Genomic DNA, 252,577 nt, shown 5'->3' with positions numbered 1-252,577 from the left:
CAATCTACTAGCCTCCCGATTTGAATTACGTGAATTGTGCCAACTAAAACCGTTGATAGTTTAGGCCAAACCGTCGACGATTTGAGGCCGAGAAGTAGTATCCTGAATTCTGCCTAAAACCGTCGACGGTTATAGCCCAAACCGTCTTAAGTTATCCCTTTACTTGTAGCCTCCTCTCTTGCTCTTGTTCATCGCTTCACATAACTTTCCCTGTACATGCATTTCCACGCAAAATATGAGCCACATCCCCTACAATCTCCACTTTGGAGAATATTCACCACATAGGAAATCTGAAAGCATAACCGCTGCTTCACTCGAGACAGTAGATTGAGACCATCTCTCGTATAGCACCTGGAAACATTAATCAAGTCCAAACAATGCTTAAACTTATCTGTTGTAACCGGCTTTGTTAGAATATCAACCGCATTGTCAGACGTATGAACCTTCTTAAGAAGAAGTTCTCTTGAAGTAATCAGTTCCCGAACCCTGTGATTTTGCACATCAATGTGTTTCATCCTCGCATGGTATACCTAATTCTTCGCCAAGTAGATGACACTTTGACTATCATATTGCAGCCGAACTCCACCTTACTAGACACCTAGCTCTCTGACTAATCCCGTAAGTCACAACACTTCCTTGGCAACCTCAGCCACTGCCATGTACTCCAACTCAGTAGCAAATAAAGTTAGGAGCGACTGCACCATAGACCTCCAACAAATAGGTTTTCCAACAAGAGTAAATACGTACCATGTGGCCGACCTCCTGTCATCCAGATCTCCTGCGTAGTCAGCATCCACGTACCCTACCACTGACAGATCACTCTGTTGTCTACTCAACATAATGCCATATTCGTTCGTACCCCTCAAGTACCTGAGAATCCACTTGACAGCATCCCAGTGTTGTCGACTTGAATTCGAGAAGAACTTGCTCACCACGCTGACAACACGTGTCAGGTCTGGTCTTGTACACATCATGGCATACATCAAACAACCCACTGTGCTAGCATAAGGGACCTTCAACATATCGTGAACCTCATCATATGTCCTTGGGCACATATGCGCACATGCATATACACTTTTCAAACTCACTGTTTTCATTCACTATTTTCAAACATTGGCAAAATAATCTTTGTGTCCTTTTTCTTAAACTTTGGTTTTTTCAACAAGTTCGACGTTTTCAAACCAATAGTTATCTTCACTCATCATCCATCACTGTCATGCTTTCATCAATATTAAAATTTTAAGGTCAACCCCTTTCAAAGTTGTAAAGACCCGAAAAATTAAAACGATTGAAATAATAAAAAAATAGATAAAATAACAGATAAATAAATAAAAGGAATGGCGTGGGAAAAAGAAAAAAAATTAAAATTTAAGAAATTAAATTAAATTAAGATAAATTAAATAATTTAATAATTAGTAATTAAATTAAAATTTTATTACATTGGATTTAAAAAAAAAAAAAACTAAAAACCAATTGAAATAAGATATATATGTGTGTGTGTGTGCGTGTGTGTATATATATATATATATATATATATATACACCTCTGTAAAGTAAAGTAAAAGAAGATAAGAAGAAGAAAGAAGAAGAAATCAAAGAAAACATTTCACCCCCCCCCCTTTGAAAGTCATTCTTGCGCGCTAGCCACCTCCATCTCTATCTCTCTCCTTCTCTTAATTTCTCGACGAGTTTGCGGTGGATCGGGAAACGGAAGGCGCCGTTGGATTCCTGATTCCGTTGCCGACATTTCTACTAGAGCAGATTTTTTATGGGAACGACTTAGACACTGCTTTTGGGGAAAGGTAATTTTTCTCCATTTACCAATTTCGCTGTTAATATGTGGTTAAATCAACGATCAAGTACCACCATGTAATCCTAGTCGTCATTTTGACGTAAGTTTTTTTTCAATTGGAATTTTTTAGGCCTCACTCCAAAGCGAGAGTGAGATTTAAGAAATTTGACAAATTAGTTAAATTTATGGATATAACTGTCAATTGAAAATTATGACCCTAGAAAATATTTAAATAGTATTTTATTTAGGAATAATTTAAATAAAATTAGGATTTTTGATTCAGGGCTCGAGTGAGCACCGCAGATGTAATTTTAGGTCCCGCAGGCATAATTTAGAAAATTAAGTGGGAGTGTTAAATATTAGTTTAAATGTTAATTTGAGGTGTGTGGAGCCTAGGAAAGATTAGATGGGTAGTATTTTGGGGAAATTAATTAATTAATTTAGAGAATTTGGTAATTTGGCTATATTTATGGGTATATTTATTTATTTAGAATTTATGGGCCTATAAAATATTAAAATAATATTTTATTGATGATTAATTACATGGAATTAGAATTTTTGATTCAGGATCCGGGTGAGCGTCACAAGTATTTTTCCGTAGTCCCTGTCGGTGTAATTCGAGAATTCATGTAAGGGGAAAAATATATATTAAATCAGAATTTTTATGAATTAATGGAAAAACAAATTGTATTATATGTACGTGTAAATTTTTCAATATGAGTTTAAAATGCCAACCATTTAAATTATGTTTTTCTGAATTTAGGACTAGTTATTAGATATGTATATGTGAAATTCAACTGATGAAAGTGAAATATTTTTTTCAGAATAATTATGCAAGAAATTAAAAGTATTTTTCTAGTATATGAATGTTAATTATGGGTTGGCTTATTTTCAGGCAATGTATGAATTTTACTACTAAATTGTGTGGCATGACTAAATAGGAATGTTGTGTGGATATATGTTATATGTATGAGATACATGATATACAGGGAATGAACTTAGTATGAAAATGTGAAATGAAATATGTTGCTTGTGTGTGTTAATGCAACCATATAAATAGCTGAAATATGCTAGGTAAACAACTAAAATATGTTGGGTAAAACAGCTAAAAGTGGCTTGGTAAATGTGTAACATGTGACGCCCCGATTTTCGTACAATTTTTTTTTAATAATAATAAATATTTACGTCATAAATCCACAACATCCACAAATCGGCTACGTCAACATTCTTACTACCATTTATACAACCCGACCCGCATTGGGTACCAGGTAAAAGTATTGTATTATATTTAACCTAACAGCGGAAGACAATATACACATATCAATCAGAATACAATACCCGGAGTATCAACATACATACAAATATTCACACTACCTTCCCATACTAAAAATTACTATTCAACTCTAGGGAAATTATATCTCCCATAGTCCAAAAACTCACCCTGTGTATCAGGGTCTCAGCTCCCTACTATCACGGAGCTTTATCACCCGGCCGGTCTCTGTTCCCTGAAAAATTTAGATAAATTGGGTGAGACACATCTCAGTAAAAAGGAATAGATTATTTATAGTGTGTGGCCAAATGAGTACAATTATAATACACTTTACTTTTCAAATCACCATTTCATCTGAGAAAATACACTGATATTCACATACACATAATCATATAGATATACAACTCAAGCTTTTATAGGCTTTAAAATCATTTATCAAATTCAATGATTACCAACACATATTTACACGTGAAGTTCCTGAGAATAGGGAAGATTACCCGCCCATATAGGTAGCTTCCCTTTGCCCTAACACATTATGCAGCCGGGTATGACCACATCTGATACCCATAGGGGCACTCACCTTACTCAGTAAGCCCTCAGGCGGAGAGTTTCACTTCGCCTTAATTATTTATATTATTAACTCAGACTGTTTCATTTCTCAATTTTATCATTCTTTATTTCTCAATTTCCATTCTTTCTTTCATTTCTCATTTTAGTCAATTTAATCATTCTTTCACTTTTTATTTCTACTTTACTTTCCGGCTCATGAGTATTCTCGGTATCAAATACCAACATCATGTCTGTAACTCATGACCACCCTGAGGATCTTTCTATACACGCCATGCTTCCCCCTATGGTCAAGGTTGTGCGGCCTGAAGGCTGGATCTAACTACGGTTGGCCGACCCGGTTAGATCAAATATCATATCACATATCGCGTCTGTAGTACAACTGGCCGGCCTAATACCCTGATCCGGACTCAGGGGGCCCAACAACCCTACACAATAATACAGTCGACTGTCACGCCACACGCTCCAAGAGTCCGTGTGGTTGCACTAACACCACTCGTAACGGTACCGTGCTGAATATCATAACCATCCAACAGGGTTTACCACCACATACTCGCAATCATTATGCGGTATTGATATTTCATCAATTATATTTCAGTATATCACAATTCAGTTCAATATAAATATTCTCATCATTTTCTGTGCACATTTCATCATCTCGTAATATCATATATCATATTTCATATATTTTTCACATTTTCCCAAAATACTCATTTCTCATGCAAATAATTTCCACTCACAAATAAATACCACATTTCATTATTTTCCAATATCAATAATTCACAAAATCCCATTTTCCAGGCAAAACATTTATACTCATATAATAATACCATATTACATTATTTTTCACTAATCACACAAGTAATTCTCATCTCAATATTTTCTTAGAAATTACTTATCGTTATATTTTACACTCCAAAATACCACAATTTAACATCACTCAAATGCCACACAGTTTATCTGATATTTATATCATAATAATTTTCAGACAAAATATCATATGCTTATTTTCATATATTAATTCAAATAATAATTTTAAAAATACTGTTATAATTTATTCCCCTTACCTGACTTACTGAGAGTCTCGCTAGAATCCAAATTTCACGCCCTTGGCACCCGAAATTTAACTCCTGCAATTTGCATTTTCCCCAAATTAATTAATTTATTTCTCCAAAATAATACCCATCTAGCCTTCCTTAGGCCCCATATACCTTAAATTAATACTTAAACTATTGTTTAAAACGCCTACTAAATTTTCTAGATTTTACCTGCGGGTTCCAAAATTACACTTGCGGCGCTCACCCGGGCCCTAAATTCCAGAAATCCTACTTCAACCCAAAATGCTCAATATTTTAGTGTTTCTAAATTAATACTAATTAATTAAAAATAAGCCCCTTAATAATCCCTGTACCCCAAATTTGGGGTTTTAGCTCGACACCCCCCACGAGAATTCTGTCCCACTAGACTTGTAGAGAATCATCCCTAGATTCTCGTGGTGGTGTCCGTTCGTCAATTGGGCTTATATTTTGCAAGAAATTAAAGAAAAAGGAAAAAATAGCTTACCCCAGGGGATACACCTACGCCGCTCCTACCACCGATTCGTTCTTATAAAAATGACGGCAGCGGTAAATGGAGTCTAGTGGTATCTTTGGATTTTCGATCGGGCGAAAATCCGTCACGAAATCGAGGAGAGAGGGAGAGAGAACGTGAGGAGAGAGAATGAGCCTGCACGCGCAGGAAAAAGAAAATAAAAGAAGAAGAAAAGAAAGAAGAAGAAGAAGAAAAATCTTGAAGAAGCCTAAAGCTTCCAGGCTTCAGGAAATAATAATAATAATAATAATAATAATAATAATAATAATAATATATTTAATTAATATTAATAATAATATATTTTTATTAAAAAAAATAAAAATAAATTTTAATTAATTAATTTTATTTTTATTTTAAATCCTATTAATTTATTTATTATTATTATTATTTTTAGAAATCAATCCACTAATCTTTTATATCTCTTTTTGGGGTTTTTACATAACAGCTGAAAGTGGCTGGGTAAATGTATGACAGCTGAAAAATGCTGGGGAAAACAGCTGAAAGATGTTGGGTATGAAATGAAAAAGGAAATGAATTAAATGGAAATGAAATGGGAAAATGTGAACAATGTAAAATGGGAAAGAGTCACTTAAAGTGAAATGCAATGCAATGTTAAGCCATGAATATGAATAGATGCGTACGATTGAATAATGATAGAAATAATGATGTATTATGATATTAGAGGTATGTATGTACGTAGAACATGTTACGATTGGGCAAGGTGTACCTTTCGTCTAAGGGCTTGCTGAGTAAGGCGAGTGCACTAGTAGCTACAGATGTGGCAGTAGCTGCATAACGTACTAGGGCAGAGGGAACCTACTTGTATGAGTGGGTAGATTTCCCTATCCTTAGGGCCTTTGCCAATAAACTTCTGTATGAACTGTGTGAGTACGAGATCAATTTATCACTTGAGGGCTTACTAAGTAAGGTGAGTGCCCTGGTATGCTTTAGTTGCAACCTTTGGGTTGCCTAAATATCAGAGCAGAGGGGTGCTACTTGTATGGGCGGGTAATCACCCCTATCCTCGGGTAATCTCGTGGGTTAAACATTTGCAAATGTTTGAATAGGATCAGAGAATGATTTCAAAAATTATGTTAGCGATTTTTAAATGTTAAATATTATGTTGATTATAAACTCATGTTGGCCACACACTGTTTTAATATATTATTTATTCCCTTACTGAGATGTGTCTCACTCGAATATGAATTAACCTTTTTCAGGACTTCCACGAGATCGAGCTTAGAGAGCTCGAGCTGTTATAGCACCTTTGAGGAAAGGGTATAATTTTGATGTTTTGGGAATGTAAATATTTTATGTATTATGTTTAAGTCTTCTGAGTGATAGATGGTTGTGAAACATACTGAAATTTGGGGATTATGTTTTGGAGATTTGTATTTTTGTGAATACAGGTGGATGAATGTTGTATGTTACAAAGTAGATGGATGTAGAAAACTCTGGTGTTGTATTTATTGAAAGATTTTAGTTTTGTTTTCCGCCATATAAATGATATTAGAATGTGTATTATTAGGTAAATGAATTGATTAGTAGCACTCCAGGCCCACTTAAGGGATCGGGGCTTTACAAGAGTAATACTCCTGACTTCTCAAAATCATGTTGGAGTACTAGGACAGTGATACTGTCACAAGAGGACCAAAAGTTGTCTTTTCTCTTTCATCGTCTATTTCTTTTCCTTTTGAAGGCAACACATGAGTAACTATAGTAACCATTCTACGGACGGGTGTTATTAGGGGCGCTAAAAGACTGATCATTACTGATATGATTAGCTAATCACCTTTCCTATGCAAAATGTATTCTCAAACTCTAAATATGGTTTTTGCATACCTTTTTTTAGGATTTTTCTTTACGTTTCCTTGATTTTCAAAAAATACAGTGGTGACTCCATGTCATATGTTTTTAACTGTTTTACTCCTTTTTCTTCAAAACTTTTCTCATTTGGGGACCGTTATTCCCTTGTCGTCAGAACCTCGGATAAAATTCGGCGTCGATAATGTTCAACACCTTTCAGTCAATCAACATACACTCTTAGAACATCCATAATATTAATATAGTCAACTCTAAAGTTCTTTTGATCATTATTAAAATAAGTAATCCGATAATTCAATAGTCAATCAATATCATGCTTCTTTACCCACAACCTCATCCTTTTTGGCAGGGAACTCTAATACTCAACTAGAATGGTGTCTCTATTATTGGCCTCATGACACCTTGACTGGTATGCCTCCTCTATCACTCTAATTTATAGTTATTGTAATGACCTGTCTGTTTTACCATAACTGTTTTATAATAACATTTAATATAATAATCCGCATATCCTATTAAGCTGATAAAACATTATCAACCTGGAACCATGGCTACCAAGAATATACCTGAAATACAACTCTGATACCTAAGCAACGGAAAACATAAAATCATATACATGCCATAAATACCTGAAGCCATACTAGATTTCTATTAAATCCGCAATTTACATACACATACAATCATCCACAAAAGACCAAAAAGTGTTCCTAGGGTCTCAAACCAAAAATCCATCTAACCCTAGCTTTACCACTTACCCTTCTCATAGGGTAACCCAATTAGTCTCTATTGCTGCGGAGCTCTATCCGCCCCTCTATCTAGATTTCCTGAAATGTTTATAATGCTGGGGTGAGACACCTCTCAGTAAGGAAAATAAACTAACATCAATGTGTGGCAACATGAGTATTTTCGTGTTATACATGTAATAGTTCATAAATCATATTTGGTAAAAATGTCTATATCATATCTGGATAAAACATAATTTATCATAACATGATATAACATACTGAGTTTTTATACATGAAAATCATCTTATATAACTGTACATGAAATAACACCCTCAATGGATAGTTAGCTAGTGTCATGTCTTACCCCCACATAACTAGGTTGTACAGCCTGAAGGCGGGACCTAGTAATGTCTGGCCGACTACGCTAGATCAACATAAGTCTGTAGGTACGATGGGTCTGTCTCTCCTGGTCCGGACTGCCAGAGGGACACCTGCACTACCATGAAATCACATCGTATTCCGTTCTTCTACAGTCTCATACAACATGTGGTAGTACTAACATATACATAATCGTGAAAATATAGCTACGGTACCATGCTTCGTGAAAGCCTAAACCAAGTCATTCGGATTCTGATAACATATAGTAAGTTTCATATAATGATACATAGCTGTTTCATCATAATATATGTCATGATAATATTTTCATGAACTTTTGCATATCATATCATGTAAACCACGACCCTTGCGCCAACATATTATATCTTGTAAATCATGGCCCTTACGTCGGCATAGTATAACTTGTAAAACCACGACCCTTGCCTCGGCATAGTATATCATGTAAAACCACGGCCCTTACGCCGATATATTTTAACATACATACTTTTGGAATCCCTATACTATTTCAACATCATAGTTCCTGTACCGCTTTTAATATCTTCCTAAAAACAGTGATAATATGGTTATTCTAAAAACATAATATTTACATAAAATCATAGAATTTCATACTCATGCCATACAAAAGTAAATAATGTTCTAATCGTAAGATCTGCACAAAAATCATATCCCCTGCTAAAATGTATTAAAATCATTCTCCTGTTAACAATAGTATTTCCAAACTCAGTTCTATACCATACATAATTTTTCTAAAAATAAAAGTTGAATAATAATAAATAATTTCATGAAAATACCGACTTAGTTTATCCCCTTACCTGGCTTATTGAAAAGCCCACAATTTAATCAATCCTGCACTCGTGGTGTCCCCAGCTCAACATCCAAAAATTACATTTCCCTCAACAAAACTTTAGTATAAACTCATCTAATACCTTTCCTTGGCCCAGAAATACCAAATATATTAATAAATATTAAAATAACTAACTTACCAAAAAATTTGGGATGGTATCCAAATTGGTCTAACCAACAAATCACTCCAGCAGATATGAAGAGAATCTTCCTAGGAGTGACATGGTAGCCTCTAATCGTCGAACCGGCAAAGAACCAGGCCAAAAATATAGAGAGAAGGCAGAGGGGGATGGGGTTAGGGAGAGAGAGAGAGAGAAATTCTGCATGTTTCTCGTGAAAAAAAATGAATTCTTGGCCTTATATAGAGTGCTTGTCCACGTGGCCTCGTCGACGAACGCCTACTCCTTGTTGACGAGATTCAGACCCTGAAAACAGTCCTCTCGATAACTTCTTATCGACAATATGAATGTCCCCATCGACGAGCCCAAGAAGTTTCTTCTTCGACAAACGCACTGCGCTCGTCGATGAGACCCTGCAGAAATCCTTTAGAATTTCCTTTTCTTTTATTATTTAATTACCAAAATTCTTCGGGTCTCTATATTCTCCCCTTCTTATGAAATTTTTTCCTCGAAATTTATTATCTGAATTATACACCATCCCTTAAAGAAAATGAGCTACTTATTTTATTACTTACCCTCACTTATGACAAAGGAATACCGTGGTTACATACAGGGTCCTAGGAAATTACAATATATACATAAAAGAAAAATTCTCCCAAAACCAAAATATTACCTATTCTATAACCTACAATACTACTCACGCATATATCATCTTGCATTTCATAAAATTAAACCATACTACATTTACTTTACTCGTATACCTAGTGCTGATCTCCACTGAATAAGTGGGGGTCTTTATGTCGTATTTCTTCTTCCAACTCTCAAAAGGCTTCTTCCACCGCATGATTTCTCCACAGGAATTTTACTAAAGGAATTTTCTTACTGCGCAATTCCTGTTCTTTTCTGTCTAAAACCTACACTGGTATCTTCTCATAAGCCAGTGAATCTTTGAGCTCTAACTCTGCATAACTAACCACGTTGGAGGGATCTAGGACGTATTTCCTCAACATGGAAACAGGAAATACATCATGCATTCTGAAGAAAGCTGGTGGTAAAGCTAGCCGGTGAGCAACTAACCCCACTCTTTCATGTATCTTGAAAGGGCCAATGAACCTAGGGCTCAACTTACCCTTCCTCCCAAACCTCATAACTCTCTTCAATGGCGCTATCTTCAAAAACACATGGTCCCCAACTTCAAATTCCAACCTGCCTATCTGTCTGAGGATGAAAGGTCGTGCTAAAGAATAACTGAGACCCCAAAGCCTCCTACAAGCTCTTCCAAGACTATGACGTGAAACGTGGGTCTCCATCTGATACCATAGACAATGGCACACCATGTGATCATACTATCTCTTGAATATATATTTTTTCCAGTCTATCTATGGAGTAGTTGACTTTAATAGGAATGAAGTGAGCGGTTTTCGTCAATCTATCAACGACCACCCAAATAACATTCTAACCATGCGGTGCCAGCGGTAAACCCATCACGAAATCCATAGATACATGATCCCAGATGTAAAGCGGATGCAAATGGCCATTCGGCCTTTGGTGCTCGGCCTTTACCTGCTGGCACGTCAAACACTGCTGCACAAACTTGGCAATTTCCCTCTTTATGCCAATCCACCAGTAAGACTCTCGCAGATCCCTATACATTTTAGTACTACTTGGATGAACCGTGTACAAGGACCTGTGAGCCTCCTCTAAGATCGTCTTCTTGATGTCCATATCTGAAGGCACACATAACCTAGAATGAAACCTTAAGGCCCCGTCATCAGAAATACCGAATTCCTCTACCTATCCATCCTGCACCTTAGCTATCAGCTCTACTAATTTTGCGTCATCTCTCTGAGCAGTATTAATCATTTCCTATAAAGTAGGCTGCACTACTAGGTTGCCAATAAATGCCTAAGGATCACTCTCTACTAACTCCACACCGAGTCTCTGCAGATCCATCTGGATCGGATGCTGAACCTCCGTAGCTGCCAGTGTCGGTCCTACTGATTTCCTCCTCAGAGCATCTGCTGCCACATTTGCTTTTCCTGGGTGGTAACTCATAGTGCAGTCATAATCTTTAATAAGTTCCAACCACCTCCTTTGTCTCATGTTCAGCTCCTTTTGAGTGAAAAATTACTTCAAACTTTTGTGATCAGAGAATATCTCGCATCTCTCACTGTACAAGTAATGCCTCCAAATCTTTAACGCATGTACCACTGCAACCAATTCCAGATCATGGGTAGGGTAGTTCTTTTTATACTCTTTCAACTGTCAGGAGGCATAAGCTACAACTCTACCATATTGCATCAATACACAGTTGAGCCCTTTTAAAGACGTATTACTGTAAATTACATAGCCATCACCCCCCTATGGAATCATAAGTACAGGTGCAGTGATGAGCTATTGCTTTAATTCCTGGAAGCTCTGCTCGCATTCATCATCTCATACAAATCTGGCATTCTTCCTGGTCAGTCGCGTCAAAGGTTCTGATAGTCTCGAGAATCCCTCTACAAACCGATGGTAATATCCCGCCAGTCCCAAGAAACTCTTAAGCTCCTGAACGTTCCTCGACCTTTCCTAATTCACCATTGCCTCAATCTTGCTGGGATCCACTGAAATACCATCCCCTGATATAACATGCCGAAAACGTAACTTTCTCTAGCCACAATTCACATTTGCTAAATTTAGCATACAATTTATTTTGTGTGAGCATTTGAAGTACTAGCCATAAGTGCGTCTCATGCTCCTCAAAGTTCCTCGAGTAGACCAGTATGTCATCAATGAAAACTACAACGAACTGGTCTAAATACTGATGAAAGATTCTATTCATCAAATCTATGAATACAACAGGAGCATTCGTTAGACCAAATGACATAATTAGATATTTATAATGCATGTACCTAGTCCTAAAAGTTGTTTTTGAGACATCTTTTGCTTTTACTTTCACCTGTTGATAGTCTGACCTGAGATCGATCTTGGAATAGACCTGTGTGCCCTGAAGCTGATCAAATAAGTCATCTATGCGAGGTTGAGGATACCTGTTCTTAATGGTTACTTTGTTTATCTCCCTGTAATCAATACACATCCTCATAAACTCGTCTTTCTTCTTTACGAATAACATTGGTGCTCCCCAAGGTGAAACGCTAGGTCTGATAAACCATTTATTCAATAAATCCTGCAGATGATCCTTTAATTCTCCTAATTCCGCTGGAGCCATTCGGTAATGGGCTTTATAGATTGGTGTCATCTTGGGAAGTAGATCAATAGTGAAATCTAAGTCGCGGTTAGGAGGCAACCCAGGTAGATCTTTTGGAAAAGTGTGTGGAAACTCCTTAACCACTTGTGTATTACCCAGCTTCAATTCATTTTCTGACACCTCATTTACAAAGGCCATAAACCCCTGACAACCATCCAGGAGTAATCTTCTCGCCTGCATGGCTAACACTAACTGTGACGGGCAACTCACCTGTGATCCCACAAATCTGAATTCTTGCTTCCACGGTGGTCTAAAAATCACATCTTTTAGATGATAGTCAATATTAGCGTAGTTAGCTGCCAGCCAATCCATACCTAGTATTACATCAAATCCATGCATATTAAGCTCAATAAGGTCAACTAATAGTACTCTCCCTTGAATTTTTATCGGACAACCCCTAAACACCCTACGACATTACACCACTAACCTTATCGGAGTAGCAACCGACAACTCTACATCTAATAACTGGGTCTCATTTCTATACAATTTAATATAGGCCGCAAACATAAAGGAGTGGGTGGCACCTGAATTAAATAAAATAATTACTTGATATGATAAAACATTAAAGATACCTGTCACGACGTCGTTTGCGGTCTCAAGCATCTCCAAGTGTCAAAGCATAGACCCTCGCCGAAGCTACATTCCTCTACTGGCCTTCACGGGGTGCCTAATAGCTTCCCCGGTAAGGTTTGGGAGCAGGAACAATACCAGGTGGTGTAGGGCAATCTCACACCAGATGTCCTTACTTACCGCAGCGATAGTAGATGGCTTTTCCCACTCGACACTCTCCCAAGTGTCTCTTTCCATAAGTCTGATAGACAGGAAAATTTTGCACCACCTGAAACTCACAACCTTCAGACTCCTGCCTCTGTCCTCTGCCATAGTTTCCTTTCTTCCACTGACCCTGCCTAAATCCCTACTGGAAGCCTGAAGGCGTAGATCTCTTCTTCTGTCCCTGCTCCTCTACATCCATCCGCTCACTAGCCTCAGCCAATGCTACTCTGTCGACCAACTCAGCAAAATCTTGTATCTTCAACACTACTACCTCCTTGTATATTCCACGCCTCAATCCTTTTTCAAACTGTCTCGCCTTCTTTATTTCATCAGGAACAACATACGGGGCGAAGCGGGATAACTCTATGAACTCCGCCGCATACTGCCAAACCGATTGTTGTCCCTGCTTCAGATTCAACAACTCTTCCACTTTGGCCTCTCTAATAGTGGTTGAAAAATATCTATCAAAGAATAATTCTTTAAATCAGTCCTATGTCATAGCTATCAGCATCGTCCTCTGCTGCTCCAGGAGTTTCATAGTAGCCCACCACCTGTCGGCCTACCCTGTCAGTTTATAGGTGGCGAAAAGAACCCTCTACTCCTCCGTACACTGCAATACTGGCAACACCTTTTCTATCTCCTACATTCAATTTTCGGTGACTGCAGGATCAACACCTCTTGAAAATGCTGGAGGATTCATCTTGGTGAATTTATCTATCATGCACCCATGGCCTGTAGACGGGCCTCCCTACTCTTTGGAGTTCCTAGCGATCTCAGCCATAACCTGTTGAGCTACACTGCGTAGTACTACATCTGAATCAACCTTGCCTGCACTCGAGGACCCTACACCATCACTACCGCTCACATGGGCACTACCTCCTCCAGGGTCCATCCTGAAAAGACAATAAACATGGCTCAAGGACCCTATTCTTATAATTTACATATCTAACCAAAATCCCCTATCTTGACATCCTTTTTTTAATTTAAGATTCAGTCCTACACTTTAAAAACACAACCCGAAAATAGTTTACTATGGCTTTCCTGAAATCGTCACCCCAGCAAAAACATAGAAACCATCACGGATTAAGGAAGTCCTGCCTCCAAACTGCAGAACAAAACCTCAAATCCTTTTCCTATACTCTGGTATTGTTTCCGCTGCACTAAAGTTTACAAAACCTAGCAACCTAGGCTCTGATACCAAACAGCAACAACCTGCCTATTTTACCATAAATTTTTTTTATAATAACATTTAATCTAATAATCCTGTTATGTTATTAAGTTGATAAAACATGATCAACCTAGACCCATGGGTACTAGAGATATACCTAAAATATAACTTTGATACCAAAGCAACGGAAAACATAAAATCATATACATGCCATAAATACTTGAAACCATATCCATAATATACATACACATACAATCATCCACAAAAGGCTAGAAAGTGTTCCTAGGGTCTCAACCCAAAAATCCATCTAACCCTAGCTCTACCACTTACACTTCTGATAGGGTAACCCAATCAGTCTCTACTGCCGTAGAGCTTTATCCGCCCCTCTATCTGAATTTTATGAAATGTTTATAATGTTTGAGTGAGACACCTCTCGGTAAGGAAAATAAACTAACATCAATGTGTGGCAACATGAGTATTTTCGAGTTATGCTTGTAACAGTTCATAAATCATATTTAGAAAAACTGTCTGTATCATATATGGATAAAACATAATTTATCATAACATGGTATAACATACTGAGTTTTTATACATGAAAATCAACTTATATAACTGTACATAAAATAACACCCTCAATGGATAACTAGCTAGTGTCATGTCTTACCTCCACATGACCAGGTTGTGTAGCCTGAAGGCGGGACCTAAAAATGGTTGGCCGACCAAGTTAGATCAACATAAGTCTATAAGTACGATGGGTCTGCCCCTCCTGGTTCGGACTGCCAGAGGGACACCTGCACTACCATGAAACCACATCGACTTCCGTTCTCCCACAATCCCATACGACATGTGGTAGCACTAATATATACATAATCGTGAACATATAGTTACGGTATCGTGCTTCGTGAAAGCCTAAACCAAGTCATTCGGGTTCTGATAACATATAGTAAGTTTCATAAAATGATACATAACTGTTTCATAATAATATCTGTCATTATATTATTTTCATGAACTTTTGCATATCATATCATGTAAACCACGGCCCTTGCGCCGATATAGTATGATGTAAAACCAGGGCTCTTACGCTGGCATATTTTAACATACATAGTTTTGGAATCCCTGTACTGTTTCAACATCATACTTTAAACATAGTTCCTGTACCTTTTTTAATATATTCCTGAAAACAGTGATAATATGCTTATTATGAAAACATAATATTCTAATATTACATAAAATCATAGAATTTCATACTCATGTCACACAAAAGTAAATAATGTTCTAATCGTAAGATCTGCGCAAAAATCATATCCCCTGCTAAAATGTATTAAAATCATTTTTCCTGTTAACAACAGTATTTCCAAATCCAGTTCTATATCATACATAATTTTTCTAGAAATAAAAACTGAATAATAATAAATAATTTCGTGAAAATACTGACTTTGTTTATCCCCTTACCTGACTTATTGAAAAGCCCACAATTTAACCAATCCTGCACCCATGGTGTTCTCAGCTCAACACCCTAAAATTACATTTCCTTAAACAAAACTTCAGTATAAATTCATCTAATACCTTTCCTCAGCCTAGAAATACCAAACAACTTAATAAATGTAAAAAATAACCAACTTACCCAAATTTTTGGGATGGTGCCCAAATTGTCCTAACCAACAAATTACTACAGTAGATATGAAGAGAATCTTCTCAGGAGTGACGTGGCAGCCTCCGATCGTCAAACTAACGAAGAACCGGGCCAAAAATCTGGAGAGAAGGTAGAGGGGGATGGGTTAGAGAGAGGGAGAGAGAGAAATTCTGCATGTTTCTCATAGAAAAAATGACTTCTTGACCTTATATAAAATGCTTATCTACGTGGCCTCGTAGACGAGCCACGTCTCCTCGTCGACGAATGCCTACTCCTCATCAACGAGATTTAGAGCCTAAAAACGGCCTGCTCAGTAACTTCTCGTTGACGAGACGAATGTCCCCATCGACGATCCCAAGAAGCTTGTTCGTCGATGAACGCACTGCGCTCATTAACGAGACCCTGTAGAAATCCTTTAAAATTTTCTTTTCTTTCATTATTTAATTACCAAAATTCTTCGGGTCTCTACAGTTATGCAATCAAATTCTAAGATAATAAGAACAAAATGTACATGATGAAAGGTTAGCATGCTTTTATAGATAATGTCTATAGTTCAATGTGTCTTATTATGTCATTTATTTCAAAGCACCGGGTTAGGCTCTAATCCTAAAGGTAAAAGATATGTATGTATAGTGTATGGTTGGGCTCTAGTCAACACAACACCTAAAGGCTCCCCAATTGTCTTAAAAAAGAACAAATAAAGTGAGGTATTTTCATAAGACCTATATAAAGAAAAAGGCCCCTCAGAGGCCCCACTACTTCTTCCCTCTCCAATTTCCTAAAGGGTAAGAGCTCGAGTATAGGACTCATGTTATGCAATGAGATGTCATGGATAGGAGCAACATGAAATACAAATGCATAAGCATGACATGACATACACATATAACATGGCATTAGCTCACAACATACATACATACGTAAAACATACAAAAACACAGACAACTAACATAAAAAACATAGCAACAAACATACAAACACATACAAGAGGTGGCTTGACTCTCATAGGTTCCCAGTGGAGTCACCAAATCTATTGACACTAGACCAAGGAGGTCCATTAATTGTCGACTAGTTTGGTGACCATTTTGAGAGAGAAAAAAAGTGATGTTAAGAAAATCAAATCATCAATTCTCTAACCCAATTTTTTTATTTTAAAAAAGAGTCGCCACTTTATTTTATTTTTGAAAAGGTAAAATAAAAGAAAACCTTTATCAAATATTTTTAGGTTCAAGAGTACCATTGTGAATAGGAAAGATAATCTCTTGACTTCTTTTCAATGAGAATTAAAAGGCTAGTACTCTAAAACACCCCTTCTAAGAATGTTTACTACTTTTAGTTTATGTGTGCGTGTCTCCATTAAAAATATTTATTTTTTGAAATAAAAAAATTAGAGAAGGCAGTGGTCGGTCAAGCACCTTTAGATGTCGGTCAACCATGTCTTGCTCTCTAGTAAGATTGGTTGTCCATCCCGTAATGGGCGATCAACTACTTGCAGCAAGCTTCCACCATTTGTTTTTTTAATTTGAAAATACATATGACCCCTTAACCCTTTGAAAAGGTTTATAAAGTTTATGCAAAGGTCTATGCCCCATGAAGAGCCTACTACTAATTGCCTTTTAAAATCTCAGAAGAAAAAAAAAAACACATACACACACACACACACGACACAATAATAAGGAAATTTTTTTTTTTTTTATAGTTATGGCTGCATCTATATTGGGGTAGATTGTCTACATACCCTCTTAAAAGAGGAATCAAGTCATTTGTAGTTTCCTAAAATATTTTTTAATTTTTATAAAATTAAAAAATATTTTGGAGTTTTAAAAGAAACCTTTAATTTTTAGAAAAAATTAATATATTTTAACATAAACATGATTTTTAAAAAAAAAAAAAAATTGAAACTCTAGAAAACAATCATTTTTCCATCTTAAAGTTGAATCATGAGTGATCACTTTGAAAAATGGTTTATTTTATAAAATAAAGTTGAGTTATTGATTTTTTTAGTGAGAGAAGCACAATATACCTTGAAAATATTTAAATTATAGAAAAAGATCATTTTGAAAAATGTCCAACAACCACATCATTGATATTCATTTCTAGAAAAAAAAACCCCCCTTTTTAAAAAGAAATCCTTGAAAATGATTTTTTAATTTTTTTAAGGAGAAAACCATAACTCTAACATCATTTAGACAACCAACTGACTCTACCAAATACTCCACAGAGTGTACAAACAAAGTTTACTAAAAACACTAATGAAAAGTCTAAAAATTTTGTCAAAAATAGCTTGAATTAGCTAGTCGACCATCTGTAGAAGGAAAATCGGTCAATTGTGTCGCTTACATGGAAATTTTCATTGTTTCTCAATTTTCATGCATGTTTCCACAAATCCAAAACAAGAATCTATTCTATACTTATCCTAGATGACATGTCAATATTAGAAATCAACATGCATGCACTAAAAATGGGTAAAACTTTTTTGCAAAAACTTGTTTTAAACTCTCATTACATTACTTTGTTATTTATGGCGTGGCTTTTATACTTTATGAGTTTATAAACAAAGAGAAGAAAAATATATGGATGTGTTCTTGGTGCAAAGTAGCAGTAGGGACTCGTCGACGAGTAGATCTCGAGATCAAGAAAAACTCAGAGTTTTTGAGATACAAACAGCAGCTTTAAAGGATCGTCGGTGAGTGGCTAGACTAATCGACGAGTGTCCTTGTTTGACATGTCAATAAATCCCCTACTCGTCGACGAGTGTTTATGGGCTGCGAGCAGTTTTTTCAATTTTGAATTTGAACATTGGGGTGGTTGGGTAATTGGAGTGAAACCTCGGAGGGACTATTATATATGTCATTATGGGCATGTATTGACAGTTAGTGTGATCATTTGTGAAGTGTATTGTATACTTTGATATTTCCTTAGTGAAATTCTTCTGTCATTGCTTTCGTGGAAGTAGGCTTTGCCGAACCACATAATTCTTGTTGTTGTGCTTGTTGTTTCTTATTTACTAGTTGAGTTTAACTTGCTTGTTGAGTTTTTATTCCGCTATGCATCCTATATCTGATCCTTATTTACAACAAATTGGTATTAGAGAAATTGTTGTTATGGCATCGGGATCATCTTCTGCAAGATTTGACATTGTCAAATTTGATAGAACAAGAAATTTTGGTTTATGGCAAAGGAGAGTCAAGGATATTATTGTGCAACAAGGAATGGTTAAGGCTTTACTTGACATTCAACTAGAAGGAATGGATGAGGCAACATGGGGAGATTTGAAAGCAAAGGCCGCTTCTACAATACGCTTGTGTTTGGCTGACGAAGTTCTCTATTGTGTGATGGAGGAGGATTCTCCAGCGGCTATATGGCGAAAGTTAGAAAGCCGGTACATGTCCAAATCACTCAATAATAAACTTTTTCTTAAGCAGCGTCTTTATTGGCTTAAGATGATTGAAGGATCAAACTTAGATCAACATATTAATGCCTTTAATCAAATCATAATTGATTTTATGAGAGTTGATGTTGTTAGCCCTAGTGGCAAAGGGTTCTCATTCCAGCTTGTTTTGATGACAACAACCCATTAGTTGTTCTTAGGTCTGCTAATATTTTTCCTCAAGTTCAGTTTAGATCTATAGAACATTTACAAAGCAAGCATAAGGGTCAGACATATATCGAAGAAGCAATGAGCAAATGACCATTACCAAAGTTCAACACGTGGAACATCCGGAGCACAACCAACCAAAGCGTATATGAAACCTTAAATTGTTTTTGGGTTGTGTGAGAGGAAGGATTAATGTTGTAAATCTTGTGTGTGTGACATGTTCAAGAGTAACTTGCAAGAGACGAGCAGTTGCATATGCATTTAGTTCATAATAGGTTAGAACATGAAAACCGAGTTTGCACATGCATATCAGCCACTTAATTGCATAAGATGTCAAAGCGTCTTTCAAACATGTTTTTATCAAATCAAGACATCTTATAAATAGTAAAAATTAATTCTAGACGAGATTGGATTTTAACTTGAACAAAAACTATTTTTGAACTTGTCTAAATTCATTTAGGACATTATTTAGGTAAAATAAAGGGACACATGGACGAATATAGGGGATTCGTTGACTAGCGCAAATGAGGGACTTGTCGACGTACACAGGGACTTGTCGATGAAGAGATCCCGAGACCACCTAAAATCTCAGAGGTAACTCGTCGACGAATACAAGAGATTCATCGACCAATGTATTGAGGTGGCTCGTCGATGTATACAGGGGACTCGTCGATGAAGAGATCCTGAGATCAACTAAAATCTCAGAGGTAACTAATCGACGAATACAGGGAATTTCTCGACCAATGTATGAAGGTGGCTCATCAATGTATACAAGGGACTCATCGACGAAGAGATACAGAAACCTAATTGAGACCTGCAAAGAAGACTCATCGACGATTACAGGGGGTTTGTCGATGGATGCACGTGTATGACTCGTTGACTAGTCCATGGACTCGTTGACAAGTGCCGGGCGGCAAAGTGCATTTAATGCGCAATAACAGCTAGTTTTGGGCTTGTCTTTTCTCCATTAATTCCCAATGGCTCTCCAATGTGTTGCTCATCCCTTTGGCCTTAAATATGAGCCTTTAGCATTCATTTCAAATCAATGAAGCACTTTGGTTGTTGAGAACATTCATTGAGTATTCATTTTAGGGTTTCATCTTTGCTCTCAAGCTCTTTTGCTCCTTACTCTTGTTTACACATAATTTGCAAAAAAAGAATACTATAAGGTCTAAATTTTTATTATCAGCTCAAGAAGGAGCACTTTGTATTGTATTTATATCTCGTGTTTCAATGTATTGGAAGGTTCTTTGTCAGCCATTGGAGGGTGCTTCTTGGTGAACACCATAGTTGTAACCTCTTGGTCGGTAGCTGGGTTATGTGCCCTTGTTGTAAAGGCTTCTCTGACTTGAAAGGAAATTGTTTAGTGGATTTGGGAATCCTTGAGTTTGTCTCAAGGTGTGAATGTAGGCTTGGTGCCGAACCACATAAATATCCCCGTGTTAAGCTCTTCTCACCCTATCTAATTTATATTGCTTACTTATTATTTGCTTTAAATATAAATTGTGATATAATACTCTTGCTTCTTGCCAAGATAATTTTGTGATTTTAGAAAATTCTCATATTTTTGAAAAGTGCAAAAAATATCTATTCACCTCCCTTCTAAACGCACACTCGGGTCGACAAAAGTTAAGTTTGATGAAGATGATAAGGCGTTGGTGTTGCTAAACTCCTTACCATTGACTCATACCTATGAAAATCTAGTTACCACTCATATGTGGGGAAAATAGACTTTTGATTTAGAAGAGGTAACAAGTGCCTTACTGAATTTTCATTAAAGGCTGAAAATATGTGATGAAGGAGAAGGACTTGTGGTGAAAGGTAATAATGAGTGTGGCAAAGGAAAGTTCAAAAGTGGGTCAAGTCAAAAATCTCACACTCAATCCAAGAATAAAAAGGAAATCCGGTGTTATAAATATGGTAAAAAGGGGCATGTAAAATCGGAGTGTCCGGATTGGAAGAAGGGAAATGCTAAAGAGCATGAGGGGATTTCGAAGTCAGTGAAAGGTTCAGTTTGAAACGATGGTGATGTTCTTTAAGTTTCATTGGGGTCGGATAATTTTATGGACTCTTGAATACTTGATTTGACATGTTCTTACCACATGACTCCAAACAAGGAGTGGTCCAGCACTTACAGGTTAGTAAATTCAAGTTTAGTTCTTATGGGTAATGATGTTTCTTGCAAGATCATTCGCATAGAAAGTGTTAAGATAAAAATGTTTGATGGTGCTGTGAAAACCTTGAGCAATGTAAGATATATACTAGAATTGAGGAAGAGTTTGATATCACTAGGCACTTTGGATTGTAATGGTTTCAATTACAAGTCCGATGGTGGAGTTATGAAAGTATGGAAAGAAAATCTGACAGTGATGAAAGGGCAAAAGTTAGATGGGAATAGTTACACATTGCAGGGAACTACTGTTGTAGGTGAAGCCACAACCGTAGATGCTGAACCTGATGAGACTGTCATGTGACATATGCGTCTTGGGCATGTGGGGGAACAAGGTATGAAAGAATTACACAAGAGGAAACTCTTGAAGGGTTTGAAATCATGTTAGTTTGACTTTTAGAAGATTTGTGTTTTAAAAAAACAAAACAGGGCAAAATTTATATCAGCTACACATAAGACGAAAGTTATTTTTGATTATATGCATTGCGATGTTTGGGGTCCGATTAGAGTTGCATCAAAGGGTGGACATGTATATTATATGAGTTTTATTGATGATTACTCACAGAAAGTCTAGGTATACTTCATGCGGCATAAGTCTGATACGTTTGTAAGGTTTAAGATTTGGAAAGCTGACGTGGAAAACTAGACAGGGAGGAGAATCAAATACTTGAGGTCGGACAATGGGACCGAGTACGCTGATTCTCAGTTTATGGAGTTTTGTGCGCAGCAGGGCATTAAGAGACACTTTACCATTCTCCAGACACCTCAACAAAATGGTGTGGTTGAAAGGATGAAATATACTCTGGCTGAGAGAGCTCGGTGTCTGAAACTACAGGGCTACCGAAGTACTCCTGGGTCAAGGCAGTTAGTATGGCTTGTTTTATGATAAACCGATCACCAAGGGCGTCACTAGAGAGTAAAGTGGTAGAAGAGGTCTAAACGGGAAGTGTAGTAGACTACTCCGAATTGAAAGTATTCGGGTGTCCAGCTTATGTTCACATGTCTAGTGAGGAGAGGTCTAAGCCTGACCCGAAGTCTTGTCGTTGCATCTTTTTGGGATATCAAAAGGGTGTAAAGGGGTACAAGCTAGGGGATCCACTTTCAAACAAGGTGGTGATTAGTAGGAATGTAGTCTTTGATGAGAAGGCTATGGTGAAGGATACTCAAGATTGTTATGAATAAAAACAAAAGTCAAAAAGCTGGGGTAGTGATGAACATATTGTGTAGGTGGAGTTAGAAGCTTAGGGCAACTGAAATGATCATGGTCCTATGGTTGCAGGGAGCTCTAGCTCAGGAAGCCATCAAGTTGACGATATTCCTATACAGAGATTTTAGATGCACTATCAGATTTCCACCAAGGTATGGGTTTGAAGAGTTAGTGTCTTATACTTTTCTTATTAGTTGCAATGATCCAACTACATTTCAAGAGGCAGTGCACGACCAAGAGCAAGGTAGGTGGATGGGAGCAATAATTGAAGAGATGGAATCACTTTATAAAAACCAAACTTGGGATTTGGTGGAGCTTCTAGATGGGAAGAGACTGATAGGATGTAAATGGGTTTATAGGAAGAAGGAAGTTGTCACATCCTGAACCCTGAAATAGGACCCAAGGGTGAAAATGTAACCTAACCTATCCTGTATCATACAAATCATCACAGATACAATACCAATGATGGGGGTTCAACCTCGTGGGGTTCCCAGGCAACCTAAACATATTCAAACACAATCATATACACAGCGGAAAAACCATACATACATATGCAGTACCATACCAGAGTCTATACAAAAGCAGACACAATGCTCCATCAAAACATACAAACGGGTGCCCAACACATCCCAAAATGGCAACCCACCAAAATTACAGTCCTAAAACTTACCTAACGCTAAATGCGGTACACCAGCCACTACGCTCCCTACACCAGGACGCTAGTTCCGGTCACCCAAAGGACCTGTAAAAATGTACGTACAGCAGGGGTGAGATACCTCTCAGTAAGGAAGAACACAGGTTATATCGGTGCGTGGCATTTGAGTGTTATCATGATACACTAACATGCATGAATCAATAGTCAAAATAATCAAAACAGTTCTAGTATTTTCACAAACCAAGCAAAACAATCTACTGTCGTCACACCCTTCGGCTCGAAGCCGGACTGTCTGGTGGTATTTCACACCCTTCGATAAAAAACGGTGATCTGGTGGTATTTCACACCCTTCGGCACGAAACCGGACTGTTTGGTAATATTTCACATGCTTTGGTAAAAACCGGTGATTTAGTGGTATTTCACACCCTTCGGCTCGAAGCCGGACTGTCTGGTGTTATTTCACACCCTTTGGTAAAAATCAGTGCCCCTAGTAAACTGGCATAACATCAGCGTTGAACCAGTGCAGATCTGGTGTTCACACACCCTTCGGCTCAAAAGTCGGCCAATTTAGTAATATTGTACACTCTTCGGCAAAAGCCGAATTTTCAAACCTAGAACAATTTGGAACCTCGTTCCTATTTCACTAAGATACAACATATGCATGCTCATATAACCAAACAAACTACACCCATTTGGTAATCTAAATCCTGGTTTTCCAAAAAAATACTGTTTAAACAAATCAAGGCACGGTCATCCCAATATCACAGTATAAATCAACTTATACCTACGGTTTTCAACAAAACCAGGGATGCAGCCCGTCGCCCCTTTTTTCCCAAAACTGTAATAATGAAAAACTCATAGTTTTCCTCGTTATATCCCTCCAAAATGAGTAACCAAAACACACACAGGATCGTGGACCACAGTTCCACCGAGTCCGATTTCAAAAATAACCAATATAACACAGTTTCCCCTTACCTTTTCCCCAAGTACCAAATCCAGAACTCCAAGGCTCCTAAACAGCGAACTGAGTTCCAAAACCTACAAATCACAGTACAGAATATACTCAAAAGACTGTTTCCTACAAAACTATCGGATCAGAATTGAAAACCGAGCCTTACCTCGATTTTACGTCGAAACCCAAAAATCTTCGAAATGATATTTGAAGTTTTCTTAGCTTGGAAGTAAAGAATATTTATTTATAGCCTTTTTTACCCGGCCCAATTCGTCGACAAAATTATGTTCTCATCGACAAATCTTTCACTGACTTCGTCAACGAATCGATGGTCTCGTTGACGAATCTGGGATCTTCGATTTTTCCGAGACCCCTCAACTTCTCCTTGTTGACGAGTTTCTGAATTTCGTCGACGAGAAGAACAAAGGCTTCGTCGACGAATCTTGCTCTTTCACTACAATGTCCCTCTCTTTAAATATTTAAACCCATTTATCACGGTTCAGGTTCTTACAATCTCCCCTCCTTACAAAAATTTCATCCTCGAAGTTTGCCATCGCTCATTCATAAAGTCATATCCGGAATACACATATACGAACTACCAACAAGAAACTGGCGACTACTACAACGTAGTTCCATCATACATATACACATACATACCCTCACTTATGACGGAGGAATATTGTGGTTACATATATAATGGTCTCAAGAGTTCACAATACACACACACTCCCGACGACTAACCACCTATCCCAACCCATAGTAGGATCATGTACAAGTGCTCAAAACAACTATGGATATTTCCGTTTCCAGTTCCCAATAAGCCTCCTCAACCTCATTGTTTCGCCACAATACTTTCACTAACGGTATCTCTTTGGTACAAAGCTTCTGAACTTTACGGTCCATAACCTAAACAGGTATCTCCTCATACGCTAAAGCATCCCTAATATCCAACTCATCATAACTAATAACATGTGAAGGATCCAACACGTACCTCCTCAACATGGATACATGAAACACATCGTGGACCCTCGAAAGTGCTGGAGGTAATGCAATCCTGTAGGCTACCGGACCCACTCGCTCAAGTACCTCGAATGGTCCGATATATCTCGGGCTCAACTTGCCCTTCCTCCCAAATCTCATCACCCCTTTCATCGGAGCAATATACAGAAATACCTTACCTTCCACTTCAAACTCTAAATCACGACGGCGAACATCCGCATAACTCTTATGCCGACTTTGAGATGATCTAATCCTCTCTCGGATCAAACCCACCTTCTCAGACGCCTGCTGCACAAGTTCATGTCCTAACACTTGACGTTCACCAAATTCATCCCAACACAAAGGCGACCGACACCTCCGACCATACAAAGCCTCAAACAGTGTCATCCCTATACTAGACTGGAAGCTGTTATTATAAGCGAACTCTACAAATGACATAAACTGTATCCAGCTACCACCGAAGTCTAACACACAAGCTCGCAACATATCTTCCGAAATCTGTATCGTCCTCTCCGACTGTCCATCAGTTTGGGGATGGAATGTTGTACTGAAAGTAAGTTTCGTCTCCAATGCCTCCTGTAAACTCATCCAGAATCGAGAAGTAAACCTCGGATCTTGATCTGACACAATGGACACCAGTACCCCCTGCATTCTCACAATCTCATGCACATACAACTTCGCCAGCCTACTTAAAGGATAACTAACTTTCATCGGTATGAAATGGACAGATTTCATCAATCTATCCACGATCACCCAAATAGCATTCTGCCCATGAAGTATTGGCGGTAATCCGATCACAAAATCCATGGAAATATGCTCCCATTTCCACACTGGAATAGGCAAAGGCGGCAACAACTCTGTCGGCCTCTAATGTTCAGCTTTCACCTGCTAACACATCAGACACTGTTCCACAAACTGAGCAATATGCTTCTTCATACTAGACCACCAGAAGGTTTCACGCAAGTCCCGATACATCTTCATACTACTAGGATATATCGTATACAAAGAATGATGCACTTCCTCCAGAATCGTCCTTCTGATCTCATCATCGTTCGGAATACATAGACTGGTCCCAAACCTCAACACACCTCCCTTAGAGATGTTAAACTCTGTAGCTAGTCCCTACTGTACCTTCTCCATAACCTTTGTCAACTCTGTATCACTAGCCTCCGCGGCCTTTATACGCTCAAACAAGGTCGGTTGGACCACCAAACCAGCAAAATAAGCCTGATGATCAACAACCACCAACTCTATACCTGAGCTTTCCAAATCCCGTCTGATGTGACACTAAGTTATAACCACAGATACAGCCGTAGGCCCTGACTTCCGACTCAACGCATCAGCTACCATATTAGCCTTCCCCGTGTGATAACTGATTATGCAATCGTAGTCCTTAATCAACTCTAGCCTCCACCTCTGCCTCATATTCAACTCCTTCTGCGTGAAGAAATACCTGAGGCTCTTATGGTCAGTGAAGATCTCACACTGCACCCCATACAGATAGTGTCGCCAGATCTTCAATGCATACACAACAGCATCACACATCCCAGGCCTTTCAGAGACGCGTCGCTATAAATCACAAACCCACCATCCCCCGAAGGAATAGTCAACACTGAAGCAGTAACCAGCCAGTGCTTCAGCTCCTGAAAGCAATACTCGCAATCACTGGTCCACTCGAACTGGACTCCCTCCCTGGTCAATAGAGTCAGAGGTCCAAACAGTTTAGAGAAGCCCTCTATGAACCGACGATAATAACCCGCCAAACCCATAAAACTCCGAACCTGCTACACATTCTTCGGCCTTACCCAGTTAACCACAGCTTCAATCTTGCTAGGATTAACTGTTATACCATCCCCAGTAACCACATGGCCTAAGAATGCAATTTGACTCAACCAAAATTCACACTTCTTCAGCTTAGCATATAGCTTCTTCTCCTGCAGCATCTGTAGTACTATCCTCAAATGATCCTCATGCTCTTCCATACTCCTCGAGTATACCAGACTATCGTCAATGAATACCACTACAAATCAGTCCAGTTATTCATGGAAGACCCTGTTCATCAGATCTATGAACACCGCTGGAGTATTCGTTAACCCAAACGGCATAACTAAGAACTCGTAATGGCCATATATGGTTCGAAAAGCAGTCTTCGCTACATCCTCCGATCTAACCCTCACCTAATGATATCCTAACCACAAGTCAATCTTCGAAAAGACCCGCGTCCCCTGCAACCAGTCAAAAAGATCATCTATACAAGGTAAAGGATAGCAATTTTTCACAATTATCTTGTTAATCTCACGGTAATCAATGCACATCTGCATCGACCTGTCCTTCTTCTTCATAAACAATATTGAAGCTCCCCGGGGCGAAACACTAGGTCGAATGAAACCACTGTTCAGTAATTCCTGCAATTGCTCCTTTAACTCTCGAAGTTCTGCTGAAGCCATTCGGTATAGAGCTTTAGAGATCAGTGCCTTACCAGGCAGCAACTCTATCACAAACTCCACCTCACGATCCAGAGGTAAACCGGGTAAATTATCTGGAAACACATCCAGGAACTCACTGACTACCCTAGTGTCCTCGAGCCTCAACTCATTTCATGGAGGTTCCTACACACAAGCTAGGTACCCTTGACATCCATCCAAAAGTAGCCTCCTCGCCTGTAGTGCCGATAGAATCTGGGCGCTGAATGCACACACGATCCCACAAATTTATACTCCTGCTCCCCAGGAGGTCTAAACATTACTACCTTCCTACGACAGTCGATCACAGCATAACTGGAGAACAACCAATCGATCCCCAGAATGATATCAAACCCCGACATGTCGTATACCACAAGATTCGCCGGTAGCAGCTTCTCCTGAATTTCCACTGGGCAGTCTACCAACATCTTCCTAAAAAAAGATACACTCCCAGATGGCGTAGTAACAGATAGACCTCATTCATGTCCTAGGTCTCAACCCCACACTGTCCCACAAAATTCACAGACACAAAGGAATGGGTTGCACCCGAATCAAACAAAATAGAAGCTTTATTCGAAAGCAATAATAAGGTACCTGTCACCACATTACCTACATGCTCAGCGTCCGCTAGAGTAAGAGAGTATACTCTGGCTAGAGCTGTATTCGCCTGAACGATTCCCCTAGGTATCTGATTGCTCCCTCGGTTCCCACTAAATACAGGCACATCTCGCCTTGGTGCACGACAATCCCGAAACATGTAACCTGGCTAGCCATAGTTATAGCAATTACCTCCAAATGACTGGCACTCACCCTCGTGCCATTTTTGGCATCTAGCACAACGCCCATGAGTCTGGCTCCCCTGAGAATCTTGGTGCTCGGTATTCTGGAGATAACCTAAGCCCTTGTTCCTCTTCTTCCATGATCCCTGACAAGATCCTATCTGAGAACCAAAAGGTATTGTCCTCTTCCTCGATTCCTGATCTGCCTCATCCTCTTGGATACCGATCTCAATCACCATGGCCTTATCCACCAACACCGAGAGACTCGGGAATCTGAAGCATACCCACTAGTCTGCAGATATCCTTCCTCAAACCCTTCTTGAACCTCCGAGTCTTCTCATACTCACTCGAGATCATACATGGTGCAAAGCGAGACAACTCTACGTACCGAGCCGCATACCCCTGCACCGTCAAACTCCCCTGAGTCAACACAAAAAACTCATTTGCCATCGCATCATGTACAAAAGCCGAAAAGTATCTGTCAAAGAACACCTTCTTGAATCGTCTCCATGTCATCTCCTTAGGACTGGCTCTCTACTTCTCCAGCAGACTCACCACAGTCCACCATTGACTTGCCTCCCTAGACAGCTGGAAAGTAGCATAAAGCACTCGCTGCCTATCCGTACAGTGTAGGACTCCAAGAATCCTCTCAGTCTTCTCCATCCAGTCCTCCACTATCGTTGGGTCAAGTCCTCTAGAGAATGTCGGAGGATGCATGCGTGTAAACCTCTCAATGGTGCACCCCGCAGCAGTAGGAGAGCACTCGCGTCTCCTCACACTCCGCCCGATCTCCTGTAAAACTTGCCTCGTCAAACCTCGAGGCACAGAAGGGGAGTCATCACTCGCAGTCTCCTCGGAGCGACTTCCCAGGTCATTATCCTTGGGCTCCATTCTGCAGCACAATAGGAATCTATCAGAATTCCCTACGACACCTACAGTTAACACTATGATCTACACTAATCGTGTTAACTATTCCCTACTAGGTCCAGGTCTGTCCTATCACACCGACATGAAAGTCATCAATGATCTACCCTGCTTTTATTGGAATCGTCATCCTAGGAAAAACGCGAAATACCGTCAACAAATCCTGGTCTAGCAACCGAACAACCCTTAACCAACTCTACCCATATCCACATCCTATACTCTGGTATGTACTAATAACTAAGCCTAACCAAGTCTACAAGATCTAGTAACTTGGTTAGCTCTGATACCAAGCTATCATGCCCCGAACCCCAAAATGGGACCCAAGGGTGAAAATATAACCTAACCTATCCCTGTATCATACAAATCATCACAGATACAGTACAAAGGATGAGGGTCTGACCCCGTGGGGTTCTCAGGCACCCAAAACACATTAAAACACAATCATATACGCAACGGAAAAACCATACATACATATGTAGTACCATACCAAAGTCTATACAAGAGTAGACACAATGCTCTATCAAAATGTACAAATGGGTGCCCAACACATCCCAAAATGGCAACCCACCAAAATTACAGTCCTAGCACTTACCTAGTGCTAAATGCAGTACACCGGTCACTATGCTCCCTACACTAGGACGCTAGTTCCGGTTACCCGAAGGACCTGTAAAAATGTATGCACAGGAGGGGTGAGACACCTCTTAGTAAGGAAGAACACATGTTATATCAGTGTGTGGCATTTGAGTGTTATCATGATACACTAACATGCATGAATCAATGGTCAAAACAATCAAAACAGTTCCAGTATTTTCACAAACCAAGCAATACAATCTAGTATCGTCACACCCTTCGGCTTGAAGCCGGACTATCTAGTGGTATTTCACACCCTTTGGTAAAAACCGGTGATCTAGTGGTATTTCATACCCTTAGGCTCAAAGCTGGACTATTTGATGATATTTCACACCCTTCGGTAAAAACCGGTGATTTGGTGGTATTTCACACCCTTCGACTCGAAGCCGGACTATCTGGTGATATTTCACACCCTTTAGTAAAAATCGGTGCCCCCGGTAACCTAACATAGCATCAGCGTTGAACCGGTGCAGATCTGGTGTTCACACACCCTTCGGCTCGAAAGCCAGCCAATCTAGTAGTATTACACACTCTTCGGCAAAAGCCAAAATTTCAAACCTGGAACAATTTGGAACCCTGTTCCTATTTCACCAATATACAACATATGTATGCTCATATAACCAAACAAACCACACCCATTTGGTAATCTAAATCATGGTTTTACAAACAAATGCAGTTTAAATAAGTCAAGGCACGACCATCCCAATATCACAGTATAAATCAACATATACCCACGGTTTTCAACAAAACCAGGGATGCAGCCTGTCGCCCCTCTTTTTCAAAAACATGAAAAACCCATAGTTTTCCCCGTTAGATCCCCCCTAAATGAGTAGCCAAAGCACACACAGAACCGTGGACCACAGTTCCACCTAGTCCGATTTCAAAAATAACCAATATAACACAGTTTCCCCTTACCTTTTCCTCGAATACCAAATCCTGAACTCTAAGGCTCCTAAACAACGAACTGAGTTCCAAAACCTAAAAATCAAAGTACAGAATATACTCACAATATTGTTTCCTACAAAACTATCGGATCAGAATTGAAAACGGAGCCTTACATTGATTTTACGTTGAAACCTGAAAATCTCCAAAACGAGATCTTGATCCGTAGAAATTATAGAGAATCCTTCCACGATCCTCGTGGTAACTACTGATTCCCAATTCTAGCAATGATCAGTGAAGAAATCTAGAGAAAGAGAGAGTAGGGAGAGGTTTAGAGAGAGAGAGAGAGTGATATTTAAAGTTTTCTTAACTTGGAAGTAAAGAATATTCTATTTATAGCCCTTTTGACCCGGCCCAATTCGTCGAAAAAATGGTGTTCTTGTCGACGAATCTTTCACTAAGTTTGTCAATGAATCAGTAGCCTCATCGACAAATCTAGGATCTCTGGTTTTTTTGAGACCCCTCGGCTTCTCCTCGTCGACGAGTCTTTGAATTTCGTCGATGAGAAGAACAAAGGCTTCGTCAACGAAATCTGGCTTCGTCGACGAATCTTGCTCTTTTACTACAATGTCCCTCTCTTTAAATATTTAAACCCATTTATCACGGTTCGAGTTCTTACAGAAGCAATTTCAGAAAAGGAATGAGAGAAATTCAAAGTAAGGTTGGTGGAAAAAGGATACTCACAAAAAAAAAAAAAAAGGAATAGATTATGATGAGATCTTTTCACCTATGGTCTGACATACTTCTATTAGGATTATGTTGGGGTTGGTAGTTCATTATGATCTTCATTTGGAACAAATGGATGTGACAACGGTGTTTCTTCACTGTGACTTAGAGGAACAAATTTATATGGTGCAGCAGGAGGGATTCAGTGAACCAGGGAAAGAAAATTTAGTTTGTAAGTTGAAGAAATCTCTCTACATTTTGAAATAGTATCCAAGGCAATAGTGTAAAAGATTTGATTCCTATATGAACAAGATCGGCTACAAAAGGTGTGAGTATCACTACTGCATATATGTGAACAAACTTGATGATGGTTCTCTTATTTTCTTGTTATTGTATGTCGATAACATGTTGATAGCTGCAAAAGATTTAAGTGAGGTGAATAAGTTAAAGGAATTATTGCATTAGGAATTTGATATGAAAGATCTTGGTTTAGCCAAGAAAATACTTGGAATGGAGATTCACCGGGACAGAACTACAAGGAGGTTATGGCTATCTCAGGGCGGTTATGTGCATAAGGTGTTGGAGAGGTTTAGCATGACTGATGCAAAACTAGTATGTACACTTCTATCAAGTCATTTTAAGTTGTCTACTGCAGATTGCCCAAGTACGGATGAGGATATCCGGTACATGTCAAAGGTCCCCTATGCTAGTGCTTGGGGAGTTTAATGTATGTCATGGTGTGTACGATGTCAGATTTGACACATGTTGTAAGCGTGGTGAGTAAGTTTCTATCTAATCCAGCAAGACATCATTGGGAAACCTCCAAATGAATATTCAGATACTTACGGGGTACATCGGGATATGGCATCATGTTCGGCAAGCAATAGGGTTGTCCTTCAATTATGGGGTCTGTTAATGCTGACTATGCAAGAAATATGGATGATAAAAGGTCTACAGCGGGTTATATCTTTATCCTTGTAGGAGTACCTATATGTTGAAGATCCATGGTTCAATCTTTGGTAGTGTTATCCACGACTGAGGCAAAATATATGGCCATTATCGTAGCTGCAAAGGGAGCCTTATGACTTATCGATTTGGTCCAAGTGTTGGGACTACGACAAGATGGAGTGGTGCTATTTTGTGATAGTCAAAGTGTCATTTACTTGGTGAAGAATCAGGTATATCATGCTAGAACTAAACATATTGATGTGAGGTTCCATAGGATTCGAGAGTTGATTACTTCAGGTGAACTTGTATTGGAGAAAGTTCACACATCTGAAAATGCAACGGATATGTTGACGAACTTAGTTACTTCTAAGAAGGTCAAGCATTGCTTGGACTTACTCCATGTCTCCAAGTGATATAATGGAGGCATACTCAACCGAGCATTCCGAGTTAAAGGTGAAGTAGTCAGATATGTTTTTCGGGTTCTTCTAAGGGGCGTATAATTGCCTAGGTGGATATTGTTGTTTATGGTGTGGCTTTTATACTTTATGGGTTTACAAACAAAGAGAAGAAAAACATATGGATGTGTTCTTGGTGTAAAGTAGCAGCAGGGACTCGTCGATGAGTGCCCTATCCTCGTCAACGAGTAGATCCCAAGAACAAGAAAAACTTAGAGTTTCTGAGATATCGAGAGTAATTTTAAAGAATCGTCGACAAGTGGCTAGACTAGTCGATGAGTGTCCTTGTTTATCTCGTTGAAGAATCCCATGTTCTCATCAACGAGTGTTTCTAGGTTGCGCGTAGTTTTTTGAATTTTGAATTTGAACGTTGGGGTGGTTGGGTAATTGGAAGGAAACCTCCGAGAGACTGTTATATATGTCATTTTGGGCGTATATTGACAGTGAGTGTAATCATTTGTGAAGTGTATTGTGTACTTAAGTACTTTGATATTTCCTTAGTGAAATTCTTCTGTCATTGCTTTCGTGGATGTAAGCTTTACCGAACCACATAAATCTTGTTGTTGTGCTTGTTGTTTCTTGTTTACTGGTTAAGTTTAATTTGCTTTTTGTGTTTTTATTCTGTTGTGCATCTTATATCCGATCCTTATTTACAACATACTTGAAATTAATGTTACCAAAATTAATTCGATTTTGAAAATTGCATGCTTTTCTTCACAAAAACACTATACATATCACTTTTACATAAACTAACATTCACTAGCACCAGGAAAACAATACTACGTGAAAAACTTACACGATAAACATTCATATATGCATGAATGAAATATATTTGAAATTTTAAAAGAAAGTTGTACAAAGACTAACTTTAATATGAAAACTCAAGAGAAAAAAAAAAAGAAGATATAGGACGAGATGTGGAATGGAAAGAATATGCAATACCCTTCAAAAAGATCAAGTGTAGATCTCCTTCAAAGAAGTAAACAAATTGTAGTGTTTTTCCTGCAGCAAACTCCCTTTTTCCCCTGCTAAGACGTGCCCAATATAATCCTATGCATGTCTATAAATAGACCATGCAAAAGGGAATGAAAGAAAGTTGAGATTTTGAATTAAAATTCAAGACTTTAACTTCCAAAACTACCAGAAAATAGCTACCAGCGTCTTAACTTGTTGCCTAACACATGGCAATGATCAAAAGACACGGCACACCCAAATCAATTGGCCATTCAGAAGAAAGAAATCCAATATTTTGAATCTTAACAAGATCAGTCGACCACCCTATGGAATCTGGTCAATCACTACCAGGTTGGTGCCAATTCTTCATGCGTGCACGAAGAAATAGGTCAAGGAAAGAGGTTCAATTGACCGCCTTTATAAGTGGTGATTACATGCTTAAATTGTGTAATTAGGTGTTTTAATTCATGCATTAAGAATTATATTTTTAATTAAATACCTAATTATTCTCAATAATTTAACATTGTGTCCTATTTATAATATTTGGGTTTTATTGAGTAATTTATGAATTTTTGGTATTTTTTATCGCAGGGTAATTATTGGAAGTTAAAAACGACACTATTTGGTATTCTAGGCGTAACTTTTTCATCCGAGTTTTGATCGAGACAATTCAAAATTCTAGAGAAAGATGAGGAAGAGATCTACGACTTTTATGTTTCAATCTTTGAGAGATACAGGCTCTAGGATGGTCAAACTCAGGCATGTTTTTTGGGAAATAAAAAGAAGAAAAAAAAACAAGAAAAGAAAAGAAATATATATATATATATATATATATTGATTTGACCTAGCCATGCAGCCGGGTCCTTTGTGTTTGGCGTTGGGCGTATAGGGTTTTGGGGGCTCTCTATTTATTTTTTTCCCTTTTCCAAACCTAGCACCTCCCCCTCTCCTTTCCCTTCTCTCCCTCTTCCTTCTCTCCTTCTATTCCTTTCCCTTCCTCTCTCTCTCTCTCTCCCTTACTTCTCTCCCTCTTGGTTCCCTTGCAGTCTGCCCAAGCCTCCCCTATTGCTGCTAGAAGCCAAACCAAGACCCTCCTCTTGTGTTGCCGCCGTCTACGGTTGCTGCTACTGCTCCTCCTTCAACCCACTACTGTTTCTTCTTCCTGCTCCACACAGCTTCCTCTCTAAACTCTCTCTCTCTTCCTTTCTCTCATCACCTCTATTCTCTCTTCCCTTCTCTTCTTCTCGGTTTTAATCTTCCTTGCTACCATAGTCTACTTTCTGCCGCTGCCCCTGTGACCCGAGAAGAACTCCTTGCTCCTTGCTGCCCCTACAACCCAAGGAAGCTATTGGTGCTGCTATTCCTCCTTCAAGCCGAGAAGACCACCTTGCTGCTGCTCCTTCAATTCGAGAACACGAAGCTCCTCTACGGCTGCTGCTACTACTGCTACTCTGCTTCCTCCATCTCTCTCTTTCTCTTTCTTTTTCTTTTCTTTCTTATCTTTTCTTTTAGTTGTTTTTTTTTTTATTATTGCTTTTAAGAATTGAATAATTGTTATTATTTTTGGTAGAATTTTAATTAAAGTCTTAATTTTTGAATATTGTTTGGGTATTATTATTAAAGTTTATTTGTGTTCTTTCACTTCTTAATTAGTGTTATTGTTAGAGTTAGTGTTTGATTGAGTATTATTTTTAAGTTCGGTTTAATCTCCTAAATACAATATATATATATATATATATATATGTATATCTTCTTTAGGATTTAAATTAGTTGCCTTCTTAAAAATTTAAATTTTGTTGAATTTGATTTAGTTTAGTTTAGTTTTATTAAAGTCCGATTTTTTTTTAACGTGCTTAATTATTGTTTAGTGGTGAAAGCTCTAATTTTGGTTTGAGTTCTTAAATGCGTTAGAAATTTAGTATTTGTTGAATTTGTGTTTGAATGAGTTTATTTTAATTGCGTGCTTAAATTAAATAGGGAAGTTATCGTCTTTAATTTTTATTCCGAAATTCAAATGTGTGTTTCAATCCTGGCCTGATTAAGCATAGGATTTCCTTTTCTCACTAATAAATTTTGTGCGCGTTAGGATTTAGAATTTAAATTGCATGTTCTTTTAATTTGTCAAAAAGAATCTCAACTAACCAAGAAACCAAATCTGAACTGTGTTCAGTGATTTTTTATTTTTTTATTTTCTAATTGGAATTACGAAAAAATTGAAATTAAACTGCATTCTCTGAGCAGACGATCTGGTCCTTGGACTAATTATTACACGATTAAACTCATATACTTGAGATCGCTTTCGAACTATTTATTTTTCAAGTAAGTCAAATGATTTGTTAACCGTCCTGTACAATTTTTCTCTCTTTACTTTAACTTGATTTTCACATTGTTTAATATTTGTTTAGTCAAAAAAAGATATCCATAAAAATATTTTTGTGAACTACATGAGGCTTAATCACTAAAATGGTATGTAAGTAGTTTATTCCTAGAAAAAGGATTGGGTTCAACTCAAATTTTGAAAACAAAACATTTTTCTTTTTGTGTCTTCAATTATGTTTTTATTCTTTTGCATTTGTGTTAATAAATGAAATGAAGAAACAACAAAGTAGCCGGGTCTTCATAAGATTCACTCCTCCATATAAATCTCATGAAATAATTCTTTATGGGTTAGGAGAACAGAAAAATAAATTTCTAGAAAAAAAATATAATTCTATTCTTTTCTGCTAATAGTCAACCGCCCTTTACAGGTCATTGGTCGGGTTTTCTCAAGAGCATGAATCGTAAATCGAACCTCATGGGTGATTGACTGCTTCTTATCTCTCCTTTATTTTTATTTATTTTTCAAAGTTCTTTTAAGAAAACATTTTGAGTAAACATTCATATGCACATGTAATTGTTGTAACCGGTCTTTGAAGGGGTACTACTAGAGTGCTTAATTAATTAATTTTTTCATTTAAAAAATCAATTAATTACTTTTCCTATTTGCAAATATACTCCCCCAAATTCAATTTTTTTTTTAGAAAAAGAGATTTTATTTTATTTTATACCCTTTTATAAAATAAAAATAAAATATCTGCTCCACTCTTGACATTAAAATAAAATAGTAGATTAGTTGACCTAGTTTTTTTTTCTTTGCAAATCACGTAGTCAAATTTAAATATATATAACATTGGTACTATCCACCAATGCATAGAAGAGGAGCCAACTCGGAATCTAATGTCTCACGGGCAAATAATGCCAAATTTAAACCCGAGGCCCTTTGTTAGGATGAGTTCTAGATTTTCATCGAGCCCAAAGCCCGTTTGGAACTTAGAAAACATTAAGAAAGAAAAAAAATATATTAAAAAATATCATTTTCATGTTTGGTTATTAAGGAAAATGAGGAAAAAAATAAAAAATATATATATCAAATTTATAACAATTTTAATTTTACACATCACTAATATTTAGTTTTTAATAATTTTTAATCATATTAAAAAAAACTTTCATTTTTTATAATATCTAAAAGAGAAAGAAAATATAAAAGAAAATGAGTTTCCTTTTTGTTTTTTTGTTTTTGTTTTTTACACGTAAAATTTTTTATCCAAACAGACTCAAAATGCGTCAAGAAATCATTGCCTAGATTTATTAAATTCCCTAGTTTCTTAATTGCTAAAAGCCTATAATCTTCTCCTATCCAAAGCAGGATTTTATTGATTGATTAAATTTGGAGTACACAATAATAGAAAAGTATCTAATCCTTCATTTTATATTCCTTTTTTTTTTTTCATGGATCTCAAGATTTAAAGTTAAGACATCAAATATACAAACCTAAAATTTTAACCATTGAAATATCTCTTACTCGAGAGTGAGATAACCGATTTATCCTATGCAGCCAAGTGTAATTTACGTATTTATATTTTTATATTTTATAATTCTTACTATGCAATTCAAAATTTTCATTTCATTTTTAAGGTTGGAACCCTAAAATTGCAACAAGCAGGGAACCCCAAAATACATACAGATGTATATACATAATAAATAAATAAATAAATATATATATATATATATATATATATATATATATATATATAAAACAATATCACACAAGTAAGTTTTCAAGCTGGATTGCTTCGTGGGAAGTTTCCAAACTTCTGTGTTCTCTGCAAAATGAAAGGTTCGTTATTGCCTTTTGGCCTCTATCAAGAAGCTTCCACGAATTTTCACAGCTTTTGTTCTTCCTCATATATTAATCTTGAAAATCACCCGCTCATTTATTTGCACCATGTCTATTTGTATATATCTTGCTGTCTGGACCTTCCTCTACACACATATAATAATAATTTTATTATTATTATTATTATTATCAAGAGTGCGTAAATATGCGGGCGACTTTCACCCTCTCAAATTTAATGACGCACCATAGTGTTCAAAGTGGCGCGATGATGGTTGGAGTTCTTGAATTATAAAAAAAAAAAAATTAATAATAATAGTAAGTATTTATTTTTTAAAATTTTTAGATCACTATTATAATAATAAAAAAATTAAATAGTATAAGAACATTTTTGGATAATTGTAAATAGTTGTAGGGGTCTTTTGAAATAACTATGAGTAGTTAATAGGGATAAACTTGACAAAATTATAAGGGTATTTTAGAAGAATTGTAGGTAGTTAAAGAAATATTTTGGAATAATCATTGGTAGTTATTATTAGGTGGTCTAAGACTTTCTCAACCCCAAAAGTTAGCTCATGAGGTGAGACTTTCCCTCACACTTAATAATTGACCACCAGCCCTTTCCACAATCGATGTGAGATAACCCAACAATCTCCCTCTCACACATCGAGATCTCTCTTGGCAAGGCAACCATCGGGGTCTCCCCCGACACGGCACACTAAAGAGAATGTTGGTGAACCATGCTCTGATACCATTGTTAGGTGGTCTAAGATCTTCTCAATCCTAAAAGGTAGCTCATGGGATGAGGTTTACCCTCACACTTAATAACTGACTACCAGCTCCTTCCACAACCGATGCGGGATAATCCAACAATTACAAGGATAAATTTGACATTTTTTTAAAGATGAAACCAAATAGGGGAATCTCCTTTATAATAATAATAATAATAATAATAATAATAAGAGTAATAGTAATAGTAGTTACATTAAATGAGTTGTAACATTAGATGTTGTTTTAGGTTGTATCTGGCAACATAGTTCTGAAAATTTTTTAATTTGAATTTTTGTGAATTTTAATAAAATTAGGTATATTTTTATATTATATTTATTGAAACTTCTGCAAATTCAAATTTAAGATCTGATTCTATTCTCCAAAACATAAAACTAGTTCAGCTTAGGCATGTTTATTTGCACTGTAATACAACTAATTGTTACTACTAATTGTAGTCCAACTCATTAAATGCTATTTTAAAACAACTTTCTTAGAAATTTTTGCATGTGGTCCACAACAAAATTGTAAGTCTAAATAGGCCAACTTGATAAAATGACCAAACCCAGATAGCAAATAAGCTTAATAAGGGATCATTTGAAACAAGTTATGAAGAAGTTTTTTTTTTTTTATATTTTTTAATGTACTTATCAAAAATAGTTTGTGATTACTTATTATAAGTATTTTTTCATTTCAAAAAATACCTGTTTTCCTCTAAAAAAAAAGTAATTTGGAAAATTATTTTTTGAAATGAGTACTTATTTAAGTGTAAATTAAACATTATTTAAGCAAAGCAAAGCAAAGCAAAGGTACAGAAGTCTACTTGGAAAATGGTCAAATGCGAAAAGTTAAATAAACCCACTTAAAAGTATTAGAATGAACCGAACCAAAATCTAATAAGATCACTTGTTAGGATGGCCAACCAACCCAAAAGCCCAAATAGCCTTACTAGGTATGGTGGTCATCCTATACAAATATAATATTATTACAAATATTAATTAAGACATGTTCTTAATTATAATAATTGAAAATATATTAATTCTATACTTAGAGGGGGCTTGAATTTAGATTTGGATAAAAGGTAATATAAAATTATATTAAAATTTATTCAAAAACATTCAATTTAAAATTCAAATTTAAGAACGAAAATTCAAACTCTCAAATGCAGACAAATGACTAACTTTCACTTAATAACAAAGTGACTATATTTACTCATCACTTAAACCTTAATTAGACACACTTTCACCTTCATGTTGCCAAAAGAAATAAAAATCAATTCTACACATTCGAAATAGGGGAATTACAAGAACTTTACCTCGTGTTTTTATATTTTTAATTTTCACAACGGAAGAATTCTGGTTTTCAATTTTTTATCCCACCCACAAATATATTTAAAAAATTATTTATTTTATCTTACATACTATATAATTTAAATAATAAAATAATATATTTATTGTTAAAAATGATGTTTATTGTTTCCTCATAAAAACAAAGTATTTGATTCAGTCACGCACTGCATCCTTATATTTTTATATTACATTTTAAAAAAGCTACTTGCCCAGTATATTCATTTATTTTAAAAATATTTAATTATTTAAATATATATATCAACCACAATAAAAATAAATAAATAAATAAATAATGTGAGGGAGACTCTGAAATGAATTGTCATTTCAGAATCCCTATGCTTAATTGGTTTGTCTGTCAAGTGCGGGGCAACGGAGAACATGCGCTGTTGCCACGTTGACTGCTCGCCGACTTTGCCACGTAGGACAGGCGTGTCATGGCCCCCACTCACGTGGTTGATTCCAGCTGTTCCTCCTGGTACCCTTAGAAAGGGCTGACGCAGCAGCCCAATCTTGGAGAATCATATTTATTTAAAATTCAAAATTATTTAATATTATAAGATGATCTTAAAATCACTTTTTATATTTAAAAAATCTTAAATTTTAATTCGGATTAAATTTGAATAAAATATGATATAAATTATATTTTAAAAAATTTATCAAAAATCACCTAAATCCAAAGGTAAAGTCTAAAATCGGTATTCCCCATTACAAGATCAAAACTATTTAAAAATTAAAATTTACGCAATTACATAACATAATTAAATAATTTTTATTTTTCTTATTAATTATTTAATTTAAAATAAGATACATCTAAGACTTTTAATATGTTATTTAATTTAACGTCGCCTTATGCATACTCCATTTCTCCATTTGGAAAGTATGCGTATTATGATTCAAATCTTATAAAAAATTTGGGTGAAAATTTTATTTTTTATTTTTTATAGAAAAATATAGATTGTAATTGAAGGTGAAAGTCATTATATAAAGTCAAATTGTATTAAAAAGATTATTCACATACGTCCTCTTTATTTTAAACTTAAATGATATGATGTGTATATTATTGCAATACAAAATTTTTAATTAAAATTTATTAATACTCAATTCCAAAAATAATCTTTTTAAATATTTTTATTAAAAGTGGTAGCAACTTCCTAAAATTGAGTATACTACTAAAAAAATAAAAAATACTTTATATTAATCCCGAAATAGGAATTATAATTATGGTTGACACTTGTGGCTAATTTTGATTGAGGATTTTGCTTACAAAAAAAAAAAAGCAAAGAAAAATAAGAAGAAAATTTGTTTTCACTATATTTTCTCTTCATATCAAATATCATTTAATATAAAATTTATTCTAATATGGTTAAAAATTAAGAAAAAACCAAATGTTAAGAGTGCAAAAAATTAAATTATTCATTGCTTTGTTTTTTTCTTATTTTCTTTTTCACTTTCCTTGATAAATAAATATGAAAAAAAAGGAATTGTTCTTATTTTTCTAATATTTTTTCTAAGTTCCAAACGCATGTAGAATCTTTTTTCATCTTTTTTTGTCTTAAATCTCTCTCATTCCCCCTCTTCATCATGTGGCTGGAGTAGCATGAGGCACTAAAATCCCATGAATTTTACTCTTTATCTTTTTTTTCTTTTTAAGTTGACACAACTTTTCGTGTTTTTTCTAATTTTAATATTTTTTGTAATAGAAATTGTTTTAAAATAGTTTAAACTGAAATTTTTTACCCAAATTAATGTGTCTTAAATATCGCTTGTTCATCCAACATATATTAAACCAATGACTTTTAATATTGTTATAATAAACACAGGATGAACCAACATTTTTTGGTTAACTACTTCTCCTCTTCCTCTACAGATGTATGAATTATAAAGAAGGAGAGGAGGACAAGTAGGGGTGAGCAAAATTTGGTTAAAGCCAAATTAACTGAACAAATTCAGCCAATTTGGTTCAGTTAAAAAATTATTCAGTTCGCTTTTCATTTTCGTTGAATTTTGATTTTGGATTTTTGGGTTCAATTAATTCGGTTAACTGAATAGTATAAATTAATAATAAATAATTATATATTAAAATATTTTATATATTATATATACTAAAATTTTATTTATTTTTTATATTATATATATATATATTAAAAATTCATATTATATGTATGTATGTATGTATGTATGTATGTATATATATTAAAGCATTAAATCGGCTAACTAATTTAACCGAAATTCAGTTTACTCGGTTTTGAGTTCAGTTAAATATATAATTTCAGTCGGTTTGAATAATGAGATTTTTTAACTGAAATTTTTTTATTAATTCGGTCATTTAATCGAATTCACTGAACCGACTGAATGCTCACCCCTAAGGACAAGCAACAGGTCACCGAGATTTGCTCTTTTGTGGATGGCACTCACAATCCTGAGCCTTCAAACTCAAATGCCTCCTCTCTTTGGCCTCCCTTGAGAAAAATCTTCTTTCAGCAGCAAGATCCGCAAATGACCACACCATCATCAATGGAGCCAAAAAACAATCCGACCGTTTGTACTGCGTGTGGTTTGGAAAGGCGATGGATGCGTCACTGGGGGCTTGCAAGAAGAGCAACTCCACCATATTCTCAAAGCTTTGGAGGTTTTGAGACCTGAAAGTCCAGAGCAGCAGTGACAGCAAGGACGCATTTGTGCTATTGAATGTGGTGACAACCTTGCCTCTCTTTGCAACAACATGCTTCCCACACTCACTGAGCAATACTAGACGCACCACCCCCTACATCTACATGGACGACAGTGGTGAAACGTGCTACAATTATGATGAATAGTAAAAAAAATAAAGAGATATATAAAGCAACAAAAACACACGAATTTAACGTGGTTTAACAGTATGCCTACATCCACATGAGTAAGCAGCGGCTGAATTTCACTATATAGAAAGTAGGGTTACATCATATGTATTTATACTAACCCTAACTGTACATAGGTATTAGAAAAATTCCTCAAATACCTTTACACCGAACCGTGGGGGTGTTTCCCCCATACCCCCAACCCATTAATCATCCCAACTCCTAGCCAATCAAATAATAAATTACAACCCCAAAACGCTGATGCCAGAAGTGGAACCCACTCAATATAAGTCGCATACTACAACAATATCCACTTTGGCGAATATTCACTCCTTAGGAGAAAAACAAAACATAACTTGAAACTCCACCCGAGATAATAGGTTGGAACACCTCTTATTTAGCATTTGGATATGTTAATTGAGTCCAAATAATGCTTAAACTTATCTGTGGCAACAAGCTTTGTCAACATGTCTGCTGCATTCTCAAGGGTGTGAACTTTCTTAAGAAATAGTTCACCAGGAGAAATCAATTCCCTAATCCTGTGAAAACCTCACATCTATGTGCATGGTTCTCACATGATACACTTGATTCTTTTCCAAATAAATGACACTCTGATTATCACAATGCAACTGGACTCCATCTTACTGAATACCTAACTCCTTGACTAACCTTCTAAGCCACAAAGCTTCCTTAGCAGCCTCAGCTGCTACCATATACTTTGACTCGGTAGTAGATAGTGCAACTAGAGATTGAATCATGGACCTCCAACAAATAGCCCCCCTCCCCACAAGAGTGAATACATAACCTGTGGTAGACCTCCTGTCATCCAAGTCCCCTGCATAGTCTGTATCCACATATCCCACAACTAAAAGATCATCCTGTTATCTGCAAAACATGATGTCATAGTCTATAGTATCCCTTAAATATATAAAAATCCATTTGACTGCATCCCAATGCTGTCGTCTTGGATTTGATAGAAACTTACTCACCACATTGATAGCTTGTGCCAAATTCGGTTTTGTAAGGACCCGAAAATTAAAATAATAATAATAATAATAATAATAATAATAATAATAATAATAATAATAAAAAATTTGGTTTGGTACAAGACCAAACCATCGATAGTTTCAGGGGGCTCAGGGAAATTGTTGACAATTTCATAGTACTTTGGACCCTACCGAGTTCGGGGTGTTATAAGTCTTGTACAAACCATAGCATATATCAAAAGCCCCACTACACTGACATATAGAACCTTTGACATGTCTTGAACTTCATCATCTGTCTTCAGGCACTGAGCGGTATACAATCTAAAATGATTCGCTAAATGTGTACTCGCTGGTTTTGCATTATCCATGCTAAACCTCTCTAATACCCTCTTAACATAGCTACATTGAGATAACCATAATCTCCTAGAAGCTCTGTCCTTACGAATCTCCATCCCAATAATATTTTTGGCTGCACCCAAATCCTTCATGTCAAATTCTTTGCTCGATAGAGTCTTCAACTTGTTGAACTCAATTATACTCTTCGTAGCAATCAACATATCATCCACATAGAGTAACAGAAAAATAAATGAATTATCATCAAGACTCTTCACATAAACACAACAATCGTACTCACATCTCCTGTAGTCAATCTGGATAATGTAAGAGTCAAATCACTTGTACCACTGCCTCAGAAACTGCTTTAACCTATAAGGTTATTCCCTTAATTTACGGACCAAGTGTTCCTATCCATATTGACTGAACCCTTATGGTTGTACCATGCAAATCAACTCCTCCAAATCACCATGAAAAAAAGTTGTCTTTACATCCATCTGCTCCAACTGCATATTAAGATGCGCTACCACTCAATATGAGTCACATACTAGAACAAGTGTCATCCTACCAGCGTATTTGTTCTGCCTTGCCGCCTCTTCGGCCGATCAGTCCAACGCCCTACTTTGATCCCCACTACTACTGTTGACTCTCTAAGTCCGATTTTTGTTTTGATGCTGACAAAACACATGTATCTTATTGTGTGCATTTAGTGTGTGAACATGTTTACATGTCAGCACGGACATAAGATACAGGAGAAATGAAAGGCAAGACAAAACTTAAAGCCCACATAATAACTTGGCATATTCCATGAAGAGAAGAGCAAAAAGAAGAAGAAGAAAAAGACGTTTATTCTTTATTGTAATTGCATTTAAATTTTTATATTTTGGTATGTAATAAATGCATACATCTTACATGATAAGACTTAATGCTCAGATAGGTCATAGACAGACCTTAGGGCAGATCGACTGACGTTGGGTTTTTAGGCTTAATTAAAAGCCTCGAGCGGCCGACCTTTTTATGTGTTGTAGCTCTTAGTTGACCGAACCCACTAGTGGCCAAAAAGTCAAATGAACATAGCTTCCACGGTTAATCGAACTCTAGTCTTTGACTTTTTCACTATCCCCGAACGACTAAACTTGTAGTTTAAAAAGGCCCTAGGCGACCGAGCCTTATGAACCGGTAGACTGAACCATGCACTGGGGCCTTGTCCCAGCCAACCAGTTCTCCGCACGACAAATTGAACCCAATTTTGGCTATGAGTCAATTCGAGCGACCGACCCTATGAACTGGGCGACCGAACCTTTTGAATTCACTAAAATTAACCACGGTATTTTTGGTTAAATTCTAATTAAATAATTTCAAAATTTTTCAATATGTCATTAACAGTCATATTTTTCAGAAAAACTATAAATACCCTTTCATTCACTTAGATTAGTAACTTTGATTAAAAAAAATACTTTCTTTCAAAATTTTTACTTAATCAAAGTTCCCCCACACACACTCTTATTTCAAAAATCACTTTGGGGTTAAATTTTTACACTCTCCAACTCCCTTTATTATTCTTTGAAAATCTTTTGAAAGAGAACATATTTATTTTAGGGCGCTTATTTTTGCATCCATGCTTTCATAGAAAATGTTTTATGTTGCAAAAATTATTTGAAAAACCAAAACCCTAGGTTCTTTTACTTGTCATTGAAAATATTTATGGAAAAAATATTTTATAGGGTTTAGTTCTTTGAACATTTTATCATATACGTTATTTTTCAAAAATTGAAAATGTTATTTGATAGCACCCCTAGTCTACTGAGCATAATGCATATAATTAGAGAGTGCATGCTGTGACGCCTCGATTTTCATACCATTTTTTTTTATTTTCTCTTCAATAAATAATAAATATTAATCAAATATCGGCAACGTCAAAAACTCTGATACCATTTAAACATAACCTGACCTAAAGTGGGGTACAGGGTAATCAATTCACCATATATACACATTCCTAATAGCGAAAGTCAATATTTACAAACCATTGAGAATACAAATACCCATAGTTCTATACAACCATACACAACCCCAAAAACCCACAATATACACTAGGAATCATATATCCCTAAACAAAACACTCACCCTGTCTATCAGGGTACCAGCTCCCCTCTATCACGGACCTTTATCACCTGATCTATCACGGTTTCTTAAAATATTATATATTTGGGTGAGACACATCTTAGTGAAACTGAATAAATTATTTACAGTGTATGGTAGTATGAGTTTCGTTATATCATTTTATACTCATTTCAATGATAATACCATATGAGAAAATATACAAATTCGTATTCATAACTATATAGATATAAAACACAATCTTTTATAAGCTTTATTCAATTTCTCAAATTCATGCACATGCAACCCATATTTATCAACTAAAGTTCTCAAGGATAGGGGAGATTACACGCCCATACATGTAACTCCCCTCTGCTCTGATATCGTTTGTAACCATACCTGAATAGTTCAGATGCGGTTACAACTGATACTGATTAGGGCATTCACCTTACGCAGTAAGTTCTCAGATAGAGAGTTTTACTTTGCCATAATTATTTATGTAATTAAACTTACACTCTTTCATTTCTTGTTTTCATTACACAATCTAGCTCATGAGTGTCAAATGTAACCTATCCATATGCCGTCTATAACTCATGGTTGTTTTGAGGATATTCTCCATAGCATGCTTCCCCCTATGGTCAGGGTTGTGCGACCCGAAAACTGGATCTAAACCGTGGTTGACTTACCTGGTTAGATCAAAATAAGAAATCCATCAATTCATTTGTAGTACGATTGACCTGCCTATCTCTGGTCCGGACCCAGAGGGCAAAACTACCTTTCTCACTAGCTCAATCAACTGTCACACCACACTCTCCACGAGACCATGTGGTTGCACTTATCATCCTGCTAGCAATGATATCGTGCTTTAAAAAATACTCCAGTTCATTGGGGTTCTCATTTCCACATTTCCATTTTCACAATTTAGTATTCACGTTCCATTATTCACATTACGGTATTCACGTTACAATATTCACATTTTAGTGTTCAGAACTCAGTATTCACAACTCAGTATATAATGTCACTTAATATTTGTTCCTCACTTGTCTTTTTTCTTCTTTCTTTATTCCTCTTTTTCTCTCTCTCCACGTGCTCACACACCCCTCACTCCACCCACTCTACTACTTTAATTAGTAATTTAAATCACACGTTAAAAACGAGGAAGGTTGACTGAAAGAAAAATAAAACTTTTTATTCTTAGTTATTTAATGAATTATATAAAATATCACCTAATTTTTGGTTCTTTTAATTAAATATACAAAAAAATACATTTGCTCAATTGCCACAAATATATTAAATTTTTTTAAATAATTACAACTATACCACATAAATTTAAAATATATTTTTTAAAAATGAACAATTCCAAGAATTTTTATTATTGCTAAAAGATTTGTCCACATTATAGAAATATATAAATAAGTAAATCTTGCATACATATATATATATATATATATATATATATTCATTGACCTTTACAAAAATATAAATTATATTCATATTTTATTTTTAAATATAAAAATGAAAAAAAAATACAATATATTCTATGAATGTTGAAGTTGCGTATCAGTTAAAAATATACAGATATTCGATATTTATGTTTTAAATTGACTAATATTTCAGTAGTATTTATAACAAAATTAATTAGAGTTTGGAATTTCTTTTGAAATAATATATATATATATATAAATATAATAAATATAACATAACTTAAAATAATATGTATAGTTTAATAAATATAACTTTTAAAACCATCAAATTAGTATGGGCACTGTTTTCCATACTCAACATTTTAATTCATAATGATTAAAACATAGAAATTTATTTTGTTGTTAAAAAGTTATCCGTTAAATACAAGTAATTTTTAGTTACATATACATTTGATTATAATGCATACTATTGAGATATTATGTTTATTTAAAAATATTTCAATTAAATATGTTGAATGATTTTTTTTTTCTAATTTTACATTTGAAATTCTCCTTAAATATCAATATGATATATATATATATATATATATATATCTACATTTAAAAAAAATCAATTTCACATAATATACTTGTTAATAATTAATAAATAAGCATTACAGATGTGGTTATAAATTGAAATTTTAATATTAAATTATTTATGTGTTATCTACAATTTTTATTATTTATTTTATAATTTTAAATAATAAAAATAAATTAAATATTTTTTCACGGAATAAAAGAGTAGTGAGATGAAATTATTTATTTATTTAATTCCCCAATCATAGAGAGTTTTAAATGACTATTTATTTCAACTTTAGTTTATTATTCATGCTTTGCTCTTTTCTATTTTATTTTTTTAAAATTTTATTTCAATTTTGAAGAATAAAGAACAATTAAATAATAAAAGAGTGGGGAAATAAAATATTTAATATTTATTTGATTATCAAATAGTTTGTGATTGGACTTTTAAGGATTATTTAAATGAAATTTAAAAAAATATTGTTAACATTTTATATTTATTTTTCATAATAAAATGATGAATTTGTGCCTGCAAAGCCGAATGCAAGGATACTAATAATTACGAGAGAAGTGTTTTATTGACATTAAAAATTTTCATTTTTTATATTTGGAAATTTAATTATGAAGAATAAAAAGTTATACATATATAAGACCCATATGGTCATTTAGATTCATGCATTTTCAGACAACTCACTCACAGTTGGTATTTGGTTAGTGGAAGAAGAGCTTCAAAGTTGCGAATGCAATCTGCAATGGCGTCTCCCTCTGCAGGAGTGGTTGGGTTCGTTGGGTTGGACGACTTGAGCTTGGATTTGGCAGCTTCCCTCCTCCGCTCTGGCTATGCCGTGCAAGCCTTTGAGGTTCCTTCCTTCAATTTTTCTCCTTATGCGTTCATCAAATTGGACTCGCTTCAATTTCTGAACTTCATCTCTTCTTGAGTGGATTAATGGTGGATTTTATCATGCATCGACATGATGATTGGAGAATTGGGATTTGGTATCGAGTTGAGATATGATGTTTCCCTTTAGATTGCATTTTCAAGAGCAGTCTTGTTGATGACAATCAATCAGTTGACCTTTTTTTTATTTATTTATTTGTGTGTACTTTAATCGACAATTTAGTAAATGGAATCATGTATCTTGTTTGGAGCATTACTATAAGGCTATAGGGAGCACAGCCCCATTTGTTCATAGTGAAGGCTGTTGATGAAAACGTAGTATGCTCTTTGATTTTTTAAATGAATATACTTCTGTATTTTATTCATTCTTCTTAATGAGAGGTTAATTTTGTGAGTATTGCCTACCAATGCCCTACTTGTTACAAAGATGAGCGAGCAAACCATATCTTAGACTTTGAAAAGTGTTGATAATGAAAAATTTTATTTTATTTGAATTTTATCAGTTTTCATCTTTCAAGGGTCCTTGTGTCTGTCGTTATTGTTGGTCTCACTTTCATTGAATAGTGATTTTGTGATTCAAGTTATGTACCATATGTGGAGTATAAAATTTTCTAATTGTCTAACAGTGTTCTACTTTGGTGTCTCCTCGAGGACATACATTCCTTGAGAGGTTTTAAAATTTAATTGTAGAATATTTTGGTTTTTGAAGAGGAAATCTGTGAGTGTGGGTGGGGTGGGGAATTGAGTTCACAATTCAAATTAAAGTATCATCCCTCTTGAAACAAGGTCCAATCCAATAATATATAGAAATACGCGAAAGACACGAGCAGTAGTGGAAAATAAACTCAGTAGAGAAGCAGAGAACAAGCACAAGATTTATAGAGGTTTGGCGCCATCAGTTGGCCTACATTATCACCTATGACCATTCCTTAGTTTTGCCACTATCACAGCAAACTTGTTACAAATCCATTCCTTTTACTAAGAGCATCAATGTGCTTCCTTCACCTCTTACAATCCTGAATCTGAGGGTTCCTAAATCCTCTCACTCAAACAAATTTGTGGGGAAATAATGCAAATAATAAAGTTGTCACGAGAGTGGTTATCTGAATGAAAGCTTTGATGATACTTGGAACACAGATTATTCTTATATGAGGAATGGGAATAAGGAGCATTACTTATCGTGGAACATGATACAATAGTGGTAGGCTTTTAGTGGAATGGGGAACAGTTATCCAATTGGTGGAACACTTTCTATGATAGGTGTAGGCTTTTAGTGCAACTTAAATCAGTAATCCAATTGACGGAACACTTTCTTTTATTTATGTATACTCCCATGTTTTCCCATTTTGCTGCATTTGAAGTTTTGACTAGCATCTGCTAATTGTGCTGTCTTTGAACCATAAGTACCCCATCACCCTTTGGAGTTCATGGTCAAGCATAAGATGACAAAAGCCCTTTACAGGTGAAAAATCCAAAATTGCTTGTGTAATAATTTTTCTTTTCTCTGAAGTGCTTATGTAATAATCTTGCCTTATTAGATTGCATGCTATTTTTTCAAATGCCTTTAATACTCCAGCAATTACTCCTTTATCTACCAAGACAATACATCAGAAATTTCATTTTTTTATATCTTAATATCTATTCTTTAACTTGTGGGTAAGAACATGCATATTATTTCTAAAAATGCTCATAATCTCACCAAGCATATTTTCTATTGCCTCATAAATTTCACCCATGATTGGACATCTTTGTATCGAATTTCATCAATTTATGATTTGGTTTTGTGATGGCTATTATGTTAGGCACCACATCTCAAAAGTCTACTGTCTACATAGTTGTGATGACCAATATATTATGCACTTCACCCCAAAAGTCCTCACTATCTATGTGAAAAGCTTCAATTTTTTTTTTTGTTCTTGTTTTTATTCTTTGTTTTTGTTTTCATCATCACCACACTTAACCATTCTTTCTCAGATTTTAGGATGACAGTTGTTGGCTTGTTTCCAAAGCATCTTTTATCTCAAGCCAATTCAGTAATCTTTAGTGTGAGGCAAATCTTGTCTCGATCACTTCAAGTAGTTCGAATCTAAATTGGGTAAAAAAAGTTGCCACTGCTTGTTGGTGAATTTGATAGATTTGACAATTTTGATCTTTTTTGCTCCTTAAGGTAGTAGTTTTTATAATCCTCAAAGAACAACAGTTGTTCCTTTTGTTGATAAGTTGATGTTTAGTTGTTTCAGTTCCTTCTTGTTTCTATTCACTTTTCTGTATGTCATTTCTACCTGTCTTATACTTGCCTCAGTTTGCTCTAGTGAATTGTTGCTTCAACCCAACCCCCTCCCCCCTCCCCCTCCACCCAAAACCCAAAAATAGAGAAGGTGAAGAGTCTGCATTGTTTTCATTTTTTTTTTTCAAATGTTTTTTAATAGAATATTTTCTGAATGGAGGCTGTACTTGCATTATTATGAATAAATCATATGCAACCATTTTTCAGTTTGATAGGTTATGTTTTGAATTTTTGATTGGATTTTTTTTTTTTTATTAATCTGCAGATATCTGGGCATTTGATGGATGATTTCTTGAAGTTAGGAGGAGTTAGATGTGCCAGTCCTACAGAGGCGGGTAAAGGTAAAACATGTTTACCTCTCATTTGGTCAAGCTTACTTTTGTGATCTTTTATTTTATCATGCAGAAACTTCTTTACTGAGGCAATATTTCATACAGAATGCTAGGCCATTCTATATTAATTTTGGCATGCAATGTCTTTATAAGGGGATACAGAACATTATTGCCATCTATTTGGGTATCAAAGAGAAGAGCATATTATTATCTGAAGATAAAACCTCTTTTAACCATGTGATAATCCTGGCACCATAAGGCGGCTGAAGGAGTAGGAAATTGTCCACAATGTACAACAACAACAACAACAACAAAACCAAGCCTTAGTCCCACTAAGTGGGGTTGGCTGTATGAATCCTTTTCCGCCAATTTATTTAAGGATATTAAATCTTTACTCACTATCTCCTCCCAAGTTATTTTAGGTCTACACCTACCCCTTCTACTCCCCCCACAGTAACTAAGTCACTCTTCCTCTCAGGTGCACTATAAGGCCTACGTTGCAAGTGTCCATACCATTTGAGTCGTCCCTCCCTTATCTTATCTTCTATAGGAGTTATACCTAACTTATCATGAATATGTTCATTCCTTAATTTATCTTTCAATGTTATACCACTCATCCATCTAAGCATTCTCATCTCGGCAATTTTTACAAAAAGAGGGGTGCAACACGAGGACTTCCTAGGAGGTCACCCATCTTAGTACTACTCTCGCCCAAGAACGCTTAACTGCGGAGTTCTAATGGGATCCGGTGCATTAGTGTCCTTATTAAGCTGCTATAGAGTATCTTAGTATATGCCATTGCTTTAGGCGGTTGTAGTTACCAACTCTATTGATGGATTGCCTTTATTTACTATTGTTCTGAGAGGTATAGACTTGGATCTAGAGATTCATGAGGTGAAATTGCTGATATTACAAATTTTGTAAATACTTGTGATGTGGTTGTAAAGTGTTGGAGTTTTCAACAATGACTTGGAAATGCCTAATTGTTGCTCTAAATAAAAGAGGGATATTTTTGTGTACTATCGTTTATTAGGATGGAATGTAATGGTGGGGAAGAGCTGTGTTTTTGGCGTTTGACATTTGGTTCTTTCAAGGTTGTTTTTGTTCTTAGGAGGATATTTTATACCCCTTTTAGTGTAATTTTGTCCCATTTATATTAATGAACTTCTCTTTCTATGTATGCCCCCCACCACAAAAAAAATGGTGCTCTCAAGGGAGCACCCTTAGTTTACGTGCAATAGGGTTGTCAGCCTTTGCTTATTATTTGTTTTCATTTTTGTTATCCTTTTCTTAACGATAATATTTTGCTCCCCTTTTATTCGTTCATTTTTCTTTTAATTAATTTTTCTTGATAAAATTCGATATTTATTAAAAAAAACTAACAAGTGCTTCAAGTCTTCAAAAACTAGAAAAGAAGATATGGGCTTTAGTTGAAAGAAAACTCCATAAAGAAGAAAAATGATTTTGAAGTATTTATTTTTGGGTGTAGAATTCCTTTTAGGCACCCACACTCGTGCTAATATGATGAAAAATGCCTTATGCCACACATGCTCGAAGTTGGAGCCTTTGATGTTGTAGTCTTGAGGGATGCAAGTTTACCCTTGCCTTGAGAGGTGAGTCTTGCATGAAACAGTTGAGCAATTATTTTTATTTTTATTTTTTACAGCTTCTTTGGAATTGTTTGATTTAAGCAAAAATATTTGTTTTCAAATCAAATGTAAAATTTCTTTTCAGACGTCAAATCTAGAATTGTTTCTTTCAATTTCTTTGAGAGATGGGTCTTGCGTTAGATCTTTCACGGAAAATGAGAAGAAAACTATATTGGGTGTTACTGTTCTGGACTTATAATTTTGGACTTTATGAACTTCACATTATTATTAATATTTTTATTTTTAGATAAAGAAAAAATATTACTGTGAAAGAGAAGGAAGTCACTATTAAAGAGAAGGAAATAAAATAGTCGGAGGACAATTTATACTTCTATAAAAAAAACAAAAGAAACAGAAAAAGCGAATATGCAAGCAGTGCTAGTTTAACAAAGCCCTCCATTCTCTCTGCTTATCAGCTGGCAGCACCCCTTTAAATAAACCAGTAGCAGAGAATCTTAGAAGCCAGAAAAAGAACCCTGTTCCACATCAACTCATAAGGTGTCTACCTCCCATTAAAAATTCAAGCATTCTGCTCCAACCAAATACACCACACAACTGCAAAGATGATCCACCTTTAAACTATCTTTGCTTCCTTCCTACATCCCGAGCCTTTAAACTTGAAGAAAGGCAAACTTTCCAAGGAAGGGGGGCACACTCAAAACTCCCAAAAACACCAAAATGTCTGCTCCAAATATGCCAAGAAAAAGAAGTCTGCAAAAATATATGTGTGCTCATCTCATTACTCTGGAAAGAAAGGACACACATCTGGAGGCAAAGCTTTAACAGGTTTTATAACTTGAAATCATTGCTACTAATCCTCTCAAGAATACACACATCCAGAGACAAAGCTTTGAATTCTAGCTTGAAGTATTTCATTGGTATTGATCCCATCAAGACCTGCAGACCAAACAAAGGCCCTGATTTAGGAGTCTTGGCTTTCCAATTGCAAAATAAATTGATTATAATTGTAATCACTAATTAGATGATCAAAGAAGATTTGGAGGAAAAAATATCCCAATGCATCCAAGGCCCAAATACTATGATTTTGCCTTGTGTAAGGGTCTTGGGCCCAACTCCAATGAGATATTGTCTGCTTGGCCCACTGGCCTCATGGGTTTGTTCTATAAAAGATGCCTCCCATAGTCGGAGCCCAAACCATTCTTATAAGCCCAAGATCTTCTTAGTACACATAAGATGTGGGACCGTGATAGACTCTTCCGTCCGATCTCTGACGCCCTCGTAAGAGTGAGTTACACATCTTTGTAGGATCCACCCACATGATAGTACTTTTAAGGTGGTTCTGTGTAGAAGATCAAGTGATTCCAACTGAAATCACTGCTGAAGATTAGGATAATTGATCCTGTTGTAACCGATAATGATGCAGTCAATGAATACCGAAATACTTGCTGAAGTTTAGGGACGAGGGGATTTGATTCTGAGGACTTCAAACTTGAATTCGAATTTGAATTTGAATATTAGGAAATCAGTTGTAAATGTGTGTATATATACTGCATGTAAGCTACAAGCAAATCATTGAGAAATACAGAAATCTTTCAAACACTCTCTCTCTTCTATTTCTTTACATGGTATCAGATTAGCCGTAAAATGACCAACGTCTAAGCCATGTCTTCCTCATTTCCAATTTCCTCTACTACCACTGATAACCAACACTCACAATCTCCCTCTGTCATCACTATGTCCAATGCGGTCACTGTCAAACTAAATCCCAATAATTACATTCTTTTGGAATTTCTGGTTCAACGGACATGACCAGATTGGCCTAGTAACTAATTGAATCTGGTTTGACCGGCTGGTTTGGTCAGGGTTTAAAAATCATGAGTGCTACTTGTGCTCATTAATGCAGCAGGCAACAGCATGTGTGTAGGTGATTCTGGGAATTTTTGAAATAGGTGCTCATAGGGTTTGTTAAGGTTTGATATACATTGTTGACCCGCAACCTAACAGCTTAAGCTTTTAGGTAAAGTAGTAATCTAACATGGTATCAAAGCCAGGTTGCCAGTAGGTCCTGAGTTCTAGTATTGTCACCTGCATTTATTGTTTGTTTGTTGAGAATTGTCTTATTTCCTATAATGGGGCTGCACGTGCGGGAGAAGTGGTAAGGCCTAAAATATATTGTTGGCCCATAACCTAACAGCTTAAGCTTTTAGGTAAAGTGGTAATCTAACAGGGTTTATCTGTTGTTCTGGGGGAGTTGCCTCTATGCTCAGCTTCCCCTACCCTATGAATTTCCCATTATTACATACTTGAATCTCACCTGCCATCATATTTTCCCCGTATTTCTTTTGTGCTTATCAGAAATGGGTAGCAGGTTGATGCAGGCATACTCACTTCGTCCATTTAATTATCACAGCTACTAACCCATATAATTAAAGGCTACCTTGAACAATTTATTTATAGTAGGTAATAGTATGGGAGGGTTAATGGGTATGGGTTAGAATTGTCACCTCTCGTATCTCTTTGGTTCAGTCACTGTGGTACTTGATATAATGGGTCCTTTCAATTTTCCTTTGCTTTGTGGTTTTGGAAATTATTTTTTGTTTAGATTGTGCCCTGTGTTTGATATATTTGAATCGACTCTGTCTTTTAGCTGGTTATGTATTTTCATGCAGATGTTGCAGCGTTGATCATTTTGATTACTCGTGTAGAACAAATAAATGAGATCATTTTTGCGCCAGAGGGTCATTTGAAAGGTTTCCATGAAGTTTTTCCTTACAACATGTAAGCTTATTAGTGGTACATTGTTGATATTCAAAAAAAATATGTTTTGTTCATGGTAGGGTTTTGCAAAGGTGCTGTCGTAATGCTTCGTTCAGCCATATTACCAGCGTATCTTCAGAAGCTGGAGAAGCATCTCACAGGCAAGTTATTTCCTTTTACTTTTGGTTTTAGTACTTGTGGAAAGTGTTTAATTAGGATATTTATGCTTTTGGTTGGAGGATTGTGCTTAAAGTTTATGTGAAAAAATAAGCCTTTTATGGAAGTTCTTAAATCCATGAAATTTCTGCATCACATGGAGGATTTATACAATTTGGGTTTTGTTAGATTTATTCTTTTCCAGCTATTTAAAACAAACTGATACAATTTTGTACCTAATCACGTTCTGAAACCAGTTAAAACCCAGTTACACCAGTAAAAACTAGTAAAACACCAGGCCAGTTTGATCAACTTACAAATAATTCTTGCAAAAAGATATCTCCCACATGAAAAATTATTATTTATTTAAAATTTACTTATGGTACTAGAAAGTGGTTACTGATTGTTTGGGGTGATCATCACAGGATTATAATGAGTATTCACCATCGTTCTTTTAAAATCACCCAATAGGGCAGACATTGGTTCAAACCCAATTTTTGAGATAGAAAGGCTCTTGAAGCCTTAACTACTGGACATGGCCATAATATGCACAACACAAGAGTTGCTCCAGCATATGAGAGGACAAGCGCCATACTGCTATACTGCTATCCTCGCAGCATAGGTAAGGACAAGCGCCATACTGCTATCCTCGCAGCGCACTATATGCTAGCGCTTCTTTTGTAAGGAGATTGTAATGTTGCATTATGCTGTGTGATAGAGCACAGAACTTTCTTTTTCCTTCTCATTTTTAAGTAAGATTTAAAAACTCCTGACTGTAAACCACCTGGACACTGATAGTTTGGGTGTTATTATGGGTATTCACCATCATTCTTTTAAAATTGAAAAAAAAATATTGATCCATATTGCATCTGAGATTTGCAGGAAGACGAACAATTTCTGGTAATAAACAGTGGTGACTCATGGTTATTACACCAACGGTTTCGTTTTGGTCAGGACCCTTTCAGAATGGTGTCATCACATGGCATGTTAATTTGACAGTACAAGGGGGTTCCTTAAACTTGAAGTTGTTGGTGAATCAAGGGGTCATTTCCTGTGTCTGAAGCACTCTTGGGATGCAGGTAGGTATCAGTCTGTCCATATTCCTGAGAGGGGGTTGAGGCATCAGGATAGTAGTTGTTTTTTCAATCTCAGTAAGGGGCATTGAGCTGCTATGTAGAGGGCTTCGAACAGTATTGGAGGTGCTGGATATGCTGCAATTGTGGGTCTTTCTATATTGAGAGCATTCCTGACCATGGAGAGTGATAGATTAGTGTATCTTAGAGGCTCTCAAAAGGAACAACATATGTGGACTTGCTCCAGAGACCACTGGAAAAAGTCTGGGTTTTCTGGTGTGATTTGGCCTCATAACCATAGGGATAGGGCGAGGGCTCAGCTGGGGAAGTTTCTATTTAATAGGCAGTAGTTTCAGGGGGTTAGGGGTGAGGGTTTTTTTAAATCACAGTTATTCAAATTCAAATAAGAACGAGGCACTTTCTTTTGGGCCCCAGGGTGCTTCAGTTGTTGAGCTGGTGGAATGGCAGAATTGGGCCTGTTTGCAAGTATGTCTTGAAGAAGGGGGGGCTGAAACATCTGGGACTTATGCTAAGGACAATCCCACGTGAGATGGAAAGAACCTGGGCTCCAGAAAATGACTAAGGATGGGCCAGGCAGAAGAGTTGGGCGAGACGAAGAGCAGAGAACTTGTATGCAGCTATTGCAGAAGATTAAAGGATTTAATGGAGACTGTAAGCTTGAAGAAGAATGCAGAAATTTAGGGTGAGTACAAAAAGAGGGATACAGCCGGATATGCAGGTTGTTGGAAGGGCAGGGGGATGTACAGAAAGGCATTGGTGCGTACAGGTATATCTCCATATGGCATGCAATTTCAGGTCTAATCGGTGATCTGCAAGGGAAGGAAGTGGTATCTTGCAGTGTGGGGATAATTGCTGCAAATGATGATGATGGGACTCTCCTTCTCAATCTGACTCCTTTGATGAAGTGGAAGAAGAGTTTAGGAGCTAAGGAGCCTGGATGACTCCAAGAGAGAATTGTTGTTAGAACAATTGATGGCATGGAATGGCATTGAAGACGTTATTTTTGATTCTGTAGAGGTTTTAGTGCCTTGTTTGTTTAGATTGTCATCGATCATGATGCTGCAATCATTTCTTTTTATTCTTTGGAGTGGGGATTCTATTTCTTGGAATTTCCACTTTTTATGAGTCATTATGAAGGAGAAGTTGATGAGCTTATTACTTTGTTTAGTGTTTTGGATTCTTATGTTCCTGACCGGTGATTCGAGTGTTTTTCTAGGGGATTCATTGAGATCTTTCCTTCTCAGTCTTTCTTCCTTCATTTATTGAGATTTATTTATTTTAATCGAATTCCATTTATTGAGACCTTCAACCCTTTTGTCTTTTCTTTTATAATGTCATTTGGAAGGATAAGGTTCCTTTTAAGACTAGGGCTTTCATTTGGACTTTGATTCTTAAGAAGATTAATACAAATAACTTGTTACAGGTAGGGAGACCTCTATGGCTGTTGGCCCAGATATTTGCACAATGTGCTTAGAGTCTAATGAGATTGATGCACATACATTGTACATTTTCGGATGTGAGACAGCTTTGGTCTACCTTTTTCTCTATTATTTAGTGAACTGTCGATAGTTTTGCAACATGTGGATGGATTCTTGTTGGTGTGGTTTCTGAGTATGGACTTTGTGGTGCATGCTATTCTTTGGGCTTTGTGGAACAAGGGAAATGTGGGGATTTTCAATGCCAAAACTACTTGTTTATACTTGTTATGGGACAGAGATATTTTATTTCTTCTTTTTAGCACATACGTTGGATATTTTTTTTGTTAATTTTGTGGTCTGACCTTTAAAAGGATTGGAGAGCTGTACTTCTGTAATTGCTGGAGGATTCTCATTCTCTGCAAATTTTTTTTTCTTTTTTTGTTTTTTTTATCTTATGAATGAACTTTTCCTAATAAAAAAGGAACATTTTTAAAGAATTGGTATCTAGGGAAAGGGAGGTTATTAAAGATGCTAGGCTGATTGAGGAAGAGATCACTAGGTGTTTTATTTTTTTCCAGCTATATTCGGAGGGAGAATACTTTCATCCTATGATTAAGGGGCTGTTTGGTTTCATTGTCAAAATTTATGAAAACAAAAACTAAGAACCAAAAACCAAGAGTAAAACCTAAAACTAGCAACTTGTTTGCTTAATTATAAACGAAAATTAAGAACCAAAAGCAAAAATAAATACTGTTGAGGCTTGAATACCTTGTTGGCCCATAACCTAACAACTTAAGCTTTTAGGTGAAGTGGTGATTGAACTTGGTTTTAGAGCTATGTCACCAAGAGGTCTTGGGTTCTAGTCTTGTTGTCCGTTTCATTATTTGTTTGTTAAGAGTTACCTCATTCCCTGTAACAAGTGCTGTTTATTGTTTGTTTATCTCTCGACGTGCAACCGGGCTGCATGTGCAGCGGAGTGGTAAGGCTTGATATAAATTGTTGGCCCGCAACCTAGCAACTTAAGATTTAAGGTGAAGTGCTATGTGATAAAAAACTAGCAACCTGATTGTTTAAATCCAAACAAAAAACAAATTGAAAACCTAATTGAACAACTTCTTGTTTCTGCCCATGAATAACAATTAAATATATGATTAAAATGATAAAAATAAGAATATATATATATATATATATATTAAAAAATGATAGCAAAAAATAGCATGATAGGAGAATCTTGGGTTCGCTGGCGTCGGTGAAGGAGTTGTTGTCTATTTCTTTTGAGGGGTTTGGTGGAAGGAAAGAGAGGGTTGCACTTTGGAAATGCGGTATTTTTGCAGTGTTGTGGGGATTATGGGTGGAGGGTAATGCACAGATTTTTTCAGGGAGAAAATTGTATTGGCAGCTGGTGTGGGAGAAGGTTCATTACCTGGCATCATGGTTTTAAATTTCCACGAAATTATCGAAATTTCCGTCGAAATTTCCGATTTCCGTCACCCTCGAAATCGAAATGGCAATCGATTTCCGTCTTGCATAATTTCCGTCGAAATCTCAACGAATCATCCGAAATTTAAAGAAATCTCAAAATTTTAATGAAACTTATCAAAATTTTATCTATACAATGAAATTTCATCTGAATTCAAATGAGAGATTTAGGAGTGAACTGAAATTTCTCTTTTAATCTATTTTATTTATTTTATCGAAACGAAATATTATTACAAGTGCTTTTGAAATTGTATAAAAAAATAAACTTACAGTAACATTTTATTTAACCATTCATGTTTAAATTATCATTATTTGTATAATAAATTATATTTAAATGATTTATGAATTTCATTTGTATTAACTGAATATGTTTAATGCACATTATCTTACAAACATGTTTGATACACATACTATTTTACAACTTTTCCACCTCATACAAAAGATGTATTTAATTTGTAATATATTAGTCCTAAAACTTATATTATTATGTTTGTTAACCATTTCTAAAGTTTCACAAAGAATTCCATGCTTTACTACTAATTTCCGTTATTTTTTCAAATCGAAATTGAAATTTACATCGAAATCGAAATTTCCGTCGAAATTTCTGTACTTTTGGAGCTTCGAAATTTGAATTGAAATCGAAATTTATGACCTTGCCTGGCATCTTGATGGTGTGTTGGTTTTGGTTACTTTAAGGGAGTTAGTTTTTTGGAGGTTCTGTGAGAATGGAGGAATCCTCTTCTCTGAATAATATTTTTTTCCGGTTCTTTGTTTTATTAATTTATTTTTTTCTGGATTAATCCATAATTTTGATGGGAGAAGCCTTTTTATCCTTTTTTAAAATTCTCCTCTTGTCAATGAAATCTTCTTTTGTTATCTTAAAAAAATAATAGCAAAAAATAGAAATTAGTATGCTTATTTTAAGTAATTATTATATTTCAAAACTCATGTTTTTTGTGCTACAAGAAAAATCTGTTGTACATGACAATTTAGAAATAGTCTAAAATATTTCCTGACTGACTTTTATTAATTTTTTTCAAAACTTTAGAAAATTTATGGATATTTTGTTTTACATTATATTTTAAATTCGCATGATCATTTAATTTTAATTTTAATCAAGGATTATGTATAAAATGGAAGATTTAATCCACAAAATTTATTTTTGGATATTAAAGTACTGCGGCAATATGTTGCCAAAATATCTGGAAATCATAAAATCAGGTTTTTAGTTTTTCTAAAACAGCTGAAAATTGGCAGCAGAAATAGAAACTAGCACCGTGAACAAATGCACTGTAATATTCTATTTCTGCACTGTACAACAACAAAAATGAAAACAGTAAAGATACCAAACAGCACCTAAGGCCCTGTTTCGTATCGTTGCTGTTTTGTGTTTTTGTTTCTCTACAATGAAAAAACAGATTATAAAAATGCGTTTGTTTCTGTTATCAGTAATCTATTTTTGTCGCTGATTTTTAGCTGTTTGCCAAAAAACTAAAAAACAGATGTTATGATTTTCAGTTGTTTTGGCAACCCGTTGCTGGAAATTTTAATATCCAAAAATAGTTTTTTTGGATTAAATTATTCATTTTATGCACTTTTAAATTAAAATCAAAATTAAATGATCATATGAATTTAAATATAATTAAAAGAAAGATATACATAAATTTTAAAAAATAATAATAAAGCCAATTTACAAAATACTTTTACTATCTTTCAATTGGCATGTCCAATAAAATTTTTTATTGTAAAGTAAAATTTGAAAGTAGTACAATTAAGTAAAATAATTGTAATAAATCTTATATTTATTATAGTAATTTTTTAATGTGTATTATTTGTAATTTTTTTATTTTAATAATATTTTGATTTAAAGATGAAAATGAGTATTTTTTTAATTCAAATTTTAATTTATATTAGCTTTATAAATGTTAACCAAAGAGGTTGCTGGTTTCTAGTTTCTAGTTTTTGTTTTTGGTTTTTGGCTTTCATTTCTTTAATTTTTGGTAGTGATACCAAACGGACCCTAAGTTTTTTGTTTGGATTCCCATCTCTAATGCTTAATTGTCCATCTTGGAAAAGCCCTTTGAGGAGCATTCAGTTAGAGCAGTAGTGTTTGGATTAGAGAGAGACAAGGCTCCGGGTATGCATGGATTTATTATGGCATTCTTTCAGGATTGTTGGGATGTGGAAAGCTGGATTTGTTGAAGACTTCTGAAACATACACACACACACGCGCACGCACACACACACGCGCGCGCGCGCACACACACACGCGCACACACACACACACGCGCGCGCGCGCACACACACACACACACGCACACACACACACACACACACACATATATATATATATATATAGGAGCGAGGTTATTCCTTGGGAAGAGGTGGTCTGATAAAGTGTCACTTTTTCATCTTATCTTCTTAGTAACTAAAGAAGAAAAAATGAAGAAAAAGAAAAAAAACTAAATTATATAAGATTACTGTCAAGGTTCTTGCAGCTAGTTTGAGTTTAGTGTGTGGTGATACTGCTTCTCAGTCTTAGATTGCTTTAGTGCAGGGTAAACAAATTTAGGATGCTATTTTCATAGCTAATCAGGTGGTGAATGATTTTTGTTGCAGGAAAGGGGAGAGGATTATTTATAGTTGGATTTTGAGAAGCGTTATGATTGTCTTGGTTGGAATTTTATAGAAAAAGGTCCTTATTAAAAATGGTTTTGGTGAGAGGGGTGGTATTGGACGAGGGGATGTGTCCCTAATGCATATTTTTTCGGTGACTGCTGATGGGGAATCTAAGTTATGGTTAGGTCTTTGAAGGGTGTTAGGCAAAGGGGTCTGCTTTCTCCTTTTGTATTTGTCCTTGTGGGTGGATGCTTTGAGAAGATAAGTAGACAGAGCAGTGAGTAGGATGTTTGTGAGAGGTATTGGGGTGGGGAGGGAGGGGTTGATTCTGCCTTATTTACAATTTGCGGATGATACTTTTGTCTTTTTAGATGATCATGGAGAGTTTTTATTAAATATCATTACTATTATTCAGATTTCTCGCTTGAGAATTATTTTTGGGGAAAGGTGGGATTGGGGCTACTAATTGTTGTTCGACAGGGTTTTGGAGTTCTCATTATCTGGGTGTGGGGTCTTAGAGTGGCCTTAAATTAATTTTAGAATTCCTTCGGGTGGCAATTCTAGACCTTTAGGCTCTTGTTATCCCATTGTGAACATGGTGGCTAACTGCTTGAAGAAATTTAAGTGGAAAGCTAGTAATTTTAGTTCTTGGCTAGATACAAATTTGGAAAATGTTGCATGAGCTTCCATGCCTTGTCTTTAGGATATTCCCTGTTTCAATGGTAATTTTCCAAAGAGAGAATTCTTAGATTGTCTGTTTAATCTTGATCTTCATGGGGATATTAGAAATAAGAAGGATGAGATTTGCATCTTATAAACTTGTGGGAATGTGGCTGAGTAGTGGAATGGAATACAATACTAAAATTCAAACCTTCTTTTGGTTTAGAATGAAATTTTTGTATCAAAATATTTTCCCTGACTTCTAAGATGATATCTTCGTCCATTTCAAGAGACACAAGTGTTCTTATTTTGGACAACATGAGTTCCCAATCTCAAAAATATTGTAAAGCTTTGATAACCAACCCCTTTTGTGCCAGCAGGAATAAACACAGAATTCTTACCTTTCCATATCAGACCTAACTCCAGATACTTCCCCACTCTCATCCATCTAATCGTCATCCAATAATGCAGATTTCCCTTATGAACATTATAGAACCCCTTTTCAACCAAATGAAATCTTGTGGACCATTGGCAAATTAAAGAACTGCCTCTTTTAGGGTTTAACCCACCTATTGCAAGAACTATTATTCTTGAAGACGTGCAGAAAAGAAATCTATCCCATCTTGTCCAATATTAGACCTTCAATATGAATCGATCACTTTACCATTGCCTGCTATTTCTGAAAGCATGGAGAAGTTTGTGGAGAGAGGGAGAGAGAGAGAGAGAGAGAGAGGGGGGGGGGGTAAAGAGAGAGAAGGGCCATCGAAACAGCAAATTGTTGAATTGAAGTCAAAGCAAGGGCCATTTTGCAAGAGAGAGGGAAAGAGAGAGAGGGGCCATCGAAACAGCAAATTGTTGAATTGAAGTCAAAGCAAGAGCTTTTAGAGGATGAAATTGTTAATCTTGTGATGAGTTTGTGATATATAGGCCCCAGGCCATGAATCATCTTCAGAAATATGATATATGTCAACTTATCAACTTTATGGAGGTTGGGAATCTCGAGGAGAATATCAATAAGTTTTCTATGATATTTGCATGGCAGTTGAAAGTGGACAATATGAAATTACTAGTTGAATGGCTCATGGATTTCCTGTTCTTGTTGCACAATTGTGCATCTCAAATTTGAGTTCTCTCTAACAAGGGGAGTTTGAGATGGAGAACTTTGGATGCTTATGTTGCAGCTGTAGATTTAGAAATTAAAATTTATTATTTTAGTTTGGAAATTTTGGTTATTGAAAAATTTTAGTTAATTTAGGGTTATTTTGTGTATTTTAACTATTTTGGTGTTACTTTATAATAATTTTTTAATCATAATGTTGGTGTATTCGTGTATGGGTATTTTCTTTGTGTGTTGTGTTAGACAGTGACCACATTTGAATCAGGCTTCAGATTTGTTTTCCTTCTCTCTCGTGCAGCACTCTTTCTGTTCTTCTTCTTCTTCTTCTTCTTCCTCCTCACTCCTGTTTTTTTCTCTCTCTGTTCTGTTTCTGACTTTCCCTTCTGTCCCAGATTAGTTTCTTTCTTCTTATCCCTTCTTCTTTCTTCTTATTGCTTCTCTTTCTCTTTCTCTCCTTGAATTTTCTCTTTTTTGTTCTATTTCTGTATCAGTCCTAAGGGCCCTATTATTTTGATTGTGCTTCTTTTTCTTTTTGTTTTTCCATGTTGAATAATTTCTTGTCCTCGTGATTGTATTTTCTCTCTTTGTCTAATCACATCTGTATTTTTCTATAATTATTCTATTGACATAAATATATAAAATAATTGTAGATGAAATATAAATATGATGTTGAGATGACGTCACTGTTAAAATTGTGCCTTTGGACCAGTTGAACTGTGAACCAGTTGGACTACCAGTTCACTGACTGTTGTAGAGATACTGAATTGTAGGTTAGATTGAATATATCCAAGGTTGTTCCTGTGTATCAAATATTTGTTTATGATACTGATGGTTTATGTTTTTTTTTTTTTTTTTTAAATTGCATTGTTTATTATCTTGCAGAGGATGGTCAGACAGCTTTTCTAGTTGATATCTATGTCTCTAGGGGATTGTCTGAGATTTTAAATGGAAAAATCATGGTAACTTCATGCCATTATAATCTATTACCTTCCTTTTTGTTTCTTAAAGATATAATTCTGTTTATGGAAGTCCAATTATCTTTGTTTTAAGCTAATTTTTATCAGTTGATTTGCTGATCTGTTCTATAATTATCAGATTGCTTCCTCAGGGAGGTCGGATGCCATTGCAAGGGCTAGGCCTTTCCTTTATGGTACAATCGATTTCTTCATTAATCTGAAATACGGGAATATCCCTTCTCTTTTTATAATTTCTTTTTGGCAATACTTTAATATTTCTATGTATCATTTTTGTGAAAAAATTTCTATGCTTCTCAGTCAAGTTTTCCTGTTCTGCAAGCAGCTATGTGTGAAAAGCTTTACATTTTTGAAGGAGAAGTTGGAGCTGGAAGGTGTGCCTTCTTCTTAATCAAGGGAAGATTAATGCTCTATTTCCTAGGCTAAATGCTATCACATAATTATTATCATGCAAGACGCGAAATTTCAAAGATAATATATGCAATATTATCATGCTTTAGCCTCTTGAATTACAGTTTCTTAATTAATATGACAGGCAATTTTCCAGCTTTTGATTTAAAACATATGTTAATAATTTCTGATTGCCTTTATTTGCAGTAAAATTAAAATGGTCAATGAGCTCCTTGAGGGCATTCATCTTGTTGCTTCTGCTGAGGCTGTCTGTCTTGGAGCTCAAGCTGGGATACATCCATGGATACTTTATGACATCATTTCCAATGCGGCTGGAAGTTCATGGTGAATGTTTTAAATTTATAAGTTCATACCTTTGAAGGGCTAGACCCTGGGACCTTGACGACAACAACTTATTGTTGTCTAAAAATGATCGGGAAAGTTGTTTGAGAACTATTTTCAAAGAAATTTATATTTTTATTTTATTTTATTTCCTTTTTTATTTTCCATTTTAAAACACAAAATAAATTTCAAAAACGATAACTAGGACGACCTAAGTTTTTTTGAGTTTTGTGATGCAGTGCTGACCAGTGAAGCATCAGTTAATATTCTCTAGAAGATAGTCCACTCTATGCATTCTTTGTTATTTCTTTATTAATTATTGTTATCTAGGTGTCATATGGTCTACTGGTCTAAACTAGTGTTTCGTTTCTTAGTTTAGAGTTTATTATTTACAAACTCTGCTTATGAGTCTAGTTCCATAGTTTGTTTATGATCTTTTGAGTCTAGATAGGTTATAAACAGTTGTAATTAAGAACAGTCATCTTTTTAGGAGCATTTAATGTGCAAGGCTGTCATGTACTTATATTTATGACACTCAGCTTTATGAAGAAGAAACACAGAATTTTCCCTTTCCATTTGCTTATCTACATTCTGATATGTTCAGAATTTTCCTCAGATCTTGGAAATATAGGTTGGGGATTAACCTAGTGGCACCTTCCATAGCCTAAAATTAACCTACTTTTCTGCATGAGAGGATCTCTCTTTGCTGATTAATGTCCCTGAAATTAATCCTAATCTGTCAGATTTCTAATCTGGTGAATTCTACAGCCTATTTCCACCATGCTTGCTGCATCAGAATCTTTCTTCTCTTATATCAATTATTGTTTCTATTATTTAGTGGAGTTGTGACCATTAGCTGGATCTATGAGAACGGCCATGCCTTCTAGGTTGTTTAAAACTTAAAAGCTTTTCCAATTCATGCTTAAGAATTAAAATGTTCGTTTTAACATTTCCAAGTGAAAAAAGCATTGCCTATTTTGGTACATTTATAATGCATCATCATGTAATCATCTTCTTCCTCTTCTTAAAATGGGACTATGTGTGCATGCAGGGTTTTCAAGAACCATGTTCCCCAAATTTTGAGGGGTAATCATACCAAACATCAATTCCTGAGTAATTTTGTTCAAAATTTGGTAAGCAGATACACTGCTATAGGGAGTTAATCTTTGTTTTATTTGGCACTAATTTTTGTTAATGGTGTTTGGTGACAATATGTTCTGTACATTATTTTTATTCTCCACATGATTATAATTACCATGACATTTTCTATGTAATAGTTCCAGTATTCAGGTTATCTGTAGTGGGGCCATATGTTAAATTATGTACCTCATTGAATGGTGATGCTAAATCTTCCTGAAGAGCAACAATGTAGGAGCAGAGAAAACTTCATAAAATAAAAAGAGCGTAGAAAACCTCATAAAATAAAAATAGGCAAGGAAAATGGCACAAAAGAATGTAAAGAAACTAAAGTAATTGTTACAAAACAATATATGGAAGATACTTGAGGTTATATGGGGGTTTTTGCGTTGAAATAAGGCAGGGGATGTTATCTTGAAATTTGCATGGGTATGTGTTCTTGCAAGAAGACATACTTTTATGTATGTATATATGTATCTGTTAAGGAGACTAAAGCAGTCATTTGGGGAAAAGAAAATGGACAATAGTTGAGCTGCATGGAGAATCGTGGGCAGGAATGAGGGAGGGGCTCTTGTGTTGAAATTTGCTTGGGTCTGTGACCCTGCAACAGCACATGATTTTTGGTATGTATGCATGTTTGTATTATTCATGCATGCGAGCATTTATTAAGAAACAGAAGTTGTTTATGAAGAAATGGACGAAATATGGGGTTACATGAGGGATTATGGGTAAGATTGAGGGAAAGGAAGTTATCTTGAAATTGCATAAGGTTAATGGTAACAGTACAGCATATAGCCAATAACTCCAAACATCATTTATTGTATATAAGGTATGGGGAAATGATGATGAAATATACTTATTTTTTTATAGAAAAAGAAGCTTTATTGAAACTAGCAAGGAGGAACAGATACAATAATGGAGAACAAGAACTCCTTACTCATGAAAACAGAGAAGAAAAAACATCAACTTAATATCCTGAAAACAGCAGCCCTTAAAACAGCCTTGTGCAATAGGCTTGTAGAAATCCCGAGTGTCTTGGAGTGATTTAGGGGATATTTATGTGGAGAATTGTCTATTATTGAGAGAGATTATTTTAGGAGATTGTTTCCATCTTTAGCATACCCAATTGTATTATAAGTATCATGTATTGGCTTGTACAAATAATTAATTTTTCAAGAAATACAAAAAACCTATTCTGATTTCATGGTATCAGAGCTAGGGTTTCTATAATCCTAGTTAATGATGGCAGAAGGAGTCGTCAACAGCAAAGGGTCGAGCACCTCAGAAGCTCTCAATGGCGAGACTGAAGCCCCCTCCACCTTGAATTCGAATGGGCTGGACAGCTCGTCCTTCCCACTCTCGGTGGAGATACTGAACGGAATGAATTTCCGTGAATGGGCTCAGTCAATCAAACTCGTGATTGATGACAAAGGAAAGTTAGGCTACCTTACCAGCGAGAAGAAGAAGCCCGCCTCAATCGACGCTGCAACTATGCTGAAGTGGAAGTTTGAGAACTCCATGGTGACTGTGTGGCTGGTGAACTCCATGAAACCTTCAATCGGCTAAACCTATCTATTCATACCGTCGGCGAAGGATGTCTGGGATGCTGTCCGAGAGACATACTCAGATGTTGAAAGCTACTCTCAAATCTTTGAGATCAAAACTCGGCTATGGTACATGCGGCAAGGAGAAAGAGAAGTCACATACTACTATATGGAGATGACGTATCTTTGGCAAGAACTCGACCTAAGCATTGAGGAAGAATGGGAATGCCCTGGACATAGTGCCTGATACAAGAAAAGACTTGAGAATGAATGAGTCTTCGAATTTTTGGCCAGACTCAATCGAGACTTGGGCGAGGTGCAAGGGAGGATTCTCGGCCGACGTCCTCTGCCTTCAACTCGGGAAGTTTTCTTGGAGGTGAGGCGAGAGGAGAACCGGCATAACATGATGTTGAAGGAGCCGATTCTGATGGGAAACAATGGGCCCAAAATGTTTGGCTTCATTTCAAGAGTAACTCCTGCTGAGACAAGCCAAAAAACGCAAAAAGGAAGACCCTGGTGTGAGGGTTGCCGCAAGTTGGGCGACTTAAAAGATAATTGCTGGGAAATACATAAGAAACCTGCAGATTGGAAGCCGAGACAGAAGCTCGAAAATCGTGGCTACCAAGCTACTATTGATAACCCAGCCGAGAAACCACAAGGTGAGAAAAATAATAATTCCACTTCAAGTGGCGCATTCAATCCAGAACAGTTGGAGTGACTCTATAAAATGTTCTCTACCATTCAAGCATCGGGTCAGTCTTCCACACATATTTTTTCTGGTTCTTTAGCCCACCGAGGTAATTTTTTGATAGCCTTAAATACCATCTCTCTTTACAAATTACCATGGATAATTGATTTTGGTGCCTCTAATCATATGACTGATTTCTGTCATCTGTTCTCATCGTATTGACCTTGTGCTAGAAATTTGAAAGTTCAAATTGCAGATTGGTCACTCTCATCTATTGCAGGCAAAGGGAGATTCGAATCTATGGCCTCTAGAATCTGTCCTACATGTCTCTAGGCTGTCTTGCAATTTGTTATCCATTAACCAGTTGACAAATGATTCCAATTGCTCTGCTAAATTCGTTTCCTCTCATTGCATTTTCCAGGACCTATCATTGGGGAAGACGATTGGCAGTGCTAAGGAGTGTGAGGGACTCTACTACTTTGAGAAGGCGAATATGAGTGAACAATGTCAAACTGCTATTTGTGATTCTGCATCTGTTTCTATGGATAATGAAATTTTGTTATGGCATTCTAGGATGGGTCATCCAAATTTTCAATACTTAAGACGTTTATTTCCTTCCATTTGTGCAAATACGACGTCTTCTGATTTTCAGTGTGAGATTTGTGAACTTGCAAAACACTAACGTAATTCCTTTCCAAAATCCACATACAAACCATCAAGACCTTTTATTATAATTCACAGTGATTTATGGGGGCCCTCACGCTCTCTTAATCGCACTCACACGAAATGGTTTGTTACTTTTATTGATGATCACACTTGTATTTCTTGGTTTACTTGTTGAAAGATAAAACTGAAGTCCGTTCTATTTTTATCAATTTCCACTCCATGATTTAAACACAATTCCAAACTCACATTCAAATCTTGCGTACTGATAATGGTACAAAATATTTCAATAATGTCTTGGGAAATTATCTTCAAGAAAATGGAATCATCCGTCAAAGTACTTGTGTGGATACCCCTCAACAAAATGGGGTTTCTGAATGCAAAAATAGGCATATTCTTGAAGTAGCTCGAGCATTGATGTTTACTACAAATATGAAAAACTATTTTTGGGGCAATGCCATTTTAACAGCTACATATCTCATTAATAGAATGCCTAGTCGGGTTCTTTCTTTTGTCACTCCTCTCCAAAAATTCCAAGAATGTTTTCCCAACTCTCGACTCAATTCCAATCTCTCCCTAAAAATTTTTGGGTGTACTCCATTTGTACATGTTCATGCTCACAATAGGGATAAATTGGAACCTCGCGCCATTAAGTCCGTTTTTATTTGTTATTCTCCTACTCAGAAAGGCTATAAATGTTATGCTTCTGTCACAAAAAAATTGTTTGTTAGCCTTGATGTCACGTTCTTTGAAACTATTCCTTACTTCCAAAAGCCCTCTCTTCAGGGGGAGAATTGGAGTGAAGATCGGTTCTTTGATTTCTCTGTTGATGAATCTGTGCCATACACTGAGTCTGTAAACACCACTGTCATTACACCATTCCCTGATCTGTTATGTACAAAAGACCACTTAAACTCAGGGGGAGATGTAGAAAAACAAAATAACAAGGAGATACTTGTTTACTCAAGGAAGCCAAAATCAAAGAACAGGGAGAATCTCATACTTGAGGCACTAAGAGAGTTGGAACCAGTGATAGCTCCGAGCAACCATGAGTCCACGTCCAATCCCGATAAGGTAATAGATCCAAATGCCATGAGCTTCCTGCTGATAAGTTTGCACCTGATGACATCAATTTACCCATTGCTCTCAGAAAACAAACTAGGTCATGTACTCTCCATCCCATTTCAAAATTCATGTCCTATAAAACTCTGTCTATAGGGTGTCGTGCTTTTACCTCTAACCTTGATAGGATAAAAATTCCAAAGAATATCCAGGAAGCCTTAGAGATTCTTGAATGGAGGGAAGCTTGCAGGAAATGCAGGCTTTGGAAAAGAATGGAACTTAAGATGTTATGAATTTGCTGAGAGGGAAGAAGCCAGTAGGCTGCAAATGGGTCGTCACGGTGAATTATAGGGCTGATGGGATGGTTGAACGGTATAAAGCCCATCTTGTTGCAAAAAGGTTTACACAGACCTATGGCATTGACTACACAGGGACGTTTGCACCGGTGGCAAAATTGAATACAGTTCGGGTTCTACTATCCTTGGCAGCCAACTTGGATTGGCCACTTTAGCAACTCGACATTAAGAATGCATTTCTAAATGGCGAGTTAGAAGAAGAAGTCTACATGACGATACCACTAGGTTTCAGTAAGAAAGGTGAAGAAAATAGAGTATGTAAACTCAAGAAGTCCCTGTATGGACTCAAGCAATCTCCTAGAGCATGGTTCGACAGATTTGCAAAGGAGATAAAGAACCAAAGATATCGACAAGGGCAATCAGATCACACTATGTTTTTCCAACAGTCTGAAAGTGGGAAGAAAACAATTCTGATTGTGTATGTTGATGATATTAGCCTAACTGGAGATGATATAGTGGAGATGGAAAGATTGAAGAAAGTCTTAGCTGCTGAGTTTGAAGTTAAATACCTAGGACAAATGTGGTAATTCTTAGGAATGGAAGTTGCCAGATCAAAAAAGGATATCAGTGTCTCTCAGCGAAAGTATATTCTTGATCTCCTAACCGAAACTGGCATGCTTGAATGCAAACACCTAGTGAAACCCCCATTGAAGCAGTAAAGAGAGTTGAAGACTACGAAATATCGGTTGAAAAGGAGAGGTATTAGAGATTGGTTGGTAAACTAATCTATCTATCACATACCAGACCCGACATCGCATTTGCAGTAAGTGTGGTAAGCCAACACATGCATTCACCAAAGGAGACTCACCTAGAGGCTGTGTACAGGATTCTCAGGTATCTCAAGGGTTCTCCAGGCAAAGGACTCTTCTTCAAGAAGTGTGAAAGCAAGGAAGTAGAAGTTTTCACAGATGCTAATTGGGCAGGATTAACGGAAGATAGAAGGTCTACCACCGGATATTGCACCTTTGTATGGGGAAATTTGGTGACTTGGAGGGGTAAAAAACAGAATGTAGTGGCTCAAAGTAGTGCTGAAGCTGAGTTTAGGGCAGTTGCACAAGGGATATGTGAAGGACTGTGGTTACGGAAATTTGTGGAAGAACTACAGATCACAGTGAAATTCCCTATCAAACTCTACTATGGTAACAAAGTAGCCATCAGTATCTCTCTCAATTCAGTTCAACATGACAGGTCTAAACATGTAGAACTTAACTGACACTTTATCAAAGAAAAGTTGAAGAAGGAATCATTTGTATGACTTATGTTCCTACCAAGGAACAAACTGCAGACATATTTACCAAAGGGTTAGCTCGACAGAGTTTTGATGATTTCATCTGCAAGTTGGATATGATCAATATCTATGATCCAACTCGAGGGGGAGTGTAGAAATCCCGAGTGTCTTGGAGTGATTTAGGGGATATTTATGTAGAGAATTGTCTATTATTGAGAGAGAATATTTTAGGAGATTGTTTCCATCTTTAGCTCACCCGATTGTATTATAAGTATAATGTATCGGCTTGTACAAATAATTAATTTTTCAAGAAATACAGAAAACCTATTCTGATTTCAAAGCTCAAATAGAAACCAAGTACTTAAGGAAATGTCTTATTCTCCTAGCTGTATTCTTATTCTGTTGTGGAGTAGGAGCCTTCTAAACTTATTTTCTCCCAATATGTGTCTCATATTTGGGAATACACTTGAGGATGCATCTCATTTGTTTCTACACTGTTCTTTCGCATGAGGCTTTTGAAATAAATTTTTTAAAGTTCAAATGTGGGTTTGTCCAAAGTCGATGGAGTAGCTCTTGACTATTTCTTTTCTTGGTGTCCACTCTATTAAGAGCCATGCACCAAACAAACAACTTTATCTTAGAAGGAACTTAGCCTCCTATATACATTGATAAAAAGGAAAAACCATGTCCACTTTAATAAGATGAGAAAAGATAGATATGCACGTCACGAATAATTCCCCGATCTATAGATCAACTCTATCGTCACTACCACTGAGAAATGGCAACTCTCAAACAAAATGTGTGAAGAAGATAGTTCTTTCCCCTCTCTATCATTTAAGCTCTTCAAGAATGAAAGTCCCAAGAAAAGGAATCTCTCTCAAGAATATGAAATGAAGAATCATATCATTGTGACAGGAAGAAAGATGGTGCAATAAGGTAAGGCACAGGATAATGCAGCTCACTCTCCCCACCACCCACCCCCTTCCCCCAACCCAAACATCTTCCCGAAACCTGTACGTGTACCATTACCTCTAACCCAAACATCTTCCCAAAACCTGTTCAATTATCTCTATCTAATTGGAACATTGTTTGTGGAAGAGAAAAAGGGTAAACTTGCAAAATGAGCCTCTAGGGACACTCTGAAGAGTGAAGAACTTCTTATGCCCAAATTAGCATCCTATCTATTTTCTTGTATACCATATTTACTTTTATTACTTTGTTCCAAAGGGAATTCACCTACAAGGGTAACCGGCAGAACCATTTAGCAAAAGGGCAGTGTTTTTAGACACCAAATACCATGACCCAACCCTCCTTCTTCCTTCGAACTACACACCACCTCCCATTTAACCAAATGATCTCTCCTCTCTCCTACACTAACCAAAGACTTCCTCATAACCCTCAAACTTTTGAGAGTACCTATCCAGGAATCCTAAATAGAGATGAAAGTACAGAGGACTGGGAGAAATGCTGGCCTGTACGGGAATATAAGGCACCTGAACTTTATAAGTTTCACTGAATGAATTTTATTTGATAATAAAAGATATGCATTAAGAAAGGAAAATGGATTACAACCTAAAAGAGGACATGAAATCCTCAAGAAAGAAAAAGAACAACAAAAGAAAAAACAAAGAGCCTATTAAGAAACTAGATGATGAAACTCCTCCTTATACCCTTTCCATCATAACTCACCTACCCCGCTGACATCTTCCTCATACCCCTGTCCAAGGAAACTTCGTTGCCTCCAGGATCAGGCAGCCACATGCCAATCTGATCCATCAATTCTTGAGCTTTTGAACTTCTATAAATTTACACAAACTACCTTCAGCATTTCTTAAAGTTTTTTTCATTATCCCTTTAGAATTTCCTCTCTTTTTTTCAAAATATTTTTCATTTCTGCACCTGTAACACCCCTCCCCCTACCAAAAAAATATCATTCTTCAGTGGACACTTACTTCTTAGTCTCTTTCCATGACAGCAACTCTCTCCCACTAAGGACACATAAGCATCTACTGAACTCCTATACTTGCATGAACTGCTGCTGTCTTTTGCTGGAATTCGCCCTGCAAAGTTCGCATCATGGTTAACTCTTCTTTGTGAAGAGGATGCTATCAGCTTCTCCTCCACTGTAAAACCTTTGTGGGACTGCAGAAGTCTTTGCTTCCAATGTGGATTCCCAACCCCTGTGCAGTACCCTCATTACCCTAATTGTACTTACCTTGGTAAATAAGTCTGGCAGTTGCCTATACAAATGCAGCTGAATTTCTCTTTTTTGTACAAGTTCTCTGATAAGATGACTCTGCAATTCAATGTGTTTGGTTCTTCTGTGTAATCATTAATTTTTGGTCATGGCATTTGTAGACATTATTGCATTAAATAATTGTAGATCATCTTCTCTTTCTTGTAGATTTGGAAGTAATTTTGTAACCATGCTACCTAGCATGCAATGTCTGTTGCTGCAATATATTTTGCTTTTCTTTTTTGATAACCATGAAAATTTTTTTGATCCCTACCAAAATATGTATATCAATTGCTTTTGTTATTGTCAACTGAGCCTGCCGAATCACCATTGGCGTATCCAATAATCTTGTTTTGTTTTTCTTGTGCTGAACTTTCTTGTTCTTTGACGGAAACATGAAATTCTCTTAGTTACTGCATAATGTAAGTTGCTAGGCTGTTGCACAAATTTTGAAATTAAGCTAGATAGACAATATTTAGCCTTGTGTTAGCATGACCTTAAATTTTTCACAAAATTATTGAAATTTCTGTCGAAATTTCTGCTTTTTATCACTCTGTAAATAAATTCATGGTCAATTTCAATCTTACAAATTCCAAAATTTCCTTGAATCATTTGAAGTTTATAGAAATCTCAAAATTTTGTTGAAATTTTATATCTAAAATTTGACTATCAATCAAAATTTCTTTCAAATTGAAATTTGAGATTTGAAACTCAAATGGAAATTTCCATCTTTTATCAAAATAAAGTTTATTACATTATTTACATGGACATGAATGACGGATTTCGAACTTTAGAATTTCATGTGAAATTAAACTTACATATTGACTGCAACATTTTACTCAATGTTTTGTGTTTAAATGATGCAAATAGTAGAAATAGAACAAGAAATTTTGGAAATAAAGACTGAGATTTCAGGATTGTGCTTAGCAACCTTCTTTGACTCGAGTAACTACTAAATCCACGAAGTAATGAATAGATGACTGACAATTTCTTGTCACTACAGCAACTTAATCCTCAAATCAGCACCTGTTTTGACACTGTTTCATAGTGGTAGTAGCAGCTTTCTGCTAGCCTCTCACGCCTCTTACTGCAATAGGGGGATTGGTAGGCACAAGCCGCACAACAGGGTTGAATTTCCAAAACCCTAGCCTCTAAATCTTCGCAATCCTAGCTGGTCTGGAGCTGAGCTCTGGAGAAAAATCTTCTCAAAGATAAAATGCCAAAAAGCCCCCTGGAAAAGTGGCTGAAGACTCCTATTCATACTAGGCCTAAGGCTTCCAAGAGATGCCAACTATTTTGCACATAACCCCCTTTAGAAACCACTTATCTTCTAAAGCCGCACCAAAAATAACTCCCATCTAAAAAATTACCCCTGCATATTAAAAATGACTTCCCAAGCTAATTTGACCAAAATAAACCCCAAAATTATGCAATTACAAAAAGACCACTAGCACCCATAAGTAATGACATTCAAAGTCTTAAATTTTGATTTTAACTCGAATTTTGAAACTCTGTACAGAAATTTTGATGGAAATTTTGATTTCGGTGTCAAAATCAGCTCCAGACCAGCTAGGATTGCGAAGATTTAGAGGCTAGGGTTTTGGAGATTCAACCCTGTTGTGCCTACCAATCCCCCTATTGCAGTAAGAGGCGTGAGAGGCTAGCAGAAAGCTGCTATTACCACTATGAAACAGTGTCAAAACAGGTACTGATTTGAGGATTAAGTTGCTGTTGTGACTAGAAATTGTCTTATGTGCTGAAGTGGAATACAGCAGTCATCTATTCATTACTTTGTGGATTTAGTAGTTACTCAAGTCAAAGAAGGCTGCTAAGAAGAATCCTAGATGGAAATCCAACTTCACGTCCATCCAAACCTCCCATTTCATAAAAAATGAGATCATCAAGGGAAATTTATTCTTCTTGGTTCAAGATTTTGATATGAAGAACATTCTTCCCAGCTCCATCACACTATTTTATAAGAAATAACATCTTCATAAATTATGAGATCATTTGTCCTTGGGTTTAACAAACAATATCTTTTAGATTCATCATTATTCCCGATAGAGTGTACTTCTCTCCTTTCTCATCAAACCTCTCTCATTACGTGGGGATATGTGAATAGGCTGCTCTAAGCAGATGTATATGTGGCTGCATCCATGGCATGCTCCATACCTTGTTTTATTGTGGAATGGTTTGCATATTGATTCAAAATATAGACAGTAGAATTATTCAATTCTGCCTAGAATCCATTTCAAAGACTTTTAACTTTTGCTTTTGAGTCATTTCAACAACTTGTAGAATAACAACACCAAGATCTGTTTTGAAGAAATGATTAAAGAGATAACACAAAGTTTTATTACAACAATCGGATTACAACAATCTGTCCAACCATGCACTCACTAAATGAGCTTCAATGGCGAAAGGACAACAAATTGAAAAACAAAAAAGGACACAATCTTGCAGTCGAGATGTGTGTATTGCTCCGGTTTGGGGGGGGGGGGGGGGTGGTGTCTTATTTATAGCCTCTTGTTCGTGGAAGAAGCACATGGGTGGCTCACCTACCATGGTAGGTGGTGGTAGCTCACCTATCATGGCCGACTTTGACATTAGTGGCTGTCTTTGACATTAGTGGTCGTCTTTTACATACCGTGCCCACCGTTCACACCGGATAGGCCATACCGTCTCGGGGGGTGTTGCCCCCCATACCCCCCACCGGGGGCACTTCCCCCAGACCCCCTTGTCTCGAAGGGAACGTCTTCTATCTTCATAGTACCATTGCAATCTACTGCTTCAACCTCATTTGAACCATACGTCAAGTAAGTGTGCCAATTAACTCGTGAGAGGTGGGCATTGCACACATATACACCAAACAACCCCCCTTCAATGTCCACCTACGCTCTTAAACCAATAACAAGAGCATCCTGATGCTTCTGGAAGTTGGAACTACCCAATGCTTTGGTGAAGATATTTGCATGATTATCTTCTGTTGGGCAATACTCCATCTCAACAACCTCATCCTCAATGAGTTCTCGTATGTAATGATACTGAATCTCAATATGCTAGGTTCTTGCATGGAACATTGTGTTCTTACTGATAGTTATGCAATTTTGATTGTCACAGTGAATCAAAGTTGTAACATTTAGCGTTATCCCAATATCAATAAGAAATTTTCTTATCTAGACAACTTCACATAAGGTGAGACAAGCTGACTTGTACTCGACTTCTGTGAATGATAGCGACACTGTTGACTGCTTCTTGCTTGTCCACGAGATAATCCATTCCCAAGGAGAAAACAATATCCAGAAACTGACTTTTTGGAATCAATATCTCCTGCCCAATCGGAGTCACAATATCCAATTAGGTAATTCCCTGATGTATAAGAGATGCCAAAATGAGGAGTCCCTTTTATATACTTGAGGACCCTCATTCCCGCCTTCCAGTGAATTTCTCATGGTTTATTTGCAAATCTACTCAGAATACCAACTGCAAAACTAATATTGGGCCTTGTGTTGCACAGTAACACTAAACTCCCAACTAGGCTTCTGTACCTCTTTGTATCAACAAGTGGAGAGGGATCTTCAATGGAGAGCTTAATGTTTACTTTCATTGGAGTAACCACTAGAGTGCATTCTGCCATCCCAAATGCCTTCAATAACTCTTGAGCATATCGTTGCTGAGAAATAAAGATTTCTCCTGGATGCTGCCACACTTTAATGCCTAAGAAGAAGTGGAGTAGCCCCAAGTCTGTCATCTCGAATTTTGAGCATAGGCCTTCACGGATGTTGTTGATCTTCTTCTCGTGGTCACCTGTAAGCACACGATCATCTACATATAGTACAATTATTACATACATCCCATTCTCCTTCAGTACATATAAATTTGCATCAGAGGTACTTCTACAAAATCCGTAATTGGTGAAGAAAGAATCAATCCTTTGGTACCAAGCTTTGGGGGCTTGTTTCAGCCCATACAAGGCTTTCTTCAACCTGCACACTTTGTTGTCTGAATTTGGCAATTCAAATCCAGGTGGTTGCATCACGTCCTCTTTAAGATGACCATTGAGGAATGTAGACTTCACGTCCATTTGAAATAGCACCCAGCTTCTGTGTGCAGTAGTAGCCAAAACCAGACGGATTGTTTCCATGTGAGCTATTGGTGCAAAGGTTTCAGTAACATCAAAACCTTCCACCTGAGAAAATCCTTGTGCGACAAGGCGTGCTTTGTACTTCTCTAAAGTACCATTAGCTTTATATTTTACCTTCCATATCCACTTCGTGCCAATTACCTTCCTATGAGGGGGACGATCCATAATCTCCCAAGTATCATTTTTCATGATACTTTCATATTCAGCTTCCATAGCTGTTCTCCACTTCGGATAAGCCAACGCTTCATCTAGGCTACTTGGTTCCTTAACTGTACTGATTATATCAGCCATTAAGGCCATATTTACCAAGTGTTCTGCTGATCGTTGTTGTTCCTCTATTCTCTTTGACCTTCGAGGTCCATCAGCTTATGTACACAGCTGTATTAACAGCTTCTGCCCAAAACGATTTTGGAAGGTCTTGTGTCTTCATCATTGCTCTGGCCATCTCCATCACAGTGCGATTTCACAGTTCCACAACGCCATTCTGTTGTGGAGTTTTTGGTGCCGACAATTGGCGCTTGATGCCAAATGCATTGCAATAATTGTTGAACTCCCATAATGTGAACTCGCCTCCTCGATCTGTTCGAAGTTTCTTTAACTGCAGACCTGTCTCATTTTCTACCAGTTTATGCCACGCTTTAAATTTTACAAAAGCCTCAGCCTTATCACGAAGAAAGTACACCCACATCTTTCTACTATAATTGTCGACTAACAGCATAAAATAGAAAGATCCTCCTAGTGCAGAAGTAGTCATTTTACCACAGAGATCTGCATGTACCAGCTCTAGAGGAAGTTTTGATTTGTTGTTGCTCTCTTGTGGAAATGACATACGATGTTGCTTGCCCAGTATGCAAGCTTCGCAAGGCTCTGAAGTATCAAATACTACAGGCAGATCAACCACCATTTCCTTTCTCTGCATCTCCTTCAAAACAGCATAGGAGATGTGTCCAAACCTTTCATGCCAAAATTTGCTTGTTGTATCTCTAGTTGTTGCGGTAAGTGCCACAAACTCATACAGGTTATTCTTTCGAATACCTTCGCCTACAATGCTGCCATTGCTATCAATGATCTTAGCTTTTGTTTTCATAAATCGTACTTCATAGTCACGGTCAGTAATAACAGCTACAGATAAAAATTCTTCTTAATTTGAGGAACATAAAGGACATTTGAAAGAGTTTTACCTTGGCCATTCATGGTTTTTTGAGGAAATGGATCCAGTGCCCTCTACTGGACACTTTGCATTATTTCTGACAATCACATTCATAGGTTCATGTAGAGGCTTAAGGGAACCATACCAATCCTTTTTGCTGGTCATGTGTCGGGAAGCTCCGCTGTCAAGTACCCATGAGCAATCTTCTGGTACTGTTTGAGTAGTTGAGCACATTTCTTCTGTAACCATGAAAAGATCTAATTCTGGTTCAGCGCAATTTACTACCTCTCTGACATTCCACGTAGGCTTCAATGTGCCGTTCTTTTCATCGTGGATATGCTTTCTACAATCCTTGGCTGCATGCCCCTTTTTGTTGCAATAGTAGCACGTACCAGAAAATCTCTTCTTGTTCTTTCCCTTCTTCTTTTCAACATTATTGTCCTTGCCTTTGATCTGTTCGATGAAAGCACTACTGCTTTCATTTTCTCTAGTTCTCAGCCTCATCTCCTCCTCTAGCAGTAAGACACAGAATTCTTCAAAGGTTAGTGCAAGAGTTCTAATCTGCGTATTAAAAGCAGTTACCAGACTGTCATATTTTGATGGCAGCACTCGAATACATCTTCGAGCTAACTTCTCACTGGTCTTTTCTATGCTCACTGCCGCTACTTGATCACACAAATTTTTGATTCTGGTGATGAATACTTCTCCCAATTCTCCATCATGTAGCTTTTCTGCAGCAAGTTGATTCTCCAAGTTCTGAATGCGTGTCTGGTTCCTTGTTTCATATTGATTTTTCAAACCATTCCAAGCATCTGCAGCCTTGGATGTATGTTGGATCAACATAAGTACAAAATCGGATACACTTGTGACAATAGCACAAAATGCATCTGCATTTCGCCTCTTCCATGCTTTGACGAGGGCAGCATCTGGAGGGATGATAACCTTAGGATTTGTGGGATCAGGCGTGCTAATCGGTTCTGGATTCATACCTTGAGCTGTATCAAGTAGTTCATATGAATCTAGAACTCATCTTGAACTTCCACAAAGTGTAGTTCGTGCCGTTTAGTTTTCCTTCTGTGAATGCTGGTGGACGTATCCGAAGTGCTAGTTGAGATGCAGTAGCTGAAGATGAAGTTCCTGCCATTGTGTCACGGTCCGACTATTTTCACACCATTGTGAAGGGGCCGTGCGGCGCTAGCTAAAGCACTCTTGCTTAACTAGCCAGCCTATCGATTACCAACATTCATCCACGAAGCACTTTCATTAACATTCAATCAGATGGCAGCGGAAATAGTAATCAATTCATGAAAGTCGTGGCAACCAAGCAGTAAACATTGAAGCAAACGTAATTCATTAACAAATCCTCCGTTGACATGTTGTACTTAGCGAGGGAGGCAAGTAGGCTAAGCACGTTGACAATTGGTAGTGAGTTTTACAATGACTGATGAACACTCACCCTCCCCTAAAGAGGTTTTTATGTAATTATCACCCTGGCACTAGGAAACATCAAAGTGACCGAGGAGTCATACTGCCATATTTGGCCTACAAAGACTCTACTAGCAGAAAATAACCCTACACTAGTATTTACATGATGGAAACCCATCCTAAGCACACGAGATAAGCGGTCACAGGCAAGCATAATGCCCTGAACAAGCTTAGCTCGTGACATTCTCCCCCACTTATGCGGTTGACGTCTTCGTAGACTTTTGGCGATAGGTACACTTCAACTTTGTCCACGAATGGCTTCAAATCTTCCTCAGAAATCCAGCTGAATTCTTTGTCATCAAGGCACTTCCACTTCACTAGGAACTTCTGCCGCTTCTTCCTTGAGGATATGAACTTTCTATCTGCAAGGATCTCTTCAACTTCATGTCTGTCAAGTTGCACTGTCTTCAACTCTGTGCTGTTTGATTGACTTCTGCTCAGGTCGTTGGTGTTGGCGTTGAATGGCTTGAGGCAGTTGACATGAAACTGTGGTCTTCTCTCATGATCTGGCCACTTCTTCATCTGCTCAGAAGCTTTCTCCAGATAGGCTTGGGCAAAGTCTGCATTCTGTCTCCTTTCACTGGTGAAGATGTACGCCCTAGGACTCTTTCGTTTGTACGGCTCGCCCACTGTGTGAGGTAACAGCGGCAGCTGGCCTGTAACAAGCTCAAAAGGGTTCTTGTTGGTTGTTGAGCACCTTTGGGCATTGCCACAGAATGGAGCCACATCAAGTAGTTGCACGCCATTCTTCTGGTTGTCGTTGACACAATGGCACAAGTACTCATCTAGTAGCTCTCTGAATCTCTTCATCTGTCCGTTTGTTTGTCGGTGATAACTCGAAGAGATGTCAAGATGTGACCTGAATATCCTGAAAAACTCTATCAAGAAGTTGTCAGTGAACATTAAATCTTGGTCACAAATAATAGCTTGGGGAACACCCCAACGTTTCACAATAGTCACAACGAACAATTGTGTCGTCCCCTCTGCCGAACAGTACTTTGGTGCGGCCATGAAAGTACCATACTTCTTTCGCTCCCCCTTATCTTGTTGGCAAGTGAGACCAGTTTTGGTATAATCAACCATATCATCCTGCGTGTGCGGCCAAAAATACCTTCCCAGTAGTCCTGTCATTGGAGTCATTCTCCGCGAATACCCCTTAACGAACTTCCAGTAGTATCCAGTAAGGCCAAGAAAGGAACGCAACTCCTTCACTATCGTGAGGATCTTCCGTTCTTGAATCATCCTTACCTTCTTCATACCCCTCCGGATACGACATTGTTCAACGACTTGACCAAGGAATTTGTTGCTCCGCCGAGTGAAAGAGAAATTCTCCTTCTTCAAATCCAGACTGTTTCCCCTTAGCCTGTCGAACACCTTCCGTAGATGCTCTTCATGTTTCCTCTGAAACGACACCGATGCTCCCAACGGTGTTCTGGAAGGGCGAACACATCCCGCTTCCACTTCATCAAGCTGTTTCCCCAACTCTACTATCTCAAGAGGCGCAATCTGACATGGGCCTTTAGCAGGTGGTTTCATTCCTGATAACAACTCGATCTCTTGCTCCACAGTCCGTCGTGAAGGCAAATTTTGAGGCAGCTTATCCGGCAACACCTCCTTATCCTCATCTAACACCGCTTGGATGGTCGTAGGCTCCAGCTCTTGGCCTACTTCTTTGTCTACCACCACCGTGGCTAGACGTGTCTGCTCACCTTGACCCAATCCTTCATTGAGTTGAATGGCTGAAAGGGACTTCCTGTCGTCTCCTTTCGTTGCAACGACTTGCACCATGCATGAGTGATCTCCCATCAGACACTGGGAACTAGCCGAAGGCATCAGCGCTGCCCTCGTCCCCATTAGGAACTCCATTCCTAGAATGACTGGATAGTCATCTAATGGCACCGCTGTGAAATTCGCATGACCTTCCCACTGTTCAAGCTTTATAGCCACTTGCTTGGCTACTCCCAGAGTAGGCTGGGCTACAGAGTCAACTGGTTTCATGCGTCCTGTATCCCTCTCTAAGGTTAAATTGAGTCTCCCTGCTTCCAACTGCGAAACAAAATTATGAGTAGCTCCTGTATCCACCATAGCGCGAGTAGTCTTCCCATTTATCCTCAAGTCCACAAACATTAACCCTTTTGCTCGTGTAACTTTTGGTGTTTTTGTCTGCTTTTCCAATGCGTTCACCAGCCGCACTGAACCCACCCTCGGGACATCATCCTCTTCCACATCGTCTTCCATTGCCTGTTCTACAATGGAAGCCTATAAGGCATTAAGTGATGCTTTGTGAGGGCACTCAAAAACTCTATGAGGACCTCGACACAAGAAACACTCAAGTTTACTCTTCCCCTTTCCATTGGGTTTGTTGAACCCTTGAGACGACGAAGCTTCCTGTGAGGTTGATGATTTAGAGTCGGCTCCCCCACTCTTGGGTTTGCCATTCCTGAAAGACTTTCCACTGTTTCCCTCTCCGCCAAACCGTTTGGATGAAGCGGTCTCATCACCAGCGTAGTCGGTCAAGCGTTCTGCAGCTGCTTGTGCAGTTGATAAGTCTTGAACCCTTTGTCTATGAAGTTCAGTTCTTGCCCATGGTTTCATCCCCTTAAGAAAATAGAACAACTTGTCCTTCTCCGACATATCCCGAATATCCAACATTAAAGCAGAAAATTGTTTCACATATTCACTGATCGACCCCATATGCTTGAGATCTCTCAGTTTTCTCCTTGCATTTTACTCAACATTTTTAGGAAAGAATTGGGCCTTGAGTTCTCTGCTCAAGTCTGCCCAACTATCAATTACACAGCTTCCATTTTCAATTTCTCTATACTTGGTACGCCACCACAGTTTGGCATCACCAACCAAGTACATCGTTGCAATATCTACCTTTGCCTGTTCTGAGGCTATCCTCACAACGCGAAAGTATTGCTCCACATCAAACAAGAAGTTCTCTAACTCCTTGGCATCTTGGGCACCCCCATACGTCCTGGGTTCTGGCACCTTGGTCTTGCTAACTCCCGGAGTGTTGGAGTTCCTCATAGCAAGAACCATCACATTTACCTTTGCATCCAGATCTGCCATCCGGGCTTGCAAGGTTTCCACAGTGTGGTGAAAGTCCTTTGACATGTCGCCTATCAAACCTGCTTGACGTTTTTGTGATCCCATCACTTCATCAACAAGTTCTCTCATCTGGGCCACCTCCGCGGCCATAGTGTTGGTTGTTTCCTCAACCTATGCTTCCAGCACGCTGATCCTCTCAGCATTGTTTGGTGCCATGGTCACTTACCAAAGCTTTCCAAATCCAACAACGAAGGCAATCGAATTCACGCAGCAACTCAATCTTGGACTCTCACCAAGTGTCACTGACTTGGCTCTGATACCAAATGTCACGGTCCGACTATTTTCACACTGTTGTGAGGGGGCCGTGCGGCGTTAGCTAAAGCACTCTTGCTTAACTAGCCAGCCTATCGTTTACCAACATTCATCCACGAAGCACTTTCATTAACATTCAATCAGATAGCAGCAGAAATAGTAATCAATTCATGAAAGTTGTGGCAACCAAGCAGTAAACATTGAAGCAAATGTAATTCATTAACAAATCCTCCGTTGATATGTTGTACTTAGCGAGGGAGGCAAGTAGGCTAAGCACGTTGACAATTGGTAGTGAGTTTTACAATGACTGATGAACACTCACCCTCCCCTAAAAAAGTTTTTATGTAATTATCATCCTGGCACTAGGAAACATCAAAGTGACCGAGGAGTCATACTGCCATATTTGGCTTACAAAGACTCTACTAGCAGAAAATAACCCTACACTAGTATTTACATGATGGAAACCCATCCTAAGCACACGAGATAAGCGGTCACAGACAAGCATGATGCCCTGAACAAGCTTACTTCGTGACACATTGCAATGTCACAACACTTATAGTTGTTTCTTCTTAGTAGCTTTCAGCTCTGATACCATGTAGAATAACAACACCAAGGTCTGTTTTGAAGAAACGATTGAAGAAATAACACAAAGTTTTATTACAACAATCGGATTACAACAATGTGTCTAACCATGCACTCACTAAATGAGCTTCAATGGCGAAAGGACAACAAATAGAAAAACAAAAGAGGATACAATCTTGCAGTCGAGATGTGTGTATTGCTCCCCGGGGGGGGGGGTCTTATTTATAGCCTTTGGTCCGTGGAAGAAGCACATTGGTGGCTCACCTACCATGGTAGGTGGTGGTAGCTCACCTACCATGACCGACTTTGACATTAGTGGCCATCTTTGACATTAGTGGCCGACTTTGACATTAGTGGCCGTCTTTGACATTAGTGGTCGACTTTGACATACCATGCCCGCCATTCACGCTGGATAGGCCATACCGTCTCAGGGGGCATTGCCCACCATACCCCCCACCGGGGGCGCTGCCAGCGGACCCCCATATCTCAAAGGGGAATGTTTTTTGTCTTCGTAGTACCATTGCGGTTTACTGCTTCAACCTCATTTGAACCATACGTCAAGTAAGTGTGCCAATTAACTTGTGGGAGGTGGGCATTGCACACATATACACCAACACAACCATGTGGTTCCTTCATTCTGCTACTGCATTTTGTTGGGGATTGTGGCACACTGGTAGATGCCTTCTTATGCCTTCCATTTTGCATTAGTCATTGAATGCTGTAGAAATAAAATCTTCACTGCAATCTGTCCCTAGAATCTTCAATTTTCTGCCATATTGTTTTTCTGCGAGTGCTTTGAATTGAAGGACTTTAGAGAAGCCTTCTGATTTATGCTTCAAGAAATAGTAACATATCATTTTGGTATAATCATCACCAAATAAAATATCTATTTTTGCTAAGAGATGTCATTCTTGTATTTTCACATATCTACATGAATTCTAGTGGAGCTTTGGCTCACCAAGACGTCTTTGGGAATGTTTGATGATGCATTTTTAGTGGATCATCTCTTCCCAAATTTCACTTGGCGTAGAAATAGAAAGCAATCCAACAAGCATATGGATCTCTGTCAATAATTTGCAGCTGTGAAATTTAGTTGCCGATATTGTAGATGCTAGATATGAGAATCATCATTTCTTACACTTTGAATGGCAGTTTTCTTATGCTGTGGCATAGTTGAAGGGAAAAATTTTGTTCAAGTTTATTTTTACTTTTGCTAGTGAGAATATTCTTCTATCAGTGATGGTGCTCTTGTCATTGTCAAAGTGTGACTTATATGTTTTTTGTAGTAACCATCTAAAACTAATCAATGTTGAGTCAAATTAGGAACACAAAGCACATTGAGGATAAGTTTGGTGTTATGGCCCTTTGCATGGACTCCAATTTCTCCTCTCCTATAAATTTTGTGTAGCTTGCCATCTCCACGTTTCACTTCCAAAGAGAATATTATCAAGATTCATGAATAGATCTCTATTTGCATTGGCTATCCACATACCAAATATTTAAAAATTCTTATCGAGCATTTATGCAATAATAAAATACTTAGCTTGTTTATTTTTCTTCATTTTCTTCTATATGCTTGGTTTCATTATTAATTTAATTTTTTATTATTTTTATTATTTATTATTTATTATTTTTGCTGGCAATCACTTTGAGAGTGATTTGGATGTTTGGATTATATATGCTGAAAGCGGAAATCCTTCATTTCATGGCCATATTTTTAACAAATATGCTACCATGATTCGGAATTAGTGCTGAAGTTCCTGAGCTTCACATTGCATTAAAATCTATTTATTCTTTTTTAATGGGATTGAAAAGATCCCATGAGCTCATCTAGAGTGAGCTCTAATAGATTTTTTGATTGTAGTGTCCTTGCAACCATATGCCTATATTTTGTTGGCAAGCTTCTCAGCACCTTTTCAATAGTTTTCTTTTCTCTCATATCTCCACATCTTCTAAGTCGATTAAAATTCTTGCGCATCTTCTCTACATGGCTAAGTTATCAATCTCTTGCCATGAATTTTGATGCTTAATGGAGATTACCCTATTATAGCCTCCAAACTACTACAACAACAACAAAAAAAAGCCATGCCTTAAGTCCCTCTTGGTTGGATTGGCCACATGAATCCTTTTCCACCAATTTGCACAATAATGTCTATTTGCTGACAACTTTATTAAATCCTTACTCTCATTCCAAGTTATTTTAGGTTTACCCCTACGTCTTCTACTGCCACTAATAGGAATTAGCTCACTCCTTCTCATTTGTGCACTATCTAAGCTGTCTCTCCATTTATTTTAACTTATACCGCTCGTCTACCTTAGCATTCTCATTTTGGCAAGTTTTACTTTTTGGGATATGCTGTTTCTTAGTTGACCAACTCTAGCATAGCTGGTCTTTTAGCCATCCTATAGACCTTTCCTTTTAATTTTAATGGTATTTTACAATCAACCAAAATGTACGAAGAACTTTTCCATTGCACCCACCCTCCTTTAACTCCATGTATAACATCTTCTTCGGTTTCTCCTTCTGCTTGCATAATAGATCCAAGATATCATAAACTAGTTGTACTATTAATTTCTTGATCATTAAGTTTAATATTTTCTCCAGTATTCTTCCTACTACTAAAATTACATTTCATATATTTTATCTTATTTCTATTTATTTTAAAATCTCTAGATTCTAAAGCTTCTCCCCATAATTCTAACCGAGATTCTACTCCACCCTTATTTTCGTCAATCAAGACAATATCATATGCAAATAACATACACAGTGTGAACAACATACACCATGGGACCTTTTGGATACTCCTAACAAGTTCATACAAAACTAGTGCAAGCAGATAAATAATCAAAGCAAATCCTTGATGTGGACCTATTGTGATTGGAAATCCCTAGATTTTCCATATATAGTCCTAATGCTAGTCTTTACTCTATTGTAAATATTCTTAATGACATTAGTATACATACATATTCTTAATGACTCTAGTAATACTAGTCATTAGTCCTATTTTTTATTTTTTTCTATAACCCACTGTTGAACTTCCCTAGGCATCTTATTGCTTTCTCTAAAGCATAAAGATCCCTGTAAAAAAAAAACCCTAACCAAAAAGGTGACAATGGGTCTAAAGCTATGCTTTCCTCCCGATATCACGCCATATTGAGGTAGCAATCATGGCGGCTCTTTCTCCCTCTCTCGATCTTTCGTCGCTATGCCATCAATCCACTAAATCAAACTTCGACTACTTCTTTGTCTCGTTCAACCATCGCTACACCGTCCAGCCATTAAGTTCGAACTTTGATGACCTTCTTCTCTCGCCTGTTACTCCACCATCTAGACACAAGAGTTGTTTATCAATGGTTCTTGTGTGTCTTTACGCCAGAACTTATTAGTTTCCACCAAAAACCATTCAACAAAATCCCTCGTCCCTCTACCAATCATAGAGATTGAATATCGATACCCCTTGTTTTCTTATCACTTGCAACCTTTCAAAGATCTTTTCTCTCCCACTTGTTATTTTTTTGAGCAAATCTAGGCACTTTTCGGTTACCGCACCCCAAACCAGAATCGCATTATTCCAATAATTGCAGTCCCAACCTTAGCCACTTGCCTCACACTAGAATTGGTCTTTATTTCTTTCACAGTTTCTCGCAAAAACCGAGGCCCGGGGTATAGAGATGGTAGAATATTCTACTTTTAAAATTGATAGGAAGGTGTTCAGCATGATTTGGACTCATCAACTTTCCATTTCACTGAATATGCAGGGTGGCATATTTCCTTCATTGTGCTAAAGAAGGATGACTTTATCTGGGTGATGAAGGTGATAGAGGTCCTATCTGAAGGGCCAGAAAGAATGGAGGTATCAGGTATGCAGGGAGCTCAATCCATTACAGAGAAAGGACAGGCAGCCAATTTAAGACCTCTTTCGAACGAGAGGGGCAATTTTCTCCTGCTGAAGAAGGACATTAATAGAGGGAGGTGTTTGGGCATTAGAATTCCAGGGTGCCCGGGGGGGTGGAGCATTCCTGCGCAGTGGAACAGTTCATTCTGGAAGAGAGGAGAGGGAGAGGAAGGGAGAAGTGATGAAAGTGGGCATGTATATTATAAAAATAATGGAGCGGCCTCCGCTTCTCTACTGTTGCACTTTTAAGTGCTTAAAAAAAGAAAAAATCCTAGACAACTTCTCAAAAATCGCTTGTGCAGCCTTTTTGGAACTTATTTTTAAAGAGCACTTATCTACAAACATGCCAAGCACTACTTCTTTACACAAGCACTTATTCTAAGTAATAAGTGCTATAAATGCTAGTTTATTCTTTTTTGAACCTTTTGTTTTTCTTTATCCTTTTCCAGGCTGTAGGACTAAGACTAACCCGTACTTTCACCTCAAGTCTTATGGGACTTGCTAGGTTTAAGCCCATCTCGTCTTGGAGTTTTTGTGGGCCTATTTCGTCTCTCTCGCCGCCAAATGATTAACAGAAATGACATCTCAATCATTAGAATTTTACTATGGCGTACAACAATATCGGTGAATTTAGATAAATTAGAAATGGGAAGAATACCTTGTTGAGAATTTGAAGTTCTCTCATCTTCCAATTCACATTATCACCCGCCCTCCGTTAGAAATGGGATCACCGAAGATGGCAATGAGATTATGCTGAAGAATAGGAACAATTCCCAGAATGTCTACAAATGAGAAATGCTAACACGTGCTTCTTCAGGGAACTTCTTGGGACTACCTTCCCCACCTTCCTGCTGTCCGAATCAGAACACGTTTTCCACATCAATTTGAACCTTAATTCATTTTCAGAATCACAACTTGGGTTTGAAGGAAAATTCCTCCCTATCAATTTCATTTTCTGTCTAATAACAAACATTTTCAGATTCACACATATTACCATTTCTTCTCCTGAATCGAGACATGAACTTTCATCTGTCTCTGAAGCTTCAGAGGATTGCGACCCACACCTTTTGGCAGAAAAGAGAGAACATAGGGCTTGTTGAGGATGAATACTTGTTTTTGTCAAGTTATTTTTTAGATGCTTCACTAATTCCTTACCTTGGACTTCCCTAACCGGAGCCTTAACTCCCAGTTGCTGAATCTTTGAGACAGACTGGATATTGCAAATTGTTCTTCCTTCAACGACATCAGCCCTTTCATTTTTCTGATGTGCTGTTACTTTATTTTTATTAATTTTTAACAGCGAGCTTGGCCAGACCTAACTCAGTATGCTTGCCTAAAACCATGCCTTCTTTCCTTTTTATTTTTTTATTTTTTTTCTATTTTTATTTTTTTTCATTTGTATTTATTTATTTATTTATTTTTTATTATTACGTAGGGTGTCCTAGGATCATCGGGTGCCACGCCCTAACCTAGACTAATCCCATGCCCATGTTCACCAGCCCCCCAGCCAACACAAGAGTAAATCGGATTTTGATCGTGGATAGCAGGAATCGAACCTTGGACTTATACCATCAAGCGGCCCATCCCAAGTCTGCCCTTGCCACCGGATCCAATGCCCGGGGGCTTAAACCATGCCTTCTTGCTCCTATTATAGTATTCTCAAAATTGAGATTTGCCACACCCATCACAATTGACTTACCTGAGCCTAAACCTGTTGCTTCATAGGGCTTAGTGCCCTTTATTCTCAACCCTCCTAAGCACAGCTGTCTTCTTATCAAGACTATTAACCAAAGGTCCAATTTTAATAATCCCATTATATTTAAAATTCAAATTGGGTTAACTTCTCCTTCTAAGCGAAGAAGAAGGAGCTGATTCTGAATGATCCCTGCAATAATGGACAAAGATAACAAATAATAGGAACATCCAACTATTCACCTAAGAGAAACATCCTACAATCCCAAGTTACAATCCTTTCCTATTTGGATTCAATTTCATGAAAATTCCTACCCAAAATTTTTCCTTGAAAAATTTCACTTCAACCCAAAATCCCTAGATGAATAAATGAAGCTAAGAACAACTACCTTGGTATCAGCTTCTCCAATTTATTTTGATGTTTCTCTGATCAATATTGTTCCTGTTTCCTTACTTTTTAGCAAAGTTTTCTCTGTCCTTATTCCTCTCTCTCACTCTAGAGGTAGGGCTTACAGCAAAAGTTAATTGTACACTGTCTGTTGCTTGTATGCCATAGCTGGAAATAGATCAGGACAGCAGCAACTTGCAGCAAGTAGGCTCTGCAGTGCTGGTAGCTGCTCCTGGCTTCGTCATGCCCCTCATCTGTTCTTTTTTATTTCTATGCCAAAAACCTGTGTTATGTATGTTTTAACATGGAATTTCTTATTTTTATTTAATCTAAGCCCTTCCTATCACTTACAAATTAAATAAAATTCCAGTAAATTTTATCTTATACTTTATTACTTCATGCTTAGCATAAAGCCATAAATTCATTCCATACAAAAGCAAATGCAACAACCATGCAATTTATTAAGCAATTTAAATTTACCAGGGCAAAGGGTATGGCTATTACATGCTATGTCCTTCAAAGCTTGAAGGAACAACCTCCATCTGATGCTTTTGCTCCTTTAGGGATACGAACTAACTCTTGTGGGCCTTTATCTTTGAAAATTTCTCCAAACACAGGGATTGACAACCCCTTCCATTCAACAGAGGTTTCAAACTGATAGCCCCTCTGACTGCCTTGAAAATTTGGCCTCTTGAATCGTTATCATACTCACCTAGTAAAGGGCGCGCTTGGGCTGTAAGGCTCCCTGATTTGTGAGGGTTGTCATAGTGTATGTAGCCTTACGTCTGCTTTTATGCAAAGAGGCTGTTTCCTTGGATTCGAACTCATGACCAACCAGTTACAAAGGAGCAACCTTATTGTTGATCCAAGGCCCGCCCTCCATACCCACCTAGTCTAGTCCAAAATATGGCCCTCTTCCTTGTAACCCACTGAAATTCATTGTTCATCAGCAATGTTATCGACGTTTGCCTTAAGGTGAATTTGATGTGTGAATGGACACATTATCCATATGATCTAGGTTAATTATCTTTCGATAAGCTTTAAAAGTATGATGATCCTCCATAAGGTGGTCACTTGCTGAAATCAATGGTGATCTTTGACTTGTCACCTCATCGCCTCATGTACACCCCCTTCCAACGTCTTGATTGTGTCCATATGAAATGATACACACAAGGAAAATTCACATCTTTTGACTCATGTTACATATTACTCTTTGCATCTTTAGAAGTAATTATACCCATAAGTCTAGGAAGAATAGTTTTACTTACCCCCTTGGTGCATTCTGGACCCTGTGCTCCTTTTATTTATTTATTTTATACTGTTGACCAAGTTGCTTTGATCTCTAAACTTGGTATAATTCATATCTCTCTTCAACTTTATACCAAAAATCTTGGGAGGTGCTTATTCATAAGAGTGCGCCATAAATTATATTTTTCTCCAACAAACATTGGAACTTGATAAATTGGGAATAATTGAAAACAAGCTGATTGCTACTGCTTGAAGCCATTGTTATGGGTAAAATGTAGGTGGCTTAAAAAGAAAAAAGTTGGAAATAGGGGCTGGCTCTGACAGCACAAAATGTTTGAGTGCAGATTGTGGACACTGAGCTTGGGTGGCCTGTTTTGGTTGCCAACATATTTACTAACTGTTTAAAAATTAAACAAATATAGACAACCAAACCATTGGTTCCCTAACTTGCCTATTTGTTTTAGAAAATGGAGTCACCACTTTATTTTAGTTTTGAAAAGGAAAAATAAAGGGAAACCTTTTCAAAAAGATTTAGGTTCGGGAGTACCATTGTGAATGGGGAAGTGATTCCTTCAATTCCTTTTTTGATGAAATTCAAAGAGTTAGCACTTTTTATAGCACCCATTCTATGAATGGTTACGTACTTGCCTTGTTTGTGCGTGTCTCCCTTTTTGGAAAGAAATTTTCTGAAAAATAATTATTAAAATATGAAAAAAAAGTTGCAGCATTAGCTAGGCGACCACGTGTAGGGGTCAGTCGATCGCCTACTTCAAATTTTCCTTCCCTTACTTTGTCCTTTTTAGAAAACTTCCATTCCCTAAACCCTTTTTGAAAGGCTTTCGTAGGCTCTATACAGAGGACTTAACCTCATGAAAAACTTACTACTTATGCCTCTCCAAAACGAACATACATTCATGCAAATTTTCAAAATAAGAGAAGAAGAAAGAAAAACGACTTATGGTTTTTGGGTTGGTATGGACTATGGATGGATCTACAAAGTAGATTGCCTACATATCCTCTGAAGAGGAATCAAGTCATCTGTAGTTTCCAAAAACATTTCCAAATTTCAATTTAAAAAACATTTTTGGGATTATATGTGAAAAACTCTTAAACATTGAGTGCTTTGGTTTCTTTGGGAGGAAAACCATAAAACCCTACTCAAAATTTCTGATTTTACTTTTTAGAAAAGAGGCTTTTTAATCTATCAAACCACATCATGGATAGTTTATTAAAATGGTAAATTTTCCAAAAAGAGTGTTTTGGCGTCTTTGAAAGGAAAACCACAAATCCCAACTTGACATATTTGGTTTTATTTTCAGAAAAGAGACTTTTTAATCTATCCAACAACCACATCATGGATAGTTCTTTAAAAGGTAAAAAAAATTCTCTAAAAATAATTTTTGGCTTTTTTGGAAGAAGAAAACCATAAAACTTAAAAAAATGAGAATATTTTGATTTTTTTAAAGAGAAAAACCATAAAGCTGACACCATTTGTTATGGAGGACTCGATCGATCTCATCATATCTCACATAAACATTGCAGCACTTTAGAAAAACAAAAGAGAAACAAAAAAAATAAGGACTTAAACATTCTGGCTAGGCCGGTCGACCATTTGCAGAGAGGTGGTTGACCACCTACAATGTATGCTTTACTACTTCCAAATTTTCGTGCAATTTTTGTTGAATCTAGAACACAATCGTATTCTAACTGATCCTAGAGGACATGCTATTACTCGAAATCAAATGCATATGCAGGAATCATGCAAAATCAATCATGCCAACTCATATTCTCAAATTTTTTGTAAGGCAAAATTGACTTGCAAATGAATACAAAATAAAAGATAAATGATTGATCTGAAGATTGCTTTTCAATGTAAATCAGAGGGGAAAATTCCCACTCAAATGAAATATGAAAAAGTGGAAGGAATGAAAGTATGAAAAATGAGAGAAATGATGGAAATTTTGGGAATGAGAGATCTACTCCAAACATGCACAAAAATTCTTTGAATCTCTGCCATTATACTCTCTTTCCCCTTTGTAGGCGTGCTCTTAAATGGCCCATGCATGGTTTATTTATAGACCATGCGAAAATGGAGGGAAATAAGTTTGAATGTTGAATTTTGAAATTTCAAATTCAAACTAAAATAACTACCAACAACCAACTACCAACATCCTTATTCGTTGCCTAACATGTGGCACAATGAAAACAACCAACTAATCGCAAGAAAAGAATTCAAGATTCAAATTTGCGATGGACTGGTTGATCACCCTGGGAGATTGGCTGATTGCATGCAAATGGCGTCAACAATCTCCATGCATGCATGAGAAAACAGGGAAGAGAAGGGGCCAGTTGACCCTGTAGTGAAACATTTTATTCTCTCTTTATTTTTTCCTTGAATTTTGATTTCTTGAACTAAGTTAAGATTTGTTTGGTAAAAAAAATGACTATCTCGACATAGATGTGAATATATAAGCGTATGAGGCTTGAGAATTAAATAAGCATAATTTTGTCTTGCTGATTAATGTGAAGGGCCAGAGCATTCTCAAACAGGGGCTTTTTACTTCATTGCATGGGATATATTTGTCAATACATTTGGCCTTATATTTTATATGCATGCAGGTCTATTGCTAGCTAATTACTTGAATTAGCGATGTTGCCAGCTTTCCATGATTGCCAGGACTAAGATGTCTATCTGCTGGTTTTCTTCATCCTTAAGAAATTCTTGCATAATTCTATTTCCCACTACATAATACAGAATTACAGTTACATTTTAACAGAAACTCTTTCATTGACTGGGTCTGCAAAGAAGGTGTGGCATGGTTACTACATGAAGAGATGCCAAAATAAGTAATGAGGCAACACAAAGACTACAACTGTGCAATATTCATTTAGCATATAACAAATTGTGATTGTAAATATTACAGTTAATTCATTTATCAGCACATTTTTTGGATTTATTATAAGCAGTTATTGTGCCTTCTTCGTATATTCTTGTACTTGTAGTTATATCTTGTGACTTGACATTTGGTTAATGGATTTTTGTTTACATTTAAGGGGGTGGTTTTGGATATGGCCAAGTCGTTAGCATTTCCTCATCCACTATTGGCAGTTGCTTATCAACAACTTATATCTGGTATGAAATAAAAATATCGCAGAATCCGAAAAATTTTGCATATATAACAGAGGTTATTCTTGAAATCTGCCTGTTCCTTGCTCAACTGCTTTTCACACTTCCTTTCAGGGTTTCCACATGGTCAGGGCGATGCTGGGGATGCTACATTGGTTAAGGTTATTTCATGTAGTTTTACCTCTGGAACTTCTGTTAAAATGTGTTTTCTGCCTGCTTTCGGGCCATTGTATAGAGCAAAGTATTCTAATTGATACTCCTTATCTTTATGTGAGCTTGTTCTATGTGATGCATATATTGTCCTGTTGCATAGGTTTGGGAAAAAGTGTACGGAGTGCCAATTACAGATGCAGTCAATGCAGAAACCTACAGTCCTGAGCAGTTGAAAGATCAAATTATAGCTGAATCAAAAACTGTTAACAGAATTGGTTTCATTGGTCTTGGAGCAATGGGATTTGGCATGGCAACTCACCTGCTGAGATCCAATTTCTGCGTTCTTGGTTACGATGTAATTCTTTACCCCCTTTTGCTTACTCATTCTATTTTATGATTTAGTTTTGTAATTTAAAGATGAAACCCAAATGATTGTGTTTTCTCATTGATGTAGGTAGAAGAAAATAGTTATTTTAGTAATTAGGTTGTATTACTGGGGATATTTTTGTCCTTAAATCTTTATTATTAATAATAATATATAAAAAGGCAGATCTGGAGCTGTAAATATGCTAGGGAAACTGCCATCAATTTTTTCCTTCTTTTCTCTTCTTCTCTTTATATCTAACTTTACAACATGATATGAGAGCATCAATCTCCTCTAAATCTGATTTATTTGAATTGATTTTGATACTCTGTATTTTGTTTTGTTTTTTTTTTTTTTCTTATCCTTCCCTAATTAGTCCTCAAATCTGATGTTCTGGTTGGTCTGAGAATCGTTTAGGGACACCCTTCCCATTGGTTGGGTTGCTAAGCATCCTTGGTAGGAAGGTGTGTGTTTTCGTGGTGGTTTGTTGATGCGCTCTGTTTCTAGTATTCTGCTGTTGCTCTTCCACTGTTCCATGCTCTGGTACTGTTCATGGTTTGCTGATGATGTTGTTGTGATGATGTGTGTTCATGATTGATTGCTTGCAATCTTGTATCAGTTGCTGGTTGATTTTGATTGGTGTTCAATGACTTATTTCCCATTCTTGCCTGCACTTGTTTCCAGTTGCTGCCAGCCATAATGCCAATGGCTGCTGCCAAGATGTTTAATAAGTGCCTGCAGGACTTTGTCGTAGTCGACCCTGCTCTTTGTGCTTAAGCAATTCTCCCAGGACATTGTAGCCTGAATTCTGTAGTCATAACTGCCTCTTGAAGTACTGGGTCTTGCAGTTCTGAAGTGCTGTAAGTTCTGGATTTTTTGAAGTCCTGAAGTGCTGTTTGTGCTAGTTTGTGCTGCCTGACTACTTCTCAGGCTTCTTCCTGTGATAATTCAGCCATAGTTACTCCCTCTAACCATGGTAGGGGAATTTTGGAGGACAAGGATGAGATCTGGATTGTGGTTGTGGGAGCCATTGTGTTTTAGGACGAGGAGTTCATTGGCATTTCTTGCATTTGCACACATTGTGGCAAGGAAAATCATGCCATTGATTGCTGTTGGGATCTCCTTGGGAAACCAACTTGGGCCTTTTGCAAGTCTCTTCTTTTTCCTAAACTTTTCCATTAATCTTCTTAAAAGATATATAGCATTTGTGGTCTATCTCCCAGGCATAAAACCAAATTGATTTTCTGAGACCCACGTTTCTGACATTAGTCTGTTAAGGGGAGATTCCTTCGTCTAGAGAAGGGGTTTGTGGGAGGAAAACATCTTGTTCTGTGCGTCCCTGAGAGCAAGAACAGCGAAAGTGTGGAGAAGCTTATTTGAAGCCCTACTGAAGCTTTCGTCTGAACATGGCACAGACTTCACAATCAGATGTACGACCTGTGGATCCTTGAACCTAATATAGCATGAGAGGCTGGTGATGATGCAGAGTTAGGGTAGATAGTCAGAGAAGTGCACTTTTTGTAGAAGTTGTCAATTTTGCACTGATGACGGGGAGGAGAGAATTGGGAAGAAGCTATTGGGAATCCTGTGATATCAGGAATGGAATTTTAACTTCCCTTCCCAGTTCAGTTTTAAACCTATTACTAATTATAATTCTTGGCTCAGGAGAGGGAGGTTTAGGCCTGACACTAGTGGGCCTTTTAGAACAGTCAATAATGGGTCATAAAAGAAAAACCAGAGCCATGTGAGTACTGGAGATTCTAGAGAGAAGGTACTGAGGGCAGAAATTTATTTGAGACTCTATAGTGTCTTTCACAGAAGTCAGTTCAGAAGAAGGCTGTTCCAGTAAAAACTTTCAGAAGAATTTATTACAGAAGAATAAGATTGATTTTCTCCAAGATTCTATTTCGAAGATTGGGGGTGGGGGGTGGGAGAAGGGTGATAAAACTAAATTGGAAGCAGAGTTCAAAGAAGTAGAACTTCCGAAGAGGGATGGAATAGATGAACAGGAAATTAGTTTTACACAGCAGAAATTGACCCATGTAACAGTAAGGGAGCAGAGAGTGGTCTCAGTATAGGCTCTCAGTATACAGCATAAATTAAAGAAACACAAGGGGAAGAGATTTGTGATGATGAGGAGTGCTCAAATTCAGAAGATGACCTAAGCAGCTTTTGCAATTCTGATAACCACGTGCTAGTTGACCAGTTGAGAGGTGAGATAGATATGGATGGAGAAGACAAATGGGCAGAACTTTTAAGAAGTCTTTGTTTAAATGAAAGGGAGGAAGGGTTAATACAGAGCAAGAAGCCCTTACATATATTCAGCATATAGGAGAAGAGAGCTGCTCCCTATTGTCCTGTGAAACTGCGCAAGGGTTAGAAGATTCTGTTAAGCACAATTTATACTAGATTACAGCTTTGATTGAAGAGGGGTCTTTTTCCCTCGTCCCTGAGCCTATTCTTAGTAAGGTGGATGTTGCTATTCCTTCCAATGTTGGGAAGGGTAATGATGGGGGCGGAAAGTATACCGGGAAAAGGGGGGAAAATGTGTTAGATTATGAAGATTATAAGTTAGAATGTTAGGGGTCTAGGGGAAGTTAGGAAGAGAAGTTTGATTAGGGAGGTTTTGCTTAGGAACTCTCTCGATATTGTTTTAATCCAGGAGACTAAGCTTGATTTAGTTGATGGGGTGGTTGTTAGAGGGATTTGGCAAGGGCGTTGTGCGGATTAAATTTATGTTCCCTCTCGGGGTTCGGTGGGTGGCATCCTTGTGCTGTGGGATACTCGTTCTATTACCAGAGTGGATAGTCTAGTTGGTTTTTTTATCCCCTCTTTCTGTCCGGTTAGAAGTTAGAGACGGGTCAATGGTGGGTTTCCTCTGTATATGGTCCTTCTAGGCCTGCTCTTAGGGGCTCCTTTCTGGATGAGCTTTATTTTGCCTCTGTCTTTGATTCCTAGGTTGATTATGGATGGTGATTTTAATGCAGTGAGGTTCCTTGGGAGAAAAAGGTGAAATTTGGACATTATGATGTATCAATATAAATATCTGATAATTACAACTCAAATAGCCCTCAAATTTTTTTTTTTTTCTAATAGCTGTCTACTCCAATTTGGAATTGCACCAACTTATTTGTGCATGGGAAGAGCAAGAGGAAATGCAAGATAGAGCCAGGAATGGGTTTTATTGCAGCTTTTGAAAATGATGTAAATAATAAATATGAAGTTTACATATTTATGATATTGCCTTTACAGAGCCTATTTCTTTGTGTCTTTTGAGGATAAGGAGGTTACCACACTTTAAGATCAATGGAAAGATGATTTCATGTCCTACATTGACTGCAACTTCATGCCTACTTGTTATTTTTCCTTTCAAGTGGTTTTTAATGATTCCTGTAGAGAGGCTCAAAGGGCTTCAATGAAGGAGAAAAAGCATATTCAAAAAAATTTCCATAATTAGCAATAAATTGAGAAAAATGTTGCTGCTTAAGATAGGTTTCTTGGGTTATTTTATATTTCCTATATAAAGGAATTTTATGTTTCCCTTATAAATGAAAAACGTTTCGAAAGATCCTTACAAACATACATATACAATGTATATGATTTTGTTACAAGTAACTGTACATGGTTTTATCCTTTCTTGCAGTTCTGTCCTCTGTTCTTAGAGCAGTTACAATTAGAGTTAATACAGAAGAGCCATTTGACAACCTAAACCTAAATAGAGGTTATGCATTTTTGATTGCAAAGAATGCCCTTCAGCTTTCTTTTATATAATGGAAGGGTTTATGATTCAAATATCATATAAATGAAGCAGGGGCTTGTTCTTTAGGGATGTGTAGGTCTGGATACCTCTCCAAGCAGCTCGAGCATACTGGCTTTTCCTGATGGTTATTGTGTCGGAAAACCTAAACAAAGATATGCATTTTTGATTGCAAAGAATGCCCTTTAGTTTTCTATTATATTATGGAAGGCTTTATGATTCAAATATCATATAAATGAAGCAGGGGCTTGTTCTCTAGGAATGTGTAGGCCTCTGGATACCTCTCCAAGCAGCTAGAGCATACTGGCTTTTCCTGATGGTTATTGCATCGGAAAACTTTCAGATCTCTTTTCCGTTTTGTAGAGCTTGCATGATAAACCATGAGTTGAAAGTGGACTCAAGTAGGGCGGTTTAATTTATTGGCAACCAGCTAATTGATTGATGCTTTTCTAGGAAGCTTAGACCTGTGAGAGTTTCAATTCCACTTTATTCCGTAGTGTGTGAAAAAGCTTTGATTATTAGTATATATATATATTATTTTACACAAATTTTAATTATTATTTGAAATACCTTGCTTTCAAAAAAAAAGGGAAGAGTATCATTGTATCTTTTTAATAAAAGCATATTTGTGTTGTGTTTTTTGGAACACAGGTCTATAAGCCGACACTATCTCGATTCACTGATGCTGGTGGCCTGGTTGGGAAATCTCCATCACATGTATCTAGAGGTAATTCTTGATTTGGATAATGGCCTTCAATCTTAAAATATTTGAACAATTTTAAATATCTGGTAGTTTCCATAACTACTTTAAGAGTTCTCATGTTATGTCATATGCCTTAAATTAAAATACTGTTTCCAGCTTATTGTTTAGAAGGGTCCTGGGGTGCTGGTTGAAGTAACTGCTAACAACTCGGATTTTTCCTGAAGTTGCTGCACTCAAAATTCAATCCTTGAATCTTGCACTTGATAGCCCGTATTTTATCATTATACTGAAGAATTGCTCAGTTGCATTAAAATGATGTTCAATAGTTGATTTTCACATCAGAAATTGCATTTTGATTGTAAATAATTATATCTGTGAAGTTTTGTGGAGATGATGGGCATGGAGGTTTTCATGGTTTATGTCCATATCATAGTACGTCATACCATTGTATGTGACTGTCTTTACATCAGCAAAATACCATGTGCCACACAAAACTCAACAAGAGTTGCTCATCGCTGATAAGAGGAGACAAAACCCTAAAATGACTCTCAAATTAGAGAAGAAATCCCTATTTGAAGAGTTGACAAGGGAGAAAATGGGAGAAAGGAAGAGAAGTGGCTGCAACCAAGTTAAATTAATCAGGTTTGGTGAGGTTTAGCACTCTTGATACCATGTTCCAATTCTAAAATAAATGGAAGTTTTAGTGAAGAAAATACAAAAAAGTAAGGGTTAGAGAGGGAGAACAGAAGAGAAGAAGAGTAAAAGAGATTTGTGGGAGAAGACCAATAGGCAGTCCCTTGTAGCTTACATACAGCTAGGTCTGCCACTCTACCATCTTTATAAACAAAAAATACGCACCCTTGTACTACCTATTACTAAAATAACATATTCTCTTCTAGCAGCACTATGAATAGGTATCTGAATCCTGGACACATCTTAACACACCTCCCCATACTATGTATTGCTAGCTTGCATTACTCTATTTGAAATAGTGTGCATTGTTTATTGCTGTAGCTTAGAAATTTCATGGATGGGGCTGCAAGATAGAAAAATTTTCTTATTGGGCTTTGCCTTGTAGTATAATTGGATATGGTTATGTCAATATGACTGCAATACTTAGACCTAAGGGTTCTTGTTGTATATATTGTCATCCCTGGGCTTCTTGGACCACCTGCATTAATGTGATACTTGTTGTGTAGAAAATTGAAGAGCATAATGCGTGAGCCCAATAATTTGCTTCAATATCTGTATTGCATTTTCTAATGATTGAATTTCCTGAACTCTTTATTCTCCTATTGGTATTGTCAACATCATACACTGTCTACACATTTGGATTGGTACTGCAAGCTTGTTCTTTGATGATCTCTTTGTTGGAAATATAATAGAAGGAAAAATATTTACTAATAAAATTAATATTAATTAAAAATATTAATATTTATCAGAAGCTGAGGCATGCAAGGACCACTATCCTTAAAGCCAATTTTGCGCCTACAAAGAACATTTCTCAGTGCAAATAGTCACTGCGCACACGACCTCCAGGATTACTCAGCTAGCTCAATTTTTGTGTGCACTCACGAACACTAGAGTGATAGTAGATGTAGTGTCATTTAGTTACCCAACAAGATATAAATATGAGGAAAGAGTAGAAGATAAAGTTATTTTGAAGAAGAAAAACCATATATTGAAATGAAGTTGGATCATAGTTTATATAGGTAAAATTAAGTATATCTTCTAGCATCATAAATATGAAACCGTTAAAGTAGTAGTTAATATTTTAAAATGTTAAAACTAATTAATACATTAAAATTTAATGTAAAATTAAGATAAAATTCAAGACTGTTGTATAATTTTTATTAAATAGATATATATTTTTTTATAAATTTGAAACATCCAACATAAATATTAACAATCCCCCAAATGATTCAAATTAAAAAAAATCGAAGAAAGATAAAAACAGTGTTGGGTAATTTACGAGATGTAATGCATTGGATGGCAATACCTTTTAGTTTGAATTGCACTGGAGGAAGTATGTTATCAGTTACAAGAACTTGGTGAATATTAAATTCTTGAACCAAGTTCTTTTAGCGTAACACTATAAACATATCACTCACATAACATCTCTAGAGATAAAACTCCTGTGGGTTGGTATGAATAGACTATGCAGCATACCTAGGAATTCATGACTGCTCTAGAAAGTTTTAGCCTAGTAAACTTTCATAGGAAGCGGCCCCACTTCCACAGTCACTTAGGTAAATCCATCAAGTGTGTAACTATAGCTAAACACACAACCTAACAAAGGCTATGGATTTATTAAGAGATACGCTAAACCTTACAATCGTTACAGTTGCACCATTCAAAACACCATGGGATGATCAAATCAAATAATAATGCTCACCAAACTACTCAGTGACTTGTTATTACCCATTCAACCTAATTCATGGGATCTCCAATCACGTTGGTTGGATTGCCATCATTAGTAGTTTATGTTAAGGGCTTAAAATACATCCTCCTCAATGTTTATTTTCTTAGCTTTTTAGCTTGTACTTTAGTTAAGGAAATCATTAATCAACAATTATTTCTCAATTCTCATATTTTGATTATATTGATTTTAGGTACCCCCACATTTTTGTAATCACACTAACAATAGCCCAATTTGACTATTCAATTAGTTTAGGTTAGTCCACAAATATACTAACCAAAGCCAATACTATGGCTATGCGTCTATTATCCACTTGGTTAATGCACCACAAAAATAAATAATTTACACACCTATATGTGCTTACACTTTAATTTCTCCATGCCATTTTATGGCCAAGTGACTTAATCCCCACACCATTGCTTCCATGTATTATGCCTAATTTGCACCTCTTAATTTGCCTCTCAAAGACATAAAAATCATTAATAACAATCATGGAGCATATTTATATTTATCTGCATGTTTATGCATCATCACACATTTTCATGAATGAACAAGAATACCAAAAATCACATTGGAAACCCCCCACAACTAAGGAAGATAAGAATTCGCCTCATTATGGGAAAAATAGGTAGTGTTATATTTTATGTAATAGAATTGAAAGATAACATATTATAATATTGTTTACTAAAAAATTGTAGAAAATGATTCACTGAAAATGCTAATGTCACGATAAAAATTCACTAAAGAAATTTCCTTAATATCTCGTCCATGTGCATAGCGGGAGCATTCATAATAAAATCAATTCAAGAATAATGTTGGCTCATTTATTATTGAAACTCTTCATAAATGAACTTGGATTTGGTTTACAAATCATGCAGGTGTTTTCAAATAAATCAACCCAAAACGATAGGCATGAAGGTTCTAACAATTGATAAGAATTGGGTGAAAATGCAAATAGGATGGAGCAATAAAAAAAATTGAGCATGTCAATGAAGCAAATTGGAGAATTCAAACACTCGTGCTTAACCAAATCAGTTACACATCCCAAACCTCAGTTAGCGCCTGTAGAACAAATGAAACTAGCCAAAACACACCAAATTAAAAGCATTTTTTGCAAAATAAATAAACTAAATGCAATTTTACTAAATTTCTGGAGCAATCAAAAAAATTGAACATGCCAATGAAGCAAATTAGAGAAGTCAAACACTCTTGCTTAACCGAATCACTTACACATCCCAAACCTCAGTCAGCACTTGTAGAACAAAATGAAACTAGCCAAAACACATCAAATTCAAAGCATTTTTTACAAAATAAATAAACTAAATGCAATTTTACTAAAATTGCTTTACATATTAATGATCTAAAATTTCTACAATATTTGTGACATCATTTGCAATTAATTTTGCCATCAACTCCAATGTTCTTGTTTGAGTCCCTTAAAGTTGTGCAACACACAAATGGGAAAAAAAATATCATTTAAACTTCTAGAAAATACAAATAATATCAATTTAACGGGTTGTAAAAAATTTCAAACCAAAAATAAAATCAAAACTACAAGGGGCTAAGTTAAGTTAAATAATGGAGAAAGAGATGGTGATTATATCATGGAATTAAGAAAAGGACCAAAATACATTACTTGATCCACACATTTCTTGCCAACTTCAGCAGATCATGATTGTACCAATCACCAAATTGCCTTGATCATCAATATGGCATTTAGGGTCTGACCAAAGCACCAAAACTCAACCACAACAAATTAGGACAAGATGGTTAGATGTAAATTTCATGTGTGCAAGAAAAATTTGTAACTATGTCCCTTGTTCTCATTGTGCTGAAATGAATTCGGCTTTAATATTGTTGGAAATATAATTGAAGGAAAAATTCTTATTTATAAAATTAATATTAATTAAATATATTAATACTTATTAGAAGCTGAGGTGTGGAAGGAACATTGTCCTTAAAGCTGATTTCGTGCTTACAGAGAACATTTCTGGGTGCAAATAGTCACTGCACGCACGACCTCCAGGTTTACTCAGCTGGCTCAATTTTTGTGTGCATTCACAAACACTAGAGCGATAGAAGATGTAATGTCATTTAGTTACCTAACAAAATATAAATCTCAAGAAAGAGTAGAAGATAAAGTTATTCGAAGAAGAAAAACTGTATATTGAAATGAAGCTGGATCATAGTTTATATAGGTAAAATTAAGTATAACTTCCAGCATCATAAATACGAAACCATTAAAGTAGTAATTAATATTTGAAATGTTAAAACTAATTAATATATTAAAATTAATGTATATTTAATTAGAATAAAACTGACAAGTGTTATATAATATTTATTAAATAGATAGTTGTTTTTTTTTTTTAATTTGAAACATCCAACATAATATCAACACTCTTCTCTAGCAAGAAGCCATTTGTTTTGATAAGTGTTTCTTTCCAGATGTGGATGTTCTTGTAGTGATGGTCACAAATGAGGCTCAAGCGGAAAGTGTTTTGTATGGAGATCAGGGCGCTGTGCCAGGTAGTATCTCATCTTTATTTTGTGGTCACTGAGCAGTACTGACATAATTTCTTTTTTGATGGTATTTCAATTTTCACAGCCCTTCCATCTGGAGCATCTATTATCCTTTCATCAACTGTTTCTCCAAGATTCGTTAGCCAACTAGAACAGCGCTTACAGAGTATGTCCTCCTCTATATGCTGTGTTTCCGTTTGTTTATTAATGTAACCAATAGTTCTATTTTATGTATTGGACATTCATGTGATATGTATTCTTTCTAATTTTTTTTTTTATAAAATTTTAATCTTACTGTTCTTTTTTTTGGTAGTGTATTTTTTTATTTTCCTTGGCCTGGATAGATATCATAATTATGATTTATCCTGCCTTTTGTGAATTGATTGTACATTGATGTAGTTCAGACCTGATGGTATCTGAATTTCATCAGTGAACAGTGAAATATTCTTATCCTTTGATCTGCAGTTAGTATATTTCACAAGTATGCCATTAGCCAGTAGTCCTAGACTCCTACGACAGGCCAATTGGAGTTGTCATTTGGATGCACTAATAGCCTTCATGATTTTTTTCTTGAAGCGGCTACTTCAAAGAGTCACATCAGTCCATTTGCACTTCACAGCTCAAGAGTTTTACTCTTTCAGTGGACAATAGTTTCATTATTATATTTCACACATTTATTTTTTTGATAGCAAAAGAGCTTAAAAAGGTACACTGATAGATTATAAAAATATATAACCAGGAGAATAAGACATCTCCTGAAAAAAGAAAGGAGAACAAAACGAAAAACCTTCACACAGTATCAATCCAACAAATATCGCAAATTGTGCTGAATATCTGAATAGCTGACCCTCTTAAAGTTCCCCTGATCTACACACCAAAGAGAAGCCATGTAATGAATCTTTGAAGCCATATAATGAATCTCTTTCTAAACCAGCAGAGAATACAACTTCTTCCCCAAGAAGATATGCACATTGCATTCCAGCCACAGCCCCAAATTACTGAAAAGAAAAAAGCATGTTCCCAGAGTGCTGCCCTGTCTTTTTCCTCCCAAAACTGACAAAAGAAACTGCCAAAAACCCTCCACTGCTGACAAACACAACATTCTTTGAAAAAACTAAGGGGCAGTTTGGTGTCGCTGTCTAAAATTATGTAAACGAAAACCAGAAACAAAAACCAAAAACTAGAAACATAAACTAAAACCCAAAAACCAACAACCTATTTGGTTAATATTTGTAAACCTAAAACAAAATAAAACTTAATTAAAGAATGCTCATTTTTATCTTCAAATCAAATAATATTATAAAAATATGATTAAAATAATAAAATTTCAAAATAATAAACATTAAAAAAATACTATAATAAAAATTAAAAATCTTGTAACTATTTTACTTAATTGTTTTGCTTTCAAATTTTACTTTACAATAAAAATTTTATTGTACACGACAGTTGGAAAATAGTTAAAATATTTTTTTAATTGCCTTATTAGTTTTTTTTTTTTATTTTTAAATTTATGTATATTTTTATTTTAATTATATTTAAATTCATAAGACCATTTTATTTTAATTGTAATTTAAAATTGTATAAAATGAATGATTTAATTCAAAAAAACTATTTTTCGAATATTAAAATTTCTGACAAGAAGTTGCCAAAACAACTGAAAACTATAAAATCTGTTTTCCAGTTTTTTCTCAAACAATTGAAAATAGACAACATAAATAAACACATTTTTATAAGCTATTTCATTACTGTGCATAAGCAAAAATAGAAAGCAGAAAACATCAACAGTACCAAATGTGTTCTAAATAATTTATTCCACACAAGCAAAGTCAAATTGCATAAAGGATGTAATGCAAATTTTGAATATTTAAAACAACGCACACAAACGCCTGCAGAGAGAGCCTTCAGCGGTCTCATAATCTGCAGCAAGCCATTGGTATTGATTCCATTAAGCTCAACCAACCAAATAAAAGCTTTGATTTTAGGGTAGACATTGGTTTTCCAAGAAGATTTGTAGAGAGGAAACGAAGAATCAGAGCTAGACAAAAATTCACAGAATGATTTGCAAGAATACACCCCCAAAGGATCCAAGGACTACGACCGACTATCTGCTTCGAAAGTAACCTGATAGTTATTCGACAAATATTATAAGGGAATAACTCATCAACCTCTCTATCATTTAAGGGCATCCAAAAGCGAAAATCCCACAAAGGCAAATAACCACTTGGATCAACAACAAAGAAGAAATGATATTGTTATGCCCTGACCTTAGACTGAAAATGAAGAAAAGATGTGGAAAAAACGACATTCCCTAACCAAAGGTCTTTCGTAAATTAATATTACAACCCTAACCAATAGGAACATAGTATGGGGAATAAAGAGGGGATAAATCTGAGAGATAACTTTCCATGGACTTCTTGAAGAACATCAACATCCCCAACTACTATCCCACCCATTCTTGTCGAGCCCCAACTTGCTTTTATCAACTTTATGCCATAGGGGAGAATCTTTTAGGGCGAACCGCCAAGCCAATTGGCTAGGAGAGCCCTTTTAGAGGCACTGAATTTCCAAGACCCAAACCACCCTCCCGTTTAGACTTACACACAACCTCCCAATTCACCAAATGATCCGTAAAACCCATTACCCCCAACCATAGGAAATCTCTCATTATTTTCTCAATCTTGCTAGCAACCCCCTCAGGAATCTTAAAAATAGAAAGAAAATACAACGAGATACTAGAAAGACAAGCTTGAATGATATTAGTTATATCCCCCGCGAGAAAAAAGGGAACCCTTCCACCCATCTAAATGCTTAGACAACCTTTCTACCACCGTATCCCAAAAGCTAATGGATCTTGGTTTATCCTCCAAAGGAACCTCTAAATAGGACAATGGACAATCCAACACACTGCACCTTGCCTCCAAAGATAGCTTCCTGACATGCTCATCAGACACATTAATAGCCGCAATACTACTCTTCCCCATGTTAATGTTAAGACCCAAACCCTTTAAAATGTGGAAAGGACCAAAAATATTCAAAAAAGAAGGCCTATAGTCCTTTAAAAGGAAGATACTATCTCTAGCAAATTGAAGGTGCGAAACCATCGCCCCCTCCCTTCACTATACTCTATCCACTGCCCTACTAACCAACCTACTCACAACAACACCCTCGAAGCCCTAAACCAAGATTTAGGCTCACCATTCACTAAAACAGAATAGCTTATGTTAGACATGCAGCCCCCCTTCCTTAAAAAAATCTAATCTACTAAATTCCAACCCGCTTTATGGTAGGTGTCTATAGTCATTTTTTACCTTACAAAAACAAAGGCCAAGTTGAACATATGAAAAAGTGAAGATAAAAATGCAAAAGGAAGAAAATAGCAAGGGCTATCGACCAGCCCCTTTTCCCACCAAATTAGCTTGGCACCCTAATAGGGGGTTGATGGCTCCTTCAGGCAGTTGACCGGACTTGCCAAAATTTAATAATTTGAGTTGTTCTCTTGTGATTGGTTGGGGATTTTGGGCGTGCTATCTGTCTCATTGATGCCACATGCCAAGTTACGACATTGGTAGTTGGTAGTTAATGATGGTTACTTTTTAGTTTAAATTTTTGAGTTTCAAATTCATAGGGGTTTTCTCTCCCTTCCATTGGAGGTCTATCAAAGGACCTCCTTAGGGAGAGAAGTGAGCATGTCCAAGGGAAATGAGGGCAAGGAGAGCATTTTGAGAAGGGGATTGGATAAAGGTTTTCACTAGGAAGAAAAAGGGGGAAAACCCATTTCCTCCACTACTTTTTTGAGACATTTGGGGAGTGATTTGAGAGAGAGGGTCCTCACTTGATCTATAGAGTGATATCGTCCTTAAGGTCAGTGCCTAATCCTTCTTTTCAATTTGTGTCCATTTCCTTGAATGTTAGTATGCATGGTACATGAATGTTTCTTCAGGTTTTTGCTTTGATTTGTTATGTTTTTGATATCATTCCATGTAGTTGATCATGATTTAGTGGTGCTTGAATGTTTGTCTTTCAATCACATAAGCCAAAGCATGCCAAAATACTAAAAAATTGTATGCATTTTCATTTTTGTGTTATAGGCGATCGGCTGGCCTATTCTTGCAATCAGCCGGCCCCTTAGTATTTGAAAAAGTAGCCATTGGGGCTGCTAGGCAGTCGAATGACCCTCCATAAGTGGCTGACCGCAGAATCCCGTGAGTGCATTTTTTTGCACTATTCTCTTGATTTTCTTCGGGATTCTTCAAGTTTGGAGTCTCTACACTCATTAGAGTGTAGTTGGTTGAGTTTGTTTGCTGTTGGATGATTGTTTTCATAGTTTTTTCCATAAAAAGAACCAAAATTTTCACTTCAAAAGCAAATTCACTCAAAACTTTAAAAAAAAAAATGTCTTCAATTTGTTCAAAGATTTTCTGAAATTCCTTGCACTTGTACATCCATGATGCAGTTTTTGGATGTTTTCTAACTTTTGTCATTCTCCCACCAAAAAGTTTTCAAGTCTCTACAAAAGGAAAATAATTTTTTCAAAGAAATCACCCATAAAGTGACTTGAGGGTGGGTAAAAAGGATTTTTTATATGTTTAAACTTGATTTCAATCTCTGTTTTACAGAGCATGCATTGAAAAATCAATTTTCTAATCAAAAGATAAATGGATTTCAATAAGGTGTCAAGTATATTCAAGAGTTTTTAAGTGATTTCAAGGAGATATTCCAAAACATTCACAAAAAATGTTTTCTAAAACTTGTTTTGAAAATGTTTTTGGAACTACAAATGGCTTGATTCCTCCATTAGAGGATATGTAGGCAATCTACCTTGGTAGATTCATCCACAATAAAAAACTCTATGTTTTTCTTTATGTATGTCATTTTCTCTTTTCTTTGTTTGTTTTGTGTGATTTTGTTTGAGGAGTTGTTAAGGCATAAGTTGTGGAATTCCTGTAGGGCTTTGTGCCTCTGTATGAATTTCCATTAAAGCCTTATCAAATGGGATAAGGTGGGGGGTGAGAGTTTCGAAGTTTACAAAAATGGAAGAGAACCAAACCAACAGAGGGCGGTCAACCGCTTGATGGTGCAAGCTCTGTTTTGGGCTATTTTTTCAACGAACCCCTTCTTCAAAATCCTCATTTTTAAAGGGATCACACACACAAATCCTCTTATAAGGTAAGTGCTGCAACCATTCGTAACGTGAAAGAAAAATGGTTTTCTTTTATTTGAAGACTACTTCCCTATTCATAGTTATGATTTTGACTAAAATTTTGAGGCTGCAAAATTACAGAAATTTCAATATTGATGCCAAATTCGAATGTCGATTTCAAAAAATGATGGCAATTAGTAGCAAAGGATGGAATTCTTTTGTGAAATTTTAGAAATTGTTAATAAACATAAGAATGCGAGACTCATGACTAAAATATTATAAATAACCATATATATGGTGTATAAGGTGTAATAATTTATTATAATAATCTTATTAAACATATTCAATTAATATAAATTAAATTCTTAAATTGGTTGAATATAATTTATTTTACAAATATAGATAATTTGCACATAAATAGTCAAGTGTTGTAGTTAATATCTAGGTCTAATTTTTCATACAATTTGGAAATTTGAATCCTATAATTCAGCTCCTTTTTGTATAATCTTTATTTTCAATAAGAAAAGAAGATTAATTAAGAGAGAAATTTCAATTTGGCTTTGGAATATCAAATTTTAAATTCAAGGAAATTTAACTGTGTTAGATTTTTGTCCAACTTTTCTAAAATTTCAAGATTTCTTTAAATTTTAGATGATTCATGAAAATTTTGATGGAAATTTCGAAAGATGCTAATCAACTGCCATTTCAAATTTAAAGGTGGTTGAAATCAGAAATTTCGATTGAAATTTCAACAATTTTGTGGAAATTTAGGACCATGGCCTTAGTAATAGTCATTTCAAGCACCAAATTCAACCTATTAGCTAGTACTTTGGTGATAATTTTTAAACACTAGAAACTAGACTAATGGGTTCATAGTCAAAGATCTTGATAGACCTATGTTTCTTTGGAAGCAAAGTTAATAAAGTGGAATCAGTAGTCTTGGCTAAAATCCTATTCCAATAAAATTCATTTAAAACCTTGAGCAAGTGGCCTTTAACCACCTCCCAACAATCTTGAAAGAAGACCAAATTGAATCTGTCCAGCTCTGGAGCTTTATCCGTCTCCATCCCAAAGATTATAATCCTCACTTCCTCCTCCTCAAAAGGTTTCTCCAATCGAGCCATCTTAATACTTGATAAAGGACCCCACTCTAGACGTTCAACAATCAATCTACAAATATCCTCCTCAGAATACAAATTATAATAAAACATAATTATCTTAGAAGCAATGTTACTAGGATCGAAAATAATATCCTCCCTACCCACATCCAAATCCTTGATCATTTTCACTTTTTCTATCTTATGAAAAAATCTAGAATTATAGGCACCATATTTAATCTATTTAAACTTCGTCTTCTGCCTCCAACATCTCATGTCCTTGAAAATCACCTCTTCCAATTCATTTTTCAATGACACCCTTTGCACCTCCTCATTCTCTGAGAGATTAACAACTTTTTTCCTATCTAACGTGTCCAACTCGCCTAAACTACTTGCTTTTCTAAACCTTATATCTTTGAGTACCTCCTTGTTCCACTCTTTCAACTTCTCTTTTAGCCTCTCCAACTACTTCATAAATCTAAACCCTTCCTAGCACCTCTCGACTTCCTCACTCCAAGAATTTCTTGCCAAAGGTTGGAAGAAATCATGATCTAGCCACATACTTTCAAACCTGAAGATAGTAGGACCCTAAGAAACCTTACTCGATTCTAATGAGATAAGAAAGCGATCAGATATGGGCCTAGGTAAAGCAATATGAGAGAGAGTTGAGAAACTAGGGAACTCATCCCGTCACTCACCACAAAACAAGAACCTGCCGAGCCTGCTAGCCATCGCCCTAGCTCTACCCACTAACCAAGTAAAATTAGCACGTCCCATAGGAAGATCTCTTAGGCCTCATTTCCTAATAAATGTATCAACTTTTGCACTATTGCAGTAACTCTGACTCCCCTCTTCTTCTCCCACGGGACCCTCACATCATTAAAATCACCTCCCACAATCCATTTGGGGGTGAAAACTAAAAACAAAATAAAGCTCACCCAAGAGAACCATGAATTGGTGCGAACGTTACAAAACATTGTACATTTTGTTTTGGAACACTTATCCAAAATTTTAATTCAATTTTTTTCCCATCAAACATTTTTTTTTTTATTAGTTGAAAGTGGGAAACCATCATATTGTAATTCTATTTTTGGTCATTATTATTCTATTTCACAAAAGAAAATCGCTCCTAAATTTAGAAACTTCTTAACATCCTCTCGAGACTATACAAGTACCAGTGCACATTTTTCACCAATATATCTATTAGAAGCATACCCCTAATGTTCCACATTTTAGAGCATGTTCCATACTATGATCCCATTCCCAAACTAGAATGTTCCATGTTCTACATAACATTGGCTCATCCCAAAAATAACTCTTAAGAGTTGGTCTAGAAGGACCATACATCTAAGAAACCCATCATTATCTTGATCTTTCACTTCTAACAAGATAAAGAGGGAGAAAAAAACCTCCCAGATTATTCAATTTAGAAATAAAGCGAGTGTACCACAACACAAGAATGCCATCTGCCGACTGCAAAGAAGGTATGAAAGCCCAATCCCTATAGTACCCTTCCCAAATTCGTCCAACAACCCTCGTTAGCATTCTTAAGCATGGTCTCTTAGAAAAATACAATATCAGGTGAGTATCTAAGCAAAACCTCGCTAATCAAGCTTCTCTTCCTAAAATCTGCTAGGCCTCTAACATTCCAACTAGCAATCTTGAGATTCTAACATGTTTACATCCCTTCCTAACACCCTTCCCACCCCCATAATTGATAGAAGAGGCCAGATTTTCACTATATTTTTGAACCTTCTTCTTTTTTCTTATACATTCTGGGACTCAAGATCAACCTCACCTTGAGCCTAGTAGGATTGACTAATTTCTATCCTGGGTCATCCAATAGCTAGTTTGGGTCTCTGTAGTCTCTCACTAATCCCTAATTCAAATTTAGAAGCACTACCTCATTAGGACCTTCAAGAATGGTGTAAACAGGAAGGGGAAGAATACATTTTCTAGATTTAGAAGAATTTAGATCAACCATAGGTACAACTGCCTATCCCCCTCAACATTAGAAGCAATACCAACACAGTCCACCTCTCAAGAATAGACTTAGGAACTGGGGCCACGGACCCATTATCAATCGATACTTTCATCTGGTTTGAATTGTGCTTTAAAGCATCCACACCCCTTTGCATAGTGTTAGAGAACATTTATGCACTTTTCCCCAAACTATTGAATTTCTTGTAAAGAATCGTCGTTCCGTGACAACTGATCTAAATCTAAATCGGCTCTCAATTGATCAACCAACAATCCTTTCTCAAAATGATACTTTATTGAATTTTAGTATTGGAGAGTTTTGAATCTTAAATTTCACCCTCAAGAACATTTTGTTCCATAGTCAAATATTTTGTCAAAGTTCATTGAAATTTTGTGATTTTGAACTTTTGGATGATTTGTGAATTTTGAATGAAAATTTGTAAGATGGAAATTGATTTCCATTTTGACTTCAAGGGTTGTGGAAAGTGGAAATTTCTACAGAAAGAACAATTTTCCTAAAATTTAAAACCACAATTATATGTTTTTTTTCTTAATTTATTTCTTTGTATTTCCAAGAAAAAAAATGAAAAATGAAATATGGGAGAGCCAATACTTGGACGTATGGTGGAGAGATGCCTATGGAGTTATTTTAGAATAAAGAGGGAGCTTTGAATCATAGATTTTGTGGGTGTGGGACTTTGGAGTAGACCAAGTATTTCTAATTCCCTATAGGCGTGGCTTTGTGCTCATGCACTCGGTTTAACATGTTACTTCCTACGCTTTATTGTTTCTATAAATTATGTGAATGTGACTTCTTCTTCATGGATGTAGCCTTATTGAGTGGATCATATTAATACTTGTTGCATTCTTTAAGATTTGCCCTCGTCTCATTGGTCTTCCTTAATGCACTTCTGTTGTGCATATGATGGACACATGCTCCTTGTAGTTAATATTATAGTTGTTGTATTTTAATATTGCATCTGGGATAAATAGTTAAAAAAGAAAACAAGAAACTTATTTTTAATTAAATTTTCTTGTAAATGGCAAGAACAACTTGAAGATTTTAATGTCTCAAGACGAGCACTTCTGAAGATAGCAAAAAGGGTATGTAGTTTCATTCACTGAAATGGAGGGGCAAGGCTCTTGGTGCTGTTCCTGGAATGGATGGGGACAACTTCTTTGTCTGGATGGGTTCAACATGGCTTTTTTCCAGGGTTGCTGGATTGTGGTGGGGGTTGACTTGTTGAAGATTTCTCAAGAGTTTGTTTATGGAGTCCAAGAGTACTAATTCAACTTTTATCACTCTTGTTCCTGAAAGGCCTGCTTTATTGATGTGAAGCACTTTCACCCTATGGCTACTTGTTTTGTTTGTGTGTATAAGATTATTGCGAAGGTTTTAGCTGATGGGAAATGGTTTGGCTCTTGATGGAGGAGGTGGATTAGAAGCTGGTTGTCTACTGCCGCTACTTTTGCTTTTGTTATTAATAAATAATCATGAGCCCAAGATACGGTTATCCTTTTTTTATTCATCCTCGCAGCATATGTGCTGAGTAAGTTGGTCAATTGGGCTGTTCGTAGAGGCTTTATGCAGTGTCATGGTGAGTAGAGAGGATGCTGTTGTGTTTTATCTGCAGGTTGCAGTTCATTCCTTCTTATTTGTTTGATGAAGTATTCAGTTGTTTGCTTGCCCATACCATGCTTCAAATATTTGAGGAAGTCTTTGGCTTATAATTAATGTGTAATAGTGGGATGGCTGTCTGCCTTAAATTTTAAATGTGGTTGCAGTTTTGAATCTTGTGTCTTTAATGAGTTGTGCTGCTTGGCAGTGGTGTTTGACATATTGGTGTTCCTTTGGGTTTTAATCCTTGTTCTGTTGCTCTTTCGGATCCTATTATTGCTAAGGTCTTAGTGTCTACATGTTTTCAAAAGGTTCCTTATTTTCTTAGGGTATGCATATTACCTTTTTTTCAAGCTTCTCTTTCTTTTACTTGCTTCAACTTTTATTTTTTTTTTATTTTTATTTTCAGGATTCCAGTTGAGGTGTTGGTTTATTTAGAGAGGATGATGATAGATTTCTTTTTTCTTTATTCTGGTGTGGGTGAGAATATCTGTAGGTTGATTGATGGCAGTGCTTAATTTGGTATCGAAGAACATTGCTGTTGTGGGAAAGTGGTTGTTGTAGTTGCCTTAAAAAAATAACTTCCTTTGGTGTGAGTGACTGAATGAAAAATTCAGTTTGCATGAGAAAGACTGGTGCTAATAGGGAACAAGGGTTGCTTACTAGAGTTCTTGGAAAGTCATTATGCACATGCTTCCTTGCTCCTCCCCTATATTAAATATAAACGGGGTGATGCTTCTTGGGTTTAATTTTTGGGAAGATGTGTGGGCGGGGATGCTTTATTATTTCTTGCTTTTCCTTAGCTTTTTTTACTTCTTTGTTGCATGGTGCATCCATTTTGTCATTCATGGATGTTAAATTGGACGGTGTTTGAGGGAATTTGCAGTTTGTAGAAATCTTAATGATCACAAGGTTCTTGAGCTTTCTTCTTTGCTTAATTTGTTTCACTCCTTTGCGTCTTTATGTATAAGGGATTAAGGGTTTTGAACCATGGATGTTCCTTGGGTGTTTTCTTGCAAATCCTTCTTCTCTCTTCATTCCTCCATTTGATTCATTTCTCACTTACTTTTTTTCTTGCTAATCGTATTTTGAAAGTTAAGGTTCTTCTCAGTCATGGCTTTTATTTGGTTGGGTTAATAGAGTTCAATGCCTACAATTTGTTGCAAATTAGGTGGCCTTACAAGTCCCCATCTCCAGATGTTTGTCCAATGTGTTTCAGTTTTGTGTTGCTCTACTGAGAAGTTATGTAATAGTTTCTTTCGCTTCTTTGGAGAAAGTGGGTTATATTCAATTTCTTCAGAAAATTTCTTTTAGAGGATTTAAGAGGAGCAGTGATGCTACTTTTGCCATGATTTGGGCTGTTTTCTGCTGCGTTGGATATAATTCGCTTCATTGAGTTGCTTTGGGGTTTCTCTTTTTTAAGGGATTGTCTTGTTTTGATATGATGTCTATATTTACAAGCTTGTATTTTCTGTTTTCTCTATTCATTTATCATATTTTCTTGATCTAGTTAGAAGGATACCTTGACCTTCCCTTTGGTATTTCTCCTCTTTTATTAATTTCTTTTTCTATGAAAAAATATTCATCAATATTTTCAGAGCTTAATCAACTGCATGCAGGTGCTTAGTTCTGCAAACTTCAAGTGGTTCATTTATGGAAATTTTCTCCTTTATGGATTATATCTCTAATGTGAATGTTTACTTCATAGTTAATGTTCTGACTATTGTTTATTGACTTGATTTCTCGTCATTAAAGCTGACACTGTCTATGCATCTTTCAGGAAAAAATTATAAAAATTGGAGACAATTTAGGCAGATAGATCTTTTTTGAGTTTTTTTTAATATAAATATTAGTTAGTTTCAGATAGGTTGCACCACATTGTTGTCCAAAATCCTAATTAGTTTTAGATGAGAATTTTTCATTTGTACCACGTGACATAACCTCGTTATCTGGAAGTCAACTTGCATCAAGTCTCATATGAAATTCACTTGCTATCTCAAAATCAAACACTGTCAAAGGTCTTGCAGAGCTCATGCAATCTGTCTCAAATTGTCATCTGAGAATAGGTTTGCGGTATTGCATGCCAAAGTTTCTTGGCAGTTTTTAGGCACTGAAAGGTATATCTGAATTGATTACATTGTATAGAAATAACTGTGATAGAAGTATGGAGTTCTCTCCCTCCCTGTTCTCATATGAAGGGCTTATGGCATCTAGATCACTTCTTTCTCTCATTCAAAACTGTGCATGAGACTTCCATCTCACACGGATCCTATGTGATGAAAGAAAAAAGAACTCATCTTCTTTCTTTTTTGATTACCTTCCTCACATATATATAAGACCAAATCCATTCAATTTCTAAAAAGGATTACTAATCCTTAACTTTTCGAGGAATCCTTCATCAGTGAATGACTGCTTTTTTCAACCTTTTCAATCTTGGTTCCATAGGAACAAGTCAGAAAGATTGAGAAATAAAACCATCTGATTTGATTCTTTCTCAGTAGCCATGAGATGATCATCTTACACTAGATGGATGGTGTAAAACCTTGGGACAGTGCCGCCACCACTCTCCCTTTTCACTTAAAATCTCATGGGGGGTGTACTTGCTCGAGGTTTTCCTTTAATACAGCCAGAGGTCTTGAGTGGGGCCATCTGGACCTTTGACACATCCATTTACCAAGAAAAATATACCATTTCCCATGAGCTATCCTTTTTGTTTGATTACATAACAGGTAGATTGATCCACCCAACCTGTACTAAGCTGCACATTAGTTCTCTTCAGAACAGCTTTACGTTCAGATGAGATATTCTGTCAAAAAAGAAGAGCCATGAATTGTAAGAAGAACTTCTGAAACTATTACTTGCCAATGCTAGCCTTGCAGACAGTGCACTGCACTTTCAAACTATTAACTTAAACAGATCTTGAACATCAAAAAGTTTAAACCAAAAGCAACTTTCAACTTGAGAGAAAAGCTTCATTTAGTAGCCTTTAATGATGAAAACATACCAACCAGTTCCAAAATTGAAGATAGTGAGAAGATTCAGAACTGAACATGGAGAAAACAAAGTGCACTGTGCTATTCCACATAAACCTGACTGAATTTCAGCTAAACTCATTGTATTAGTGAATAACTTTTGTTACAGTTATCAATAGTTAAACCAACTGATACTGTGATTCATGGGCTCCAAGGCCGATTTCCTGCAGAAGTCATGCTTCTAATGGTGGCTGCCCAGGAAATGTTCTGAAAAGATATACAGCTAGTCAGATGATGCTGAATATTTTCAGAGTGATTAGCGACTGAGCATGAACCCTAGGTGGTCCAAAATCTTCTTGTCCTGGAGCTTAATATTTTCTATTGTCTGTGTGGAGGACATCAGCTCTAGTATTGTGTGCTGAGACAAAAAAGGGAATGAGAAGGAAAAAGGAAGGGTTAAAGGAGGACTGTCAATATCACAAAATTGGGGAAAGACTTGAAACCCTGACAGATGGCACACATTATCCTTGGATCCATGCATCCTTGCTTGGACTTTGCGTGTTAATTGTTGTTGTGTCACCACTTCGCTAAAAGTTTATGCTGCTACAGTTGTGGGGGTGGGCCAAAAATGTACATCAAGCGTTCCTCTTGTCCTTGCTCGTAATCCTGTCTTGCATGTGAAGAGGCCAACAAATCAAGCTTCCATGGGTGCACAAACACAAAATGAATAAAGTGCACTATGATGGACATTACAGGGGAAAGCACAGATAACAAGACTTGAACTCTGGACCTCCTTGGATGAATGGGCCTTAGCATGATGAATATACATCCAAAACATGCCAGTCTGCTACCTCTGTGTTATGTATTTTCTGCATGAGTTGCATATTATTGGATTCATGTGCAGTCTAACTTGCCCAATATGTAACTCTTGGTTTTGGTATAAGAACATTTTCTTTATTGATTTTGGTCTGAGTAAACTAGGGACATGTCAATTTGCCTTTTAACGGAGCTTGTTTTAATGAAGTGAGTGTTCAAAGAAATATGCCCCTTGTTTTCATGCCGAATAGGATTATGAGCTAAAGTTTATACTTCTGAACTAGAAATTTGAACATCTAGCTTTTTATTTATAATGTAACACTTGCATTAATTTTACTGCTTGCCATTTTTCTCATGAGAGGTTATAGTCTATATCCATAAGCAGTAACTTGTGATACTTCAGTAATCAGCCTGTAATTGTCTTAGGTGAACACAAGGATTTGAAATTGGTAGATGCCCCTGTTTCTGGTGGTGTTAAGAGAGCTTCCATGGGTACTCTTACGGTGCGCAAATCTATTTATGCTTCTTATATGTATTTTGAACTGTGGACTATTTATTTTTCAAATTCACAAAAGAATTCTTGTGGAATTTTTTGATTCTTCACTTACATTTAATATGTCTTTTAGATAATGGCTTCAGGTACAGCGGAAGCTCTTAAGAATACTGGCACAGTTCTCTCAGGTACTGCAAGTTTATTATAGTGTAATACTTTTCATTATTTGGTTGCATAGGTTTCTGAAATTTATGTTCTGACAAGTCCTTGAGGTGCTTTATTTTTTGTGGGAACAGCATTAAGTGAAAAGCTCTATATTATCAAGGGAGCTTGTGGAGCTGGAAGGTATGTCTGAATTTATGTTTTTCTTTATGCCTTGTTATGTCTTGTCAGAGGACCGTGGCTCCGTGGACAAATGCATGCATCTACAACCACATGGAATATATTATTTATGATTCAATGGATGATTTTTCTTTAGAAGCAATTTTTCTCTACTCATTTCTTTTGTTCTTCATCCTTTAGTTCTATGAAGATGGTTAATCAATTGCTCGCTGGAGTTCATATAGCATCAGCAGCGGAGGCAATGGCTTTTGGAGCTCGATTGGGTCTTAATACAAAAATATTATTTGATGTCATCTCAAACGTTGGGGGAACATCTTGGTATATATCTGTGCACAAAACAATGCTTGAATTGCTTTTTTTGTTTATTGAAATAATTTCATGAGACATGTTGTAGGTGCTAAGGCATTAGATATACTAGATATTAACATGAGGTGCTTTGTTCACTAACCCAAGCGTGGCACTTAAATAGTTGCAACTAATTCAGTGGCGATGCCTTGGTAAAATCTACTTAATGGAAATAGGTTATGTTATCCTTAAGCAAACTTAAAAGAGGTTCAAATTACGGTGTAGGTTATATTAACCTTGAAAAAAGTTAATAGGTTCTAAAATTATCAAGAATTAGAACTGACTTCATCTTATGTGGCAGTTATAGATGTGGGACAACATCTAGTGGCATTGCTATAGCCAAATTTATTTCCGATATTAAAAGAACTAATAACCTTGTCAAATGCATTGCTCGTGATTGTAAATGAATAATCTTGAATAATATATCTAAAAAATTTCTATAGGTTAGTTGTTTTAAATTAATTAACCTTGTACAAACTTTAAATAGGTTCAAACTATCAAAAATTGGAAATGACTTCATCTTATGTAGCAGTTATAGATATGGGAAAACATCTAACTACATTTACAAACAAACAAACAACAACAAGCCTTAATTCCCACTTGGTGGGGTTCGCTACATGAATTATTTTTCTCCAATTCACTCGATTGAGAGCATTTTCCTCTGCTACATTAAGGGATATTAAATCCTTCCTCACAACCTCATTGCAAGTTATTTTAGGTCTACCCCTACCCTTTTTCATGCTAGAAACAATAATCACTCACTCCTCATAGGTGCTCTGCTAGGTGTGTGTTTCAAATGCCCAAACCATCTAAGTCGCCCCTCCCTTATCTTGTGTTCGACTAGTGCTATGCCTAAATTATTGTGTATATGCTCGTTCCTTAGTTTAACTTTTAATGTTATGCCACTCATCCACCTTAACATTATCATTTTGACAACTTTTACTTTTTGTGCATGTTTTTTAGTTGCCTATCATTATGAATCATAAAGCATAGTTGGCTGGCTGGCCATAGAGCCATCTCATAACACTTTCCTTTTAATTTTTAGTGTATTCTATGATCACACAATATGCCTGATGCACTCCTCCATTTTACCCAACCTTCTTCAATTCTATGTATTACCTCTTCAATTTCCCCTTGCACTTGCATACTAGATCCAAGATATTGAAATCTATTAGTGCTACTAATTTCTTGATTATTTGGTTTAATCTTCTCTCCACTACTTCTTAGGTTAACTGAAATTACATTTCAAATATTTTGTCTTATTCCTACTTATCCTAAAACTTTTGGACTCTAAACACAATATCATCTGCAAACAACATGCACCAAGGGATCTCATTTTGGATATTTCTAGTAAGTTCATTAATCACTAAAGTGAAAAGATATGGACTCAAAGTAGAACCTTGATGTACACCTATTGTGATAGGAAAATCTCTAGATTCCCTTCTTGTAGTTCTAACAGTAGTCACTACTTTATCATACATATCCTTAATGACCTCAGTATATCTATTCTATCATATGCATTCTCTAGGTCAATAAAAACCATTTGCAAGTCCCTCTTCTTTTCCCTAAACTTTTTTTATTAATCTTCTTAAAAGATAAATAACTTCTGTTGTTGATCTCACAGGCATAAAACCAAATTGATTCTCTGAAATCCGCGTTTCTAGTCTTATTCTTTGTTCAATTTCCCTTTCCCATAATTTCACCGTATGATTCATAATCTTAATTTCACGATAGTACAATTTTTGAATGTCACCTTTGTTTTTGTATAAAGGTATTAATGTGCGTTTTCTCCATTCTTCTAGAATTTTCTTGGTTTTTATAATAATGTTGAAAAGATTAGTTAACCAAATATTTCCTTTGTCGCCGAAACATTTCCAAACTTCAATTGGTATGTTATTTGGTAATATAGATTTCCCACTTTACATCCTTTTAAATGCCATATTAACTTCAAGGAATCTAATTTTGCGAATAAATTTCCTATTTTTTAATCTTCTCCTCATTTGTCACTTCCAAGTTCAATCTTTCATTTTGATTTTCATTAAACAACTTATCAAAGAATTTTCGCCACCTCTCTTTTATGTCTTCTTGTTTAGTTAAGATATTATCATTCTCGTCCTTTCTACATTTTACATCACCAAAATCTTTACATTTCTTTTTTTTTTTTTGGGTCTAGCAAGTTTATAAATGTCTCTTTCTCCTTCTTTTGTATCTAATCTAGTATATAAAGTATTATAAGCTCTATGTTTAGCTTCACTAATAGTATTTTTTGCATTTTTTCTTGCCTTTTTTATACTTTTCAAGATTTTCTATATTTCTACAACTTTGTCATATATTATATCAATTTCATTTTGTCTTAACGGCTTTTTGAATTTTTTAATCCCGCCGCCAACTTTCTTTACTACCTGAGTATCTTCCTTGGTACTCACCTAAAATCTCTTTTGCTATCTTTATGATAGAGTTAGCCATTTTATTCCAAACAATATTTGCATGCACCTCACTCCCTATTGTCCAATCACACTCTTTGATAATTTTATCTTTGAATTTTTCTATATTATCTCCCTTCATTCTCCACCATTAGTCCGCTTGTGTTGATTTATGTTATTATTTTTTTTTCCCATTTTTTTAGTAATGTATATGTAACTAGGACTCTATGTTGTGTGGCCAACTTTCACTTATAACTTTACAATCTTTACAAGATAGACGATCCCCTTTCTTAGTTAAGAAGAAATCTTTTTGGGTTTTATTATGCCCACTCTTGAAAGTTATTAAGTATTTTTCTCTTTTTATAAAGCAAGTTGTTAGATTACCACTTTACCTAAAAATTTAAGCTCTTAGGTTGTGGGCTAACAATGTATATCAAGGATTAACACACCCTTGCACGTGTAGCCCAATAGTGTGTGGAGAGATAAGCACACAATAGATAACATTGATTATAGGGAATACAATAATTTTTTAAACACGACATGATGACAAGACTTGAACCTGAGACCTCTTGGTAAGTAACTCTAGTACAATCTTAGATTACCACTTTTACCTAAAAGCTTAAGCTATTAGGTTGTGATCCAACAATGTATATCAAGGATTAACACAAGTATTCAATATAACCAAATCATAAGAAATGGAAAAATCTAAAATTGCATCACTAGCTTCATTTTTATCTCCATATCCATGGCCTCCATGTATCCTCTCATAGCCTATATTATCCTTTCCAATGTATCCATTCAAATAGGCTCCTATGAATGTCTTTTTGGACGTTGGCATCTCTTATAAAATACTATCTATATCTTCCCAAAATTGTATTTTAATACTTTCTGCTTAGCCTATTTTGGAAGCATACACACTAATGACATTCACTATCTCAAGGCCTAGAGCTAAGTTGATTTTAATGATCATATCCCTTATTCTTTTAACATTTATTGCGTTATTTTTTATGACTTTGTCTGCAATTATTTCCACCCCATTTTTATAGCAAAATTTATGCCCAATATTAAAAGAACTAGTAACTATGTCAAATGCATTATTGGTGATTGTAAATAAATAATCTTGAATAATATATCTGTATAATTTCTAGTAATGTTTAGTTTTTTTTTTTTTAATAAAAAAAAACAAGTTGATAATAGTATCATTGTTAGGTTTATTGATAAAGTATGAACAATTGAAGTCATCTATAGGAACAGATATTTTCTTTGCTGCTACAAAATAACAGACACGAATGCAACACATAGTTATGACACAAAAACAAATGGGACAACAAAAATTCTAAAAATATAACACTTGACCCTGAAGTGATGGAATATGAGTTAGGGAGCTTATCTACGTCTTGGAAGGTATTATTGATTGATCAGATAATGGGGGAGGCCGATTTCAATAAATTTGGTGGCTCTATGATGAACTCATGGCCTATTAATGAGACTATTTCAGACTTTTCAATACATTTTGAAGAATATTTCATGTTTCAAGAGAAAGAAGGGGGGATAAGCGACCAAGGAAGGTCCTCTGAGAATGCAGAAGTTGGTAACCATTTCAAGGACGATGCTGTCCAGGTATATTACTTAAAGGAAGGTGGACCTTTGGCCATCATTCTTTTTCATGATTGTCCCTCAAATTCATTAGTTGCTGATTTTCTTCAGAATCATTCACAATATTGTTTTTGAATTTGCAAAGGATACTGCCAAGAATTCTGATTTCATAATGGTATTTGACCCAGTGCAGAAAACTTGCCTAAATATACTGATTTATCTTTTTTCCAGACGGAAGAAGATAATGAGGGAGGGATTATGTCCATTAATCCATTTGGTGATGCCCCCTGGGTTGTGTGTGGGGTGACAAGTGAGTCCCTAAGACAGAAGTTAAAGGTGGTTATTGCACCTAGGTCCTATGGGAGGAAAAAAAGTTCAAAAGAGTTGATTAAATTAGTTTCTACTGTAAATTGTGGGGTGGGGGAAGAGGGAAGGGGCGAAATGCTCTTAAACTATGAGGATCATTAGTTTGAACCTTAGGAGTTTTAGGGATGTAACTTTCTGTCAATGGAACAGCAAAGCAAAAGATTTCTTTCCTTACTTCAGCCCACTTTTATTTCCTTATATTTCCATTCATTATTTTGTACAGTTAGCATATATTTAGTTTACTTGTATAGGGCTTGACAGATTATAGTTTACTTGTATAGGGCTAGAATCATGCTAGACCTTATTTACTTTCCATGTATAGCATTCTTGTAAAGTCTATATATAATATACAGAACTCAAGGTCAATTCATTCGGCCATTCACAAAATATTTGACATGGTATCAGAGCCAGCCGACTGCTAGTCTTTTTTGTCCCTTTGATTTTTTTTTTTGTCTTCTCGGTTTCGTGGCTGTTGTGGTTTTGTTTTCTCTTCCGGAAATTTTCTCTATTCTTTCGGTACTTCTGTGGCTGCGTGGCTGTTGGCACAGCAGGTTTCTAGGTTGCCATTTATTCCTCCAGTTTACGTTTGTGACTCTTGGCAAGCAGGCTTGTGACTTTTGGCAAGCAGGCACAGTAGGTTTCTGGTTTGCCACTTATTTCTCCAGTTTCTGTTGCTGTTTGTGACCTTCGGCAAGCAGGCAACAGCTTTCTGCTACTGTTTCTGGCACTTATCTTCTCGGCACAGCAGGTTTTTGGTTCAAGATTTAATTTTTTAGTGCAGGGAGGTTGTTCTTGGTTTTTCTTTGTACCTGCGTTGTTTATTTTGGGCTTCTAGATTTTCTGGTGGTCTGTTTCTTTCGGCACAGTCTGTTTTTTTTTTTTTTTTGGGCTTCTCCATTTTCTCCATTATTTAGCATGGACTCCGCACCTGTTTGCCAAGTTTATGGGCAACAATTATTCTACGTGGGTTTTTTAGTTTGAACTTTTCCTGAAGGGAAAATATCTTTGGGGTCATATTGATGGCACGAATTGTGCACCCAATCCTGATAAATCCAAGGAGTCTGCAGCTTGTCCTTCATGCGCTGTGCTTGATGCTCGGATTATGTCTTGGCTTCTTGGTTCGGTTGAGCCACATATTATCCCCAACTTGCGACCTTATCGCACCACTCAATCCATGTGGACTTATTTAAAAACAGTATGTCATCAAAATGACGGTGCCCGTCGTTTTCAGTTAGAGCAAGCGATTGCCATGTTTCAACATGACAATTGTTCCATCCAAGACTATTATTCAAGGTTTTTGACTCTTTGGAATGAATATTATGATCTGGTTACTGCAGATGTTCTTGTGGCTTCTCTTCCCATTATTAAATGTCTTCACGAGACTAGTCATCGTGATCAGTTTCTTATGAAACTCTGCCCCGAGTATGAATCTGTTCGCTCGTCTCTGCTAAATTGCTCTCTTGTTCCTTTTGTGGATGTTTGTTTTGGTGAGTTACTTCGTGAAGAACAACGACTTAGTACTCAAGTTACTCTGGCACAATCTCATGGTAGTTTTGGGTCTGTCCCTGTGCCTTATGCTGCTCAACGACGAGGACCGCCTACGCATTCTAGCACTTTGCAGTGTTTTTGCTGCAAAGAATTTGGACATATCGCTACTAATTGTTCCAAGAAATTCTGCTCTTATTGCAAGAAGAAGGGTCACATTATCAAAGAATGTCGTATCCACCCACAAAATCGTTAGGCCCTGGCATTCCAGACTTTTGATTGTGTACCCCCCACGGTGACTTTTGCGGCCCCTGTCTCTTCTTCAGGTGACTTCTCTATTCCTGCACCTTCTCTAGCGCTGCACACCCGAAATGGTGCAACAGATGCTTATTTCTGCATTATCAGCAATGGGGCTCTAAGGTAACAATTCAACTAATCTCTGGTATGTGGACTTGCTTGCCTCTAATCACATGATGAATAATCCCACTACCTTGTGTCATGTTCGGCCCTACGCTGGTCAATCTGCTATTCAGACTGCCAATAGCAGTTCTTTGTGAATAGCTGCTGTCGGAGATGCGTCTTCTAAGTTCACTAATGTATTTCTTGCTCCTCAACTTTCCACGAATCTTATTTCCGTTGGTCAATTAGTTGATAACAATTGTGTTGTTAATTTTTCTGGTAATGGTTGTGTTGTGCAGGACTAGGTAACGGGGGAGCCGATCGCGAAGGGACCTAAAGTGGGGCGCTTGTTTCCACTACTTTTGCCTATTCTAGCATGTTCTCCTGTTTCTTCTATTTAGTCTTTTGCTTGTAATAATGTTTCAGATCTTAGTATGGTGTAGCATCATCGTTTAAGCCATCGCAATACTTAGATCTTATCTCATGTATTGAACTCTGGTTAACATGATAATAAAGAACGTTCTTCTTTATCTCTTGAGTGTGCCTCTTGGAAACTTGGTAAAAGCAAAACTCTTCCCTTCCCTTTGCATGCTAGTAGAGCTTCTCAGTGTTTTGAGCTTATCCATAGTGATGTTTGGGGACCTTCTCTGGTTAGTTCACATGAAAAATTTAAATACTATGTGACTTTCATTGACGATCATAGAAAATTTACTTGGGTCTACTTTCTTCACTCTAAATTTGAGGTTTTTCGTACTTTCACTGGGTTTTTAGTGTATGTTGACAATCAATTTTCTGCTTCTATTAAGACATCACGCACAGATTCTGGTGGTGAGTATGTGTCTACTGAGTTTCAAGCATTTTTGGCTTCTAAAGGCTTTATTTATCAACATTCATGTCCTGCTACTCCCCAACAGAATGGAGTAGCCGAACGAAAAAATCGTCATCTCCTAGATGTGGTCTGTACTCTCTTGCTGGAATTCTTTGTTCCATCTGGTTGAGGCTCTGAAAACTGCTACTTACTTGATTAATTGTTTACCTTCTCAAGTCCTACTCATGGAGTCTCCCTATTTTCGTTTATTTGCTAAGCAACCTAGTTACGATAACCTCTGTACCTTTGGTTTACCTCCTCATGAACGACATATATTATTTGCTCAATCTGTTTGATGTGCATTCTTGGGATACAATGTGTGTCAAAAGGGATTTGTTTGCTATGATCCTACATTACATCGTATACGCATTTCTAGGAATGTTATTTTCTTTGAAAATCAACATTTCTTTCCCGTGTCCTCTGTACCCTCCTCTCGTACTATGATTCTCCCCTCCTTTGAGGAGTAGTTTTCGGATCCTCATCTAGTCAGTTCTCGTTTTAAACCAGGTGTTGTGTATACGCGGCACCCCCGCCCATAGTCTCTTTCGGTAGCTCATCCGATATCTAATCCTACCATGCTCCAGATTTAGTCAGTTGTAGCGCCTCCAGAGCCTTTGGTATGTCGCTCTTCTCGAGTGTCTGTATCCCGGACAAGTATGGGTTTCCCTCTTCAAGTTTTGGTAAATCTGTTTCAGCTCTTACTACTGCATTGTCCAATTTATATATTCCCACTTTCTACTCACATGTTGCCAAGCATGATTGTTGGCAACAAGCTATGCAAGAAGAAATTGCCACTCTAGAAGCCAATCACACCTGGGACATTGAGCCTTGTCCTCCCACCATTGTTCCTGTAGGTTGTAAATGGGTTTACTCAGTCAAGGTCCGATTTGATGGAAGTCTGAATTGTTACAAAACTCGTCTAGTTGCACTTGGGAATAATCAGGAATATGTTGTCAATTATGAAGAGACCTTTGCTCCTGTGGCTAAGATGACAACTGTTCGTATGATTCTGGCTATTGCTGCTTCTAGTGAGTGGCCACTACATCAGATGGATGTCAAGAATGGTTTTCTTCACGAGGATCTTAAGAGTGTATTTATATGAAGCCACCCCCTAGGCTTGTTTCCCTCTCTGACTTCACATGTGTGTAAGCTTCGTCGTTCTCTTTATGGTCTCAAACAAGCTCCGAGGGCCTGGTTTGATAAATTCTGCACCACTTTATTACAATTTTCATTCAAGCAAAGCAAGTATGACAGTTCATTGTTTCTTCGGAAATCAGACATGGGTATTGTTGTTCTTTTGGTTTATGTTGATGATATTGTGATTACTGGTTCCAATTTAGCTTTACTTGCTCAGCTCAAGACTCATATCTCAAAGTCTTTCATATGAAAGATCTTGGGTCTCTCACATATTTTCTTGGTCTTGAGGTGAATCGTAGTCCCTCGGGTATTTCACTCAATCAACATAAGTATGCTAGTGACTTGGTGGCCCCAGCTGGCCTTCAGAAGGGTACTTTTGTTGATACTCCCATGGAATTAAATGTCAAGCTTCGCAAAGAGGAGGGTGATTTACTTGCTGATCCCAGTTTATACCGAAAGTTGGTGGGTAGTCTTGTCTATCTCACCATTACTAGACTAGACATTTCTTTTGTTGTACAACAAGTTAGCCAGTTTCTTTAGACTCCTCGTTATCATCATTTGGCTGCTGTTTGTAGGATCATACGCTATGTTCAGGGCACTTCTGCCCATGGTTTATTCTTCCCTGCAGACAATTCTACTCGCCTTGCTGCTTATAGCGATGCTGATTGGGCTGGTTGTGCGGATACATGTTGCTCCATCATTGGTTGGTGTGTGTTCTTAGGTGATGCATTGATCTCTTGGAAGAGTAAGAAGCAAGACAGAGTTTCTAAGTCATCAGCAGAATCTAAATACTGGGCGATGTCTCTTGCTTGTTCTGAAATTAGCTTGGAGGCTTGCTTGCTGAGCTAGATTTTTCTGAGACCGATCCTGCACCTCTACATGTCGATAATACGAGTGCTATCCAAATCATGGCCAATTCTGTCTATCATGAGCGCACGAAGCATATTGAAGTCGATTGTCACTCCATCTGTGACGCATTAAAGCTTGTGTTATCACTTTTCCACACATTTCCACTGAATTACAAATTGCAGATATCTTCACCAAGGCTCTCACTCGTCACCGACATTGCTTCCTAAGTAGCAAATTGATGCTCGTTGATCAACCCGCATCAATTTGAGGGGGGCTGTCAACGGAACAGCAAAGCAAAAGATTTCTTTCCTTTCTTCAGCCGACGTTTGCTTCCTTATATTTCCGTTCATTAATTTGTATAGTTAGCATATATTTAGTTTACATGTATAGGGCTTGACAGATAATAGTTTACTTGTATAGGGCTAGAATCATGCTAGACCTTATTTACTTTCCATGTATAGCATTCTTGTAAAGTATATATATAATATACAAAACTCAAGGCCAATTCATTTGGTCATTCACAAAATACTTGACACTTTCATCCTTGTGCCCTTAAAAAATAATTGGTACAATTCAATTTATCAGAGGTGATATGTAAATTAATAGGTCCTCAACGGTTTGAACTGTTGCACTATGCTCACAAGACTTTGGCATGAAGCCTAAGAATTACACCTGGTAGCTCTTTAGGTTACTGTAAATGGGAAGCCAGACTTCTAAAGAATAATTGTCCACCCAAGACTGGAGGACAGTACGACAGATATGTCAAATAATTATACCAAGACGCTTTGAGCTACTTGTCAGATTTCTAGATTAGGAAATTCTATTTTTTGAATAAAATTTGGAATTACTATTTCAGAATTCTAGTAGTTTCAGCTTCTTGTGTTCTCTATTTTCTAGCCTAGAGATATGTTGATTTGATTTGCTGATTTTGTGGTGATTTGATTTGCTGATTTTGTGGCCTTTCCTAATTTGGTGGCCTTCCTCTACTATTTATCTTGTAATTGCTTCTCTTGAAATTTAATAAGAGTGGTTATTCTTCTTCTAAAATATCCTTCATGGTATCAGAGTCTCGTGCTCTTTTTCTATTTTGTTCTTGCTTTTGATGATGTCATATAAGTCGGCGATGACCTGTGCCGAAAGAAATCCTACTGGCTCTTCTGGTACTTCCGAAACCATTCCTCCCAAGTTTGTATCTACTTATTACTATTCCCAAAATTCAGCCTTTTATCTCACGGTTACAAAACTCAATAGGCGTAAGAAACCATGGTGCGAGCATTGCAAAAAACCGTCTCATACAAAGGAGACGTGTTGGAAGCTTCATGGTAAACTAGCAAATTGGAAGCCAAAATTCAAATGTGATAGTCGCGCCTACCAAGCCATTGCTAAAGAGACTTAAGAGCCTTCTACCTGAAAGGACTTGCGGAATAGCCCTAAGATCTGGCTGTAGTGCATATGGATAACAAAAAAAAAAAAAATCTGATCATGCAAACCGTAATTACGTGATTAGGATTATACCTGCGAGATCTGTCTGGTTTGATCCTAAATCTGCAAGTATGAAAGCAAGTTATTGAAGAGGACCAGGTATCTTCTGCTGTATTTCTTGAACACGCCTTGCTCCTAAGAGAGTGGGCTCGTAAGCGGCTGCTAGGGTTTTCTTCTCTTATGGAAAATGTCTGCCTCTATGAGAGTTTGCTCGTCTCATCCTAGCTGCTGATTGGAGCGCGTGTGTATAGGCTACAACAGGGACCTCTAGGCAAATATGACTGGGGCTTCCCACGTAATTAAGAATTTCTAATCCGACCCGAATTCGTCCTTAATTACGTTAATTATGATTCATACCGCTAAAGAATTATAATTGCACTCACTGTCATATTCGAAATTAAATTTCGAGCTTTATATTTTTCTTATTTATCTCCCCACGTAAATATTACAGATACCCGTCTATTAAATTAAATTACTAACAATTTAATTAATTGACATATTAATTCTTTGAGACCTTCCACTTAACTTATTTGATGTGTCGGATTCAAAATCCACTTGCAGGATTTGATACAATCAAAACTTATAAGCTTCCTCAAGGGCATATCATCAATCTCGATGCCGAGACGTGGATTCCATCAATAATTAATGTTCACCATACACATAATGTCATCACCCAACTCACTGATTTTTTTGACCCATAAAGAATCTCACTCTTCTATGAATCAAAGTTATAAACACTATATGCACGTGTCCAATAATCATATCAGGATTAAAAGCATAAGCACTCATAATAACCATGTGGTATTGATTGTTTAATATAGTCAGTATAAACAATTACCCCAAGACGATCCTGTTCAATACATACAAAGTGCACTAGCACAAGGAGTTGGAACTGTATCATTCCCAATAGTCAAGACAGACCTATTAAAACCTTGTGCTACAGTCTTACCAATGATGTGTCCAATTTCATTTAAGACTGTGAACAATAAACTTATATTTTATAAGAACTGATGATCTAATCTTTTGTGTATAAGCCGTACTCTACATACTAGATCACCTACTATATAGGATAAAAGACACATGCATAATCATTAAATAAATAATGTCAGACAAACATTGCTCACAACGGTTCTCATTAAAATGGAATACTGAAGTTATTAATAAATACTAAAACCGATTACATAAAGCATGTCTTTTCGTATAAATCCCTAACACTACCAATTCGGATGCAGCCCCTTTTACCAAGGAGCAATTAGAGCACCTGTGCAAATTGTTTCAATCTCCAAAACTGTCCTTAACTCCATCTTGTTCTTTGGTACAGAAGAGTAACCCTCTTGCTACTGCGTTTTTAGGTGTTATTCCTAATTCTGTTCATTCTTGGATAGTTGATTCTGGCGCGACTGATCATATGACTGGTTGCTCCAAATTGTTCTCATCCTATAGTCCGTGTGCAGGAAATAAAAAAGTCAAAATTGCAAATAGTTCACTCTCGGTCATTGCCGTGATAGGAACTATCAAACTCACTTCGTTTTTAACTCTCCATGATGTGCTCCACGTTCCAAATTTGTCTTGCAATTTGTTGTCCATCAGTAAGATTACCTTTGATCATCAATGTCAAGATAATTTCTACTCTTCTTATTGTGAGTTTCATGAATTGACCACGGGGAGGATGATTGGTAGTGCTAAGGAAAAAGATGGACTCTATTATTTTGACGATGGACCTAACTTTAGTAGACAATGTCTAAGTACTCGCTTAAATTCTGTTTCTGTTTTCAAAGATAATGATATCATGTTATGGCATTATAGGTTAGTCCATCCTAGTTTTCAATATTTAAAATACTTGTTTCCCAATTTATTTCATACCTAGTTTTGAGCTCTTTGTAAGCAAGTTGGGCATGATAGATATCTATGCTCCAACTTGAGAAGAAGGGGGGGGGGGGGTGTTGGATTTCTAGATTAGGAAATTCTATTTTTTGAATAAAATCTGAAATTACTATTTCAGATTCTAGTAGTTTCAGTTTCCTGTTTTCTAGCCTAGAGATCTGCTGATTTGATTTTCTGATTTTGTGGTGATTTGATTTGCTGCTTTTGTGGCCTTTCCTAATTTGTTGGCCTTCCTCAACTATTTATCTTGTAATCGTGTCTCTTGAAATTTAATAAGAACGGTTATTCTTCTTCTAAAGAATCCTTCACTACTTACAAGAAATCACTGGCAACTATCAACAAGAACTTGAGGACATCAAACAGCTGCAGGGAACTACAGCTATCGAAAACAAATTGAGAAAACACTTACAAAATCACTCCATCTATTGAAAACCATAAAGGAACATAATGGAAATTGTTCTCATGGTTTCTGAGTTCCTGCAAATCTGCCACTGTTGAAAACAAACTGAGAAAACACTTACAAAATCACTCCAGCTATTGAAGGCCATAAAGGAACACCTTGGCAATTGTTCTCATGGTTTCTGCGCACCTTCAAATCTGCAGTTAAACCTAAGGAATAGTTTTTTTCCTGTGTTTGAACACACTCATGCTTCCAGCGGCAATTGTGTTGGGTGGTCACACTGAAGAAAAAACTATAAGAGGACTGGACTGATGCAGCAGGATTGGAGAGCTTTACAGATCATGGGCATAGAGAAAATTAAAGTGAAAAATGAACAGATGCTGGTGATTATCAAGCAGGAGAATGTTTGGTCCATAACCATTGGTCCCTGGACATCATGGAACCAGAGCTCTGATGCCATGCCAACTCCCCATTTTATCTAAAAACGTAGTTGGCCAACAATGTATATAAAGCTATCTGACTCCCTCCAACTCCATTATCAGTGCACCATAAAAGTGTCCTCTCACATGCCTGTCCAGAAGGAACAGCAGCAAGCTCTCTCTCTCTCTCTCTCTCTCTTTCTCTCTCTCTCTCTCTCTCATGCTGTAACCTCCAAATGGCCCCCATTTTTGCCTCTTCCAGTTGTTGTTCTTTTGTTTTAATTTGTCTTTGATTTATTGTCTGGCCACTGCTACACAATTGGGACATGTGGTGCTATCAGCAGCACTAGAATAAGGACAAGCGATGGTGTCTGTCTTTTTCTTGTTTTCTACCTCATTTTCCTTGCACTTCAACTGTGGGATATTTCTCCTAGAGGAATGAAAGATGCTTGATATGTGCCATATGAAGTAATTCTAGCCATCCACATAAATTAAGTAAAATTAATTGCTAAATGGCTTTGGTTATGTTTCTGTATCTATCTATTTGCATGTTCACAGACGCATGCACTTGCAGAATTTCCTGTTGCAACCTCTTATTGGGGGAGGGAGGAAATGATGTTAAGGTTGCAAATGCATATTTTCCTACCCGTCACTCATTTTTCTTTAGCTTTATTAGTTTATTGCTCCCCTTTTTTTGTTGCATACTAGTCTAATCTTGTATTTCTTGAAAATTAAGCTTCATGCTTTGGTTTTTGTCAAAGATTGAGTATGGATCTACCAGTCTATATGTTAATAGTTTCTAATGGCTTCTGGTTTTGTTGCAGGATGTTTGAAAATCGTGTTCCACACATGTTGGACAATGATTATACACCATACTCAGCACTTGATATCTTTGTGAAGGATATGGTTAGATTGATGCACCATCCCCATGCAATACTTTTTTTTTTTCTTTATTTGAGTTTTGTGCACCTTTTGAGGAATGTCATAATTATTTAATGTACACCTGGGTTGTCACATTCGTATGTGTTATCATCTGCAGGGTATTGTTTCTAATGAATGCTCATCCCGTAAAGTTCCTCTTCATATTGCAACTGTGGCACACCAATTGTTCCTTTCAGGTGCAGTAGAATCACTAAATATAATTTTTTGCACTGCTCTCTTCAGCTAAGATGGTCCTGTATATCTCTTCTCACACTTTGTTTCGGGCCATATTACCTGAAAACTATGGTATATCCATTTTTTCTTTGACCTGGGTCACCTCATTGCCTGTTAACTTTTTAAAACCTTAAACAGTCTTATGAGGATGGAGTTGTTGAATTTACAAATTGACTGTAGCATATAGTCCATAGGTTACAGCCAGCTATGCCCTGCTGTTGGACCAATATTCACTACACTGATCCAGACCCTAGTAATTGTTAAAAGTTCAAACGAAGAAAAAAAGTAGGGAGCACCACATTCCCCAAATTTTGATTATACTGATAATTATTGTAGAGTTATCATAATTTTCTTCTGATAAAAAAAGTGGATTATCTCAATTGGGAAGTTTCTTAGAATCATTTGAGCATGTGGTCTATATTCACGATTGACTTTATTCGAAGTTGATAATGTTTCCATATATTTATCTACCCCTTCAACAGTTCCACCTTCACATGGTGCATCAAGGTAGTTCTCCTCTCCTGTTTAGTGTTCCCCTTTTTTCTTTTCGTCTTCATTTATGCCTGGTTTCCCTCATTGATTTGTTGTTTGAGCTGGCATACTCCATTTTATGTTTGAGTTGGCCTCTTTTCTCAATTATATTTTCTTATGATCTTTTGAACTATGTTTTTTGTTTGCCAATATTAGCTATCTATTGTGATCATAGCTGCCTACCACCTGGGAAAAAATAATTCCATTGGATATGGTAATAGATAAATTTTTTTTGTCCAAATGTAAAATTAAGGTGCAGGAAAAACTTTTTTGTTACGGCAGAATTTTCTGCAGAAAATGAGAGATAGCAGAACAATATCTTGGCCACTCAAGATGACAAAAGCTGAGATGGATCATGCAAGAATATATGTGTGTGTGCACGCGCGTGTGTGTGTGTGTGTATTTATATATATCTATTATCTATGGAGGGAAACGTTTCTCATGGCATCATCTGCATGTGTTTCTTTTTCTCTTTTGAGTTGTTAGCCTACATACTAATACTTAATGTTTCCAATATAACAGGCTCAGCTGCTGGCTGGGGTCGACATGATGATGCTGCTGTAGTAAAGGTATGACCATGTGATGTCAATTTTTTCATTAATTGTGAGAAATATAGTTGTCCATTGTGGGAGGGGATTGCCATGGATCTATTGATGTGTTTCAATAGTGATGCCCTTGTTGAATCCAACTGTTTCTCCTCTCTGCTAACTATGATTGCTTCTCGTTCTAATGGTGATGGCTAATGAACCCATTAGTGGGGAAAAAGTATCTACCGTTTCTTAGTCTTGCTTTGATGATTACTCAATCAATCTTGGGGAATATGGGTTCCTATGCTTACTCTTATACATAGAAAAATGTGATTCAATGTTATTTACTGCAAATTTATTAAGAGCTGTTTTCATATCAGCTATCTGGTTTTGTTCATAAACCCAAAAAATGAAGGAAAAGATGAATATATCTACTATGTTTATTTTTCCTATAGTGAAGAAAAAGGAAATAAGGAAGTCTAGAAAATTTAAGGACACTAATGTCATTAAGGATATGTACAATGGAGTAATGACTAGCGTTAGGACTACAACTGGAGAGTCTAGGGAATTTCCAATCATAGGTGTAAATCAAGGATCCTGTAAATTGGTAGAAATGGATTCAAGTGGCCATCCCCACCTAGTGGGACTTAAGGCTTGGTTTGTTGTTGGGGAGTGGTACCTTGTAGAATTATGTAAATTGAATATTGAGCTAACATAGTAAAATTTCCCCTATATGGATTATACACATTCTAGTTGACTGATCGAGCCTAATTCTAATTGTTATGTTCTGGAGGAAAGATATTTGTGGGGGCGGTTCATCCTATTAAGATATTCTTGACGAAGAAGTATTAAATTCTCTTTTGGATAGGCCTTGGAAAGAGAATGAAGGCTGGAATGCCAATTGGTGACTTTATTGAATTCGCTTGACCCAATAGTACCCGTTTTGGGAACACCCAATGCCAAAGTCACTAAATGGGTAAGTTGCCAATTCCTAAAACAAACTATGTAATGTACTTTATCTGTTGGGTTGTAGGCGGGCATTCCCAAGCAAGTTTCCTTTTTCTTTATTTTAGTCTCTTATCATTTATATTACAGTATGGCATAGGGAAAATCTATGAATTTGGAGCAAGTATTGTGGAGGGAGCAATAACGATCTGATAGAAACTTAAGGAAGAGAAGTTAACAAAATAGATCTAAGAGGGAAGAGCTGGCACATATCTTGACTGAGGGACTTGTTGATCATGTACGTATGGGTATATATTGGTTGATGTCAATTCACAACTCTCTAAATTCAAATCTAAGAAGATTTGAGGTTGTATTGTTTATGGGTTTTTTTTTTTTTTTCCAACAATACTGTTGGTTGTTGGTATGGCATGTTGTCATAGGCCAAATATTTCACACCTTGTGAAGGGCCGTGCAGCCCTAGCTAAGTACTCTTACCTAACCAATGAGCCCAAAGATTACCATGGTTCACTACAGAAACACATTCGCAACAGTTGAATGAAAAGTAAGCGGTAATAGTAAGCAATTCATGAAAGCAAAGGACTAGCAAGCGGTGAACATTGAAGCAACGTAATTCAATAACATTTTCCTACAATGTTGAGAGACAGGTTTCTTTGGATGGTTCTAGTAAGCCTAACACTCAAATGAGGGTGATACATGTGGGTGTTAGATGTGTAAGATTGTTGAAGAGCAATACCTTCATAAAGTTCTAAAAAGGAATGTTTGCCTTGGTGGACAGAAACTGGAGGAAGAGAAGGAGAAGAAGGCTGACTTTTAGCAATTTAATTTGGTGGATTGGTCTTTCTCATGCTTCTGGCTAGTGCACCACTCAGAGATTCCTCCCTTTGTCTCTCTGAATTGAGATTGTAGAGGATATAGCTTCAATTGTTTTTTTAAAAAGGTGTCCCCACGCCATAAGCCCCCCCACTTTGCAAGGGTTGGGGTAGGGGAGGGTTGTTACAGTTTACGCAGCCTTACCCCTGTTTTTATGCAGAGAAGCTGTTTCTTAAAGATGGGAATTTGCAGTTGAGTTTGTTACCAATCAAGCACCAGAATTCATTAACATTTCATGTGGTTCCTATCAAGGTCTTAAATTTCAATTTTGATTCAAATTTCGAAGCTCCAAAGGTACAGAAATTTCGACGGAAATTTCGATTTCAATGTCAATTTCGATTTGAAAAAATAACGGAAATTAGTAGTAAAGCATGAAATTCTTTGTGAAACTTTAGAAATGGTTAACAAACATAATAATATAAGTTTTAGGACTAACATATTACAAATTAAATACATCTATGTTTTGTATGAGGTGGAAAAGTTGTAAAATAGTATGTGTATCAAACATGTTTGTAAGATAATGTACATTAAACATATTTAGTTAATACAAATGAAATTCATAAATCATTTAAATATAATTTATTATACAAATAATGATAATTTAAACATGAATGGTCAAATAAAATGTTACTGTAAGTTATAATATTTTATATAATTTCAAAATCGCTTGTAATAATATTTCGTTTCGATAAAATAAATAAAATAGATTAAAAGAGAAATTGCAGTTCACTCCTAAATCTCTCATTTGAATTCCGATGAAATTTCATTGTATAGATAAAATTTTGATAAGTTTCGTTAAAATTTTGGGTTTCTTTAAATTTCGGATGATTCGCTGAGATTTCGACGGAAATTATGCAAGACGAAAATCGACTGCCATTTTGATTTCGAGGGTGGTGGAAATCAGAAATTTCAACGTAAATTTCAATAATTTCGTGGAAATTTAAGACCATGCTTCCTATACTTATTGCAATATATAACAAACAACAACGTCACTAACAATTATTATAGTTTAATATTTGAAAAAGGTTGCTGGTGATAAATCCTGGTGAGCTGGTTTGATATTCATATTGTAGGAGATGGGGATCCTTCTGGTGCTCAGAGTTGAAAAGAGAACTTTCAAGTTCAAGTTTTGGAGGGTAAAAAATTTCTGTTGTCCATAAAGACTAAAGAGATTGCTGGATCAAAAACTTTCTCATTCTCATTACAATAGAATTCGTTTTGGTGGGTTGTGGAATAGTTGAAGGTTTTTGTTTATCAAAATAAGAGGCTCAGGTTTCATGGATTCAGGAGTATTTTTGATAATGAATATGCTGGTTAATACAATGGGATGATTTCTTGTAGTTGAGAAGTTCTTTTGTGAAGTCTCAGACTCCCAGAGGGCACCTAGGCTACAGGATGGTGGAAATTTCGTAAAATCATGGAAGCATTGGTGACCATGGAGAGGGGCAGGTGGGCAGCATTGTGCATGTCCAGACTGGAGATGCATTGATTGTTGCACTAAATATCACAAAGAATGCAGGCCATTATTATTTGGAAGCTGGTGAACCAGTTTTGAAAGGTTAAAAGTGGGACAGGGATCTAATTATGCAGATCCATTGAAAGATACTGGGACCTCTGATTAACGATATTTTCTTGTAAGTTATAAACTTACTGGAACTCGGCATGAAAGCAATCAATTTTGCAAGAATTTCTTGGAGGGTTGTAACTCTTGGCTCAACATTAGAAGCAAGTCTTCACATAGTGTATGGCTAGCTTATAGGGGCAGACCTTTCACTGATGAAAATCAAGGGAAATTGGGGGCTCTCTGCTTCAGGTTTTTGTGATAGATGTAGAGGGGATGTGGGGAGTATTGTCCACACGTTATGGAACTGTCATAAAGCTAAAGAAACTTGGGTTGCTTCTTTGTTTACAGCTAGCCATAGCAATTTTTTCACACAACAGCAGGAAGCATGGATTAGAGACAATGTCAAGCCCTCAGTAACTTTGGCTCGAGTTTGTATTCATGACGGTAAATTCCTCATTATTTGCTAGATTATATGGATTGAGGAATACTGAAGTTATTGGAAGAATCTGACTACGGTGGTTGTCCAAGTTTTTGAAAATAAGAGATTGATGATGGATGAAACTTTATGTGGACGGTAGTTATCAAGGCAATCTGGACTGAGCCAGGAACAGGGGTCTTATCTGGGATGAAACTGGTGATTCGGAATTGTGTTTCTTGGTATGATATCCAATATGATTGCTGAGTTATCTGCATAAGGTACGGTTTTTGGCTCACATGAAGGAAAGGCATTCGGTGAGTTTTACTTTCTCTATAAAGGAAATCAGTGTGCAGATTTTTTGGAAAATCCAAAATCTGGAAGCATTAATGAAGTGATGGATTTCGTGAGACCTCTTATTAGGTTACAATCTTTATTGTTAGCTGATCAATTGTGTATATAAAAAAAAAAAAAGACAAATTACTTGAAAACTGTGGGCTTGGAGTTACCGTAAACTAAAATGCGCCAGCCTCCTTCTTAGTCCAATTGGGTGGCTTCAACATGACTGTTGTAACATCTGGTTGTCCTTTTGATCTGATTGTGAAACCTGCTTACCCAGCCCGCTATTTATTCATAAGGGAGGGCCTCGATATATGTTAATTAGGAAACAGTGGACTATGCAGAAAGAGGGTTGTTTCAACCATTTTGCAAAGGAGGTGGTAAAGCAGATGGAAGCTGAGATGTGTAGCTATGCAGCTGCTACAAGAAATTTTGACAGATGAGGAGAATTCACACTCTAAAATGCATGAGGTGAATGAGATGGCTATGGTAGGTTTTATTTATGTAAGCAGTAGGAGGGTGTTGGAAATCAGGCTGGGGTTACCTTGTTTTCTAATCCCTTGGAGATATTGAAAACACTAAATACTTTGTTGCGAGGAGGCAAGGGTTATTGAGGAAAATTTTTCAGGACCTGGCTTTAAGGCAAGGTTCTATTCTATTGTGGTTGATGTGGAACTAGGGTTGATGGCGAATCAGGAAATTCACACTTGTTCAACAAGACTGCCGGAGTGAATTTTAAAGGATGAGGAAGAGTGTTTCGAGGATATGGAGGTCCTTCTATTGGATTAGTTGCAAGTTCTTGACAATTTTCAACCTTCCAATACCCCTTGTGGCTCTTACCATTGTAGAGGCTCTATGTGTGAATAATACTGATTAAGGCAGAAAATGGTAACAGAGGGCACACTAATTATGTTATCATCTCTTCTAGAAACCAGGGGGCATAGTATGAGGAATATGGCATTTTATTGAAATCTCGAGCTGTGATGGAAGAAACTTGTTAGGCTGATAACCCTATCTTCAAGACTCAAATGCCTGACAACTTTCAGAAAGGTATAGCAGTGTTTTGAAAGGTGTAATTGAAGGTGCGCCTTGAGGCGTTTTAGGCCAAAAACGCACCAAGGTCTAAGTTAAAAAGCGTTAAGTACATAAAAGTGTACGCCTCAGGCAAGAAGGAAAACGCATCAGGCAAAAAACCTCGCCTTTTTACGCCTCATATTCAAGGCGTTCGCCTTTTGGTATTCCTGGTTTAAAACACAATTTTAAAAGACCAGAACCCAGAATGCACTGAAACCCTATCCTCCCTCTCTCTCCCGTGAAGCTTCTTCTCCTCTGCTCTGTCGACGAAGCCTGATGAAGTCTCTGCTCTCTCTTTGAAGCCTCGACGAAGCCTCTGCTCTTTCTCGAAGCCTCGACGAAGCCTCTGCTCTTTCTCGAAGCCTCAACGAAGCCTCTGCTCTCTCTTAAGAATTATGTTTTTATTTGTTTTTCCATTGTTTTAACAATTTTTCTCATTTTTATACTATATATAAATTTATTTATTTATTATTTTAAAAAATACAGTCCCAAAATACTTACGCCTCAACGCCTTTAGTCTTATGCCTCGCCTCGCGGAGGGTAAAGCGCCTCGCCTTACGCCTTCACCTTTTTAAACACTGGTATATAGTGTTCACTGATCTAAAGTATCTTCCTCGATTTAAAGTAGGGCTGTAGCATCGATATCCCTTTCGAGTATAGGAATACCCTAGAAAAATTCATTTGATGGCATGAGGATTCAACTTATCCGTTCCTAGAGTTAACTGATGGACAAAAGACACAACCAAATATATGAGGAGGAAGGGAGAACAAAGGAGCCTTATAGAAGAGAACTGAATATGGGATTTTACCACCATGGACAAAGGATGGCATTTTATTAATGAGAGAGCACACAGTGAGCATGACATCACTCGAAAAAACTTTGGAGAATTCATTTGACACAATAGGGTACAAGTGACTTTGAGAATATGTTTGTTTTGCTGTTCTGCAACTCCATTTTGTTGTGGAGTGTGAGCACAAGATGACTAATGGGTCATACTAGAATTAGTCATATAATTACTGAATTGGGTATTGAAATCCTTAACATTATCACTACGAAGTTTCTTGACTAGCATATCAAATTGAGTCTTCATTTGAGAAGAGAAGGCGCAAAAGAAATTAAACAACTTAGGGCGATCTTTCATTAAATACAACCAAATCATCTTGGAGTAGTCATCAACAAATGTAACAAAGTACCAAAACCCCAATTTCGATGTGACATGACTTAGGCCCCAAACATTAGAATGGATGAGCATGAAAGGACTATTTGCCCGTTTGTTAACTCGGGAAGCAAAGGGAACACAATGATGTTTTGCCAATTGACAAGATTTGTAGTCAAGACTAGACATAGAACTCAAGGTAGGAACTAGTTACTTTAATTTGTCTAAGGATGGATGGCCAAGGCAACAATGGATTTGAAGCGGTGTAGCAGCCGTTGCGCAGGCAATAGGAGAAGAGAGTGACTCAAAGTAGTAGAGTCCATGAGCCTCATGTCCCATGCCAATTGTCTTCCTTGTCTTCAGATCCTGAATAATCACAAAATTATGAAAGTAGGCCACATAGCAATTTAGTGCCTTTATAAGCTTATTTATTGACATGGAATTGAAAGGGGGCTTAAGAATGTATAAAATAGAAGAAAGAGAGATGGTGGGAGTAGGGTTTACTATTCTTATCCCTTTAACTGAAGTTGTGGACCCATCAACAAGGATAACATGAGGTAAATTTTTAGGATATTGGCGGGAAAAAAAAAAAAGTTGGTACACATGTCACATGGTCAGTAGTGGCAAAGTTGGTAATCCGAGGACTAGTGGGAGAGATACTAGATGACATACAAACTGTAGGATTACCCCTTTTAGCAAAATGTGCAATGTGATGAGATGCTTGTTGGGATGTTTAATATTGTAGGAACCTTGAATACTCTTCCTCTGAGATAGTTATTGTATGTTGTTCACCAGAACAAATGCCTGACGATGGGAACACTTTTTTGGGATTTGAGGATGCCATCCCAACACAAACAAAACCTTGATACCGAGGCAAATCATAAATACACAGCGAACAAAATGTTCTTGGGATTTCAAAAGTGAACTTCTAGACCAACTGAAACAACCACAAGTGAATTTCCAGACCAACCGAACCAAACACAAACGAGTCAACCATTGATTCGACCAAAAATGAGTTACCACAACTGGACATAGCACTGCCACAACTCTACAAAATCAATGTAGAAATGCTGCCCCTGCTCCAAGAGACTTAAACACATCCCAACATGCAGCTCTAACAGTACCAAACAGCCTTTATACAGTAGAACATCTGAAGTACACAGTGAACAACATCCTCCTAGAGTTCTTGGGCACCATCCCAATGCACAACGTTTGACAACTGGAGCAAACCACAAGCACACAATGAACAAGAAAGATAAAAACGAGTAAAGAACACAACAATACCATTGTTTCAGGCTTCAATGAACTTTATATTTATTGACCAATAGCTTCAGGCATTAGCAAGCAATCATTCCTGTAATGCCGCACATGGGCAACTAAAAAAGGTGATACATTTGGACAAAAAAATGACAAATAACTTGGTATCATGCTGTGAGAAAGGATTCAAGACATTTGGGAGGAAATCCGAGCAATATGGCAGAAAAAAGTCTCACATGCTGGCGCATGGGGTCTGCACTGCCAGCTTTCCGCTGGCCCATGGGGATGCATGGAGGATCCTCTGGCTATGATGATCAGAGCAAACTTTGGGGAAAAAGAGAGGGACCTGAAACAGTTGGAGTATTCTATAAATTATGATGGGTGTAGAGTCAACAGGCAAGGGGTGTTAAGAGGATGTCCTTGAAGATTAAGCTAAATCATAAGGGGATTAGGGTTAGGATCAAGTGTAAGAAGATTTGTAGAGTTGCTTTAATTTACAAAGCTTGATATTGTTTTCTTCCAAAAACGTAAACAAGAATTGATGGATAGCTTTTTGGTTAAGAGTGTTTGGTATAACATGTTAAAAAGGTTAGATTTGGATGCCTTTCCTTTGGAGGCATTTTAATTGTTTGGGATACACACTTTCCCTCTAGGGTGGATTCTCTGGCAGGTTCTGTGTCTATTGTTGGCCTAACAAGGCTTAATCTCATTTTGATAATGACAAACTAAGGAATCTAATTGTGCTTTCGAGTGGTATTATATCTTACAAGCACAATGGACCATGGACCATATATAAGTTTATATCTTACAAGCACAATGGACCATATATAAGTTTAAAATCCATGAAGAAAACAAGCAAAATGAAGATTGGCTAGAGCTTGGATGAAGATCAAGCTTCAAGACATGAAGACTTAGTTAATCTTTCATGTGTAATGTAATATAAGTCTCATGTAAGTACTTCTCAAACCTAGGTTTGTTTTTGAAGCTCTTAGGATATTAATTTGGACCTTAGATACCTTTTAAATATTTTGGAAAATATTTTTACAAGGTCAAAAGTTATTTCAAAAGGCTTAAATCATTTTTGAAATGAAAAACCCCAAAACAGGATTCTCCAAATCCCCTTCTTTTTTTTCTACAGATGCATTGATGTGCGATTTTCTCTATCTATATCTTTTCATCTTCAAAAATGTTCAACACAAAAGTTGTGGGATTTTTTCTAAGCTTTCTTTTGATACCAAGATCGCCCTATTTGGAGTTCTCTAGCGAAAGTTATGCCCCAAATACTGAAGGGTGTTTGAAGCTGAAATTTCCCAGGGAGTTCGGGCGACCGAACCTCAAGTTCAGTCGACCGAACAGGTTCAGGCAATCGAACTTAGAGTTCAGGCGACCGAATCTGTACTGCCACTTTGGAAATTCAATTTTAATTGGTTCGGGTGACCGAACACATGGTTCAGGCGACCGAAGTGCTTCGATAACTCTCAGAAACAGCCTAAAATCTTTCTGATTTTGAAAGATAATGTTACCAAAACATGCCCAAACGGTTATATTTCAAACCTAACTATAAATGGCTAACCCTAAACATGTTAGGGCAACAAAATAGCATAAAAGAACATTGATTTTATCTTTCATAAGCTGCTGTGTGCCGTTCTCTTCTATTGCAAAATATTTTCTTGTTTGTTCCTCAAAACCCAGAAAACCTATCTCCTTGAGCTTCATAGCAATACCTTTTGAGAGTATATTAGTGATTTTATATGTACAAATCCGCTCTTTTTAGAGAGTATTTTATTGTACAAACTTTTCTATTGTTCTACTTGTGAACGGACGATTCGGGTGTGCATTGTTGCCTACCAAGAGGGGTGTTCTTGCTAGAGAGGGATCTCCACCTACTGAATGGAGAGAGGTGCTCCACCTACTAAAAGGAGAGAGGAAACTCCACCTTTTGAGCAGAGAGAGTAAAGGAAATCTTCACAGCGGGTTGCCTGAGGCAAGGACGTAGGCAAGCTGCCAAACCTTGTAAAAATCTTGGTGTTCTTCTTTCCCTTAATATATTTACTTTCTTGTATTTAGAAATTGATATTCATCTGCTGTGATTGATATATTGTGATTTGGGAATATTGTGAATGCTTAGTTAAATTTGTGAATGGCTTGAATGATTTAAATATATATTGAGTTCAAACACTGCTGTAGCTTCAAATTGAGAAGTAATTTAAGTCTGCTGGGATTGCATGATATTGACTACTTAATTGTTCAAATTCAAGATTGATATTTGTATGGTTAAATAACTTGTTATCTATATTAATCTGCTGGGAATATAATAATTCTTGTGATTTGATATTATATTTAGGATTGTTGATTGGTATAATATGCCGTTCACTGATTAGATTTCTGTGGTATAATAGAAATAGTGAGGGCGTGTGGTAACTAAGTTTTAAAATTAATCAAGCTTCCGCGCGTTAAAATTTTAAAATACCCAATTCACCCCCCTCTTGGGATTACACCATTACTTTCATATAATCTTTTAGAGATTAGAGGAAGAGGGGAGTGGTGGTTTGCTTCTGTCGTCCAAATTTCCCTTACCTTGGACCATTTTTTGGGATGAGCTTGGGATAAGTATGGGTTACGTAGCTCAAGTAGGTGCTAGGGGATTCTAATGTTACTATGACTTCTTTAGAGAAGTTAGGAGGTTCCATGATTAGGGCCAATATGAGGAGGTTCAATGATTTTATTAGTGATTGTGCTTCAAGGCATATTCCCTTGTCAAATGCTAATTTTGCTTGGTCTATTTCAGAGGTTAGGCTCTTCACATCTTGATTGATTCCTTTTCAATACAGAATGGGATGATTTCTTTCCTAATTTAGTTCAGGAAGTCTATATCAGACCAGTTTCCTATTACTTTCCTACTTTATTAGTTTCTAATCATTTAAAGTGGGGCCCTAGCTCCTTTTGCTTGAAAACATGTCGTTCACTCATCACGCTTTCTATAACTTTGTTGGTGGTTGGTGGAGTGAATGTCATTTTCAAGGATAGGCTGGATTTTTATTTTTCTTTTATGCAGAAGCTGAAAATTTTAAAGGAGAAAATAATCTGGAAAAGGAGTGTTTTGGAGATGTGGGGGCTAGGAAAATGCACATTTTTAGGTAGATTGGAATTTTAGATAGAATTGAAGGAGAGGGGAAGTTGACAGAGAATGATTAAGGTGAGGATTAACTTAAAGAGTGAGATTAAAGAGATTTTATTGATAGGAGATATTAGATGGAGGCAGAATATTTAGTCAGTTGCATAGCAGTGCAAAATCCATGACAGCAATAAGATATTTTAAATTATGGTTTTTGTCAAATTAATTGTGTTCCAGTTTAACAATTTGAGAGGAAGTGTTGATGATATGCCTATAAAAGCTTGATGTAATTAATGTCCCACAATCTAACAGGTTTATCTTTTAGTTTTCTAGTCATGAGTTAATGTGGTATGGTTACAGCAAGATCCTGGTTTACCATTCTGAAGCATATCTACCCCCATTAATATTTATTTCCATGTGTAGGCTCCAACTCATGTGCTCGGGTGTGCCTTATTCATGTGGGAGTGTGTGTGAGATTGATATACATTGTTGACCCACGGTAAAATAACTAAAGCTTTTGGGTTGGGACATAAAAATATCATTGAGGTAGAACTTTTCACACTGCTTAAAATCATGAATGATTTAGAATCAGTGTTTAATTTGATGAAATAGGTTTACATAATGCAATCTTCTAATCCGTTTAAACAATTTTAGACTTTTATTAAAGAAATTATGTTTTCTATTATTGGATATTGTAACACCTGCTTGAACATATTACAATGTACGAAAGATTAGCTCTTGGCTGGAATTGAGTTACAAGTTACTTGAAATTTGGTTCTCTTCTCAGGTTTATGAGACACTCACAGGTGTTAAAGTTGAAGTGAAGCTTCCCATTTGCAACAAGCAATCTATCTTGCAATCTCTCCCATCTGAGTGGCCACTGGATCCCATTCAAGATATACAAAGAATGGATCAGAGAAGTTCAAAAATTTTGATTGTTCTAGATGATGATCCAACTGGAACTCAAACTGTTCATGATATTGAAGTATTGACAGAATGGTGTGTGTACTTGCTGATGTTTTATTTTTGATAGACAGATATTTAAAGTATGTTATTGATGATCCTATGTATTGTATACTTTTAATGCCAAGTTGCTTTTCAAAAGTATTTTTATTTATTTATTTATGTAGTTTAGTTATCACCATTACATCATTTGAGAACTTCCGTAACACCTTGCCATTTTGTAATGAATGCCATTGATCTTCCAGAAGGTGACTGATGTATATTTTTCCTTTGCAGGAGCTTTGAGTCGCTTGCTGAACAGTTCAGAAAGAAGCCTAAATGTTTTTTCATTTTGACCAACTCCAGATCTCTGAGTTCTGAGAAGGTGAAGTGTTTTAAAAGATTTGTTTTCTTTTTGTTTTTAAAATTTTCTCATTAGAAGGAAGGAGTTCCTTGTTTGAAAAAGGTAATGTTACTCTATCGTTTTTCCTGTTGGAGAACACAATTCCTAATGCACAGTTTGTCTTCTAGTAGGCCACTGCATTGGTAAAAGATATCTGCAGAAACATATGTGCTGCAGCTAAGTCAGTAGAGAATATTGACTATACCGTAGTCTTGAGGGGAGATTCAACATTGCGTGGTCATTTTCCAGAGGCAAGGACAGTGATACTAAACTAGTTTTATGGTATAGAATTGGTACTACTAAAACTTGAACTTCTTGCATAAATCATGACAAGAGAGTGCCCAAATTGTCCAGGAACCAGATGCGGCTGTTTCTGTACTGGGTGAGATGGATGCATGGATCCTTTGCCCCTTTTTTCTTCAAGGAGGTCGTTATACTATTGATGATGTACACTATGTTGCTGATTCTGACTGGTATTAATTTCTTTTTCTTGGATTAACCTTGAATCTTGTTGGATGTGCTGAGCGCACATGTTGCTTATGGGCCTTTCTGTCTACAGCCTTGTCCCTGCAGGAGAAACTGAGTTTGCTAAAGATGCTGCTTTCGGCTATAAATCTTCAAACCTCCGTGAGGTGTTGCTTTCTATATTATTGATCTAAAAACTTAATGCTTCATGCATACTGACCTAAAAACTTAATGCTTCATGCATACTGCACTGAGGTTAGATATAATTGCAACAATGTAATGTTCTTCATTTGAACCTTAGTGGGTGGAGGAGAAAACAGCAGGCCGTGTTCCTGCCAGCAGCGTCGCATCTATTTCTATCCAACTTTTAAGGAAAGGTGGACCAGATGCTGTTTATGAGTATCTTTGCAGTTTGCCAAAGGTACGGATGATATACTAATGCATGCACCTTTATTTAGTTAATATTTGCCTGCCTGTCTTCATTTATGTTTGTATATGTATTGCTCCATTGGTGTTTTCCTATACATGGTACATTATATGTTTGTAGAGGCATAGTTTTTGCTATTCAATTACTTTATTAGCTCCTATTTTGTGATTGCTTGTCAATTATTCCTGCTATGGCAACGCTGGAGGCAGCAGTTTGTCTGGACTAGCTACCCACATTTGCTACATTAATTATTGCATTTGAGTGGTTCATTACATTTACCATGTTGAATGAAGTGCGCTGTTGGGATACCTTAGGGAACTACTCAACATCACTATCTTTCTGTATAAACCTAATGTGCTTTAGTCCTCTTAAGCATGGTTGTAAGTTTCCATGAAACTGTCAAAATTTCCATTGAAATTTCCTCTTCTACCACCTTTTAAAATGGAAAATGAGGCTAATTTCCTCTTATAAAATTTTCTTTTGAAATTACCACAATTTACAGTTCTTGCATCCTATAACTTGCCATTTATGTAATTCCTTCACAATATTTCGTATTAAATCATGTGTCATTACATCGATTGACAATTTCTGAAAGTTTCGTAAAAGTTACCCTGTTTTAATACTAATTTTCCAACATTTTAAAAATTGAAATCAGAATTAATTAAATTTGAAATTTCCATAAAAAATTCTGTATTTTCGAAGCCTAGAAATTTTAGTTGAAATCTAAATTTAGAACCTAACTCTTAGGTTTAATTTTTTTTGACTTCAAAGCTTTCCGTGGGGTATTTTTGTTGTGACACAGATGTGCCTGCATTTTTCATGTGTTTTTGTTAAATTGTTTTAGTAGATACTGCTGCAACAGTTTTTTAAGTTCATCAAGGCTTATATTTTTAATTTCACTGTGTATATGGAAGATGTCGGACAGTGGGAACATACATTTGCATGCACAATGCTAGTGCATCTCGATCCCCACATGTCTATTTTCGCTGAACTTTCACTGGGTAATTTACTATGATACAGTGGAAGTTATATTTATATTTTCCTATTGGGTTAAACAGGGGTCAACATGCATAGTTAATGCAGCAAGTGAGAGAGACATGGCTGTGTTTGCAGCTGGAATGATCCAGGTATGTATTCTCATATTTCTGTTAAAGAGTTTGTTCTTTTTAGCATGTGTTTCTGTGAAATTACCAAGTTTTTGTTTAATTTTCTATGTGCATGTATTCAATTGACAGGCTGAGTTGAAGGGAAAACGTTTCTTATGCCGAACTGCTGCTAGTTTTGTTTCTGCTCGTATTGGAATTGTCCAAAAAGATCCAATTTTACCAAAAGATTTAGGAATAAACAAAGAAAAGAATGGTGGACTTATAGTGGTGGGGTCATATGTTCCAAAAACAACAAAACAGGTTGAAGTGATGACCTCTAAGGCTTTCTCTTTAGTTCCATTTCCCCTAATGTTGGTTTTCTTTTTATCTTCTGTTTCTTGGAATTTAATTCACACTTAAATGTCCACAGGTTGAAGAGCTTAAAAAGCAATGTGGCAATAATTTAAGAACCATTGAGGTGATAAAGATTGTGAATTTAACTTTTGACTCATCTTTTCTCATAAGTGAGATGATATCATGTTGCAGATCAGTTTTCTTACCTGCAAATTCTATTGCTAGCTTGAAGTATCTAAATTCTCCTTGTTATAGATTTCTGTTGATAAAGTCACCATGAAGTCATCCCAAGAGAGGGAGGAGGAAATCAATCGAACAACTGAAATGGCAGATGTTTTTCTGAAGTCTCAAAAAGACACTCTAATAATGACCAGTCGAGAGCTTATTGTGGGAAAATGTTAGTCTTCCCTTCTTTGTTTGGTAGCATTTTTTTCTGATATTGATTGTACATTGCATTTCAGATTTAATAAGTTCCTTTCATTCTTAAGAAAAACAACTCAACTCGATTTATTATATTTGAGTAATATTGGTTAATGTTTGAGAACACCTCAACACCTTTTTCTTTTAATTTATATTGAAATATTCGAATGATATTGTTTATCTTTATAAGCAGTGCCCGAGGGCAACTGCTTAAAGTCTGGTGGATGAAAGCAGATGTAGGGATGAGCTACTGCTAGTTCTCAGGAATCAAATATTCTGCTTCTCTTTTTCAAATTAAATTTCTTCATTGCTCAATTTTGCAGCTCCTTCTGAGAGTTTGGAGATCAATTTCAAGGTGAGCTCTGCATTGGTGGAAATAGTTAAGCAGATTAGAGCAAGACCTCGTTATATTCTTGCAAAGGTGTACTTCTAGCCAAGCTTCTTTTTTTTTTCTTTAATTTTTATAAATAGGACAACTGAATATGAAGTTTCAGAGTTCTTCTACTTCGTACCCTTTTCTAGTATTGTCATTGTATTTAGTGCTGCATTGTGTCTGTATGCAAAGCATCTAGTACTGCCAATATATAGGGAAAATGTAGTTATTTTTCTTGTTCAAAATTAAAGAATCATGCTAATGGAAACATATCTACTAGAAAACTCTATTGATGTCCTGATGTCCCTTTGATGCAGGACCCTTCCCCCTTTCCTTCCAGCCTGGGTGGGAGCCATAAAACTAAAACATTCCTTATATCTATCACTTGTTCTCTCCCCTGCTTTTTAGGTTGTTGGTTATCCTTTGAAGGTGACGATCTAATACAGACTTTTGCGTAGAGAAATGCAAAGACTAGAGAAATGCTTTATAAGAATACTGTTATGAAGGCTGCTTATGTCTATCAGCTTAAAAGTTAGAAAAGCCCATTTGTTTTCTCAACTATAAGAAGCTGCCATCTTATGGAGTCTTTACTCTGGCTTGGTTGGCATCATTGGATTGAACTCTTAAAGACATCATTCCTTTTTGGATTAGGGTTGTGGGGGTTATGGTAAGAAGCTTCATGGTTCTTGAAAGACCTTGGTGCATCTATGAGGAAATGATTAAGATAATTTTTTTTTTTTTGAAAATAATACTAGGGTTGATTTATATGTAACCTTTTATTGGGCTTCCATGAACATGTTTCTTGAAAAATTCCCTCTTTGTTTGTAATTGATAGATGACCTAGAGATAAACCCATTGATGTTTGACAATTCTTATGAGTAGAGAATAAGGTTGCCTACAAACGACATAGACGTGGGCTAGGGCTTTGGTTTTTTGGATTTTGGAAGGAGAAAAATGCTTTTTAACTTATTTTGTCTATTGGGATGTTTTCATGATGACAACCATTTGAAAGTAAATCTTAACCAATCTCTAATTATTGAGGACATTTGGAATTTTTCCGTAGTTTTTAATTTATGGGAATAATGTAGGATAAGTATTAGGGATTTTGTGTTTTGATTTGGTTTCCCATTTAACATGATATTTTGGTTTCCAATTCAGTTTGTTAGGTGCCTATATAAAGCTTTAGGATATCATAGCCCCATTTCAGGTATGTCACTGGTCATGTCTCTGTTCGTATTTGATCCATTGAAGCACTAGGCATAGAAAGGACATTTGGAATGTTATCTTCTAATAGGGAAATCTCAGTTTTTTTTTCTAAGAACTTCCCTTTTGTGGAGAAAAAATGCTGGGAAACATCCCTTTTGCAAAGAAAACAAGCTTTTGCTTCTTGAACATATGAATGGAAGTTCATGATGGAAATAAAATGGAATTAAAGGTGGTTTTTGGGAAATTTTTTTTGAAAACACCAAAATGTTCTAGAATATTTCCAAATGAGAGTTTAAATTCAACAAGCTCATTTAGGTTTGCTGGTTTGGAACCATGTGGTGAGACCATGGTTTTAAATCGCGGTAGCGGGTAGCATAACATAATGATAATAGATGTAATGGGAAGCGGGAGTAGCGGATGTTACATAACGGGAAAGGGGTGTAACGGCCGTGAAATTTTTTGAAGCACGCACAACCTTGTGCATTTTAGCGTACTTGTACGTTTTAAGCTTTTAGCCATTCTTAGAAAGAGTTTTAGTGTATTTTGGATCCTTTAGTTCGTGTAACTAAGTTATTTGGTAAAGGTAACAAGCTTACATTTGTTTTAAACCACCATTGATAGAAAAAGTACGTGTGTGCATGTATTTATACTTCTCATTGTTTTCAAAATAACAACAACAACAACAACAAAACCAAGCCTTAAGTCTTACTAGGTGGGGTCGGCCATATGAATCCTTTTCCGCTAATTTATGCGATCATGTACCATTTCTTTTGATAGATTCAGGGATATTAAATCCTTACTCACTATCTCCTCCCAAGTTATTTTAGGTCTACCCCTACCCCTTCTACTGCCCCCCACAATAACTAACTCACTCTTCCTCACTGGTGCACTATGTGGCCTACGTTGCAAATGTCCATACTATCTGAGTCGTCCCTCCCTTATCTTCTATAGGAGCTACACCTAACTTACCACGAATATGTTTATTCCTTAATTTATCTTTCAATGTTATACCACTCATCCATCTAAGCATTCTCATCTTGGAAACTTTTACTTTTTGGATATATGTTTCTTCGTAGCCCAACATTCCGATCCATATAGCATAGTTGGTCTTATAGCTGTCTTATAAAACTTCCCTTTCACTTTTAAGGGTTGATCACAGAGCACACTTGAAGCACTTCTCTATTTTACCCAACTTGCTTTAACTCTATGCATTACATCATCTTCAATTTCTCCTTCAACTTGCATAATAGATCCAAGGTATCGAAATCTACAAGTGCTATTTATTTCTTCATCATAAAGTTTAACTTTGTCTCCAATATTCCTCCTATCATTACTAAAATTACATTTCATATATTCTGTCTTATTTCTACTTATCCCAAAGCCTCTAAATTCCAAAGCTTCTCTCCATAATTCTAACTCAGCCTCTACTCCATCCCTAGTTTCATCAATTAATATAATGTCATTTGCAAAAAACATACACCATAGAATCTCCTTTTGAATACTATTATTCAATTGGTCCATCACTAAAGCAAAAAGATAAGGATTCAAAGCCGAGCCTTGATGTATACCCGTGATGATTGGAAATTCTCTAGTTTCTATATCTATAGTCCTTACACTAGTCTTTACTCCTTTGTACATATCCTTAATGACATCAGTATACCTACTACATACACCCTTTTTTTCTAAAACCCACCATAGAACTTCCCTAGGTATCTGATCATATGCTTTCTCAAGGTCAATAAATATCATATGCAAATCCCTCTTATTTTCCCTAAACTTTTCCATTAATCTTCTTAAAAGATATATAGCTTTTGCGGTTGATCTCCCAAGAATAAAACCAAATTGATTTTATGAGACCTTCATTTCTAACCTTAATCTTTGTTCAACTACCCTTTCCCATAGTTTCATCGTATGACTTATAAGTTTAATTCCACAATAGTTATTACAATTTTGAATATCTCCTTTATTTTTGTATATAGGTATTAAAGTGCTTTTCCTCTATTCATCCGGCATCTTCTTAGTTTTTATAATTGTATTAAATAAATTAGTTAACCATATAATTCCGTTATCACCTAAGCATTTCCAAACTTCAATTGGGATGTTATTTGGTCCCATAGCTTTCCCATTTTTCATCTTTTTTTTAGTGCAAACTGAACTTTGTTAACTCAAATTTTGTATTTTTAATCTTTTCCTCATTTGACAATTCTAAGTTTAAGCTTTCTATTTGGTTTTCATTAAACAACTTGCTAAAGTATCTTCACCATCTTTCTTTAACAGTTCTAACTTCTATTTGGTTTTTCTCATTTACAATTCTAAGTTTAAGCCGTCTAACTTCTCATTGTTCTTATCTGTGATAAATTCTTATGTGTGCTAAATTAATTAATAAAACAAAATTCATTATACACTCCATTAATCTATTAGGCACATATGACATACGAATAATATAAATATAAAATAGCTAGAAAAGAAAGAAGGTTGAAGTTGAAAAATATAGAACATAAATATCACATTACTAATATTATCAAAATAAAATATTTCCCTAACAAGTTAGTATTTTCAAATTGTTAATTAATGCATCTATTGTTAGTATTTAAAGAAACAGTAAATTTTGTATCATTGTCATCCTCATTATAATCTTTTCCCCCACTTGCCACTAGGTATATTGATAATGATATATGAAAGAGAGGGAAAAAGTGAGAAGAAAAAGTAAAAAATAAAATAATTTTTTGGTGTAACAGTCCTGTAGCAATTACGTAACGGCCATAGTGGCCTTTACGTAACGGTCGCGGTTTGTAATGGCCACTATGGCTGTGATTTTTCTTCCCACCAATTTCGCAGTGTGTAATGGTTTCGGTAACCCAAAAAACCGTTACGTAACGGCGTTATGTAACTGTCGCGGCGTATATTTAAAACCATGGGTGAGACCCACCTTTTTTTTTTGGGCACCATGTGTGGGCTTTCTCATTACATGGGATTGGTTGGCTAGTTTTCTTGCATGTTTTTTTTTGAGTGATATTAATGCTTGCAAGTTTGGTGGCAATTTTTCAAGGGCCTATGCATGCATGATGTTTGGCTGCTTGGTCAAGCTTAATGCGTGGGTATGGTTGACAGCTTCTTTTATTTTCAGGTCAAAGTTGAATTGAGTTTGCATGCATAAATGGGTGGCTTTGTTCCTAGGCAAGCATGATTGGCTAATTTCAAAGTTATTTTCTTGGCTTTAGTAAAAATGTATAACTTGTGCTGCATGGGTTATTTAATATGTTGGCCATTATGCATGTTGGGTCTATGAAAGAAGAAGTGTAACATGGTCATGTGTATGGTGGGTTTGTGAATTGTAAGTTTGAACCAAAGAATGAGAGGTTCATGCAAGGGGCTGAATGTGTGTTCTTCCTGCTGCTTTCTTTTCTTTGATTAGAAAATGTTGCGAGTTTTTTTCCAATGTTCTTAAACCTGGATCGGAAGGCGAACCAGATGGCCATCCAGTTCCAGGTTCAGGTGGTCCAACCGGTTCAACTGCTTTGGTTCGATATATATTAATATACTTTTCAGGCATCTCTTTTACATGTCTAGTGCTGTGGGTTGATTTTTACCCTTGTACCGCGGGTTAGATTCCAAAGAACCGTCTCCATTACTTTGTATTTGAAGTTTATATTTTTATTATAATATTTATTTAATTTCTATCTTGAGTGGCCATTCCTTTTCTAAAGAACCTTTTATACCTTTAATTACGATATAAAGCCAAAACCTGTAAACAGTGATCACAAGTCCCAAGACTCCCTAGTCCCTAGCTACAGCTCTATTATTATAAATAGTATACATCCCAAGTCTCAAAACCCTTTCTAATTATAATGGCATATATTTACGGTAGTTTATTTGATTTCTAATTCTTGTTTTGAGTGGTGTTCAATTTCCTGTCCCCTCCCCTTTCTGTTCTTTCAAGCCACAGCTCACTGTTCTCCCTCTCCCTCCTCATTCTTCCCTTCCCATAGTAGATTTTGCAGTGATAACTAATAGCAAACGCAAAGCTGGTTGCTGCGAACCTGTGTTGTCAGCCTAGCACAATGAAGTTGGATGAATTATTTGCTGCCATTTTCTGCGACTCTCACTCTTTCTCTCTAAAATTTTCTCTTGACAAATCATAATCTGGAAAAAAATGGTATTACTGGAGCTCGTAGTCTCTCTCTCTTTCTAAACTTTGCTCTCAACAAATCATGATCAATAAAAAAAAATGAAGAGTCTCCCATGACCCCAGTTCTGTGCAGTTCGCTGGGTTCATCCGGTTTGGCTGGTTTTTCCAGTTTTGACAAAGTTAAATTTTGATAAGAACCAGACCGAAGGATGAGCTGGGTCCCAGTTTAACTATTTTGACTGGCCGGTCCGGTTGGGTTGTTAAAACACTGTTTTTTTCACAATTTATGTGGAGAGAAGCATTAAGCTCTATTGTTGTATTGCGCTTCCTCTTGATGGTGAATTTGCTCTTTCTATGGACATAGGCCTAGTTGTAGTGTGTAGATCACATAAATTCCTTATCTTGCAGTTGTGCTATTTTTGTTAATCTGTGCAGTTGTGCCTTTGCCTTGCATTGTTGTGTGAGTGGTTCTTGTGGCCTGACAAAGTGGTATCAGAGCTGTGGTTTTCTCATTGGAAAGGTGTTCAACAAGATTGCGACAAGTAAAAGATTGAGAAGGTTGCAAATAATTAGTTCAAGCAGGAGAAATTTGACAGCAGAAAGAAGTTAAACTATGAAGGCTAATGTCCATGATGTCTTGGTAAAACTTGGCGACCCGAACTCTTACCTTGCGAGGAGAAAAAGCTAAAGAGGTGTCCAATGGTGAGTGAACATAGATGGACATGAGAGTAATTTCTAGAATCCATGTCTATAGGATGACATCATGTTGATGCACTGCTCAACCAGCAAGGCATCGGTCAATATTCTCTAGAAGTCAGTGCACTAATAGCCTTGGAAGTCGCAATTATGTTATCTAGGTGTCATCAATGTTTTAAAAGTCGAAGGCGTGAGGCGAGGCGTTTTAACCCTTAAGAGGTGAGGCATAAACCTTAAGGCACTGGGGCATAAGCCTTTTGAGAATTTTGTTTTTGGATAAACATATGCAAATAAATTACTTATATTTTAAAAATAAAGAAAAAATTAATAAAATCATAATATAATGTAAAGATGGGGGTAAGGCTTGCCGACATCCACCTCTCCCAGACCCCACTCAAAGTAGGAGCCTTGTGCACAGGGTATGGCCTTTTTTTATTAATATAATGTAAAGAAAAATAAAATATAACTTGCAAATTACTTGCTGACCATTCTAATTGCTAACTTGAATTCATTGTGCAAATCAAGACGAGATAATTTTAACATTACAAAGTTCAAATTATTTTCAAGATCTAGGATACAACTCTCAATTATATTGAAAAGGTTGAGGTTTAAGAGCTTTAGAAATCAACTCATATTATAACATTCCTTTGATATAAACATGGAATTAAAATTTTCTAGCCACATCAAACTTGCCAAAATGCATGAGCCTCAACTAAAAAGGTGTAAAAGGCGTGCCTTTTGTTCAAATTCATAAGCCTCAGTGTGTAATGTGTTCGCTTTTTTGGGATTTGGTATTTTAGATTGAACCTCAAGACATTTTAGGTATGCCTTGCCTTGAGGCGAGCCTTTTAAAACATTGGGCGTCATTATTATGGTCTAGTCATGTATGTCATTTCCTGAGTCCAAGTTTTATTATGCCAAGTTCATTCATGTGTCTAGTTCCAAAGCTCATTATGAGATTCTTTCGAGTCTAAGACATCATGATTTTCTCTTTCCATTTGGTAATAGTCATTCTCCTAGGCACATTTAATGCCCTAAACTCTTATGTACCTATATATATACATATATATGTATGTATGTATGTATGCATGTATTAGTCTAGATAATGAAGAGGACAACAAAAAATTTCCCTTTCCATTTGGTTTACTATAATGTGTGGGCAAAATTCTTGTAAGTGTGGGTTGAGTAGCACTCTTCATATCCTTCACCATTGCATTTCTACACTCGATGATCTGACTTTGCCACTAATATCTCTCTCTATTTCCCTTACCCCCTGTTTGGATTTCGGAGCAGAATTTAGGCAGGAAAGGAATCAAAGCAGGAAAGGAATCAAGGCTGGAAGTGTTGAAATGCAAGTACTGCATTTGGTTAGTCACATAGAATTACTGTTGGAATCACAGTTTCAATTCTATTCCTGTGCTTGGTATTCCTATATTGTTAGTGGAATGGAATGAAAAATAAATCTGTTGAAGCTTGATATACATGTTTGGCCCACAACCTAACAGCTTAAGTTTTTAGGTGAAGTGTTAATCTAACATGGTATCAGAGTTAGTTACCAGGAGGTCTTGGGTTCTCGTCTTGTTGCCTGGGTTTATTGTGTGGTGCTTTAAAAATTATATATTCCCTATAATGGGTGTTATTTAACAACTTTTTCTGTCCACGAGCTGTTGGGCTGCATGTGCAGGGGAGTGTTGAAGCTTGATAAGTATTTTAAAAAAATCAATTTCCAAAAATATCCCTACAAATTATTTATTTTTTAAATCATTCAATTATATAACTTTAATCCAATTTCAATTTTTTTTAAAAAATTCCATAAAATGAACTCCCAATTCTCATTATCACTCTTTCCTACTCATGCTGGCATGCAGCCCTCTGGCCATATTTCGCATTTTCGCTTCCAATCTGCACATACCACCATCATCATAAAGAAAAGTTCACTTCTTTTACTATTCAATTCTAAATAAATTTTTATCATCAATCCAGGCATAAAAAATTCTGGGTTGGAAGTCTCAATCCCAATGAAAAGCTCCACAAAACACTCTCTCCCCTGTCAAACCTATCATAATCTGAGGTTCAAATCCTTGCTTGAAAAGCTCAAAGAAGGGCTCAAATCCATTGCAGATTCTGAAAGATGTAGCTGATTGGAGGTCTAGGGAGGTCAACATATGCAGTGATGTCTGAATAGGCAGTGCCAAATCAGAAATGTTAGATTTGGAATGACATTTGGCAATGGCGCCACAAGGGAGAGAGAGCTCACTTGAGAAATCTGACTAAAGGTGCTGAAGATTGAGAGGGGACGGAAGAGAGAGGAAAGGGAAAGAGTTGCCAGAGAACTAAACACCACTGGAGAGGTCATGTTACAGCAGCAGCAAAGAACTAGTTCTCCGAGCGAAGAGATGAGTGTGTTGCGTTTGATGCTTGGGTATTTTTGAATTACGATTTAAGTAGTTTAATTGATGGCTATTTTGGTATGAATGAATTTGTTTAGGGTTATAATGGTCCTGTTGGTTTAAAGGCAGGATCACCATTCCCTAAATTGATAGAATTAGTATTCTGACCAGAATATGAGGCCACTCTTGATTCTACAAACCAAACCTCAGGAATTGGAATCATAGTCCTAAATCTGATTCCATTCCAGGCCTGATTCTGCAAACCAAACAGTGGGGTTAGTGTTCTTGGGGCTTATTCTAATATATCAGAATTTATAATTTGATGGATCGTACTTGCTATTCCTCTTGTGTTTTCAAACCCAAGTCCATTGGTTTTGTTTCCTTGACCTACCTACTGGTATTTTATACAATTTAATCATCAAATATGGCTGCCTATCCATACTTCCTTCCCTTTATAGTCATTGAGCCCATACTTCTACAAGATTTCTGACAGATTAGGGAGACAATCAACAAATGTTCCTGAGGCCATACTTCTTTCCTTCTGTCATCACTAGTCCTAGATTTTGAAGCAAGTGTTTAGATTTGCCTAGGCCAGTCAAATAGATATTGACAGCCTTAGACCACTGTACATAATGTAGGGAGAATTTTTTTTTTCTTTTGAGTGTAGGCCTTTGTTCTTGAAACTGATATCATCTCCCATATCAGACCCTGCCAACCAGCTGCACCCTCAAGCTATGCAGTATGCACAATGTATGAGCACTCACGTGCCTCTAAATCTCCACTGATTGCTATGCAGCCTCACTGTTCTTGAGCATCATCACTGAAGATAATGGAGTGCAAATATATTTAGAACATCTCCATAATCCACATCCTTCACTCCTCTGGGAAGAGCTGTAATCCCTGCAGGATACTCCTGTACTGGGTGATGCCTTTAATTTATTTTCTTAGGCCACCAGCAGCAGCAGGTCTCTGCTGGAGTCCATCCATTGCTGATGCAATCACCAGTGCTGTGTACTGCATCCTATTCCTGCTGATAATTTGCCCCTTTTCTTCTCACCACAGATCTGGAATCCTTTCCTAGGCTTCTCCCTGCAGTCAGTCGGTTACACCCGAACCCTAATATTGTTGCAGGTTACACCCCAACCCAAATCTGGTGCACACACATGGCTGTATCCAAGGTCTTAAATTTCGATTTGGACTCAAATTTTGACGTTCTAAAAGTACTGACATTTTGATAGAAATTTCAATTTCAATGTCAATTTCGATTTGAAAAAATAACGGAAATCAGTAGTAAAACATGGGATTCTTTGAGAAACTTACAAATGGTTCACAGACATAATAATGTAAGTCTTAGGACTAATATATTACAAGTTAAATATATCTATGTTGTGTATGAGGTGGAAAAGTTCTAATATTGTATGTGTATCAAAAGTTTTTGTAAGGTAATGTGCATTAAACATATTTAGTTAATACGGATGTAATTCATAAATCATTTAAATATTATTTATTATACAAATAATGATAATTTAGATATGAATGATTAAATAAAATGTTGTTGTAAGTTTATTTTTTCATATAATTTCAAAAGCACTTATAATAATCTTTTGTTTCAATAAAAATAAATAAGAGAGAAATTTCACTTCACTCCTCAATCTCTCATTTGAATTTCAGGGAAAATTTCATTGCATAGTTAATATTTCGACAAGTTTCACTAAAATCTTGAGATTTTGATAAATTTCGGATGATTTGTTGAGAATTTGATGGAAATTATGCAAGATGGAAATTGATTGCCATTTTGATTTCAAGGGTGACGGAAACTGGAAATTTTGATGGAAATTTCAATCATTTCGTGGAAATTTAAGACGATGGTCATATCTGTACTGTAACAAAACTTTGTCTTTTCTACCTAAGCCCAATTACACCTTCATCTTAGGCAGAAATAACCCATAATCGAAATTCAAAACCCAGGATTTCTAAACCCATTCCTATCTAATCTGTTTGGTTTAAAGCACCCACCGACCCACAATACCTGCTGATACAAGCTGGCTTGTATGCTCCTGCATAACTTTAACCTGTGGGCATTTACTCCAAGTCACTTTCTTGCCCGTACTTGACAAACTTAAAATTGGAAAATGAAAAAGCAGTCAGGAAAGAAAAAAGAGGATGTCTGCTTCGACTTTTATCATGAATCCTCTTCAAGGTATGCTCCTGCATAACTTTAACCTGTGGGCATTTACTCCAAGTCACTTTCTTGCCCGTACTTGACAAACATAAGATTGGAAAATGAAAAAGCAGTCAGGAAAGAAAAAAGAGGATGTCTGCTTCGACTTTTATCATGAATCCTCTACAAGGAAAATGGTGAATTGTGGTAGGATTCCATCTTTGAATAAGAAGGACTTAATCAAGGCTCTAAGCTGGACTGCTATTTGGCAAAGGAAGTCCCCTACATCTAAGATCATCATTTAAAGCTTTATTATACCAGCTTGTACATGAACTGTATTTTTAAAATTTTAGTGAATAAGGAATTTATTTAAAAAGTGAATACAAAAAGTATTCAATAAAAAAAAAAAAACAATGACAAGTCTACAAAGAGACTTCTATCCGATGGATTACAGAGCAGTAAAATCTTGAAAAGAAGAGAACAAGCACCTCCCAAAGTTTGCATCCATCCAAAAAGAGACTCCTAAATGCAAAATTAAGCAGTAAACTTGGGCTTGGTGGATGGACAAGATTTGTGTCTACCTAGGCTCCTAGAGTTGGGAATTTGGATAGGATTTTCAGTTAGAAGTATTTGAAGATAGACGGAGGAAGTGGATTAGGGGTTGTTTTAATTCTATATTTTGAGTGATTTTTAATGGCCAACCTACAGCTTGGTTTTTGTGTTCAAGGTGTTTATGTCAAGATTATCCTTTGTCTTCCTTTCCATTTATTTTACTTGTTGATATCTTGAGTCGGATGCTATTGAGGTGTGATGCTTTGGGTCCTTTTGAAGGAGATTTCTGTGAGTAGGGAGGAGGAGGTTGTTTCTCATCTCCAATTTTATGATAATAGTAATATTATTCCTTTTTTAAAAGGTAGCTTAAGCTGTTTTAAGATGCTTTATCTGTGTTATAGCCTTTTGAGATTGTTTTAGGCCTTAAGATTAATTTTTCTGACTGTAGCTTGGTCGGATTAAATTTGAGTTAGAACATCTTTTAATTATGAAGGGGAGCTTAGGTGCAATAAAAAAGTTGTCGCAGGTTCGAGGTATGGAAACAACCTCTTGCAAAAATGCAAGGTGAGGCTGCATAATATAGACCCATCGTGGTCCACCCTTCCTTGGACCCCTTATACGCGGGAGCTTTGTGCACCAGGCTGCCCTTTTTTTTTTATGAACATTTCTTCATTATAATTCTTTAGCTGGTTGCCTATGACTCAGACCTTCCTTTTGGAGGTAATATTTGTCCTACTTCTTTTGGGATCCTAATGTAGAGCAAGTTGTTGAGAGGTTAGATGGTGGAAGTTTAGCTATTTTGTTTTTGGTGGTTGAACCTTTTTAATCCAGCTTGTCTGTGTTTTATTCCTATTTATTTGTTGTCACTTTCTAGGATCCTTGTTAGAAGTAACTTTGAGGAAACTGAAATGATGAGAGATATTCTTTGTCTCAGGTAAGGGAGGTAGGAAAGTTCTTTTAGTTAGTTGGGAGGTTGTAAGGAAGCCTAGATCTAAAGGAGTATAGAAGGAAATTTTTTAGAGGAAGGTTGTTGTGGTGTTTTCCTTTATAAATTAAAGCCCTTTGGCATAAGGTAGGCTCCAAAAAATTGATGAGAAATTTTCTTCAATCTTGGATGAGTCATAGGAAAAATCTTTAGTTGGTTGTGAGATTGCAAGGAAACCTAGATCGAAAGAAAGATTAGGGATTGGAAGCTTAGTGTACAAGAATCTCTTTCGAGGGAAGGTGTTGTAGAAGTTTCTGTTAGAAATGAATCCCGTTGGCATAAGTCAATTAAAAGCAAACATGGGCTCAATAGGAATGTTTGGTATTCTATAGGGTTACTCCACTTTTTGATGCATTCCCGTGGTTATATAATCTTCCCCCATTCATGATGCTTGTATTACAAATTTCTATAGTTGGGATGACTAAGGGCCCATTTTGTTGTGGAGAATATTTTTCCATTTTTATTTTTTAGTTTTCCAAACAATTATAAAGATTTTAGCTTATTTTTAAAATTTTCAAAAATTATATAAGGTAGTATTTGGGATCTCATGGATTTTGAAACTTGAATTTGGATTTGTGTAAATTTTGAAGAAACTCAATACACAATCCACACAAATTTAAGTTCAAGATCCAAATTTCATGCTCCCATATGCAAGATGCGGGTTAGAACTCTAGAAAATAGTAAGAAGATGGTTTCCAAATTTTCCATATAAATTGGGAAAATTGGAAAACGAGGTGGTATTTTTGTAATTATTTGAAAAAAAGAAATGAAAAATAAAACTATTTCATCAAAGCAAATAGTGCCAAAATTTTTTATTGTTCATTTATTTCATACAAATGTTGTAAAAGTGGAAAATTAGTTTTTTTTTTTTTTGTAATCTTTTTAAAAATTCAAATAGAAAATAAAAACTATTTTCCACACCTAAACTGACCCTAAGATTTCCTATAATTTATCGTGCTTTTGCAACCTTAATGGTTGGAAGGTGAATGAATTGAGTTCTTTGAAGTCAATTCTTGATTTGTGGCAGGTGCTCTTTTCTCTGGATAAGAGAATCTAGTGTTTTGATAGTTACTGTTGAAATGTGGAAAAGAAAACTGAATATTCCACTAACTTATGAAAAGGATTACATTTCCTTTAAATAGATGATAATTCTGATCTAATTACTAGGGATATATACAACCTACTGAAAATAGAATATCCTATTTAAAATGGAAAGCAGTAAAATAGGAAAAACTATCTACAGAATCGGGTAACATGTTGCCCAAATCCCCTAGGATCGTGGAACCAAAAATAGCTAACAAATCAACTGATTTGTTAGCTGTAAATCTCCTAAAGATCAGCCTCTAATTTAGGCTAACAGATATCTAATAATTCTACACTCCCCCTCAAGTTGGGCTGTAAATATTGATTAGGCCCAGCTTGGAACTCAAATCATCAAAATTTGTTCTTGGCAGAGCCTTGGTAAGGATATCAGCTGTTTGGAGACATGTAGGCACATACAACATCTTGATTATTCCTTCCTCTATTTGTTATTTTATGAAATGTTGATCAATGTCCACATGTTTTGTTCTATCATGATGCACTGGGTTCTTTGCAATGCCAATGGCTGACTGATTGTCATAGAACATCTTCATGGGTTCTTCACTAGAAATCTTTAATTCCTTTAGAAGCCGTCTTAGTCATATTCCTTCACAGATTCTGTGTGCCATTGCCCTGAATTCAGCTTCTGCACTGCTTCTTGACCCAACTGATTGCTTTGCCATGTAACTAGGTTTCCCCACACATATGTGCAGTACCCAAAAGTTGAACTTCGATCATGTTTTGATCCTGCCCAATTTGCATCACTGAATACTTCAAGATCTCTTGTTTGATTCTTCTCAAAAAATAATCCTTTACCTGGTGTTAGCTTCAGATATCGTAGGATTCTATAAATTGCCTCCATATGTTCTTCATTGGGATTGTTCATGAATTGACTCACCATATTGAGAGAGAAGCGAATATCAGGTTGGGTGTGAGACAAATATATAAGTTTTCCAACTAGTCTTTGATATTTGCCTTTATCCACTGGTGCGCTATCTTCCTTGGCTCCGACTTTGGTTGTTGAATCCATAGGAGTATTTGCTGGCTTGCATCCGAGCATCGCAGTCTCTTTCAAAAGATCTAGAACATATTTCCTTTGGGAGACAAAAGATTCCCTTATTTGACCGTGCCACTTCCATGCCTAGGAAGCATTTGAGATTCCCAAGGTCCTTGATTTCGAATTCTTTAGCTAGAAGACTTTTGAGACTACTCATTTCCTCCTCATAATCTCCCGTTAGAATGATGTCGTCCACATATACAATGAGGATTGAAATTTTTCCTTCAGGAGAGTATTTAACAAACAGTGTATGATCTTATTGACATTGAGAATAGCCATACCTCCTAACTACCTTTGTGAATCTTTCGAACCAGGCTCTTGGGGATTGCTTGAGCCCATATAAAGATCTTTTGAGTTTGCAGACTTTGTTGTGTGTAGCTTGTATCTCGAATCCAGTACGAATTTGCATGTAGACTTCTTCAGCTAGGTCTCCATTGAGGAAGGCATTCTTGACATCTAGTTGGTGAGGAGGCCAATCTAAATTTGTTGCAAAAGATAAGAGGACCCGCACTGTATTTAACTTGGCTACAGGGGCAAATGTCTCTACGTAGTCGATTCCATATGATTGAGTGAATCCCTTTGCTACCAGTCGAGCTTTGAATAAATAAACACTTCCATCTTCATTGTATTTCACAGTGAATATCCATTTGCAACCTACTAGACGTTATCCAGTTGGTAATTCTTTGATCTCCCATGTTCCATTCTTTTCTAGTGCACTAATTTCTTCCCAGACAGCAGACTTCCATTTAGGTGTACCAAGAGCCTCTTGTCTATTATTAGGAACCTGGATTTTATCAAGGTTGGCAACAAAAGATCTATAATTCGATGACAGCCCCTGATATGACACAAAAGTGTATATTGGGTGTTTTGTGCATGATCTCACACCTTTTCTCACAACAATAGGACAATCACTATCATCATTAGTTGACTTATTATGGGAAGTCTTGGGATTAGAGTTACTTGGTGGATTTTCACTTGATCTAGAGCTCAGATCAGACTCTTGTATTTGCTCAAGGGATGCTTGTTGTTCTATCTCCTTTTGGTTCCTTCCCTTCGTGAATAGGTAATCAACTCATCATTTTTTGTTGGTTGAATAGTGTCCAAATGCTGATGTTTCATGGGAGATTCTAAGATGGCACGTGAAGAAGAAATGGAGTCAGTAGTTGGAATATATTCAAAAATTTATGATCGGTGAGAAGGGCCATAATCAGTAGAAGGGTGAGATAATTCTTCAATATCCCAAATCTGAAATTCCTGTGTAATCTTCCCCTGAATTTCAGATTTGAGGTAATATGGTTGTTGCTGAAAAAAGGTGACATCCCAAATCTACAACTCTTGTATTACGTTCAAAATTGGTATAAATAAAAAATTGTAAATGAATTATAATGTCAGTCAGTTTATATCAAGCCATAATGAGCCTATAATTAGCCTATCTATCTATGGCATGATTCTTGTATTATAGCTGTAACTGCCATGTAATTAGCTGCAGCCATGTAACTGTCATGTAAGTAGCTGCAGCCATGTAACTGCCATGTAATTAGTTGCCATGTAACTACCATGTAATTAGTTGCTGCCATGTAACTGCCATGTAATTAGCTCAAACGTTGCTATGTAATGAGAAGAACCCTCACAAAGAAGGGATTCAATACAATTGATATGGTATCAGAGCCTAAAAATTGAATTAGGTTTCCTAGGTCAATTTCTTTCGTGATTGTGAGGGTCGTTGAGTCACCTTAGGTAGTTTTCTTTGGTTTCGGCAATCTTTGGGCACTAGAGGTTCATTGTGGTGTGAGTTTTGTGGCTATCGGTAGTGTCTGGGCATCATTGTGGTGTTGCTAAGACATTTTTGGGTGGTGGTGCTGCCAAGACATTCTTAGGAGAATTTTGTTCAGTAGTTTCTGTGCATAATTGTGGTGTTGTAGAGACATTTTGGTGTGAGTTTGTGGCTGTCTGAGAGACCTGGAGGCTGTCGGCTTGATCTGGGGTGGCTGGTTGTGCTAGACCAATTGTATTGTACACACGGTTGCTTCTCTAGGCAGGTAATTGTTTTGGGTTTTTTTTCTTTGTGTTGGGCTGTTTGGGCTTTGCTGGTTGGACTGGTTTTGACCTGCTTCTAGTGTATTAAGCAAGGGGGGTTATTTTAAGTCAATTGTTTTTGTGATGTATTGGGCTTGTGGTTTGTGCTTTGTTAGTTGGTGTTTTTCGCATTTTTTGTCTTATTTTTTATTGTTGTGTTACGGTTATCATGACTACCAACTCAGATTTTTGTGGCGTGCACTTCACGAGTAAAAATTATGGTACTTGGGAATTTCAATTCCGTGTATTTGTTATGGGAAAGGAGTTATGGGGTCATATTGATGGTAGTGACCCGACTCCAACTGAGCTTCCTAATTTGGCTTAGTGGAAGGTCAAAGATGCTAGAGTAATGTCATGGATCTTAGGATCTGTTGATCCTCAGATTGTCTTATATCTGAGGCCGTACAAGACTACTAAAAGTATATGAGAATTTTTGAAAAAAGTTTATAATCAGGACTACATAGCCCGACCTTTTCAGTTGGAATTTGAGATTGCCAATTACACTCAGGGCGATCTCTTCATTCAAGATTATTTTTCTCGGTTTCAAAACTTATGGGGTGAATTTGCTGGCATGGTTTATGCTAAGGTGCCAGCTGCATCTCTATTATTTTCTGATTTCCATGTTTTGAACTTTGCATCATCCTTGATTGGTTGGGCTGCAACTCCTGAGAGATAATCATCCTTTCCCTTTCTGCATATAAACATCATCATGGAATGGGACCATTGGAGATAGTTATTCCCATTAAGTTTGTGTCCTGTAATGGGCATGAGGTTGCTATCTGAACTGCTGCTGTTGCCTGAGACCATGACTTCCTGATTGGTGGTGATGTCTGAGATTGAAGAGGTGGAGTCGCATCTAGGGGTGAGCAAAATTCGGTGAAAACCGAATTAACCGAATTAACCGGCCAAAATTGGTCGGTTCGGTTCGGGTAAAAATCCCGGTTCGGTCGGTTCGGTTATAATTCCACAAAATTTCGGTTAATCGGTTTCGGTTCGGTTAAGGGTAAAAAAATTTCGGTTAACCGAATTACTAATTAATTAGATTTTAAATATAATTTATGAATATAAATTTTGCTTATGCAAGTGCATGAAGGAGTTTAATTAACATATTTTGATTCTTTGTTTTTACGGTAAAATATTATTTTCATTAATAAAATTAATAAATAAGGTATTTAATTAAGTTAGATTTGGTTTTAAAAAAAATTTATAATTGTATTATATTTCTAACAATTAATTTTAAATGATTTCGGTTAAAATCGGTTAACCGAATTACCCGAATGGGCAATTCGGTCGGGGTCGGTTCGGTTTCCATCGTCAATTCGGTCGGTTCGGTTAATGGTTTTATTTAACCGAATTTTTCGGTTAATTCGGTTAATTACCCGAATTTAACCGAACCGACCGTTTGCTCACCCCTAGTTGCATCTGCTGGTGGCCATTCCGTATTTGGTCATATGGGAAGATTAGGGTTCAGAGGATGCTCTGATACCATGTTGAAATGTGGAAAAGAAAACTGAATATTCCACAACTTATGAAAAAGATTACATTCCCTTTAAAAAGATGATAATTCTCATCTAATTACTAAGGATATTTGCAACCTACTTAAAATAGAATATCCTATTTAAAATGGAAAGCAGTAAAATAGGAAAGACTATCTACAGAATTGCGTAACATGCTACCCAAATTCCCTAGGATCGTGGAACCAAAAATAGCTAACAAATCGACTAATTTGTTAGCTGTAAGTCTCCTAAGGATCAGCCTCTAATAAAGGCCAACAGATATCCAATAATTCTATAGTTATAGGGACAAATAAGGCTTGTCGCTTGATCCGTGTAAGCAAAGGTATGGGACTATTCTGCATTTTTTTTTTTTATTCTGTGTTGTCCTTATGATTGGAGGTTGTGGAATCTTATCTTAAACTTTGGCTAGTGTTAGATGTCCATTCTACCTAAAAGTTAAAGCGGTTAGGTCGGGTATAACAAGTGTTAACACTCCTGCCATACAAGCAGCTCAATTGCATATGGAGAGATAAACACATGATATGAAACACCCATTATAGGTAATAAGGTGCTTTTTAAACAACCAAACAATAGTTCGAGCAACAAGACTTGAACTCATGACCGCCTGCCAACCAAGGACTCAAATTTCGACTTTGACTAAAATTTTGAAGCTTAAAAAATATGGAAATTTCAATTTAGATTTTAAAAAATAATGTAAATTAGTCATAAAGATTGGAATTCTTTTATGAAACTTTAGAAATGGTTAATAGACATAGTAAAGCAAATTCTAGAACTATTATATTATAAATTAAGAACATCAATGTCAGTTATGTTGCATGTAAGGTGCCCTAGATGTCTAATATTCATATTAGACATATTCAGTAATTTAAATGAAATTCATAAATAGTTAAATATTCTCTATTATAGAAATAAATATAATTTAGATATAAATTGTTAAATTAAACGTTTTGGCCAATATCTAAGCTTAATTGTTCATATAGTTTATGGATTCCTTGTAATAATCTTTGGTTAAATAAAGCGTTGTAGCTGATATCTAAGTTTATTTTTTCATATAGTATGAGAATCCCTTATATTATAGTAATCATTGGCTTCAACCAAAGAAAAAAAAAAGATAAATTAATAGAGAAATTTCACTTTGTGCTTAAATCTCACATTTAAATCCCAAGAAAATTTCGTAGTTAAAATGTCGACAAGTTTCACTAAATTTGTCAGGTTTTGATAAATTTCAGATGATACATTGAAATTTTGAGGGAAATTTTGTAAGATGGAAATTAACTTACGTTTTGATTTCAAGGGTGATGGAAAGCAGAAATTTCAATGGAAATTTCAATGATTTCGTGGAAATTTAAGACCATGCTGGCAACCATGGTTTTGATACCGTATTTGATTTCCACTCTACCTAAAAGCTTAAGCTGTTAAATTGTAGGACAAATCAAGCCCTTACAGTTAGTATATTGGGTCTTCCTGAATACTGCTGGCAACCATGGTTTTGATACCATATTTGATTTCCACTCTACCTAAAAGCTTAAGCTGTTAAATTGTAGGACAAATCAAGCCTTTACAGTTAGGATATTGGGTCTTCCTGAATACTGTAGAAGAGTTGCTTGTCAATAGATTTTGGGGATTCAAGCAAAACAACGATTGTAGGATTTTATGAGATTATGCTTTAATGTTAATGGTGTGGTACATTTGGTTACAGAGGGACTTGAGGGTCTTTAGGGACGTTACTCTTCCCTTTCATTTTTTCTAGGATAAGGTGGGATTCTAGGCCTTGCCTTGGTCTGAACTTTAGCGGCTAGCATTTTTGCAGAGGTCAGTGTGAGTAACATTCAGAGTGATTGGAGATATTTAGTATGCTGAGTTTTACTTGCTTTGCTTCGCTTGATTGTATTATTTTTTTCACCTTTATTTTTTATTATTTATGAGTGGACTTTTATCCTCTGTTTTGTATATTCTTTTCCTATTTCTCATTCTAGTTTTTTTTCTTATTAAAAAAAGACTCTGCCTTAGTTTTTTTGAGGGGTTTCAATTGCTTGCCCTTTACAGGATGATCTATGTGATGGTTTATCTCCTATTTTTGGCTTTGTAAATTTATATTTTACTTGTTGACTGTCTGAATGTAAGAGAACTGTGTTTATGTGATTGATGTGTCCTCCTTGGAGGAGGAATATTGTGCATATGCTTACTATTATATAAAATTTTCCTAGGGTGGAATCACCTCATCTGACCTTGCTACAAAAGCTCTAGAAGCAAAACAGGCCAAAATAGTTGGACAAGCCCTAGCTGGTGTTCCCTTGTGGCAGCTTGGTCCTGAAAGTAGACATCCAGGCGTTCCATATATTGTTTTCCCAGGTGAGTTGACTTTACCACATTTTTTGCTAATAGCTCTCATAAAAATGTAATTTTTGATCCGTGACATATAAGTGAACCTCTATTAGGTAATGTTGGTGACAGCAATGCACTGGCAAGAGTCGTGAAATGTTGGGCCCGTCCTGCCAGATTTTCATCAACGAAAGAGCTCCTTCTTGTAAGAACTCCTAAGATAAACATGTCATAGTTAACTTATCCAAATCCTAACAATATATTTTTATAAACAGAATGCAGAAAAAGGTGGTTATGCTATTGGAGCATTCAATGTTTATAATTTGGAAGGAGTTGAGGCAGTCATTGCTGCTGCCGAGGAAGAAAAAAGTCCTGCTATTTTACAGGTGAGAATAAGTACAGTTAAGAAATAAGATGCTAGATGAATTATTTAGACATGGCTATGTCTTCTCTAAGCATGTGATGTGGCAACAACCCTAGATTTAGTTGCACACAAGCAACTATGTTTATGTTTTCTTTCCATTTTTTTTTTTTCCCTCTTTCTGGTGTGAAGTAGGTTTGTGTCTTCAAGCTTTCAGATGATGAAAATTATAAAAGTTCATTCCCCAAATTGGAGACAAATTGAAAGAGGCCAAGGAAAGCAAAAATAAATGATAGGCCCTCATCTGTAAGATCAATCTCCTTTTAAACCTGTATCTTCAAGGGGTGGTCATTGCCCCTTACCTTTGCATTGCTATAGAGTTGAGTTTCTTAAGGCACTTCAGGCCTTTTAATCTGATTGCTTCAAAGTTTTCAGTGAGATTGGCATTGTTAATAAGATGTTTTTGATTTTTTCTTTCTTCTTCTTGCTTCTCTTTCCTATTCTATTTTATGAGGAGATGCTTTGTACATTTGTTTTAACTTAATGAAATTTCTCCATTCTTTTATAAAAGAAATTGTAAACTGAACTTGAAAAAATATGCTAATTATTTGGGTTTGCTTATGCAATACTCATTTTGCCATATTCTCGGGATTCATACTAATGAAGGTGTGGTTAAGTCACCCTTTAGATCATGAAGGAAAGGACAATGAAAAGAAAAGGCTCAAAAGTTAGGAATTGAATCCCTTCTTATGTGTTGTGCAAATCAATGCGCAGCGGAAAACTGAATCACACAATGCAGTAACCAACGATGAACAATACAAAAACACAATCACATAGATTATATGAAAGCAACAAAACAATGACACAAAGGATTTATGTGGTTCACAAATGCCCATGCTCACGGGAGCAAACTGCTGTATTTTTCACTATCTTGTGTCCAAAGACTTTGAGTTACAACATGCAACATTGTATATATAATAACCCTCTTCAACACCCCAGAGGTTTTCCCCCCGAAACCCAAACAATTCAACTTCACAATTCAAAATTTGAAAATACAGCGCTGAGTAACTGTGCAAAACCGTCGACGGTTGAGTCCCGAGACCAAACCGTCGATATAACTTTGCAAAGTTGTCGACTGTTTCTTCCTGTAGCAAACCAGCTTCTCTGTTTTTCCACCATGTTTTCTTTGTACATGTGTTCCACTCAAAATATGAGCCATATATTACAACAATCTCTACCTTGGCGAATATACACCCCTTAGGAGAAAACAAAAACATGACTTGTAGCTCCACCTGGGACAATAGGTTGGGATGTCTCTCATCTAGCATCTGGAGACATTAAGCAAGTCCAAGCAATACTTGAACTTATCCATGGTAACAGACTTTGTCAACACGTCTGCTGCATTCTCAAAAGTGTGAACTTTCTCAAGCAAGAGTTCACCAGAAGAAGCCAATTCCCGGATCCTGTGAAACCTCACATCTATGTGCTTAGTCTTCGCATGATACACCTGGTTCTTTGCCAAATAAATGACACTCTATCACAACACATTTGAACCCCACCTTGTTGGATACCTAGCTCCTTGACCAATCCTGTAAGCCACAAAGCTTCCTTGGCAGCTTCAGCGACTGCCATATACTCTGACTCAATTGTTGATAATGCAACTAGGGATTGTACCATGGACCTCCAACCATGGTTTTAAATTTCCACGAAATTATTGAAATTTCTATCGAAATTTCTGATTTCCATCACCCTCGAAATCGAAATGGCAATCAATTTCCGCCTTGCATAATTTCCGTCGAAATCTCAGCGAATCATCCAAAATTTAAAGAAATCTCAAAATTTTAACGAAACTTATCAAAATTTTATCTATACAATGAAATTTCATCGGAATTCAAATGAGAGATTTAGGAGTGAACTGAAATTTCTCTTTTAATCTATTTTATTTATTTTATCGAAACGAAATATTATTACAAGTGCTTTTGAAATTATATAAAAAAATAAACTTACAGTAACATTTTATTTAACCATTCATGTTTAAATTATCATTATTTGTATAATAAATTATATTTAAATGATTTATGAATTTCATTTGTATTAACTGAATATGTTTAATGTACATTATCTTACAAACATGTTTGATACACATACTATTTTACAACTTTTCCATCTCATACAAAAGATGTATTTAATTTGTAATATATTAGTCCTAAAACTTATATTATTATGTTTGTTAACCATTTCTAAAGTTTCACAAAGAATTCCATGCTTTATTACTAATTTCCGTTATTTTTTCAAATCAAAATCGAAATTGACATCGAAATCGAAATTTCCGTCGAAATTTCTGTACTTTTGGAGCTTCGAAATTTGAATCGAAATCGAAATTTAAGACCTTGCCTCCAACAAATAGGCCCTCCTACAAGGGTGAACACATACCCTGTTGTAGATCGCCTGTCATCCAAGTCCCCTGTATAGTCTGCATCCACATATCTCACAGCTGATGGATCACTCTGTTGTTTGCCGAATATGATTCCATAGTGTGTAGTACCCTGCAAGTATCTGAAAATCCACTTGACTGCATCCTAATGTTGTCTGCCCGGATTTGAAAGAAACAAACTTATCACACTGACAACTTGTTCCAGATTCGGTCCTGTACATACCATAGCATACATTAATCACCCCACCGCACTAGTAATGAGACCACCTTGTTTGTGTTAGGATCCCACAACTTGAACCCTTTCACACCTTTTTGATATCCCAGAAAAATGTACCGTCTAGACTTTGCATCAAGCTTCGATCTCTCCTCACTAGAAACGTGCACATAAGTTGGACATCCAAACACTCTCAAACTAGAGTAGTCTACCACATTACCTGTCCACACCTCCTCTGCAACATTCCCATCTAGAGATGCCCTTGGTGATCGATTAATCAAGAAAAACGTCATACTCACAGCCTCGACCCAGAAGTTCTTAGCAAGCCTTGCATTCAACCTGAGACACTGAGCCCTTTTAGCAATGGTTCGGTTCATCCTTTCCACCACACCATTAATGTTGTGGTGTCTTGTGTGCTGTGAAATGTCTTCTTATGCCATGCTGCTCGCACAACTCCATGAACCTCGAATCAGTGTACTTAGTTCTATTGTCTGACCTAAGACATTTAATCTTTCTCCCGTTCCGGTTTTCCACCTCAGTTTTCCATAATTTAAACCTGAAACACGTCTCTGACTTGTGCCGCATGAAGTATACATAGACCCTTTGTGAGTAATCATCGATAAAACTCACAGAGTACATGTCCTCCTCATGATGCTACCCTTATTGGTCCCTAAACATCTGAACGAATGTGGTCAAGCATACCCTTCATCTTGTATTTGGCTGTCTTGAACTGCACTCTGTTTTGTTTTCTAAGAACACAATATGTGCAGGAATCAGCCTGCATGTTTTAACACCCTTCAAAAGATTTATCTTATGAAGCTCCATCATTCCATGCTCACCCATATGCCCTAACCGCATATGCTACAACAGTTATTTGACTCAAAATCTGCAACTGCAGCTCCATCTACAACTGTGATACCCAATAGTGCATAGATATTTCCCACTAATTTTTGCCCCTTCATCACCATTAAGACGCCTTTATACACCTTCATTACCCGACTTTTGGACTTGTAACTAAACCCGTTACAATCTAAAGTGCCCAATGAAATCAAATTCTTCCATAGATCCGGTATGTGACTAACATCACATATTGTTCTCACAACACCATCAAACATTTTAATTCTGATATTCCCTATTCCAACAATTTTGCATGAAACATCATTTCCCATTAGAATAGAACTAGAATTTACTGACTTGTAGGTGCTAAACCAATCTTTATTTGGTGTCATGTGATAAGAGCATGCCGAATCTAGGATCCAAGAATCCGTGAGACGATCTGAACCCCATGAAACAGAAAGCATATTGCCATCACCGCTCTTTGAGTCTCCTTCCACTACATTCGCCGATTTTGAAGAACCCTCTTGATTTTCTGCATTCTCCTTCTTCCTCTCTGGACATTTCGGTTTTATGTGCCCCTTTTTCCTGCACTTAAAACACCGTATGTCCTTCCTAGACTAGGACCGAGATTTATTATTACTTGATCTGCTTTGGAACTTGCTTCTCCCACGTTCCTGGTTACCCTTCACTACATGCCCTTCACCTTGTGAAATCTCATTGCTGGCTTTCTTCCTTTGATGAAAACCTAACAAGCGCTTGTGACCTCCTCCAAATTCAGGGTTTCTTTTCCTCACGTTAGAGTTGTAACCATATTTTCAATATGAGATGCAGGTACGGAATTCAGTAGCATCAACGCCTTGTCTTCTTCCTCGAACTTCACATCAACCCGCATCAAATCACTTATAATCTGTTTGAATACATTGATGTGTTTGTTCAAATCCGAACCCTCTGCCATCTTAAGCCAATACAATTTCTGCTTAAGATACAACTTGTTCGTCAAAGACTTGGACATATACTGATTTTCTAGTTTTTGCCAAATTGTCGCCAGAGATTCCTCATTCATGACATGATACAACATGTCATCAGCCAGACAAAACCTGATAGTCGCCACAGCCTTCGCTTCCAACTCCTTCCAACTTGTTTTGTCCATACCTTCCAGTTGACTTCTGTATAATGCCTTCACCATACCTTACTGCACTAATAGATCTGTAACTCTCCTCTGCCATAGTCCGAAATTTCTTGATATATTGAACTTTGCAGAAGAAATCCTAGAAGCCATTGTAACCAATTGCTCTGATACCAATTTGTTGTGCAAATTAATGAGCAGCGGAAAACCGAATCAAACAATGCAACAACCAACGATGAACAATACAGAAACACAATCACATAGATTTTATGAAAGCAATAAAACAATGACACAAAGGATTTACATGGTTCGGCAATGCCTACGTCCATGGGAGCAAACGACTGTAATTTTCACTATCGTGTCCAAATATTTTGAGTTACAACATACAACATTGTATATATAATAACTCTCTTCAACCCCCCCAGAGGTTTTCCCCTCGAAACCCAACCTATTCAACTTCCCAATTCAAAATTTGAAAAGACAGCGCTGAGTAATTGTGCAAAACCGTCAACGGTTTCAGACAAACCTTCGATGGTTTAGTCCTGAGACCAAACTGTTGATATAACTCTGCAAAGCTGTCGATTGTTTCTTTTGAACCTAAACAAAACCATGGTTTTAGACAAACCATCGCTGGTTTTTTTCCTGCAAACCAGCTTCTCTGTTTTTCCACCATGTTTTCTTTATACATGTGTTCCACTCAAAATATGAGCCACATATTACAACATTACGCAATTTCAATATCTTCCTTTTCTCCACACTTTCTCATATTTAGAGATGCAGGTCTCATGGATACAGCAAAAGTGAAGATGAAATAACATGGAATTGCTCCATACAAGAGGTGTAAAATTCATCCCATTTACTTTCTCAAATACAAGTTTAATTGAACTTTTTGAAGTTTCTTTCACTGCTGTATGAGATGTCTACAGCTTGGCCATTTTTCTTATGCACTAACCTAAAAACGCATGAAAGGTCTGAAATTATAATTCTAACTTGAGAATTTTTTAAGTGGAGTCTTGAGGATTCTCATTTGTTTCTCTTATTCCTACTTTAAGTGATGCATCTTGAGTACAACTCCATGCAATGTATAGTCCAACGTGTCATTATCTGGTTCTCTTTTTTCTTTTTTTTGTCTTATACATGAATTAATGAAAAGAATATCACTCTTGTAAATGCTGCGGAAAAAATGCAGCAAATGTGTCATGTTTTATAGTATTTCTTACACATATGATGGGTTTGAATTATTTCTTTTCATTAACCAGATTTCAGTGGATTTACTACATTCAATATTTTTGTTTATTTTGCAGATCCACCCTAGTGCTTTGAAGCAAGGAGGAATTCCCTTAGTTGCATGCTGTGTGTCTGCTGCTGAACAAGCCAGTGTAAGTAGCTTGGTGTATCTCTCTTTTCAATGGAATAAGAGGAAGAAAAAAATAAAAATCATCCAAATATTTAGCATGCATTCACAAGTCTAAGTAGCTTTGCATCTCTCTGATTTGACTCATGGTCATTCCAGTGACAGTGAACCAAGCTAGATTAGAAGGAATTGTCCTGAAAACTTCATTCCTTTATAAGCAATGCAAAATATTAGTAACAGAAGAAAGAAGAAGAGTACATCAGTTACATGCAAAGGGCACACTCTTCAAATATAAACTGATTGTAATCAAAGCAGTCTTGGCGCACAGCAAGTGTTTTAGAGAATTGTTCTTAAGAAAACTTGAGATTTGATTAAATGAATGACCTAACTTGAAGATAGGTCTCTCCCTCTATTTATAATACAAATCAAATACATTCTAATAACTATAATACCCTTACTAACTCACTAATTAACATACTAACACGCTTAACAATAATACTAAAAGACTAAATTAACCTTAACACTCCCACTTAAGCTGGAGCATAAATATCATATGCTCCTAGCTTGTTACAAACAAATTCAGCACGAGCACCCTCCAAAGCATTGGTAAACAAATCTGCAAGCTGCCTATTGGACTTCAAGTGGTAGTAATGAGCTTCTGCACAAGTTTCTCTTGAACAAAATGGCAATCAACTTCCATGTGTTTCATTTGCTAATGAAAGGCTGGGTTGGAGGCAATATGAAGAGCATCACATATCAACTCCATAGACTAAGAATATGGAAGACCCAATTCTTCCAACATGTTTTCAACCAAACAAGTTCACAAGTAGTGTGACCGATAGCTTTATACCCTGATTTAACACTTGACTTGGTCACCACAATTTGTTTCTTACACTTCCAAGAAACCAAATTACCACCAACCAAGATACGTTGTGGATCCTTGGTTGGAAGGCGATCTAGCCCAATCTACATTTGTATATCCTTCAATATAGTGTGACCCTAATCTTGACATAAAAGAGCTCTCGTAGGTGCACCTTTGAGGTATCTTAAGATGTGAATTATGAAAGTAATGGTGTAGTCTCAAGAGGGGGAGGGGGGTGAATTGGGTATTTTAAAATTTTAATGCGTGGAAGCTTGATTAATTTTAAAACTTAATTACCACGTTCCCTCACTATTTCAATCATCATGAAAAACTAAGCAGCAAACTACTATACCAATCAGCAATCCTAAATATATAATCAAATCACAAGGTATATTATTTTTCCAGCAAATTAATATTAGCAACAAGATATTTAACCATACAAGTATTATCTTTTTATTTGAACGATTTACCAATCAATATCAATCAATATTAAACAATTTCGGCTGATTAAGCCAAGTCTGAATTTTCAGCTTGCAACAGCGTTTAATCTCAATATGTATTCAAATCATTCAAGATATCCACAAATCAATCTAAGAATTCATACCATTCCCAAATCAGTATATAAGTGCGAGAAATTAAAGAGATAAAGGGAAAGAAGAACACCAAAATTTTTTACAAGGTTCGGTAGCTTGCCTACGTCTTTGCCTCAAGCAACCCGCTGTGAGGATTTCCTTTACCGTCTCCGATCAATAAGTGGAGTTCCCTCTCTCTTTTTAGTAGGTAGAGACACCTCTCTCCATTTAGTAGGTGGAGATCCCTCTCTAGCAAGACCACCCCTCTTCCTAGGATTCTATCCCCAAATCGATCGTTCAAAACAATTACAGTAGCATATTTCCGTAGAAGATAAAACTCTCTCAGAAGAGCAGATTTGTACAATATAAAATTACTAATATACTCTCAACAATAAGATGTTATGAAGCTCAGCAAGTTTGCTAGGGTTTTCTGGATTTAAAGATGAAAAATCAAGAGTAAAAACCTGAATTTGATTTGCAGCAGTGAAGAATGCGTACAGCAGGGTATGAAGGTTGAAATCAAAGAGTATTATGTGCGATTGGTTGCCCTAATGTGATTAGGGTTACCCTTAAATAGATGGGTTTTGAAATCTGACCGTTTGCCCAAAGTTTGGAAACAATATATTCTGAAAATGGTAAGAAATTGTGTTGTTTGCAACTTAAGTCGCAAACTCGGTCGCCCGAATTGATAGCTCGGCGGCCCGAACCATTTAAAAGATCTGAATTTCAAATAGGCATTAGCCTTTCGGTCGCCCGAACTTTAACTTCGGTTGCCTGAACATGTAGTTTGGTCGTTCGAACCAACATTGTCTTGGCTTTTAATATTGGCAGTACACATTCGGTCGACTGTACCAAGTGTCCGGTCAAGCTCTAATCTAAGATGCCAAAGCATTATTTGATCACGCATAGGGATTGAACTAGTACTACCACTCAAGCCCTGAGCTTGTTTATTTCTGAATAGGGTATCATCAAAATAATAAAGGCCATCGATCATCCTAACACTGCCAATCATCACCCTCGAGTTCTGGTCTTGAAATTCACAATGAGAATCAAAGAATATGATAGGATAGTTAGAATCACGGGATAATCTACTAATAGACAGAAGACTGCAAGTAAGTTTAGGAACATGAAGGACAAATTTTAATTCTATTTTCCCGGAAATTCTAATTGAACCTGCTCCTGCAATGGATGAAAGACTCCCATCTGCAATCCTAACCTTTTTATTACCCATACAAGGATAATAAGATTGAAACAATTGAGATATACTAGTCATATGGTCGGATGCCCCTGAATCAATAATCCATGGTACAAAGGCTAAAGAGCTGGAATAGGCACTCGACATATTACTTGTTTGGGCCAAAGAACCAATAGAATTGCTGGATATCATATTGGATTTCAGAAATTGAAGAAGTTGACCATCTGCTCTGAACTTAGAACATTGGTCTGGTCTTCATTTACTCTAGGAATCACTTGATTGTTTCCAGGTTTAGGTTTGCTCCTCTTCCAATTTGCTGGTTTTCCATGTAGTTTCTAATAGGTTTCTCAGGTATGGCGTGGATTATTACAATAGTCGCACCATACTCGAGATTTTTGATTGGGAAATGACTGCTGTACCGAGGCATTAGCAGCAGCCAAAATAGTTGTATTAGCAGCAACCAAAGCCGAGTTCTCAACTGTTCCATTGGCCCCTTTTTTATTTATCATAACATTCCGACGACAATCTTCACGTCTCACTTTAGAAAATACCTCTCCGATTGGAGGCAGAGCTTGTCTACCAAGAATCCTCCCACTAACCTCATCAAACTCATTATAGAGTCCAACCAAGAATTTATAAATTCTTGCATTTTCCACCATCTTCTTGGTAGTGCAATCATCAGGGCTCTTCCATTCATAATCATTGAATAGATCCAAGTCTTGCCACAGTCCCTTAAGGACATTGAAATACTTAGTCATGCTATCTTCCCCTTGTTGGGTCTTTGCCAATTTTTTGCTGCAATTCATAGATCTGGGAATAATTTCCAAGGTCAGAATACATCTGACTAACATTATCTCAGAGTTCTTTTGCAGTAGGATAGCACATGTAATTAGCACTAATATCTTAATCCGTTGCATTCACAAGCCAAGCCATAATCATGGAATTTTCAGCATCCCATATAGTATATGATGGGTTTGCTCTGTTAGGGGCCTGGTTTAACCAATAAGGTACCCAATCTTACCTCTCCCATACATTCGAACTAACTGAGACCATCTCAAGAAGTTGGCTTCATTGAGATGGATATTTGTGATTTCTGAATGGAGTTTGGTATGGGCTACCTTGTTTTCAGTTTGGTGTTGACCATAGGTTCACGTCTGGCCATGGTGGAAGTTTCAGAAATTTCAGACATAATGGAGGCTGAACAGAGTTAAGGTAGTAAGGCCTAGGTTTTAGAGGCTATGACTGCCGAAAGGGAAAGAAAACCAGGCTCTGATACCATCTAGAAGTGGAGAAGAATTGAAATAGTATTTCTTATTATTGTAAAATTAGGTACAATATGAATGCCTTATAGACTACAAGGATAATCTAAAAAGAAAGAATAATAAAGGAAAGAATAGAAAAAAAAGGAAGGAATGACAATTGCTAACAAATCTCCTAGAATATCTCCTAAGATTATTTACATAATTACAAAAATTTCTCCTATAATCAAGGAGAGTTGACTGGATAAATTTTGAAACTTTCCAACAGGTTACAATATTGTTTAAGTATGCATGGTCTTAAATTTCTACGAAATTATCGAAATTTCTGTCAAATTATCCGATTTCCTTCACCCTCAAAATCGAAATGGCAATCGATTTCCATCTTGCATAATTTCCGTCAAAATCTTAGCGAATCATTCGAAATTTAAAGAAATCTCAAAATTTTAACAAAACTTATCAAAATTTTATCTATACAATGAAATTTCATCGGAATTCAAATGAGAGATTTAGGAATGAACTGAAATTTCTCTTTTAATCTATTTTATTTATTTTATCGAAATGAAATATTATTACAAGTGCTTTTGAAATTATATAAAAAAAAAACTTATAGTAACATTTTATTTAACCATTCATGTTTAAATTATCATTATTTGTATAATAAATTATATTTAAATGTTTATGAATTTCATTTGTATTAATTGAATATGTTTAATGTACATTATCTTACAAACATGTTGATACACATACTATTTTACAACTTTTCCACCTCATACGAAAGATAGATGTATTTAATTTGTAATATATTAGTCCTAAAACTTATATTATTATGTTTGTTAACCATTTCTAAAGTTTCACAAAGAATTCCATGCTTTACTACTAATTTCCATTATTTTTTCAAATTAAAATCGAAATCGAAATTTCCGTTGAAATTTATGTACTTTTGGAGCTTCGAAATTTGAATCGAAATCGAAATTTAAGACCTTGTAAGTATGAACCCAATGGCTATATAATTGTTCTAGTAAACCTAAACTACATCTGTTGTGATCCCTCGAAGGAAAATCCTCCAGATAAGCCCAATCTACAAGTCCCCAAATTCAAATTACGTAATCTGTGCTGACGAAACCGTCAACGGTTTGACCAAACCGTCGACGATTTTGTGTTGAGCAAAAGGCCTCCTGCGTACTGCCTTAAAGCGTTGACAGTTAGAACTCAACCCGTCGACGGTTTGACCTTAGGCTTGCAACCTCTTCTCATGCAATTGTCCCTCGCTTCACGAAACTCTCTCCGATATATGTGATTCGCTCTGAATATGAGCCACATCCCCAACATTTATAATATATATTATATTACGAATATTGCTTCTCATATACAACATATATATTTAATTTATAATATATTAGTCCCAAAACTTACATTATTATGTCGAATTTCTAAAGTTTCATAAAAGAATTCCAAGCTTTACTTCTAATTTCTATTGTCTTTTCACATTGAAATTGAAATTGACATTGTTCCTACAAAATTTTGTACTTTTGAAGCTTCAAAAAAATTGAAATTTAAGATATTGGTTGAGGGTCTGATTTTGGTGGTGGGTTTGAGGTTTAGAGTTTGGTTTTGGTGGTGGCTATGAGGCTTAGGGTTTAGGTTGGTTCTTGCATGTTGAACTGTTGAAGTGTTTGATTAATTGAAAGACCTAGCCTCAATGATAGGTCTCTCCCTCTATTTACAATATATGTCACATTCCAATGACCATAATACCCTTACTAACTCACACGAACATAACTCTATAACATACTAATAATGCTAAATGACCAAAATAACCATTAACAACCTTTTCAGTATTGGGGAGTGTTTGGGGGTGCCCAATTTCTGTAAAGGACCTATTACTCTGGAATTTTTGTGGTTTAGGGCAAAGAAAAGGGCTGAAGATTTTTATAACACTGCGCTTGTTTGCTATGTGTATTGTGTTTGTCTTGAGAGGAATTAAATGATTTTAGGGTTACTTCTCTTCCCCCTCATTTGCTTTTGGATAGAGTGGTCTTCTTTTTCTAGAGTTCTAACGTCTTTTCTAAGATCTCTTAGATATCATATGTTTGTGTTTTAATTTTTTCTTTTGGCTTTTGTGGGTGCACTTCTTGTACCCCATCTTGTTTATTCTTTATTTTCTCTTAAAGAAAGCTTTCCTTTTCTAATTAAAAAATGAATTGAAAAGACCGGGAGCAAGGGGTGAGGGAGGGGGTCACTTTCTTTCTACCTCGAATTGAGGAGAAGTGGAGACAAATGTTGAAAAATTAGACAACTTTAAAGGTGGATCTGCAGGGGAATTATTGTAAATGATGACATATTATGCAAGGTGGGCGCAATTGAGGAGTGCTTTGGTCATGTTCTATGATCATAGAAATACCCTTAAAATTAGAAAATTTTGTAAGGTAGCTATAAGATCAGCTATGCTATATGGATCAGAATGTTAGGCAACTAAGAAACAACATATACAAAAAATAAAAGTTTTCGAAATTAGAATGCTAAGGTGGATGAGTGGTGTAACATTAAAAGATAAATTAGGGAAAGAACATATTCACTCTAAGTTAAGCATAGCACCAGTAAAAGATAAGGGAGGGGCAGCTTAGATGGTTTAGGCATCTGCATCCTAGGCCAATTAGTGCACTGGTGAAGTGGTGTGATGTAGTTACTGTAAGTGTTAATAGAAGGGATAGGGGTAGACCTAAAATAACTTAGAATAAAATGGTAAGGATTTAATAGCCCTTAAATTTTCAGACCGCCTAAGTGTAAATTGGTATAAAAGGATTCTGTGGCCAACCCCACTTAGTGAAACATGAGGCTTGATTGTTGTTGTTCTTAACGATGATGATATATTTTTGTTTTCTTTCGTTGATTTCTCTCCTTCAAACCACATAGAGAAACTAGTTGCTTTTCTCATTTCTTCTCATCTCTTCTCCTCTCCTGTTAGTTTTTTTTCTTGTTTCCAGTTCTCTCCAACCGAGCAGAGTGTTAAGCTGATGGTAAGGTGGTGGGGTGCCTTGTGTAGTTTGTACTTTGCACCTACTTGGGCTGTACCTGCTTGTCATCCTTTTAATAAAGTTTACCTGCTTTAAAAGAGAAAAAACTGCACCTGCATCATAAAAGCTGTTGCCTTGATAAATGTCTCAATTTTACAATTTTCAATGAAATGAACCTTTTCTTCATAAACATTGTACTTTTATTGGTAAAAAATATGCAGTGCTTGAGATTTTGATTGTCATATATTTGTGTTACCCAGTTCTTGCCATTATTTGAAGCATTTAACTTTTATGATTGGCAAGATGACCACCTGACAGAATCATGGCAATTACTCTTGTAACCCATGTCTTGAGATGTAACTTATAGTGCATGCTTGACAGGTTCCCATCACTGTTCACTTTGACCATGGAAGTTCCAAACAGGAGCTATTAGAAGTTCTCGAGTTGGTAAGCAAGCATTTTTTCCACTAAAGCACATATTAGATGTTCATAAACATCCTTCTTACAACTGGATTTGGTATTGACAGCCTGCTTTTGTTGCATTCATCTATTTAGAGCATTAATTAATTCATTATATAAAAATTTTGAATCCAACCGGATCAGGGTTTTGATTCGGTCATGGTAGATGGTTCACATCTTCCTTTCAGAGACAATATCTCATATACAAAGTACATATCGTTACTGGCGCACTCAAAAGGTATGCTGGTGGAAGCTGAATTGGGGAGATTGTCAGGAACGGAAGATGACTTGACTGTAGAAGATTACGAAGCAAGATTGACTGATGTTGATCAGGTTACTTTCTTTCCCACTTGTGAAATTATTTCTATTTCATTTTTGTTAATGTTGTTACATTGCTATGATAATCACAATTGACTCTAAATGAATTTTAGGCACAAGAATTTATTGATGAGACTGGCATAGATGCTTTGGCAGTGTGTATTGGAAATGTCCATGGAAAATACCCAGCAAGTGGCCCCAATCTCAGACTTGATTTACTTGAGGTCAAGATAATATTTTTATGTCTATATCAATTTATATTCATTCTAGCGGTTTTTTCCATCAAATTTCATGTTTTTACTCGATGACAGCTTTTGATACTTTTGCTTAGTGTGTTATTGCACAATGATACATTTAAGGCTATTCTGTCCAGTCCATGATCAAATATATGCATGTTACATCCTGTTAATTTGAAATTCAAATGCTGCTTGAGGCGCATACTAAATATTTGGCTGCAAAACATTACTGTTTATATGCTAATATGGCCAACCCTAGCATGAGCAGCATCATTTCTTAATGCAGTAAAATTGAATCATGTCTATGAAACATGATCAAATATAAGCATGTTACATCTTTTTAATTTGAATTCAAATGCTGCTTTAGGCACATACTAAATATTTGGCTGCAAAACATTACTGTTTATTGCTAATATTGCCAACATGAGCAGCATCATTTCTTAATGCAGTGAAATTGAATCATGTCTATAAAAGGAAAAAATAAAAAAATTAAGAAATAGTAAAGAGCAAAGAAAATTTCATTAGTACCAGTCAGTTAAAAGTTTGCAGCCATCCACATCTGAAAATGCAGAACTAGAATTTTGCACATTTTGTCAACATGATCATTAGTGTGAACTTACTAGGTTTACACATTCTCTATGTCCTGGAATCAGAATTCCTTCTGGATGTCATACTACTGTAATTATTGATGATTTTCACTGTGGTTCTCTGTTATTCTTCCTGAGACTTGCCCATCTTCCAAATGGTTCTTGCACTTCTCGAACAGACCTCTAGTTTACGAAATTTGAGTTGATATTTATTACTGCACAAGCAGAGATCACTTCCCATTTGAGTTGCTGGAAAGGTTGAATTAGAACTGTCTCTCAGTAGTGTTATCTATCCTGAATTATTTTTTACCAGTTCATTTGGACATTCCTTTATCAACTCTGTATGCACCACAACAAATTCAATCGCACACTTTGGTAAATAAAATCAGTGATAGTCTATTGTTAAGGGGAGCAAGGAGGAAAGTAAAAATCCTTGTATTCCATTTATATTATTTGGATGAAGGCACTAATGATAACAGCAATGCCTATATATATTACAAATGTCCATTGCCACCATCTCGCCACATTATTTGGAGTACTTCTTACAGAACCAACTCAATGCTTTTTCAAGAAAATGTGGATAATGTGATCAGGATTCTTGATTGTATATCAATAGATGGTGGTACTAAACCGTCTCCCTAATGATAATCCAAAAACCAGAAAATGTAAATAATTTTTTATTCTGTAGTATGGATAACAACAATGCCTATATATATATATATTACAAATGTCCATTGCTGCCTTCTTGCCACTTTATTTGAAATCTTGATACATAACACACTCAATGCTTTTTCAAGAAAATGTGGTTTATGTGATCAAGATTCTTGAATGTGTAATAATTTAGTAATAAACATTCTACCTATTGATAATCCAAAAATCCAGAAGGGTAAATAATTTTTATCCTTTAATATGGATGTTTTCAACATATTTTACAATTTCATGAAAGATTTCTTCATTTAATTCTCATTTCTGCTTTTCGTGCAGCAATCTTGATGGGCCATGGCCCATACCAAAAAGTAATGCACTGTGAGTGTGGCCCTTGGGCTGCCATAGCTTGTCACCTGGCACCCAATAAGGGTCGGGAGCGTTTGATTCTTTGAGAGTGGCAAAGTCCAGCTCCAATGAGAGCCCACCTCTCTCCCCCCACTCCTCACACACCCCCCCACACCCCCCCCCCCCCCCCCCCACTCCCCCACCCAAAAAAAAAAAAAAAAATAACCACTCCCTGCAATAAAACAGAAAAGTAAAAAAGAGAATTAAACCTATGGAAGGAAACATAAAAGGTATTTGTGTGCGGTATTTTATTGACTACTATGCAATGCCTACTAGTTAAGTTGCTGACTCAACCTTTGCTTTAAATGCAGGATCTCCATGTCTTGAGTTTGAAGAAAGGAGTTTTTCTGGTTCTTCATGGAGCTTCAGGATTGCCCATTGAAATTGTTAAGGTACATCCTTGCATATTGTATGAAATTTATCTTTTAAATGCCATCTCTTTTCAAAAATATTCCTCGTGTTAGTTTGTCTTCCTCAATTAGTGTCGGTGAATGAGCTGATAATTATTAATCTTTGTCTGCATTTTAACAGGCTTGTATAGCACGGGGAGTAAGGAAGTTCAATGTAAATACAGAAGTGCGGAAGGCCTACATGGATACTTTGAGCAGTCCCAAGAAGGATCTAGTACATGTCATGGAGTCTGCAAAGGAAGCCATGAAAACTGTGGTTGCAGAAAAGATGCATCTTTTTGGTTCAGCAGGAAATGCATGCTAAATATTTTCTCAATCGCTTGTCAAAATGGAAGACTGCAAACTTTTAGAATGAGACCTCAGGTCAATCAAAATATTATGATGCACTGTGTTTTCTTCCCCCATGTTGTTATTCTTTTTAACATGATTGACACTCTCATTTTTAAGCTAGTGAGTTAACCCACTATTTTTGGCTTTGATGGTTGTATTGTCTTGGGCATCATCATCATATGGTCACAATTTACCTTCATTGCCACTATTTATTTTTGAATAATCATCCTAACATGTGACTTTGTTTAACATGTAAAGGTTTGGAAGCTTTTAAAAGCTTTAGAAGGCAATCCCTACTCTACAAATGGTTGATGTTTTATTTTTATTTTTATTTTTATGTATTAAGAGATAATTTCAACTTGCAAGGGAGAGGCAAGAAAAAGGACGAATTCATCGTGTGTGTTACTTTATATATTATTTATTGTGATTGCTTACGCGATTAAAGATTCTATTTTGTATTTAATTTTTTAATTAGCCAATTCACCTTTATGTTCTATTGCATTTGAGATAACATTTGATGTCGTTCTAAGGGCTTATCAATAATTTAGCCATCAGAGTGGTTCTAAGCACAAATGGGTTTTTTGTATGTGTTGAGGAGCAATCCTTTGCTAGAGCTTTGTGTCTTTACTAGAAGTGACCATATCTATGGAATGTATGAATTATATATCAATTGTATTGAATCCCTTCTTTGTGAGGGTTCTTCTCATTATATAGCAATGTTTGAGCTAATTACATGGCAACTAATTATATGGCAGTTACATGGCAGCAGCTAATTACATGGTTGTTACATGGCTGCAGCTAATTACATGGTAATTACATGGCTGTAGCTAATTACATGACAGTTACAGCTATAATACAAGAATCATGAAATAAATAGATAGGCTAATTATAGGCTCATTATGGCTTGATATAATCTGACTGACATCCCCCCTTAAATTGATGCGAGTCGATTAAGATGCATCAATTTGCCCACGAGAAACTGATGGCGCTGACGAGTCATGGCTTTCGTAAAGATGTCAGCAATTTGGAGGTCAGTGGAAATGTGAGGAGGAGAAATGACATGAGTGTCGAGTGCTTCTTGAATAGAGTGACAATCTACCTCAATATGCTTCGCGCAATCATGATAAACGAGATTAGTAGCAATCTGAATAGCACTAGTGTTATCAGCATGGAGTGGAGTGGGATCATGCTGAGAGAAACCTAGCTCAGCTTGAAGCCCACGAAGCCAACTAATCTCAAAACAAGTAGTAGACATCGGACGGTATTCAATTTCAGTTGAAGATTTCAAAACACAAGCCTGCTTTTTACTCTTCTAAGAAATCAATGAATCTCCAAGGAAGAGGCACCAGCCCATGACAGAACAGCGAGTAGCAGAACAACCGACCCAATCAGCATTGCTATAAGCAATGGGATGAAGAGGAGAGCTAGCAGGAAAGAACAATCCTTAGCTAGGGGACCCCTGAAGATATTGAATGATACAACGAATGGCAGCTAAGTGTAAATGGCGTGGAGTCTGCATGAATTGGCTAACCTGCTGGACAATAAAGGGAATATCAGGCCAAGTAATAGTCAAATAGTTCAAGCTACCCACCAGTTGGCGATACACAGTAGGATAAGAAAGGAGATCACCCTCCTCACAACGATACTTCATGTTAACTTCTAAAGGAGTATCCATAGAAGAATTATCTTGAAGACCAGCCAAAGTAATTAAATCATGTGTATACTTATGTTGATTTAGGAAGATGCCCGAAGGAGCAGTGTGAACTTCCAATCCCAAAAAGTATGTAAGAGGACCAAGATCCTTTATATGAAAAGAGGTGTGAAGATGTTGCTGGAGACAATCAATCAAAGCAGAATCGGTCCCAGTGATAACAATATCATCAACATAAACCAGAAGAAGAACAATGCCAGTAGATGTCTTGCAAAGGAACAAAGAAGAGTCATATTGGCTTTGTTGAAAGGAAAACTGAAGCAAGGTAGTTTGAAACTTGTCAAACCATGCTTGGGGAGCCTGTTTCAGCCCATAGAGAGATCATTTCAACTTACATACATCTGAAGAGGAGAAGGAGGAGGAGGAAAAACCAAGTAGGAGGGCCATTTAAATTTCCTCTTTGAGGTCACCATGAAGATATGCATTTTTAACATCCATTTGATGAAGTGGCTAGCCTTGTGAGGTAGCAATAGAAATAACCATATGCATTGTAGTTATCTTGGCTACCGGAGCAAAAGTTTCCTTATAGTCCACCCCATACTCTTGCTTGCTCCCAAGGGCAACCAATTGTGCCTTATACCGGTCCAAAGTTCCATCAGTGCGGAGCTTGATCGAGTAAATCCATTTACAACTGATGGCCTTAATATTAGACGGCCAAGGAATCATGTCCCATGTAAGATTATCATGGAGAGCACTAGGTTCCTCATCTATCACTTTCCGCCAACAGTCATGTTTAATAGCCTCTGAAAAACATGTAGGAATGGGAATAGAAGTTAAAGTAGCATTAAAACCATACCGATAAGGAGGGTGTGATACTCGTGCAGAGCGTCGAGGACCAGGTGCAGAAGCCATGTCAGGCTTAGGAGGCGCAGACGGTGTTGGATCAGATGTGGCGAAAGAGTCAAGCTCGAGAGAGGGCAAAGTCAGTAGACGTCAAGCATACACAATTCCAGGTTTGAACCATTCAGGAGGAGGAGGCAATTCATCATAACACGGAAGAACACTAAGCTCAGGCAAGGGCTCAACATGGTAAAGTAATATTTATTTTCAAAGAAAAAAACATTACAAGAAGTACGAAATTTGTTAGAACTAGGATCATAGCTATCATAGCCTTTGTAAGAAATACTATAACCCATAAAGACACATTTAACAGACTGAGCAGAAAGTTTGTGACGTTTATGAGAAGGTAAATAAATGAAACAAACACATCCAAAAGCATGCAAATTAAGATAGCTAGGATGCTGATGATGCAAACGAAAATAAAGAGAATCAAAATTCAAGACTTGAGAAGGCAGTCTATTAATTAAGTAAACTGCGGTAGATAATGCCTCAACCCAAAATTTAGAAGGAACAAAGGACTCAAGCAATAAGGTGCGAACAACGTCTAATAGATGTTGGTTCTTACGTTCAGCCACCCCATTTTGCTGTGGGGTATTAGGACAGGAGCATTGAAACACAATGCCTTTGTGGGGTAAGAAATCATGAAACTCATGGGACATGTATTCTTCACCAGAATTAGACTGTAAAATCTTAATACCTGTAGAAAATTAGGTCTCAATGTATGCTACAAAGATCTGAAAAACAAACAAGACCTCATATTTGGACCGAAGAAAATAGACCCAAGTATATTGTTAGCTTTGGTGTATTCCCAAGAGGGGAGGGGGGGGGGGTGAATTGGGTATTTAGAAAATTTATCCCTAGGTCAACCAATCTAGTAGCAGCATTCCACAAACCTAGGGTCTTTCTATTTAATTATAAACCCAATCAACATATGTACTACATATAATGAATCAAGCATACAATATACATATGCTGAAAATAAAAGTGTAGAAATAAATTTGCGAAAATATAAAAAACATGCACGATATGATATCGGGATTCGGCCAATTGTGCCTACGTCCCCGCCTCTAGTTCGCAAGACTGAGGATTCCACTAAAGTTCACTTAACGGGGGAAGCGACACCGATTACAATCAGATCAATTAGCACAGAGCTACCTTCAACTTTTACAAATTCTCCTTGCGGGGCGGAGAATGCCTTAACAATCCTTACAAGCTGGATTACCACCCCCTCAGGCCACGCCTAGAATACAACAATATTTTTCACAACGTAACTGGTACAGTGATTATGCTTCTCAAGTAAAGCAGATTTGTACCCAATATAATCTATCACATGCGCATCAACAGTATAGGTAATGTAAGCTCAGTGATGTGAATATATGTGCAAATAACACTCAACAAGATATGATTACAATAATGTTCAAGAGTGTTCTAATCAAGCTATTTCTTTGAAACAAATTATATCAAATCTCAATAATGAATCAGAGTTCAAAGATGTTGCAACAATCTTTAAATCAACTCAAAAATATTTTCTTCAATGAAATATGCTTAAGAGTTGTTTGAAAGACTAATATAGCTTGTTAAAAATATTTTGCATAAGAAAATCAAGTTATAGGAATCTTTGCAATGACAATGTAAAGATCCTTAAGCCAATGAGTTTTTTCCAACACTAAATTTATCAAATAAAAATCTGTGGGAAAACTTTTGCTTGACTCCCCAAAAATGATATCAAACAATCAACTAAACAAATGAGAGTATTAGCACTATCTAATAAGTACAAGGACAATCAATAAACTCTGACAATATCAAGATGTATCAAAGGAATGAATATTTGAGAGTATTTTGGGCAAAATGAGATTTTGAGATAGAGAAGATTTTCGCTAATGATTTTGGCTAATGTCAACCTAATCTTCACAAATGAACCCATATTTATATACAAGGGCCAAATTATAACTGTTTAGGACATAAGGGTCATAATTAATATTTTTTTAAAACCAATTAGGAAAATTAACCCAATTTAATTATTTTTAACCCCGGTAAAAAATAAGTAACCTGAGGAGATTCAGATGGCTGAACCTTGGTTCCGTCACTCGAACAGACTTAGTCAGAAAAGCCACTCTTGAAGGTTCTGGTACCCAAGTTTGGGCTCAATTGGCTGAACCAAAGTTAGAAAGTTTTGGCGTGCGGTTCGAGTGCCCGAAGATACGTTCGGTTAACCGAACTGAGAGATTCGGTCGTCTGAGACCTGTTTTGAATTGAAAAGTTCGGTAGCCCGAGTTGGTGAAAAGTAACCTTCTAAGGGTTCGGTCGCCCAAGGGAGATAGGGTCATTTTAGGTGCGGTCACCCGAAGCCTAGTCAAACTGCTAACTTTCCAGCAATTTGGGCGCCTAAGGTGAAATGAACCCCTGGGGTTCGGTCGCTCGAGCTCTCTCATTTTTTTCTTATCTTGTTTAGTCCATTTCAAATTGATCCCCTGTTTGACAAGATATTGTGGGGATATATTAGTGCATATGTGTGGGGACCTAAAGTCTCACTAAAGTTTTTTCAAGGGCCATTTTGAGATAGTCCCAAAAATCTGGCGTCGGTCGACCGAGGGGTGCCCTAAGGTCAATCTACGGTCATTTTTGAGCTTACAAAACCTACATGCATGACATGCAGCGATTATTACAGACCGATATAAATTATAACATACCCAAATAATATAAATTATAATAAGAAATAATCTTCAGGGTCTTCAAGCTTTACTTCGTGTGCCATCAATTGATTTGCTAATATAAACCTACACACAAACTTGAAAGCTATAAAATATTAGAGTATTTGTCATTATCAAAACCGGGTGTGACCTATAGGATCAACATATATCGACTGAAATCATCAATGAATGTCACAAAATATTTGTATCTAGTATGAGAAATTACAGGAGGAATACCCTAAACATCACTATGCACAATATCAAAGCATTTTGCAGCACGACTACCATGAGAAGGAAATGAAAGAGTTTTACTTTTTCCAAGTTTGCATACCAAACAATCAAATGAGAAAGCTTTAGAGACAAAACCAGAACGTTTGTGCCATATTTTATTATGAGAATTAACTTTCATGAAAGCCAAAGATAAACTAGGAATGGAAAAGTGCAATGGAAAAAGTCTACCAACGTTAGGCCCCTTTGCGAGTATCTTCCCCGACACCTGATCCTACACAAGACAACCATCACAGGAGAAATGAACATCATAGTTATTATCAACTAATTAGCCACCTGAGATAAGACTAGTAGAAAGTTCAGGAGAGACATAAACATCTCTAAAAGAAGAATTAATATCCCCGACTTCATCAATAGCTAAATGACTCCCATTAACTATCTGAATCTGGGATGAACCATGAAAAAGGAAAACATTGCAAAGAGTGTTGGACAATCTAGTCATATGATTGGATGTAGCAGAATCAACAAGCCAAGATTGTGATGCAGTAGTACCATTACCTTGGAGCACAAGGGTAGAAAAGGTTGACATAATCATCTGCTCAACCATCTCTGGAGTAAGGATGGATTGATCACTAGTTGTAGAAGAACTAGCAAAAGAAGAAGGACCAACCGCAGCCTAATAGGCATGAGTTTGATGGTTCTGGGGACGAATAGGACATTCTTTGATAATATGGCTCGACTTCTTGCACTAATTACAAGATTTCTCTGAATAGTGAGCAGCAATGTGCCCTTAGTCCCTGCAACTGAAGCATTGAACCTTCCACATATCCCTACCCTTGCCTTTCCCATGAGTTGCATACGTAATGGCATTAGATGTCATTTTATCTTGCTAAAAAATGACTTATGTTGCAAGACACTGCTCCTCCCGAATTAATTCTCCAAAGCACACATCCAATGAAGGAGAGTGATCACGGTTCATCAAATTAGAGCGAGTTGCATCGAATTTAGGCTGTAATTTCATCAAAAAATGGTCTCTCTTGCTTTGTTCATAAACTTCCTGAACTGCAGAGAGAGATGCAGCTGGCACCTTAGCATAAACCATGCCAGCAAATTCACCCCATAAGTTTTGAAATTGAGAAAAAATAATCTTGAATGAAGAGATCGCCCTGAGTGTAATTGGCAATCTCAAATTCCAACTGAAAATGTTGGGCTATGTTGTCCTCATTATAAAATTTTTTCAAAAATTCCCACATACTTTTAGTAGTCTTGTACGACCTCAGATATAAGACAATTTGAGGATCAACAGATCCTAAGATCCATGACATTACTCTAGCATCTTTGACCTTCCACTAAGCCAAATTAGGAAGCTCAGTTGGAGCTGGGTCACTACCATCAATATGACCCCATAACTCCTTTTCCATAACAAATATGCGGAATTGAAATTCCCAAGTACCATAATTTTTACTCGTGAAGCACACACCACAAAAATCTGAGTTGGTAGTCATGATGCCTGTAACACAACAATAAAAAATAAGACAAAAAATGCAAAAAACGCCAACTAGCAAAGCACAAACCACAAATCCCAATACATCACAAAAAAAATTGACTTAAAATAACCCCTCTTGCTTAATACACTAGAAGCAGGTCAAAACAAGTCCAACCAGCAAAGCCCAAACAGCCCAACACAAAGAAAACAAACCCAAAACAATTACTTGCCTAGAGAAGCAACCGTGTGTACAATACAATCGGTCTAGCACAACCAGCCACCCCAGATCAAGCCGACAACCTCCAAGTCTCTCGGACAGCCACAAACTCACACCAAAATGCCTCTACAACACCATAATTATGCCCAGAAACTACTAAACAAACCTAAGAATGTCTTGGCAGCACCACCCAAAAATGTCTTAGCAACACCACAATGATGCCCAGACACTACCGATAGCCACAAAACTCGCATCACATTGAACCTATCGTGCTTAAAGATTATCGAAACCAAAGAAAACTACTTAAGGTGGCTCAACGATCCTCAGAATCACGAAAGAAATTGACCTAGGAAACCTAATTCAATTTTTAGGCTCTGATACCATATCAATTGTATTGAATCCCTTCTTTGTGAGGGTTCTTCTCATTACATAGCAACGTTTGAGCTAATTACATGGCAGTTACATGGCTGCAGCTACTTACATGACAGTTACATGGCTGTAGCTAATTACATGGCAGTTACAACTATAATACAAGAATCATGCCATAAATAGATAGGCTAATTGTAGGCTCATTATGGCTTGATATAATCTGACTAACATTATAATTCATTTACAATTTTTTATTCATACCAATTTTGAACGTAATACAAGAGTTGTAGTATATCATTTGTGTAAAAATGGTGAGATTAAAAGCAAAATGTATGAATATGTGGATTGAGGATGAAAGCATAGGCAAACCTTGAATGTTAGGACAATAAACACTTTATTTTATTCTTATGATATTGAATTCAATTTTCCGTCCACATCTCTAAATGCACAACAATATCGATGTATTCTTAAGGTCTATATAAAAGAATCGGTAGGAGAGTCACTCCAAGTTAAGCATTTTTCTATATGAATATGAAATGTTCAAAATAGAATTATGTGAAAGTAGTCAAGACATTTTTACTTGATTTATTGATATTGTTAAGTTGAATAATCAACGGATGAGTTGTGGTTAGGGGTGACATTAGTTTACGCTCTGACCTAAGCAGCATGGGGCCCGTGGACGGCCTAGGTATTCCCCTAGATGGGTTGTAAGAGTGAAAAAGAAGAGGTTATTAGAAGGCGGATTTGGTATTTGGATATTATTTGTATGAATGATTTGGCCAATTAGAAAATCAAAGTTTTCATAACATGAAAATTTTTCAATCAAAAGCTTCAAGTGTCTTCAAGGCTTTTGAAAATCATCAAAATATTTTCTAAATTCTTAATTTGAAAATGTTTTGATAAACTACAAATGACTTGATTCCACTCTAGAAGGCACCACGGTAGTATTGTCTCTATAAGATTAAGTTCTCTATATGGACCTCATAAAATTACTTTTGAATGGTTTTTGAGTAATGAAACGATTTTCACAAGAAAAATAAAAAAGGGGTTATGCTTTTGCAAGCGTTGACTGCTTCTTAGAAGACAATCGAACGGCCTTGCTAGAGAGCAACGCAAGTCAACTGACCTTTGAAGGTGGACGACTAACCCCCCCTATTTTTCATCAATTTCAAAACTCTTTTATTGAAGAAAATTGGGTTTTCTTGAGAGTGAGACACAACACACACAAGGTAAGTATGGTAACCATTCATAGAATGAGTGCTTTAGAGTATTAGTCCCTTAATTCATTAAAAAGGAAATAAAGGATTATCTTCCCTATTCACAAATGTACTCCCAAATCTAAAACTCTTTTAAAAATGTTTTCCTTTATTTTACCTTTTCAAAACTAAAATAAATTGGTAATTAAAAAATATAAGTTAGATAGTCGTTTGCTAGATTGTCTATACTTAATTAATTTTCAAATGGTCACCAAACTTGTTGACAACTAAACGTGTCATTTGAGTTTGGTGTCAACTAAATGGCAAGTGTTTGAGAGATTTCTCTTTTTTTTGTCATAACCATCTTCCACCTTTGCACATTTTGCTACAAAATGCGCACTAAAGGTTTAAAATACCGTTACAACTAGATGAATCTTCATGTTGTTCAATTCAACATCGAACAAATTTGGCAAAACTAATTCAAAATGGCTTTTGTTGTAATGTGGGATGAAACGTCAATGGTTCATCATTATGCATTTAAAGAAATTAATCATACTTTAATAGATATAGTAAAAGACATTGATGGTTGTCATGCAAACAAGGTTTTTGGAGGAAAGTTATTTGTACTCGATGGGGTTTTAGGAAAATTTTGCTTGTAGTACCTAAGGGTTGATAGGAATCATTAGTAGCTATATCATTACAATGATTGTTGCTTTGGCAACATCGTCGAATCATGCACTTGAATATAAAACAATAGAGACAAATGATCACAAACTTAGACATAATGGTTGCATACTCAAGTTGAACATGGAGAGAGGATGCTAGAGGGACGGAAAGCATATGCCGTGATTTGCTAACAAGTTGATCGTGAAGAGATAGATGCTTAGAGAGAGTTGCTTACTGATTGAGCGTAGACCACTATGGAATGATGGGCACTTAGAAGAATGTTCAAAGTTGAGCATAAGTGCATGTATGCAAGTTACACACAGAGGGTCTCATGTTCACATATTGAGCATGGAAAAATATATGTTCATAGATCCAACATAGATAAGCCTTAGTTTAAATAAGGGAAAGTAATGAGCTCATAGGAGGATGCTCTTAGTGTAACTTGATGCTTTAAGATTGAGCCTAACTAGAAATAGATTGAGCATAGATGGGTGCTTAGGACTAAACAGATGCTCATAGATTGAGGGAAGTTTATGTTTGATGTTTGATTCTACTTGTATTGTCTCTCTTTCTCTAAAGATTATTTTACATATAACAAGCCTTGGGTTTCTTAGTTTTTCTTATTTTTATCCAAGATTAACCTCCGGTTATGTCTTTTACTCTCTCCCTATGTTTTGTTTGAGTCTTCTTGCCATGGCTTATTTTTTAAGCATGTTTTTCGTAATAAAAATCAAATCTTTGTTGTTAAAAGTGCATGTTTTCCTATTAAATCTTGTATTCTAGAGGTGCATGCATATTTTGAATTTAGTGAATCTATGTTTTCTTCTATGCTTGAAAGAGTAGTTTTGGTTTTGAAATGTTTTGTTTATTTATTGAACTTTGGGATAAGTTTGAGTTATTCTAATGAACATGTTAGTCATAATTTCGATTTCTTGTGATAACATGTTGATATGCCCAAAATAAACTGGCCAATAAGAGCGAGTCAACATCTAGCCCGCACCCCCCAAGTCAAACCTTATGATGAGAGCAATCAACTCCTTATTAATAAAGAAGAGGAATGATCCACGCTAGAAACTTAAATAGGCGGGGCGATGGATGCGAATACTTTATGACTAGGAGCGATTCACGCCTCCGCGCCATAAAGACGAATCAACCCAAGGGTCAACTCCAACCCCTATAAAAAGGGATGCGGGGAAGAGGTCAAGGTAAGTCATATCACCCATTCTACTGTTGCATTTAGCCTCTCTAAAGTGTTCCTCTTACTTAGGCATCAGAGTGATCCCCCGGAGTACACCCCGGTTCCTCCAAGCCTTTTTTCTTTTATCCTTTTCAGGTCATCGGAGATCTAGGAGTAGTTTCATTGATCATCACCAACTTTATCCCGTAACAGTTGGCTCTGTCTGTGAGAACTTCTTTAGAGAGGCACTCATCTTGCTCTCGACCTCCGACGTCAAAAAAATGCCAACTACACACGGATCTAGCTCTAGCCCCGCAGGAAAAGAGTCTCCCCAGTCCATCCACTCCACACCCGCAGAACCTTCAAGAGTCACTAGAGAAGAGTCCCTTGCCTTCCAGAAGAAAATGAAGGATATGTTCAACCTACTCTTACATCAAAAGAGTCAGGAAGGGCATATCCCCCATCAACAATAGGTGAGTCCTGATCCACCCAAGAAAGCAGGTAAACCAAAGGAAAGCAAGGATAAAACCTTCCCTACCAGGAAGGTAGAAGACGCGAATAGCGTAGATATCAACCAACAAAGGTCCTCGGAGCTGGAGGAAAGGATCAAGAAAATTGACCAGATAGAAAAAATGATGAAAGAGGGCAAGACCAACCTCTTCTATGGGGAAGTGTCTCTAAAGTCCTTGGAGCCTCTGTTCACCAGAGAAGTGATGGAGGTCCCACTGCCGAGTAGATTCAAAATGCCCACTTTTGAAAGGTACGAAGGTCTCTCCGATCCAATCGATCACTTGGATATCTTCAAGGTGTTGATGCAGTTGCAAGGCACCCCTGATGCCATTATGTTCCGAGCTTTTTCCGCAACACTTAAAGGTAGCACCAGAGATTGGTACCGGACCCTGCGACCTGGATCGATTGGCTCCTTCTTGGAGATGGAGTAGCTGTTCACTGGCCATTTCCTCAGCAGTCGGAGGATCGTCAAAACAATAGCCCACGTGATGAGCATGGTCCAGGGAGAGAATGAGACACTAAAGAAATTCATGCATTGCTTCAACACCGTGACCCTAGAGAACCGCAACCTAGACATGGGGGTGGCTTTTGCAGCTTTAACCATGGCCCTTTAGCCTGGAAGCTTCCTGTACTCTTTAGGGAAGAAGCCACTAGTTGATATGGGAGAACTGATGGCCTGAGCACAAAAGTACATCAACCTAGAAGAAATGATGGACACTAGGGGAGACCGCATCAAGTTGAAAATGAAAGGTAATAGTCGGGAGATGGGAGAATCCTCTAGATCCACGAAGAGACAAGAGCTAGTGTAGCTCTAGGATGAGAGGGTAGCCTAGTAAGTTCTCCACCTATACACCCCTAAATGTGCCGCCTTCTGAAGTACTGATGCAGATAAGGAAGAAGGTCTATGTCTCGTGGCTCGAACCTGTGCAAACCCCTTTACATAAATGAAACATGTCCAAGTTTTTTCAATTCCACAAGGATCATGGGCATGACACGGAGGAATGTATTCAACTGAAAAATGAGATCAAAACCTTGATAAAAAGGGGATACTTGTCAATATTTATAAAGAAAGAAGATCCATAAAGGGAACCGCGCGAGCAGAGGAGACCCAAAGGGCACAAAAAGGAAGAACAGGTCATAAGGGAAATTGCAGTGATCTTTGGAGGATCCACTAGTGGAGGAGATAGCAGAGGCACTCGCAAAAGGTATGCTAAATAGGTACTCTCAATGGAGAGAGTGGAACCAAGTATCTAAAGGAACAAACAAGATGATGATATTATCTTTGATAGAGGAGATGAAGAAGGAGTATAGCAACCACACGACGATGCATTGGTACTCTCCCTGTTGGTGGCGAACTACAAAGTTAGACATGTATTAATAGATAATGGGAGTTCGGCAAACGTTATGTTCTGGTCAGTACTCGAAGGAATTAAGATCGGTAAGGATTGACTCAAACCAATCTCAACCCCTCTGGTTGGGTTTGGTGGAGATGTAGTTCATCCCATCGGGACAATCATACTATTGGTGACGATGGGGACGACCTTGTAGCAAGTTACTTCGCTGATAGAGTTCCTGGTGATCGACCGACCTTTAGTATACAATACCATATTGGGCCACCCTTTGCTTAATGCAGTTCAGGATGTAACATTGACATACCACCTCAAGATTAAATTCCCCATGTTGCACGGGACAGGGGTGGTCAAGGGAGACCAAGCAGCAGCTCGGAACTGCTACGTAATGGCCCTGAAGGGGAAGATGGAGGCAAGAGAAACCTTAACCATTGAAGACTTAGAAGTAAGGTGGGAATACCCCCAAATCAGCACAGTGGATGAAGACATCACGCACATACCTCTAAAGGGTCACCGGGAAAAATGCGTGCAGATCGGGAGCCACCTACTTGACACCTTGAAAGCGAAGCTAAGCAAACTGCTGAATGAATTCGCAGACGTGTTCGCTTGGTTGGCCGAAGACATGCCAGACATTGATCTTGCCATCATAAAACACAGGTTACAGGTTGACCCCACGTACCGACCTGTGAAACAGAAGAAAAGAAGTTTCACCATGGAGCGAATCAAGGTAATTGATGAGGAAGTGACGAAGTTGGTGCAAGCTAACTTCGTTAAGGAGGTGAACTACCCAGAATGGCTAAGCAACGTGGTTCTGGTGAGGAAGCCGAACGGAAAATGGCACACCTGCATAGACTTCAAAAACCTAAATAAGGTATGTCCGAAAGATAGCTTCCCTCTCCTCCTAATTGATCAGCTAGTGGATTCAACCTTCAGGCACGAACTTCTCAGCTTTATGGATGCCTACTCAGGATACAATCAAATCCCAATGCATCGAGTTGATGAAGAGAAAACATCTTTTATCACTGAAAGGGGGTTATACTGTTACCGAGTGATGCCCTTCGAATTAAAAAATGTACTGCCACATACCAGAGGTTGGTGAACACGATATTCAAAAACCAGCTAGAAAAAACTATGGAGGCATACGTAGACAACATGCTAGTAAAAAGCTTAAAAGCAGGGAAGCACTGTAAAGATTTGAGGGAGACTTTTGATCTTTTGCACAGGTACTAAATGAAACTAAACCCATCAAAGTGCGTAGTGTTTCAGTAGGAAAATTTCTTGGTTTTATGGTGACACACAGAGGTATAGAAGCCAACCCGAACAAAATAAGGGCACTGCTAGAAATAGAGGCTCCACGGATGAAGAAGGAGATCCAGGTATTAATGGGAAGGATAGCCTCCTTCAGTAGGTTTGTCTCTTGCTCAGGGGACAAAGGTCTACCCTTCTTCAAAGCGCTAAGGAAGAAAGGAGGATTCGAATGGGGGGAGGAGCAGAGCAAAACCTTCGAACAGCTCAAGCAGTACCTCGGCTCCCCACCTCTGTTATCGAAAGTAAAAACAGGAGAAGAACTCTACTTATATATAGCTTTGACGACAAATATGGTCAGCTCAGTCCTAGTTTGGGAAGAAGGCAGACAGCACCAACCCATATACTACATTAGCAAGGTGCTGAGCGGAGCCGAAAAGAATTATAGTATAGCTGAAAAGGCAGCTTCTGTGCCGCACAAAAATTAAGGCCCTACTTTCTGGACCACCAGATAATTGTGCTGACCAACCTACCGTTGGGCAAATTCTTCAGCGGCTAGAGAGTTCAGGAAGGATGACAAAGTGGTCCATTAAATTAGGTGAGTTTGACATACAATACCTGCTGAGGACTGCTGTCAAGGCCCAGCTGCTCACCGATTTCGCAGTCGAAAGACCCCCTGAAGTAACAGGAAGGTCAGACGTATGGGTGCTACACGTTGAAGGATCATCAAACGCAGCCGGAGAAGGAGCAGGATTTATCTTCACGGCACTGGATGGTACTGACACTCTTTATGCACTAAAGCTAGAGTTCTCAGCAACGAACAATGACGCTGAGTATGAAGCTTTGTTAGCAGGTCTACGCCTGGCAGAAGGACTAGGGGTAGCACAGATCAAGGTGTCAAGTGATTCCCAGTTGGTGGTAGAGCAGGTGAAAGGAGAATTTGACGCTAAGGATCATAAATGAATAAGTATCCGGCCAAGGCCCAAGAATACGCAAGGTCCACGGGCCGAGAATACCAAGGGTGGTGCGCTCGTGAAATTGGCCTCAACAACTAGCTCAGAATGAAGGGATGCTATTTACCTAGAACGGAACGGAAAACCGTCATACGAGGAGTGCAGTGTTAACTTGCTGGATTCTGAAATCAACGAGAGAGACTAGAGGGTGCCTCTACTGCAATATCTCCGCAATGGATCCCTACTAGGGGATAATAAAGAGTCTCTCAAGGTGAGAAGGAAGGCAGTGAGATACACACTAATAAACCAGGAGCTGTACAGACTATCTTTAACGTTACCGTACCTTTGTTGCCTGAGTAAAGAAGAAGGAGAGTACGTACTAAGGGAAATCCACGAAGGGGTATGTGGAAACCATCTAGCCAATAGGGGCCTAGCCCACAAAGCCTTACGACAAGGATTTTACTCGTCCACAATAAGGATAGACCTGGTCGAGCTCATTAAATGATATGACAGGTGCCAGCGGTGCGCAGGAATACCACACGTGCCGTCCAATCCCCTCTCCCCTCTGACTAGTCCCTGTCCCTTCAGCCATTGGGGAATAGACATCTTGGGACCTCTACCTCTGGCAACTGGTCAAAGGAAATTCTTGTTGATGGCAATTGATTACTTCACTAAGTAGGTAGAGGTTGAAACCCTAGCCCACATAACGGAGCGAAACATCACACGATTCATCTGGACATCGGTGGTTTGTCGGTTCAGAATTCCATGGGCCATAATCACCAACCATGGGAAACAGTTCGACAATGAGCGCTTCAAAAAATTTTATTCGAACCTATCCATTAAACTCCTTTTTGCATCAGTGGCACACCCCCAGAGCAATGGATGGGTGGAAAACATAAATCGTATGATACTGTACAACTTGAGGATGCGGCCCAAATCTATGCAAGGCAGGTGGACAGAGGAACTCCCCTCCATCATCTGGGCGTACCACACTACTTAGTGAGAGGCAACGGGGGAAACCCCATTTATGCTCACTTTTGGTGTAGAAGCAGTCATCCCTGCAGAGGTAGGGATCCCCTTTTAGAGAAGGCAATATGTTAATGAGCAAGACAACAATGAAGAGTTCAAGGCAAAAATAGACTTGTTGGAAGAGAGACAAGATCAGGCCAGCATAAAAATCGCCGCATACCAACAAAGGGTGGCAAAGTACTACAACAATTGCGTACGAGTGCGCAACTTCCAGCCCGAAGACTTGGTCCTCAGGAAGACACGAAACGGCCCACAAGAGTCAGGTTCGCACAATCTAAAGCCAAACTAGAAGGGTCCATATCGAGTTGTAGCAGAGATAAAGACAGGGACATACGAATTGGAGGACGTAGGAGGAAAGAAGATTAATAACACATGGAGCTTTGATATGTTAAAAAAAATTATTCTTGAGCGTTTCATACAATGTAGTGATAAAGTTCCAATTACAAGCAATTGTACTATGTCAATAAAGTTTTGCAAAACTACAAATGAAATTTCAGAAAATTAGCTTGCTTTGCTCCCCTCTCTAGCTTCCTTTTTTTCCTCCCCTTCATCCTCCTCCCCCATCTCCTCCGCAGATGCAGAACTTTCATTACCATAGCCCTGTCAACTCACACCGTCCAAGGGAAGGTCAGGGTGTATGGTCCTGACCTGTTCTCAACACCTCTTGAACCCTATTCGGTCAGTTTTGGCAGTATCCATGATGAATCGCGTAGAGTTCTTGTATTCCTTTATTGCAGCCTGAGCGGCATTGGCAACAGTAGTAGCTGCAGCGGCAGACACCTCCTTCCTACGGATCCATTCAATTTCTACCTGAAGGGCACGCTCACAGACCTCGGTGTCACGGAGTTCATTCTAAGCGACGACATATTTTTCCTAAGCATCCAAGGTCTACCGGTACATCTCGGAAACCTTTTTGCTTTTATCCTTTTCAGGTCATCGGAGATCTAGGAGCAGTTTCATTGATCATCACCAACTTTATCCCGCAACACATGTTATTCTCAATCTATCTTTCTTGGTGAGATACGGAACATGCATTCTAGGTTGGTAACCTCCATGGCAAAAAAATAATTAAAGAAAATGTCTAGAAAGAATGTGTGTGTGTGTGTGTGTGTGTGTGTGTGTGTGTGTGTGTGAGAGAGAGAGAGAGAGAGAGAGAGAGAGAGAGAGAGAGAAAGAGAAATTTTTGTTAAATCTTATTTTAAGGAATAATTATATTGCAAGCCAGACAAAACCCATAGTATTTTGAGTTTTATATGGGAAGGGAGGTCTAAAAGCTCAAATCAATGCTGAGAAAGTGGAAGGATGATATAATTGGCCAATTTCTTGTCAAGCTACTTCAATTTCGTATGTCTAATACATAATTGGAAAAATCTTGAAATGGATAGGTGAACTTGAGATTCTCTCATAAATGTTTATGTAATATTTCAAATCTATAGGTTTGAGAATAGATATTGGACTGTGGAAAATGGACCATGGTTAATAGTAATCCCTTATGTTCCTATCTCATATAGTCCTCCTTGATGGAAAACAAAAAAATTGTGACTAAAAAGAGTTCTTATTTTGGTGAAATTCTATGATATACCATACCATCAATTCACTAGACAACTTCAGGGCGTAGCCACGTAAAAAGTTTAGTCGATAAACCTCTCTATCTTGATTCATAGACAAAACAAATAAAAATAATTTTGAAACAAAATTTATGTGAAAATTGATATCAACATGAACCTTATAGACCAAATTGAGGTGACAACTCCTATGGTTGTAGTATGACATGAATAATTAATTTGTCCTTGTTGATTAATTATAAATTTATGATGTAAAAATAAAATTGTACTAATAATTTAATTGGCATTTCGGTCATATGACTTACACAACTTTCTTTTTTTAGCTAGATATTTTTAATTATGAAATTATCATTTTGAGAATTTGAAACTAATTTTATTTTCAAAATATATTTTTATTTTTCAAAATAAAACATCACTGTTCACTTGATAGAAAATTCAACTCCTTAAATTCTTTGTATCTCAACCACAAGTTCTTGGCTTATAATGGATTTTATTAAAAGATTTAAATAATTCATCATAACTAAGAATTTCATGAAGGGTAAAAGAATTATATTCCTTCTACTTTATGTTAATTGCCATGCGACAAAGGTTGGCAATTTTGTTGCACAAGTACTATCAAAGTTACTGCTGCTATCACTCTATAATACCTTTGTTATCCTCTTCTTTGTCTTTTCTTGACTCATTTTTTGAGATAATGCTTATCTGTCTCAGCTTCATGCATTCATAGAATATGTTTGGCTCTTTGCTTGACTCCTTGCAATGCAACTATCTTCTCTCCTTTTTTCAGCAATAATTTCCTCTTCTTTAGGATTTGTGAACTTTCTTGGAATGATTTCTTGGTCCTCACCATCGTGGTCTTCTTCTTCTTCTTTGATTTTATTTTCCACTCATTGGGTATTCATTGGTCTGTGCTTATCAATGCTTTATTATGACCATATGTCTTTTCATGCTCTATATATGAGCTTGCAATCATCTATGCTTGACCCATAAACATTACATTCTCTCGAATCTCGGAGCATCCATTTGGCTATCCAGGAGCGCCTATGCACATATGTTAGTCTCAAGCATTGCAAATGTCAATTCATTTGTGCATGCTTAACTTGAGAGCACTATTCATTTAGTCATTTGCCTAAGATAAGAACATCCATACATCATTTAGTCATAATCATAGGAGTCTCAACCCACTCATTCATTCATCTAGTCATAGGTTGTAGTCAGGACCGCATTCGTTCATTTATATATTCATACATTTATGCATTCATCCATTGATACCTTTATATGGTCATTCATATATTCATGCATTTATACACTTATGTCTTTATGCATTCATGCATCCGTCCAAGTTTTCTCTAGATATACTGAAGAACTTTGTTGGTACAATTGGCCTATAACCATTCTTTGTAAAGGGAAGTCACTATTGTGCCACTTACATGCCAACAAGAACAAACAATGGTAGAGTACATAGAAGAAAGGCTTATTGGGCTGGAATAGAATTCGTTAGTTAAGACATAAAGGCTCTCCAAGAATAAATGAATCAACTCATGGCAATGTTTACCAAAACTATCAGATTAGAAGGGGTAATGGTGGACCCTGAAGAACCCAAGCAAGAAGAGTCTTCTAGGGAAGGAGGTGAGTCTAGGTCTCTTACTTATAACCTGCTTACAATGAAGCCACCACAAACCTAGGATTTTCCAGAAATGATGTCAGAGTTAGTAATAGAAAAAGGGCAAGGATCAGCATGGCATGACTATGGGGGATCAGACTAGACCAAGCAAAGGCATGCTATGATTAAGGAAAAACTTAGAGTAATGGAAGGACGTAATTATATGGGGCCAACAGATGCTTTTGAGTTGTGTTTAATTCGTAATGTTGTGATCCCACCCAAGTTCAAAACACTTGAGTTCAAGAAATACAATGACTCCAAATGTCCCTAAACCCATTTGTTGATGTATTACAATAAGGTGGCTGCATATGCACACAATGATAAGCTCTTGATGCACTACTTTCAGGATAGCTTGATGGGGTTTGCAATGAGATGGTACCTCCAGCTGGATAGGATAAGGATTCACATATGGAAATATTTGGGTAATGCTTTCATGACCCAGTACAGGAACATAACCCAATGGTGCCTATTAGGTTGATTGTTGAATATGGAAAACAAGCCTAACGAGTTTTTTGAGAATAGATGGCGGGACATAGGAGCACATGTAAAGTTTCCCATCTTGGAGGAAGAATCCATCACTCTATTTTTGAATACCTTGAATTAAACCTATTATAGTAGGATGGTAGCAAGCACCACTAAGGGTTTTGGCGACCTCATAAAATTTGGAGGGTTAAAATGGGGATAAAAGGTGGAAAAATAAAAGATCAAGATGAGTAACAAGGCATAAAGAAGGTAGGATCAACAAAAAATAAAAAAGGAGAAGTGCAAACAGTGGTGCACCAACATTAGACGCAACCATCAGTTGAATAGGGAAAACATCCAAGTGAAAAGAAAAGCCAATTGAGCCCATGCCCATGTCGTATATATGCAGAATTGTTCTCTTAATTAGTGAAGCAAAACATGGTTTTCTTGATCCCTATAGTGCAAAATAGCCACCGTACCCCAAATGGTATGACCCAAATGCTAAATGTGAATATCATGCAAGCGTAGTCGGGCACAACATTGAAGATTGTTGGACATGCAAATGAGTGGTACAAAAATTAGGAGATTCTAAGTGGCTTAATTTTGATATCTTGAAAAATCCATTCATACATGGTAATCTGCTACCTAACCATGAGAGAGTAACAGTGAATGCCATAGGAAAATACCATATGAATAAGCTAGAAATTACTAAAGTGCAAGGTGCTTAGGCGTGACCTATTTCAAAAGAGATCCTTCTCGACAATTGGAAATCTTGGAGTCTTAGACTACAAATTTATCCTTCCATTGTTTCTTTTACTTATGAATTTGCCTTTTGTTGTGAATTGTGGCTCATATACTGAGTGGATAACATACACAAAGGGAAAGCATGAAGGAAATCAGGGTGCAGCGGTGCAGCAGGGCAAATTGTCGACAGTAGCCCTATAACCGTTGATGGTAGCCCTATAACCGTCGACGGTTTGGGGTAGTGTTTCTATTTTTTTTGAAACCGTCAACGGTTTGGCTCGGGACACCTAGCGCAGATTTTGAATTTTGAATTGGGAACGGTAGTATGGTTGGTGTTTGGAGGGAAAATCTCTGGGAACTCTATTTATATGTCTTATTGCATGTATTTAGAGTGTTAGTTGATAGTTGCTAAGAGAATTGAGAGGATTCTTGTATTGCTCTTGTAATTTACACAAGAAGATAGTGAATCCTTACCATTTGCTCTTGTGGATGTAGGCATTGTCGAACCACATAATTCCTAGTGTCATTGTTATTGTTATTGCTTTCATTTACTTGTTGCGGTTGTGGATTGTTTTGTATTCACTATTAAAGTGCTGCATTGTGCGTTTGATCCTTTACATATAAATATATATTCTTCTATGCATATTTGGGGGTTTTACACAATAAATTGGTATTAGAGCATTGTTGTACTTGCCTCTGCATCTTCTTTTTCAAAATTTGACATTGTCAAGTTTGATGGAACCGAGAATTTAGCTTTGTGGTAGAGAAGGGTGAAAGATATTTTGGTGTAGCAAGGCATGGTGAAGGACTTATGCGGAATTCAATCAAAAAGCATCAATGAAGCATGTTGGAATGAATTGGGGGCAACGACAGTATCAATCATCCGGCTGTGTTTAACTAATGATGTGTTGTATCATGTCATGGGTGAGGATTCTCTAGCATCAGTTTGGCGAAAATTGGAAAGCTGATATATATGTCTAAAGGTTTCTCAAAATCTACAAATATTGTGGAAGGAGACTCAGAAAGCAGTGATGGTGACATGCTATGTGTTTCATCGGGTTTGGAGTGCCTCACAGATGATTCTTGGATCCTAGATACTAGATGCTCTTATCACATGATAGCAAATAGAAAATGATTCAACACCTATAGGTCAGTTTATGCTAGTTATGTTTTGATGGGAAATGATATTTCATGCAAAATAATTAGTATTGGAAATGTCAAAATCAAAATGTATGATGGTGTTGTGAGAACCGTATATGATGTAAGGCATATACTGGGTCTAACGAAGAATGTAGTTTCATTGGGCACTTTAGACTGTAACGGATATAGTTACGAGTTTAAAAGTGGGGACATGAAAGTGTGTGAAGGCGACTTGATAGTGATGAAAGGAGAAAAGGTAGCAGGAAATATCCATGCACTGCTGGGTACAACAGTTGTAGGTAAAGCTACAGCTATAGAATATGAGTCAGATGTCCTGTGGCATATGCGGTTAAGGCATATGGGTGACTACATGCATTTAGATGTTTGGGGACCAGTGAGGATAGCATCATGGGGCAGACATATGTTTTCCGAGGGTTTAGCATGAAAGGGTGTGGTTTATCTCATGTAGCTTAAGCCTAATGTGTTTCTCAGATTTAACTTGTGGTTGAGGTGGAGAACCAGACCAGAAGAGAGATCCTCAGGTTAAACATTGGGATTGAGTATGCTGATTTTGTTCAAGGAGTTTTGTGAGCTGGGTAGGTTATATGCAGGGCTTTTAGGGTACTTTTTGGTGAAGTTAGTGAGTATGCCGCGTTTCTCGTGTGAATGATCGCCAAAGGTATCGCTAGATGGGAGAGTTGCATGTCAATTATGGGCAAGCTTTGTGAAAGACCACTCAGTTATGAGTGGATGTCCACTAGTGCACTATTCTAGTGATGGAGGATTTAGGCTTGGTGTTATGTTTGGATGGAACATATTTTTGGGGTATAAGAATGGTGGGTGCAAGTTGGGCGATCCTGTGGCAAACAAAGGGGTGATCGAGGACATGAATTTTGGTGAGAAAGTCATGGGGCAGCATACTTAAGTAAAGGAAGAGAAAAAAATGCCATAAAACTGTGACAATAGCAATCATGTAATTCAAGTGGAGTTAGATACTCAAGGTAGAAATGCAAGGAGTTCTACTCGAGTCAACAATATCACAATATAAATGGGCTTGTGATGTAAGTGGAGCTATAGACTCAGGGCAAATATAACATTGTTCATATTATAGGGAGTTTCAACTCGGAAGGCCAGTAGGATCATAATGAGCCTATGTGCATTATCAAACCACCACTCAGGTATAAATTTGGAATTCTAGAGTTTTATGCATACATTACTACCAGCACCAAGGTTCCTACTATTTTTCAAGTTGCAGTGCATGGCGAAGGGAAAAATAGATGGATAAGTGCTATGGAGGAGGAGATGAAGTCATTGTATATGTACTAGATATGGGAGTTGGTGAGGCTTCGAGTGAGGAAGAGGGTGAAAGGATCCAGCGAGGTGATGTATCTGTTGTGTGTGAATGACATGTTATTGGCTAGGAAGGCTTTAACTGAGGCTAATCAGTTGAGAACTTTGTTGAAAGGTTTTGACATGAATGTGTTGGGTACGACCGAGAAGGATCTTGGTTTGATGATTCGCATAGATAGAGCTGCAGGGAGATTAGTGTTATCTCAAGGTGGCTTTGTTGACATAGCTATAAGGAGATTGATATTATCTAAGGGTGGCTTTATGGAAAAAACCACAAGGAGCTTTGTTTTCTGTCTCATGGGGGTTTTGTGGAGAATCGATATGAAATGTCTCTCGCTCGGTACCTAAGGACGGATTGTGATGTCCGGGATATGTCAAAGGTCCCCCGTGATTGTGAATTGAGTGTTTCGATAGACAACAGAGTGGACCGTCAGTTGTGAGATCTGTTGAAGACTATACAGGGGACTTTGGTGATAAAAGGCTTACAACAGCTTTTGTGTTTATTGTTGTGGGAAGGCCTTGTTGGAAGCCTAAGGTGTAGTCTCAGGTTGTTGCATGTACAACTGAATTGGGATTGATGGTAGAAGCCGAAGCTGCCATTGGCAAGTGCATGTGACATTGCTTAGACTTAGTGTTTATCTTTAGTTGCTATGTGGTGACCTGGAAAAATAATAATAATAAGAAGAAAAGCAATAAAAGAGGAAATTTGGTATGGTACAGACCAAACCGTTGACAGTTTGTTGGAGCTCAAGAAAACCATCGATGGTTTGAGTTACCGAGGTCTAGTTAAGGTAAAACAGTGAAAAATAGGTTTGGTTAAAAACCAAACCGTCTACGGTTTTCCTCTGGGACAGAAACCTATAAATAGGTTCCAATTCATTTTTATTTTAGATAAAAATTTACTCTCTCAAATTCTCTCTCTAACTGTGTCCCTCCTTCTCTCTCTCTCTCTCTCTCTCTCTCTCTCTCTCTCTCTCTCTCTCTCTCTCTCTCTCTCTCTCTCTCTCTCTCTCTCTCTCTCTCTCTCTCCTTTTTCTCTTTTCAATTTTTGACCCGAATTCAGCCCAAATCAAAGAAGAAACATCATTTCAAGATCTTGGTGTCGATTCTCTACAATTTAACCAAAGCAGATTAGTTGTTTGAGGATCCTCGGCACTACTTCAAAGTTAAGGAAAGAGGAGTAGATTATGTCAGACATTTTTATAAATTTAACCGATTAAGTTATAGTATGTGATTACAGAAATAATATGTGTTTTCCTAAGTATACATGCCTATGAAAATGGGAACTTTGAAATGATATATGTATGTTTTGAGAAAAATTGGGTTATTGAGTTTGAGTAAACCCCTAGAGATGTTTATACCAATATTTTCATAGGAATATTATAGTATGAATTATCACTCAAACTGTGTGGCATGAGTTTGAATATTATGCATAATTAAATCAGTCAGTTTTTATGGTAATATATATATACAGAGATATGGTTTTATACTGAATTATAATATGATAGTGCTTTATACAAAGCTACAGTGTGACAGAGTTTTATACAGAATTACAATATTACGGTGTTCTATATAGAACTATAGTAAGACAACATTTATATAGAGTTATAGAATGACAGTGTTCTATATAGAACTATAGTATGACAACATTATTACAGAGTTACAGAATGATAGTGTTCTATACAAAACTACAGTGTGCATTCTTTTATACTGAGTTACAGTATTATAGTATATTATATATAAAATTATAGTATGACAGTTTTATACTGAATTGTGAATATGAAATCATGTTACTATATTGTTTTATAAATCGCATTGTATGGTATAAGAACCCTGATGGACCATAGCTAAGCACAATGTTGGAATTGGTGTATTCCCAAGAGGGGGGGGTCAATTGGGTATTTAAAAATTTTCTCCTAAGTTATTTCAGATTCCACAAACAGTATTATACAAACCTAGGGTCTTTATATATAATCAAAAACCCAATCAAATATTCAAACAGTTAAACACAAACATTCAAGTGCTGAAATTTAAATTGCGAAAATTAAAAGCAGGCACAAGAAATGTTATCGAGATTCGGCCAATACTGCCTACGTCCCTACCTCCGCTCGCAAGCTCGAGGATTACCACTATTGCCCACTTAATGGGTGGAGCGACACTGTTTACAACACCTTACCAGAATGGTGCACTTAGTTCTCTTAACCAAGTTTGAACTAGTCCGGGACTATTCATAGGACTACTCTCCCTTTTCTGACAACTCGTCAGGAATACAATAGATATTTAAATAATTTTTGTGTATAAGGAAATGCTTCTACTACAAGCAGATGTGTACAACAATAAGCACAAATACACTCATGTATGATATGCAAATAAGCTCAATGTGAGAACGTGATTTTCAAAAAAATAATCTTTGAATAAAAATGTATATGATGAGTACTCAAAGATTTTATGCCCAAATAAGAAATTTCTCCAAAATTATTTTTCTAAATAAGGTGCAGGAGAATTTAGGGTTTATGGCTCAAAAATATTTTTACAAGTACAAGCAAATGAGCCTTTGAATTTTACAATGGATGTGCAAGATTAACAAGCAGATAATATTAACTCCCAAGAATATTTATCAAATAAAATATGTCGGAGAAACTAAGATAATACTCTCAAAATAAGATATAAAAAATATATGCAAGATGAGAGTAAAAACGAATTAGATTTGTAAAACAAATGCCCAAAGAATGTTTGAGACAACTCTTTTGAAAGATTTAAAAAAAGAAATAATAAAGAGAGTATATGTTGAGTATAAAATTTGAGAGAGTTTTTGGGCTAATCAACTTGCTAATTATGAGTAATGAGGGGGTATATATAGAGTTGGGCAAAAATATAACCGTTGGGGACACACTAGGTATTTTAGAAAAAGATTAAACATGTTTAATTAAAAATAACCCCTATTACTTGCGGTAAAAAATTGACCAACCCGAGAGGTTCGGTCGACCCTATTCAAGATTTAGTCGACCATGACAATTTTGAACTGAAGATATGGTCGACCATCTCAAAGCGATTTTGAACCCTTCGTAGGTTCGGTCGACCATGACTGAGGTTCGATTGATTGTTCATGTGGTTCGGTCGACCGTGGCCAATTTGAACTACACAAATGGTTGGCTGAACAGTTGGGGGTTAGACACACTTCAGTTTGGTCAACCAGGGACGGTATGTTCATTTTAGAACGGTCGACCGTGAGAAGTCAATATGTTGACTTTTGGTAGGTTCGGTCTACTGAGGCATTTATTGTGACGCCCCGACTCGCCAAGTGGGGCCCGAGTGCCACGTGTTCCAATCAGATGTATTTGATACCATAATTAACATACACGCAGCGGCATATAAATAAATAACCTCAAATAAATACCAGAGTTCTATATAACAACCAAAAACCAACACTACAACATCCAAATATCTATCTCCACAACTAGTATTTAAAACATAATCTCGTACAAATATATCTATACATATATCAGTATCTCACAATACCCTAAAAAGAAACTACCACAAACAGTCCCAGCCTAGGCCTTCAAACCCGGTCTCTAGAAGAACCTGAAAAATTGTTAATCCACTAGGGTGAGACACTTCTCAATAAGGGTGGAATAAATTATAACAGTGTGTGACAAATGAGTTTTAATATTTATATCTCAAAATAAACTGCTTCTCATATAACATCAATAACAATTGAGAAAATATTCCATTAATAACATTCCCGACATCCAATATCACACACACATTCAATATGCACAAGTACATAATTTTTATGCAGGCGAAAGTCCCCAAGGATAGGGAAGATTACCCGCCCATACAAGTAGCTTCCCTCTGCTCTGATACTAAAAACTACCTACCAGAGCACTCACCTTACTCAGTAAGCCCTCAGGTGAAGAATTTCCTCACTGCCAGTCCACACATATTTATTATTTTAAAGGCGAAGGTTTCCGAGGATTGGGATGTCTACCCGCCTATATAAGTAGCATCCCTTTGCACTGATACCAAGAAACTAGCTAACAGAGCACTCGCCTTTCTCAGCAAGCTCCCGGTGGTATGTTTACCTCGCCGCATGCACACACATGCATTCACAATATGCTATACCATTATTTTTATGCTATAATTAAATTCACATGCGCACAACACATCCACGCAGGAATCATGCATCTCATTTTCATCTTCCAATGTCTTCAGTACGTGGCCCACACAGAGTAACTGCGTACATGTCAATACGTGGCCCACACAGGCACCTACGTACTTCTTATCTACACGTGGCCCACACAGGCACCACTAATCACACATGGTACATAACATGGCCCACACAGGTACCATTATCCACACTGGATATAACGTAACCCACACAGGCACCACTACCCACATAGGGTATATAACATGGCCCACACAGGCGCCATTATTCACACATGATATAACGTGGCCCACACAGGCACCACTACCCACACAGGGTATATAACATAGCCCACACAGGCGCCATTATTCACCAGTATCCAATCCCCATGACCTACCCGTCATACATCAGTAGAACAAACTCCTCGACCTACCAATGTTCTACCCCATATAAATGACAATATGACAAGCTCCTCAACCTGCCAACGTCATATCATGATTTACATCTAGGCAATATAACAACCTCCTCGTGCCAACGTTATATTGAGATGCATACGAATAACCACACCAGTTAGTTCACACAGACGCATCAATGCATTTCCACACAGGAATCCAACAGATTAATACATTCCCACACAATAATCCAACAGATCAATATATTTCCACACATGAGTCAAACATAACAACTCATTCATCATGCCATAATCATTTCAAACACTCCCACATGCAAACCCAAATGTCACAAAAATTCATATTCAATTTATTAGAAAGAAATTGTTCTCATGCCACACGGTTTTAATATTATAAACAATTATCCCAAATATAACCTTAAACCAAAATCATCATTTTCCAAGTAATCAGGCTATTCTGAAAATCATATAGATAAATAATAAATTTCGTATGCTCGTAAATAACTGGTTCACTTTAATAAAAATATTGATATAATTTTATTCCCCCTTACTTGATTCCCTGAACCATGCCTGCAAGACTCCCAAATTTATACCCGCAGCGCTCACCCGAACCCTGATTCAATCATATCAACCCCAAAAAAATATTATTTTAACCCTTCCTAATTTACAATAATTAAATAATAATTAATTTCTAAAAAACCCATTTATCCTAATTTTGGGCTATTTCTACGACGACCCCACGAGAAATTCACTCCGCTGAACTTGTAGAGAATCATCCCTAGATTCTCGTGGTGGTGTCCGATCGTCCATTTGGCTTAAAATTTAGGAAAATTTGAGATAAAAATAAGAATTTGGCTTACCCCGAGAGATATGTCCACGCTACTCCTACGACAAATCCACTTCGGTAGATATGTCGGTGGCGAAGAATGGAGTTCGATGGTATTCTCATATTTTCAATTGGGTGAGAATCAGCCGCGAAATCGTAGAAAGAAGAAGAGTGGAGAGGGTGAGAGAATATATTTAATTTTTCTTTCTCTTTCCTTCTGTTCAGAGCGCGTGAATCTGTTTTTTTTTCTTTCCTTCTTCTCTTCCTGTTTCTCCGAAGACTTAACCTTTAAGTTTTCTTTTCTTTTTTTTTTCTTTCCTTTATCCTCTTTAACCTTTATCCTACTTTAACCTTATCATATTCTTTTATATATATATATATATATATATAATTAAATATACATATATATATATATATATCCACAATCCTCAAATTTCTTAATTTAATTAATTTTATTAATAATAATTAATTAATAATAATAATAATTTTTTGAATTATTAATTTTTTTATTTTTTTTTTATTTTTTTGGGTCGTTACATTTATACTGCCAAGGGTTCGACCAACCGGGCTTTTGTTTTTTATCAACTCATCAGTTTGGTTGACCGTTGAAGTGTAGTTCAAAAATCGGTCGGTCGACCGAGGTTTTTAATTAAGCCCAAAAACCTAGCGTCGGTCGACCTTCGGTTGACTAAAGTCATTTTTGCCCCAATTTTGACCCTAAATTCATTTAAAAACCCTTGTGAATAAGTTATAGTATTTTAGATTAAAAGGTATTGTGTCTTAGGGTCAGTCTATGGCCTTTGCTCGATTTCTTATGGTCATCTACGGTCATCCTGAGCTTATCATACATATCATGCCATGCATATTATTACAGGCCAAAATATAAAACTAAATGCTTTTACAAGATAAAATATATATCTTCTTTCTTGCTTTTCTGATCCACGGAATATGCCAAGTGTGTGATACGAGCTTTCTACGCTTCATGGCTTCCAAATCCTTTAATCTTATGTGTGCTGAATTTTAAACCTATTCACATACTAAGTACACACATAAGACACCGGTGGTTTGTCAGTATCAAAACAGAGATCAGAGTCAAAAAGTCAACACACAGTACCGTACCTTCACAGATACCAGCGCAGCCACACTATCGTAGGAGTGTTGGTGGTATATAGTCGATTTGGCCAGTGAAGAGTAGAGTTACCCCTGGAGTCCAGACCAGTTGGGTAGGCAAATCGTACTTACAGGTACAGATACAGATATAGATACAATTTGATTTAGCCTGGTGGTAGGCCAGCCGTGGTTAAGTCCAGTCTTCAGACCACACAACTCGGTTCTGCAGGGTTAATTCATGACGTTGTATGTTTATCTATTCAGGGAAGTTCTTTTATGCATATATGTGTATTTACGTATACAGAGAAGATTATATGCCAGAGTATGTTTCGGAAAGAAAGTATGTATTTTGAAATATATATGTATGTATAAAGGTATGAGTACAGTTTTACATGATTTTCTCAATTAAAGCTAAGTTAATTAATGGATGTATTTTTACTACAGTAAAATTCATGTTGCCACACACTGATAATAATATGTTCCATCTTACTGAGATGTGTGTGAATTCTAATGTTATCCCAAGAGAGGGGAGGGGTGAATTGGGTATTTTAAGAATAATATCCTTCAAGTTCTAATTTTGAAAACTTTCAATTACAAACTTGCAATCTACTTTACAACTAGCTCAATGTTTCACAATTAATCAAGTTAATGTGTAATTTTGTCAATCAATCAATTTTACCCAACTACTTTGCAGTCCTATATATTCAATACATTCACAATATTCATATAAATAAATGTACGCGGAAATTAAAAGAGTTAAGGGTAAAAGAGATGCAAACATAATTTTATGAGGTTCAGCCAACCCGGCCTACGTCCTCACCTTGAGCAACCCACTCAAGGATTCCACTAATCCCTGCTCCTTTAACTGGGATGGAGCTTCCTTTTACAATTCGTTGCTTACAAGAGGCATAGCTTCCTCCTTAGCCCTGGTTCACAACCCGAATCGTGAATACAATATAAAGATTACAATTTCTGTAAAACTCAAAATGCTTTTAACCAAGCTAGTGAGGACAATAGAATTCCTAGCACATAATCATATGATAAAACATGAAGCTCAACATGTATGCAAATATATGATCTTTATATGAAGAATGAGATGCTTCACAAATCTACCCTTTAATCAATATCTCCCAAAAGATAATTTTTATAAATAAATGCTTTGGAGATCTTAGGGTTTGATTTCAAATCACTTTATGCAAGAATAACAAATAAGATCTTTAAAAGAATAGTCTTGAATAATATGCAGATCTAAGTTCTTGCTATCAAATAACTTATAAGATTAAACCTTTGAATAAAGATATGTTTTTTGATATTACAAAGATAAAAAAAAACAATAGTTTTTCAAGTACTTTTTGCACCAATAATGTAAAACTCTTTGTATAAAAATGTAACTTTGAATATCACAAGGATTCAATCTTTAGAGTGTTATTCCCAAAATATTTTTCAAATAAATAACTATGGGAAAATAGGTGTCTTGCTCCCAAGAATATTTTTATATAAACAATTAATGGGAAGAATACTATTTAATAATAGATTGAATACTCAATGAAAGATTTTTCCAAACCTCAAGATCAAACCTAGATTAGTAGAAGTTGTGTGTGTATTAGCTTGGATCTTGATGGTTAGAATGCCTAGACAGATGTGTATTCTTTGGAATGCAAGCAAAGATTCTTAGCAGTAGGATTCAAGGCTCTCAAAGTATGCTGAAATTGATCTCACTATCTCTTGTAATATTCTCCTAGGGTTTTTGGAGTGTTTTAGCATGCATTCTCGGCATTAGATCAATTCCTGGCCGTTGGATCATTTTTAAGTAAGTTATTTACATCTGTGTTAGTGCTAAGACGCTGTTTTGTGCCGCAACATTCATCAACAAGAGCACGCATTCGTTGACGAGTGTACAACACCCATTCATTAATGAGAACCTGAGTTCGTCGACGAAAGTACTGTTTGAAATTTTTGAGCTCTCGGTAATTTTTTTGTCGACAAGAATAGATTGTTCATCGCCGAGTGGCCTTCATGTGTTCGTCGACGAGGCGATGGGGTTCATCGACGAGGCCTCTAAAATTTGACTCTAAAAATTTATTCAACCTAGAACTAATGTAAATGTATCTTTCATGAAATGCATAAGTCCTAAGGTCTTTCTAGGGAATATGTGAGCTTCGAATTATATCATATGAAATTTGTAAATACATTCAATTCTAGATAACCATTCCCATTGAAGATGTTGAACTTGAAGCTTGCTTTTTGATCCTTATACTCTGAGCCAAATGATATGCACTTTAGGTTCCTCATAGCTTCTATGTCAAGCTTACCATTCGTACATTCTAAATCATGATCCTGTTCACAAACCCAATTGCACAGGTCAAATACGAAGTGATTTGTTATTATCAAAACAGAATTGGACTCATAGAGTCCACAATCTTCCCCTTTTTGATGATGAAAAATACACTAGCAAAAAATGGGTTACGCCTAACAAGGCTCCCCCTAAGATAATGCATAAATTAGAATTTAACAATATAATTTACACACAATAAAGTTCATCCATATTGTAGAATATGCAATATTTGTGCTAGTACAACTTCTCTCCTTTGCATTCACAACTACTTTTGCTAGTATATACTTATATACTTCTCCCTCTTTTGACATAAAAAAAAAGGTATAAAAAAAATTGTTCTAACATAAATATATCTCATCTTTGTAAAAAAAAAAAGAATTTCTCCCCCTATGTGTAAAAATTGTACTACGGGATATAGCTTCCCCTGTGTTACTCAACTTACTTCTCCCCCTTTCTAAGGTATATCTGTATTGTTGAAGCAAATTTCAATGTGAACATACACAACATTTCAATTGACATACACATGGATAAGCATATCAGTCCATTAAAGTCCAAAAATTTATATGAGCATCAACATGTGTCATGTATCCATAAAAAAATTAAACATGCAATAACCATTCATTAATTTTAATACCAAATGTGAGAATTTTAACCAAATGCTAATTTTAATTGAAGTTGCTCATCCTTAATTATGTAGTCTAATGTAACTCTAGGCAACTTCTTAACTATGCATCAGACCTAATTCACATCTAATTTGGATAAACCTATCCTCTAGAAGTGGTTTCGTGAATATTCCTGCCCATTGTTCATCTATGCATACAAATTCAAGTGTCACATCTCCTTTTTACACATGGTCACGAAGAAAATGGTGTCTAATTTCTATGTGTTTAATTCATGAATGTGATATAGGATTCTTTGAGATGTTTAGTGCACTTGTATTGCCGCATCTTATAGGAACTATGTCATAGTGTAATCCAAAATCCATAAGTTGTTGTTTCATGTATAGCGTTTGAGCACAACAACTTCCAGCTGCTATGTATTCAGCTTCGGCTGTGGAAAGAACAACTAAATTTTGCTTCTTTGAAAACCAAGATACTAAAGAATGTCCTAAGAAATGACATGTGCTGCTCGTATTTTTTCTGTCCACTTTACTACCATCAAAGTCAGCATCTGAATAGCTAACAATCTCAAAGGAGGTATACTTAGGATACCATAATCCAAGTTTAATGGTTCCAATCAGGTATCTAAGTATTCTTTTGACAGCTAATAAAAGGGACTCTTTAGGTGCAGCCTGAAATTTCGCACACAAACATACACTAAACATTATGTCAAGCCTTCTAGCAGTCAGATATAGTAAGCTATTAATCATCTCATGATAGAGCTTAACATCTATTTGTATGTCTTGCTCTTCTTTGTCTAATTTTAAGGAAGAGCTCATAGGTTTTCCTAGAATTTTACTATCTGCCATATTAAACCTTTTGAGCAAGTCTCTAATATACTTCAATTAATTTATAAAAATTTCATGTTTTGCTTGTTTGATTTGAATTCCTAGGAAGAAATTTAGTTCTCCCATCATACTCATCTCAAATTTGTTTTGCATACAACTTGCAAACTCATTGCACAACTCTTCATTTGTTGCTCCAAGGGATGATATCATCTACGTATACTTGTACTAGGAGCATGTTTTCATTCTTAGATTTGATGAAGAGTGTTGTATTTATCTTTCCTCTAATAAATCCATTGTCCAGTAGAAAATCGCTTAACCTTTCATACCAAGCTCTAGGAGCTTGCTTTAAACCATATAAGGCTTTAGTTAGTCTATAAACGTGATTTGGATGCTTATGGTTTTCAAAACCTGGGGGTTGTTCTACATATACTTCTTCACTTATGTAGCCATTTAAAAATGCATTTTTGACATCCATTTGATACAATTTGAAATCCTTAAAAGCAGCATAAGCTAGCAGCATTTGAATGGCTTCTATTCTAGCTACAGGTGCAAAGGTTTCCTTAAAATCTATCCCTTCCTCCTTGTTATATCCTTGAGCTACAAGTCTTGCCTTATTTCTAACAATTATTCCATGTTCATCGTTTTTGTTCTTATATATCCATTTTGTTCCAATAACTATCTTATCCTTGAGTATAGGAACTAATGTCCAGACTTTATTTCTCTCAAACTGGTTTAATTCTTCTTGCATAGATATCACCCCATGATTCATCCTTAGTTGCTTCACTCACATTCTTAGGTTCTTCTCGAGATAAGAATGCAAAATGACTAATCATATTTTCAAGTGAGGATCGTGTAGCTGCTCCACGTAATGGTTCACCTATAATTTGATCAATGATAGATTCTTTATGTACTTCCATTCTCTAGGTAGTTCATTAACCTCTTTTTCTCCTTGATTATCTTGGGAAGTGTTTCCTTAACTTCAGTGTTCTTATCTGAATTATTTTCAATAAACAAATTTTTAAACTCTTTATTTATCTCAATTTCATCTTCATCGGTCTTTTGAGAAAATGGATTGGATTCATCAAATACTACATGAATGGATTCTACAACAGTTAAAGTTTGTTTATTATATATCTTGTAGGCTTTACTATCTAAGGCATATCCTAGAAAAATACCTTCATCAAATTTCACATCAAACTTTCCTAAAAGTTCATTGTCTCTAAGCACAAAGTATTTGCAGCCAAAGACATGGAAATATGAGATGTTTGGTCTATGACCATTCTATAATTAGTAAGGAGTCTTATTTAGAGATGGTCTAATCAAAACTCTATTTAGAACATAACATGTGGTGTTTACAGCTTCAGCCCAGAAGTACTGTAGTGATAAGAAAAAAAGAAAATTAAAATTAAAAAAATTAAATTAATTAAATAATTATTATTAATTAAAAATATAATATAATAATAATAATAATATAATAATAATAATGATAATATAATAATATAATAATATATAAGATATACATAAGGAAGGAAGATTCAATCCTGAGAATTGAAATCTCAGGATTGTAGAGAGATGTCGCCCCCTGTTGCTACGCAGCCCTCCATCTCCCTCATCTCCTCTCTCCCACTCTCCTCAATGTCTTCTTCAATATTCGACTGATCAGAAATTTGAAGATATCGTTGGGTTCCTATCTCCACCACTAACATTCTTACTAGAGCGAATTTGTCGTGGGAGTGATGTAGGCTTATCTCTTGGGGTAAGGTAAATTCTCACTCTTACCTCAATTTCTCTTAAATCTTCAGCCCAATTGACCAACGGAAACTTTCAAGAGATTCGTGGCGAGATTCTCTACAATCTAATTGGAGTGGGTTTTTGAGTTGGAGCTCTAAGGAACCAACCCTAAATCAGGGTAAATTTAATAATTGAGGCTTTTATAGACTATTTGGGGTGTTCAGAACCTAGAGGGATTTAAGTGAAAGTTACTCTGGGGATTGTGATGAATAATGTGGTAAAGTTTGAATTTCAGGGTTTCAGGGGTTTTGAACGCTGTGGGGCGTAGGTCAGGGTTTTATCGGGCTTTTCAGGAATCAAGTAAAGGGATTAAGTTAAGTTAGTAATTTTATGGAATTTGAGTCAATTTAATTGTTATGTTTATATATATAACTTGATTTGAGAATTCGGAAGTTATTTTCGAAAATCCTGATCGGATATATATATATATATATATATATATATATATATATGATTACGTTTAAATGTGAAATTGTGTGGCAGATGATCTAAATGGGTGGGAAATTATGAAATACTGAATTGTTTAAGAAATACTGGAAATGCTTGCGAAAATATTGGAATTATTTATGAATTGTAGGGGTTTGAAATAACGGCCAGTAGCCGGGTATTGTTTGATTGGCCAAGGGCCAGGATTGTATTTTGTGGTCGGAGGCCATGCTTTTGGAATAATACGAAACATATGTGAATTGATGTTTTAAATGATGATTTATATTATCTAAATTGCATGATATGCTCTAAAAATTCTGAGGACCGATGAGTTGTAGGCACGGTACCATTGCTAAGGATTTGTCATGTGGCTGTGTGCGCCCACACCTGTGCTGAGAGGTGTAGGGTGGCCTTGTCCAATTTGCTTACATGAGGTGAATGTATCCCTGGGTAAGGGTAATCAGACTAGCAGCTGGAGTTGCATATACCTGCGGAATATGTTAGCAGAGAGTACAAATGACTATTGTCTAGGTGGATCCCCCAGGAAAATAGTCCAGCCTTCAGGCTGCACAACCCGTACCATAGGGGAAGTAAATGACGTGTTTGTCATAGGGAGTGTATTATATGCATATATGTTAATTTATGTGAATACGAATAATTAATAAGATAATTTTAAGGGTTTTCTGAGAAAGGTGAGTGCCCTAGTAGCAGTAATGGTATTAGAGCAGAAGGAAGCTACTTATATAGGCAGGTAATCTTACTTATCCTCGTCTAATTGTGTGCATAAGTGTAAAATAAGAATGATTTCATAAATGTGTTTATTTACTTAGTGAATTGGTTATTTTCTGTACACTAAACACATGCTGGCCACACACTGACATTAACTTAGTCTTTCCTTTACTGAGCTGTGCCTCACCCCTACTTTACAAACTATCTTTTCAGGAAATCCTAGGGATCGAGTCTAGTAGGCTAGAAAAGCCGGGTTGGTGGTTTAAATTTATGTAGGTGGTGTGTAGGGACAGAGATTTTATTTTTGTATAGTTTTATGGGATGTAATTATGTGAAAATGGAGATATTTGTGTATAAAGATAGTTAGAACTCTAGTAATGTAATTTGAGAATTTTGTATTTTATTTCCACTGCATATATGTGTTTCATATATGATGAATAAGGTATCAAGTACACACACATCACTAAAGTAGCTCCTTGGGCCCACATGGCAAGTCAAGGGCGTTATAGGTGATATCAGAGCCTAGGTTTGTTAGGTTCTACATACTTTGAGGATTAATAATTACCAAAGTATAGGTTGAGATAAGATAGGGATAGGAGTGGGTAGGTTAAGATAGGTTTTAGTTTGGAAGCTTGGAGGCAGAAATCTTTTAACGAACTTCTGTGATTTTCTGAATCAGTCGCGAGTTTCAGAAAACCATGGTAAATCCATCGATGGTTTCATTTCTGGGTTGAGGTACTAGAACTCAGAAAATTTAGGTTGGAATGTTAGGATGAGTGGGTATGTGTGTGAAGTTAATGTTAGGATGGAGATTTTTACTTCAATGATTTTGTGATAGAATTGGAATATGAATTGTTAAATTAGAACTTGTATATTATATCAATTCCATTATTCCATATTTGCATTAATTATGTTAAAGGTGAAATTTCTAAGTAGAGTTATATCCTATTTATAGGATGGATTCCAGGGGAAAAGATATTGTGATTGGAGAAGATACCTCTAGTGAGGATGATGTTGATGCTTTAGCAATGCTGTGAAATATAGTACGACAAGTTAGAAAGGAGAACATGAGGGACTCTAGAGAGCAGGATCAACCACTGGTTAAGCAGGGCTGCACATTTCAACAGTTCACTTGGACGAATCCGCCTGCATTTGTAGGAGAACCAAACCCGATCGCAGCTAAAGATTGGGTTCAGGAAATAGAGGAACTGCAAGGGGTGCTGGAGTGCACAAAAGAGCAAAAGGTGAAGTATGCCACTTACAAACTAGTGGGGGAAGCAAAGAGATGGTGGCGATTGGAAAAATTGGTGGAGGAGCAGTGCCCAAGGCTAACAGGTATCACTTGAAGTCGATCCAGGGAAGTTTTCTTCGATAGGTATTTCCCCGTTGTCACCTACATAGCTAAGGTAGAGGAATTCATGCAGCTGACTCAGGGGCCCATGACTGTACAACAGTATACGACCAAGTTTGTGGAGTTATCCTGTTTCGCTCCACACATGGTTCCGAATGAGCCACTGAAGGGCTAAATGTTTAAGAGAGGACTGAGACGGGGAATATGCACACAGGTGGTGGCATTTTTGACTTAGAGTCTTAGCTGGTGGACCGGGCTATGGCAGTTGAGGCTAGCATTCAGGAGGGAGAGAGAGTGGGGAATCAGAAGAAGAGGCCCTTGCCTCAGGGGTTTCAGACCAGTACTAGCCATGGCTCATGGAAGTGGCCAGGTAATTTCTCGATCCAAAGATAAGAGATGGGGTATCGAGGCCATCAAATGGGGTCCCTAACGTCTTATCTGTTCTAGATGCCATCAGAGGCATTAGGGCGAGTGCAGGGGAGGATTAGTTATCTGCTACCGATGTGGAGAGGCAAGATATTGGATGCGAGATTGCCGCGCGGTGTTGAACAACGTGTCGCCGTTGCCGCAATATTAGGAAGGTAACCAAGCACCCCGAGGTGGTCACCAGTGGGGTACGGCTCAGGCGCGAGTATACTCCATTACACCGGGTGATGCAGAGAACGCCGGCGATGTGGTGATAGGTATTATTTCCATACTATTAGATAGTACCATTGTATTATTTGATTTAGGTGCAACCCACTCATTTGTGTCTTAGGGATTTGTTAAACTATGTGGGTTAGAAGCTCAACTGTTAGAGACTGAGTTAGTAGTGGGCACACTAACAGGGTCAGTGTTAATATGTAGTAAGGTGATTAGGGATTATCTATTAGAGATTTAGGGGAGAGTGCTGCTTGCTAGCTTGATAGTCTTTGATATGCATGGTTTTGACATTATTCTGGGCATGGACTAGCTAGCATCCAGCTACGCGAGTATTGATTGTCACAGGAAGGAGGTGGTATTTGGACCTCGTGGGGAGCAGGAGTTTGTATTTGTTGGGTCATGTGTGCGTTCGGCACCACGGATCCTTTTTGCTATCCAAGAAAAAAGATTACTTTTGAGGGGATGTCAGGGTTACCTTGCAATTGTGAAGGAAGCGCCGAAAAAGGAGCTCAAGTTGGAAGATATCCCAGTGATAAGGGAGTTCTCTGATGTTTTTCCAGAGGATTTACTAGGGTTGCCTCCTGATCGGGAGGTGGAATTTACAATAAAGTTGATTCTAGGGACAACACCAATCTTTAAAGCCATACAGAATGGTGTTGACACCCCAATTTTAACCAAACTATTTTCGAGAAGATCTAGTGTAATAAAAATTGATTTCGAAATCCCGAAAATTGGAGGACCTTGTTTTAAATGAGACTCGGTGTTTTAAATTGAGTTCCGCTATTTTTAATTGAGTCTCAGTATTTTTAATTGAGCCCCGGTGTTTTTTACTGAGTCCCAATATGTGTTAAACTGAGTCCCGGTATTTTTAATTGAGTCTCGAGTTTTCAAATCGAGTCTTGTTTTATTTTAAATTGGAGTCCTGTTTTAAGATCGAGTCTCGGTATTTTTATAAATAAGTCTCTTTTGGTTTTAAAATTGAATATTTCAATTTGAGCATTTTTAATTTTTAAATTGAGTTTTTCCAAATTTTCAATTTTTTTTGGAGTCGAGTTGTTTAATTTTTAAATTGAACTTTCTTTTGAACAATTTTATCGGGTAATCTTTCCAAGTCCGGGTCTTTCCAATTTCCAGGAATCAAGTATTATTAAAATTAGGTTTTTTTTTTTTTAATTTGTGGGAAAACAAAAATTGGCCAACCAAATATAAAAGAAATTCAAGAATAAAAAGAAAAAGGAAAGCATGTGCGTAATGATTCCCCTTTAACAGAACTTGCAAGGAGATTATTCTTCTATTATGGAACTTTTTTGGCGCACGCAAGTAAATGACAACAACTTTTGCGCGCCATTTTACCTTACCCGGACTCTATAAAGGGAGAGTCTCAGCACACGCAACAAGGGGGGAGGGGTCCTTCATTTTCCACTTTCCACTTTCCACTGTTCACAACTTTCCATCTCTTTCTCACAGGCTCTCTCCATTACTCTCTGTTGATCTAACTAGGCTTTTCAATCCTGTTTTGATGATAACAAAATAAAGGATGCTTTAACATATGATATTAAGTGATGTGTTTTAGGTAAAAGAACTCTCAAGGTTGATAGGTTGAAGCTCAATGTTAATCTAGTGAAAGCTCCTCAGAATGTTGAAGGCAATGAATGACAAATGAAGAAGTTTAAGGGCAAGTAAACCCAGAATCAAAAGTGAACCTCAAAAGCCTGAAGGAGGCTGAAGAATTTAAAAAGATCATAATTAAAAGAACTGTTGTAAGTACCTCAAAGTCAAATGCTAGTTAGATATGTGAAACTCTCATAAGTCAAAAGAAACTAAGAAACACCTTGTTAAAAGAGCTTAAAATATGTTTTTTTATTTTGAAGTTCATTAGGCAAAGAGACTTAGAGACTTTAGTTTAAGTCTTGGAACACATTTTTCAAGGTTAAACAAGTCAATATTCCAAGATTAATTAAGCAAAGAAGAGTTTTATTCAACAATTTAATTAAATGAGGAAATTGTTCCTTGGAAAAATTTTGAATTTCAAAATTAATTCAATCATTTAATTAAATGAGGAAATTGTTCTTTTGAAAAATTTTAAATTTCAAAATTAATTCAATAATTTATTGCTACCTAATTAAATGAGAAAATTGTTTTTTGAAAAATTTAGAATTTCAAAATTATTTCAATAATTTCATGCTACCTAATTTAATGAGGACATTATTCTTTGAAAAAACCTATAAATACCTCTTTGGGTAATGAAAAAATTAGAAAGAGAAAACACAAGAAAAGAGATAAATTTGACAAAATTTGAAATTCATTTTGTACTGAAATTCTCCTGAAGTTCTTCTTTGCTTACATCTTTTGCTGGAGAAGAATTTTACAATTTTGGTTCAAAGCTCAGTTCCGGTTTGCAATTCCATTTCGCTTTTAAACGAACCATTGGTGATTTCTAAAAACTTTAGAACTTCATATATTTTAATTTGCTTTGGTTTTTTTGAAGTACAATTGACATCTCAATTTGTACAACCTGCTCTAAATTTTGAGAGTATTTTTTTTTTTTTACGCAAAATTTATATTATATTCTTGTAAATTGTGACGATTCCAGGTTTTCTCGATCGTTGGCTAAGCGAGGGATTATCGCTTAGAGAGGTGCTGCTCTAACCTTCTGAATGAGTGTTTAAAGGTATTGTTCTGCCCGGTAAAGGAATAAGTTTAGTGAATCCTTTGATGGTTTTTCCAAAGGCGAGGACGTAGGATGTGTTGAAGCCGAACCTCATAAAATTCTGTGTCTCACTCTCTCTTTCCCTTACTCTTTATTTTCAGCATATTTATATTGCGTGGATGGTTTAAATTTGAAATCATATATACTACGTATATTTGGAAATCAAATAAACTTAAAGTTTAATTTTGATTTGGGTTGCGGAAACCGAAAAGGAGTACATTGGTTAAACTATACTTTGCAGAAACCATACGGGAGTACGTTACTTGGTTAAAACACCCAAAGAAAATTAACTAATAGTTTACTTGAATTCTGAATTTTGGGAAGAGTGTGGATATGTGGTTGTAAATCATATAAAAGAAGTAAATTTATTTTAACAAGCATATCATTCAACTACAGGGCTTGATTCATATTTATAAGGCATACATAAACAAATAACCGTCTTAATTTCTTACTACTATATATCTTAATTTTGGTTTGGTTGTTTGTTTTCAAATTGTGTTTGATTAGTTTGGATAGTATGGTTGATTGAAAGGTTGTTTGGTGATTTAGTTGTTTGAGTGCTTGTGTTGTTGATTGTATAAAAGAAACCAAGTTATTGTGTGTTTGATAAATTAAACAAACAAGTAAAAGAATTGATTAAATAATAAAAGATGTTAAGTATCCTAATTTCAATCTCCCTTCCTCATCTCTCCCCCCTTTGTTCGCAGCTCCTTCTCCCAGAGCCTCTCGGGCACCTTGACCTCCATCAACACCAGCACAATTCCCTGCCACTCATTTGTCACCACACTCTTTGAGGTTCTCCACCGCTTGGCCAGGAACTCACGCACTAACTCCCACAGGCTCCCTCACCATCTTCGGCAACCTATTCGCTGCGAACCACCATCTTATCCTCCGGCCACTCCATACCAACCTCGGCTTCGTCATCGCCAAGCGCTGGTTTCCCTTCTAATCTCAGAATCTTGAATAGCATTGCTGCCTTCACCGCAGCCACACACAGATGCGACCACCATCCAACGACCTCGCCGACACCCGAACACAGGGCTCCCTTCTCACCGGCGTCAAGGCAAACCAGCGGCTCTAGGTATATCCCAATCTTCCCACTCCGTTTTTTTTTTCTTTTTCTTATCTGTCTCACATGAGACATGCAGCCGCCCCTTCCACCTCTTGTGGTCTAAGAACCTTCATCACAGCCATCTCATCCTCGTGGCTCTCTCCCCATTAATTCTGGCCAGCTGAATCTGTTAACACACCCTTAGATAAACACTCATATCTACGCATTCTCACTCACACACTAATACGCACCTTTACTCACGCCCACACTCCCTGCATCATCCCCGTTCCCATCTCCATACGCAGTACCACAGCTGCTATCTCACGGCACACACCTGAACTCTCTATTTTCTCTCATCCACCACGTCATCTCCAACATCTCTCCAACCTCCGACAAAAGCACCAGAAGCTCACGATAGCCCCAACAGTTCTTTGGTCACCTACACCCCAGGCATTCCGTCACCGTCAGCCCGTCACAGCGTCACCCTCGCAGCTCTGCAGCCTTGCTGACAGCCCATGCCGCGGCCCGCACCAGCTTCCTCATCGTGACTGCGTAGCAGCTTCTTGCCTTTCAATCTTTGTCGCATTAGCAGAGTAGCTTCTTCAATATTCATCACCGCCGGAGCCCTCTAACAACTTTCCAATCCATCCGCAGCTCTCTCTCTCTCTCTCTCTCTCTCTCTCTCTCTCTCTCTCTCTCTCTCTCTCACTCTCTTTGTGAGCTCTCCACGGTCTGTGCTTCCTTTTCTTTCCTTCGTTTTCCATGTTCTGTGTATTTCTTGCTCCTCCTCCTCTTCCTTTACGTCATTGTTGCCACAGTCATCAGCCATGAAAAGCAGATCGGCCCTTGTGACAGTGTCGGCTTCCTCGACATCGCGTGGTCCTTCAGTGACTTGATCTTCATCCTCGTCTACTGCACCGTTGGCATCTCCGAGGGCCACATAAACCCGGCGGTGACGTTTGGGTGGTTCTTAGCTCAGAAGGTGTCTCCGATACATGCGGTGGCGTACATGATGGTGCATTGCTTGGGAGCCATATGCGGAGTGAGCTTGGTGACGACTTTCATGAAGCACTTCTACAACTCCCTCGACGGCGGCGCCAACTCCGTCGCTCACGGTTACAACAAGGGCACAGCTCGCGGGGCTGAGATGATCGGCACCATTGCCGTCACCTCTGGCCTTGGCACCCAGAAACCCCATCACTGTCAATCCTTCCTCTCCACAATATCCTTCATCTACCTCACCTTTCCCAAAGTCTGTCACCGCCTAGCAGATCGGCTCTGGTAATGAGGGCCTCGGCCTTGCTTCCTTCACCTCAGCTCACCGCCCCAACGTCGCCTCTCCCCTCTCCCAGATATGGGTGTGAATGCAGGTTGATAATTTATGAAAGCATGTTAATGCATGTGGGCTTTCAAAGAAGATTGAATTAGTCATCACAACGCCTTTATTAAAGACTATGCAAATAGCAGTTGGAGTTTTTGTTGGTGAAGGCTACATAGATGGGATAGAAGTACCTCCACTAATGGTGGCAAGTGTAGGAAACAGTGGTCGTTGTGCAATTTCAAGTCTAAACTGCCAACCATTTACCGTAATGGAGCTCCGTCGAGAACATTTGGGAGTTCACCATTGTGATAAGTGAAGAAGCATTAAAGAGTATCAACCTCTTTTTCATGTAGTTGATTTTTCATTAATAGAAAGTGGTGATGACAATTTGTGCGTTGCTAATATTAGAGAGAAGAATGAAGACATTGCAGCCAGAGGAATGAAGTTTTTGAACTGGTTGTGGACATGGAAAGACAGGAGGAGGAGATTTCATTTCACTGTTTCACGCACTCAAAAAATACACACATTGTTTCACGTAACACCTACACACACACACTGATACACACACCACTAACATACACTAATTTAAAATTACCTACACACACACACACTCACACACCTACACACACACACACTCACACACACACACTCACCTACACATACACACTATTACACACAATAAAACACACACCACTAACACACATACACCTGCACACACTGACACACCCATCTACACACACACACACATACACACCAACACTATTACACGCAAATAAAAAACACACACCACCCACTCACACCCATGCACGCGTACACACACCCATGCACACATAACCACACACCCATGCACACACATTTTTCACACATTACATGCACACACTAAAACACATACTAACTCATTTGTCCCGTGGGCAATGCGTGTTGACATGGCCTTGACTGGGTCTAAAATGGGTTGACCCTCTTTAACCGGTTCTTTCCCGAATCGGTTGGGTCTTCTGAACTAGTATGAAATCGGTTTAATCTTCCATTTTATTTCCCATCCTTTTTCACGGATTTTGCCTTTATTCCCTTTCTATTTTTTAATTACTTTGGGAAAAATATTAAAAAACCACAAAAAATAAAAAAAAAAATATTTTCACACTTAGAAAAATCACAAAAATATTTTTAGGCCCAAAAAATCATTTCCATCCTGAACAAATTCCAAAAAACCTCCCAAAATATTACTTTTCACTTAGAGAATTCTATAAAAGTTTCAAAAACTCTAGGAGTGTATTTTTGTAAACTATTTTCACGATTTTCCATCCTAATGATTGCAAAGAGAGGCATGGACTCTTCAAAGTATTGGATTGCCTCGATTTAGAGGGAATACCTATATAGTATCTGTTTTGTACATTTTTTTTTTTAATTTTTAAAAGAGAGTAATTTTAAAAGGCTTATTAAATTTATTTTAGTGTAATTTTTTATTAATCTGGTTCCGTTCGTAAGAACGGGCGCATAGGGGGTGCTAATACCTTCCCCTCGCATAACCGTACTCCCGAGCCTGAGTTTGGTGATGCAAACCGATTCTACCCCTAACGAGTTAGTAATCAAGTGTTCTAACCGAACTTCAAAAGGTTACTGGCGACTCCATCACACATTGTTTTCCATGAAAATCACATTTTTCAAAATCACATCCATTTTTCCCAGTTCACAGCCGCACCCAAGCCAGAGAGTTTATGGCAGGTCTGGGATGTTACGACAACTTGGAGACTCTGCTGGGATGCTTAAGAGTTGAGTCGATGATTAATTGAGGATTATCCCAAAATTCAAGTCTAATAAGCCTTATTGATTACTCCTTCCTATTTTGTACATGTTGTTCATACTATTGTTTGATTGCAAGTATTTTGTGAATATTATGGTAAGCATGATTAAATAAGTGAATATTTTGGCTTTAGTCATAAATGTTTTGTTGACTGAATAGGCATGCGATTACTTGTGAATATTTTGTTCAAGCATGTCTTTGCTTGTGAATAACTTGTTCACACTATTAACTTAATAAGCGTGATATTACTTTGACTGCTATGAATAAGCATGTGATTACTTGATTAAGCATGTGGTTGTTTCCATGATTGTCTGAATAAAGCTTTTGCTTAAATGTGAATAATGGATGGATGAATGTGGGGTAGAGGGGGTAGGTTGAATTCACACACTTTCACAGCTCTATACTCAGGCTTTCCCTCTTAGGATCTGATAGGAGTGTAATAGTGTTAGTCCCTATGTGGCAGGGCCAATAGGGACCTGCGAACCACTCCGCTCAGTACGAGCTTTGTCTGGACCTCTGTGAGGGAGGATGAAGTCTCAATCTGGGAACTTGTTGTCGATTCAGAAAACCCTATGTACATACCCCAGGATTGAGACAGAAGCCACATCCTTCTCCACATGTTGTAATCCATGTCTGTTGTATATTTGTTTTGAAATGCTTTGTGTTGTTTGTGAAAAAATCAAACTTTTATCTCTCAAAGTACCCTGTCAAGGGAAAAATGGATCATTCCTAGGACCATTAATGGATATGATTTTTTTTTTTCCCAAAACTTTGGACGAATGATTGTTTAGGTTGCATTACATGGATACATACATGCATATTCTTCTCCAATGGGACAGTAATCACGTTCCAACTTCCTATCAGGCGAAATTGAAATCCAGAATTCCAACGTTGAGCCCACCTCTGTCCGCCCTTACTATACCAAAAGGAAAACCCAGATCATTGCAGAACAAGTAGATAGCAAACTCTCGGGACTGGAACAGAAGCAAGAGGAGATGGATGATAAGCTGAGCAAGATATTGGCTATGATGCTGAAAGGGAAAACCCTGCAAATAGATGATGATGAAGAAGAAAAAGGACCCGCCAACGCTCCCGAGTCCATGATAGTTCAAGGACAGGTATCAAGGCCACCACTGATTTTTTCAGATGGTCCACCACCGAACATGGCCACTTTCATTCCCATAGCACCCATGCCAGGGTTTCCAACAGCTGGTCTACTGCCAATGGCAACTTTAGATGCAAGGGTTGGCATGATCCAATTTGCAAGCGAGCACCATTGTAATGAATTTGAAGAGCAGTTGAAAGCAATAGAGGTGACCCGGGTCTCCAACGCCGTTAGGCCCTCAGACTTCTATTTGGTGCCTAATGTGGTGTTCCCTCCGAAGTTCAAGATGCCTGACTTCGAGAAGTTTGATGGGACCACATGCCCCTGAACCCACCTGCATATGTATTGTCAAACAATGGCCTCCTATTTGGATAACGAAAAGTTGATGATGCACTGCTTTCAGGGCAGTCTCACAGGCGCATCAGTTAGGTGGTACGTACACCAGGACATGGCCCAAATCCGTACATGGGGGGATTTGGTTGATGCTTTTGAAGCGCAATACCGCCATGTCTTTGGAGATGGCTCCCGACAGAATGACTCTTCTCGATATGGAGAAGAAACCTACGAAGTCCTTCAGGGAGTACACGTATCGATGGAGGGATGCGGCCGTTCTGGTAGACCCCCCAGTAGGTGACTAGGGAGCCATCACTTTATTAATAGGGACACTAAAAGATCCCAGTGGTACTTGCCACTTTTTAGGACATTCTCTGGTGTCTTGGTTCTCCAAAAAACATAATTATGTGGCATTGTCTACTGTTAAGGCTAAATATGTTGCAGTAGGTAGTTATTGTGCACAAACTTTATATATGAAACAACAACTTAAGGATTTCAACTTGGAATATTTGGTTGTACCGATCAAATGTGATAATACAAGTGTTATAAATATTTCAAATAATCCTATCTCTCACTCAAGAACGAAGCACATGAATATTTCAAATAATCCTATCTCTTACTCAAGAACGAAGCACATGGACATTTGACATCATTTTCTTAGAGATCATGTGCAAAAAGAAGATATAATTCTTGAATTCGTAGATACAGATGAACAATGGGCTGACATTTTTACTAAACCTCTTTCATAGGATATGTTCATCTCAATACGATGAGAAATAGGTTCATTGCATAGTAGAGAGGTGATTTGAGAAAAAAAAATATTGTATTGTGTATGAGTGGATAAGCAAAAAAGAATATGTATGTCATTAGCCTGAAGGGCAGGCGACTGACTCTTTGGAGCACAGTCGATTGACTCGCTATTGACTTGTGAAATTTGAGGAAATACACATGTCAGGCGACTGAATCTTCGAGCACATTCGACTGACCTACGGCGGTATATATATTTACTATTTGTAAAAACCCTAACTTTTCACATCTCAGTCAATTGACCATTTACCTCCACTCTCCTAAACTCTTACTCTTTCGTCTTCAAGTCATATTTCTCGAAGATTAAACCGTTTAAACTTCAATCTTTCATTCCCACTTCGTTTCGAGGATTTCATTGGTTGATTTCTTCAAGAATATGCCTAGAACCAAGCATGCGGCAAATTGAGATCCCTATTTTGGGAAAGATGATTCCAATGATATTAAGAAATGGTTGATAATGCCTCAAGCAAAGCAAATCTATAGAAAGCATCTTCGATCTACCGAACCTATATTCAGTAGGGTTTTGGATCTTGAATTCTTTAGAGATGAATTTCCTAATATTTTACCATTGCTTAATACTCTGGGTTGGAAGAAATTCATAACTTATCAAGCTAGAGGACAGTATCCTAATCTCCACTTAGATTATGGATAAATTGTTTTCCATCACTCCACAATCTTTGGCTACTAGATTTCGAATTCAAAATGGGGGTTTTGAATGTCCATTTATTGGTACATCTTGGATAATTGAACAAGGTTTTACTCCTGAGGAATTTCTACCATTGATAATGAAAGAAGCTCCTGTTTATTTTGGTAATCCTCCATTGTATCATAAGTTAAACCTTCAAGCGCAAATTCTACAAAAACATATCGCGTACAATATTCTGCCTAGGGTAGGATCACATGATCATATTTCCTACCTTGACTGTTTTGTAATGTAGTGTCTGCTCAAAGGAAAGAAATTTGATCTACCTAGTCTTATTTTAAAATGGATGATCACACGAGAAGAGGCTATATGAGTTATTTTACTTTATGGAGGAGTGTTGAATCGTATTTTTGATCATTTAGGAGTTACCACTTCATCTACCATATTCATAACTCATACCCACTATAACATGTTTTCATCTATGACAATTAAGAAAATGGGTTGCGAAAAATATGAAGGACATGGTTGGTTGCCAAAGGGCAGAAGAGGATGTAGGGAACCTAAACAGGCTCATGAACCACAACAAGATGCACCACCAGCAGATGATGCTCCATCATGGTTTGTAGCTTATCAGCAGCAGTAGAATGCCTTCTATGGTGAAGTGCGTACTAATTTTAGTTCACTTCAGTCATGTTATAATTCCCTGGATCAGCATATTGAACACATTTAACAGTATATGGGAAGTTTTTCTTCATTATGTGGCAAAGCTCCTATGGAAACAAATTCTGAAGATGAAGATGATGAGGACGACACTGAATCAGATGATGGAAATGATAATTAGCTTTTGATCTTTTAAAAACAACTTTGGGTTGTAATATTTGGGCTATCTATAGCTCTTTACATTTCTTTCTTTTTATTTGCTTATCCTAGACATGACATATTTTATTCATGGAAAATGTTTTCTCAAAGTCCAAATTAAGTTTTCAAATATATAAATTAAGTTTGGAACAAAAAATATTGAAAAAAAAAAAAGTTATGCTGAAAGGATAGGTGACTAATGTTAAGTCATCAGGCAATTGTGGTGCTTCTGTGTTTGAAAATATACAAATAGAATAGGCACAAGCGACTGACCTATCAAGCACAATCGACTGACCCCATTCTGACTTTCAAAATGCACTAATTTTAAAAGCACACGGGCGACTGAACCCTCAAGGACAGGTGACTGATACGTATGTTTAAATGTTTAACAGTGCTGATTTTGTTTCCAAATTTTACGTGATTGGTTTCCAAATTAAGAGAAAATTCAAAGGAAATTTTCAGAAACCCTAGTGCACTATTTAAACATATTATTCTCGCACATTAGGGTAAGAACACGTTTTGAAAAGTGAACGGCATGAACAAGTTCTATATACTCTTGTCTACATAAGGCGACTGCTATGTTCTTGTCTATAATTCAGAGAAAAACTGATTTGATCCTTCGTAACTCAATATCTTAATCAGTTCTAGTGATATACTTCAAGCTTCAACTTTCATATTGTTTATTTGAAGTATTATTTTTGGATCTAACGTGTACAAATCTACTCATTTGAGGATTTTTTCATTGTACAAACAAGTTTTTGCTGTTTATTGTATTTTTGATGGTTCAAGGATTGAATCTTTGCCTAACGAGAGGGGATTCTCGTTAAAGAGGCGAACTCCACCTTTGAGGGAGAGAGGTTGTAAATTCACCTGGTAATGAAGTTGGTAAAGAAAATCCTCACAGCGAGTTGCTTGGGGCAAGGATGTTGAGTCTATGAGTTCTATCCTGTTTTGATAATGACAAATCACTTGATATTTGACCTGTGCAATTGATTTTGTGAATAAGATCATGATTAAGAATGCGTGAACAGTAATCTTGATATGGAAGCCATGAGGAACATAAAGTACATATCACTTGGCTCAATCCATGGAATTAGAGGAATAAAAGGATGAAGAAGAAAGCTTCAAGTTCAAGATCTTTAATGGGAATGGGTATTTAGAATTGAATGTATTTACATATGTCATATGATATAATTCAAAACTTAAACATTCACTAGATTGACCTTAGGACTCATGCATTTCATGAAAGATTCATTTACATTAGTTCTAGGTTGAAAGAATTTATAGAGGCAAGTTTTAGAAACCTCATCGATGAACCCCATGGCCTCATTCACAAATGCATAAAGGCCACTTGGCGATGAACAATATTGTCTTGTCGAAGAAAATATATTGAGAGCCCAAAAAGTTCAAACAGTGCTCTCATCGACAAACTCATAGCCTCGTCAATGAACGATTGTTGTACACTCATCGATAAACATACCCATTCGTCGACGAAGGTAGCGGCACAGAACGACATTCTAGTGCGGACACAGACGTAAATATGATATTTTAATTGATCTAATGGCCAAAAATTGTTTAGATGGCGAGATTACTTATATACACTAACCCTAAACCCTAGAAGCACACTTTTTGCCTATCTCTTGGAGCTTTGAACATATTGCATCAATCTTAGGCATTGTAACGACCCCGACTCTCCACGTGGGCCCGTACTGCTACTTTAGTGACGTCAGTGTACCTGATACCTTATCCATCAAATATAAAACACACATACGCAGCGAAAATAAAATATAAAATCCTCAAAGTACATTACCAGAGTTCTAACTATCTTTGTACACAAATATATCCATTTCCACTTAATGACATCCCATAAAACTAAACAAAAATAAAATTTCTATCTACACACTACCTACACAAAATTTACACCTCTAGCCCGGCTCCTCTAGCCTGCTAGGTCCGATCTCTAGGATTCCTTGAAAAAGACAGTTTGTAAAGTAGGGGTGAGGTACAGCTCAGTAAGGGAAAGACTAAGTTAATTTCAGTATGTGGTCATCATGCATTTAGTATACAGAAAATAACCAGTTCTCTAAGCAAATAAACACATTTATGAAAACATTATTATTTACACTCACACACACAATTAGTCGAGGATAGGGAAGATTACCAACCCATACAAGTAGTTTCCCTCTGCTCTAGCACCATTACTGCTACTAGGCGCTCACCTTTCTCAGTAAGCCCTTGAAGTTATCTTAATAACTAACCATATTCACATAAATTAACAGATATGCATATAAGACACTCCCTATGACAAAAACGCCATTCACATCCCCATGACATTGGTTGTGCAGCCCGAAGGCTGGACTAATGTCCTAGGGGATCCACCCAGACAGTAGTCATCTATACTCTCCGCTAACATACTCCGCGGGTACACGCAACTCCAACTGCTGGTCCGATTGCCCTCACCCAAGGGTACATTCTCCTCACGTAGGCAAATCGGACAAGGGCACCCCACACCTCTCAGCATAGGTGTGGGCGCACATGGCCACATAACAAATCTCTAGCAACGGTACCGTGCTCACACTACACTGGTCTCCAGGGTTCTTAAAGTATATCATGCAATTTAGATAATAGAAAAGACAATTTAAGACATCATTTCACATATATTTCTTATTATTCCAAAAACCTAGCCCCCGGCCAAAAATACAATCCAACATTTATTCATCAACTAAAACTCGGCTGTCAAATAATAATTCTGGCCCTTAGCCAATAAACAATACCTAGCCACTGGCCGTTAGTTCAAACTCCTGTATTTTATAAACAGTTCTAGTATTTTCACAAGCATTTCCAGTATTTTTCACAACAATTCTAGTATTTCTCAAACAATTCAGTATTTCAAAATCCCAAATCCAGATATACAATAATCCATACAAATTAAATCATCTGCCACACAATTTTCCATATTTTAACATATCCATATAAATAAACAAGCTTTCCACCATTCATTTTATTCAAAAAATATCATACCATATATCCTACGTTTGTAAAACCCATTTGGAATGCTTGGTTTCCAAAATAACATTTAAATTCCCAAATTAATAAATAAATAAATAAATATATTAATTTAATCGTTTCAAATTAAATAAAATTCCTGACTTAACTTAATCCCCTTACCTGATTCCTGAAAAAACCCGCTAATACCCTGGCCTACGCCCCAGGCGTTCAAAAATCCCTGAGCGCTGAAATTCAAAATTCACTATATTATTCGTCACAATCCCTAGAATAACTTTCCCTAAAATTTCCTTGGGTTCTGAATACCCTAAATAGCCTAATAAAATCCTAAATTATTAAACTTACCCCCGATTTAGGATTGGTACCCCGGAGCTCCAATTCGAAAACTCGCTCCGGTTAGATTGTAGAGAATCTCCCTACGAGTCTCCTGGAAATTTCCGTTCGTTAATGGGACTTATAGTTTAAGAGAATTAAGGTAAGTTTGAGATTTGGCCTTACCTCAGGAGATATGCCTATGCCGCTCCTACGACAAATCCGCTCTAATAGAAATGTCGGTAGCGACGAGCAGAGTCCAACAGTATTTTTGGATTTTTGATTGGCCAAATAATGGAGACGGGATGGAGGAGAGTGGGAGAGAGGAGACGAGGGGAACAGAGGCAAGATCTGTGCACAGGCTGAATGAAAAAAAAAAAAAAAAACCCAGAGAGGCTTCTTGAAGGATCAAAGATCCTTCAGGATAACTTAGTATAAAATATATAATATATTTTATTATAATATTATATTATTATTATTATTATTATATTATTATTATTTAATTAATAATAATTATTTAATGAATTAATTAATTATTTTTTAAAAAAAATAATTTTAAATTTTAATTTTAATAATAATAATTTTTTTAATTATTATTATTTTTTTCATTAATTTTTTTAATTAATTTTTTTTTTTTTTTAGGATTACTACAGGCATACTTTGAGAGCTTTGATTCTTGGCTAAGAACTCTTACCTGCACTCCAAAGAATTCATATTTGTATGGGCATTAGCATATTCAAGATCCAAGCAAATACACACACAACTTCTACTAAATCTGGTTTGATCTTAAGTTTGAAAAAATATTTTATTGAGTATTCAATCTTTTATTAAACGGTCGTCTTCTCCATTATATGTTTATCTAAAAATATTATTAGGAGCAAGAAACCTATTTTCCTATAGTTATTTATTTGAAAAATCTTTTGGGAATAGTATCCTAAAGTTTGAATCCTTGTGATACTTAAAGTTATATTTTTATTCCAAAGGATTTACATTATTAGGCAAAAGGTACTTGAAAAATATTGTTTAAATCTTTTCAATATTCGAAGTCTTATTTTTATTTAAAGATTTAATTTTATAAATTATTTGATAGCAAGAACTTAAATTTACATGTTATACAAGACTATTTTTTTTCAAGGGATCTTATTTTAAATTCTTGCATATAGTTCTCTAAAATCAAACCCTAAGTTCTCCAAAGGTATTTATTTATACAAATTATATTTTTGGGAGATATTGATTAAAGGATAGATTTGTGTAGCATTTCATTCTTCATTTAAAGATAATATCGTTACATACATATTGAGCTTCAATTTCTTATCATATGATTATATACTAGGATTTATCTTGTACTCACTAGTTTGGTTAGAAGTAATTTGAGTTGTTGTAGAAATTGTATTCATTATTTTGTATTCACGGTTCGGGCTATGAACCGAGGTTGAGGAAGAAGCTACGCCTCTCGTAAGCAGTGGATTGTAAGGGAAACTCTGTCCCAGTTAAAGGAGCGAATTTTTAGTGGAATCCTTGAGTGGGTTGCTTAAGGCAAAGGCATAGACTGAGGTAGGCCAAACCTCGTAAAAATCGAGTTTGCATCTCTCTTACCCTGACCTCTATTTAATTTCCACTTAATCTTAATTGTGTGAATATTATGAATATTTTAAATATATAGTAGGTCATCAAAGTAATTGGGTAAATTAGGCTGATTGATAAAATTACTCATTAGGTTGATTAATTGAAAAACATTGAGGTAGTAGTAAGTAGCTTGCAAGTTTGTAATTGATTGTTTTCAAAAATTAGAACTTAAAAGGCTCAATTTTTAAAATACCCAATTCACCCCCCCTCTTGGGATAACACCGAAATTCACATTTGGTATTAGAGACAAGTTCACATAGACTTAACAGTTATTTTTGTAAAAGATCACAATGGCACACATCGGTGTAACCCCATTCAGTGAGGGACACTCGTCCACTAGACCACCATTTTTTTGCGGTGTAAATTACACCTATTGGAAATGAAGGATGAGTATATATCTTTTAAATGTTGATTGGAAAGTGTGGAGAATAGTTTTTAAAGGAAACCATGTTCCCATGAAAGTAGTTGATAAAATAAATGTACCTAATACTGAAGATGAGATACTGATGATGATTGGAAATCTATTCAAATAAATGTTACTGCTATAAACCTACCATATTGTGCACTAGATGTCAATGAGTTTAATAGGGTAATGGCCTGTAAAACTACAAAAGAAATATGGAAAAAATTAGAAATAACATATGAAGGTACTAAGGAAGTAAAAGATGGTAGGATAGATATGCTCACTAGTGAATATGAGGCATTTAAATTGACTGTTGATGACTCTATTCAATCCATGTACACTAGATTCACACACATCAAGAATTCATTAAATGCTCTTGGAAAATCTTACCCTACTTATGAGTTGATTAGGAAAATCCTTAGGGGACTACCACTAGTTTGGGAAGCTAAAGCTACTGCTATAGCTGAAGGAAGGAATATGAAAGAGATGTCGGTTGATGAACTGATCGATTAACTTATCACGTATGAGCTAGCGATAAATGAGAGGAAGAATGAGCTGAATAAAGAAAAGAGAGTTACAGGTCTTAAAGCATCATCTAGCATATCTAGTGAAGGAAGTGACTTAGAATTAGGAGATGACAACTAACAAAGAAGTTCAGAAAGTTCCTGAAGAAGAATAAGAAGAAGAAGTTTAACAGAAGATTTTGGAACTCGAAATCAGAAAGAGGAGTCTAGCAAGAGGAAACAGAAGGAAGATTCGCCAACTTACTACAATTGCAGAGAGGTTAGACACATCAAGCCTGAACGTCCTAAACTAATGAAAGCCTCCAAGAAAAAGAAGAAGGCTCTAAAAGTCGTTTGGGACACGCACAGCACAAGAAGTTTAGACTCCGAGTTCAATGATGATCTAGTAGTCAATCTGTGTCTAATAGAACATGATGACCTTGAGGTACAATCATCTTTCTCAGCATCTTCTTATTATTACAGTGATTCTGAAAATGAAAATAGCTCGCTTTCTTATAATGAATTGCAACAAGAGTATTTGTACACGCTTAAAATGCTTGAGAAGAAAACTAAGGAAATTTATGATTTGAAATGTAAGTTAAAGAACTCTCAAAGTTTATTGAAAAATAAAATGAGTCCCAGGCATCTGTGATAAAAGAAAAGGATTTAGAAATTGAGGAATTGGAAAGAAATTTGAAAGACAATTCTAAAATTATTCATAAATTCACAAAGAGCCAAAGTAACTTTGAAAGACTTCTTGGGGCACAAAGAAATTCCCTAGATAAAGAAGGACTTGGTTTTAATGGAAAGGAAAATTTGAAACAAAAACATCTTTACATGGATTATTTTTTAAGAGAATCAAAAGCTTATGCTCCATCAAAAGACTCTTATAAATATACAACATGCTTTAAATGTAAAAGGATGGTTCATATAAAGTTTGATTGTCCTTTTAAGAACAAAGATGTTAAAATGAAAAAGGTATGGAGAGTTAAAGGAGATTCAAGCACTAACCCCCATGGACCCAAGAAAAAATGGGTACCAAAAACAGTCACTTAAATGTCTATTGCAGGTATGCTTGGGATCATCCTCCTCAAAAGATAGATGGTATATGGACAGCTAATGTTCACATCATATGACTGAGGATAAAGCTAAATTCGCATCCATCACACTAAAGGATGAGGATTTGTCACTTTTGGGGACAATGCAAAAGGAAAGATCATAGGAATAGATAAAGTTGGTAACGATCCATCACTTATTATAGAAGATGTTTTACTGGTTAAGGGTTTAAAACGTAACTTATTAAGTATTAGTCAACTGTGTGATAAAGGTTATAAAGTATCTTTTAAACATGACAAGTGCATTGTTGAACATAAAACTGATAACAAAATTTTATTCACTACTGAGTGTCATGAAAATGTATATACCACAAACTTTGATAACTTAACTGTTGACTTTTTGGGTCCGTCTCCTGTTTTGATTATGAAAAACCATAATATCTCATCTGTGTGTTTTGAGTATTTGAACAGGGTTATTTTTCTAAGCATGGTTGACAAATGAGAAATGGAAGTGGTGAAGCATACCCCGGCATTTTCCATGGAATTGCAAAGGAGCAACGCATGAAGACCGATCTTTATTTTCAGTGTTATTATTATATTTTCTTTTATTCATGTTGGGTCTATAATAATTCAAAGGTCTGTAATAATGAATGCATGGCATGCATAGTAGGGACTATAAGCTAAAGACCATAGTTTGACCTTAAGGATCACCCTTCGATCGACCTACGCCAGAGGACACTCATACATGCATAAACATAATATGTTTATAAGGATAGGGTGATTGTATAAGTGAAAAGAATCAAAATGCACTAAATATGCATGTTCGGTCAATCAAACCTCTCAAGCATACATCTGTCGGTCCACTGAACCGGGACCAGGTCAACACTTTGACCACTACCCGGTTGACCAAGCCATGCCAATTCATTCTCATCCGGTTGACCGAACTCCCTTAAAGTCAACCGTTTGACCATACGATCAACCGAGCCCAAAACGTAAGCCAACGCCCTGGTCGAGAAATCCAAAGCTACGGTTGACCAAACTACTTAGTTCAAAACCTCCCGGTCAATCGAACCATGCAGTAAAGAAAAATTGCCTTGGAACCCTAGCATCTGGTCGACCGAACTTGTACACTCGGTCAACCAAACCTTGCCTTCGGTCAATCGGTGCTCTCGGGTTGCCATAATAGTTTTACCGCGGTTAAAGTTTTAAAACAGTGTTAAAATGTTTTAAAACAATAATAATAATACCCTATATGTCCCCAACAGCTATAATTCTTCCTACTTCTATATATAGCCCCTCATTTGTTAAGATTAAGCATGGATTAGGATTTGAGATTAGGAAAAATTCTATGAAAATATTTTTGTCCAAAATCTCTATATTTTCATATCTCTACAATCCTATTGCAAAAAAATCTACCTCCTATACTCATCCAGTTATTATCTTAAAAGAAGGTAGTATTCTTTATACTCTTTGCATAGGCTAAACTCTCCCTAGTTTTTAATTGATTGCGTATTGATTTTTGGAGAGTTTCTTAAGGTTTTTACCATAGTATTTCATTCATAAATATTTGATTAGGAAAAACCCTTGTGTGGCTTAAGATCTTGCATCCTCATTGCAAGTATCATAAGCTTGATTTGTGCTTTGACGATAACATATTTAGCAAGCTTATAAACCATATTATCTACTGTACTTAATATTTGAGAAATATTTTTGTGATATTTATTTAGGGTTGTTTAGACTATTTGATTGTTCCCCCAAGAAGCATATTAGCTTGATATCAAAAGTCTCACTCTCATACACCTACATTGATATACATTTGATTGAGAGTTAACACTTGAGTTAACAAAATCTCACTTGAACTTAATATCCTATCATATGTGAGTGCATTATTTGATTGAGCTTATTTGGTACATATCAGCTTAGTGTAAGAAGCATTTCCTTGTACACAAAAATTGTATTTCAAATTGGTTGTATTCCAGGAACGAGCTTGAAGAGGGAGACTAGCCCTGGTAAATAGTCTCGGATTGACTTAGACCTGGTTAGGAAAGCTAAGTGTGTTATCCTGGTAAGGCGTGTTGGTTAAAGTCAGTCCCTTGAATTGACCTAAGTGTAACCGGTGCCGCTCCACCCGTTAAGTGAGCCTTTAGTGGAATCCTCAGGCTTGTGAGCTAGAGGCGGGGACGTAGGCATAGTTGGCTAAACCCCGATAACATTTCGTCCATGTTCTTTACATTTTCGTAATTTACATTTCTACACGTGTATGTTATAGCTTGAATGAAGGGCATGACTTAATTTACCTTTCTTATATCTATCTGTACATTTGGGATTGTATAGAAAGACCTTAGGTTGCCAAATCATATTGACTTCTGACTTAACCTAGGAAAAAAGTTTAAAATTTCAATTCACCCCTCCCCCCTCTTGGGAATAAACCAATTCTAACATTAACTTCTCAATGTGTGACATGTTTCACTGCTATGAATAAAATTGATTTGGTATAGGAGACTAGGACACGCAAACATGAACTTAATATCTAAACTAATTAAGGGAGACTTAGTTAAGGGATTGCCTAAGATGAAATTCGTGAAAGACAAAATCTGTGATGCATGCCAACTAGGAAAACAAGCAAGATCTAGTTTTAAGAGGAAGAAAATAATCTCTACTATTAGACCACTCCAAATGCTACACTTAGATTTATTTGGTCCAAACCCAATTCAAAGCTTAGGAGGAAAATCATACACATTTTTTGTCGTTGATGATTATTCTAGATTTACATGGGTAGTATTTTTAGGTCACAAGGATGAATCATGTGAACAATTTATTAAACTATGCAAGAAAATTCAAAATGAAACGGAATATACTATCACTAAAATCCAAAGTGATAGGGGTAGAGAATTTAAAAATCAAGGTATGGAAGAATACTGTGATTCATTAGGAATATCTCATAATTTTTCAACTCCTAGAACACCACAACAGAACGGTGTAGTTGAAAGAAAGAATAGGTCTATACAAGAAATGGCCACAATTATGTTTAACGAACATAAACTACCTAAGTACTTCTGGGCTAAGGTAGTAAACACCGCCTGTTATGTTCTAAATAAAGTCTTGATCAGACCATCTCTAAATAAGACTTCATATGAATTATGGGATGGCTATAGACCAAACATCTCATATTTCCATGTTTTTGGCTGCAAATGCTTTGTACATAGAGACAATGATTATTTATGATAGTTTAATGTGAAATCTAATGAAGGCATCTTTCTAGGATATGCCTTAGATAGTAAATCCTACAAGGTATATAATAAATGAACATTAACAGTTGCAGAATCCATTCATGTTGTATTCGATGAATCCAATCCATTTGCTCAAAAGACTGATGAGGATGAAATTAAGATTAATAAGGAATTTAAAAAATTATGTATTGAAGATAATTTAGATAAGAACACTGAAGTTAAAGAAACACTTTTTAAAGATAATCAAGTAGAAAAAGAGGTTAATGAAATACCTAGAGAATGGAAGTACATAAAGAATCATCCTATAGATCAAATTATAGGAGAACCATCACGTGGAATAACTACACAATCCTCACTTAGAAATATGATTAGTCACTTTGCTTTCTTATCATAAGAAGAACCTAAGAATGTGGGCGACGTAATTAAGGATGAATCATGGGTAATATCTATGCAAATTAAACTAGTTTGAGAGAAATAAAGTCTAGACATTAGTTCCTAAACTTGAGGATAAGATAGTTATTGGAACAAAATGGATCTATAAGAACAAGAAAGATGAACATGGAATAGTTGTTAGAAATAGGGCAAGACTAGTAACTTAGGGATATAACCAAGAGGAAGGGATAGATTTTGAGGAAACCTTCACACTTGTGGCTAGAATGGAAGCCACATGAATGCTATTAGCTTATGCTGCTTTTAAAAATTTTAAACTGTATCAAATGGATGTCAAAAGTGCATTTTTAAATGGCTATATAAGTGAGAAAGTATATGTAGAACAAACCCTAGGTTTTGAAAACCATAAGCATCCAAATCATGTTTATAGACTAACTAAAGCCTTGTATGGTTTAAGCAAGCTCCTAGAGCTTGATATGAAAGGCTAAGCGGATTTCTACTGGAAAATGGATTTACTATAGGAAAGATTGACACGACACTCTTCAAAAAAGTTAAAGATGAAAATTTGCTCCTAGTACAAATATATGTAGATGATATCATATTTGGAGTAAAAAAAGAAGAGTTGTGTAATGAGTTTGCAAAGTGTATGCAAAATGAATTTGAGATGAGCATGATGGGAGAACTTAACTTCTTCCTAGGACTTCAGATCAAACAAGCAAAACATAGAATCTTTATATATCAATCGAAGTATATTAGAGACTTACTCAAAAGGTTTAATATGGAAAATCGTAAAACTCTAGGAACATCAATGAGCTCTTCTTTAAAATTAGATAAAAACGAATAAGGTATACTAGTAGATGTTAAGCTCTATCATGGGATGATTGGTAGCTTACTATATTTGACTGCCTAGTCCTAACAAAATGTTTAGTGTATGTTTGTACGCGAAATTTCAGGCTGCACCTAAAGAGTCCCATTTATTAGCTATAAAAAGAATACTTAGATACTTGATTGGAACCATCGAACTTGGATTATGGTATCCTAAGTGTACCTCCTTTAAGATTATTAACTATTTGGATGCTGATTTTGCCGGTAGTAAAGTGGATAGAAAAGTACGAACAATACATGTCACTTCTTAGGACATTCTTTAGTATCTTGGTTTTCAAAAAAGCAAAATTCAGTTGCTCTTTCCACAACCAAGGTAGAATATATAACGGCTGGTGGTTGTTGTGCTCAAATACTTTACATGAAACAACAACTTTTGGATTTTGGATTACACTATGACACAGTTCTTACAAAATGTGACAATACGAGTGCAGTAAAATCTCAAAGAATCCTATATCCCATTCACGAACTAAACACATAGAAATTAGACATCATTTTCTTCGTAACCATATGCAAAAAGGAGATGTGTCACTTGAGTTTGTATACATAGATGAACAATGGGCAAACATATTCACGAAATCACTTTCGGATGATAAGTTTATCTAAATTAGACGTGAATTAGAACTGATGCATAGTCGAGAAGTTGCCTAGAGTTATGTTAGACTACATAATTAAGGGGGAGCAACTTAAATTAGAATTCGCATTCCACATTTGGTATAAATTTTCACATTTGAAAAAAAAATTTCATTTGGTGTTCAACTTAAAGAATGGTTATTGCATGTTAAATTTTTATGGATACATGACACATGTTGATGCTCACATAAACTTTTGGATGTTAATGGGCTGATTTGTCTTTTTTTTTCCATGTCTATGTAAATTGAAATACTGTGTATGTTCACATTGAAATTTGATTCAACAACACAGATAAACCTTAGAAAGGGGAAGAAGTAAATTGAGTAACACAGGGCGATATATTCCGCAGTACAATTTTGAAACATAGAGATTGAAATGTATTTTGAAATGTGTTTTTTAACCTTTTTGTTAATTTCAAAAGGGGGAGAAGTAGTAAGCAAAAATATTTTTTTTTTCTCTTTTAAAATAAAGGGAGAGAACGAAATAAAGGGGGAGAATATATGGAGAAGTTGAATTAGCAAAAATATTACGTATTCTACAATGCATGTGAACTTCATTGTGTGTAAACTATATTGTTGAATCCTAAATTATGCATTATTTTAGGGGGAGCCTTATTAAGCGTAACCCATTTTTGCTTGTGTGTATGTCATCATCAAAAAAGGGGAGATTGTTGACTCTATGAGTTCAATCCTATTTTGATAATGACAAATCACTTGGTATTTAACCTGTACAATTGAGTTTGTGAACAGGATCATGATTTAGAATGCACGAACAGTAAGTTTGATATGGAAGCCATGAGAAACCTAAAATACATATCACTTGACTTAATCCATGAAACTAGAGGAATAAAAGGACGAAGAAGTAGACTTCAAGTTCAAGATCTTCAAATGAGAATGGGTATTTAGAATTGAATGTATTTACATATGTCATGTGATATAATTCGAAGCTCAAACATTCACTAGACCAACCTTAAAACTCATGCATTTCATGAAAGATTCATTTACATTAGTTCTAAGTTGAAAGAATTTTTTTAAGCAAATTTTAGAAGCCTCGTCGATGAACCCCATGGCCTCATTGACAAATGCATGAAGGCCACTCAGCGATGAATAGTTGTCTTGTCGACAAAAATATATCGAGAGCTCAAAAAGTTCAAACAATGCTCTCATCGATGAACTCATAGCATCGTCGACGAACGAGTGTTGTACACTCGTCAACGAACGTACCCATTTGTCAACAAAGGTTGCCGTGCAGAACGACGTTCCAGCGCAGACATGAACATAAATATGAAATTTTAAATGATATAAAGACCAGAAATTATTTACATGGCAAGATTACTTATATACACTAACCCTAAACCCTAGAAGCGCACTTTTTGCCTATCTCTTGAGAGCTTAGAACATATTGCATCAATATTTGGCATACTTTTGAGAACTTTGATTCTTGGCTAAGAACTCTTGCCTACGCTCCAAAGAATTCAAATTTGTCTGGGCATTCGCATCTTTAAGATCCAAGCAAATACACGCACAACTTCTGCTAAATCTAGTTTGATTTTGAGGTTTGAAAAAATAATTTATTGAGTATTCAATCTTTTATTAAACGGCCATCTTCTCCATTATTTGTTTATCTAAAAATCTTATTGGGAGTAAGAAACCTATTTTCTTATAGTTATTTATTTGAAAAATCTTTTGGGAATAGTATCCTAAAGTTTGAATCCTTGTGATACTTAACGTTATATTTTTATTCAGAAGGATTTACATTATTGGGAAAAAGGTACTTGAAAAATATTGTTTAAATCTTTGCAATATTCAAAGTCTTATTTTTATTCAAAGATTTAATTTTATAAATTATTTGATAGCAAGAACTTAGATCTACGTGTTATACAAGACTATCTTTTTCAAGGGATCTAATTTTAAATTCTTGCATAAAGTTCTCTAAAATCAAACCCTAAGTTCTCCAAAGCATTTATTTATAAAAATTATATTTTTAAGAGATATTGATTATAGGATAGATTTGTGTAGCATTTCATTTTTCATTTAAAGATCATATCGTTACATACATATTGATCTTCAAGTTCTTATCATATGATTATGTACTAGGATTTATCTTGTACTTACTTGCTTGGTTAGAAGCAATTTGAGTTGTGCAGAAATTGTATTTATTATTTTGTATTCACAGTTTGAGCTATGAATCGGGGTTGAGGAGGAAGCTACACTTCTTGTAAGTAGCAGATTGTAAGGGAAGTTCCGTCCCAGTCAAAGGAGCGGAATTTTAGTGGAATCCTTGAGTGGGTTGCTCAAGGCAAGGACGTAGGACGGGGTAGGCCGAACCTCATAAAAATCAAGTTTGCATCTCTCTTACCTTGACCTCTATTTAATTTCCGCGTAATCTTAATTGTGTAATTATTTTAAATATATAGTAGGTCATCAAAGTAATTGGGTAAATTAAGCTGATTGATAAAATTACTCATTAGGTTGATTAATTGAAAAACATTGAAGTAGTAGTAAGTAGCTTGCAAGTTTGTAATTGATTGTTTTCAAAAATTAGAACTTGAAAGACTCAATTTTTAAAATACCCAATTCACCCCCTCTTGGGATAATACCGAAATTCACAAAGGACGTAGGTTGCGGTCGAACCTTGTAAAAACAACGGTGTTCAGCTTCTTCTTTCTTACTTTCTTTATTTTCTACAAGATATAACCTGCGTGCTTGGATATATTTTATTTATCATCTTGCCGAATATTTAATGGTGCTGAATATCGAATCATAGTAAATATTGAATCTTGTTGAAAATAGAATACTCGTGAATATTAGATACTTTCATCATCAACTAGATGAATACCCATTCTTGTTAAATATTGTATTGTGCTGAAAATATGAGATTGGTAAATGTTAGATCTTGTTAAATATAGATTGGTTGTGATTAAACTTGTATCCAT

General features: G+C 36.6%; 1 protein-coding gene and 1 pseudogene across 2 annotated transcripts; one reads left to right on the top strand and one right to left on the bottom strand.

Moving 5' to 3' along the window:
- Positions 1-49,329: 49,329 nt before the first annotated feature.
- LOC131161483 (uncharacterized) lies at positions 49,330-189,463 on the top strand. 2 transcript variants are annotated; one of them, XM_058117273.1, is made up of 42 exons: positions 49,330-49,650; positions 52,241-52,316; positions 56,587-56,667; positions 56,755-56,835; positions 66,100-66,176; positions 66,313-66,367; positions 66,517-66,565; positions 66,789-66,926; positions 67,975-68,056; positions 96,843-96,921; positions 97,030-97,076; positions 97,229-97,423; positions 101,841-101,916; positions 106,757-106,837; positions 106,917-106,997; positions 120,881-120,957; positions 121,081-121,135; positions 121,244-121,292; positions 121,470-121,607; positions 135,767-135,848; positions 135,982-136,060; positions 137,151-137,197; positions 148,700-148,911; positions 149,152-149,239; positions 149,389-149,508; positions 149,612-149,730; positions 149,817-149,889; positions 150,024-150,143; positions 151,208-151,276; positions 151,385-151,555; positions 151,665-151,712; positions 151,844-151,985; positions 152,332-152,429; positions 172,438-172,582; positions 172,669-172,757; positions 172,828-172,938; positions 178,829-178,903; positions 186,162-186,227; positions 186,384-186,572; positions 186,671-186,781; positions 188,745-188,825; positions 188,965-189,463. In XM_058117273.1, the coding sequence occupies exons 1-42, from the start codon at positions 49,531-49,533 to the stop codon at positions 189,145-189,147; spliced, it is 4,155 nt and encodes a 1,384-aa protein (XP_057973256.1). In that variant the 5' UTR covers positions 49,330-49,530; the 3' UTR covers positions 189,148-189,463. The 2 variants fall into 2 exon arrangements, 1 of the variants encoding a protein (XP_057973256.1); XR_009138483.1 differs by lacking the exons at positions 186,384-186,572; positions 186,671-186,781; positions 188,745-188,825; positions 188,965-189,463 and adding an exon at positions 173,131-173,219 and having other exon boundaries at positions 49,401-49,650; positions 186,162-186,205.
- LOC131163263 (5S ribosomal RNA) lies at positions 52,965-53,085 on the bottom strand (annotated as a pseudogene).
- Positions 189,464-252,577: the final 63,114 nt, after the last annotated feature.

Source organism: Malania oleifera, chromosome 8 (genome assembly GCF_029873635.1).
Source record: "Malania oleifera isolate guangnan ecotype guangnan chromosome 8, ASM2987363v1, whole genome shotgun sequence".
Taxonomy (NCBI): domain Eukaryota; kingdom Viridiplantae; phylum Streptophyta; class Magnoliopsida; order Santalales; family Ximeniaceae; genus Malania; species Malania oleifera.
The sequence above is the reverse complement of the archived record's forward strand: the minus strand, read 5'-3'. Positions and strand labels throughout refer to the sequence as shown.

Bases quoted from the DNA above. Each gene is read 5' to 3' on its own strand.
- LOC131161483 (XM_058117273.1), top strand. From the start codon at position 49,531: ATGCAATCTGCAATGGCGTCTCCCTCTGCAGGAGTGGTTGGGTTCGTT. The intron at 66,177-66,312 runs GTAACTTCATGC...TATAATTATCAG, and splicing joins TTTTAAATGGAAAAATCATG to ATTGCTTCCTCAGGGAGGTC. The intron at 97,077-97,228 runs GTTATTTCATGT...CCTGTTGCATAG, and splicing joins GGGATGCTACATTGGTTAAG to GTTTGGGAAAAAGTGTACGG.